The sequence below is a fragment of the Scyliorhinus canicula genome, chromosome 9 (assembly GCF_902713615.1).
Source record: "Scyliorhinus canicula chromosome 9, sScyCan1.1, whole genome shotgun sequence".
Lineage (NCBI taxonomy): Eukaryota > Metazoa > Chordata > Chondrichthyes > Carcharhiniformes > Scyliorhinidae > Scyliorhinus > Scyliorhinus canicula.
Genome location: NC_052154.1, coordinates 157,518,665 through 157,755,495, shown reverse-complemented (window position 1 = coordinate 157,755,495; position 236,831 = coordinate 157,518,665). Strand labels below are relative to the sequence as shown.

At 47.8% G+C, this 236,831-nt stretch overlaps 2 protein-coding genes across 7 annotated transcripts; one reads left to right on the top strand and one right to left on the bottom strand.

Annotated features, from left to right (window-relative positions):
• The first annotated feature begins 5,379 nt into the window (after positions 1-5,379).
• On the top strand, positions 5,380-131,502 carry LOC119971823 (deformed epidermal autoregulatory factor 1 homolog). Of its 6 annotated transcripts, none has more exons than XR_005461920.1 (15): positions 5,380-5,582; positions 15,751-15,845; positions 30,570-30,699; positions 46,972-47,118; positions 50,690-50,829; positions 60,684-60,749; positions 69,986-70,112; positions 71,669-71,797; positions 88,598-88,750; positions 88,920-89,066; positions 89,336-89,589; positions 97,939-98,016; positions 116,647-116,736; positions 128,625-130,045; positions 130,448-131,491. XR_005461920.1 is itself a non-coding variant. In XM_038808016.1 (15 exons), exons 1-14 carry the CDS (start codon positions 5,465-5,467, stop codon positions 128,727-128,729), a joined length of 1,779 nt encoding a protein of 592 aa, XP_038663944.1. In that variant the 5' UTR covers positions 5,380-5,464; the 3' UTR covers positions 128,730-128,763; positions 130,448-131,502. The 6 variants fall into 6 exon arrangements, 4 of the variants coding, with proteins under 4 accessions (XP_038663944.1, XP_038663943.1, XP_038663945.1 ...); XR_005461921.1 differs by lacking the exon at positions 130,448-131,491 and adding an exon at positions 109,185-109,287 and having other exon boundaries at positions 128,625-128,640; XM_038808016.1 differs by having other exon boundaries at positions 128,625-128,763; positions 130,448-131,502.
• A 208-nt stretch (positions 131,503-131,710) lies between these two features.
• Positions 131,711-233,755, bottom strand: LOC119971824 (D(4) dopamine receptor-like). Its single transcript, XM_038808020.1, has 4 exons — positions 233,491-233,755; positions 189,424-189,536; positions 171,020-171,594; positions 131,711-137,098 (listed from the first exon to the last, which is right to left on the bottom strand). The coding sequence occupies exons 2-4, from the start codon at positions 189,486-189,488 to the stop codon at positions 136,896-136,898; spliced, it is 843 nt and encodes a 280-aa protein (XP_038663948.1). The 5' UTR covers positions 189,489-189,536; positions 233,491-233,755; the 3' UTR covers positions 131,711-136,895.
• Positions 233,756-236,831: the final 3,076 nt, after the last annotated feature.

The following is a 236,831-nucleotide window of genomic DNA, read 5'->3' as shown; positions in this document are numbered from 1 at the left end:
CCAGACAGTTACATGGCAGCCTCTGATGGTACCCACTATGTATGCAACTGACTACAGGCATCGGATCCAGCACAAGTACACTACCCCAGTACCCCAGCCATTCAGCCTACAACATGGGTGGCATGGTAGCACAGTATGGGTGGCACAGTAACACAGAATGGGCAGCACAGTAGCATAGTATGGACGGCACGGTCGCACAGTATTGGTAGCACAGTGGTTAGCACAGGTGCTTCACAGCTCCAGGGTCTTGGGTTCAATTCCTGGCTTGGGTCACTGTCTGTGTGGAGTCTGCACGTTCTCCCCGTGTCTATGAGGGTTGCCTCCGGGTGCTCCAGTTTCCTCCCACAGTCCAAAGATGTGCAGGTTATGTGGATTGACCATGCTAGATTGCCCTTAGTGTCCAAAAATATTAGGTGGGGTTACTGGGTTACGGGGATAGGGTGGGTTTAAATAGGGTGCTCTTTCCAAGGGCCGGTGCAGACTCAATGAATGAATGGCCTCCTTCTGCACTGTAAATTCTATGATTCTAGGATTCTATGAACGCAGACCCCTACACCAATGGAAATGGAAGCCCCTGCCGAGGTCTATGCAACAAGACATGCACCCACTGGGCACGCCAATCAAACACCCAGGTTGTCCAAGCTAAGGATACTAGCCTGAGAACATTTAAAGAACAGCCAACTGGCACAATCAGGGTGCATGGCCAAACCAAGCACAGGTTTCCAGGACTATGTAACAAACTAGTCTACAATGGTTCTTTTTCATTCTTCCTTCCACAACAAAACGGGTTGGGGGAAAGAAATGCAATCGGCTATGCACCAGCAGCAATAACTTAATCTGTGTTTCACCCATCTGAAAATAGTTATGTATTGTTAGCCTGTTCAATCTGTACGTTCTAAAATGGTTTGCACACAATTAATGTTAACACACACTGTGATAGGAATCGGAGCCCCGACAGGGGAGGAGAGGATGTGGCGATTCCTGGATGGGTGGAGATGGGGCTGGTTCAGGGACTGGGCCCAGATGGGTTCCGGGTAGAGTTTTATAAAAAGTTTGATGTTTTAAATCTACAATTATTAGATGATGCACCTCACATATTCAAATTTTTTTTTTAGAAAATATTTTATTCAAGGCATTTTCACATATACACACAACAATTCAGAAGAACACACAACAACTCAATGTACAACCACGTCCTACCTGCCCCCCGCCGATGCCAACCCCATCTCTCATCCCACCTTCCCCATTTTAACCGCCTCTCTTTTAACCAAATCTCTCCCCCCCCCCCCCCCCCCCCCCCCCCACCACTGACATAGAACATGCAGTGCAGAAGGAGGCCATTGAGTCTGCACCGACCCACCCAAGCCCTCACTTCCACCCTATCTCCCTAACCCAACAACCCCTCCTAACCTTTTTGGACACATAGGGGCAATTTTGCATGGCCAATCCACCTACCCTGCACATCTTTGGACTGTGGGAGGAAACCGGAGCACCCGGAGGAAACCCATGCAGACATGGGGAGAATGTACAGACTCCGTACAGACAGTGACCCGAGGTTGGAATCGAACCTGAGTTCCTGGAGCAGTGAGGCAGCAGTGCTAACCACTGTCGTTCGGTAAATTGGATGCTTTCAATGCAGGGCTGGAGGATTGGAGGGTGCATGTAATACTTCTTCCAGGAAAATATTGTGGGAGGACTGGGAAAAGGGTCCCCTTTTGACCGTCTGTGGGACCCAGACATTTGGGATCATCGAAAGCTTGAATGACCTGACTGGTTGCAGGTTGTTTGATTGCAATGGTTTCAGGCCACTATGGCCTAAGCCGTTTGTGATAATGCAGCGATACCAGTTTAACACGGCGATATGCCACCTGGTGTCAGTGACGGACTTTTTGACTGAGCTTGTCTGAGCACTGCGAATTCGGGCTGTCCCTTTCTGAAATGTTATGGAACAGACTCGTGTGTGCGATACAAATAATTTGGCCACTCAGTGGAAACTGTTAGCGGAAACTATCCTGGATTTAAAGTGAGCCATTGAATTTTCCCTACCTCGCTAACATGCGGAGAAGGTTGTATAGGAACTGCAAGGGTCTGTTGATTATGGTATGCATAGCTTGGGCCGCAGTTCCCTTTGGACCCCATATCGGTCACAGGATGGTGTAGGTCCGGCAAGGATTCCTCTGACGGAATGATCCCCGAGGCAAACTCGTGACGGAGTTCGGTTTTTGGGCCTGCGGAATGTTTCACCCAAGGATGATGGGGAGAGCCGGCCACTATGCTGCCTCTGTGTTCGGGGGTCTCGGGAAGGTCAGATACTCCTGGGCGTCCACGTGCATAACATTTATGTCGAGAACCTTGGCGGACGCCAAGCGCTGGTATACACAAATTGAGAAAGAAAGTCTGGCTGTCACCTTTGAAAAAACAAAATTCCAGCAATATGTGAATGGACGGCTTTTTACTATCATAATGGTCCACAAGCCATTGCTCTGCCTATTCTGGGACGATCTGAGCATCCTGCCTATTGTGCGGCAAAGATCCAGCCGGGGGGTCTCCTGCTTGGCACTTATGAGTACATTTTCCAATACGTTCGGGTACCACGATTGCCCATGCGGACGCCCTCAGCTGTTTGTTGTTGCCTGTCCCTGCCTGTGGCGGATGCGGTAATCACGCCATTGAACTTCATGGACACCTTACCAATAACGGCAGCACAGGTGCCGCATGGACAGGGAGGGATCCAACATTGGCGAAGCTTCAATGGTAGGAAGGAAGCTTTTCCTGAGTCTCTGCGACCCTTCGCTCAAAAGTGCTCCGAACTGAGTTTGAGAACGGAGTGATTTTGTGGGGTGCTCGGGTCATCATTCCCTCTCAAGGACAGGGAGCCCTGTTACAAGACTTGCACGTTGGCTATGCGGAGACTTGCAAAAATGAAGATGTTGGCCCCGAGCTTTGTCCGGTGGCCAGTTATCGATGGGGTCATTGAGCGCATTGTAAAGAACTGCTCAGCGTGCCGGAAGTTTCAAAATCTTCCATCATCAGCCCCTCTCCACCCTTGGGAATGATTGGGCCGTCTGCCGATTTGTCTCCACGTGGATTTCGCTGATAATTCATGGGCTCCATGTTCCTCATACTGGTGGATGCCCACTCCAAGTGAATAATAATAATCTTTATTGCCACAAGTAGGCTTACATTAACACTGCAATGAAGTTACTGTGACTAGTCGCCACACTCCGGTGCCTGCTCGGGTATACTGAGTGAGAATTCAGAATGTCCAATTCAACAAACAGCATGTCTTTCGGGGCTTGTGGGCGGAAACTGGAGGAAACCCATGCAGACAGGTGGAGAATGTGCAGACTCCGCACAGTGACCCAAGCCGGGAATTGAACCTGGGACCCTGGCTCTGTGAAGCCATAGTGCTAACCTCTATGCTACTCTGCTGCTTGCATTGTAATGGAGGCTTGCAAGATGTCTACCACAATGTCCAGGGCCACTATTGAGAAGGTTCAGGGTTTTTTCAGTGTGCATGGACTGCTGGAGGTGTTGATGACAGAAAATGGCACTCTTATTATCGACGAGCAGTTTGCTGTTTTTATGAAGCGTAATGGCATTCGCCACTACCGCACCGTGCCTTTATCACCCTTCATCGAATGGCCTGGCTGAGCGGGCAGTCCAAACTTTTAAGCGAGGTTTAAAAAAACAATCGACTGGATCTATGTCCACACGGTTTGTGCGTTTTCTTGCTCAGTTATCGCACAAAGTCACATGTGACCACCAGGATTGCTCCAGCTGAACCTTTAATGGGGCAACGGCTCCGGACCCAGTTGAATCTTGGTCTTCCTAGCCTACGGTCCAAGGTTGAGTGACATCAGGAAGGGCTGAAGAGTCGCCATGGGCCTGGTACATCAGGATGAATGCTCCGCATTCGAGGCACCATATTTGTCTGTATTTTTAGAGATGGCGCAATGTGGCTTCTGGGTGTGGTGCCGAACCAGACGGGCCCGGTCTGGTACAGGATCCGAATCCAGGCATTCAAGAAGAACTAGCAGATGAAGTTCACTGCAGAGAAATGTGAGGCAATACATTTTGGTAGTGAAAACATGGAGAGGAATGAAGTGAAATGAAAATCGCTTATTGTCACAAGTAGGCTTCAAATGAAGTTACTGTGAAAAGCCCCTAGAGAGACACTATAAAATAAAGAATACAACTTTCAAGGGAGTACAGGGGCCTAGGGACCTGGGTGTACATGTCCATAAATTATTCAAGGTAGTAGGACAGGTTGGAGGGAAGTTAATAAAGCATATTATGATGATATCGGTTATGACTATTTTCCTTGAAGAAAATAAGGTTGAGTGGACATTTAATGTAAGTATTCAAAACCAGAGTAGATAGGGAGAAACTGTTCCGATTGGCGGAAGGCTTGAGAACGAGAGGGCACAGATTAAAGGGAATTGGTAAAAGAAGCAACGGGTGGTTAGGATCTGGAATGCATTGCCTGGAAATGTGGTGGATGCACGTCAATGGAGGCATTCAAGAGGAATTAGTTGATTATTTGAATAGAAAAAATAAGCAGGGCTATGGGGAGAAGGCAGGACAATGGCACCAGGTGAAATGCTCAAGAGAACCAGTGCAGAGACAATGGGCCGAAAGTTTTCCTTCTGCGCTGTAACAGCTCTGTGATTCTGAGATTAAAATCCAGTTTTACTTTTGTTTTGCCCTTGGTGATTGTCCCTTTCAGGGCAACACAGCAGAGTAAGGGTCACATGGTCTGTGTTGCCCTAAAAGGGACACTCACCGCAACCTTGTAAATTAACTTCACACAAGAGTGGCGTCTGATTGAAATGTCACACACCTGTAACATTAACTCTTCACTCACAGATGCTGAGATCTGTTGAGAATTTCCAACATTTTCTGTATTATTTCAGATTTCTAGCATATTTTGCTTTTATACTTTGGCCTCTGATTGTATGTTTATTTCCTTTTGAGTGCAGTTAGTAAAATGATTCTTGCTGAATTATTTTCACTAAAATCTGAGCGTGGTTACAGAGGCAAAATTGAAGTTCGAGAGGACACAAATCTGGCCACGGGTTTGTGCCACTGAGTCGAACTCGCTCTTTCTCTGGGTCGGCAAAGATCGGCATCATTCGGACCGGCGGGAGGGTTGACGTCACTCGAGCCGAGGGTTGACGTCACTTGGGCCAGGGTCACGATACTCCGATCGACGAGGGGGTTCGGCATCACTCGGGCCGGCGGGAGGGTTTCGGCGTCACTCGGGCCGGCGGGAGGGTTTCGGCGTCACTCGGGCCGGCGGGAGGGTTTCGGCGTCACTCGGGCCGGCGGGAGAGATCGAGATCACTCGGGCCGGCGGGGGGGGGGGGGGAATCGGGATCACTCGGGCCTGCGGTAGGGATCGGGATCACTCGGGCCGGCGGGAGAGTTCGGCAGCGGCCGGTCGCCGCTCGGCGAAGAGGCGATGGAGGCGAAGGGAATCGGCATGGAGTCGCCTGAAGTGACGGCGGTGTCGGTGATGGGGGAAGAGCAGATCGACATCGCCGAGCAGCTGCCGAGTGCGGACGAGGGCGGCTTCGCAGGCAAGTGCGGCCGGGAAGGGGGAGGGGAGCACCAGCTGGATGTGAAATATAAAAGGAACCGGCCGGGCCCTTCCGCAGATAAAACAATAAATAAAATTAAATGAAGCGCGGTATCGCCGACCAACCGGCCGTTCAGGTTCGGGGAGGTGACAGGAAAAGCCGAGTGGAGCCGAGCAGGCCCGAAGGGCTTCGGCTGCAGCTATCATTCTCGGCCCAATCCAACCTGAATTATTTTACCGCCGACCGATATTAAGTGCTTAAAGGTGATGGAATCGCCACACCAGGAAAACAAATAATTGACGGCGCAAAAAAGACTAGTGTTAGGGAGAGATTAGAGCGGTAAAGGGATAGGGGGGAAATTAGCAGGTAAGGGGTGGGGGAAGATTAGGAGGTAAGGAGTGGGAGAATCATAGAATTTACAGTGCCGAAGGACACCATTCGGCCCCTCGGGTCTGCACCAGCCCTCAGAAAGAGTTCCTATGTAAACACACGTAACCCAGTGACCCCATCTAACCTTTTTGGAATCTAAAGGCAATTCAGCATGGCTAATCCATCTAACCTGCACTTAACCTGGGAGGAAACCGGAGCACCGGGAGGAATCCCACACTGGCACGGGGAGAAGGTGTAAACTCCACACACACATTCACCTGAGGCGGGAATTGAACCCGTGTCGTGGAGCGGTAAGGCAGCAGTGCTAGTCACTGTGCCACTGTGCCGCCCCTGAGAAGATTAGAGGGTGGGGCAAATTTAGGGGATAAATGGGTGGGGAAGATTAGGAGGTATTGGGTGGGAGAAGATTTGGGATATGGGGGAAGATTAGGGGGGGGGGGGGGAGATTAGGGGAGGGGAAGATTAGGGAGGTAGAGGGAGATTGGTGGCGGTGGGAGGTAGGGGGAGATGGGGGGGGGAATTAGGAATGGTAAAGTGGTGGAAAGGGAGGTGAGGGGGTGGGGAAGATAGGGTATGGTGGGAAGATATGGGGAGTAAAAGGTTGGGGGGGAGATTAAGGAGCTGGTGGAGATTGGGGCTCGAAGGGGAGATATGGGAGTGGGAGCAAAGATTAGGGGAGGTAAGGGAGAGGATTAGGGGTAAAGGGATATGGGGAATTGGTGTGACCATCAATTCACTCAAGACAAGAGTAGAAGTAAACCGTGGCTTTAATCAACTTAGAACAGTGCCTGCCTGCGACTGATCCAGTATTGCAAACCGCCTACAGGTCGACTGTTCTTTATACCTCCCTTCAAGGGGAAGAGCAGCCATGGGCGGAGCCCATACGTGCCCCAACATGTTCCCCTATGGATAATGCCATACAATGGCCCATAGGAGAAGCCCACAAGGGCAACAGCAAAGCACAGATACAAATACAAGGGCAACAGCACAGATACAAATACAATGGTGGATTATTGGCATAATACATTCACCACAGGAATATTGGGGTGTGGGGGGAGATTAGGGAGTGGGGAAAGATTAGGGAGGTAGAGATTGGGGGAAGATTAGGGGAGGTAGGGTGGTGGGAGGGGGATGAGGGGGTGTGGAAGCTAAGAGGTTTTGGTGCGAAGTAAGAGAGTGGGGAAGATATGGGGAGTAAAGGGTCGGGGAGATTGGGGCTTGAGGGGGAGGTGTGGGGGTGGGAGCGAAGATTAGGGGAGATAAGGGAGTGGGGAGGAGATTAGGGGATGAATGGATATGGGAAAGATTAGGGGGTAAGGGGTGGAGGATGATTAAGGAGGTAAAGTGAGATTGGGGGTGGGGGGGTAGGATAAATTGGGGAAGATTAGGAGAGAAGGTGGTGGGCGATGAGGGCGTGGGGAAAGATAAGGGCATGGTGGGGAGATTAGGGTGTAAAGGGGTGGGGGAAGATATGGGGAGTAAAGGGTCGGGGAGATGAGGGGGTGGGGGAGATTTGGGCTCTAATGGGAGGTATGGGGGTGGAAGCGAAGGTTAGGAGAGGTAAGGGAGTGGGGGAAGATTAGGAGGTAAAGGGATAGGGGGCAATTTAGGGGGTGTGGGGCAAGATTAGGAGAGGTAAGGTGGTGGGAGGGGAGGTGAATGGGTGGGGGAAGATAGGGTGTGGTGGGAAGATTAGGGTGTAAGGGGGTGGGGGAAGATGTGGGGAGTAAGTAAAGGGTTGGTGGGAGATTAGAGGGTGGGGAAGATTGGGGCTCAAGGGTGAGCTAAGGGGGTGGGAGCGAAGATTAGGCGAGGTAAGGGAGTAAGGGGAAAATTAGGGGAGGTAAGAGAATGGGTGGGAAGATTAGGGAAGGCAGGGGGAGGTAAGGGGGTGGGCGAGGATGAGTGGGTTGAGGGTGAAAATTAGGTAAGGGGGGGAAAGTGGATGGTGTTCAGGATAACGGTGTGGGAGGAAGAATTGGGGATAAAGGGGTGGGGGTGAGATTAGAACGGTATGGGGGAAGATTATAGGATTTGGGGAGGTTATGGGGAGATTCAGGGGTGGACGATTTGCTGTGTTAAAGGTGCTATATTAGTAGGGCAGCACGGTAGCATTGTGGATAGCACAATCGCTTCACAGCTCCAGGGTCCCAGGTTCAATTCCGGCTTGGGTCACTCTGTGCGGAGTCTGCACATCCTCCCCGTGTGTGCGTGGGTTTCCTCCGGGTGCTCCGGTTTCCTCCCACAATCAAAGATGTGCAGGTTAGGTGGATTGGCCATGATAAATTGCCCTTAGTGTCCAAAATTGCCCTTAGTGTTGGGTGGGGTTACAGGGTTATGGGGATAGGGTCGGGTGCTCTTTCCAAGAGCCGGTGCAGACTCGATGGGCTGAATGGTCTCCTTCTGCACTGTAAATTCTATGTAAGGGGGGGGAGAAGATTGGGGGAAAGAGGTTGGGGAAGATTTAGGGGAGTGAGGAGGAGGTTAAGGGGGAAAGGGTGGGGAGGAAGGAGATTGGGGTGGTAAATCGGCCTGGTGGGAAGATTAAGGGGATGGGGGATTGTGGGGGGTAAGAGGATCATAGGATCCCTACAGCAGGAGGCCATTTGGTCCATCAAGCTTGCACCAACCCTCTGACACAGCACTCCACCGAACGCACTTCCCCACCCTATCCCAATAACATCTTAACCTAATCTGCACATCCCTGGACACATTAGGGGCAATTTAGCATGGCCAGTCCTGCACATCTTTGGATTGTGGGAGGAAACCGGAGCACCCAAAGGAAACCCACGGAGACAGGGGTGAAAGTGCAAACTCCACATAGTCAGTCACCCGAAGCTGGAATTAAACCCGGATACCTGGCACTGGAAGGCAGCAGTGCTAACCACTGTGTCACCGTGCAAGAAGAATTTGGGGTGAGGGGAAGATAAGGGGATAGGTGTGAAGATTAAGGGAAATTAGGGGCTGTGACAAAATTAGGAGAGTTTAGGGATGGGGAGATTTTTGATGGGGAGGGTTGGGGAGATTCTTTTGAGGTTGGGGGAGGGGGTGGAGAAGATTTGGGAAAGGGGAAAGTGTGGGGAGATTTTTGCGGATGAGCTGGAGGAGATATGTTGGGGCAACTTTTTGGGGAATGATTTTTGGGGGAAACGGTGGGAGAGGATTTTGGGGGAGGGTGAGATTTGGTGGGGGAGAAGGACTGAGTAGGTGGGGGCTCTGGAAATGTGAGGGCTATAGTGTAGAATTTGGGGGTCTAGTGGAAGGTGCAGGGTGAGATTCTGGGGGAGGAGTGAGCAAAGATTATTATGGAGGATAGGTTTGGGAAGAATTTGGAGGAGGAGAAGGGTGGGGGGAGATTTGGGGGATGGCGAAGGAGTGGGGGAGATTTTGGGGAAGGAGATGGGTGGGGGAGATTTTGGAGATGCAGAAGGAGTGGGGTAGATTTTGGAGATGGAGAAGGGTTTGGGAAGAATTTGGAGGAGGAGAAGGGTGGGGGGAGATTTGGGGGATGGAAAAGGAGTGGGGGAGATTTTGGGGAAGGAGTGAGGGGAGATTTTGGGGTAGGAGAAGGGGGGAGATTTTGGGGAAGGAGTGGGGGTGGGGAGATTTTGGGGGGAAGTGGTGGGGGATGTTTTGAAAGAAGTAGGGAGTAGGTTTTGGTGGAGAGGAAGGGGTGGGGGAGATTCTGTGGGAAGTGAGGGGAGCAGAAGTGTTGGGGGAGGGAAAGGGATTTGGAGAATTTGGAGGGGGTGGGATAAGGCGTCGGTGGTGATTTGCCCATGGGGCTTTAATAAGTTTGGGGAAGAATGAGTGGATTAAAGTGTGGGTGTTGTCGGGAAGTACAGTACAGGAGATGAGGGGTAAATGCGGATGGGTATGTGGTGAGGGGTGACTGGAATGAGGCGTATTCTGGGGTTGGGGGACAAGGTGTTATTGGGGTAAGGGGGAAACCAGGGTCCAAGTGTACAGAATTGAAAGGACATCCAGTGGAAGGACAGTGTTTGTGGGGCAATGTAAGGGGGTATTGGATGTACGGAGGGGGAATAGGAGCACTGTACGACCCTTGGGACCAATGCTGCAAACCTTTAGCCTGGGCTCCAGGTTTCAATCCATCGTGTTATGTTTGATGCGTATCCTCCTTCAGGTGAAAGTGCTGACAGCCGAGCAAGTAAACTCCAAATATTTTTGGAAAGCTAATAAATTTATAGAAGGAGAATTCTTCTGAGACAGACAACTTAACAGTAAACTGTGAGAATATGAGCAGAAGTATGTTAAAGTGGTAGGGTTTTCTCACTCGGCATGGTCACTTCAGTGAGGGATGATGAATCAAGCATGTTTGCTGTGCCACATTGGCCTAGATAAGGTAAGGAAGGTAGGTTTGCTTTCAGAAGGACATTCGTATTGTGCTATTTTGGTGTTAGCCTTGGGAGGTGCCGAGTGGATGATCCCTCTCGGCCTCCTCCAGAGGTCCTGACATCACAGATGTCAGTCTTCAGCCAATTAGATTTAGTCCATGTGATATTGATAAAAGGTTGAAAGCACTGGATCCTGCAAAGATTATGGGTCCTGGTACTGAAGACTTGTGCTCCAGAACTAGCTGCACCCCTGGCCAAGTTTTTCCATGCAGCTCCAACACTGGCATCTACCTTGCCTCATGGAAAACTATCCAGGTATGTCCTGTACACAAAAACCAGGACAAATTCAACCCAGCCAATTGCCGCCCCATCAGTCTACTTACAATCATCAGCAAAGTGATGGGCGGGTCATCAACAGTGTATCAAGCAGCACTTGCTTAGCAATAACCTGCTCACTAACGCTCAGTTTAGGTTCTGTCAGGGTCACTGAGTTTCACACATGGACAAAAGAACGGAACTCAAGTGGTGAGGTGAGAGTGACTACGCTTGACATCTAGGAAACATTTGACCTATTGTGATATCAAGGGGCCCTAGCAAAACTAGAGTTAATAGGAATTGGGATAAAAATACTCACTGGTTGGAGTCATACCTAGCACAAAGAAAGATGGTTGTATTTTTTGGAGGTCAACTATCCTGCTTCTAGGACATCACTGCAGGAGCTCCTCAGGGGAGTGTTCTAGGTCCAACTATCTTCAGCTGCTTCATCAGTGACCTTCCTTCTATCAGAAGGCCAGAAGTGGGGATGCTTGCTGATGACTGGACAATGTTCAGCACCATTCACGACTCCTCAGATACTGAAGCAGTCTTTGTCCAGATACAGCAAGATCTGGACAATATCCAGGCTTGGGCTGACAAGTAGCAACGTTTGTGCCACACAAGTAAGTGCCAGGCAATGATCATAAAAAAAGAGAGAATCTAACCATCACCCCATGACATTCAATGGCAATAACATTGCCATATTCCCCACTATCAACATCCTCAGGGTGGTCATTGACCAGAAACTGAACTAAATGAGCCAAAAGAATACGGTGGCTCCAAGAGCAGGTCAGAAGTTCGGATTCCTGCGGCGAGTAACTCCTGACTCCCCAAAGCCTGTTGACCTCTCCATTGGCCATCATGAGTGCAGCTCCAAGAGCAGCTGAAGGACAAAACCTGCTTTATTGGCTGCCCTTCCACATACACTCACTGACGAACAGTGGCAACAATGTGTACTATTTACAAGTTGCACTTTTGGAACTCACCAAGACTCCTTAGACAGTACATTCAAAACCCATGATCGCTACCATCTAGAAAGATGAGGGCAGTAAAAATATGGGAAGACCTTCTCATGGAAGTTCCCCTCCATCCTGACTCAAAAATATATCACCATTCCTTCACTGTTTCTTGGTTGGCAAGTTAACTGATTGGTAGAGGTTTGAATCATAGAATCCCTACAGTGCAGAAGGAGGCCATTTAGTCCGTCGAGTCTGCACCAACCCTCCGACAAGTACCCTAGCTAGGCCCACTCCCTTGCCCTATTCCGTAACCCCACCTATCCTGCACATCTTTGGACTGTGGGAGGAAACCCATGCAGACTTGGGGTGAATGTGCAAACTCCGCACAGACAGTCATCCAAGACCAGAATTGAACCTGTGTCCCTGGTGCTGTGAGACTGTGCCACTGTGCCGCCTCTAATTGCCATGGAGAATGCACCAGTGAACTAATAACTGACAGTTAACTGACAATTTAAACAAAGCTTTGTTTAAATTCAACAACTTGCATTGTGGCTCGCTTAAGCTATATATCAACTGTGCCACCACCTCCCCTTAATTGTACTAATGTGATTCACTTTGGAAGGAGTAACAAGACAAGGGAGTACTCAATGGATGGCAGGACACTAGGCAGCTCAGAGGGATCTTGGGTTGCTTGTCCGCAGATCCCTGAAAGTACAGGGCATGTTAATGGGGTAGTGAAGTCATATGGGGTACTTGCCTTTATCAGTTGTGGCATAAATTCTAAGCGCAGGGAAGTTATGTTGGAGCTATATAGGACTTTGGTTAGGCCACAGCTGGAGTACTGTGTGCAATTCTGGTCGCCTCACTATAGGAAGGATATGATTGCACTGGAGATGGTGCAGAGAGAATTCACCAGGATGTTGCCTGGGATGGAGCATTTTAGCTATGAAGAGAGGCTGGATAGACTTGGGTTGTTTTCTTTAGAGCAGAGAAAGCTGAAGGGGGACCTGATTGAGGTGTATAAGATTATGAGGGGCATGGACATGATTGATATGAAGCTGCTGTTCCCCTAAGTTGAAGGGTCAATAACAAAGGCCGGGATTCTCTGGTATCCGGCGGGCGGGCCGTACCGGCGCCGAGGAGTGGCGTGAACCACTCCGGTGTTGGGCTGCCCAGAAGGTGCACCTTCGGGGGCAAGGCCGGCGCCAGTGAGATTGGCGCCGCGCCAACCGGTGCCAAAGGGCCTCCGCCGGCCGGCGCGAGTTGGCTCATGGCCAGGAGGATCCAGCATCATCCCAGCGCATGCGCAGGGGGTTTCTTCTCCGTGCCGGCCATGGCGGAGCTTTACAGCGGCTGGCACGGAGGGAAAGAGTCCCCCCATGGCACAGGCCCGGCCGCAGGTCGGTGGGCCCCGATCGTGGGCCAGGCCACCGTGGGGGGCCCCCATCAGGGCCAGATCCCCCTGCGCCCCCCTGGGGATTCCGCAGGCCGCTCGCAGAGCCAGGTCCCGCCGGTTAGAACCTTGTGTAATTTATGCCGGCGGGATAGGCCAAAACGGGCGGCCGCTCGGCCCATCGCGGAGCGGAGAATCGCCGGGGGGTGGGCGCTGCTAACGGCCCCCGACTGGCACAACGCGATTCCCGCCCCCGTCAAAAACCGGCGCCAGAGAATTCGGCAGCCGGCGTCGAGGCGGGATTCACGCCGCCCCCCGGCGATTCTCCGGCCTGGCGGGGGGGGGGGGGGGGGGGGGGGGTCGGAGAATCCTGCCCATGGGGTTTTAACTTTAAGTTGAGGGGCAAGAGGTTTTGAGGGGATTTGAGGAAAAATCTTTTTCACCAGAGGGTGGTGGGAGTCTGGAATGCACTGCTTGGGAGGGTAGTTAAGGCAGGAAACCTCACAATCTTTTAAAAAGTACTTGGATGAGCACTTGAAATGTCATTAAATTCAAGGCTCTGGGCCAGGAGCTGGGAAGTGGCATTAGTGTAGATTTAGTGTAGTTTTGTTGGTGCCAACTTGGTGGGCCTCTTCTGTATGGTATGACTCTATGAGTCTATTCAAACACAATCTGCAACCTCTTGGCCCAGCATATCCCCCATTCTATCGTTACAAAGCCAGGGAACCAACCCTGGTTCAATGAGGAGAGCATGGTAGGAGCTGCACTAGACAGACCTGACAGTGAGTTGCTAAGCTGGTGAAGCTACAACACAGGACAATATGCATGCTAAACTGTGGAAGCAGCATGCAACAGACAGAAAAATGTGAACCCATTACCACTGGATCAGATTGTAAACTCTGCAGTGCTGCCGTGTTGACATTCACATGGTGATGGGCAATGAAGCAACTAACAGGAGGAGACTCCACAAACAACACATTGCAAATGCTGGTGTAAATCAGCACAAGTCCAAAAGACAAGGCTGAAATGTTTACAATTATATGCAGTGGTTCAAGAAGGCGGTTCACCATCAGTTTCTCAAGGGCAAGTTAGGGATTGACAATAAATAAGAAATGGATATGAAATTCAGCCCCTTGAGCCAGCTCCTTCATTCGATACAATCATGGCTGATCTAAATTCGGCCTCATCTCCATCTTCCATGATCCTTCATCCTGTTACTAATTAAAAACCTATCTCTCGCCTCAAATTTGTTTATAGTTCTGGTGGCCACTGCCCTCTGGGGTAGAAAATTCCAAATTTGTGACCACTGGAGTGAAATAATTCCTCCCCATTTCTGTTTGAAATCTGTCACCCCCTCAGCCTAAAACTATGACGTCTCATTCTGGAATGTCCATCAAAGGGAAATGTCAGCTCTACGCCAACCCTGTCAATCCCCTTTAGCATCTTATATGTTGCAATTAGATCTCTCATTCTTATAAACTCCAGCGAGTTATAGGCTAAACTGCTCAATCTCGTTTTATAAAACAAATCCTCCATCCCTGGAATTAATCTAGTGTACCTTCTCTGAACCACCTCTGAACCTCTCAAATAAAGGGACCAAAACTGTGCGGAGTACACCAGATGTGGTCTCACCAACCCTTTACAGTTTACAACAGCACTTCCCATTTTTATACTCTTATAATTTTATCCACTGCCCTTGTCAGCAGTGCTCGCATCCAAAGAATTAATTGTTAAAAATTGCGTGGAAGAGGGATGTGGGAAAATGTTGTGTTTAATTGTTGGGTGGGGAATATCACCTCGACCAGGCTATGGGCCAAGTGGTGGAAAATGGGATTAGAATAATTTGGTTGTTTTTTTACCGATGCATACACAATGGGCCAAAGCGCCTTTTCTATGATATGGAGCTTTAAAACTATGTTCGTTTTATAAATCAAAAGTTAATACAGATTTGGCTTTCACATGGCTGGTACAGGTATAGATTAGCAGCAGAGAAGGTCTTTGGTTTTAAGACGCTGCATACCCATGGTAGTACCAGATGGGTGTCAGCTTTCCCAGGCAATATGGTAGTACTCCTGAGAAGAGGTCCTAGGAGTCTGTTAGTATTGTTGTGTAGGGGCAGGAGTGTCAGTATTCCCAGGGGTTGTGGGCGGGGGGGGTGGGGGGGGGAGGAGGACGAGGAGCATGTGATGGAAACTCATCAGTATTTCGGTGAGGGTGTCTATCCCTGGGAAGAGATCTCAGGAGTTTGTTGGTATTCCCAATTCCCAGGGGGCCCTTGGAGTGTGTCAGCATTCGGGGTGGAGGGGGGACATCCCGAGATTGTGTATGTATTCTGGGAAAGGCGGGAGAATGGTGTGCTCCCCCGCCCGGAAAGTGTCAGTTCCACTGGGGTAGTGCCCCGAGTTTACATCAATAGTTTCGGGGTGGTTCCAGGAATTTTGACAGTGTTCCTTGGGTTGGGGACGGAGTGCTTGGGAATGTGTCATTATTCTGGGAGGAGGAGGGCAGGCTAGCTCGGCTTCTGGAAATATTTCAATATTTCCAGGGAGGTCATGGAATCAGTATTCCACTTTACATTGACCTGGCAATGTAGCCAGAAACAAACAAAATCCCAGCATTTTAAACCTGAGACTTTGTGCAACCGCACAGATTTGGACTGCCTGATTGTAATACTGATGCATGGAAGAAGTAAGCTCATTATTTTTAATGGTGAAACACAGTTAATAGTTTTTGTTCTGCTGGTTTCTGGTTTCCAGAAGTGACGACAGTGACTGTGGGAAATATGACTGGATCGGCAGACAATGTTTTTACAACATCTGTTGCAAACGCCTCTATATCAGAACACGTGCTGGTAAGTGGTTTCATTTATTCACACATAGGCTCATACATCCCGTGTTCTTTATCATTTAACCTTATTTTGCACTGATCATGGTGATATTCTCAGTTATGTTTGCTGTGTCGGTACAGTATTCGCAGAAGTAATTCTATTTCTGACAATCAGATTTCTATCATTGTTAGTCATGGCTTAGTGGGCAGCGCATTCACCTCCGAGTCAGATCTTGGGTTCGAGTCCCACTCTCGGGACAAGGGCTAGATTTTCATGGAGTCAGAAAGACTCCATGGAGGTATGAGAATACTGGGCAGAATCCGGATCTAGAGGGTTTAAAAAAAATATTTTATGGGATGTGGGTGTCGCTGGCTGGGCCAGCATTTATTGCCCACCCCCAATTGCCCTTGAGGGGATATTTAAGAGTCAACTACATTGCTGTGAGTCAGATGTAGGCCAGACGGGTAAGGACAGCAGATTTCCTTCCCTAAAGGACATTCGTGAACCAGATAGGGTTTTACAACAATCGACAATGTTTTCATGGTCATCATTAGAATAGAATCATAGAATCACCGCAGTGCAGAAGGAGGCCATTTGGCCCATCGAGTCTGCACCGACCCCACCTACCCTTTTGGACACTAGGGGAAATTTAACATGATCAATCCACCTAATCTGGACTTCGAGATTTCGACATTCCAGATTTTTATTCAATTCAAATTTCACCATCTGTCATGTTGGGATTTGAATCTGGGTCCCCAGAGCATTATTCTGGGTCTCTGGAATACTAGTCCAGTGACAATATCACTGTGCCATTGCCTCCCCCATTATCCGGTGGCATTATTGGATCTCGCCCCCAATATCAGGGTTGTCGATTTTCACCTGTGTGTGACATAAAGCACACACACGGCAATTACAAATCAGCCAGACCCCTTAACAAGATAGGAGGGAACAGGAAGTTGTGATTTTCCACCCAAAAGGCCCTCAACTTACAGGGTCAGCTCCACAATTTGGTGTTGAAGATGTGAGTAACTCTGAAGGCCCGAGGTAAAGGTTTCAAAGTCTTATGTAAAGCTATGTAAATGAGCACATTAAAAGCTGTAGTTGTCTCTGAGATAAAGGCTGCTCATTGACTTCAGAGAAGGAAAGGGTGGGGTGGATGGAAAAGAGGAAGGACACATCTGGGTGGGCTCCTGTCCATCATTCCTTGCAGCTTCAGCCAAGTGGGCAACATTACAGACTGCCAATCTCGTTGGGTGAGAAGTGTGTTGTTCAAAACAAAGGAATGGGCACAGGATATTCTCATATGCAGCGTATAGGGGAAAAGCCGCATCGTGCAGCTAGAGCTGGGGTATCTGGGAATGAGGTGGCAGAACCCTCAGAGAGAGCAGCAAAAAGGTGAGATATTATCCTGAGTGAAGGGTCTACTGGAACAGGTTCAGCATTTTTTGAGATGACTAAAATGCAGCGTAGACGAAGGCTTTGAATCCTCGAGATCTGTGCTATGTTGGAGGCTGACCTCGAGCCTCGAACATTCAGCGTTCATGTCCTGCCAATTGCCATCAATGTTACCATGGCCCTGAACCTTTATGCAGCTGGATCGTTCTATTGCTGCAGACACCTACACATCTCACAAGTAGCCACCCATATATGCATAACATCAGTCACCAATGTCCTCTGTGCTAAGGTTGGTGAGCAGATTAATTTTTCTGCACACCTGGAATTCAGACCCAAAGAGCAATGAGATTTCTGTCAATAGCTGGCGTTTCACAAGTGCAAGGTGTGATAGATTGCCCATCGCATGAGGTGCACAGATATATGAATAGAAAATATTTTTGTTCCATCAACATACAGCTTTTTTGTGACCATAATCAGGTCTCCCTCCACATGTATGCACAATTTCCTGGAACTTGCCATGAAACGTACACCTTGACAGAGTCAAAACCTGCTGCATCCTTTTGGAGCCCATACCTCAGGTCCATGCCTATCTACTAGGGGACAAAGGTTGAGAAGGTGGATACTTACTCCATTGTGCCATCAGAGATGATAAAAGAACAGTGTTATTACAGAAGTCACCTTAAGACCAAGGCACTCATCGAGCAGGCTAATGGGCTTTTAAAAATGCATTTCTGATGCCTAGACTATCCGGGGAGGTTACTGCAATACTCAGCTGCAAGGATGTCAATGATAGTATTGGCCTGCTGTACGCTATGTGAAAATACGTACAGATGAAGGATCCAAAGCCCGGTGAAATAGATTGATTTTGGGGGAACTGGTGGAGGAGGGGAGGAACCATTTCCCTCAGATGAAGATGGAGAGGAATAACTATGCCAATAGGGGAAATGTTGAGATGTGACTAGGTACCTAGGGCCAGCTCAGTCCAAGATGTCATAATCAACAGAGAGGACCTAATACTGAGATGCTTCTAAGCAGCATTGAAGATCTGGCTTCACTTCAGAAGCAAATTGCTGGCAAGCTGTTGTACAAGTGTCCTTGAGACTATGGAACCCTCATATCTCCCAGGTGATACTCATTCCCAAACAAGAGAGAAAAGTTTCAAGTCTCCTTAAGACTCTCCGGCATCACAATCACTAAATTTTTCACCATCAGAAGTTTGGATTTATCTATTTTGAAGAAATTACCTTGAGATGCCCTGTTACAGAGGGATCTGGACGTGTACGTTGGACACTGCCACAGAAACAGATATTAAGTCACCTGGTAACAATCTCTTTTGGGATTGCTTCTGGTTTAGAATAGCAACTACTGGCGGTTGAAATAGGATTCCCCAGGCACTGGCTTGTTTGGAAGTGTTGGTTTTGGCCCTTTCTACCCAGAAACACAGCTTACATATGTGTGATTGTGATCTTGGCAAGATCCGATCTTTTCCTCCATCAAGATGTCTTGGATTGCTCCAAGGGCTCTTTATGATTCAGACACAATGTAATAAATAGAACAATAACAGAAGTTTTTCTACTCTACTTTATTTGTAAAAATAATACAAATATGAATATAATATAAGAATAATACAAATAAGGATATAAAACAAGAATCTAAAACAAGAATCTCACGCCCATCTGCTCGTCGGGGACCCCTGGGTCGACGGCGGCTTTGCGATTCGGCTACAGGCACCTGTAGTGATCTGGTCCGAGGTGAAGTCCAACAAACGAGCAAAAGGGCCTGATATTTATACAGTGAAGTAAATAAGTCGAATAGATAAGCAGTTCGGAAAGTCAGCAAGATACATGAGAGTGCCTGAGTCTGGACATCTTGTGCATGCATCATGTTCCAGTAAACATCCTGGCCCTGGAAGGCTGCCAAGTGTCCTCACAGCGAGCAGAATTAACCCTTTCCTCACACAAGATCAACGGAGAAACCATGTCAAACGTGGAACATTTCCCCCACCTGGGGAGCCACGTCTCATGTAAGGCTCACATTGATTGTGGAGATCCAACATCGTATCCAATCCACAAGTGCCTCCTTCGGATGCCTAAGGACAAGATTCTTTGACAATTGAGACATCTGCGCTGACACCAAGATCCTAGTGTACAAGGCAGTTGTCCTCCCAACTCTTCTATATGGCTCAAAAACTTGGACTATGTACAGACACCATCTCAAGACCCTGGACAAGTACCATTACAGCTTTCTGAGATGAATTCTCCGCATCAGCAGGGAGGACAGATGTACTAACATCAGCATCCTTGACGGATCGGTCATGAATCCTTGAAGGATCGCTCACGCTAAGGAACTTAGCGTGAGGCCACAATCAAATTTGAAGCCAGCTCTGCTGGGCCGTCCATGTGCTTAGGATGTCAGAGTATCGTCTGACTAAGCAAATCTTCTTCGCCCAGCTCAAAGTAGGCTCCTGACAAAGGAGGAGAAAGGAAGCGCTTTAAAGACTCCCTGAAGACATACCTCAAGAAATGCAACACAGACGTCAACACCCGAGGAACCCTTGCTCAGAAGAAACCTATTTGGAGGAACTCCTGATTGGAGGGACACAATTCTTCGAGGACACCTAAGGGCAAGAGGATGCCTGGAAAACAGCCTGAGAAAGGAACACTAGTGATCTAGTCTAAGGACAGATCCCACCTCCTGTTACCACTTGCCAAGTGTGCAGTCGAAGATGCGGCTCTAGGGCACTTTCGGTGGCGGCCATGGAGTGAGTGGTCGCACATTTGGTAGCTCCCGCTTGTGGCGGTCTTTTCTGGGCCTTTTCCCCGGTCTGCAGATTGAAGTGAGAAGGAAAAAGGTGTAGGAGTGCGAGCAAAGGAGATTGGCCCTCTAGTTTATGGAGCTGTGGACCAGAAATGCCCGCAAAAGAAGGAATAAGTCGGTCGGAGCGGGTGTGGTGCTGGCAACACATGTGGAGGTGGTGGAGGGAGCGGCCCGGCTGGCTCAATGGTCGATGGAGCAGCTGGTGAGCTTCTTGAATGAAAAGTTCATCAGGAACGAAAGGAGGGTCTGGAGGACTTGGCCCAGGTGGTGGACTCGATCAAGGCGGTGGTTGACCGCGGGGAGACGATGCTGGCGGCCCTGGGTCAGGCAATATAGACGTTGGAGGAGTTGGCAGGGGAGCACAGCGAGCAGTTCGCCTCGATGGCAGCAGAGATGGGGCTGATGTGGGACTAGCAGAAGCGGTTGCAGGAGAAGGTGGAGTACTTGGAGAAACGCTCAAGCTGCAGAATATTCGGATTGTGGGCCTGCAGAGTGGTGCGAAGGAGCTGATGCTGGCGCGTGCGTGGGGAAGGTACTCGAGGAGCTGCTTGGTGAAGGTGCGTTTGACCGACCGTTAGAGGTTGATCGAGCTCACAGGGTGTTGATGAGGAAGCCCCAGGGGAATGACCCGCTGAAAGCGATGGTGGTGTGGGTGCACCGGTTCCTTAATAAGGAGTAAATGGTGAGGTGGGCCAGGCAGACGAGGCGTAGCACCTGGGAGGGCAATGAGATTCCTGTGTACCAGGACCTGGGTGCAGAGCTGGCCAAGAAGAGGGCAAGTTTCAATAAGATCAAGGCAGTTTTCTACAAGAAAGTGGTGAAGTTCGGACTATTGTACCCGGCGCATCTATAGGTGACCTGTGGGGGCCGGGAGCTGTACTTTGGATCGGAGTTTATGAGAGACAGTGGACTGGGAGGAGAAGGTGGACCTTGAACTTTGGTGGAGGAGTTGTGAGGCTGCTTTAAAACATTTGTTCGAGTCCACTTTTTGTTTCTATTTTTCGGCTTCAGGTTTGCTTTTAGTTCTTTGTCAAGGGATGGGGTTGGTTTCTTTTTTTTTCTGTTTCTGTTGATTGTTTGCACTAATGCTTGAGCGGGGTGGGGGAATCAGTGGGGGGGGGTAGGTTGCTAGGTGCCAGGGGCGGGAGCTGCCAGGCTAGCTGGGCGGGCTAGTTCACAGAAGCACAGTGGGGGGTGAGCTGAAGGTTAGCAAGGGGAGGGGGGGGGGATTTAAAAAATATTTTAAAATAAAAGAAGATGCGGCTCTAGGATCGGGTCCATCAGCCATGCAAGGACCCACAGCACCCATGACCAGTAACACAGAGTTTCTTAGGTGGCCAATTATCTATGTTAGCGCGTGATCGCCGAAGAAGAAGATTATGAGGAGGTATTCTGAAATCAGGAAATAACGTCACATACCAATTATGATTTAAAATTAAAATATATTTTATTCCAAACACAATCAGTAACATACACTTACAGCAGCCCAATATAAACATGATTCAAACAGTTTGTCAATTTTTCCTCTTTTTCTCCCCTACACAACCTCAACATCTCTCCCACAAATTGGCTGGGTACAGCACGAAAACCGAATCTTGCTCCAAAAGTGAACTGCCTTGGCCTTCTTGAACACTACCCGCCATTTGGCCAGGTCGGCACCAATGTCTTGATAAATATGGATCCGAATCTCTTCCCAGCTGCAGTCTCAAATTGCCTTTGCCCATCTCAGAATCTTTTCCTTGTCCTGGAACTTGTGCATACATACAATCACTGCCCGCGCTTACTCCCCAGCTCCCAGCCTCTGTCTTAGTAACCGATAGGTACGATCCACCTCCAGAGTCTTCTCGGAGACCCTCTCTTCGACCAGCTTCGCGGACATCTTTGAAACGTAGCCCCTGGCATTCGTTCCCTCCACACCCTCCGGCTGACCTACAATTTGCAAATTCTGCCGCCTGGACCGATTCTCCTGGTCACCCACCCTCACACAGCACCTTGCTGGCCTCCCCCAGCATCACCATCTCTGCCTTCAACAACACGATCCGGTCATTATGATCCAACACCTCCCATTCTACCTCTTGGATCGTCGCATTTTGCGACTCCAAGCACTTCCCCACTCGATCCAAAGTGCTGCGAAGAGGGGCTACTGCTCCCTCAAGTCCCCCTGCATCTCCATTTGGTGTAGACGGTGTAGATGAAATAAATTCCATCAACTGCTCCACAGGCGGTGTGGCAGACGATGACAACCTTCCCTCTCCTTTTCCACTGGTGCTGCGCCAAGCGTGTCCTCCCAACACCAAAGTTCGGGCTCTCATTGACTTTTGCTGGGAGTGCTGACATTCCACTCTGGGGAAGAAACCACCACCCTCCACTCACTTCTCACTTTTTCCATGAAAATCATCCATTAACTGAGTAGAAAGGGCCAAAACCTACACCTCCAAGCAGGAGCCATCTTGTGTGCGACCGATCAGCTCATGGCCGCCACCGGAAGTCCCAATTTGGATGATTTTATATTAAAGTTAAATGTTTATTAAAATAAAGAAATTGAAAAAAATTCCTCTTAAAACACAAGAACACCTTTTTACAATTAACAGTACTTTTGATGGCCCCCTTTTGATGGCAATAGTCCTGATAGATTTTCTAATCCATAAAAATCCAGTAATTTTACCACACAGTACCCTGCTGTTTTATAGATTTCTTAGGGTGATAGAAAACTGTTTTTTCCTGGTGTGGCTTCATTCACACCCTCATGAGATATCACCAGCTACTACATACATACACACAGTCTTCAATGTTTTCTTAACTCTGTTTTCCCTCCTATAGAACCTTGGTGAGACCACACCTGGAGTACTGAGTGAAGCTTTGCTCTCCTTACCTAAGGAAAGATATACTTACCATTGAGGGTGTGCAACAAAGGTTCACTTAATTAATTCCTGGGCTGGAGAGAATGTTCTATGAGGAAAGATTAAATAGATTGGATCTTTATTCTTTGGAATTTAGATGAATGAGAGATGATATCATTCAAACATACAAACTTCTTACAGGACTTGCAGGGGGCACAGACTCAGAATAACGGGCAGGCTGTTTAGGACGCAAATGAGGAGACATGTCTTCACTCGGGGTGGTGAATCTTCACAATTCTCTGCTCCAGAGGGCTGTTGTAGTAAGTTTGAGACAGAGATGAATAGATTTCTACATAAACATTAAGGGATATTGGGATCGTGCAGAAGAATGGTGTTAAAGTAGAAGATCAGCCATGATCTCATCGAATGGTGGAGCAGGCCTGAAGGGCTGAACGCTCTACTCCTGTCCTATTTCTTATGTTTTCAAACACTTGGAAATACTTTGCAATATTCCGAAGAGATGAAGGAATCTATGAAAATGCTTGGAGAGACTCGAGAAGTAGAGAAAGTTAAGCAGAGATTTGACAGAAGGGGATGGCACAGTGGCGCAATGTTTAGCACTGCTGCCTCATGGCACCGAGGATCCGAGTTTGATCCCAGCCCTGGATCACTGTCCATGTGGAGTTTGCACTTTCTCCACATGTCTGCATGAGTCTCACCCCCACAACCCAAAGATGTGTAGGGTATGTAGATTGACCATGCTAAATTGCCGCTTAACTGGAAAAAAAAGAACTGGGTACTTTAAATTAAAAAAAAAGAGATTTGACTGAAGAGTTGAAAGTATGATAGGTTTTGACATAGTGAACATGGAGAAACCGTTTCCAGTGGTAGTTTCCAGTGGTAGGAGGGCCACTGACCAAATGACACAGACGTAAGCAACTTTGCAAAAGAGAGGTTAGAATAATTTTATTTCACAGCGAGGTATGATGGCCTGAGCTGCCAGGAAAGAGTGGTGGAAGCAGATTCAGGAACCTCTTTTAAGAGGGAATTGGATAAAAACCTGAAGAGCAACATTTTGGAACATCACCTGCTCAGGGCAGCTAGGACTGGTCAATAAATACAATGACACTGACATCCTGAGAATTAATAACAAACAAAAAATGCTGTAACGAATGCCGTCAATATAAAAGCAAAAGGTAGAACTTTATTTTTACATAGAAACCTGTTAGGGCACGGAATTCCCAACCAGCAAATGGGGGAAGCAAAATTCAAAATGTATTTTGAAAAAATTAATTTGATAAATACTTAACAAATAAAATTTCGAAAGATATAGCACCAAGACAGAGGAATGGACTTGATGGGTGAGTGACCTCTTTCTGTGCTGTATAATTCTATGGTGGATGACTGAAATATCCAAGGGAATATCCAAGAGGCCAAGATATCTGATGTGAGAGCAGGAAAAATTACTCCAGGTGCAGTTAGGAACCCCTGGGAAAAGCAGAGGGAGCTTTGTTCTAACTCGTGAATGCCTTGTACTGATGCTGAATGTTTCATCGATCAGCATTACGTAATTGTTCCACTGTAATGCAGCAAAAGCACCATTAGAGGGCATCGGTGTTCAGCTTTTCCACCCAGACTCTGGACTGAAGCACTGAGGGGCTGTCTGTGAAGCATCAATATTCTCAGCAGTATGCTGTCAGACTCAGAATTTCTGTCTTTTCTCCTATTTCCACTTTGTAGACTTTTAGATGCTGGGATTTGAGATTACACCCGAGAAATTTTAGAAAATACTTTCCTGAAATTTAGTCTGAAAATTACATGGGGGCTAAAAACCTAAATTATGTGTAGAAATAATAGTTTAGCAATTGCAAAGAGTGAATAGACTAGAAATCATATGGAGATTACAGTTTAGAGATTACATGGAGTTTTCAGTCTAGAATTACATATATTTGGCTGGTTTCTCTGCTGCCCTCCACCAGTAGTGGAGTTCCTGATGCAGCGGAGAATCCAGTTGTCGGCGGTGCCGATCCCTTTCTGATGCTCTGGCCACCGGCTGGCGGTGGCATCGAGGTTCGTGCCAGTGGGGGGATACAAATGGGTTAAATTGGTCCATTTGCATCCTCTTAATGGGCGAGGCAATGAACTTTCCAAGCCTGAGTGAATCTCTGATCTTCTGGGGCGGGATTCATGTGGGTGAGAATTGCGTGACCCTGACAAGGTGGGCCAGGGGTAACTCTTCAAGGGAGTTGCCCCCAAAGTTCATCGGAAGTCCCCCCCCCCCCACAATGTGAATCCTGCCACTCCAGCCCCACCAGACCCCACCAACAGACCCTGTCCACAAAACTCTTCTCACAAAAATCCCCCCACAAGTGAGACCCCCACAAGAGTGACCCCTAACAGAGACCTCGCCCTGTTACAGAGACCCCAACCAGAGACCCCCACCTCTGCAGCGAAAAAGAAGTGAGAGCACTTAACTGTCTTTGACGTGGTCCAAGAGCTGTAATTCATAACTAGATGTTTCCAAATATTGCAGTTAATTTCACAGCTGACTACTTAAATCCACTCAAGCATGAAGGGATATGAGATTGAACAATCCAGACAACTGACCCTGTGTGGAAGCTGTCAGTCACAGCTTAGTAGTTGGGATGGTTTAGCTCAGTTGGCTAGACAGTTGGTTTGTGATGAAGAGCGAGGCCAGCAGCGCGGGTTCAATTCCCTTAGCAGGTGAGGTTATTTTTAAGGGCCCTCCTTCTCAACCCTGCCACTCGCCTGTGGTATGGTTATCCTCAGGTTAAATCACCACCAGTCAGCTCTCCCCTTCAAAGGGGAAAGCACCCTATGGGCATCTGGGACTATGGCAAGTTTACCAAGTAAAATCAATATCATATTGATACGAATGAAAGCATTACACATCAAAGATCTGAAACCCCCTCCCAAACCACCAGACCCAATCAGGATAAGAACCACATAATGCTCACCTGGACAAAGGGAAGAAAAAAGAAAAAAAGGTAGGGACACCCAGCCTAGCTCAAGGTGAGCACCGTCGCAAAAAGGATACCCAGAGCAACCTCCCTCTCAACAACCCAACCATCATAATAGTTCAGGAGAGTAACACTGAGAGAACCCAAGTGAAGAACGGGAAAAACTCGACCTAAAGGGGGAGACAGAAGGAACCCGGTCCTCCCCAGGCTGCAAACCCTTCGCAGGCCAAAGAAAGATGAAGACACTTTTCTTAATTCGCAGAACATAAACAAAAAATATAAATCCAAAAGAAAAACCTAAATCGGATTACCTCTCCCGAACCACAAGGATTATAAAACAATAACCAAAAGGAGTAAAACTGTGCACAAATCACACTTCCTAGAATTGACTCAAAATGATTTTGCTCGAACAGGGTAATCAGCGACACAAGCCATCATGCTCACATTTCACACTTCCCTACAGGGAAATAAGACAGCAATAAAATGTCAACAACATAATCAACAGGGAGTAACGTTCAGGATTATAGAGGAACTGCAGCGTAAATTACAGGATAAAGATATCTTCCATGTCACACAACAAGGCAAAGGAATAAGGCAGGATCAACGAGCACTCTTCAGGACCTCTTAATGATTCCGATCATCAAAGCACGAGACACCCAGGAGGTCCATAGCCTAAGCCTCGGCCGTGGAGAATGATTCGGCCCGCTTGGCCACCTTCAACCCCTCACAGTGAGAAGCAAGAATAGGACGATATAGGACCAGTGATCGGTGGGCCCTGTCCTCAACGACAGGATACATTGTGCTGCAGAATCTGATGCTTCCAGCCTCCAAATCAGATTTACCAAAGTATGGCAGCCAATTCTCAAACTCAATCGGGAACCTATCTCCCATTTCTTGCCAGGAACCGGGCTCGGGGTGACACCCTGCCCGGCCCCCATCTCCCAAACCCATCAGGATGAACAACACACCATGCAACAGGAGTTTGATGACACAAAGGTGGCCCCTAATCAGGGGCAGTCCTCTTTCGAGTGCAAGAACCCTCTTGTGCACCTTCACCGCTCTTCTGAACGTATCCTGCAGTCCTTTGAAGTGAGCTCGAATGACCTGCACCGCAGAGCTGTAATTCTCAGTCAAGACATCTTTTTAAAAATGTTTTTATTTGGGTTTTTCTTTTTATACAAAGCAGAGATGAATGTGAACGTACACAGAAACCAGAGACATCGGTTACCACTCACTATACACATCAGTTACAATTTATAGTTCTCAGCAAGTGCCTAGTGTTGGCCAGGTCCCCTGCTCTTCACTTACCCCTTCTCTCACGCTCCCCTCCTCTTCCTGTTACCTAGCATGCCTTCATTGCTCGCTGGGTCTTCCAATCTGGCCCTGTTGGGGTGGCATGGTGTACTATTTTGTGTTAGATATGGTTGGGTTCTATTGATTGTTTGTTCCTTCCCTCCCTCCGCAAGTGGAGATGGAGTTGACCCTGTGCAGTGCTTTTCTCCAGAGTCCCCATACTATTTCAAGCCCGAAGTCCTCCCATTTGCCCTTGTCTTGTCCAGTGGTGAGCGTGCCCTTCCCAGTAGTCGCCCATACAGGTCCACGCAGTTTCCCCTCCCTAGAATGTCCACGTCCAGTAGGTCCTCTAATAGCGAATATTGCGGCGGTCGTGGGTATGTCTTTGTTTCCCTGCGTAAGATGTTTTTGACTTGCATATATCTTGATTTGTTTCCCCCAGTCAGTTGGAACTCTCTGTCAGTTCCTCTAGTGTTGTCCATCTGTTGTCTGTATAGAAGTCCCTAAGTGTCGACAGCTCCCTGTCCTGTCTCCACCTTGTGGAGTAGTGTCCATTTTGGCTGGTGTTCACCTGCGCTTGTTGCAGATGGGGGCCTTAAAGGACATCTGGGTTAGACCGAGGTTTTGTTGTAGTTGATTTCACAACCGGAGTGTAGCTCGTTGAGTGTGTGGCCGGTGGGATGGGAGAGCTGCCGTGGCCAGGGTCCGAGGATCAGCCCGGGCAGGAGTCTTCCTCCATTCTTACCCATTCGGCCTCCAGTTCCTTTCTCCATTCCTTTACTCTTATCACTGTTGCTGCCCTATGGTAATATTGCAGGTTTGGGAGGGCATTCCTTCCTTGTGCCTCTGTGCAGCTTGAAGTACTTGGAGCTTGCCATGGGAGCACTGTACAGGAGTTTCACCCACACGGTGAACCCCGTTTCAGCCTGAACTGCTCCAGTACCTCTATGAGGGGCTGGTTTAGTTCACTCGGCTAAATCGCTGGCTTTTAAAGCAGACCAAGCAGGCCAGCAGCACGGTTTGATTCCCGTACCAGCCTCCCCGGACAGGCGCCGGAATGTGGCGACTAGGGGCCTTCCACAGTAACTTCATTGAAGCCTACTCGTGACAATAAGTGATTTTCATTTCATTTCATTTCATTTCATGAGGTACTTCCATTCGACTCTGTCGAAAGCCTTTTCTGCATCCAGGGAGATGATCACCTCTGGTATTCTCTCCTTGGTTGGGGTCATTATCACGTTCAGCGGCGCCTGATGTTCGATGTTGACAAAGCCCATTTGGTCTTTTGCCACCACTTCTGGTACGCAGTTCCCAGTCATTTGGCTAGGATTTTGGCCAGTATTTTTACGTCTACGTTTAGCAGTGAAATGGGTCTGTAGCACTTGCATTCTGTTGGGCCGTTGTCCTTTTTGGGTATCTGCGAGATTGAGGCTTGTGCTAGCGTAGGCAACACAGTACCCCTCGCCATCAAGTCCGTGAACATATCCCGCAGGTGCAGGGCTAGTGCTGTCACAAATGTTTTGTAGAAGTCTGCTGGGAATCCGTATGGTCTCAGCGCCTTCCTCGCCTGCATGAAGATGATGCTCTCCATGACTTCTCGCAGTTCTAGTGGTGCTTCCAGCTCCCGTTTCCTATCCTCCCCCACAACTGGCATGTCCAGTCTATCAAGGAACAGTTTCATCCCAAATCCCCTGGGAAGGCCTGGGAGGTGGACACCCCCGGTAGAAAGCCTCAATTGCCTCATTGACCTTTTCCGGCTCTGCTGCTAGTTTTCTTCTGCTGTCTCTGAACTGGGCTATTTCCCTCGTGGCTCTCTGCTTTCTCAGCTGGTCAGCCAGCAGGCGGCTGGCTTGGTCTCCATATTCATAAAGGGTCCCCGTGCCTAGTGGAATAGATGCTTTTCCAGTGGATAGCAGGTCAAATTCCATTTGTAGCTTCCTCCTCTTCGCCAAGAGCTCTACAGTCGGGGCCTCGGAGTATCGCCGGTCTACCTCCAATGTGGAATCGACTAGCTGTCGCCTAGCCACACTCTCGTCCCTATCTCTTTGTGCTTTGTAAGCAATAATTTTCTCCCTGATCAGTTGCTGTGTGTTGACGCCGGTGATTCCACCTTGGTCTTCATTATGAATTCTATGTTGTCCCATTTGGGAACATATGCTTTTACCAGCTCCAGGGTCCCAGGTTCCATTCCCGACTGGGTCACTGTCTGTGCGGAGTCTACACGTTCTCCCTGTGTATGCGTGGGTTTCCTCCGGGTGCTCTGGTTCCCTCCCACAGTCCAAAGATGTGCGGTGTAGGTGGATTGGCCATGATAAATTTCCCTTAGTGTCCAAAAAAAAAGATTAAGTGGGGGTTACTGGGTTACGGGGATAGGGTACATAAGTGGGCTTGAGTTGGGTGCTCTTTGTAAGGGCCGATGTAGACCCGATGGCCAAAAAGCCTCCTTCTGCACTGTAAATTTGATGATTCTATTCTATGGTTCTGTGATTGGTTTAACCATCATTTTGTGCCAAGTGTCTCGAATTATTGCGGCAAAATCTATCTTGTATTTAAAGGATTCTTAACCCTCGACAATGCTCTTGGTCATCCAAACACCCTTGATGACATGCATCCTGACATCAAAGTGGTGGTTTTTTGCCCCCAAAGCTACCTTACTGTTGCAACCGATGGACCAAGGGTAATTGTGTTCAGTAAAGCCTACTATGTTAGGCGCATATTTGCCCAGGCCATCAGGGCAACTGAGAAGAAAGGTGGACCAACTCTGAAGAGATTCTTGAAGGCTTCAACATTTAAGAACGTAGATGAGGCATGGAATGAAGTCACAATCAAATTTGTACGGTGTTTTGGAAAAAACTATCCAGAGTTTGTGTATTAAAGACACCATTGAAGGGGTAACCAGAAATTTTGTAGAAAGAGCAAAAAACTCAACGTAGACTTGCATCAGAGGATGTTGCTGAATTCCTGGCATCACATTCTGAAATGTTAGTTCTTAACTAATGAAGACCTCATTGAATTGGAACAGCAGGAAGTGGCAGAGGAAGAAGAAGATGCACCCACTATTTTTAGTTGGTTTGTCGGTAATGTACAGTGCATAGTACTAGGAATTTTTACGTGAATAAATACCTTACTGTTACTGGTCCATAATTGACTGAATACAGAATTCTGGGTTATTTTGGTGAAAATAGGGTGTCAGGCCTTGGTTCAGGAACCAATCCGCCATTACATTATTCTTTCGGGATTACTATGCTTTGACTTGATACGTGGTTTTCAGGAAACAATTGTGCTATAAGTCCGAGGACTGCCTGTAGTTCGACTTTTTGTCCAGTCAATTTGTTACTTGGGGTTGGGGTCCTGGCTTTGTGTGGGTGGCCTCACAATTTAAGATTCCCTGTTCAGATGGTGCTTATTTTCATCTTTCTCAGTCGGGAAGAACCACACTTCAGATTGGAGAAGGACTCCCCACCGACAAAGCAACGCTGATAGTGGTTCACACAGACGGGAGCATTGTGGAAACGACTGGATTGAAAACACCAAGCGCACCTATAACTCCAGGTACTGTCCTGTGCTGATCACTTCTCGGTACAATCAGGGAAAGAAGAGCTGGCAGGGGGATTGAATCATGAGAAGCACTGGAAGGAGTGCTCTCTGGCTGCTGGGGGGAAGGGGGGGGGGGCATTGTTGAGTGAATATAGCTGCTATGCTGCAAGGTTACTTTTGATTGATACTCCAATCATGCTACCTAAAATTTAAAGCACCAACCAGTGCCGTTTGTCGTTAAATGATGCAAATTTCAGCTCCCCTCCTCACAATCACCCCAAACTAGTACCGTATCCCAGTCCCCTTCAGAACAAACCAACGACGACTACTTGAATTTCAACAGCAAAGCATCCCTCGGTGGCTTACGCGCATTATTGAATGAAAGGTGACACTGGGCAGCACGGTAGCACAAGTGGATAGCACTGTGTCTTCACAGCGTCAGGATCCCAGGTTCGATTCCCCACTGAGTCACTGTCTGTGCAGAGTCTGCACGTTCTCCCCGTGTCTGCGTGGATTTCCTCCGGGTGCTCCGGTTTCCTCCCACAGTCCAAAGACGTGCAGGTTAGGTGGATTGGCCATGATAAATTGCCCTTAGTGACCAAAAAAGGTTAGGAGGGATTATTGGGTTACGGGGATGGGGTGGAAGTGAGGGCTTCAGTGGGTCGGTGCAGACTCGATGGGCCGAATGGCCTCCTTCTGCACTGTATGTTCTATGTTCCTTGTACTGTGCCACGCAAAAAGATATGAGGACATGTGATCAAAAGTTTGGTCAAATATATTGGTTTTGAGAAACACCTTAAAGAGGAGAGAGGGGCAGACAGGTTTAGTGAGCAAATTCCCGAGCTTAGGCCTAGGTAAATGAATACATGGCGTCAATGGTGGAGTGATTAAAACCACGGGTGTGCAAAAGGCCCAAATTGGAGGAATGGAGGTATCTCGGCAGGTTTTAGGGCTGCAGAAAGACAATACTATGAAGGTATTTGAAATGAGTCTCATCAAAGTCCTCTACAATTGTAGCAAGGCATCTTTATTCCTATACTTCAAACCCAACATGGCATTTCTTTCCTAATGCTTGCTCTATTTGCATACGAACTTCTTGTGTTCTTAGTAGAAAAACGCCCAAATCACTCAGGACATCAACATTTAGAAGTTTCACACCTTTAAAAAAACATTCTGCTTTTGCATCCTTACGACCAAAGTGAATAACCTCACACTCCCCACATTAGATTCCATCTGCCACCTTGTTGCCCACTCATTTAACTTGTCTATATCTCTTTGCAGCCTCCTTATGTTGTCCTCACAGCTTATATTCCAATCTAGTTTATTGTTGTCAGCAAACGTAGATGAAGAGATTGAGTAATGTATCCAAGTCACAAATACTGTAACAGCTGAGGCCCCTGCACTGATCATCGTCGCCATCCAGCTTGAAAATGCCACGTCTACTCATATTCTGTTTTCTGTCGATTAGCCAATCTTCATCCATGCTAATATGTCGACTCCCAACTCGACGGGTGGGATTTATCGACCACCCCGCCGCATGTTTTTTGGCGGCAGAGATGACAGCCCGCAAGTGTGAACTAGCGACCCCGCCGTTGTCAATGGGATTTCCCGGTGACAGCACCCCTCATCGCCGAGAAACCCGTGCGCTGGCATGGGACCGGAATTTGCCGCCAGCGTGAACAGCTGATAAGTCTCCTCGTGTGTCCTTATCTTGCATATCAACCTTCCATGTGGCACTTAATAATTTAATAATAATCTTTATTGTCACAAGTCGGCTTACATTAACACTGCAATGAAGTTACTGTGAAAAACCCCGAGTGCCACATTCCGGCGTCTGTTTGGGTACACAGAGGGAGAATTCAGAATGTCCAAATTACCTAACAGCACATCTTTCAGGACTTGTGGGAGGAAACCGGAGCACCCGGAGGAAACCCACGAAGACACAGGGAGAACATGCAGACTCCACGCAGTCAGTGACCCAAGCCGGGAATCGAACTTGGTACCCTGGCGCTGTTTTGCTGAATGCCTTCTGGGAATCCAAGTATATTACATGCACTGGTTCCCAAATCCAACAGATACCTCAAGAGCGGGATTTTCCAGCCCTACCAGCGACGCGCATCATTGTGGGTGGGGTAGGAAAATTTGGAGAACAGCCAAAAGTCTATTCAAATGTTCAATTTGAAAACATATATTCAGTTTTGCATCCACTGCTTCTCATAAGTCTCGGCTAACTGCACTTCTAAATTTTCCTCCTTAAAGCCTAATATTGCCATCAGCCCCCTCTTCCTCCTCAGTGGTTTAAAATCAAGATTCGTCACTTGCCTAGATATAAGGATATAATGAGGAATCTGTACAAGACATTGGTTAGACCACAGTTGAATGTAATGTGTATCTTTGGGTGTTTTGTTATAGAAAAAGTCACATAAAAGGTGTGAAGTAGCATGATGGGAGTGGAAGCATTTAGTTAACTTGAGAACTTATTTTTATAAAAGGGAAACTGCGTGTGACAAAAAAAGAGCTTTTGAGTTGTAATTGTCATAATCGATAAAGGGGAACCAGGAGAATGAATATAAGCTGTGAGGACAACGTAGCACGTGGAGTCTAATTGCCACAGGTCAGAATTTGGAACAATTTATGGTTCTCGAGCCCGCACTTCTCAACAGTGCACCGTATTTACCATCCAATTAAGGATAGTGGACAATATACAGACACGGGATTGCCAATGGAGGGCCTGAAGAAACGGCAGCTAGTGGACTCACTGGGAGAGGTAAGTGTTGCTGAGGCAGTGGGTGACCTTGGGATCATCTTGATAAGGAGGTGGACTCAAATGGGTTCAGACAATAGGCTCTCCCCATCACCTACCCCCCACCCCCCTGCGATGAATACCTCCCCAAAACTGATAAGGGCAGAATCAATTTGATTAGAGTTAAGAGACATTAGAGGTACTGTTACGCTGCTGGATATATTCTCCAGGCCACCAACACATGGAAAGATTTGGAGGAGCATATTTTTGAGGAAATTATAGTGGTGCAAAAGCTATAGAATCGTTATAATAAGAGAAATCAATTATCCTAATATAGACTAGGATAGTAATAATATAAAGGGCAGAGAGAGGGAAGAGTTTGTATTCAAGATAATTTTCTAGATCTGTATAGTTCTGCACCAATGAGAAAGGAAGCACTGATGGATCTGGAAAATGAGGTGACAGATGAGTGAGTATCATGAGGGAAAAATTTAGGGGACAATGATTATAGTATTCAAAGATTTAGATTAGCTGATGGAAAAGAACAAAGGGCAGCCCAGAGTAAAAATAATTATTAGGGGAGGGCCAATTTCAATGGGGTGAGAAAGGATCTGTCCCAGGTAAGTTGGAATCAAAGATTGGCTGGTAAAACTTAGTGTTGTTTTAAAGTGGAGATAGTTCGTATAAAGTCTGGCTACATTCCCAATAGAGGGAAGGATGGGCTTATATTTAGTAAAAGGGTGGTTAAAGGAGGAGTGGAGTTGATTGGGGACCACAAAGGGGGTTTATGCATAGAGCAGAGGGAATTGTTGAGATTCTAAATGACTACTTAGCAAGGACAAAGTAGCTGCCAAATTTGAAGTGAAAGAGGAGATAGTGCGATATTGGATGAGCTAAAATTTTATAAAGAAAAGGTAAATTTGGTCAGTTATCGGACAAGATCAAATGCAGGTGAGGATGCGGAGAGAAGTAAGGGAGAAATTGCAGAAGCACTGACCATATATTTTTATACAGGTGATGCCAGAGCACTGGAGAATTGCAAATCTTACATCCATGTTCAAAAAAGGGTATAAGGAAAAGCCCAGTGACTTTAGGTCACTCAGTTTAATCTTAGTGGTGGGAATACTTTTAAAAACAATGTTCCAGGACTAAATCTTAAAACGTATTTTATTACAAACTTGTATCAAAGCATGTTACAGCAAGTAAACACCCCGGGAAACTTACTTCCTAACAATCTACTATACAGTTTGTACAGATTTTTCCCCTTCTTCACACCCCCCTCCCCCTCTCCCCATCACCTACCCCCCCACCCCCCTGTGACGAACAGCTCCTCAAACATGGTCACAAACATCCCCCACCTTTTCTCAAACTCCCCCGCTGAGCCCCTTAATTCATACTTTATTTTCTTTAACCGCAGGAAGTCGTACAGGCCACCCAAGCAAGCTGCTGCCCCCCGGTGGCAATGCCAACCCCCACTCCAGCAAAATTTGCCACCGTGCAAACAGAGAGGCAAAGGGCATAATATCGGCCTTCCTCCTCTCCATGAGCTCCGGCTTCTCTGCAGTCCCAAATATCGCCACCAAAGGGTCCAGGTCAACTCCCTCCTCCACTATCCTGGCTAAGACCGCGATCACTCCCGCCCAGAATCTTCCTAATTTTTCGCAAACCCAAAACATGTGCGCGTGATTCGCTGGCCCCCGCCCACACCTCTCACACTCATCTGCTACCCCCTGAAAGAACCCACTCATTCTCACCCGGGTCATATGCATTCTGTGCACCACCTTAAACCTTTTACCCTTCGCAGTGCCTCACTCCATACTCCCCAATTGATCTCCATTCCCAACTCCGCTTCCCATTTCTCCTTGATCTTCACCACCTGCTCACCTCCCTGCTCTCCCAGCCATTTATATATATCCCCAACTTTTCCCTCCCCTTCCACATCTGGAAGCAGCAATCGCTCTAGCAGGGTATATCCCGGCAACCTAGGGAACCCTCTCCAGACCTTTCGTGCAAATGCCCTAACCTGTAGATACCTGAACTCACTACCCTTCGGCAGCTCTACCCTCTCTCTGAGCTCCACCAGACTGGCGAACCCTTGCTGCAAATACCCTTCTTCACCTTGACCAGCCCCACTTCCTTCCACCTCCTATATACACTATCCATCCCTCCGACTCAAACCCATGATTCTCGCACAGCAGCGTGAGCACCGACATCCCTTCCATCCTAAAACAACTCCTCAGCTGATTCCATATCTTCACCATGGACTGCACCACGGGGCTCCCTGAATACCTACTCGGAATACCTACATTGGCAACACTGCCGTCACCATGGCCCTCAAACTAGACCCCTTACAAGATTCCTCCTCCATCCTAACCCACTCTACCCCTTCACCTTCCCACCACCGCTGCACCTTGTCCACATTTGCCGCCCAATAATAATGAAGCAAGTTCGGCAACGCCAACTCCCCCTACAGGGTCCTCCCCACCCTTGGCACGTTCCCCACCGATACAAAGTCCGAGATGATCGTGTCCACTCTCCGAGAAAAGGCCTTTGGTATAAAGATCGGGAGAGCCTGAAAGATAAACAAGAACCTCAGCAGAATATTCATTTTCACCACTTGGACCCTCCCCGCCAACGTTAAGTGCAGTGGATCCCACCTCCAAAGATCCTCCCTGGCCTTCTCCACCAGCTTCATTATGTTCCACTTATGGAGCCCCGTCCATTCCTCGCTACCTGAATCTCCAAGTACCTAAACCTATCCCTTGCTACTGAAAATGGCATCCTCCCTAAATTAGCCCGCTGTGCCAGCTCATTCACCGGAAATACCTCGCTTTTCCCTACATTCAGCCTGTACCCTGAAAGCCCTCCAAACCTCCCCAACAGACCCATAATCCTTCCCATACTCTCCAACGGATCTGAAACATACAGCAAGAGGTCATCGGCATAGAGCGACACCCGATGCTCCCTCTGTCCCCTCATTATCCCCTGCCACTCTGCCGACGCCCTGAGAGCCATCGCCAATGGCTCTATGGCCAGCGCAAACAGCAACGGCGACAGCAGGCACCACTGCCTCATACTCCTGTGTAAGTCAAAACTTTGTGAGCTCATATCATTCGTCCTCACTCTCGCTCTTGGCACCACATAGAGCAACCGCACCCATGCCACAAATCTCGGCCCAAATCCAAACCTTCCCAAAACCTCGAACAAGTACCGCCACGCCACCCGATCAAATGCCTTCTCCGCGTCCATGGACACCACCACCTCCGGTACCAGAGCCCCGACGAATTCATCACCACATTCAAACAGCCGTCTTATATTACTCGCAAGCTGCCTGCCCTTCACGAAGCCTGTTTGATCTTCTGCAACCACCCCCGGGATACAATCATCCATCCTCCCTGCCAACAACTTAGTCAATACTTTCACATCCGTGTTCAGTAATGATATGGGTCTATATGACCCACATTCCACCGGATCCTTCCCTTTTTTGGGGATTAGTGCGATTACTGACTGCGTCATCGTCTCCGGCAACTCCCCCTTCTCCAGTGCTTCATTAAACGCCCCCAACTGATGTGGTGCCAAGTCTGCCGCAAATTCCTTATAAAATTCCGCCGGGTACCCATCCAGCCCAGGGGCCTTCCCCGACTTCATACCCCTGATACTATCCAGCACTTCCCTCAGCCCCAGTGGCTCCTCCAATGCCTGCCCCTTTGCTTCTTCCACCTGGGGAAATTCCAGCTCGTCCAAAAACCACCCCATGTCCCCCTCCTCTCCCCAGAATCCGCCTCATAAAGTCTCTGGTAATACTCTGTAAATGCCTCATTTATCTTCCCTGGCTCCGACACCACATCCCCAGCCCCAGTCCGGATCTTCAATATTTCCCTAGACGCAGCCTGCTTCCGCAGCTGGTGTGCTAGCATGCGGCTCGCCTTCTCCCCATACTCTTATTGCACCCCTCTTGCCCAACGCAGCTGCCCTACCGCCCTCCCCGTTGTCAGCCTGTCAAACCGCCCCTGCAACTTTTTCCTCCTCGCCAATCTGTCCATAGTGGGCACCCTCGAATATTCTCTGTCTGCCTCCACTATCTCGCTCACTCGACGGTTATGTTCCGCCCTCCTTTCCTTATCCGCATGAACCGGAAACAAAATAATTTCTCCCCGGATAACTGCTTTCAGTGCTTCCCCCAAAATGCCAGCTGACACCTCCCCATTCTGAATCAACTCCACATAATCCTTAATCACCAACCGCACCTTATCACAAAAACCTCCATCCGCCAACAACCCCGAGTTACACCTCCATGCAGGCGTCTGCTCTCGTCCTGTTCTAAACCGAATCTCCAACCAGTGGGGTGCATGGTTCGAGATAACTATCCCCGCATACTCTGCCCCCTCCACCCCAACCAAAATCTTCCGATTCACTACAAAGTAGTCAATCCTCAAATACACCTTATGGACATGTGGAAAGAAGGAATACTCTCTTTCCCCCCCCCCCGGGTTCTGAAAGTGCCATGGATCCACCATTCCCATCGTCTCCATAAACCCCCCCTTGCCATTCGTACCCTGCCCATTGCCCTGGGGCTCGATCTGTCCACCCTCGGCTCCAGGACACAGTTAAAATCTCCTCCCATGATCAACTGGTGTGTGGCCAAATCCGGGATTGCTACCAGCAACCCCCCCATAAAACCCACATCATCCCAATTTGGGGCATACACATTTACCAACACAACCGGTGCCCCTTCCAATACCCCATTCACAATCACAAATCTTCCACCCAGATCCCTCACCTCCTTCGCACTCACAAATCCCATTTTCTTTTGCTCATTAAAATCGCCACACCTCTCGATTTCAAATCAAACCCCGAGTGAAAAACCTGCCCGACCCACCCTTTCCTTAACCTAACCTGGTCCTTCACACGGAGGTGTGTCTCCTGCAGAAAGACCACCCCCGCTTTCAAGCTCCTGAGGCGCGCGAACACCCGCGACCTTTTAACCAGCCCATTCAGTCCCAGGACGTTCCACGTTACCAACCTTACCGGAGATTTGCGCCTCCAATCCCCTCTACGTCCGTCATCTTCCCTACTTAACTCCCGCCCCTTTAATTCCACTCTGTACCTAGCCCATCGCAGATGGTCCCTTTCGTTCCAGGACTAAATTAACAGTCACTCAGACACATGTGGATTAATTAGGGAAACCCAGCATAGATATGGTAAATTAACCATGTTTAATTAATTTGATTGAGAACGTCGATGATGGTAATGTGGTTGATGTGGACATGGACTTCCAAAAGGCATTGGTTAAGTACCGTATAAGAGGCTTGTCAGCAAAGTTGAAACCCATGCAATAAAAGGAACAGTGTCTGCATGAAATAGGAAGTTGATTGAGTGGCAGGAAACCAAGAGTTGCTTTTTGGACTGAAGGAAAGTGTATAGTTGGGGTCCTTAGGGGTCGGAACAGTCCCACTTTTTTTTGTTGCTCCATTTTATGACCTGGACATGGATTTACAGGGCACAACTTCAAAGTCTTCAGAGGACGTCGATTGGTGGAATGGGCAAACAATGGGCAGATGAAATTTGATACAGAGATCTGTGAAGCAATACATTTTGGCAGCGTGAATGAGGAAAGGCAAAATACAGGAAAGTATCCAATTCCAAAGGGAGTGCAGGGACACAGACCTGGGACATATGTGCACAAATCATTGAAGGTGGCTCGTTGAGAAAGTGGCACGAATAGGATATGGGATTCTGGACTTTCTAAGTAGGCATAGACTACAAAAGCAAGGAAGTTATGGTCAACCTTTAAGGAACTTTGATTCAACCTCAACTGGTGTGTTGTGTCCACTTCTAAGCATGATATTTACAGAAGGATATGAAGGCAAATAGAGGGTGCAGAAAATTCCATGAGATAGTTCCAGAGATGAGGGGCATCTGTCACGAGGGTAGGTTGGAGAAGCCACGGCTGTTCTTCTTGGAGAAGATGTGATGATAGAACATTTTAGGAATATTAGCTTCTAAATATTGGGCAATTTAATGGTTAAATGCCTGGGGTTAGAAGGTGCTTCTTTTCAGTGGTCAGGGTTTTAAAAAGGATTTTATTTTGCTTCTAGTAAAAGTGGGGAAATTGACCGAGGAATGTGTTTTCCAGCCATGGCTAATGCCTGGCGAAGTCCCTGGGGAGTTGAAGTGCTTTTCAGCCCGTAGAGAAAATTTGTTTTTTTAGCTTGGGGAGATGAGGTAATTGCTGTGAGGAACCAAGGAAGGCACTGAGACATTCTGAGAAGCTGTGGAGAAAGGCAGTATTGGAGAAAGCTGTGGAGACAGAGTGTTGGAGAAAGGGCTTTTGAAGTGAAGTCTGACTTGGCAACATTTGTGGGGGAGTTTTGGACCACAGATATAGGCAGTTTACTTTCCCAGGAAGATAGGGGAATAAAGAGTAATATTTTAAAAGCAGAGCATTCTTATCTAAAGACAAGGAAGAGGCTGAAGCAACTGAGTTGGAGCAGCAATTTGAAGATATTCAGTCAGAGCCTGAAGGGGTTCTAACAAGAGCCAGAATCAGTTCTGTACTGTGAGTATTACTCTATGCCCTGCTAATTTTATGCTGGATTAAGAGCTGTATGTTTCTTTTGGATTTTTAGATTTGTTCAGATTCCAGCATTCGCAGCAATTTGCTTTTATATTTATATTTATTTTTTGTTGTTTAATGGGAAAATAATATTAAAAAGTTTTATATTGTATTTATAATAAAGGTTTTTTTCAGAAATACCAAAGCCCTATTTTTTTCATGCACTCACCTCTGGAGCGAATCATTCTTTCTGCACAGTCTTAAAATAAACTAAAATATTGGGGTTTCGGTCCAGTATCCTAAACACTGTTAGGATTTGGTCTGGGATTGTAATAAAATTGGAGACTCGTCCGGGATCTTAACTATAATTCCTTATTTGTCTTAGGGTTATTGAACTTAAAGACAGTGAGTGTGTGGAATGAGTGCATTCTTTCAGGTTTTGAAATTTAAATAAGGAGTGACTGGAGATGGCTGTTTCAGTTGCAAAAGTTTTACTGGGTGTGGAAGCAATTACTCGGGATGGTTTACAAAGGAAGACGAAAGCCTTCTTCTGTGTTTTGCGGAGAAGCTTCTGTTAACTTTATTGAAAGGGTTGAGGAAGGTAGAGATAATGCAAGTCATAGCATAACACTTACATTTTCCAGAGATATAGCCTGCATTATTAGAAATTGCTAGAATTCAATTACAAATAGAAATGAAGAAATTGGAAATAGAAGCAAAGGAAAAGGAGAGATTGGCAATGGCAGAAGCAAAGGAAATGGAGAGATTGGCAAAGGCAGAAGAGAAGGAAAAAGGGAGGGGAAAAAGAGGGCAGAAAACGAAAAAGGTTTACTGTCTGTGCGGAGTCTGCACGTTCTCCCCGTGTCTGCGTGTGTTTCCTCCGGGTGCTCTAGTTTCCTCCCACAGTTCAAAGACGTGCAGGTTAGGTGGATTGGCCATGAAAAATTGCCCTTTGTGACCAAAAAGGTTAGGAGGGGTTATTGGGTTACGGGGATGGGGTGGAAGTGAGGGCTTATATGGGTCGGTGCAGACTCGATGGTCCGAATGGCCTCCTTCTGCACTGGATAATCTATGTTCTATGTTCATTGCCAAGATTTGATGAGAAAGATGTGGTGGAAGCCTTTTTCATTTTATTTGAGAAAGCGGCTAAACAATTGAACTGGCCACAGACCATGTGGGTAGTATTGGTTCAAACAAAGTTGGTAGGTAGAGCTAGTAAAGTGTTTGCATCACTATCAGAGGAGGTATCTAGGGATTATAATAAGGTGAGAAAAACCATATTGAGTGCGTTTGCTGGTGTCAGATGTCTACAGACAAAAGTTTAGAAATCTAATAAAAGAACCATGTGAGACATATACAAAATTCAAGAGAATTATACAAAATAATTTTGATAGGTGGATAAGAGCATTAAAAATAGACCAAACATATGACACTCTTCAGGAAACAATTATTTTGGAGGAATTTAAAGATTCACTCTCCACGGCAGTGAGAACTCATGTGGAAGAGCAAAGAATTGAAACTGCTAGACATGCCACAGAAATGGCCCAAATGGGCATCTGCCGCCCGTTTCACGACGGCAGCGAGCAGGTGTGTTTGCTGCTGTGTTGAAACGGGCGTGAAGGCCCAGCCGCTCGGCCCATCGGCCTCGGAGAATCGCCGCTCGCCGTAAAAAACGGCGAGCGGCGATTTGTGGCGTGGGTCGGGCGTGTGGGGGGGGGGGGGGAGAATAGCGGGAGGGTGTGAAAAATGTCGGGAGGCCCTCCCGCTATTCTCCCACCCGGCATGGGGGGGTGAAGAATCACGCCCGTGGTTTGTCTAGTGGGAAGCAAGTACTAATATTGTTACAACTGATACATTTACCATTAAAAGCAAGATTTAGTGGGCTTTTTCAAATTGAAAGGAAATTGAGTGAGGTGAATTATTTGATAAGAACGCCAGACAGAAGGAAAACTCAGTGTGTTAATTTGCTTGAAAGGTATTTTGATAGAGAAGGAAAGAAGGAAGCATTTGTCGTTGTAGCTCAAGGAGAAGAGATGAATCCAGATGATTTTGAATTTGATATTCCTCAAATTAAATTGAATAATGAGGAAGTATAAAAAATTGGGATAAATTATTGAGTTACCTTCCGGAGGAAAATCAAACTAATCTAAAGGAGTTATTACAGTCAGATGGAGTTGTGTGTGGGAATAAATTGGGAAGTACGAAAGTAATTATGCATGATATAGATATAAGAAATGCTACTCCCATTAAACAACATCCATACAGACTCAATCCACTATAGTTAGAACAGGTACAAACAGAGATGGCTGATTTACGTAAATGCAAAACAGAACTCCTTATCAAAGTTAATGACGAGCTGAAGGCTGGGGAGCAGCTAGCATTGGAGCTTCATCAGGCAGAAGGTATCAGTGATGGTTACACAAGAGAAAGCTAGCTTGGAAAGGCACATTTGGGAGAAAATTGCGATACAAAAACTGAGATCATATTTCATAGGTACTCTAGCATACCAGCAGTCATCTGCATGAGCTAGAAGAGGAGCAACAACAACTTCAATAAGGGAGGGAATTAATCACAAGACAACCAGGTTGCAGTGAAAGAAAATGCAGGAACTGTGAAGCTCCAAGGGTAGTCACATCCTATCATAGTAGTCACAGGAGGGAAGATGAAGGACTGGAGCTGTCTCTGTTTCACAGAGAGAACCTTCAGTGCTGGAATACTGGATCCAGAGGCTGAAGAGCTTGTACTAAATGAACTCGTCTTCAAGCAGCTTTAGAACATTTCTGGAAGCTATCACAGAAACTCCCTATCTGCTTGATAATGCCAGGACTACTTAGACAGAACTTATGCGAGAGTCTGTCCGAAGTGAAGTCTGATCTGGTAATCCTTATGTTTTTTATGGACCACAGATAAAGCCAATTTTCTTTCCCAGTAGGATATGATAGGGAATAAAGAGAAATAATATTTTAAAAGCATGAGCAGTCGTGTTTGAAGACAAGAGGCTGAAACAACCGAGTTGAAGCAGCTATTTAAAGACTTTCTGCCAGAGTCTAAAGGATTTCTAACAAGAGCCAGAATCTCTTTTGTACCACAGTATGCCCTGCTAATTTTAAGGTGGATTAAGAGCTGTATGTTTCTTATTATTTAATGGGAAATTGTTAAGGGGCAATTGTAAGCTTTTTTTCGGGTGTGAAGTTAAACGTTTAATATTGTATTTATGATAAAGGTTTTGTTTTAAGGGGAGGTGAATTGGCCACACTAAATTGCCCCTTAATTGTAAAAAAAGAATTGGGTACTCTAAACATATTTTTAAAAACCGATAATATCACCGGCATGACGGTTTAAAAAAAGGTATTATTTTAGAAATACCAAAACCCTATTTTTTTTCAGGGATTCTCACCTGGAGCGAATCATTCTTTTCAGCAGAGTCTTCAAATAAACTAAAATATTGGGGTTTTGGTCCAGTATCCTAGCCACTATTGGGATCGTAATAAAGGGAAGGTGGCGAGAAGGTTTGATAGAAATGCTCAAAATCATGAGGGTTTTGGACCAGGAAGATAGGGTGAAACTGTTCCCATTGGTGGAAGGGCTGGGAACCAGAAGATGCCAATTTAAAATAATTGAAAAAAGAGCCAGAGATGGCATTACACAGCAAGTGGTTAGCATCTGGAATGAACTGCCTGATAGTGTGGTGAAGCTAGATTTAATTGGGGCTATCAAAAGGGAATTGGATAATTATCTGCAGAGAAACACTTTTGCAGGTCTACAGAAAAAGGGAAGGCAGAGGGACCTACAGAACTGCTCTCGTAGAGGACATGCGAGCCAAATAACTTCCTGTGTTGTAACTATTCAATTATTTTATCAGTGTAAAGGGGAAATGCCTCCAAATGAATGTGTTTCACTATTCTGATCCTTTATGCTGCCATTTACAGCAGTTGCTGATGGCCCCTTGACCTCCAGGTACCTCTGAAGTGTTGTCAGACTATAGAGACACTGGGCTGATGGGGGCTGCAAGGTGGATAGGATTTTGAACAATGCCAGCAAACATGTCTCCTCTGAAAAATGGTTGCTAACTGAGGCATTAAATGTCTTTATTACCTGGCCAACTCTGGTGAATGGATTGCCAATTCTCCTGATAACCTGCCCTGGGAAACTCATCCAGAGGCAGGGCTACGTGGAGGAGCTGTCCTGATGGGGTTTTTCCTTTTTCCCAGTGCCTATACCTCTAAACCTGTGACAAAATCCCCCCCCCCCTTCCCCCGATATCTTTGAACCTATGTCACTTCAAGAAAAAGCCAGATTATCTTGCCATTATTTTGGTCCTGTTTGTGGATCTTACTGTGCATGAACCAGCTGTCACTTTTTAAAAATCACAACAGTGACTACAGTTTGAAAGTACTTCATTGGCTGTAGAGTTTTAGTATGTTCAAAGATTGTGAAAGGCATTATCTAAATCAGGGGTGGGCAAACTTTTCCGTGCAAGGGCCACATTCAGAAATTCACAATTCACAAAGGGCCGCATAGTATATTAAGTAAAATAATTACTTCACCCGGTTATGATTCTGGGCGCCTCATATAGAACATAGAACAGTACAGCACAGAACAGGCCCTTTGGCCCTCGACGTTGTGCCGAGCAATGATCACCCTACTCAAGTCAACGTATCCACCCTATACCAGTAAGTAACCCAACAGCCCCCCCCCCCCCCCCCCCCCATTAACCTTAAAATTTTTTTTTAAAAAAAACATTAAAAAAAAAAATTATTTTTTTTTTTAATGACTTGGTGGGCCGCAGAAATACCTTTGGCGGGCCGCATGCGGCCCGCGGGCCGTAGTTTGCCCACCCCTGATCTAAATGATAGTCTTTTCCTATTGTGTTTGCTGTCAACTGCTCGAAGCATGCGATACAAATGGACACAGTGACCTGGATTTTCACAGAATTTGGAAAATTCCAGGGGGCTTCCAGAATGGTGGGTACTTCCAGAAATTCCACTCTTATTTCCAACCAATCCTATTTTCACCTTGTGGAGGGAGAGTGGGGTTGGGGTTGGACAGAGGAACAGGGACAGGGTATAATTCCTACATGTGGGAATCCTGAACTCAGCTGGACCATTTGAACTCAGCGCTGAGTGGAAGTTCTGTATATTTAGAGAATTTGCATCTGCTCTTGAAGGGTGGGTAAGGTCTGTAAAACTGTCAAGTTATTTAAATGTACATCCCTTAAAAAATAAATAAAACTGTCTCTGAGATTTGAAAATAAATGTAATAATTTTTTCAAGACATTTAGAGTACCCAATTCTTTTTTCCAATTAAGGGCAATTTAATGTGGTCATTCCACCTACTCTGCACATCTTTGAGTTTTGGGGGTGGGGGTGGTGAGACCCAAGCAGATACGGGGAGAATGTGCAAACTCCTCATGGACAGTGACCCAGGGCCGGGACCAAACACAGGTCCTCGGTGCCGTGAGGCAGCAGTGCTAACTACTGCGCCATCGTTCCACTCAAAAATATATGTAATAATAATCTTTATTAGTGTCACAAGTAGGCTGACATTAACACAGCAATGAAGTTACTGAGAAAATCCCCTAGTTGCCACACTACGGCGCCTGTTCGGGTACACTGAGGGAGAATTCAGAATGTTCAATTCACCTAACAAGCACATCTTTTGGGACTAGAGGGAGGAAACTGGAGCACCCGGAGGAAACCCACGCAGACACTGGGAGAAAGTGCTGACTTCACACAGACAGTGACGCAAGCCGGAAATTGAACCCGGGTTCCTGGTGCTATGAAGCAACAGTGCTAACCACTGTGCTACTGTGCCGTCCATGCTCTAATAGTTTTGATAATTGTTTGTTGACATAGCTGCAAGTGCTCTCATTATTAATGTTTCAGTGTTTTCAACAACCTATTATTGTCACCATGGGGTACAGGGTTGTAAGTTTACAGTTGATTTGACAGCTGAAAGAGGTTTTTAAAAGATTAGCTGTCTTTGACATGGGTAATAAAAAGAAGTCTTGTTTTGATAAAGGATTAAGTATTTTAGGGTTTTGAATGTTTTGAATGGGCTTTCACGAATGGACTGTTTTTTATATAGTGAACTCTGCAATAGATAACTAAACCTTTATTTTACTGCATCTCAGCATGGCGCCCAAGGTCTGTCCATGGTAGATACTGGATGAGCTATGCAAAAGGTAGTGATTGGTGGGTCATGAGTTGGCACTAAGTTGGCATAAGGGCTATATTGGGCAAAGGGATTGGGTGGTGGGTATGGGTCGGGTTGGCTTGGAGGATATGGGAGGCCAATAGGGTGAGTGAGGGCATGGGTTGGCTTGAATGGACATGAGGAGTAGGTGGAGGAGTGAAGAGGGCGAGGGTTAGAAGACCTATTGTTGAAGGAAACAACTAGGATGAAGTCTCAGAAGCTAGGCAGGCCTTTTAAACAGCCTGCCGTGGCACTTGGCAGCTCCTACGGGTTCCTCCTAAATTGTGTCCAGGAGTAGCAGGCCTGACTATATGCATCCACCCACCCCTCCCCCAGTGGAAGGAAGGCCCTGCCATTTTGGGCAATTTTTCCTGAGGCGGGTGCTGCAAAACAGAAAATCTTACGACTCACACTACCTGGCTCCAGCATGAAAATCCAGGCCACTGTCTCCAGTAATGTATGCAAGTTATGTCAGTATATTTAACTTGTCGGCTGGGTTTTGGAGTAGATAGCTTTGATGTGGAGTTAGCACAGGCACAACATGACAGGTTCCCATGCTGCACACTCTAAGGTTCTATCATCTAAGAGACGTACTGGTTCTCAGGAATTCCAGGTAAGAACTGAGGTTCTTTTGGTGTTTCCTTCATTTTGGGACTGAGAGGCTATGAGATGTCCTCTGAAACCTATTATTGTCTGATAACTGCATCATCATTTTTATTTGAAGGGATACTATTTGAATACTTGAAAAAGACGGGTCTTTATGTTTAATATTGTTTCTGTTGCTTTCTACCAGGTCCACAGATAGCTTCAACTCCTCTGACACAAGGCTCCGACAAAGAGGGAACAAAATACAACTGGGATCCTTCTGTGTATGAGAACGAGCTGCCAGTCAGATGCCGGAATACTAGTGGAATTTTGTTCAAAAACAAACTTGGTTCAGGTGAGACAATCACAATTTTCTCTGGTTTTCCTCCGTATCTAGGTTTGGCACAGACTAATTGATGATGATTGATTACTGTGATTAGCCAAAGTCTCATGATTGAGCCAATCAGGAACTTGATGGACTATCAACCAGAAATTCCCATGTTCCTGGGATCCAATCCTGTATTCCTGATAGGAACATAGGAATTAGGAGCAGAAGTAGGCAATTCAGCCCTTTGAGCCCCCTCCACCATTCAATCAGATCATGGCTGATCTCTTCCTGGACTCAAATCCACCTCTCTGCCTGTTCCCCATGTTCCTTTAACCCGTTTTTTAAAATCAGAGATATATCTATCTCCTTCTTGACCAATTAATGATTCAGATTCCACTGCACTATGGGGCAGTGAGTTTCACAAATTCACCACCCTCTGCGCAAGTAGTTCCTCCTCACCTTAGTTTTAAATCTACCGCCTCATTCTATATCTGTAACCTCTTGTTCTAGATTGCCCACAAGGGGAAACATTTGGTCTACGTTTACTTTCTCAATCCCTTTTAGTATTTTATATGTCTCGATCAGATCCGCTCTCATCCTTCTAATCTCCAGCGAGTGTAAGCCCAAATTGTTTAATCTCTCCTCACACATTAACCCTTTCTCCCCCGAAATCAATCTGGTGAACCTCCTCTCAACTGACTTCAGTGCCACCCCATCCTTCCTCAAATAAGGAGACCAAAACTGGACATAATATTCCAGATGTGGCCTCACCAACACGCTATACAATTGTAACAACACTTCTCTTTTGCACTCCAGTCCTTTTGCAATAAACATTAACATTCCATTTGCCTTTTTAATTACATGTGTACCTGCATACCGACTTTCTGCAATTCATGAACAAAGACACCCAGATCCCTCTGCCCAGGTGCATCTTTAAAAAAAATAAATTTAGTGCTCAATTCATTTTGTTCAATTAAGGGGCAATTTAGCGTGGCCAATCCATCTACCTTGCACATCTTTGGGTTGTGGAGGCAAAACCCATGCAAACACGGGGAGAATGTGCAAACAGTGACCCAGAGCTGGGATCAAACCTGGGACCTCAGCGCTTTGACGCAGCAGTGCTAACCACTGCACCACCGTGCTGCCCTGTCCAGATGCATCTCGATAGCTTTCCATTTAGATAATAATTTGCCTTTCTACTTTTTCGGCTAAAATAGATAACCTCACACTTATCGACATTAAACTCCATCTGCCAAATTTTGGCCCAGTCTCTTAGCCTATTTATATCCGTCTGTAAAATCTTTAAGTCCTCAGCAGTGCCTAAATTTCCACCTATTTTAGTATCATCTGCACATTTTGCTATGTTACACTCTGTCGCTGCTTGCAGTTCATTTATATAGATTGTAAACAGTTGAGGTCCGAAGACTGACCCTTGAGGAACCCTGCTAGTTACAGTTCGCCAGCCAGAGAAGGATCCATTTATCCCAACCCTCTGCTTTCTGTCAGTCAGCCAATCCTCAATCCAATCTAGTACTCTATCTCCAATTCCCTGCAGTCTCGCCTTCTGGATCAGTCTTTAATGTGGCACTTGTAGAAAGCCTTCTGAAAGTCTAGATATACCACATCCTCAGGTCCCCCATTGTCCATCTTGCTGGTTACATCCTCAAAGAACTCAAGCAAGCTTGTCAAGTATGACTTGCCTCTCATAAAACCATGCTGATAATGGTGGATTTAGATTTGTTTTTCCAAATGTTCAGTCATCTCCTCCTTGATTCCAGCAACTTCCCCACCACAGTGGTCAAGCTGACTGGTCTATCTGATGATTTGTGTCTCTACCAAAGTAGAACTAAAATTAGCTATTTTTCTACAATGAATATTTCTAAATTGTAGCCTTAATGTTTGTGCAGGCTTCGTATTAGATCAGTTCACCACCAGTCCTGTACTGCAAGAATGGAGCTTCATTCCGTTCGGAACTGACGTGGTTTGGGGGTGGGGAAATTGACTGAGAGAGCAACCTGTTTGGGTGGAGATAACCAGACTTTGGGGATGAAACTGATTTGGATCAATGAACCTGGTTGAGATGTGGTGGGGAGAAGAACTGACTCGGAAGAACCGGAGTGGGTGAGGAAATCAGCCCAGGAAAGCCAGCATAGGGAGAATTGACCTCGGTGGGGATAATCCATTTAGCCAAACGGGTTCTTCAGTCATGATGCCAGGTAAATCTTTCTCACTTTTGCAGTCTCTCCACTCAACTGAAGCACCTCATTACTGGTCCTATTCTAGTCAATCTCTACTGCATCCTTTCCAGGGCCTTGCCATCCTTCCTATAATATGGTGCCCAGAATTGGACACATTAATCCAGATTAACCAGTTCTTTGTAAAGGTTTTGTTTAAATTGCTTGCTTTTGTAAGAGAAAACCTGAAACCTCATGACCCCTAAGGTAAAGCAAACCATGTAGCCTTTTGGAAAATCTATTTGTTATCACCTGATTCTTTCCTCCCTGGCTCTGACCTGCAGCTGTGAGGTTCACTAAACTTGATGTTATGATAAAGAAAATTTGTTATCCAAAGTGCATTTTATTATAATGTTGCCTTTTTTAATAATGCAACTCTATTTATAATATGATGTTATGTCCCAACAGCGTTGCCAATACTGTGGGTATTTCTATTTATCTCGGTGAACCACAAGCCTTTCCCTTATATCGGTCAGATGACCACACAACCAGTTAGTCAGTTCAAAAAATGGTTTATTTACACACACAGGAATTACTTTGACATGAAAACACAATATCTACTACGAGTTAAACTACACCTATGAGCTACAATAACCTATACGTAACTTCAGGGCGACCGGCACTGTGTAGATGGATAAGGCCTTTTATCTTGATCTCACGTGGCTGGTTTGAAGAAGTTGCTCTGTCTCTGCTGGGCTCATCCGTCAGGTAGCGATCGTTGGTCTTGAACTTGGCTGTCTGATTGGTATGCTGCAGTTGGTGTGGGCACAGGCCGATCCCAAAAGAAGCTGGCACAGGCTGGGTCCAAAAGAGGCAGAACACATGGCTGTGTCCCCTTTTATCCCTCTGGGATTTTGTGCTCTTTGGGGTGATCCTTGATCTTGGACCCAATAGTTCGACAGGGCTCTGATCACTGCCTTTGATTTCGGACAATAAAGGGGCGGGTGCCTTGGTGGCTGGGCGGGTCCTTTGTGGTCATTGACCTTGGCAGTTGAGTTCTATGAGTAAAGGGCGTGGCGCTGATCAGTCTGTGGCTGTACCGGTTTCTTGATTGAAGTCCTATTGTTCTGGGGAACAGGCCATTAAAATGCAAACGAGCGAAGGTTTTGACCAGGTCGTTACCTGCGTTTCAAATACATATAAGCTCTGTATTTGTCTGAGTCCTGGGCTGGCCATAATTCCCATGGTCCTTTGCAGGTGGCCATCTCAGATGGCTACAATAAGGTTGGAGACCTTTAATTGGCTTTTCTAAATGAAATTAGTTTTCATATTGAGTTTATTTCCTTTTAAGCTTTATCTTTTATAACTGGGCCAGACATGTAGGCTTACAAGGAAGGGCAAATGACCTGTGGTCTTATTTCCAGGAGGACGGGGGCGTTGCATTAAACAAGGAGACAACTGGTTCACCCCCACAGAGTTTGAAGGCATGGCAGGACGTGCTAGTAGCAAAGACTGGAAAAGGAGCATTCGATATGCTGGGCGCCCCCTCCAGTGCCTGATACAAGTAAGGTGATATAATCATTGTAAATGTCAGTGATAATAGTTTTGTAATCATTGCCGCTTTAGAATATTATATATATTTTACTGTTGTGTAAATCGGAATCATGAGCAGTTGACAGGATAGAGTTCAGTATTATTCTTGTTAAGTTCAGTTTAGATATTGTTCAAAAGTAAGGGAATACACAACTGATAAGCAACACAGAAGATGAGAGATAAAATGCCAGCTTTTTAATGTTGGTTGCTTGTGATATGCAGCTTGAAACTTACAAACATTTTACAATGCACATGCTTTTGTAGAATTATACAAACTTACAGCATGAAAGGAAATCATTTGGTCTATCATGTCAGTTTCAAATTCCTAGGGGCGCACATCTCCAAAAATCTGTCCCTGTCCACTCACGTCGACGCTATCACCAAGAAAGCACAATAGCGCACATACTTCCTCAGGAAACTAAGGAAATTCGGCATGTCCACATTAACCCTTACCAACTTTTATAGATGCACCACAGAAAGCATCCTATCAGGCTGCATCACAGCCTGGTATGGCAACTGCTCAGCCCAGGACCGCAAGAAACTTCAGAGAGTCGTGAACGCCGCCCAGTCCATCACATGAACCTGCCTCCCATCCATTGACTCCATCTACACCTCCCGCTGCCTGGGGAAAGCGGGCAGCATAATCAAAGATCCCTCCCACCCGGCTTACTCACTCTTCCAACTTCTTCCATCGGGCAGGAGATACAGAAGTCTGAGAACACGTACGAACAGACTCAAAAACAGCTTCTTCCCCACTATCACCAGACTCCTAAATGACCCTCTTATGGACTGACCTCATTAACACTACAAGATCTTGTAGCCCTGCAAGATCTTGATCCTCAAGTATATCAATGGTCCAACTACCAACAAATCAGCACTCCCTCAGTATTGCCTCCCCAACAGTGCAGTGCTTCCTTAGTAATGACTCTCCAACAGTGCAGCGTTCCCTTGGTACTGCCATTCCTACAGGGAATGTGTTGAATGGATGTTTTCAGACTAGGAGATGGTTTGAACCAGAGTTCATAGATTTTACATAATTAAAAAAGGAATTAGAGTGGTGATAAGTAGAGATGTTTTCACTCAGAATCAGGTTCTGGAAATTCTACCTGAAAAGCTGATTCCGTAAATAATTTTGCCTTTCCAAATGAAAGTTTTTTTTGTCCCTGATAGTGGTTTCCAGTAACTTTCCCATCAGTCATGTTTGGCTGGTTGGCCTGCAGCTTCTTGGTTTATCCTTCTTCCCTTTGTTAAATAGTTATAAATCATTAGCAGACCTCTTTGGTAATACTCCTGTATGCAATGAGGATAAAAAGATTGTATTGGTGGAGAGTAGCGCTCTCAAAGGGGTGATACTGAAGAAGGGCTGCATTGATGGACAGACAGTACTGCATGAGTGCTGCACTGTTGGTGGGGGGCAGTACTGAGAGAGCACTTTTTTGTCAGAGTGGCAGTATTGAGGGAGCATAAAGGCAGTACTAAGAGTGCTGCACTATCAGAATATTAGTACTGAGGGAGTGTTACCCTGTAGGAATGGCAGTACCAAGGGAACGCTGCACTGTTGAAGAGTCATTACTAAGGGAGCACTGCACTGTTGGAGGGGCAATACTGAAGGAGTGCTGATTTGTTGGTGATGCCATCCTTTGGATGAGATAGTAAATCAAGGCCCTCTCTAACCTCTCAATTGGATGGCCACTATTTGAAAAGGGGCAATGGATGTCCACAAAGTGTTTTGTAGCCTGTTAAAATATGTTTAATCTTGGTAACTATTCAAAGAACAAAGAAAACTCCAGCACAGGAACAGGCTTTTCGGCACTCCAAGCCTGCGCCGACCATGCTGCCCGTCTAAACTAAAATCTTCTGCACTTCTGGGGTCTGTATCTCTCTATTCCCATCCTATTCATGTATTTGTCAAGATGACCCTTAAACGTCACTTCTGTCCCTGCTTCCACCATCTCCTCCGACAGCAAGTTCCAGGCACCCACTACCCTCTGTGTAAAATACTTGCCTCATACATCTCCTCTAAACCTTGCCCCTCGCACCTTAAACCTATGCCCCCTAGTAATTGACCCCTCTACCCTGGGGAAAAGTCTCTTGACTATCCACTCTGTCTATGCCCCTCATAATTTTGTAGACCTCTATCAGGTCGCCCCTCAACCTCCTTCGTTCCAGTGAGAACAATCCAAGTTTATTCAACCTCTCCTCATAGCTAATACCCTCCATACCAGGCAACATCCTGGTAAATCTCTTCTGCACCCTCTCTAAAGCCTCCACATCCTTCTGGTAGTGTGGCGACCAGAATTGAACACTACACTCCAAGTGTGGCCTAACTAAGGTTCTGGATAGTTGCAACATGACTTGCCAATTTTTATACTCAATGCCCCGGCCAATGAAGGCAAGTATGCCTTCTTGACTACCTTCTCCACCTGTGTTGCCCCTTTCATTGACCTGTGGACCTGTACACCTAGATCTCTGTGACTGTCAATACTCTTGAGAGTTATACCATTCGCTGTATATTCCCTACCTGTATTAGACCTTCCAAAATGCATTACCTCACATTTGTCTGGAATAAACTCCGTCTGCCATTTCTCCGCCCAAGTCTCCAAACAATCTAAATCCTGAGTATCTTCTGACAGTCCTCATCGCTATTCGCAATTCCACCGACCTTTGTGTCATCTGCAGACTTACTAATCAGACCAGTTACATTTTCCTCCAAATCATTTATATATACTGCGAACAACAAAGGTCCTAGCACTGAACCACTAGTCACAGCCCTCCAATCAGAAAAGCACCCTTCCATTGCTACTCTCTGGAAAGAATAACAGGAATGCGGAATATTTGGCTAATGGTAAAGTTCTTGGCAGTGTGGATGAACAGAGGGATCTCGGTGTCCATGTACATAGATCCCTGAAAGTTGCCACCCAGGTTGATAGGGTTGTGAAGAAGGCCTATGGTGTGTTGACCTTTATTGGTAGAGGGATTGAGTTCCGGAGCCATGAGGTCATGTTGCAGCTGTACAAAACTCTGGTACGGCCGCATTTGGAGTATTGCGTACAGTTCTGGTCGCCTCATTATAGGAAGGACGTGGAAGCTTTGGAACGGGTGCAGAGGAGATTTTCCAGGATGTTGCCTGGTATGGAGGGAAAATCTTATGAGGAAATGCTGATGGACTTGAGGTTGTTTTCGTTAGAGAGAAGAAGGTTAAGAGGCATACAAAATGATCAGAGGGTTAGATAGGGTGGACAGTGAGAGCCTTCTCCCGCGGATGGAGGTGGCTAGCACGAGGGGACATAGCCATAAATTGAGGGGTAATAGATATAGGACAGAGGTCAGAGGTAGGTTTTTTACGCAAAGAGTGGTGAGGCCGTGGAATGCCCTACCTGCAACAGTAGTGAACTCGCCAACATTGAGGGCATTTAAAAGTTTATTGGATAAGCATATGGATGATAATGGCATAGTGTAGGTTAGATGGCCTTTAGTTTTTGACTTCCCATGTCGGTGCAACATCGTGGGCCGAAGGGCCTGTACTGCGCTGTATCGTTCTATGTTCTATGTTCTATGTTCTGCCGTCTATGACCTAGCCAGTTCTGTATCCATCTTACCAGCTCACCTCTGATCCCGTGTAACTTCACCTTTTGTACCAGTCTACCATGAAGGACCTTGTCAAAGGCCTTACTGAAGTCCATATTGACAACATCCACTGCCCTACCTGCATCAATCCTCTTTGTGACCTCCTTGAAAATCTCTATCAAGTTAGTGAGACACAACCTCCCCTTCACAAAACTGTGCTGCTCTTGCTAATACGTCCACTTGCTTCCAAATGGGAGTAGATCCTGTCTCGAAGAATTCTCTCCAGTAATTTCCCTACCACTGACGTAAGGCTCACCGGCTTGTAGTTCCCTATTCATTTAGAGAAATTTGCATACAACAAGGTCTCATAAACAACGTTGTGTTGTATGATCTGATAATCCATTTTAGTGATATTGGTTGAGGCATAACTAATGACCAGAATGTCTCTCCTGCATAATCGCACAGGATATTTTACTTTCTTTAGAGAGGGCAGATGGATCTTTGCTTTAATGACTCATCTGAAGGATAGCATCTCTGACAGTGCAGCTCAAATAATGCACTCAAGTCTCCAGAATGGGATTTAAACACAGAAATATGTGACTCAGAGACCAGAGTGCTGTACACAGCCACAGCTGGTTAGAAGGGTAAACAGGCAGACAAGATTGAAATAAAAGAGAATTAAGAGAGTACTCTAGTTGAAGAGTAGAGAAATGGGTACAGGAATAGAATAGCAGGAAGGAGACCAAGTAGTACTGTGAACTTTTTCGCCTAACCATGCTACAGAGAATTGAGTAAACACCAGTCAGTGTGGGGAATAACGTGAAGAAGCAAATGTATGAGTTGTGCTGGCTTTTATAAAAAGGATGAAAGAAAAAAAATGTTTTTATATAGTGACTTCTCAAGGATCCCAAAGCACTTTACAACCAATTAAGTACTTTTGAAGCATAGTTGCTGTTATAATGTAGGAAACGCAGCAGTCAATTTGTATCAAATTGCGTTCTGTTTTCTGAGCTGACTTTTCTATGAGCTAATTATTGCAAACTGTTATATCCATCGGTCGGTAATGGTTTAAAATCTACAAACTTACAGTTTTGCATTTATTAAACTATGTAGGTACCTTATCACAATGTGGGAATTGTTTAACACTTCTGCTGCTCTTGACTATGATGCAACGGTAATTGAAGATCATCCACATTAAGTGCAACATATTTGTTCGCACTTTTGAATCATCTACAGTGTTTTGACCTCTGACAATTACCCTTGTAACATACCACAGGGAGAATATTAAATGCTACATTAGGAACACAGCATTGACTCAGAATCAGTACAGGACAAATTGTTCTGGGAGCTAAATCGCATCACTCTAAATATTTATTTCAATCTTGGAATATGTTCAAAATCACCATTTAGGCTGAACAATCTCTGAGCTGCTGATATTCCTGGGATGTCTGGATGCTGTTGCACTACTTTCCATTGCAGCAGATTGACACAGTGGCCACTTTACACCTTGCACATAACCATAGCTTTTTCTTTACTTCTGTCTATCTTACGTTTCAAACAAATTATGCTGAATATCAAAGAATGCAGTGATTTAATATGAATAATACTCCCCTGTAACAATGGGAAATTGGCCCCATAGATTGATTTGATTTGATTTATTGTCACATGTACCGAAGTACAGTGAAAAGTATTTTTCTGCGGCCAAGGGAACGTACACAGTACGTACATAGTAGACAAAAAGAATAATCAACAGAGTACATTGACAAACAGTGATTGGTTACAGTGTGGAACAAGGGACCAATCAAAGCAAATACATGAGCAAGAGCAGCTTAGGGCGTCATGAATAATTTTCTTACAGGAAACAGATCAGTCCAAGGGGGAGTCGTTAAGTAGTCTTGTAGCTGTGGAAAAGAAGCTGTTCCTATGTCTGGATGTGCGGGTCTTCAGACTTCTGTACCTTCTGCCTGATGGAAGGGTCTGAAAGAAGGCAAAGTCTGGGTGAGAGGGGTCTCTAATAACGCTGTCTGCCTTCCTGAGGCAGCGGGAGGTGTATACAGAATCAACGTGAGGGTGGCAAGCTTGTATGATGCATTGGGCTGAGTTCACCATACTCTGCAGTTTCTTGTGATCTTGGACCGAGCAGATGCTAGAGTGATGTTCTTTAATAGAAACATAGAAAATAGGAGCAGAAGTAGCCCATTCGGCTCTTTGGGCCTGCCCCACCATTAATTATGATCATGTGATCATCCAACTCAGTAACCTGTTCATATCCCACTTCTCCTGCATGCTCCCCATACTCTTTCATATCCCACCCAGTCTAATCCTATAATAATAATCTTTATTAGTTTTACATTAACACTGTAATGAGATTACTGTGAAAATCCCCCAGTCACCACACTACGGCGCCCGTACGGGTACACTGAGGGATCATTCAGAATGTCCAGTTCACCTATTTGGGACTTGTGGGAGGAAACCGGAGCATCAAGAGGAAATCCACATAGACACGGGGACAACGTGCAGACTCCACACAGACAGTGACTCAAGCTGGGAATCGAATCCGAGTCCCTGGCACTGTGAAACAACAGTGCAAACCACTGTGCTACTGTGCTGCCCTTACCATTCCCTTGCTCACTCCCTATATCCCATAATATTTCCATCTAGTCTAACTTTGCTCTCCTGCTCACTCCCCATACACTTTAAGATTGTTGCCTTTGTCTTTACCTTTTAGGTGAACCACAAGCTGTTTCTTATATTGACCAAAGGACCACACAGCCAGTATGTGAGCTCAAAACACAGTTTATTAATAACACAGGACTTGTATCTCTATGCAATAATACACACGGCTCCGTACTAAACGACACCGAACAACTAAGATGCCCTTTACTGAACTTCGAGTGACCAGCACTGTGTGAGACAAGGCCTTTATCCGGGTCCACGTGGTCGGTTGGAAGTTGTTGGGTTCGTCTCAGCTGGGCTCGTCCTTCAGGAATGGTCACGGGTCCTTGAACTTGGTTGTTTTGCTACAGTTGGTCGCGCACAGACCAGTCCCAAAAGAGGCCTATCCCTAGTGCGCAGGGCTTTCCGTCTCTCTTGTGCCCTTTTGGGCGGTTCTTACTCAAGGTCCAATGGATCGATAGGGTTTTGATCACCTTCATCCATCTTAACCAATTAGGGGGTGGATGCCTCGATGGCTGGGCAGGTCCAAGCTATCATTGTCCCAGGCACGTAGGCCTTTCCAAATAAGGGGGATGGCGCCGGTTAGTCTGCTATCGTTGATGGTCCTTAATGCAAATGCTATCATATTGAGGAAAATGGTGATCGATCTTTAATAACTGGGATTTCTTTCCAGGTCTGGTTTCTTTGCACAATACACAGAGGCTGTGTACCTGTCTGTGTCCCAAATTGACCATAATTCCCATAGTCCTTTGCAGATGCCCATTTTAAATGGCTACAATAGACTTCCGGTGACGGCGGGCGGGAGGCAGTCGCGCGTTGGAGGGCTCCTGCTCGGGAACGGCATTGTCGGGGATTGACGCCCGGTCCTAGGGGCAGCGAAGGTGGAGAAGGCCAGGAGAAAGCACAGGGAAGGGATATGTCAAGGACCAGTGAAAGAACAGCTGTGAAAACAGCTGAAAGTCCGTTGGGGAGTAGAAAGGTCACCGCAGGGTCACCAAGGAAAATGGAGGCTGGAGCACCAGGGGAGGCCGCATTGCTTAAGGCTAAAGAAATAACTAAGGTGATGGCTGCGGAATTCGAAAGGCAGTTTTCTAAATACATGGAGACAATGAGGAAGGAGATGAGGGAGGTTTTGAGTGTGCTGGTGGAAGATGCGATTTCCCCGGTGACGACGGTGGTGGCGAGCGCAGTGGCGGAGGTGCGGAATCAAGGGGAAGGGCTGAAGGAAGCGGAGGAGACATTATTGCAGCATTTACCTTGATGGGGAAGGAGATGCGGAAGGTGATGGAGATTAACAAGGATCTACGAGGAAAAATGGAAGACCTGGAAAACAGATCCAGGTGACATAATTTGAGGATTGTGGGGCTGCTCGAAGGAGTTGAAGGGCTGAGGAGGCCGACTGAGTATTTTGCTGCGATGCTGGTGAAACTATTGGGGGAGGGGGAGGATCCCTCCCGATATGAACTGGATCGGGCTCATCGGTCGTGGAGGCCTGTACCAAAGGCGAGTGAGCCGCCAAGGGTAGTGACTCTGTGCTTCCGTAGGTAAGTGTGAAGGAGAAGGTCCTGTGCTGGGCCAAGCAGAAGCGGGTGGTGCAGTGGGCTGGAGCTGGTATACCTGTATACCAGGACTTTACGGTGGAGCTGGCGAGGAGGGGGGCTGCTTTCAACCGGGTGAAGAGGGCACTGTACATTAGCAAGGTGTAGTGCGGCACTGTATATCCAGCGAAGCTGAGGGTGACTTACAAGCTCAAGGAATTTTATTTTGGAACGGTGGAAGCAGAAGTGGAGTTTGCGAAGGCAGAAGGACTGTGGCAGAACTGAGAAATTGAGAAATAGCCATCTGCCGATGTAACCTCATGACTGTATTTTCTTCTTTTTGTTTTGTTTGTTTCACTGCGTGCGGGTGTATGGGCTAAAGGAGCCGGTGTTGTATATACTTGGACAAGGGAAGTGATTGGACTTTCACTCAAAGTGAGGGCTCTTTGGGGCGTAGGTGGATACGGAGTCTGTGTGCTAAAAGGGGATTTCTGGGCTTTCCTAGGGCCGGGCAAGGGGGAAAGGGACCCAGGCGGGGGCCTCCACGCTGGCCGGTTTAAGCCGGCCAGTGAACGGGAGTGAGGTGGGGGGAGGGGCTGCGGCCATCGGAGCCTGGCAGAACAGGGTCCAAGTGGTCTAGCCGGGGTGGAAAGTTGGGGGGAAGGAACCGAGGTTGTGGGGAAGGAGTTTTACAAGAGGCAGTGGACGGGAGGAGTTGGGGGGAGGGGGGGTTTACAACTCTTGGGTATCATGTACGGCACTCTTTCAGATGTTGGACGGCGTTGAGTGTGGGTGGGGGGGGGGGGGGGGGGGGGGGGTGGAATCTATGGTCACCTAGACTCCTTTTTTCTTCTTCTCCTTTGTTTTTTGTTTCGACCGTGGGAGGGTTTGTATTATTGGATGCATATATTGACAGTTGGGCCGTTGTTTGGGGTGGTGGGAGGATGGGATTGTTGTTATTGTTAAGGGGATTGATTCTGTATTTGTTACCGTTTACTGTTGTGGGTGGGGTGTAAACTTTGAAGGAAAATGGAGAATAAAAACATTTATAAATGGCTACAATATCCCACTAACTGCTTTTGACTTGGAACTCTGTGCCTTAGTCCCAACCCTGAACCCTGATTGGGCCCTCGTATAGTACCAGTTATATTACATTTCCCATTTTATGAAGCCCAATTGTTCAATCTGACTCCTGATGGTCTGAATCCTGTTTTCCCTGTTACTGCTTCCAATATGATCTACCACTTCTATCTGTTCCCACTACCTACCTACGAACACTGGCAGCTGTTCCAATATTTTTTTTCCCCTGGTGTGTGAGAAGCAACACATGATTCAAAATGCATGCTTGCATCATGGAGGTGACTGCTCCTCCCACTGTCCAGTTCTCACAAATACTGTGCTCATGGACGACTCTATCGGCATGACCTTGTTCATCTTTCACTCTTCACTCTTATCAAAACCTTTTCTAATTTTAGAAACTTTGAGTAAATCTTCACTGCTCCAGTGGAAACAGTCCAAGTACCCCCAGTATCTGCTCATAGCTCTAGTTTCATCCGTGGCATTATCCATGTGAATCTACATTGTTTACTCTTTGTGAGATATGTGGAAACACTGGATTCACCTACTCTTCAGGCATTCGGAGACTAGTGGATGTGAATTAAATCCCTTTGAGTAACTCCTGTGAGTTTGGATGCAATAACACTAACAACAACTTGCATTAATGTGGAGAGTTATCAAATGACATTTGACACCGAGTCATGTGAGGTATTCGGACAGGTGAACAAAATTATGATCCAAGGGAAAGATTTTAAGGAGTGGCATAAAAGAGGAAGGAGGGTGTGGGACAGAGAGATTGAGGAATAGAATTCACTGAATAGTGCCTGAAATTGTTATGAGCATAATCTCATTTTATGAAGAAGATGATAAGTTTGGTTCAGTGCAACATGTGGCATGTATGCAGTGATAGTTAGCCTCTAATCTCTCCCCAGGCCAGGATCAATTCTGTGACTATCTGTATTCATATTTCTGTGGTTCTATTTTTCAGGATGGCATCCTTAATCCCCATGCAGCCTCTTGCACCTGTGCTGCTTGCTGTGATGACATGTCTTTGGTAAGTTACCAGTTAGGAATTAGTGCTTATAATGGGGCAGCACGGTAGCATAGTTGGGGCAGCACGGTAGCATAGTGGTTAGCATCAATGCTTCACAGCTCCAGGGTCCCAGGTTCGGTTCCCGGCTGGGTCACTGTCTGTGCGGAGTCTGCACGTCCTCCCCGTGTGTGCGTGGGTTTCCTCCGGGTGCTCCGGTTTCCTCCAACAGTCCAAAGATGTGCGGGTTAGGTGGATTGGCCATGCTAAATTGCCCGTAGTGTCCTAAAAAGTAAGGTTAAGGGGGAGTTGTTGGGTTACGGGGTTACGGGTATAGGGTGGATACGTGAGTTTGAGTGGGGTGATCATTGCTCGGCACAACATCGAGGGCCGAAGGGCCTGTTCTGTGCTGTACTGTTCAAAAAATTCAATTCAAAAATGATCATGTTTAGAATTACTGACTATCCAATTTCACACATGTATTGTATGAATACAGGTTTCCATGTTATACTATCTCTGAAAGTTGCTGAGAGAGAGAGACATGTACATGCTAATTACGAGCTCTCATCTGTGAAGCCCACAACACGATGCAAGTCAGAGATAGATGCTGGAATTTACTCAGTCCCATGGAGTTTGGGAAGCCTAGGAATTCAGAACACGGTGTGTTGGGTTGGTCCCTGACATTTCCCACCTCTGGACTAATTTTCTGTGGAATCAGCTTCCTTGTGCATGCAATTCAGGTTACGACCTCTATTAATGGGCATTTTCAGAGATGGAGATTAATTTCCCGGCGTCGCTGGCGAATTGGAGGTGGCTTTATAGCAGGAGTTCCAAGCTACGAAACAGTTGAGGTCTTTTTTTTAATAGAGTACCCAATTGTTATTTTTGTTCCCAATTAAGAGGCAATTTAGTGTGGCCAATCCACCTAACTTGCACATCTTTGGGTTGTGGGGGTGAAACCCACGCGGGACATGGGGAGAATGTGCAAACTCCACACGGACAGTGACCCAGGGCCGGGATTCGGAGCTGGCTCCTCAGAGCCGCAGTCCCAGTGCTAACCACTGCGCCACATGCCGCCCTCAATTGAGGCCTTTCAATCATTTTAGAACATAGAACATAGAACATTGCAGCGCAGTATGGGCCCTTCGGCCCTCGATGTTGCGCCGACCCGTGAAACCATCTGAAGCCTATCTGACCTACACTATTCCATTTTCACCCATATGTCTATCCAGTGACCACTTAAATGCCCTTAAATTTGGCGAGTCTACTACTGTTGCAGGCAGGGCGTTCCACACCCCTACTACTCTCTGAGTAAAGAAACTGCCTCTGACATCTGTCCTATATCTACCACCCCTCAATTTAAAGTTATGTCCCCTCGTGTTGGTCATCACCATCCGAGGAAAGAGACTCTCACTGTCCACCATATCTAACCCTCTGACTATCTTATATGTCTATATTAAGTCACCTCTCAGCCTTCTCCTCTCTAACGAAAACAACCTCAAGTCCCTGAGCCTTTCCTCGTAAGACCTTCCCTCCATACCAGGCAACATCCTAGTAAATCTCCTCTGAACCCTTTCCAAAGCTTCCACATCCTTCCTATAATGTGGTGACCAGAACTGCACACAGTACTCCAGGTGCGGCCGCACCAGAGTTTTGTACAGCTGCAGAATGACCTCGTGGCTCCGAAACTCAATCCCCTACTGATAAAGGCTAGCACACCATATGCCTTCTTAACAGCCCTATTAACCTGGGTGGCAACTTTCAGAGATTTATGTACCTGGATGCCGAGATCTCTCTGTTCATCTACACTACCAAGAATCTTGCCATTAGCCCAGTGCTCTGCATTCCTGTTACTCCTTCCAAAGTGAACCACCTCATACTTTTCCGCATTAAACTCCATCTGCCACCTCTCAGCCCAGCTCTGCAGCTTATCTATGTCCCTCTGTAACCTATAACATCCTTCAGCACTATCCACAACTCCACCGACCTTCGTGTCATCTGCAAATTTACTAACCCATCCTTCTACACCCTCTTCCAGGTCATTTATAAAAATGACAAACAGCAGTGGCCCCAAAACAGATCCTTGCGGTACACCACTAGTAACTGAACTCCAGGATGAACATTTGCCATCAACCACCACCCTCTGTCTTCTTTCAGCTAGCCAATTACTGATCCAAACCGCTAAACCACCTTCAATCCCATACTTCTGTATTTTCTGCAATAGCCGACCGTGGGGAACCTTATCAAACGCCTTACTGAAATCCATATACACCACATCAACCGCTTTACCCTGATCCACCTGTTTGGTCACCTTCTCAAAAAACTCAATAAGGTTTGTGAGGCATGACCTACCCGTCACAAAACCGTGTTGAGTATCGCTAATCAACTTGTTCTTTTCAAGATGATTATAAACCCTATCTCTTATAACCTTTTCCAACATTTTACCCACAACCGAAGTAAGGCTCACAGGTCTATAATTACCAGGGTTGTCTCTACTCCCCTTCTTGAACAAGGGGACAACATTTGCTATCCTCCAGTCTTCCGGCACTATTCCTGTCGACAAAGACAATATAAAGATCAAGGACAAAGGCTCTGCAATCTCCTCCCTGGCTTCCCAGAGAATCCTAGGATAAATCCCATCTGGCCCAGGGGACTTATCTATTTTTACACTTTCCAAAATTGCTAACACCTCCTCCTTGTGAACCCCAATCCCATCTAGCCTGGTCGACTGTACCTGAGTATTCTCCTCGACAACATTGTCTTTCTCCAGTGTAAACACTGACAAAAAATATCCATTTAATGCTTCCCCTATCTGCTCTGATTCCACACACAACTTTCCACTACTATCCTTGATTGGCCCTAATCTTACTCTAGTCATTCTTTTGTTCCTACATACTGTGTCAGAAAACCCTCCTGCACACACTGCACAAAAACTGACCCATCTATAGTACTCGAACTATAGTATTTCCAGTCAATATTTGGAAAGTTAAAGTCCCCCATAACAACTACCCTGTTACTCTCGCTCCTGTCGAGAATCATCTTTGCTATCCTTTCCTCTACATCTCTGGAACTATTTGGAGGTCTATAGACAACTCCCAACAGGGTGACCTCTCCTCTCCTGTTCCTAACCTCGGCCCATACTACCTCAGTAGACGAGTCCTCAAACGTCCTTTCTGCCGCCGTAATACCTTCCTTGATTAACAATGCCACCCCCCCCTCTTTTACCATCTTCTCTGTTCTTACAGAAACATCTAAATCCTGGAACCTGCAACAACCATTCCTGTCCCTGCTCTACCCATGTCTCCGAAATCGCCACAACATCGAGATCCCAGGTACCAACCCATGCTGCAAGCTCACCCACCTTATTCCGATGCTCCTGGCGTTGAAGTAGACACACTTCAAACCAGCATCTTGCTTGCCGGTGCCCTCTTTCGAACTTTTAACCTTATCCCTGACCTCACTACTCTCAACATCCTGTACACTGGGACTACAATTTAGGTTCCCATCCCCCTGCTGAATTAGTTTAAACCCCCCCGAAGAGCACTAGCATATCTCCCCCCCAAGATATTGGTACCCCTCTGGTTTATAGCAGTAATTCGCAATGCTTATGTTTCACAATTGGCCAGGTTCACAATGCAAAAGGTTGCAGTCAGTTCATGGCGATTGGATATGTCTCCACTAATGCAGTACCTTTTGCAGTGGCAGCGGTTTCTTTACTGAAGGCGCCTCCGTTGTGACACAACCACCCGTGCTTGCCTCTCAATAGCACCCCCAATGTAAAGGTAGTCATAGCCACAGGCTGCACTGAATGCACCACCCTTCACTGAAATCTACCATCACCCTGAATTGGACAAGGATTCGGAGCTTATTAACTGGCTGTCTTTGTTAAAAATGCCTGGGACAGAACTTGGAAATCAGGGTCGGCATTCTCCCCTACCCGGCGTGACGGAGGGTCCCGGAGTAGGGGAGTGGCGCCAACCACTCAGGGGTCGCGCCTCCCCAAAGGTGGGGAATTCTCCCCACCTTTGGGGGCCAGCCCCGCGCCGGAGCGGTTGCCACCAGAAGACCGGCGCAAAAAACCGGCTCCCCCGGCAGCGGGCTGGCCGAAAGGCTTTCGCTGGTCCACACATGCGCCCGCAGTGACGTCAGCGGCAGCTGGCTGCTGACGTCACTGCCGGCGCATGCGCGATGTGGGGTTCTCTTCCGCTTCCGCCATGGCGGAGGCCGTGGCGGCCGCGGAAGAAAATAGAGCAGCCAGGGCACTAGCCCGGAGTCTGAGCGGGGAGCCCCGATCGCGGGCCAGGCCACCGTGGGGGCACTCCCCGGGGTTCGATCGCCCCCCGCCCCCCCAGGACCCCGGGGGCCTGCTCGTGCCGCTGAGCCCGCCGTTCCAGAGGTGGTTTAAACCTCGGCGGCGGGAGAGGCCAGCGGCGGGACTTCGGCCCATTCGGGCCGGAGAATCGCCGCAAAGGGCCTCTCCGATCGGAGTAGCAAGATTCCGCCGCCGCCACTTCCCGGGTGGCGGAGAATCTCTGCCAAGGCGGGTCGGGATTTTAGGCGCCCCCAGGCGATTCTCCGACCCTGCTGGGGGTCGGAGAATTTCGCCCCAGGAGAGTGAGGAAATCGTCACAATACCTGTGACTTTTACAACTTAAGAAGATCTAAAGTCTTGCTAGAGTCGCAAGATGGTAACGTGATTCGTCCAATCCATACTCTGCAAATAAGGCTGTCTCCAGGGAGAATGGATTGGGATCAGGAAGAGATTATTCATCGCCTCAAAGTTGTAATTTTGAATTGATCCTCCTGCTTCAGCTTTTTGGAGGAGATAGTTCCAGATTCCACTAGCCTTTGTGTGAAGAACTGCTTCCTAACCCCCCCCCCACCCTGAACAGCCTGGTTCTGTTTCTTAGGATTATTCTGTCCACCAGAGAGCCATGTCACAAAAGGAAAACCTTTGACCCTGTGCAACACATGCTATGTAGAACTAAAGGGCTAGGTGTACGTGAATAATGATAATCTGCCTGCAGAACAGATTGAACAGCTATGTGGTGTTTGCACATTCTCCCCGTGTTTGTGTGGGTTTCGCCCCCACAACCCAAAGATGTGCAGGGTAGGTGGATTGGTCACGCTAAATTGCCCCTTAATTGGAAAAAATTAATTGGGTACTCTAAATTTATTTTAAAAACTATATGGTTCCTGGTTCTAGATTTTTACTGTAAAATTAAATGCTAAATACTAATCTCTGCCCTCAAGAAGGAAGCCAAGCAAAATGCTTGAAGGCAAGGTCTGTTCCATATACTAATATGCCAAAGGTGGAGGGTGACTTCGAGCAACTTGTGAAGTCTGGGGTCTTGGAACCTGTGTTGTCTGTAAATTACCAGACACTTTGACCAGTTTATTATGAAAATGTTTTACCCAGGTGGCCTTATTTACGAGATGAACAAAGGACAGACAGATTTACGATTCAACCCAAATTTATTCACAAACACAATAAAATAATTATTCTTCCAAATTATCCCAAATATTAGCGACCAGTGCCGATGAACTTGATCGAGCTGTGGGTCCAATCCTTTGAACCTCAGTCATCTCAGGGCCCTCATCTGCAAAAGTCATTCTCACACGGCTCTCCTGTGTGTTCCTTGGTCTTCCATCGATCTTCTCCGTTGCCCCTGCGTCGAGTCTTCACTGAGGAGGGTCTCTTGGTGCCCATAAGACTAGAAAATATAGGAGCAGAATTCGGCCATTTGGTCCATTGAGTCTGCTCTGCCATTTAATCATGGCTGATATGTTCCTCATCCCCATCTTCTGCCTTCTCCCCATAACCCCTAATCCCCATATTAATCAAGAAATCCCCTTATTAATCAAGAACACCAGATTTGTGCTGGAGGTGCAGTTACCTACAGGACTGCAGACCAAGAACAGGAAGGTGGAATTAGACCGAATAGTTCTTTCTTAGAACATAAGAACTAGGAGCAGAGGTAGTCAATTTAGCCTCTCGAGCCTGCTCCACTGTTCAATGAGATCATGGCAGATCTCATCATGGCCTCAACAAGGCTTGTTCGGTACTGAAGATTGCCGTTTGATATCACATCAGCTCATGAATAGTTTCAAAGAGCATTGAATCAGTTCCTGAGTGGACTGAGTGGCGTCCAGTGCTATCTGGATGACATCCTGGTCACTGGAAGAGATTAAGAGCAGCACCTTCAAAATCTCAATGCCACTCTCCAGCGATTCGGAGACCACGGTTTGAGAGTCTGTAAGGACAAGTGTAAGATCTTCCAATCCTTCATTAAGTATTTGGGACATGTGTTTGATGACACCAGCTATCACAAATCTCCTTCAAAGGTTAAGGTCATGACAAAGGTGCCTGCACCTCAGGATAGTGAGCAGTAATGTTCCTTCCTGGGATTGTTGAACTGCTATGGAAAATTTGTCTCAAATTTGGCAACAATTCGGACACCATTACACACTCTTGCCAGAACAAGAAGTGGTCGTGGTCAGATAAATGCAATAATGCTTTTTTGTAAGCCAAAGAAAACTTATTTAAATCTGAAGTTCTTTTGCACTTTGATCCTACGTTACCCTCACAGTTAGCATGCGATGCATCTCCTTATGGTGTAGGAGTGGTGGTCTCCCACATTGTGCGATTGGGTGAAGAAAGACCCATTGCTTTTGCTTCTCAAACCTTGAGCAAAGCTGAAAGTAACTATGACCAGATTGAAAGGTAATCATTAGAGATCATTTTTGGAGTAAATCAAATCCATCAGTTCCTGTACTGGAGAAAGTTCACATTGTTAACCTGTCTCTTATACTGTCCAGACCAGAGATGACATTGTCTGGAGGAGACATGTAGACCAGTTGCTGGCTGGAAGAACGGAATTGAGCCTGTGGAAAATCCAGGTTCAACCCAACAAAGTCATGACTTGACCCTTCCTACAATCCCAACACTGACAGACACTGTTGATGAAAGCAACACCTAATTTTCTGATCAGACTCAAGGACAACCTCTAGTTCCTATGTCAACGTTGGTTAAACCAAATACCAATTATTTTAATGCAAAGACAAAAATGGCAGGAGGTTGCCACCAGTCTGAAAAAGATGGCAGTCAACCGTTCCAAGAGAGACGAACCCCATACATTCTGACTTAACGACTATTGTTCATGTTGAACTTGTTGGAGATGTTCAATTTAAGGGGGGAGGAAATGTTATGCATTTGCATTAATTCTCATTAGCTTTAGTAAGTAATGTCGCCATTATCCCAGATGACCCTAGGCTGCTTTCCCATTTGAGGGGGAGAACTGACTGGTGGTGATTTAACCTGAGGATCACCTCACCTCAGGCATGGGACAAGGCTGAAAAAGCGGGGCCTTCATGAATAATGTCAGCTGGTACGGGAATTGAACCCACGCTGTTGGCCTTGCTCTGCATCACACACCAGCTCTCCAGCCAACTCAGCTGATACCCCATTGAAGCTCTGTTGTATTAATGTATTCGGCAGACGTGGCATCATAAGTCCTAGCGCAGGAAACAGCGAGAAGAACAGCCATGTAAGAGATCACATACTATAAGCTCCATTGTTTTAAACCTCCATGCTCCCTATTATCACACCTCCATGACCTTAGCACAGCTCACATGTAGTCAGTTAATCCTGGGGATGGGGGGCCTCACTGTCAGAGGTTTGGTCTATTCCCAACTCCCTCCTGAATGAAGTTGTGAGGAGCTGAAGGGCGGTATGGTAGCACAGTGGTTAGCACAGTTGCTTCACAGCTCCAGGGTCCCAGGTTCGATTCCTGGCTTGGGTCACTGGCTTTGTGGAGTCTGCACGTTCTCCCCGTGTCTGCGTGGGTTCCTCCAGGTCCTCCGGTTTCCTACCATAATCCAAAGATGTGCAAGTTAGGTGGATGGGCCATGCTAAATTGCCCTTAGGTTAGGTGGGGTGACTGGGTTATGGGGTAGGGTGGAGGTGTGGGGTTAAGTAGGGTGCTCTTTCCAAGAGCTGGTGCAGACTCGATGGGGGAATGGCCTCCTTTTGCACTGTAAAGTATGTGAAACTTCTATGAAAACACCTAAGGCTGAAAGTGCCTTGTTAAGGCAATGCAAATGGAATTGAATACTTTTGAGGGGTTTTACTGTTTACATTTAATATTTTGTGCCTTTAATCTTTACAGTGTAAAGAGGCAGGGGCAGCACGGGAGCATAGTGGTTAACACAATTGCTTCACAGCTCCAGGGTCCGAGGTTCGATTCTCGGCTTGGGTCACTGTCTGTGCGGAGTCTGCACATTCTCCCCGTGTGTGCGTGGGTTTCCTCCGGGTGCTCCGGTTTCCTCCCACATTCCAAAGATGTGCAGGTTAGGTGGTTTGGCCATGATAAATTGCCCTTAGTGTTGGGTGGGGTTACTGGGTTATGGGGATAGGGCGGGGGTGTGGGCTTGGGTAGAGTGCTCTGTCCAAGAGCTGGTACAGACTCGATGGGCCGAATGGCCTCCTTCTGTACTGTAAATTCTATGATTACGTTGATGAAGATGTAGTAAAATGCTGTGATAGGAAGAGTATCGTGAGTGTTGCTTTAAGAAAGGTTTTTGTCTTATCACATAACTTCAGTGATGTCATTGTGTGGGTGGAGCTGAGCTGTGGCTTTGTGAATTTTACTTTCGCGTTGAGCTTTGGACTGGTTTGAACTGCACAGGATGAAAGAAGTGTCTTTCTCTATCTTCCTTTTAAAAGCTGTTCTAGACTGCTTGGTAATGTAAAAGAGATAATTGCTTTCTGGAAGGAATTCAAAGCTGCTGTTTGAAAAGTGGAATAGAGTATCAGTAACAGTCTTATTCAAGTGAGAATGCTATTGGCTGGGCCATGCTTTTGAAAAGGGGTTTCTAGTTTTACTTGTATTTTGTTATTGAATTGGAACAGTTAAGGGGGAATTCATTAAGGGTTATACATAGATTACTGTAGCTGTGTGGGGTCTTTATGTTTGTAATTGATAAAAGTTCTTGCTGTGTGTGTTTATACAAATGTTAACAACATTTTTAGAATAAAGCTTGTTTTTTTGATTAAAAGCGTCTAAGAAGTCCGTTGAATAACACCTGAAAAAAGGCTCTTGTGCTCATCTACCCAAATTCAACAAAAACTTATCGGCCAGGTGAACTCCACAATATACTTTGGAGTTTTTAAACCCTGGTCCATAACAAGAGGAACATGTTCGTTATGACGGAGAGAGGAATGGGAGATATAATCAGTGCCTTTTGCTCTTTGCACACAGACTGGACCAGTCAGGCTCTTTGTCCCTTACAAAAGACGCAAAAAGGAAAATGAACAAAGTACGACCCCAGTCAAGAAGGAATCTCCCAAGAACATCACTTTACTGCCTGCGACAACTGGAACAACCTGTACGTCAAACAACATCGAAGTATCTGACTGTCATCCTCTGTGCTGGGGGGGGGGTCTCTTACAGAAATTTCCTTGGAGAGCAACACTTGGGAGAGGCAGTTGAGTTGCTAATCACAATGTAACTATAGCCCAGTCAGAGTGTATGCTTTAATGAGAGGGGTACCTGCAGCATACATTGCCTGTCCAGCAATTGTCATCCTCAGCAATCAGTGGGGGGTATCTTCAGATTGAGCTTAGGTTTCTGGCAAATGGAATGCGAAACATTTTCTACAGAACAATTTGACCTTATTGCTTTGAATATTTATTAAAAATTTATCTTTTCCCTTATCTCTGTTCCCTTTAATGCCTTGCTGTTCACCATAAGATGTAGGAGCAGAAGTCGGCCATTCGGCCCATTGAGTCTGCTCTGCCATTCAATGAGATCACGACTGATCTGATATGATAATCCTCAACTCTACTTTTCCGCCTTATCCCCATAACCCACGATTCCCTTACTGATTTTAAAATCTGACTATCTCAGCCTTGAACATATTTAACGACCCAACCTCAACAGCCCTCTGCGGTAAAGAATCCACAGATTTGCTATCCTCTGAAGAAGAAATTGCTCCTCATCTTTGTCTTAAATGGGTGACCCCTTTCTCTGAGGTTATGCCATCTTGTCCTAGACTCTCCCACAAAGGGAAACAACCTCTCAGCATCTGATGTCAATCCTATCAATCCCCCTTGCAAATCCTGTATGTCTCAATAAGGCGCATATCCTGCAGGAGTGCAGATCTCCTGGCGCCTTCGTCATCATAGAATCCCTAAGGTGCTGAAGGAGGCCTTTTACTCCATCGAGTCTGCACCGACCCTTCGAAAGCGCACTCTTTCCATGTCCACTTCCCTGTCCACCCCGCCTATGCCCATAACCTATTCTGCACATCCCTGCATACTAAGGGGGAATTCATTACAGCCAATTCACCTAACCCGCATATCTTTGGACTGTGGGAGGAAACCAGAGTACCTGTAAGAAACTCATGCAGACACGGGGAGAACCTACAAACTCCACACACGTGGCCCATGGCCAAAATTGCACCCGGATCCCTGATGTTTTTATGCAGCAGTGCTAACCATTGTGCCACCATGCTGCCCATGTCTGACTCGAGTGCATTTTTGTCGAAGGGGGATACACTGTCAAGTAGCATTGTGTCCTTGCTATGTGTTTGCTAACCCAATTTGCTTTTTAAATCCCAATGGCTCAATTTTAACATTCACATCTTGTTTTCAAATCCCACCATGGTCGTGCCTGTCTCTATGTCTATAACATCCTGCAGCCCTTTAACTCTCTGAAGCCTTTGAACTGGTAGAACTGCTTGGCATCATTGTTGAGAGAGGAGATTATTGAAACATTCCTATATTAACTGTAGAAATGATAGGGTCTACATCAAGTTGTAGTGAATTATTGTTAAACACGATTAGTAATTGGGAGAGTTAAAGATTGAATTCTGATAATTTATGGCGATTGGTCAAAGTCCAATACTTTAAATACTAAAATATTTAACTCGTTGATTTCCAGTTACAGTGACACCGGCTGGACAGATCACTCCTTCCGGGACGCTGGCCTTTGATCGAGCATCCACAGCAGATGCCACTGCCATTATTTCAGATAGTGGGGCACAGGGAGATGTATTCACCAATACCACAGGTAAATAGTACTGCTTGATCCACACTGTCACTGGAGATGTGATTTCAGAAGTCAAGAAACTGCTACTTTGTCCAACATGATTGTTCTTCACCAGTAACAGTGTCCACCTAGTCCAGTTCCCAACATTCCCAGACCATGGCCCATCTATAACCTGTTCCCTGGGCATGGATGGCACTTATCTTAGGTTCCTGATTCTTCTAATGCCATGTTGGGGTTTGAAGTAATGATCTCTGGGTTACATCTTCAGTACAGTAAACAGTAGGCAACTGTGTCCTTAATCTCTTCAGTTCTGCTATCGCAGTGTGAACATTATTATTCCACTAGATCTTTTATCCACAATCCTGTGCAAATTTCCTTTTCACTAATTTAAACAATGTCCTTCCAAGCATTAACCCGACCAACCTTCAATTCATATTCTGGGTTCAGTTCTTCTACCTTTGTGTGATTGCCGTTAGCCATTTCCTATCTAAGCCAGAGAGCTTCTGATTTTTCTGTAAGATTTTCCTCAAGCAAAACTCTGTCTTAAGCTGCTGGGATGTAACATTGACCGTGAGTTAGTTAACTGCCTCATTCGTATCATTGTGTCCTGAAATGTAATCTCACAGAAAGAAAGTGATCACACAGAAAGACAGAAAGAATGTGATCACACAGAAAGAATGTGATCACACAGAAGACAGGAAGAAAGTGATCACACAGAAATAATGTGATCTCACAGAAGACAGGAAGAAAGTGATCACACAGAAAGAATGTGATCACACAGAAAGAATGTGATCACACAGAAAGGCAGAAAGAATGTGATCACACAGAAAGGCAGAAAGAATGTGATCACACAGAAGACAGGAAGAAAGTGATCACACAGAAAGAATGTGATCTCACAGAACGACAGGAAGAAAGTGATCACACAGAAAGAATGTGATCACACAGAAGACAGGAAGAAAGTGATCACACAGAAAGAATGTGATCTCACAGAAGACAGGAAGAAAGTGATCACACAGAAAGAATGTGATCTCACAGAACGACAGGAAGAAAGTGATCACACAGAAAGAATGTGATCACACAGAAAGAATGTGATCTCACAGAACGACAGGAAGAAAGTGATCACACAGAAAGAATGTGATCTCACAGAACGACAGGAAGAAAGTGATTACACAGAAAGAATGTGATCTCACAGAAGACAGGAAGAAAGTGATCACACAGAAAGAATGTGATCTCACAGAACGACAGGAAGAAAGTGATCACACAGAAAGAATGTGATCACACAGAAAGAATGTGATCACACAGAAAGAATGTGATCTCACAGAACGACAGGAAGAAAGTGATCACACAGAAAGAATGTGATCTCATAGAACGACAGGAAGAAAGTGATCACACAGAAAGAATGTGATCTCACAGAACGACAGGAAGAAAGTGATCACACAGAAAGAATGTGATCTCACAGAACGACAGGAAGAAAGTGATCACACAGAAAGAATGTGATCTCACAGAAAGAATGTGATCACACAGAAAGAATGTGATCTCACAGAACGACAGGAAGAAAGTGATCACACAGAAAGAATGTGATCTCACAGAACGACAGGAAGAAAGTGATCACACAGAAAGAATGTGATCACACAGAACGACAGGAAGAAAGTGATCACACAGAAAGAATGTGATCTCACAGAAAGAATGTGATCTCACAGAAAGAATGTGATCACACACAAAGAATTCCGAGGATATTTACCAAAATGTTGTCGGAATGGAAAATTTTAGCCATGAGGAAAGATTGGATATATTGGGGTTGTTTGGTTTGAATCAGAGGAGCCTTTAATTGAGGTGAGTAAAATGATAGTGACTGAGTAGTATTTCCTCAGTAACCAGAATAGATTTACAGTAATTGAGTGAGTTGAGGAGAGTTTTTTTTTTATCCAGAGAGTGCTGCAGGTTTTGAATTTGCTCCCTGTAAGGATGGTCGAAGTAGAAACCCTCCTTGCATTTAAAAATTACTTGGATATGCACTTGAGGCTCTGTTACTCGTGGAGTGGGAATAGACTGGATAACCCTTTTTCAGCTGTCACAGACAGGATGGGTGATTGGCCTCCATGTATGCTATAAATTTTCCATGTTTTTGTAATTTATGTTCCATGCTCTACTGATCTCAGACATTGAACACTTTCTTCTGATGGGGAGAAAAGTGTTCCATTCACTTGAAACTGCAGGTGGCAGATGCTAGGGGTGTGGACATGCTGGGCAGGGCGATGGCAGGGTAGTTGTGGGAGCTGGGTGGCGATGGATTAGATTAGCAAGGGCGGATGGGGTTTATTATTCAAGTCAATGTGAGCAGCGCTATGTCCCAATGACTCAGCCTGATGGTTCAGGAAGACTTTTTTCAACCTCTTTTGTATTTTTGTCTCTATTTTGTACACTCTTCCTTTCTCACATATGTGCTGATGAAGGAGCGATGGCTGAGCTAGTTTGAAGCCCTCCTCAGAAATCTCTGCTGCTCCTTGGTTGATCGAACTTCAAATACCGGAGCTGGCCTGGTGGCAACCAATGACTCTTCTCATCTAAGTAGTGACTTTAGAGATTTCTAAGATCACTGAGGAAATGGAAAATGGAGATTTGGAGTATTATCTGAAGTTAAATGGTGAATGTAGGACACGGATTCAGACTAATAAAAGGCAAATTAAAGATTGAAGGACAGAAATTCTTCTTAATGCTCAGAATGATTGGCATTTGGCATTGGCTTTGCACATTGTGGTACAAGCGGGTAGCCACAGAATCTGTCAGGAAACATTTGGATGTTACAGTGCAAGGGTGTAGGGTCTCCCTGGGCGGTTGAACTCAAATGTTCTGAATATCCCTCTTCACCCGTTACTAGCTTGAGTGATGCAGGAAGAACTCCCTTTATGCCGATTAGAGGACAAGCAGGAGGGAAATGGAAGCAATTCAGAACTCACAGAAGCCTTTGTTCAATTCACAAGCTGGCACATTCCAACCCCTGCAGTTAACTCGTTGCTTGTGACGTACCTAGGCACTATGTGGAGGGTGTATCGTGTGGCAGTTCTGTAATTACCTCCAGTTTAAATAGATTATCTAATCCCCAGGGCTGCGGAAGTCCCATGGTTACCATCTGTGTGCTGACAGCTTCATACCTCCTGTTTCCTGCAAGTGTGAACCATGACTTTCTGACAGAATTTGAAATGCTTGATTCTATTGTTTATGGAGTAAATATTCAGTCTTAAAAATCACAAAGAACTGAGAAAAATGACCCAAAATTTGGGTCCTTTGTTGGAGAGTGGTTTGATAATTAGTGATGCTATAATCAGTCATTGTATAATGGGTGATTGAGGCGGAGGCACTTGACTTTGAGGCTTGTTGATGAAATGCTAATGGTTTTGACCTGGATGATGTCGAGCTTCTTGAGTGTTGTTGAAGGTGCACTCACCCAGGTAACTGGGAAGTATTCACATTCCTGATGCGCCTTATAGATGGTGGACAGGGAAGTCCGGGTGAGTTATTTCCTATAGAATTCCCAGCACTAACCCATGTAGTGGCCATGACATTCATAACAGTTATAATTTGGTGGAGTGGGGTTTACTCAGGCTAATGTTTATTTGAACAAATTCCAGCTCCCTTTTCTTGCTGTCATTAGTTTAAAAAATTTTTTTTAGAGTACACAATTCTTTTTTTTTTCCATTTAAGGGGCAATTTAGCGTGGCCAATTCACCTACTCTGCGCATCTTTTGGGTTGTGGGGGTGAGACCCATGCAAACACGGGGAGAATGTGCAAACTCCGCATAAACAGTGACCCAACCTGCCGCCCATTAGTTAACAGTAAGGGTCATAGAACATAGAACAGTACAGCACAGAACAGGCCCTTCGGCCCTCAATGTTGTGCCGAGCCATGATCACCCCACTCAAACCCACGTATCCACCCTATACCCGTAACCCAACAACCCCCCCCCCTTAACCTTACTTTTATTAGGACACTACGGGCAATTTAGCATGGCCAATCCACCTAACCCGCACATCTTTGGACTGTGGGAGGAAACCGGAGCACCCGGAGGAAACCCACGCACACAGGGGGAGGACGTGCAGACTCCACACAGACAGTGACCCAGCCGGGAATCGAACCTGGGACCCTGGTCATTCCAACAGCCAAAATTAGAGACACAAATATGAATAACCAACCAATCATACAGAAAATAATCAAAAATAATCGTGTTCCTGCCCTTATGTATTTTCCTCTTTGCTGTATGCAAATAGGTTTGTGATGCAGGCATTTTAATAGAAACATTTGAATGCAGAATAAATTTCACAGCAATGTTGAATGAGGACTTTTTAACAAAGGTAGGTACATAGAATTTATAACACAGAGACTGGCCATTTGGCTCAGCCAGTCTGTGTTGATGTCTATCTTCACCTGGACAGTAGTGTTAATCCCGGGTGGTCACCCCATTCCCTTATCCTTTAATTGCCCACCAATCAAACTGATTTTTAAATATTTAAATGGTCTCTGATTCATCACTGACTCATTTGTGAATTCATTGTAAAAGCTTTGCCTTCTCTGGCCCAACGGCTAACTGCTTCAGTGCGTTTGATCTGTAATTTCCACCAGGCAGTGGAGAGTGACAGGAAGAGAGCAGATTAGAGAGAGCTGCCTTTCAGGATCTGTACTGTTCCTGAGCTGTGCTGAAGTGGTTGAGAAATTGCAGTTCATCATCATTCTACTAATAAACAGCAGCTTTTTACAAACTGCAGAGTTCAAACCCTCAAAGAAAAGAGTGAAATTGTCTAAATCATTTTCTGGCACTATTCCCTGTGTTAATTGCTCTCTTATCTTCTGCTAATTTTCAGTCTAAAGTTAGTAATTGTAAATGTTTTGTAATTATCACGGATGAAAGGCACCATATGTGCACCAGGATTTTATCAAGCAAATTACTATCTATGGGGGCTGGAACAAATGACTCGAGATAGCTTTTCTGTAGATTGATCATATCCCCCCCCCCCCCCCCCCCCCCCCGTATTTCTGTGTTCAGTGACGCATATCATTTTCTGCCGAGTCTAAAAGTTAAACAACTGCGCACTTAATTTTACAGCAGTAACAAAATAGCCTACCCTTTCAGCTGCAGCCTTTTCCTAAACATGATAAGGTTCCCCATGGTAGACTTATGCAGAAAGTAAGGAGGCATGGGATAGTGGGAAATTTGGCCAGTTGGATAACGAACTGGCTAACCAATAGAAGTCAGAGAGTGGTGGTGAATGGCAAATATTCAGCCTGGAGCCCATTCACCAGTGGCATACCGCAGGGATCAGTTCTGGGCCCTCTGCTGTTTGTGATTTTCATTAATGACTTGGATGAGGGAGTTGAAGGGTAGGTCAGTAAATTTGCAGATGATACGAAGATTGGTGGAGTTGTGGATAGTGAGGAGGGCTGTTGTCGGCTGCAAAGAGACATAGAGTAGTGTGGGGCACTGCCTGTGGAAGTAGTTGAGTCGGAAACATTAGGGACCTTCAACCGGCTATTGGATACGTACATGGATTACGGTAGAATGATGGGGTGTCGATTAATTTTTTCTTAATCTAGGACAAAAGTTCGGCACAACATCGTGGGCCGAAGGGCCTGTTCTGTGCTTTATTTATCTATGTTATCTGGTGAGTAAGTGCAGTTCACAGTGTGATTTCAAGTTATGTACAGAGGAAGCTCCCAGGCTCATAGAATCCATAAGAGCATCAATAGAATCTACAGTGCAGAAGGCGATCATTCGGCCCAGTGTGTTTGCACCGAGTACCCTACCTAGGCCCCCTCCCCATCCTACCCCTATAACCACACATAACCTGCACACTGTTGGACATTTTGTATATCCAATCCACCTTACCAACACATCTTTGGGCTGTGGGAGAAAACTGGAGCACCCAGAGGGTTAGTTTATTTGTGCACACTCAAAACGTGGGAAGGAGGGTTTGCCATGTCACCTCCACACTCAAACAGTAAAGAGAGGGATAGAAAAACGGATTTACAATGCAGAGACCACAGAGAAATAAATATCGGTTCACATGTGTTCCAGAGTCCAGAATCAAAGTCCAATGAGGTATTCCTTCATGGTGGTCAACAGGCTAAAAACAGATGCTGTGTAATTTCACTTTTCTGGGGGTGTTGACTTCACAAGATGGGATAAGCACGCAGAGATGAATCAGTTTTGTAGGTGATATTACAGAACGTCCAACAGAAGCAGTGCAGTTGAGGCCAGATGTTCAACCTATCAGTGTGGCCCTAGTCAGATGTTAAGGAGCATACTGAGCTATCCAATTCAGCAAGGCGATATTAACTTGTTCAACAAGCTAGTGGCCTTGGTTACATGATCCCTATTGCTCCACCAGGTCTTCAACAAAGGACGTGTATCCGCCATCTGGAATTCGGCTAGATCTCAAAGACTGCTAACTGCCCCAACCATTATGAGTTGAAAGGAATGTTTGAAGGCCCTTTGTCTCAGCAGACCCGTGTCTCCTGTTGGCCAGCTGGCTTATAAAATACATGTTTGACAAACCCGTTGGAGTTTTTGCGGATGTTACTTGTAGCATAGATTAAAGGAGAGTGGATTTGGATTTTCAAAAAGTAAAGGAAATTACAGCACATGGGGGTAATATACTGTTATGGATTGAGAATTGGTTAACAGACAGAAAGCAGAGAGTAGGAATAATGGGCCATTCTCAGGACGGAAGACTCTTACTCTTACCAAGACTCAGTGATTGGGGCACTGCAGTTCACAATCTATATAATGATTTGGATATGGGGAACAAATATAACATTTCCAAGTTTGCTGATACGATGAACTCAAAGGTTTTGTTTATTTGCACACACTCAAAACGTGGGAAGGAGGGTTTGCAATGTCACTTCCACACTCAGACAGCAAAGCGAGAGCTAGTTTTACACTTTGGGGTACCCCAGGGCTCAGTGCTTGGGCCTCCGCTGTTCACAATCTATGGAATGATTTGGATTGGATTTGTTTATTCTCATGTGTACCGAGGTACAGTGAAAAGTATTTTTCTGCAAGCAGCTCGGACCAAGTCTAATATTTTGACGTTTACTGATGACTCAAAACTGGGTGAGAATGTGGGTTGTAAGGAGGTTTCAGGGGGATTTGGACAGGCTAAGTGAATGGACAAGAACATGCCAGATGGAATAAATGTGAAGTTATCCATTTTGATCGTAAAAAACAGCAAGGCAGATTATTTCTTAAATGGTGAGAGGTAGTGTTGATGTCGAAAAAGACCTGGGTGCCTTTGTTTGTGAGTCATTAAAAGCTAGCATGCAGCAACCATTAGGAAGGCAAATGTTGGCCTTTGTTTCAAGGAAATTTGAGTACAGGAGTAAGGATGTTTTACTGCAATTGTATAGAGCCTTGGTGACACCTCAACTGGAGGATGTACTTGCCAAAGAGGGAAACAAGGGAGGTTCACCAAACCATTCCCTGTGTGGCGGGATTGTCTTATGAGGAGAGTTTGAAGAAACTGGGCCTATATTCTCCAGAGTTTCAAAAAATGAGAGGTGATCTCATTCAAACATACAAAATTCTAACAGGGTCTGACTGGGTATACGTGCACTGGATGTTTCCCCTGGCTGATGGGTCTAGAACAAGGTTTATCAAATTCAGGGTTGCGACCCGTGGGTGGGTCACAGGCTGGTGTAGGGAGAGTCACGGAGCGATCCGTCATGGCGCTCCCGATCGCGGGAGAAGCGCCCAAGAACCACGACCGGCTTTTGGGTTGAATGCCGCCCGCATCTGCCAGCAGCCATAACATTTTGTCTTGCTCTATCCGATTGGCACCCAGATTATCCAATGGGTGATCAGCTTTCTCATGTCACATCTGGCACCCCATTGTTCCACTGACCAATAGAAGGAGGCGGGGTCAGTACTCTCAGCAGTGGACAGTTGGAGCTCGGGGCCTGTGAAGGGCACGGAGAGCGGCCGAGTGAAGTTTGTGTGAGGGGTCAGAATGGCGAGGCACGATGCTGACAGTCAGCAATTCACTGGCTTCCACAAGTTCTTCAATGCCTACACCATCTCAGGGAGGAGGAAGTATGTGACAGCCACATAAAGAGGGATTGAAGCAATTTGTTTGTTCTTCAAACTGAGATCCAAGAAGTAGGCCCAAGCAGCAATCACAGAAAATAAGTTGTGCGTGGTTCTCCTGTGGGGCAGGGAAAGTGAAATTTAAGCACCAGAATGTGAAATTTGTTGAATGTTTGAAACCTCTGTAATTGTGTTGTGATAATAGTGTGTTATAAGTTATAAGTCTTCACAAATAAAACTCACGGGATTCCATGAGCTGTTTAAAAATCAAAGACAGCCGTCTGCATGCATGCCCCCTCAGGCAGATCCGGCAGTACACAGCCCCGGTGCCCAGTGGGCAGACTGCCACCTCCTCACATCAGCGCGTATCCCAGACCTGTCTCATCCTGACGTCAGCGTATTGTTCCAGTACCGTCTCATCCTGACGTCAGCGTATTGTTCCAGTACCGTCTCATCCTGACGTCAGCGTATTGTTCCAGTACCGTCTCATCCTGATGTCAGCACTCTGTCCCAGTAACGTCTTGTCCTGACGTCAGCACGCTGTCCAAGTTCCTTCTCCTCCTGACGTCAGCACACTGTCCCAGTACCGTCTCGTCCTGACATCAGCGCGCTGTCCCAGCACCGTCTCGTCCTGACATCAGCGCGCTGTCCCAGTACCGTCTCCATCTGACATCAACACGCTGTCCCAGTACCATCTCGTCCTGACGTCAGCACGCTTTCTCAGTATCGCCTCGTCATGACGTCAGCGGCCTGTCCCAGTACCGTCTCCTCCTGACGTCAGCACGCTGTCCCAGTACCATCTCTCCTGACATCATACTTTCCCAGTATCGTCTCATCCTGATGTCAGCACGCTGTCCCAGTACCATCTCTCCTGACATCACGCTTTCCCAGTATCGTCTCATTCTGACGTCAGCACGCTGTCCCAGTACCATCTCTCCTGACATCACGCTTTCCCAGTATCGTCTCGTCCTGATGTCAGCACACTGTCCCAGTACCGTCTCCTCCTGACGTCAGCACGCTGTCCCAGTACCGTCTCGTCCTGACGTCAGCACGCTGTCCCAGTACCGTCTCCTCCTGACGTCAGCTCGCTGTCCCAGTACCGTCTCTCCTGACATCACGCTTTCCCAGTATCGTCTCATCCTGACGTCAGCACGCTGTCCCAGTACCATCTCTCCTGACATCACGCTTTCCCAGTATCGTCTCGTCCTGATGTCAGCACACTGTCCCAGTACCGTCTCCTCCTGACGTCAGCACGCTGTCCCAGTACCGTCTCCTCCTGACGTCAGCACGCTGTCCCAGTACCGTCTCGTCCTGACGTCAGCTCGCTGTCCCAGTACCGTCTCCTCCTGACGTCAGCACGCTGTCCCAGTACCGTCTCGTCCTGCCGTCAGCACGCTGTCCCAGTACCGTCTCCTCCTGACGTCAGCACGCTGTCCCAGTACCGTCTCGTCCTGACGTCAGCGGGCTGTCCCAGTACCGTCTCCTCCTGATGTCAGCACGCTGTCCCAGTACCGTCTCCTCCTGACGTCAGCTCGCTGTCCCAGTACTGTCTCCTCCTGACGTTAGCACGCTGTCCCAGTACCGTCTCGTCCTGATGTCAGCACGCTGTCCCAGTACCGCCTCCTCCTGACGTCAGCGGGTTGTCCCAGTACCGTCCCCTCCTGACGTTAGCACGCTGTCCCAGTACCGTCTCCTGCTGACGTTAGCATGCTGTCCCAGTACCGTCGCTTCCTGATGCCAGCGGGTTGTCCCAGTACCACCTCATCCTGACGTTAGCACGTTGTCCCAGTACCGCCTCCTCCTGACGTTAGCGCACTGCCCCAGTACCGCCTCCTCCTGACGTTAGCGCACTGCCCCAGTACCACCTCATCCTGACGTTAGCACGTGTCCCAGTACCGCCTCCTCCTGACGTCAGCACGCTGTCCCAGTACCGTCTCCTCCTGACGTCAGCACGCTGTCCCAGTACCGTCTCGTCCTGACGTCAGCTCGCTGTCCCAGTACCGTCTCCTCCTGACGTCAGCACGCTGTCCCAGTACCGTCTCGTCCTGCCGTCAGCTCGCTGTCCCAGTACCGTCTCCTCCTGACGTCAGCACGCTGTCCCAGTACCGTCTCCTCCTGACGTCAGCACGCTGTCCCAGTACCGTCTCGTCCTGACGTCAGCGGGCTGTCCCAGTACCGTCTCCTCCTGACGTCAGCACGCTATCCCAGTACCGTCTCGTCCTGACGTCAGCGGGCTGTCCCAGTACCGTCTCCTCCTGACGTCAGCACGCTATCCCAGTACCGTCTCCTCCTGACGTCAGCACGCTATCCCAGTACCGTCTCTCCTCCTAACGTTAGCACGCTGTCCCAGTACCGCCTCCTCCTGACGCCAGCACGTTATCCCAGTACCGTCTCATCCTGACGTCAGCACGCTGTCCCAGTACCGCCTCCTCCTGACGCCAGCACACTGTTCCAGTACCGTCTCGTCCTGACGTCAGCACGCTGTCCCAGTACCACCTCATCCTGACGTCAGCGCGCTGTCCCAGTACCGTCTCGTCCTGACGTCAGCACGCTGTCCCAGTACCGTCTCCTCCTGACGTTAGCACGCTGCCCCAGTACCGCCGCTTCCTGACGTTAGCGCGCTGTCCCAGTACCGTCTCCTCCTGACGTTAGCGCGCTGTCCCAGTACCACCTCATCCTGACGTCAGCACGCTGCCCCAGTACCACTGCATCCTGACGTTAGCGCACTGCCCCAGTACCGTCTCCTCCTGACGTTAGCGCACTGCCCCAGTACCGTCTCCTCCTGACGTTAGCACGCTGCCCCAGTACCGCCGCTTCCTGACGTTAGCGCACTGCTCCAGTACCACCTCATCCTGACGTTAGCACGCTGTCCCAGTACCACCTCATCCTGACGTTAGCACGCTGTCCCAGTACCGTATCCTCCTGACGTTAGCACACTGCCCCAGTACCACCTCATCCTGACGTCAGCACGCTGTCCCAGTACCGCCGCTTCCTGACGTTAGCACGCTGCCGCAGTACCGTCTCCTCCTGACGTTAGCACACTGCCCCAGTACCACCTCATCCTGACGTCAGCACGCTGTCCCAGTACCGCCGCTTCCTGACGTTAGCACGCTGCCGCAGTACCGTCTCCTCCTGACGTTAGCACGCTGTCCCAGTACCACCTCATCCTGACGTTAGCACGCTGTCCCAGTACCGTATCCTCCTGACGTTAGCACACTGCCCCAGTACCACCTCATCCTGACGTTAGCACGCTGTCCCAGTACCGTATCCTCCTGACGTTAGCACACTGCCCCAGTACCACCTCATCCTGACGTTAGCACACTGCCCCAGTACCGCCGCTTCCTGACGTTAGCGCGCTGTCCCAGTACCATTTCCTCCTGACGCCAGCGGGTTGTCCCAGGGCCAAATTTCTTTTTAAAAACAGCAGTCTTCCCACCAGAAGTGGTGAGTGTGAGCAGGTCGCACGCCCAGCACGTACACTGACGTCACATGATTCGTGATTTGGCCGCAAAGTCATGGAAGAGAGATTCCTTCATTTTGCAGCTGCCCGCAATCAAGCAACTGGAATGTGCGAAAAACTGAAGATGGATCAGTCTGTAATAAGCAAGAGAGGGCCAGAAACCCAAACAAACCAGGATCTCCCAACCAAATCTGCTGGAGAGAGCTTCTCAAGCGACTCCATGGCAGGACAAAGCAGTGCTGGTGTGAGCTCCAGGGCCTCTGATGATCAAGCCATTAAGAAGAAGCTGAAATCGGAAACAAAGCAGAATGAAGATGATTTCTTGAGGTATGACTTTGCTAATTGTGTCAAATGCAGATCAGGATGCAAAGTTCATGTGCGTTTTTTGAACGGAATTACTGGCAAATGAAAGATTAAAGCCTCAAAACTTCAGAAGCATTTGAAGACAAAGCACGACGAATTCGAGGACAAACCTCTTGATTTTTTCAAAGGATTCAGAGAGAACTAAAATTATCAGCTGAAGCCCTTTGCAGAAATGTAACATTGAATGACAAAGTAAGTGACATTGTGAGGAGAAAGCAAGCTCATCTGTCACATTAAAGGTACTCAAAAAAGTCAGTCGCAAAGTTTGGGCACGTGGGTCACGAAGGTCGGCCGGCTTGGGCCGCAAACGTTGGCTGGCCGGCAGAGGTCCCGAAGGATGGCCGGTTGGTTAGAATGTGTCCTAGGCCAAAAAAGGTCTAGAACCAGAAGACACCGTTTCAGAATAAGGGGCAGCGCATTTAAGACTGAGATGAGGAAGGATTTCTTCACTCAGAGGATGGTGAATTTTTGAATTCTCTATCCAAGAAGACTGGAAGCTCAATCCTTCCACATGTTCACAACAAATATCGATAGATTTCTACATACTAATGACATCAAGGGATATGTGGATAGTGGGGAAAAATGTTGTAAGAGGTAGATGATCAGTCAAGATCTGTTTGAATGGCGGAGCATGTTCGACAGGCCAAATGGCCTACTCCTCCTAGTTCCTATGCCCCCACAACAATAGAAACACAGCAAGCATATGGTACAGAAGCCCATTTAGCCTTTCATTATCAGTTGTTGTCTATATTGCTCCTGATCAACCTCTTCTATTTCTTAACATGATCGCAAACATTTTTTGTTGATTTTGTTTCTTTTTATAGCTCATTCTAATGGTTTTGTCACCGTTTGCCTTTCTTTGTATCTCTCCCAGTCACCAGAATCTGTGCCACATATCACATTTTTGTAAGCTCTTTCATTAAATGTTCTTTTGGTTCTTACCTCTTTAGCTATCTTCCTTTGACAAATAAAGCTCTAGCCCTTCTTGGATATAAATTTGTTCTGTGTCATATTAAATTCTTTGAACACCACTCACTTGATCTTCTGTTTTACCCATTAGCAGATTTGCCCAGTTTACCATGAACAGTCTCCATCTCATGCCATTGAAGTCAGCCTTGCCTAAATCTAGTAGCTGTTTCCTTCATGGGCCAAAATCCTTAAACACTTGTCTGAAAGCACTGGGGTGTACCTTCACCGCCTGGATTGCAGCGGTTCAAGAAGAAAGCTCACCACCATCTTCTCAAGGGCAGCTTGGGATGGACAATAAATGCTCACCACGCCAGTGGTGCCCACATCCCTAGAACCAAAGAAAACCACGTAAAGACTGCACTTGGCCTTGGCTTCCTTCTTGAACCACTGCAATCCAGACGGTGAGGGTATCCCCCAGTGCTGTCAGATGAGAATTTAAAGATTTTGACCCCTGAAGGAAAATATGGCAGAGAGCGGAAATTCTGAAATAAAAGTGGAAAACGTCTAAAATGCTCAACTGAGCAGCCAGCTTCTGTGAAAAGCGAAATAGCTTGACATGTCAGGCCAATGACCTTTCATCAGAACTGGAAAACATTTGAGATGAACAGCTTTTAAGTTAGCCCAGAACCATAGAAAAGGGAAAGAAGGGGTGGTGGTTGGTGGGAAGAACAAAGGGGAATTGGTGAAGAGCAGGAGAGACTAAATGACAAAAGGGTGCTGGTACAAGAGTAAAGAAACTCTATGTTCTGAGAATTTTTTTTTTAAAGACTACGTTAAGTGCATTTAACTGTATTAAGACTGCTTAGTGTTTGGCACAGAGCTAAAATCAAAGCAGATTGAATTAATAATTCTTGATATTGGAAGACAATTTCACAGACCCCTGAATATGTCGCCTCTGAGCTTCTCCGCAACAGGAACATTAATGAACTTTGGGTGCTCAGTCACTCAATGACTGCAATTATACTGGTTGAACAATTTTCTATAAAGGTGTCCGCAGAACCCACTGGATCTTAGATATAATCTAACGTTAATTAAAATGATTTGTAATATTTTATCACAAAAGGATGCACATGCCAAAAAGTTGTTAATTTGGATATGTTGGCTGTGAGGCTTTGCTGTCTCCATAAGAACTGATAGACTGAATCTTCAAGTCTTTTTTAATTTAAATTTAAAGTGCCCAATTCTTTTTTTTTTCAATTAAGGGGCTGCATATCTTTGGGTTGCAGGGGGTGAGACCAACATACACACGGGGTGAATGTGCAAACTCCACACAGACAGTGTCCCGGGGCCAGGATCAAATACGGGTCCTCGGTGCCGTGAGGCAGTGCTAACCACTGTGCCACCGTGCCGCCCTAACTTAATCCTCAAGTTACATACGGAATCACAGAAAATAGAGTGCAGAAAAGACCCTTTGGCCCATTGAGTATGCACCAACACATAAAAAACATCTGACCTACCTACCTAATCCCTTTTGCTAGCGCTTGACCTTGAATGCTATGACGTGCCATGTGATCATCCACATACTTTTTAAACAATGTGAGGCAACCTGCCTCTACCACCCTCCATGAAGTGCATTCCAGACCGTCACCACTCTCTGGGCAAAAATATTTTTTCTCATATCCCCACTTAAACCCCCATGAAAGCAAAGGGATGTGAGACTTTTTGACCAGCTCTTTCGAAAAGCTGGTGTTGGCACTTTAGGCTGAATGGCCTCCTGTTCTCTATCATTGTGTGAGTCTGTATGTTTGAAGCTCAGAGCTCAAATACTAAGTTGTCTCCTTGCAGACTCTGAAAGCCCTGTATATTTCCAGTCTTCTCTGTTTTTGGGGGCGATTCTCCGAACCCTGCGCTAAGCTGGAGAATCACCGCAACCACGCCACGACACCCCGACGCCGGCGCATGATTCTCCGATGTGCGGAGAATCGGCGCCATTTACGCCGGCACGTTTGGCGTGGCGCCGGCCGCTGGAATCGGTGGAGCCGCCGATTCTTCTGCCCGGATGGGCCAAGCGGCCGCGCCGATACGACAGAGTCTTGCCAGTGGCGTTCACCCCTGGTCGCTGCTGGCAGGAACTCTGCGCGAAGGGCCGGAGGGCGGCCTGTAGGGCAGGGAAAAACGATCCATCACCGTGGGGGGGCCTCTGATGGGGTCTGGCTCGCGATCGGGGCCCACCGATCAGCGGGCCAGCCTCTCCCCACCGGGCTTACTTTCTGGCGCAGCCGGCCCCTGAACACCGACTCCATGTTGAGTCGGGGCCGGCGGGCGGAAGAGGTCCCCCGCGCATGCACAGGCTGGCGTGGCCCAACTGTGCATGCATGGGTTGGCGCAGCGCCCATTTGGCGCCGGGAAAGGAGGCTGGAGGGGCGTGAACCACTCCAGCGCCGTGCTGGCCCCCTGTGGGGGCCTGAATCAGTCGTACCAGGGCACGGTTCGCGCTGTCGTGAAGCGTGACGGCGTTGATGCCGGCACAAACACTTGGGCTCCATATTGTAGAATCACCCCCTTTATGTTGGAAGGTAGTTGTTGTTCGTGGTCTTAAATTTGTTTATTGTGTGATTTTCTTACAAAGCTTAATAAAAATCTAAATTGTTGATGCCAACCACACCAGGGCCTCCATTACCAGGGCCAACCTTATCTTGACCTGCACCACCAAGACTTTCAGTCGGTGTAGCTTTGGTGGGGATAAACCTGAATCATGGTCTCCAGCCTGATGGTCTCTGACTGTCATGCACCAGCAAGGACACTATCATTAGGACACCAGTGGAGGGCCACAGCCACAAGTCTATCACAGATGTTTATTTTTCTTCGACGCACGTCCATTACATCTCCCCTACCTCTGTGCTTACTTAAAATTTGTAAATTCTTAAAGTTACCCATTTGAAACATGGGACTGGATTCTCCCAAAATGGGAGTAAATACGGTGGAGTTTTACTCCCGAAGTTCCTTGAAAAAAGGTAGACGAAATCATAGCCATGCAGGGGGCTTGCAGGGACCTGGAGTGAATCTCGCAGCTTTCGCTGCAGATACAGACCCCACACTTCCGGGTCAGAGGCCGCGCATGCGCACGGCGGTAAACTCCAACAGCCGCGCCATGCTCCATGGCGGACTCGGATCGCGGAGCCACACTGGGAAAATAGACCCCCCCCCCCCCCCCCCCCCCCCCGATTGGCCGTGCACCCGAGCCTCAAATCCTGCACCTTTAATCGGCGGCTACCTATAAGCCCCCCCCCCCCCCCCACCCCCCCCCCGTCTACGATCCACCCGCCCCTGGCGGGCGCGGACTGAGTCCACAGCCACCACACAAGCATCCCGACCGGCAATAGGTGGTTAGTTCCATGCCGTCGGGAACTCGGCCAGTCCTAATGGATGTTTGCTGAGCAGGCCTCTGGCAATGGGTTCCCCAAGGTGACGCAGCGTACTCCACGGTGACGCCGATTTTTGGTGCCCAGAGTATCGCCGGACCGGCGGCGGGCCCGATTACAGCGTCAAACTGGATTCTCCGCCCCGACACCGGCCGCGATTAAGGCGTCAGGCTGCAGAGAGTCCAGCCCATTAACTGTGTTTTCCTTCCCCTAGATGCTGAATATTAACAGCCTCCCCGAACAGGTGCCGGGACGACTAGGGACTTTTCACAGTAACTTCATTTGAAGCCTACTTGTGACAATAAGCGATTTTCATTTAATTTTTCAATATTTCTAGTATTTTCTGTTTATATTTCAGATTTCCAGCAACCAAAATCTTTTGTTTTTGATTGAGAAAAGGTAAAGCTGCTGAATGTTAGTTGGGAGTAATGGCTCGCTAACGAAGCACAGCAAGTCCGACAGAAGTACACTCACCCTGTTTCTTCATTTTCAGCTACCAGAGGCATTTTGTGTTTTGTTCCGACACACATGTGAGGGCTTACATTGAGTTACAGCATATTCTCAGGCAATGCATTCTGTTCTTTCTGTGCAGAAGACGGCCTTCACCAGACACAGCCCTGTCGAGACTGGTGGTGGGACGCAGCAAATAAAACCCCTTATCCCCTACAAGGGCACGAGGCACACAGGCAGGGAGGCCGTACGGGCCTGGGTGTTCCTGAAGTCTGTGGCGATGACGGTGCTCAAGGTAACTAGAGTGATTTGTAACATACAGTCTCACAGTGATGGTGACATTTTTTGGATTTGATGTAAAGCACAACAAGTTCTATCATTGTACAGACAATATTCATGATGTCTGTACTGCCGTTGTGAGCTTAGTCTATAACATGTGATCAGGATGTTTCATCTCTTCACAGGACGACCACAAACACAGGTGGAAACAAATACAACCGGTCCCTCACGATCATCTCCACAGTCTATCTCACCAACGTCTCTGGGAGCAGCTGCCAGCCCAGACACTCACACATCAAAGAGTATCAGTGAGTTTGAGGAGGGAACACAGGGTGAGTCATGAGTAAGGTGGGGGCACATGTGGTAGGTGAAAGAAGGGCTGGGTGTTGCTGTGCAAGGGTACAGGATGGACACAGACCTGTTGAGTGGTTCTGTGATTCCATCCACACTGAATAGTGTTTGCTACGAGTCACGAGGCTCAGGGTACAATAAGACTGTTGCGCTCAGTTTGAAACCGTGTAGACACCTCACATCTCTGGATAATGATGTGTCTGAGAGATTTAATTTAACCATCACCATCCTCTTCTTTTGTTTTCTTCAGTGTTAACCGCGCTCCCTGCCCTTGCAGTGCCAACTCCTTCCACCCCGACCAAAACCATCTCACCCACAGCCTTGAATGGATTGGAGGTAGCTGAGCAACGTAGCTGGCTGTACCTAGAAGAAATGGCCAACTCATTGATGGCCACAACTCAGCAACTGAAGACACTGATTGAGCAAGCAAAACAAGCCAGCATCGCTTCAAAAGATGGCGCCATTGCACAAGCGAAGCTCCAGGCCGATCGGGAGAGGAAAGGGGTGAGTGGGTCAGCATTGCCTCATGGCAAGTGAAGTACATGGTACAGCTGCTGGGACAATCTCTGTAAACACAGAGGATTGGACAACACCATGTGGCTGGAGAATCTAGGGGATGTGGAAGCCTGGAGGGAGTAGACTATCCAGCACCAACCAGGGACACCAATCCTCAATCTAATAATAATAATAATAACAATAATCACTAATTGTCACAAGTAGGCTTCAATGAAGTTATCGTAAAAAGCCCCTAGTCGCCACATTCCGGGCGCCTGTTTGGTGAGGCCGGTGCTAGGACTCCAACCCCAATCCAACCTATGACTACTGCAATCCCAGGTTTGGTGGGGGTGGGGAATCTTAACTGCTCCTCAATATTCCGCTCCCTGACCCACTCCCTCTTGCCGCACTCTGCTGCCTCTACCCCCCCAGCTGCTCTGGTGTTTTCCGGTGCACAGCTGCATCCCACTCACTGGCTGCTCTCTTAAGGAGTGCATCACCTCGGAGTTCTGTTCACTCCTGAAACCATATCCAATTCATCACCAAGACTGATGTTTCCAGCTTTGTAGCATTTCTTCTGCCCCATCAAGGCTGAGATAGACAGATTTTTAATCAGTAAGGGGATCAAAGGTTATGGGGATAAGGCGGGAAAGTGAGTTGAGGATTATATCAAATCAGTCATGATCTCATTTAATGACAGAGCAGACTCGATGGCCGAATGGTTTATTTCTGCTCCTACATCTTAAGTCGTACAAAGAACAAAGAAAATTATAGCACAGGAACAGGCCCTTCGGCCCTCCCAGCCTGCGCCGATCCAGATCCTTTATCTAAACCTGTCACCTATTTTCTCCCCCTGCTGCTGAAATCCTTCACCACCTTCTCATCAATTCCAGACATGACATCTTGTAATGGCTTCTCTTTTTGCTCCCGCATCTTTGGTGTCCCCCAAGGATCTATCTTTGGACCTCCCCTATGTCTCATCTATATGCTGCAGCTTGGCAACATCATACAAAAGCACAATGATACGTTTCACAAAAATGCTGACAATAGCCAGCTCTACTTTCCTTAGCACCTCGACTGTTGGTAAATTGTCAGACTGCTTATCCAACTTACAGTACTGGATGAGCAGAAATTTCTTCCATTTAAATATTGCAACAATTAAAACCATTGGGCGAGATTCTCCGCAAATGCGGAGAATCGTAAAGGCTGCCGTGGGACAGGCCGTGACCCATGGCAGCCTTCACGCCCACTTCCGGGGCCGATTCTCCCCCCCCGGGCGGGGCTAGGAGCGCGGCCCTGTGCGTCACAGCGGCGCGGCCTTGACGACGGTCGTCAAGGCCGCACGTCAAGCGTCATGCCGGCTGACGCGGCCGATTACGTCAGCCGCGCATGCGCAGGTTGGACAACACCAACCCGTGCATGCACAGTTGCCGTCTTTTCCCTCAGCCGCACCGCAAGACATGGCGGCTTGATCTTGCGGGGCGGCGGAGGGAAAAGAGTGCGTCCGTTACGGACGCACGGCCCGCGATCGGTGCCCACCGATCGTGGGCCTATGCCCCCCTTGGCACAGCCGTGGTACTGCTGTGCCAATCGGGCCCCCAGATGCCCCACATGGGCATCTGCCGCCCGCCATAAAAAATGGCCATAAAAAATGGCGAGCGGCGATTCGTGGCGTGGGGGGGGGGAGAAAAGCGGGAGGGCGTGAAAAATGTCGGGAGGCCCTCCAGCTATTCTCCCACCCGGCGTGGGGGGGCGGAGAATCGCGCCCATTGTTTCCAGTTTTCGTTTCAAAATCTGTTCCCTAGCTACTGACTCTACCCTCTTCCTGGTAACAGCCTGAGATTAGGCCAGCCTATTCTCAACCTTACTGCCACATTTGATGCTGTGATGAGCTTTTGATTTCATATTCTTGCCACTACTAAGAGCACTTATTCCACCTCTGTAACATTTGGGAACTAAAGTTGCCGGCAAGACCAGGCTCCTTGGAGATCAGGGCACCATTTTTAAAGGGTGCTCATGTCTCAAAGTGAAGTTGAGGGTCCCCCAAACCCTCCACCCACAGACATCATGACACCCCGCAGACATGGGCAACACCACCAGCTCTCTACCCCAGAGGGGCAACCTCTCCTCCCCCCACTCCCTCCCCCATCACTATAAATCTGCACGATTACCCCTTAGGCGTGAGGCTGCCTCACTCCACACCCATCCATCCTCGTGGGCTAGGGCAATACCCGCCCCCACCTTCCCCCCACCATGAGGTGGCTGAGAGCTCCCCTCTTTCAGTCTCCCCTTCACACCCCCACCTTTCATACCCCCCACCCTTTTCACCTCCCCCCTTTCATGCCATGGCCCCCTCAGGCCCCACCACTTGACAGTGCTCCTTGCACCCTGGCAGTGTCAACCTGGCACCTCGGCACAACACTTGGCAGTGCCAAGCTGATAGACAGGCACTGCCCATGGCACCCTGGCAGTCCTGGCCCAACACCCCTACACTGCCAAGTTGGTACTGCCAGTGTGCCAGGTTGGCCCTGCCAGGGAACTGCCCTGCCCTGTACTTGACCACCCAGGGCTCCAATGACCTTCAAGCCCTCCAACGTGACCATCACGTCTGGTTTACGTTAGTGGAGACCTGTACTAAGCCGTGCCGGACTGAGGTCTTGCTGGTGTGGCTGGTAACTACCGGGAGAATAGGGCGTCGAACGGGCTGTGCATATTTAAATGAGCCAAATGATGTGATCCAGATCGCGCTGTGGTGGCGAGTCGGGTGCATTGTTATTGGCTCGACACAAAACCCATTTTGGGCCTCTCCTGCTGTGCACCTGGCGCAACAGGATTGACACAGGGAGCAACTGGATGGGAAAACCACGCCTCATGAGTTTCTGAAACCTTCATTCATACCTTGTTAACTTTTGGTTTGATTGGTCCAACACAATCCTTGTTGGTGTCCCACATCCTGTTTTCTATAAATTGAAATCTCTGCTCTCCAGGAGCGGGATTCTCTGACCCCCCCCCCCCCCCCCCCCCCCCCCCCCCCCCCCGGCCGGGTGGGAGAATCCGCCCCATGTCTTACAGGAAGTTCCATTCCCTCTTGCCTCCGCGCTCGTTAATCCATACTGGTCTCTGATCTTAAAATTTACTTCCGTGTTTTCAAATCTTTTCAAGGCATTGCCCCTCCATATCTCTGTAATCTTCTCCAGCCCCACAATCCTATGAGATATTTGTACTCCCCTAACTGTGGCCTCTTGTGCATCCCTGATTCAAATTGTTCCGTCATTGATGCTGTACCTTCTGGTGAGATCTGGAATTTCCTCCTTCCACCTCTCTACCTCACTTTAAGACTATAAGACGTAGGAGCATAAGTAGGCCACTCAGCCCATCGAGTCTGCTCTGCCATTCAATGAGATCATGGCTGATCTGATGTAATCCTCAACCCACTTTCTTGCCTTATCCCCATAATCCTTGATTCCCTTACTGATTATAAACTTTCCTCCTTTAAAACACGCCTGAAAACTTAACTTTTCACCTGACCTCAACTCCTGTGTGGCTGTGTCATACTTTGTTTTATAAAGTCCTGTGAACAGTTTTGGTCCCCTTATCTAAGGAAAGATAGACTGGTATAGGAGGCAGTCAAGAGAAGGTTTACGAGATTGATCCCGCGCATGGAGGGATTTTCTTACGGGGAGAGGTTAAGTCAGCTGTGCCTGTATTCATTGGAGTTTAGGAGAAGCAACATTATTGAGATATATAGGATTCTCGGGAGGCTTGACAGGATAGATACTTAGAGGATGTTTCCTCTTGTGGGAGAGTGTATGAAATGAAATGAAAAATGAAAATCGCTTATTGTCACGAGTAGGCTTCAATGAAGTTACTGCGAAAAGCCCCTAGTTGCTACATTCCGGCGCCTGTCCGGGGAGGCCGGTACGGGAATCGAACCGTTCTGCTGGCCTGCTTGGTCTGCTTTAAAACCCAATGATTTAGCCCAGTGAGTTAAACCAGCGAGTATTATCTCAGAGTAAGGTGTTGCCTATTTAAGACAGAGATGAGGAGGAATTTCTTCTCTCAAGAGGGTAGTGAATCTGGAATTCTTTACCGCTGAGAGCTATAGAGGCTGGGTCGTCAACTATGTTCAAGGCTGAGATAGACAGATTTTTAATCAGTAAGGGGATCAAGGGTTATGGGGATAAGGCGGGAAAGTGAGTTGAGGATTATATCAAATCAGTCATGATCTCATTTAATGACAGAGCAGACTCGATGGCCGAATGGTTTATTTCTGCTCCTACATCTTAAGTCGTACAAAGAACAAAGAAAATTATAGCACAGGAATAAGCCCTTCGGCCCTCCCAGCCTGCGCCGATCCAGATCCTTTATCTAAACCTGTCGCCTATTTTCCAAGGATCTACTTCCCTCTGTTTCCCGCCCATTTATATATCTGTCTAGATGCATCTTAAATGATGCTATCGTGCCCGCCTCTACCACCTCCGCTGGCAAAGCGTTCCAGGCACCCACCACCCTCTGCGTACAAAACTTTTCACGCACATCTCCCTTAAACTTTCCCCCTCTCACCTTGAAATCGTGACCCCTTGTAATTGACACCCCCATTCTTGGAAAAAGCTTGTTGCTATCCACCCTGTCCATACCTCTCACAATTTTGTAGACCTCAATCAGGTCCCCCCTCAGCCTCCGCCTTTCCAACGAAAACAATCCTAATCTACTCAACCTTTCTTCATATCTAACACCCTCCATACCAGGCAACATCCTGGTGAACCTCCTCTACACCCTCTCTAAAGCATCCACATCCTTCTGGTAATGTGGCGACCAGAACTGCACGCAGTATTCCAAATGTGGCCTAACCAAGTCCTATACAACTGTAACATGACCTGCCAACTCTTGTACTCAATACCCCGTCCGATGAAGGCAAGCATGCCGTATGCCTTCTTGACCACTCTATCGACCTGCATTGCCACCTTCAGGGTACAATGGACCTGAACTCCCAGATCTCTCTGTACATCAGTTTTCCCCAGGACTCTTCCATTGACCGTATAGTCCGCTCTTGAATTGGATCTTCCAAAATGCATCACCTCGCATTTGCCTGGATTGAACTCCATCTGCCATTTCTCTGCCCAACTCTCCAATCTATCTATATTTTGTTGTTTTCTCTGACAGTCCCCCTCGCTATCTGCAACTCCACCAATCTTAGTATCAACTGCAAACTTGCTAATCAGACCACCTATACCTTCGTCCAGATCATTTATGTATATCACAAACAACAGTGGTCCGAGCACGGATCCCTGTGGAACACCACTAGTCACCTTTCTCCATTTTGAGACACTCCCTTCCACCACTACTCTCTGTCTCCTGTTGCCCAGCCAGTTCTTTATCCATCTAGGTAGTACACCCTGAACCCCATGCGACTTCACTTTTTCCATCAACCTGCCATGGGAAACTTTATCAAACACCTTACTGAAGTCCATGCATATGACATCTACAGCCCTTCCCTCATCAATTAACTTTGTCACTTCCTCAAAGAATTCTATTAGGTTTGTAAGACATGATCTTCCCTGCACAAAACCATGCAGCCTATCACCGATAAGTCTATTTTCTTCCAAAGGTGAATAGATCCTATCCCTCAGTATCTTCTCCAACAGTTTGCCTACCACTGACATCAAGCTCACAGGTCTATAATTCCCTGGATTATCCCTGCTACCCTTCTTAAACAAAGGGACAACATTAGCAATTCTCCAGTCCTCCGGGACCTCACCCGTGCTCAAGGATGCTGCAAAGATATCTTTTAAGGCCCCAGCTATTTCGTCCCTCGCTTCCCTTAGTAACCTGGGATAGATCCCATCCGGACGTGGGGACTTGTCCACCCTAATGCCTTTTAGAATACCGAAAACTTCCCTCTTCCTTATGCCGACTTGACCTAGAGTATTTAAACATCCATCCCTAGCCTCAACATCCGTCATGTCCCTCTCCTTGGTGAATACCGATGCAAAGTACTCATTAAGAATCTCACCCATTTCCTCTGACTCCACGCATAAATTCCCTCTTTTGTCTTTGAGTGAGCCAATCCTTTCTCTAGCTACCCTCTTGCTCCTTATATACGAATAAAAGGCGTTGGGATTTTCCTAAACCCTGTTAGCCAAAGATATTTCATGACCCTTTTTAGCCCTCTTTATTGTACGTTTGCGATTTGTCCTATTTTCCCAATATTCCTCCAAAGCTTCATCAGTTTTAAGTCGCCAATCTTATTTTATGCTTCTTTTTTCATCTTAGCTAGTCTCACAATTCCACCTGTCATCCATGGTTCCCTAATCTTGCCATTTCTATTCCTCATTTTCACAGGGACATGTCTGTCCTGCACTCGAAACAACCTTTCCTTAAAAGTCTCCCACATTTCAAATGTGGATTTACCCTTAAATAGCTGCTCCCAATCCACATTCCCTAGCTCCGGCCGAATTTTGTTATACTTGGCCTTTCCCAATTTAGCACTCTTCCTTTAGGACCACTCTCGTCTTTGTCCATGAGTATTCTAAAACTTACGGAATTGTGATCGCTATTCCCAAAGTAACCACCGACTGAAACTTCAACCACCTGGCCGGGATCATTCCCCAATACCAGGTCCAGTATGGCCCCTTCCTGAGTTGGACTATTTACATGCTGCTCTAAAAACTCTCCTGGATGCTCCTTACAAATCCTGCTCCATCTATGCCTCCAACACTACATGAGTCCCATTCAATGTTGGGGAAGTTAAAATCGCCCATCACGACCACCCTATTGCTCCTACATTTTTCTATAATCTGTCTACATATTTGTACCTCTACTCCACTCTCGCTTTTGAGAGGCCTGTACTAAAGTCCCAACAATGTTACTGCACCCTTGCTATTTCTTAGCTCTACCCATATTGCCTCAGTGCTCGAATCCTCCATAGTGCCCTCCTTAATCACAGCTGTGATATCATCTCTGACTAGTAATGCAACTGCTCCACCCCTTTTACCTCCCTCTCTGTCCCTCCTGAAGCATCTATACCCTGGGATATTTAGTTGCCAATCTTGCTCTTCCCTCAACCAAGTCTCAGTGGGCAGCACAATAGCATTGTGGATAGTACAAATGCTTCACAGCTCCAGGGTCCCAGGTTCGATTCCGGCTTGGGTCACTGTCTGTGCGGAGTCTGCACATCCTCCCCGTGTGTGCGTGGGTTTCCTCCGGGTGCTCCGGTTTCCTCCCACAGTCCAAAGATGTGCAGGTTAGGTGGATTGGCCATGATAAATTGCCCTTAGCGTCCAAAATTGCCCTTAGTGTTGGGTGGGGTTCCTGGGTTATGGGGATAGGGTGGAGGTGTTGACCTTGGGTAGGGTGCTCTTTCCAAGAGCTGGTGCAGACTCGATGGGCCGAATGGCTTCCTTCTGCACTGTAAATTCTATGATAACATCATATTCCCAGGTACTAATCCAAGCCCTAAGTTCATCTGCCTTACCTGCTACACTTCTCGCATTAAAACAAATGCACCTCAGACCACCTGTTCCTTTGGGTTCATCATCTCTTCCCTGTCTACTCTTCCCCGTCTACTCTTCCCCTTAGTCACAATAAGTTTATTATCTAGTACCTTACTGGCTTTAGTTGCTGCCTCTTTACTGACCTCTAACTTCCTAATCTGGTTCTCATCCCCCTGCCACATTAGTGAGACGTTTCATTACGCTAAAGGCAGTAGATAAATACAAGTTGTTGCTGTACACTTCTTTGGCTTCCCTGCCACCATCCTCTGCAACCTCCAAAGCACCCAGTATAGGTCCCAGCATCCGATTGTCCCTAAGGTCCATTCACCAACTTGCTGCCCCTCACCACTCTACAATGGCTGATGGTGCTCAAGTGTTCAGATATAAAATCCTCCTGCATCTCCTACCCTGACCTCCTCTGCTTCCCCATCCTCCATTGTCTATTCAGTGACAAAGCTTTCACCTTTGCCGGCCTTAATTTCTCCATCATTTCCCTCTACCACCTCTCCTCTTGATAAACCTTTAGACACTCCTCTCTGGCCTGCTCTTGCTTTCTGGTGGGCTAAATAATGACAGAAATCAATAGGGAAAGTTGCCTCCCATCAGTGATTTTTGTGGGACAAAATAAGCCCAAACTTTTAACCTTCTGTTTTGTACATTTACACTAAAGTGATTGGAGGGATGGGTTATCAGTCCCCATGTCTCCAGGTTAATGTGAGGGTGAAGATAGCGAGGCGGTGAAATTAATGAGGGATGTTTAAAACCATGTTTCAAAGGTTTGGTTCAAAGTTTTAGGTTTTATACAGTTGACATTAAGCGAGGATGAAGTGCAGACCACTGACAGTCTGTTTTATGTGAAACGTAGAGCCTGCACCAGTACCAGAGCCAGATGCCATTCCATTCAACTGAGGATGTGGATGGGAAAACTGAGATCATCATCAAGGTGAGTGAGTGGAGAATTAGCTCACCTTTTCCTCACTTACTGCTGCCTGACAGGAACAATGGGATGGAGCTCATGGCTGCAGAAACGTCTCGTCATGGTGCTGCCACTGGGATCATATCCTGCCATACAAGAGTGACTACACTTCAAAAAAACACCATGCCATTGGCTGTAAAGTGTGTTGTGACATCTTGAAATTTTGAAAGCTGCTGGAGAAGTGTCTTTTTTGTACATAATTTTTAACTTGATGTTTTATTGCAATGACAGTGATGACCACCTACACCTGCTGATCCCGAAATGCTGCCTAAATTGGCCGAATATCGTTGAATATTTTGCATCATCACATGCATCAATTAGAAAGGCGTACAAACGTACATTGTATTGGCCATGCTGACTATGTTGGGCAGTTCCATAAGTATTTGCCTCATACTTCTCCGTACTTGCCCCTTACTCGCCTATTTAAGAAGCTCTGCAGCTTTCTGCAAACGTCGATTATTTGCTCATTTCTAATCAGCTGTTTGCACATGGATTATGTGATTATCTGAGTGATGAGTGTCTGGATGTAACTGAACAAATAGGAGGGGCAAAATCGAACAGAGATTTCCTGTTTTCAAAAAGAAATGTTACTTACTTTAATTTTTGACTTCATCAATCACTGGGGGATAGCAGGAAAATCACATTAACATCACTGGGAATAACAAGGAAATTGTATTAATATCATAGAAGACAGTGGGAAAATTACATCAACATCACCAAGAATTCTGGGGAATTTGCATTAATATCACTGGAACTAGGAGGAAAATCACATTAACAGCTTCAGGGAAGTAGTTACACCAAAGACTGGAGATAGATGGGTAACTGTAAGAGGGACTGGGAAGAAGCAGTCAGTGCAGGGACCCCCTGCGGTCGTTCCCCTGAGTAACAAGTATACCGTTTTGGATACTTGTGGGGGGGACGACTTACCAGGGGTAAGCCATGGGGTACGGGCCTCTGGCACGGAGTCTGTCCCTGTTGCTCAGAAGGGAAGGGGGGAAAGGAGTAGAACATTAGTAATTGGGGACTCAATAGTCAGGGGCACAGATAGGAGATTTTGTGGGAGCGAGAGAGACTCACGTTTGGTATGTTGCCTCCCAGGTGCAAGGGTACGTGATGTCTCGGATCGTGTTTTCCGGGTCCTTAAGGGGGAGGGGGAGCAGCCCCAAGTCGTAGTCCACATTGGCACTAACGACATAGGTAGGAAAGGGGACAAGGATGTCAGGCAGGCCTTTAGGGAGCTAGGATGGAAGCTCAGAGCGAGAACAAACAGAGTTGTTATCTCTGGGTTGTTGCCCGTGCCACGTGATAGTGAGATGAGGAATAGGGAGAGAGAGCAATTAAACACGTGGCTACAGGGATGGTGCAGGCGGGAGGGATTCAGATTTCTGGATAACTGGGGCTCTTTCTGGGGAAGGTGGGACCTCTATAGACAGGATGGTCTACATCTGAACCTGAGGGGCACGAATATCCTGGGGGGGAGATTTGTTAGTACTCTTTGGGGGGGTTTAAACTAATTCAGCAGGGGCATGGGAACCTGGATTGTAGTTTTGGGGTGCGAGAGATTGAGAGTAGAGAGGTCAGGAGCACAGTTTTGACTTCGCAGGAGGGCGGCAGTGTTCAGGTCTGTGGTTTGAAGTGTGTCTATTTCAATGCCAGGAGTATACGAAATAAGGTAGGGGAACTGGCAGCATGGGTTGGTACCTGGGACTTCGATGTTGTGGCCATTTCAGAGACATGGATAGAGCAGGGACAGGAATGGTTGTTGCAGGTTCCGGGGTTTAGGTGCTTTAGTAAGGTCAGAGAAGGGGGCAAAAGAGGGGGAGGTGTGGCGCTGCTAGTCAAGGACAGTATTACGGTGGTAGAAAGGATGCAAGATGGGGACTCTTCTTCCGAGGTAGTATGGGCTGAGGTTAGAAACAGGAAAGGAGAGGTCACCCTTTTGGGAGTTTTCTATAGGCCACCTAATAGTTCTAGAGATGTAGAGGAAAGGATGGCGAAGATGATTCTGGAAAAGAGCGAAAGTAACAGGGTAGTTGTTATGGGAGACTTTAACTTTCCTAATATTGACTGGAAAAGATATAGTTCGAGTACATTGGATGGGTCGTTCTTTGTACAATGTGTGCAGGAGGGTTTTCTGACACAATATGTTGACAGGCCAACAAGAGGTGAGGCCACTTTGGATTTGGTTTTGGGTAATGAACCAGGCCAGGTGTTAGATCTGGAGGTAGGTGAACACTTCGGAGACAGTGACCACAATTCGGTGACCTTTACGTTAGTGATGGAAAGGGATAAGTATACCCCGCAGAGCAAGAGTTATAGCTGGGGGAAGGGCAATTATGATGCCATTAGACATGACTTAGGATGTGTTGGTTGGAGAAGTAGGCTGCAAGGGTTGGGCACACTGGATATGTGGAGCTTGTTCAAGGAACAGCTATTGCATGTTCTTGATAAGTACGTACCAGTCAGGCAGGGAGGAAGGGGTCGAGCGAGGGAACCGTGGTTTACCAAAGAAGTGGAATCTCTTGTTAAGAGGAAGAAGGAGGCCTATGTGAAGATGAGGCGTGAAGTTTCAGTTGGGGCGCTTGATAGTTACAAGGAAGCGAGGAAGGATCTAAAGAGAGAGCTGAGACGAGCAAGGAGGGGACATGAGAAGTCTTTGGCAGGTAGGATCAAGGAAAACCCAAAAGCTTTCTATAGGTATGTCAGGAATAAAAGAATGACTAGGGTAAGAGTAGGGCCAGTCAAGGACAGTGGTGGGAAGTTGTGTGTGGAGGCTGAGGAGATAAGCGAGATACTAAATGAATACTTTTCGTCAGTATTCACTCAAGAAAAAGATAATATTGTGGAGGAGAATGCTGAGACCCAGGCTATTAGAATAGATGGCATTGAGGTGCGTAGGGAAGAAGTGTTGGCAATTCTGGACAAGGTGAAAATAGATAAGTCCCCGGGGCCGGATGGGATTTATCCTAGGATTCTCTGGGAAGCCAGGGAAGAGATTGCTGAGCCTTTGGCTTTGATTTTTAGGTCATCATTGGCTACAGGAATAGTGCCAGAGGACTGGAGGATAGCAAATGTGGTCCCTTTGTTCAAGAAGGGGAGTAGAGATAACCCCGGTAACTATAGGCCGGTGAGCCTAACGTCTGTGGTGGGTAAAGTCTTGGAGAGGATTATAAAAGATACGATTTATAATCATCTAGATAGGAATAATATGATTAGGGATAGTCAGCATGGTTTTGTGAAGGGTAGGTCGTGCCTCACAAACCTTATCGAGTTCTTTGAGAAGGTGACTGAACAGGTAGACGAGGGTAGAGCAGTTGATGTGGTGTATATGGATTTCAGTAAAGCGTTTGATAAGGTTCCCCACGGTCGGCTATTGCAGAAAATACGGAGGCTGGGGATTGAGGGTGATTTAGAGATGTGGATCAGAAATTGGCTAGTTGAAAGAAGACAGAGAGTGGTAGTTGATGGGAAATGTTCAGAATGGAGTTCAGTTACGAGTGGCGTACCACAAGGATCTGTTCTGGGGCCGTTGCTGTTTGTCATTTTTATAAATGACCTAGAGGAGGGCGCAGAAGGATGGGTGAGTAAATTTGCAGACGACACTAAAGTCGGTGGAGTTGTAGACAGTGCGGAAGGATGTTGCAGGTTACAGAGGGACATAGATAAGCGGCAGAGCTGGGCTGAGAGGTGGCAAATGGAGTTTAATGTGGAGAAGTGTGAGGTGATTCACTTTGGAAAGAATAACAGGAATGCGGAATATTTGGCTAATGGTAAAATTCTTGGTAGTGTGGATGAGCAGAGGGATCTCGGTGTCCATGTACATAGATCCCTGAAAGTTGCCACCCAGGTTGATAGGGTTGTGAAGAAGGCCTATGGTGTGTTGGCCTTTATTGGTAGAGGGATTGAGTTCCGGAGCCATGAGGTCATGATGCAGCTGTACCAAACTCTGGTACGGCCGCATTTGGAGTATTGCGTACAGTTCTGGTCGCCTCATTATAGGAAGGACGTGGAAGCTTTGGAACGGGTGCAGAGGAGATTTACCAGGATGTTGCCTGGTATGGAGGGAAAATCTTATGAGGAACGGCTGATGGACTTGAGGTTGTTTTCGTTAGAGAGAAGAAGGTTAAGAGGTGACTTAATAGAGGCATACAAAATGATCAGAGGGTTAGATAGGGTGGACAGCGAGAGCCTTCTCCCGCGGATGGAGGTGGCTAGCACGAGGGGACATAGCCTTAAATTGAGGGGTAATAGATATAGGACAGAGGTCAGAGGTGGGTTTTTTACGCAAAGAGTGGTGAGGCCGTGGAATGCCCTACCTGCAACAGTAGTGAACTCGCCAACATTGAGGGCATTTAAAAATTTATTGGATAAGCATATGGATGATAAGGGCATAGTGTAGGTTAGATGGCCTTTAGTTTTTTTTTCCATGTCGGTGCAACATCGAGGGCCGAAGGGCCTGTACTGCGCTGTATCGTTCTATGTTCTATGTTCTATCACTGGGAATAACAAGGAAATTGTATTAATATCATAGAAGACAGTGGGAAAATTACATCAACATCACCAGGAATTCTGGGGAATTTGCATTAATATCACTGGAACTAGGAGGAAAATCACACTAACATGATTGGGAATAGCAGAAAATCACATTAACATCACCAGAAACATCAAAGAAATTACATTAGCATCGCCAGGAATAGTGGGGAATTTGTATTAATATCACTGGGAATAGTACGGAATTTGCATTAATAGAACTGGGAATAGTGGGGAATTTGCACTACCATCACGAGGAATTGCTGCAAAATTACATTAACATCACTGGGCATCAATAATTATTCAACACCTTTATGAAAGCTGCAGTTGAATCTGCCTCCTCCACAGAGTGCATTCCCGACTCTAACCACTTGCTGCATAAAAACGGTGTTCTTCATGTAACGATTGTTTTTAACCAATCACTTTATATCTTCGGGTCCTCGACACTTCTGCTAATAGGAACAGATTTTCCCTATTTAGTTTCATCGCTCCTAAATTCGAAGGAGAACAGTTCCAACTTCTCCAATCTCTCCATATAACTGAAGTTTGCAAGGTTATGCCAGTGCCTCTGCAATTCCCTCCCTCACTTCCCTGAGCATTCTAGGATGAATCTAAACCGGTCTTGGTGACTTATCAACATTAAGTACAGCCAGCCTTTCCAATGCCCCTTCTTTATCAAATTGTAGCCCATCTAGTCTCTCAACCTCTTCTTTCAGTGTGACTTGGGCAGCATCTCCCTTGGTAAAGACAGATGCAAAGTACTCATTTAGTACCTCATTCATGCCCTCTACACCATGCACAAGATCCTCTTTTTGGTCCTTAATCAGTCCCACTCCTCCTCTTAACACCTTTTTACTATTTATATGCCTGTAGAAAATTTTGGATTCTCTTTTATGCTACCTTTGCTAAAATTCATTTTTGTGGGATGCGGGCTTCGCTTGCAAGGCCAACATTTGTTGCCCATCCCTAATGAGACCATAAGACATAGGAGCAGAATTAGGCCACTTGGCCCATCGAGTCTGCTCTGCCATTCAATCATGGCTGATATTCTTCTCATCCCCATTCTCCTGCCTTCTCCCCATAACCCTGATCTCCTTATTAATCATGAACCTATCTATCTCTGTCTTAAAGACACTCAATGATTTGGCCTCCACAGCCTTCTGCGGCAAAGAGGTCAACAGATTCACCATCCTCTGGCTGAAGAAATTCCTCCTCATCTCTGTTTTATAGGATCGTCCCTTTAGTCTGAGGTTGTGCCCTTTGGTTCTAGTTTTTCCTACTAATGGAAATATCCTCTCCACTCTACCCAGGCCTCGCAGTATCCTGTAAGTTTCAATAAGATCGCCCCTCATTCTTCTGAACTCCAACCAGTACAGACCCAGAGTCCTCAACCACTCCTCATATGACAAGCTCTTAATTTCAGGGATCAATCTTGTGAACTTCCTCTGGACCTTTTCCAAGGCCAGCACATCCTTCCTTAGATACTGTTCACAAAAACTGTTCACAATACTCCAAATGAGATCTCACCAGAGGCTTGTACAACCCTCAGAAGTACATCCCTGCTCTTGTATTCTAGCCCTCAAGGCATGAATGCTAACATTGTATTTGCCTTCCTAACTGCCGACTGAACCTGCACGTTAACCTTCAGAGGATCTTGACCAAGGACTCCTAAGTTCCTTTGTGCTTCTGATTTCCTAACCATTTCCCCATTTAGAAAATAGTCTGTGCCTCCATTCTTCCTTCCAAAGTGTATAAGCTGACACATTTCACATTGTATTCCATCTGCCACTTCTTTGCCTACTACTCTCCTAGCCTGTCCACCTACTTCCTCAATACTACTGTCCCTCTGCATATCTTTATATCATCTGCAAACTCAGCAACAGTGCCTTTTGTTCCTTCTTCCAGATCGTTAATGTATACTGTGAAAAGTTGTGGTCCCAGCACCGAACCCTGAGGCATACCACTAGTCACCAGCTGCCATCCTGAAAAAGGCCCCTTTATCCCTATTCTCAGCCTTCTGCCAGTCAGCCAATCCTCTATCCATGCCAGTATCTTACCCTTAACACCATTGGCTCTTAACTTATTTAACAACCTCTTATGCGGCACCTTGTCAAAGGCCTTCGGGAAATCTAAATAGATTTTTCTTTACTCAGAGAGTGTTAGAGTGTGGAATGGACTGCCTGCTGTGAAAGTGGAGTTGGACAATTTAGAAACTTTCAAGCGGTTATTGGATAGGCACATGGAGCACACCAGAATGACAGGGAGTGGGATAGCTTGATCTTGGTTTTGGACAAAGCTCGGCACAACATTGAGGGCCGAAGGGCCTGTTCTGTGCTGTACTGTTCTATGTTCTATGTTCTAGATCATGTCCATTGTTTCTCATTTGTCCAACATCCTTGTTACCTCCTCAAAGAACTCTAACAGATTTGTCAGACATGACCTCCCCTTCACAAAGCCATGTTGACTCAGTTTTACTTTATCATGGTTCCAGCATATTCAAATGAATACCATCTCAATGGAATAGGTCTCATCTTCCCTAAAACTGGTGCCAATGTTCCATGAATTCAAATCCATTTCTCCTGCATTATTCTTTGAGCCACATATTTACCTCCTTAAACATATTGACCCTATGCCAGTTAGCTCATGGCTCAGGTAGTAATGCAGAGATTATTACCTTCTTAGTTCTGCTTTTTATTTTAGCTCCAAGCTTTTATACTCCCTTAGACGAACCTCTGTCCGTGTTCTACCTATGTCGTTGGTACCTACGTGGACTACGACAACTGGACCTTTACCCTCCCACTCCAAGCTCCTCTGCAGCCCAGATGAAATATCCGAACCCGAGCACCAGGTAGGCAACACAACCTTCAGCCTTGAGTAGGTGGAGTTGAGCTTCCTCTTGAACTGCGACAGTCCATGTGGTGTAGGTACATCCATTGTGCTACTAGGAAGGGAGTTCCAGGAATTTGACCCAGTGGCAGTAAAAAAATAGCTGTATATTTCCAATGCAGGATTGTGAGTGGCTTGGAGGGGAACTTCCATGTGGTGGTGTTTCCATTTATCTGCTGTCCTTGTCCTTCTAGTTGGTACAGGTCTTGGATTTGGAAGGTGCTGCCGAAGGAACCTTGGTGAGTTCCTGCAGTGCATCTTGTAGATGATGCACACTGCTGCTACTGTGTGTCAGTGGTGGAGGGAGTGACTGTGGAAGGGGTGTCCTTCAAGCGGGCTGCTTTGTCCTGGATGGTGTTGAGCTTCTTGTGTGTTGTTGGAGCTGCACTCACCCAGTCAAGATGAGAGTATTCCATCACACTCTTGTCTTGTGCCTTGTAGATGGTGGACAGGTTTTGGCGAGACAGGAGATGAGTTACTTGCTGCAGGATTCCTAGACTATGACCTTTATATCACTAGTCCAGTTCAGGTTACGGTCAATGGCAACCCCCAGGATGTTGAGAGTGGGGGTTCAGTGATAGTAATGCCAATGAATGTCAAAAGGCGGTGGTTCGATTCTCTCTTGTAGGGGATGGTCATTGCATGGCACTTGTGTGGCACGAATGTTACTTGCCACTTGTCAGCCCAAGCCTGGATATTGTCCAGGTCTTGCCGCATTTGCATATGGACTGCTTCTGTGTCTGAGGAGTCACAAATGGTGCTGACATTGTGCAGTCATCAGTGAACATCCCCACGTCTGACCTTATGTTGGAAGGAGGTCATTGATGAAGCAGCTGAAGATGGTTAGGCCTAGGACACTACCCTGAGGAACTCCTGCAGTGATGTCCTGGGACTGAGATGAGTGACCTCCAATAATCATCTTCCTTTGTGCCAGTATGAGTCCAACGAGTGGAGAGTTTTCCCTTGATTCCCATTGACTCCAGTTTTGCTAGGGCTCCTTGATGTCATACTCGGTCAAATGCTGCCTTGATGTCAAGGGTCACTCTCACCTCCCCTCTGTCCATGTTTCAAACAAGGCTGTAATGAGGTCGGGAGCTGACTAACGCTTGCGGAACCCAAACTGAGCATAAATGAGCAGGTTATTGCTAAGTAAGTGCCGCTTGATAGCCATGTTGATGACCCCTTCCATCACTTTACTGATGATTGAGGCGGCATTGACACTGATGGGGTGGTAACGGACTGAGTTGGATTTGTCCTGCTTTTTGTGTACAGGACATTGCTGGGTAGATGCCAGGGTTTTAGGTGTACTAGAACAGCTTAGCTAATGGAGGGGCAATTCTGGAACACAAGCCTTCATTACTATTGTTGGAATATTACTAGGGTCTTTGCAGTATCCAGTGCTTTCAGACGTTTCTTGATATCACATGGGGTGAAGTGAATTGAAATGAAATGAAAATCACTTATTGTCACAAGTAGGCTTCAAATGAAGTTACTGTGAAAAGCCCCTAGTCGCCACATTCCGGCGCTTGTTCGGGGAGGCTGGTACAGGAATTGAACCATGCTGCTGGCCTGCCTTGGTCTGCTTTCAAAGCCAGCGATTTAGCCCTGTGCTAAACATTGGCATCTGTGATTCTGGGGACCTCTGGAGGAGACCGAGATGGGACATTAACTCGCCACTTTTGGCTGAAGATTATTACAAATGCTTCAGCCTTGTCTTTTTCACCGATGTGCTGGGCTCCTCCATCATTGAGGATGGGGTTATTTGTGGAGCCTCCTCCTCCTCTAGTGAGTTGTTCAGTTGTCCATTACGATTCATGACTGGATGTGGCAGGACTGTAGAGCTTAGATCTGACCCATTGGTTGTGGGATCACTTAGCTCTGTCTGTCACTTCCTGCTTATGTTGTTTGCCATGAAAGTAGTCCTGTGTTGTAGCTTCACCAGGTTGACACCTCAATATTTGGTACGCCTGGTGCTGCTCCAGGCCTGCTCTCCTGCACTCTTCATTGAACCAGGCTTGATCTCTTGGCTTGGTGGTGATGGTAAAATGGGGGGTATGCCGGGTCATGAGGTTAGTTTGTGACTGAGCATAATTCTGCTGCTACTGATGGCCCATAGCGATGGCTCATTGATGCCTGGTCTTGAGTTGCTAGATCTGTTCTGAATCTATCCCATTTAGTATGATGGCAGTGCCACACAACACGATAGAGGGTACCCTCAATGCAAAGACGGGACTTTGTCTCCACGAGAACCGTGCCATGGTCACTCCTACCAATACTCGCAAGGACAGATACATCTGTGCCAGGCAGGTTGGTGAAGATGAGGTCCAGTATGTTTTTCCCTTTTGTTGGTTCCCTCACCACCTCCACAGACTCTGCCTAGCAGCAATTATTTTTAGGACTCAGCCAGCTCGGTCAGTAGTGGTGCTACCAATCCACTCTTGGTGCTGGACATTGAAATCCCCCACCCAGAGTACATTCTATGCCCTTGCCATCCTCAGTGATTCCTCACTGTGGTGTTTAACATGGAGGTGTACTGGTTCATCAGCTGACAGTGGATGGTATGTGGTAATCAGCAGGAAATTTCCTTGCCCATGTTTGATCTGAAACCTTGAGACTTTGTGTGGTCCAGAGTCGATGTTGAGAACTCCCAGGGCAACTCCCTTCCGACTGGGTACCACTGTGCCACCACCTCGGCTTGGTTTGACCTACTGGCGGTACAGGACATACCCAAGAATAGTAATGGTGGTGTCTGAGATGGTATCTGTAACCATTGATTCTGTGAGTGTGACTATGTCAAGCTGTTGCTTGACTAATCTGTGAGACTGCACTCCCAATGTTGGCACAAGTTCCCAGTCGTTAGTAAGAAGGCTTTACAGTGTCAGCAGGGCTGGGTTTGCCGTTGTCATTTCCCAATGCCTAGGTCGATGCCAAGTGGTCTGTCCGGTTTCTTTACCATTTTGAGAAAATGCTGGAAAATCTCAGCAGCGTCTGTAAGGAGAAAAAAGAGCTAACGTTTCAAGTCCAGATAACCTTTTTCAAATCTGAAAGGCATAGAAAGTGGGAGATATTTTAGTTTCTCTGCTGTTTGGCCTTTCACACATTTTATTCTCTCTGGGAACTGCCATTAGCACTCTTTTCTCTTGGTTTCTGTGCTATGAATCTTTTATTCCCTCACCCTACAGTATAAATATCACCCACTTTCTATGCCTTTTAGCTTTGACAAAGGGTCACCTGGACTCAAAACGTTAGCTCTTTTCTCTCCCTACAGAGACTGCCAGACCTGCTGAAATTTTCTAGCATTTTCTTTCATCATAGAATTTACAGTGCAGAAGGAGGCCATTCGGCCCATTGAGTCTGCACCGGGTCTTGGAAAGAGCACTCTACCCAGGCCCACACCGTATCCCTGTAACCCAGTAACCCCACCTCACCTTCTTGGACACTTAGGGAAATTTAGCATGGCCAATCCAGCTAACCTGCACATCTTTGGACTGTGGGAGGAAACCCGAGCACCCGGAGAAAACCCACGCAGAAACGGGAAGAACGAGCAGACTCCAAACAGATAGTGACCCAAGCCGGGAATCGAACCCGGGTCCCTGGCGCTGTGAAGCAACTGTACTAACCACTGTGCTACCGTGCTGCTAGCATTTTCTCTTTTTGTTTCAGATTCCAGCATCCGAAGTAATTTGATTTTATTCTTTTCCATTTTATTGACTTTGCAGGGGTTTGATGCATCTGAGTGACTTGCTAAGTAGGCCATTTAGGAGGATATTTAAGAGTCAATCACATTGCTGTGGGTCTGGTGTCGCATGTAGACCAGACCAGGTAAGGACTGCAGATTTCCTTCCCAAAAGGACATTAATCAACCAGTCTCATTTCATACCAGCGCCAGTCTTGTTTCATCCGTTCCTTGCTCGACATTTCGTTTTTCATTTCCACTCAGTAGTTTGTATATTCAGCCAGGTTCTCTTATGTTATCAATCTGACATTGAAACCCTTTTTCTGCTTCATTCTACCCTATCCTTTCATCCAGGAGCTCTGGCTTTGCTGGCCACAGCTTTCCTCTTCTGGGAATGTACGTTGACCGTACCCAAAGCATCTCCGCTTTAAACACTGCCCATTGTTCCATTTTGATTCCAATTTGTCTTACAGATTTGTGCTCAACCCACTGAAATAGGCCAACCCATTTCCATAGCTAACCTAAGCCGTATGATACTATGGACACTGTTTCCCAAACGTTCCCTGGCTGACTTTTGATTCACTTAACCCACCTTATTCCTTAAAAGCAGATCCAGCAATGCATCCTTTCTTATTAGGCCGGAAACATACTGGTCGATAAAATCATCCTGCATACACTGCAGAAACTCTCCCCTGCCCCTCCTACCTGATGTGTTTGGTCCCCTGTACTTTATGAAGTAACACACCAAACACTTCAATATGTTCAAACCAGGATCCTTTTATTGTGTCTGGTAAGATGGCAATTTGATACAGAGCACGTGATCATGGAGTCTTGCTACTCCTCTGGAACTTACACCCAGCACTGACCACTGATTACATGTACGTTTTATTACCCTCTCAGTCTTCTCAAGATGGTCGAATGTGTCTCCCTTTATATCCGGGTCCCAGGTCACATGACCTTAGTCTGAAGACTGCATGGTGTGCCTGTACCACCACCTGCTAGTTGGAGGTCACACACCATCCATCTATGATATAGTCCATAGGCATATCACTACATCTCCCTTCCTCACAAAACATTAATATAAAATTATTTTTACAGGCGACATTACATTTTATACAGGAATGGCATGTAGCTGCTGCAGTGAGCAAGTTTTTACCAAAAGTGTCCATTTGCATTCTATGTAGACGCCATTGTTTCGAGTCGGTGCCCACCTCCGCAGAATCTGGCTTGCTTGCCGGCTTCTTGCTTTTCTTACGCCCTGTGTCTCTAAAAGGCCTGTGTCCAAGACTGCCATAGTTGTGTTACCTTTCAGATTCGTTTTCTGGCACCTTGTTGCTTGCTACCTGCAAGTGCTGGTTACCTGGTGGGATGTGGTCATTCTCCCAGTCTTTTCTTCTTTTTCCTTTTCATTTTCTGGACACGGTGAAGTTTTCTAGTGTGTTTCTTGGTTGTCTTCTTTGTAGCAGCCCCTGGCGTGGCACTGGCTGTCATTATGTGGTGAGGTGCCCGAAGAGGTCTAGGCGTCTCCTATAACAATAATAATCTTTATTGTCACAAATAGGCTTACATTAACACTGAAATTAAGTTACAGTGAAAAACCCCGAATCGTCACATTCCAGCGCCTGTTCGGGTACACAGAGGGAGAATTCAGAATGTCTAATTCACCTAACATCACGTCTTTTGGGCTTTGTGGGAGGAAACCGGAGCACCCGGAGGAAACCCATGCAGACACTGGGAGAACATGCAGACTCCGCACAGTCGGTGACCCAAGCCGGGAATCGAACCTGGCGCTGTGAAGCAGCAGTGCTAGGTGTGCTATCATGTTGTCCTATCATCTCTGGTTGGTGTGAGCACGCCTAGTTCTGCGGCATCATCAACATGCTGGATCACCTCGGTTTCCAGTGCCGGCATGGTGGATGGAGCCGTGGTTGGCGGTCTCACCTCATCTCAGCGTGCTGGAGCATCAGTGACTTGCTCATCATCACTGTAGTTGACCATAGTATCTGGTTTAGCTGATCTAAGCTGGGTCTTCTAGATTGAACTTGCAAATCTGTAAGTGGTCCGTGGAGCTGCATAATGATATGGTCATTAGGTCGTCCTCAGAGTCAGTGTCAGAGTCACCTAATATCTCAACCTCCACATCGTTGCAATCAGCAACTTTATCTACGTCCTCCCACTTGTCATCGGTGTCGTCGACCCCTTGGGAGTAAATTACTGGAGCCGTTTCAAGGATTTGTGGCGGGACTTCACATATCTCCGAGGCCAGTTTTTCCAAGATCAGAACGATTTCTTGCGTCTCTGGTCCTCTCAATAGCCGGTCTTCAGTAGTATCAGCAGCCTTGAATTCTACATGCGCCATCTCCAAATTCCCGCTCCACAGAGTCCAGCGTGATCTGGACGTCCCCCATGACCACAACATCATTGCTTGCACACCACTGGAGCCGTGTGGTTGGAGCCTCACCTGTGCTGCTGGAGAAGTAATGTACAAGCAGCTCATAGTGTTCATCATCCGTCTCACCTTCATCATCGTTAGTAACCTCAAACAGATTTTCATACTAGTTGGCCTCGGATTCAGCATCATCATCAGTCTTTTCGCCTGAAAATTATAACTTCACATACGGAATTATTTGTTTTCGAAATAGTGCGCCAAGTTCAAAATCAACCTTTTGTTTGGCCGCCAAAGCTTGGCTTAAAATTCCATCCTGTGGAACTTCAGTGGGACCGAAGAAGTTGAAGAATAATTCCTTGGATATGGTTCTTGTCGCTGTTCTTGGATTGGTTCGATCCCTGTACTTTGGTTTTGTTCGAATTGTTCGTACTGTTACATTTTTGCTGTCCCTCCAGTCAATTGTGCAGCTGATGATTTGCAGCTCATCCACGCACGATTTCAGCGGCTGTGAGTCCAACTGATACACTTTAGTGATCACCTCATTCATGAAATACTCATTAGGCCCGAATGTAAACTCCAGAGTGAAGCTCCACGGCTTGTCAATCTCTGTCCATTTAACACTCACATCTCACAGATGCTTTAATACGGGTTCATCATATCCTCGTATCATGCCATTGAGTCTATGCACTTTCTTCAAGACTAACTAGAATTGCGGAATGCTCACTGGCAGTTCCGCCCCTCTGCCTGGTTTGTCATCTTCCACTAGGATTTCTTCTAAATCCTCATACACCGTGCACACCGTAATGCCTTGCAGTGATTCACTGTGCTCAGGTGACCAGCTAACTCCTAGGAGATTTAGCCGCTCGACTAGATTCAAGGATTCACACGATTTTATACCAATTACTGAGTCCACATCCAAATTTACAATATAAAAGAATATTGCGTGCTTCATGCCTGCCACCGAAAGTACTAATTCACAAACATCAAAGGTCTGGGTTCTTGTGCCAAAGTCTAACATGATCACTGACCAGTTAACAAAGTCTCCCTGCGCATTTAACTTCTGCAAAGCATGTCGACTTACAAGATTGGTTGTCACTTTAGGATCAAAGTCACACCGAATGAAAGTATCATTGAGCATTACCTTCGATTTGAGTACGGATGCAAAAGTTTTCAGAACATTCTGATTGTCTTCATGCTTTGTTCCGATTCTGCTTCCATCTTTGTTTTTGTTGGTCGTGGGGTTTCTCGGCGCAATGAGATCAATGAAGAATTGTTCTTCTGTGTTTATCTCATTTACTGCATGCGCTGCTCGTGCATGATCTATGGTGGAAAGAGCAAAACATTGCTTTGCAAAGTGCCCAATACGGCCGCACCTGGAACAAACCTTTTCATAGGCCGGACAAGGGAGATGGACGTGGGGGATGTCGAGTGCCACAGTTTGGGCACAAGATGGCGGCGGCGGCTCCTGTCGGCAGCTTAAAATGGCCGCCCGCACTGAGACCGCATTTCATGAGGTGCGTCACAGCACTAATGGCGCTGGCTTCTTCATCCATGTTGATGCCAAAATGTTCTGAGCAGAATGTGCCTGTTCAATTTTATTATACATGTTTTTTATTGGGTTTTTCGAACATAGTATATTTACAGGTATACACAAAGGTATACACAAAGAAGAGGAAAAACATGAGAAGATAATACAAACAAGATAAAAACAACAATGCTATATAATTAGCAAAATCACGTAATTAAAAAGTAAAAAAAAAACAATGTGTGGGGAGGTAAAAACTGGGGAAGTGTATATACATCGAGGTACTGAAAAGGCAATTGCAGTATACCTGTACGCATGTCTTGTGTATTCTTCTGTTTTTTTTAAACAAAGAGAGTACATACAACACCAGTAATACAAAATAGATCTGGGGGAGGAGGGCCGGAGTGGCGCCCCTGATGTTGCTTGCTTCTCCCGGTCATTTTTCGCTGTTGTTGTGCATTTGCCTCTGCTTCGGCCTTGCGTCGTTTCTTCCTCCTGTACCTGCTTACTCTCTGTTGCTATGTTCATCATGGTTGTCGTCATTTCCTGTGCTCTCCTTTCAGTTTGTGTTCCCTTGTCGTCGTTCCCCCCCCCGGTTCCTCTCTACTTTTCTTTGCCCCCTGTCATTCCTCCTTTATCTCTCCCTCCTTGCCCCCCCCCCCCTCCCTCTCCCTCCCTGCAGCTCACCTTTCTTTTCTATTGCGTTTAGCTACCCCCCTCTTGCACTGATCCCTACCCTCACGGGTCTTTCCCTCCTTCCTTCTCTTTTCTCATGTTTCGGCTACTTTCCCCTGACTTTTGGCTGCTTGATTATTTATCAGCCTGTTCATTGGCCACAAACAGGTCCTGGAACAGTTGGGTAAATGGCGCCCATGTTCTGAAGAAGCCATCGTCCGACCCTCGGATGGCGAATTTGATTTTCTCCATTTGGAGAGATTCTGATCTGTCGGACAGCCAGTCTGCAGCTTTGGGTGGTGCTGCTGACTGCCAGCCGAGCAGGATTCTACGGCGGGTGATAAGGGAGGCAAAGGCAAGGGCGTCCGCCCTCCTCACCAAGAAGAGATCTGGCTGGTCTGATACCCCGAAGACCGCCACTTTCAGGCATGGCTCCACCTTCACCCATACCAGTTTGGACATTGCCACGAAGAAGGCTGTCCAGTACCCAGCAAGTCTGGGGCAAGACCAGAACATGCGGGCGTGGTTGGCCGGGCCTTCTTGGCACCGTTCACATCTGCCTGGGAAGAACTTACTCATTAGGGTTCTTGTTAAGTGGGCTCAATGTACCACCTTTAGTTGCATTAGGTTGTGTCTTGCGTACGTGAGGGTGGTGTTGACCCTATGCAGTGCTTCACTCCAGAGTCCCCACCCTATTTCGAGCCCAGGTCTTCGTCCCATTTCTTCCTTGTTGCATTCAGTACTGTGTCGGCCCTCTCTACCAGTCATTCGTACATGTCGCTACAGTTTCCTTCACCTAGAATGTTTGAGTCAAGTAACTCCTCAAGTAGTGTCTGTCGTGGTAGTCGTGGGTATGTCCCTGTCTCCTTCCGTAGGAATTTTTTAAGCTGCAGGTACCTTAGTTCGTTTCCCCTAGCTAGTTGAAATCTCTCCATCAGTTTGTCCAGTGTTGTGACCCTGCCGTCGGAGTATAGTCCCAGACTGTCAGTGTCCCCCCCCCCCCCCCCCCCCCCCACATCCTGTCTCCCCTTTTTAAAGGTGACGTTGGTGAGTGCTGATACAAACATATGGGGCGCGATTCTCCGCTGCCCACGACGGGTCGGAGAATAGCGGGAGGGCCTTCCCGACAATTCACGGCCTCCCGGTGGGCACCGGGTCCGATACCCGCGCACTATTTGTTCTACGCTGCCCTGCAGGATCAGTCCGCGGGGCGGCTGAGGGGCATGACGGCCCGCACATGCGCGGTTTTGGAGCGTCTGCGTGATGACGTCATCCGCGCATGGGAGCCGTCCAACCCGCGCATGCGTGGCTGACGTCATCGTGCGCGTCAGCCGCCGTGACTCTTGGCAGGCGGAGTTAGCGACGTTCGCTAACTCCGCGTCGCCGTGATTCCCCGGGCCCTGATACTAGCCCCGCCCGGGGGGGAGAATCGGGTCCCGGGACGGAGCTCCGAGGCTGGCGTGAAACACGGCCAGTTTCACGCCAGCCTTCACGGCACGCCGGATTTGCGGAGAATCGCTCCCATGGTTGTTGTAGATGGGGCTTTGACGGACATTTCGGTCAGGCCGAGTTGCTGCCATAGTTGGTTCCAGGTCTGGAGGGTGGTTACCACCACTGTGCTGCTAGAGTGTTTTTTGGGTGGGGATGGGAGTGCTGCCGCAGCGAGGGACTGGAGCGAGGTCCCCCTACAGGAGGCCTCCTCCGCGAGCACCCACTTGGCTTGAGGGAGTCCTCCAGCACCAAATCTTCCTCCCGCAATAATATTGCCCGAAGCTTATAAAGCAAATCACAAACAATTTGGTCGCAGATTAAGGAAGATTTTAAGTCACCGGTCTTGCATGACTGGGCCTTCAGCCTCAAGTCTGTGACAAACCTGTCAAATGATTCGGCAGGTCTCTGGGTACGCATGCGAAACACATAGCGCTCAAACGTTTCATTCTTCTTGGGGGAACAGTGCTAATCAGAGCGCTTTATCACTTCATCAAAATTCTTCTGATCCCCTGACGTTTAAAGAGAAAAGAGCTATATAGTTTGAGCGCTTGTGAACCTGCCAATGTTAGCAGGAACGCGATTCGCCTTTCATCGGGTTGGGCCTGCAGGCCCACGGCTGAAATAATAAGTTTGAACTGCTGTTTGAATAGCCGCCAGTTCCTACCTACATTACCGGATATCTAAAGCTTGTGGGGGGGCCCCTCAGTCCGTCTATCTCGAGCTTCAGCATTTTTAACGCGTTGGCCGCCTCAGTTGCAGTTCACCCAGACTGGTCTTCAAGCCGAATGTCTAACATTGTCAGTGCCGTTGCCAAAAGCAGGGGTCAGCCAGTGCTGAACTATACTTACATTGCGAGTTGTTGGACAAGATATCTGTTCAATTAAAATATCTACAGTCCTTAAACGGGCATCTTGAAATCGCCCTTTCAATTTTTTATTCAGTTTTCGAAAAGTAAGAGGAAGTTAGGGACCCACACTTTTGGAAAGAAATAGAAAGATGAGTTGATGAGGTTTGGTGGAGTAGAGGTAGTGGACCTCATGTGGAGCATAAATACTGGCACAGAATAGTTAGCCCAAACAAGCTGTTTCTGTGCTGTTAATTCTGTGCAATGCTTTGTAAAACCTACTTTGTTATTGTGGAGCATTTGGCAAAGTAGGCGTCTGAAAATTTGTAACACAGAATCCATGTCATTCTGTTCGCTCCGAAGTACTTGCTGGTCTGTAAATAGTTGGCCGTGGTTATTGCCCATTTTCAGAAGATACTAGCTTGGTTTTCATGGTTTGTATATCTTGTACTGTGCATTCCGTTTAATTTTTGAAAAAGTATTCTTGCCAAAATTCAGATAATGGTTTGTACCAAGTGTAAAAAACAAAGCTTCCCTGGAACATCTGTAACTCATCTTTTTCCTAACCACAACTTTTATAGCAAACCTGTGTGAACTGTGGGCGTGAAGCAATGAATGAATGCACCGGATGTCACAAGGTTCATTACTGTTCAACATTCTGTCAGCGAAAGGTGAGAAAGAAAGAATTTCCATTTCTATAACACATTTTACAAACTCAAGATGTCCCAAAGCATTTTGCAGCCAATTAAATACTTTTGAATTGTAGGCACTGTTGCAATGTAGGAACCTTGACAGCCAATTTGCTCACAGCCAGCTCCCACGAATAAAAACATGATGATGACTGGATAATCTGTTTCTAGTGATGTTGATGAAATACTTGCCTCAGAACAGTGGGGAAAATTCCTTTGTTTTTCTTCAAATACTGCTGAGATCTTATAAATCCAGCCAAGAGAATAGGCGAGGCAACTGTTTAATATCCTATCTGAAAGGAGACGTCTCCAAAAGTGCAACGCAACCTCAACATTGCCCCCTGATAGTGCACCACTCCCCAGGACAATTCCTCTGAAAGGGCAATGCTTGCTCAATACTGCCCCGAATAGGGTGTTACGTCCTCATTCCTGCTCCTCTGACAGGACAATATATCCTCAACACTGACCATCCTTGATCCTGCCTTGGCTGATAGTGCAGCACTCCCTTAGCACTGCTACTGTGATGGTGCAGCACTGCCGCTCTGATGGTGCTGCACTTCCGCTCTGATGGTGCAGGACTTCCTCCGCACTGCCGCTCTGATGGTACAGCACTTCCTCCGCACTGCCGCTCTGATGGTACAGCACTCTCAGCACTGCCGCTCTGATGGTGCAGCACTGCCGCTCTGATGGTGCAGCACTGCCGCTCTGATGGTGCAGGACTTCCTCCGCACTGCCGCTCTGATGGTGCAGCACTGCCGCTCTGATGGTACAGCACTTCCTCCGCACTGCCGCTCTGATGGTACAGCACTCTCAGCACTGCCGCTCTGATGGTGCAGCACTGCCGCTCTGATGGTGCAGCACTTCCTCCGCATTGCCGCTCTGATGGTGCAGCACTCCCTCAGCACTGCCGCTCTGATGGTGCAGCACTCCCTCAGCACTGCCGCTCTGATGGTGCAGCACTGCCGCTCTGATGGTGCAGCACTCCCTCAGCACTGCCGCTCTGATGGTGCAGCACTGCCGCTCTGATGGTGCAGCATTTCTTCAGCACTGCCGCACTGATGGTGCAGCACTGCCGCTCTGATGGTGCAGCACTCACTCAGCACTGACGCTCTGATGGTGCAGCACTTCCTCCGCATTGCCGCTCTGATGGTGCAGCACTCCCTCAGCATTGCTGCTCTGATGGTGCAGCACTGCCGCTCAAATGGTGCAGCACTTCCTCCGCTCTGATGGTGCAGGACTCCCTCAGCACTGCCGCTCTGATGGTGCAGCACTGCCTCAGCACCGCCGCTCTGGTGGTGCAGCACTTCTTCAGCACTGCTGCTCTGATGGTGCAGCACTGCCGCTCTGATGGTGCAGCACTTCCTCCGCACTGCCGCTCTGATGGTGCAGCACTGCCGCTCTGATGGTGCAGCACTCCCTCAGCACTGCCGCTCTGATGGTGCAGCACTGCCGCTCTGATGGTGCAGCACTCCCTCAGCATTGCCGCTCCAATGGTGCAGCACTTCCTCCGCACTGCCGCTCTGATGGTGCAGCATTGCCGCTCTGATGGTGCAGCATTGTCGCTGTGAAGGTGCAGCACTCCCTCAGCATTGCCGCTCTGATGGTGCAGCACTCCCTCAGCACTGCTACTCTGATGGTGCAGCACTCCCTCAGCACTGCGACTCTGATGGTGCAGCACTCATTCAGCACTGCCTCTCTGATGGTGCAGGACTCCCTCAGCACTGCGACTCTGATGGTGCAGCACTCCCTCAGCATTGCCGCTCTGATGGTGCAGCACTCCCTCAGCACTGCCGCTCTGATGGTGCTGCACTTCCTCCGCACTGATGGTGCAGCACTGCCCCTCTGATGGTGCTGCACTTCCTCCGCACTGCCGCTCTGATGGTACAGCACTTCCTCCGCACTGCCGCTCTGATGGTACAGCACTCTCAGCACTGCCGCTCTGATGGTGCAGCACTGCCGCTCTGATGGTGCAGCACTTCCTCCGCATTGCTGCTCTGATGGTGCAGCACTCCCTCAGCCCTGCCGCTCTGATGGTGCAGCACTGCCGCTCTGATGGTGCAGCACTCCCTCAGCACTGCCGCTCTGATGGTGCAGCACTGCCGCTCTGATGGTGCAGCATTTCTTCAGCACTGCCGCACTGATGGTGCAGCACTCACTCAGCATTGCCGCTCTGATGGTGCAGCACTTCCTCCGCATTGCCGCTCTGATGGTGCAGCACTGCCGCTCAAATGGTGCAGCACTTCCTCCGCTCTGATGGTGCAGGACTCCCTCAGCACTGCCGCTCTGATGGTGCAGCACTGCCTCAGGACCGCCGCTCTGGTGGTGCAGCACTTCTTCAGCACTGCTGCTCTCATGGTGCAGCACTGCCGCTCTGATGGTGCAGCACTTCCTCCGCATTGCCGCTCTGATGGTGCAGCACTGCCGCTCTGATGGTGCAGCACTCCCTCAGCACTGCCGCTCTGATGGTGCAGCACTCCCTCAGCATTGCCGCTCTAATGGTGCAGCACTTCCTCCGCACTGCCGCTCTGATGGTGCAGCATTGCCGCTCTGATGGTGCAGCATTGTCGCTGTGATGGTGCAGCACTCCCTCAGCATTGCCGCTCTGATGGTGCAGCACTCCCTCAGCACTGCTACTCTGATGGTGCAGCACTCCCTCAGCACTGTCGCTCTGATGGTGCAGGACTCCCTCAGCACTGCGACACTGATGGTGCAGCACTCCCTCAGCACTGCCTCTCTGATGGTGCAGCACTGCCTCTCTGATGGTGCAGCACTCCCTCAGCACTGCGACTCTGATGGTGCAGCACTCCCTCAGCACTGCCGCTCTGATGGTGCAGCACTCCCTCAGCACTGCGACTCTGATGGTGTAGCACTCCCTCAGCACTGCCTCTCTGATGGTGCAGCACTGCCTCTCTGATGGTGCAGCACTCCCTCAGCACTGCGACTCTGATGGTGCAGCACTCCCTCAGCATTGCCGCTCTGATGGTGCAGGACTGCCGCTCTGATGGTGCAGCACTCCCTCAGCATTGCCGCTCTGATGGTGCAGCACTGCCGCTCTGATGGTGCAGCACTCCCTCAGCATTGCCGCTCTGATGGTGCAGCACTGCCGCTCTGATGGTGCAGCACTCCCTCAGCATTGCCGCTCTGATGGTGCAGCACTCCCTCAGCACTGCTACTCTGATGGTGCAGCATTGCCGCTCTGATGGTGCAGCATTGCCGCTCTGATGGTGCAGCATTGCCGATCTGATGGTGCAGCACTCCCTCAGCACTGCTACTCTGATGGTGCAGGACTCCCTCAGCACTGCCGCTCTGATGGTGCAGCACTGCCGCTCTGATGGTGCAGGACTCCCTCAGCACTGCTACTCTGATGGTGTAGCACTCCCTCCGCACTGCCGCTCTGATGGTGCAGGACTCCCTCAGCACTGCCGCTCTGATGGTGCAGCACTCCCTCAGCACTGCCGCTCTGATGGTGCAGCATTGCCGCTCTGATGGTGCAGCACTCCCTCAGCACTGCCGCTCTGATGGTGCAGCACTGCCGCTCTGATGGTGCAGGACTCCCTCAGCATTGCCGCTCTGATGGTGCAGCACTGCCACTCTGATGGTGCAGCACTTCCTCCGCATTGCCGCTCTGTTGGTGCAGCACTCCCTCAGCACTGCCGCTCTGATGGTGCAGCACTGCCGCTCTGATGGTGCAGCACTCCCTCAGAACTGCGGCTCTGATGGTGCAGCACACACTCAGCACTGCCGCTCTGATGGTGCAGCATTCCCTCAGTACTGCCACTCTGATGGTGCAGCACTGCCACTCTGATGGTGCAGCACTCCCTCAGAACTGCGGCTCTGATGGTGCAGCACACACTCAGCACTGCCGCTCTGATGGTGCAGCACTCCCTCAGCACTGCCGCTCTGATGGTGCAGCACTGCCGCTCTGATGGTGCAGCACTGCCGCTCTGATGATGCAGCACTCCCTCAGCGTTGCCACTCTGATGGTGCAGCTCTTCCTCCGCACTGCCGCTCTGATGGTGCAGCACTTCCTCCGCACTGCCGCTCTGATGGTGCAGCATTGCCACTCTGATGGTGCAGCACTTCCTCCGCACTGCCGCTCTGATGGTGCAGCACTCCCTCAGCACTGCCGCTCTGATGGTGCAGCACTGCCGCTCTGATGGTGCAGCACTCCCTCAGCATTGCCGCTCTGATGGTGCAGCACTCCCTCAGCATTGCCGCTCTGATATTGCAGCACTCCCTCAGAACTGCTACTCTGATGGTGCAGGACTCCCTCAGCACTGCCGCTCTGATGGTGCAGCACTCCCTCAGCACTGCCGCTCTGATGGTGCAGGACTCCCTCAGCACTGCCGCTCTGATGGTGCAGCGCTCCCTCAGCACTGCCGCTCTGATGGTGCAGCACTCCCCCAGCACTGCAGCTCTGATGGTGCAGGACTCCCTCAGCACTGCCGCTCTGATGGTGCAGCACATCCTCTGCACTGCTACTCTGATAGTGCAGGACTCCCTCAGTACTGCCACTCTGATGGTGCAGCACTGCCTCAGCACTGCCACTCTGATGGTGCAGAACCCCCTCAGCATTGCCGCTGTGATGCAGCACACACTCAGCACTGCCACTCTGATGGTGCAGCACTGCCGCTCTGATGGTGCAGCACTCCCTCAGCATTGCCGCTCTGATGGTGCAGCACTCCCTCAGCACTGCCGCTCTGATGGTGCAGCACTGCCGCTCTGATGGTGCAGCACTCCCTCAGCACTGCCGCTCTGATGGTGCAGAACCCCCTCAGCATTGCCGCTGTGATCACACACTCAGCACTGCCACTCTGATGGTGCAGAACCCCCTCAGCATTGCCGCTGTGATGCAGCACACACTCAGCACTGCCGCTCTGATGGTGCAGCACTCCCTCAGCACTGCCGCTCTGATGGTGCAGCACTGCCACTCTGATGGTGCAGCACTCCCTCAGAACTGCGGCTCTGATGGTGCAGCACTCCCTCAGCACTGCTACTCTGATGGTGCAGCACTGCCGCTCTGATGGTGCAGCACTGCCGCTCTGATGGTGCAGCACTCCCTCAGCATTGCCGCTCTGATGGTGCAGCACTGCCGCTCTGATGGTGCAGCACTGCCGCTCTGATGGTGCAGCACTCCCTCAGCGTTGCCACTCTGATGGTGCAGCTCTTCCTCCGCACTGCCGCTCTGATGGTGCAGCATTGCCACTCTGATGGTGCAGGACTCCCTCAGCACTGTGACTCTGATGGTGCAGCACTCCCTCAGCATTGCCGCTCTGATGGTGCAGCACTGCCGCTCTGATGGTGCAGCACTCCCTCAGCACTGCTACTCTGATGGTGCAGCACTCACTCAGCACTGCCTCTCTGATGGTGCAGGACTCCCTCAGCACCGCCGCTCTGATGGTGCAGGACTCCCTCAGCACTGCCGTTCTGATGGTGCAGCGCTCCCTCAGCACTGCCGCTCTGATGGTGCAGCACTCCCCCAGCACTGCAGCTCTGATGGTGCAGGACTCCCTCAGCACTGTGACTCTGATGGTGCAGCACTCCCTCAGCATTGCCGCTCTGATGGTGCAGCACTGCCGCTCTGATGGTGCAGCACTCCCTCAGCATTGCCGCTCTGATGGTGCAGCACTCCCTCAGCACTGCCTCTCTGATGGTGCAGGACTCCCTCAGCACTGCCGCTCTGATGGTGCAGGACTCCCTCAGCACTGCCGCTCTGATGGTGCAGCGCTCCCTCAGCACTGCCGCTCTGATGGTGCAGCACTCCCCCAGCACTGCAGCTCTGATGGTGCAGCACTCGCCCAGCCCTGCCTCTCTGATGGTGCAGGACTCCCTCAGCACTGCCGTTCTGATGGTGCAGCGCTCCCTCAGCACTGCCGCTCTGATGGTGCAGCACTCCCCCAGCACTGCAGCTCTGATGGTGCAGGACTCCCTCAGCACTGTGACTCTGATGGTGCAGCACTCCCTCAGCATTGCCGCTCTGATGGTGCAGCACTGCCGCTCTGATGGTGCAGCACTCCCTCAGCATTGCCGCTCTGATGGTGCAGCACTCCCTCAGCACTGCCTCTCTGATGGTGCAGAACTCCCTCAGCACTGCCGCTCTGATGGTGCAGGACTCCCTCAGCACTGCCGCTCTGATGGTGCAGCGCTCCCTCAGCACTGCCGCTCTGATGGTGCAGCACTCCCCCAGCACTGCAGCTCTGATGGTGCAGCACTCGCCCAGCCCTGCCGCTCTGATGGTGCAGGACTGCCTCAGCATTGCCGCTCTGATGGTGCAGCACTTCTTCAGCACTGCCGCTCTGATGGTGCAGCACTGCCGCTCTGATGGTGCAGCATTGCCGCTGTGATGGTGCAGCACTTCCTCCGCATTGCCGCTCTGATGGTGCAGCACTGCCGCTCTGATGGTGCAGCACTGCCGCTCTGATGGTGCAGCACTGCCGCTCTGATGGTGCAGCACTTCTTCAGCACGGCCGCTCTGATGGTGCAGCACTTCTTCAGCACTGCCGCTCTGATGGTGCAGCATTGCCGCTCTGATGGTGCAGCCCTTCCTCCGCATTGCCGCTCTGATGGTGCAGCACTCCCTCAGCATTGCCGCTCTGATGGTGCAGCACTCCCTCAGCACTGCCGCTCTGATGGTGCAGCACTCCCTCAGCACTGCTACTCTGATGGTGCAGCACTGCCGCTCTGATGGTGCAGTACTCCCTCAGCATTGCCGCTGTGATCACACACTCAGCACTGCCACTCTGATGGTGCAGAACCCCCTCAGCATTGCCGCTGTGATGCAGTACACACTCAGCACTGCCGCTCTGATGGTGCAGCACTCCCTCAGCACTGCCGCTCTGATGGTGCAGCACTGCCACTCTGATGGTGCAGCACTCCCTCAGAACTGCGGCTCTAATGGTGCAGCACTCCCTCAGCACTGCTACTCTGATGGTGCAGCACTGCCGCTCTGATGGTGCAGCACTGCCGCTCTGATGGTGCAGCACTCCCTCAGCGTTGCCGCTCTGATGGTGCAGCACTCCCTCAGCGTTGCCACTCTGATGGTGCAGCTCTTCCTCCGCACTGCCGCTCTGATGGTGCAGCACTTCCTCCGCACTGCCGCTCTGATGGTGCAGCATTGCCACTCTGATGGTGCAGCACTGCCGCTCTGATGGTGCAGCATTGCCACTCTGATGGTGCAGCATTGCCGCTCTGATGGTGCAGCACTCCCTCAGCACTGCCGCTCTGATGGTGCAGCACTCCCTCAGCACTGTGACTCTGATGGTGCAGCACTCACTCAGCACTGCCTCTCTGATGGTGCAGCACTCCCTCAGCACTGCTACTCTGATGGTGCAGCACTCCCTCAGCACTGCCACTCTGATGGTGCAGCATTGCCGCTCTGATGGTGCAGCACTCCCTCAGCACTGCCGCTCTGATGGTGCAGCACTCCCTCAGCACTGTGACTCTGATGGTGCAGCACTCCCTCAGCATTGCCGCTCTGATGGTGCAGCACTGCCGCTCTGATGGTGCAGCACTCCCTCAGCACTGCTACTCTGATGGTGCAGCACTCACTCAGCACTGCCTCTCTGATGGTGCAGGACTCCCTCAGCACCGCCGCTCTGATGGTGCAGGACTCCCTCAGCACTGCCGTTCTGATGGTGCAGCGCTCCCTCAGCACTGCCGCTCTGATGGTGCAGCACTCCCCCAGCACTGCAGCTCTGATGGTGCAGGACTCCCTCAGCACTGTGACTCTGATGGTGCAGCACTCCCTCAGCATTGCCGCTCTGATGGTGCAGCACTGCCGCTCTGATGGTGCAGCACTCCCTCAGCATTGCCGCTCTGATGGTGCAGCACTCCCTCAGCACTGCCTCTCTGATGGTGCAGGACTCCCTCAGCACTGCCGCTCTGATGGTGCAGGACTCCCTCAGCACTGCCGCTCTGATGGTGCAGCGCTCCCTCAGCACTGCCGCTCTGATGGTGCAGCACTCCCCCAGCACTGCAGCTCTGATGGTGCAGCACTCGCCCAGCCCTGCCTCTCTGATGGTGCAGGACTCCCTCAGCACTGCCGCTCTGATGGTGCAGGACTGCCTCAGCATTGCCGCTCTGATGGTGCAGCACTTCTTCAGCACTGCCGCTCTGATGGTGCAGCACTGCCGCTCTGATGGTGCAGCATTGCCGCTGTGATGGTGCAGCACTTCCTCCGCATTGCCGCTCTGATGGTGCAGCACTGCCGCTCTGATGGTGCAGCACTGCCGCTCTGATGGTGCAGCACTGCCGCTCTGATGGTGCAGCACTTCTTCAGCACGGCCGCTCTGATGGTGCAGCACTTCTTCAGCACTGCCGCTCTGATGGTGCAGCATTGCCGCTCTGATGGTGCAGCCCTTCCTCCGCATTGCCGCTCTGATGGTGCAGCACTCCCTCAGCATTGCCGCTCTGATGGTGCAGCACTCCCTCAGCACTGCCGCTCTGATGGTGCAGCACTCCCTCAGCACTGCTACTCTGATGGTGCAGCACTGCCGCTCTGATGGTGCAGTACTCCCTCAGCATTGCCGCTGTGATCACACACTCAGCACTGCCACTCTGATGGTGCAGAACCCCCTCAGCATTGCCGCTGTGATGCAGCACACACTCAGCACTGCCGCTCTGATGGTGCAGCACTCCCTCAGCACTGCCGCTCTGATGGTGCAGCACTGCCACTCTGATGGTGCAGCACTCCCTCAGCACTGCCGCTCTGATGGTGCAGGACTCCCTCAGCACTGCGACTCTGATGGTGCAGCACTCCCTCAGCACTGCGACTCTGATGGTGCAGCACTCCCTCAGCACTGCTATTCTGATGGTGCAGCACTGCCGCTCTGATGGTGCAGTACTCCCTCAGCATTGCGACTCTGATGGTGCAGCACTGCCGCTCTGATGGTGCAGCACTCCCTCAGCATTGCAGCTCTGATGGTGCAGGACTCCCTCAGCACTGCTACTCTGATGGTGCAGCACTCCCTCAGCACTGCCTCTCTGATGGTGCAGGACTCCCTCAGCACTGCCGCTCTGATGGTGCAGCACTGCCGCTCTGATGGTGCAGCACTCCCTCAGCACTGCCGCTCTGATGGTGCAGCACTGCCACTCTGATGGTGCAGCACTGCATCTCTGATGGTGCAGCATTGCCACTCTGATGGTGCAGCACTCCCTCAGCACTGCCGCTCTGATGGTGCAGCACTGCATCTCTGATGGTGCAGCACTGCCACTCTGATGGTGCAGCACTCCCTCAGCACTGCCGCTCTGATGGTGCAGCACTCCCTCAGCACTGCCGCTCTGATGGTGCAGCACTCCCTCAGCACTGCTACTCTGATGGTGCAGCACTGCCGCTCTGATGGTGCAGCGCTCCCTCAGCATTGCTACTCTGATGGTGCAGCACTTTCTCAGCACTGCCGCTCTGATGGTGCAGCACTCCCTCAGCACTGCTACTCTGATGGTGGAGCACTTTCTCAGCACTGCCGCTCTGATGGTGCAGCTCTGATGGTGCAGCACTCCCTGAGCACTGCCGCTCTGATGGTGCAGCTCTGATGGTGCAGCACTCCCTGAGCACTGCCGCTCTGATGGTGCAGCACTGCCGTTCTAATGGTGCAGCATTGCCGCTTTGATGGTGCAGCATTGCCGCTCTGATGGTGCAGCACTCCCTCAGCACTGCCGCTCTGATGGTGCAGCATTGCCGCTCTGATGGTGCAGCACTCCCTCAGCATTGCCACTCTGATGGTGCAGGACTCCCTCAGCACTGCCGCTCTGATGGTGCAGCACTCCCTCAGCACTGTCTCTTTGATGATGCAGGACTCCCTCAGCACTGCCGCTCTGATGGTGCAGCACTGCCACTCTGATGGTGCAGCACTGCCGCTCTGATGGTGCAGCACTTCTTCAGCACTGCCGCTCTGATGGTGCAGGACTCCCTCAGCACTGCCGCTCTGATGGTGCAGCACTCCCTCAGCACTGCCGCTCTGATGGTGCAGCACTTCCTCCGCACTGCCGCTCTGATGGTGCAGCACTGCCGCTCTGATGGTGCAGCACTGCCGCTCTGATGGTACAGCACACCCTCAGCACTGCCGCTCTGATGGTGCAGCACTGCCGCTCTGATGGTACAGCACACCCTCAGCACTGCCACTCTGATGGTGCAGCACTGCCGCTCTGATGGTGCAGCACTCCCTCAGCACTGCTACTCTGATGGTGCAGCATTGCCGCTCTGATGGTGCAGCACTCCCTCAGCACTGCCGCTCTGATGGTGCAGCATTGCCGCTCTGATGGTGCAGCACTCCCTCAGCACTGCCGCTCTGATGGTGCAGCACTGCCGCTCTGATGGTGCAGCACTTCCTCCGCACTGCCGCTCTGATGGTGCAGCACTGCCGCTCTGATGGTGCAGCACTTCCTCAGCACTGCCGCTCTGATGGTGCAGCACTCCCTCAGCACTGCCGCTCTGATGGTGCAGCATTGCCGCTGTGATGGTGCAGCACTTCCTCCGCATTACCGCTCTGATTGTGCAGCACTCCCTCAGCACTGCCGCTCTGATGGTGCAGCACTGCCGCTCTGATGGTGCAGCACTCCCTCAGCACTGACGCTCTGATGGTGCAGCACTGCCGCTCTGATGGTGCAGCACTCCCTCAGCACTGCCGCTCTGATGGTGCAGCACTCCCTCAGCACTGCCGCTCTGATGGTGCAGCACTTCCTCCGCATTGCCTCTCTGATGGTGCAGGACTCCCTCAGCACTGCTACTCTGATGGTGCAGGACTCCCTCAGCACTGCTACTCTGATGGTGCAGGACTCCCTCAGCACTGCCGCTCTGATGGTGCAGCACTCCCTCAGCACTGCTACTCTGATGGTGCAGCACTGCCGCTCTAATGGTGCAGCATTGCCGCTCTGATGGTGCAGCACTGCCACTCTGATGGTGCAGCATTGCCGCTCTGATGGTGCAGCACTCCCTCAGCACTGCTACTCTGATGGTGCAGCACTCCCTCAGCACTGCCGCTCTGATTCTACAGCACCCCCTCAGTATTGCAACATGGTGTTAGCCTGGTTTATGTGCCCAGGTCTGTACAGTGGGACTTGAATTCATATCTTCTGTCTGAGGTGAGAATGCTACTCACTGGGTCATGGCAGATACTCTGTGATGTTCTCTTTAATACCTGTCATAATGTCAACACCAATTACCCAATGTTAGGTACAGCACAGGTTCAATATGATGTAAATTGTTGCATCCCATCCAACACTGCAGTGCAGGTAAAGTGGGCTAGGGACACTGTCTGTACACTGCCCCATCAAATACTCATTACAGGTTCCATACAGCACTGGTTAGCTACATCGTAAAGCTCTCTCTACACTCCCCCACCAAACACTCCCATAATGGATGCAGCACAGGGTTAGATGCCAAGTAAAGCTCACTTGTGCATTGTCCTGTCAATGTATTTTCACCCAACTTCAGAGGACTATCTCCTCTTCAGGGTGATATTTTACTGTTTGTTATGATAGTCACTGAATTAGACTGACAGCCGTTTCTGGATGGATGTGGGCATCACTAGCAAGGACTGCATTTGTTGCCTAACCCTAATTGCCCTTGAACGCTTTAGCCTGCTAAGTAATTTCAGAGAACAGTTAAGAGTAAACCATATTGCTTTGGTTAGTTCAGCAGTTTTGTTTCATTTTTACATCAGGCAGCGTTGTACCGGGAATGTGAGTGGCCAGTGTCTGACCCATGCAGTAAGGCTGAACTTTCAGATTGCAGCAGTTTTATTATTTTTGAATATTTCAATGCAATAAAAGCAATAAATAACAAGAGCTTCAGACCATGGTTATCAGGCTGATGATTTTGCCTATTAATTTGTGACTGAAAAGGATTTTTTTTGGCATCAATTTTTGTCTAGGACTGGAAGGATCATCAGCATGTGTGTGGTCAACCGACAGCACTCACTGTGCAGGCAGAGGAGGTGCAGGTGACAGAGGTCGATGTGGAGAAAGTCAAAGTCTGAATGTCCCCTCTAAGAATTCAGCGCATCGACTTGAGTGAGTGAAAGGGACATGGAGTTCGGCACTGTGCCACGCTGTGAGGATACGTGTTCTTACTCTGCAGGCTGGACCTTTTATTGTCCGGATATGCTCCAGTTTGGCAGAAGGTTGATGCCTGCTCGTTTCCAAATGTTGAGTGCCCAGGGAAGCAGATTTAGGATTACTCCTATATCATATGAACCTACTTGATGTCTGACTGCAGAAGATGTCCTGTAAAAACGTCACAAACTGAGCCTTGACTCATAACTCAGCCATCGCTGCCTGTTCCTAGTTGTTTTTTCTCCTTGGTCTTATACAGGGACTGAGTTACTGCTCATTGCATTCACTCACTCATACGCATACCTTCATCCTCTCGCACACTCATTCACATGTTCACTAACTCACATCCTTCCACTCCCTCACACTCCCGCTCACACACTTCGACTCCCTCACGCTCCCACTCACACACTTCCACTCCCTCATGGTCTCACTCACACACACTTCCACTACTCCCTCATGCTCCCACTCGCTCACTTCCACTCCCTCATGCTCCCACTCGCTCACTTCCACTCCCTCATGCTCCCACTTGCACACTTCCACTCCCTCATGGTCTCACTCACACACCCTTCCATTCCCTCATGCTCCCACTCGCACCCTTCCACTCCCTCATGCTCCCACTCGCTCACTTCCACTCCCTCATGCTCCCACTCGCTCACTTCCACTCCCTCATGCTCCCACTTGCACACTTCCACTCCCTCATGGTCTCACTCACACACACTTCCACTCCCTCATGCTCCCATTCGCTCACTTCCACTCCCTCATGGTCTCACTCACACACCCTTCCATTCCCTCATGCTCCCACTCGCACCCTTCCACTCCCTCATGCTCCCACTCACACACTTCGACTCCCTCACGCTCCCACTCGCTCACTCCGACTCCCTCACGCTCCCACTCTCACATTTCCACTCCCTCACGCTCCCACTCGCACACTTTCACTCCCTCACGCTCCCACTCGCACACTTTCTCTCCCTCACGCTCCCACTCGCACACTTCCACTCCCTCACGCTCCCACTCACACACTTTCTCTCCCTCACGCTCCCACTCGCACACTTCCACTCCCTCACGCTCCCACTCACACACTTCGACTCCCTCACGCTCCCACTCGCTCACTTCCACTCCCTCACGCTCCCACTCGCACACACGCACACTCTTCCATACCCTCAACATGCATATTCACACACACGTGTGGAGAAAGTCAAAGTCTGGATGTCCCCTCTAAGAATTCAGCGCATCGACTTGAGTGAGTTACTCACATTCTCAGGCCCATCCTCATATGCCCACTCGACCTCTCATATTTATGCTCTCTCGTAGCCTCAAACACACACATACCCTCTCATATCCCAACACCCTCCCATGCACCTTTGTCTGGTTCAAGCGAGGTGACCTGAGGGAGGAGAACAATCTGGTTAGGACGAGGGCCAATTGATTCGGGGATGGGCTGTGAAATCTGGTTGCTTGTGTTTTCTATAAATTTCAAGGGTCCTGCTGATGAGTTTTTGCTGCTCAGGAAATTAGATGGTTGCATTTGTAAGTTACATCTGATGAGCTCTATTCTACACACCTTATCTCATCCAGTGAGGACTGTGAGCTCTTGTCATTTCCTATCTTTAACCTGCAGACTGACCACATTGTCTCCCTGTAGTTTACCTGTAGGAGGCGCCCTTCTGGGGAAAAGAACAATTAAAAGGCTCGTCCTTGATGCGATGATTGTGTACTTAGTGATGTTGGACTTCGGCTTTGAGCTTCGGGATAGAATTGCAGCATTCCCATTGAGGAGTCCTGGAGCTTGCAGTGTGTCTTTGTAGATGAAACATTGTTCAGACATACTTAAACAAATGGAAATCGGAGGTTTGTATAACCAAGAGCCCGATTGAGCTAATGAGTTAATGAGTTTACACCATCACTGCGATCCTGGATTGAGGAGACAGGTCGTATCTCAAATGCAGTATACCAAAAGTTTTGATGTCACTTGTTTTGTTATTGGAAAAATTTGAATTTTGTAGTAAACTATATTTTTAATTCAAATGAATGCTCATGCTTGAGCAAATCAAGGAATGAAGAAACACTGTGTAATTTACTGGCACAAAATGTATCGTAATAACCGGGCAGAGACTGTGATCAAACAGGACCACTGAGAAGGTTCAATGAAATTAGGAGCAGTTTTCATGGGAGATTAACCACTACTGATTAATCACTTGTTGTAACTGTAACTTCACACTCGAAGGATTACAGCAATATTTGTGTGTGTGTGGACTATTTTTGGCAGTCCAGACATTAACTGGATGATTTTTTTTTTAATTTGGGAAACTGTGTTTCCGAATTGCTTCTCTCAAGGAGCTGTGAAATTCACAATGAATGGGAAGTCTCTGAGAGATTAAAGCAGAATGCCTCCTTTCTGGGAAAGTGAACCTATTTTGCCAGTGAAAGTGAATGCTTGTAAATAAGGGTATAAGTTGATGTGAGGGGTGTTTATACATAGAGGGAAAATTGCAGGTTACGGTAACAGATGCCCTTCCCACCGAATATTACTTTTGATAAAAACAGGCTTAGCCAATGTACTTTATATAATTTCTTGCAATCCATTATCAAGTTATTCTTGTATTTTGTAAGTTTTCTGTATTTTTAATTGTCACGAAGCATGCTTTGCTGTACATGTTCAGTAAATGATGATAGTGTTTTATATAAACTTTCTCAGTGTCAAATATTTTTTAAATCTGAGAGGTGATTCCAGCATGTGGTGCTGTGTCTGGGAGTGGAACTTGTTAAATGGGTCTACTTGGTGAGTCGGAGATCATGAGTTTTGTACTCAAAGTGTGTTCCCTGTAAATTCCACATCACAGAATCAGAACATGCTCTCTCCAGCAGCAGACTGAGCATTGCTTCAATTTCCAATGATTTCACTGCACACTATAGAAAAACTTTTATTGAACATTTACAGAGTTATTAATTTGCAGACACCATCTGAATCCAGAAGGCAGCAGGACCTGGTGTTCTGCTATGCAGAACTTCATTGATTTAGGCGGCTAAGCCTTCCTGGAGATTGAAGGAAGACATACACACCCCTGGATATGTGTGCTATACAAAACACCCATAAATGTAAGTTGTGGCACCTGGAGGGTCAGTGCCTTACTCCCACCACTGTACAACACTCGCAGTAAATGTTCAATGACCTCCTCGGTCTGACAAGATAACATACTTGTGGTATCTCTTCAATTTTGCCTGCTGGGCAACAGAACAGTCTTCACCTTCCTTACAACAACCGCCAGTGACCTCTTTGACAACTTGGTAGCAGCTGTGGACAAACAAGACACAGACTATGCAAGCGTTGTGAGTGATCACAGTCTCTTGATGGTGAGCCAAAGAAGATGGAGTCAGTGCAAGACTCAAAGGTCAAACTTGAAACTGTCAAACTAGCAGTTTCATAGTTTTCACTTTATTTTATGTTAAGAAGCTCTATGTGGTTATACTTCCAAATTGTTATGTATGTGGCTGTTAAAACTAAAAATTGAGCAATAACATTTTAATCAGAAGAGTGTGACGTTATCATGTCCGTCAGTCATATCAGCACTATAATGAAGGACAGTCGGTCATACTGCACTGTGGTTAGAGACAGTCAGTTTATTGAACTGTAGTGAGGGACAGGCAGTCATATTGCACTGTAGTGAAGGACAGTCAGTCATATTGCACTGTAATGAAGGACAGTCAGTCATATTGCACTGTAGTGAGGGACAGTCAGTCATATTACACTGTAGTGAGGGACAGTCAGTCATATTGCACTGTAGTGAAGGTGAGTCAGTCATATTGCACTGTAGTGAAGGACAGTCAGTCATATTGCACTGTAGTGAGGGACAGTCAGTCATATTGCACTGTAGTGAAGGTGAGTCAGTCATATTGCACTGTAGTGAAGGACAGTCAGTCATATTGCACTGTAGTGAAGTACAATCAGACACATTGCACTGTAGTGAGGGACAGTCAGTCATATCGCACTGTCGTGAAGCACAGTCAGCTATATTGCACTATGGTGATGGACTGTTGGTTATATTGCACTGTAATGAGGAACAATCAGTCATATTGCACTGTAATGAGGAACAATCAGTCATCTTGCTCTCTAGTGAGGATGAGTAAAGTTATATTGCACTGTAGAGAGGAACAGTCAGTCATTTGCACTGTAGTGAGGGTATCAGTAATATTGCACTGTAGTGAGGGTATCAGTCATATTGCACTGTAGTGAGGGTATCAGTCATATTGCACAGAAATGAAGGACTGTCAGTTATATTGCACTGTAGTGAGGAACAGTCAGTCATATTGCACTGTAGTGAGGAACAGTCAGTCATATAGCACTGCAGTGAGGAACAATCAGTCATATTGCACTGTAATGAAGGACAGTCAGTCATATTGCACTGTAGTGAAGGACAGTCAGTCATATTGCACTGTAGTGAAGGACAGTCAGTCATATTGCACTGTAGTGAGGAACAGTCAGTCATATAGCACTGCAGTGAGGAACAATCAGTCATATTGCACTGTCGTGAAGGACTGTCGGTTATATTTCACTGTAGTGAGGGTGAGTCAGTCAGACTTATTGCACTGTAGTGATCGACTGTTGGTTATATTGCACTGTAGTGAGGAACAATCAGTCATGTTGCACAGCAGTGAGGAACAATCAGTCATATTACACAGCAGTGAAGGACTGTCGGTTATTTTGCACTGCAGTGAGGAACATTCAGTCATATTGCACTGTAGTGAGGGCGTCAGTCATATCGCACTGTAGTGAAGGACAGTCAGTCATTTTGCACAGTAGTGAAGGACAGTCAGTCATATTGCACTGTAATGAAGGACAGTCAGTCATATTGCACTGTAGTGAGGGCGTCAGTCATATTGCACTGTAGTGAAGGACAGTCAGTCATATTGCACTGTAGTGAAGGACAGTCAGTCATATTGCACTGTAGTGAGGGTGTCAGTCATATTGCACAGTAGTGAAGGACAGGCAGTCATATTGCACTGTAGTGAAGGACAGTCAGTCATATTGCACTGTAGTGAAGGACAGTCAGTCATATTGCACTGTAGTGAGGGTGTCAGTCATATTGCACTGTAGTGAGGGTGTCAGTCATATTGCACTGTAGTGAAGGACAGTCAGTCATATTGCACTGTAGTGATGGACAGTCAGTCATATTGCACTGTAATGAAGGACAGTCAGTCATATTGCACTGTAGTGATGGACAGTCAGTCATATTGCACTGTAATGAAGGACAGTCAGTCATATTGCACTGTAGTGAAGGACAGTCAGCCATATTGCACTGTAGTGAAGGACAGTCAGTCATATTGCACTGTAGTGAAGGACAGTCAGTCATATTGCACTGTAGTGAAGGACAGTCAGTCATATTGCACTGTAATGAAGGACAGTCAGTCATATTGCACTGTAGTGAAGGACAGTCAGTCATATTGCACTGTAGTGAGGGTGTCAGTCATATTGCACTGTAGTGAAGGACAATCAGTCATATTGCACTGTAATGAAGGACAGTCAGTCATATTGCACTGTAATGAAGGACAGTCAGTCATATTGCACTGTAGTGAAGGACAGTCAGTCATATTGCACTGTAGTGAGGGTGTCAGTCATATTGCACTGTAGTGAAGGACAATCAGTCATATTGCACTGTAATGAAGGACAGTCAGTCATATTGCACTGTAGTGAAGGACAGTCAGTCATATTGCACTGTAGTGAGGGACAGTCAGTCATATTGCACTGTAGTGAAGGACAGTCAGTCATATTGCACTGTAGTGAAGGACAGTCAGTCATATTGCACTGTAATGAAGGACAGTCAGTCATATTGCACTGTAATGAAGGACAGTCAGTCATATTGCACTGTAGTGAAGGACAGTCAGTCATATTGCACTGTAGTGAAGGACAGTCAGTCATATTGCACTGTAGTGAAGGACAGTCAGTCATTTTGCACAGTAGTGAAGGACAGTCAGTCATATTGCACTGTAATGAAGGACAGTCAGTCATATTGCACTGTAATGAAGGACAGTCAGTCATATTGCACTGTAATGAAGGACAGTCAGTCATATTGCACTGTAGTGAAGGACAGTCAGTCATATTGCACTGTAGTGAAGGACAGTCAGTCATATTGCACTGTAATGAAGGACAGTCAGTCATATTGCACTGTAATGAAGGACAGTCAGTCATATTGCACTGTAGTGAAGGACAGGCAGTCATATTGCACTGTAGTGAGCAGCAGTCAGTCATATTGCACAGTAGTGAGGGTGTCAGTCATATTGCACTTTAGTGAGGAACATTCAGTCATATTGCACTGTAGTGAAGGACAGTCAGTCATATTGCACTGTAGTGAAGGACAGTCAGTCATATTGCACTGTAGTGAAGGACAGGCAGTCATATTGCACTGTAGTGAGCAGCAGTCAGTCATATTGCACTGTAGTGAGGGTGTCAGTCATATTGCACTGTAGTGAAGGACAATCAGTCATATTGCACTGTAATGAAGGACAGTCAGTCATATTGCACTGTAATGAAGGACAGTCAGTAATATTGCACTGTAATGAAGGACAGTCAGTCATATTGCACTGTAGTGAAGGACAGTCAGCCATATTGCACTGTAATGAAGGACAGTCAGTCATATTGCACTGTAGTGAAGGACAGGCAGTCATATTGCACTGTAGTGAGCAGCAGTCAGTCATATTGCACAGTAGTGAAGGACAGTCAGTCATATTGCACTGTAGTGAAGGACAGTCAGTCATATTGCACTGTAGTGAAGGACAGTCAGTCATATTGCACTGTAGTAAGCAGCAGTCAGTCATATTGCACAGTAGTGAGGGACAGTCAGTTATATTACACTAGTGAGGCAGTCAGTCATATTGCACAGTAGTGAGACAATCAGTCATATTGCACTGTAGTGAGCAGCAGTCAGTAATATTGCGCTGTAGTGATGGACAGTCAGTCACATCGCACTGTAGTGAGGGACAACCAGTCATGTCACACGAATAAAATGGTTTTGTTGTTGAGCCGTGTGAAAAGATTTTGCACAGTGCGTTGAACTCCAAACGCTATGAAAGATTTTGTTGGATTACTGCGCAGCTATTAACTGCTTATCTTGATTTTAAAGTGGATATTATAAGCACCTGACCAACCATATTAGAGATGGAATACCATGGCAACCATCAGGCCTTTTGTGTAAGCTGTGACTTAGTGGGTAGCTCTTCCATCTGTGAGTCAGAAAGTGGTGGATTCAAGTCTCACTCCAAAGTCTTGAGCCCATAATCCAGACAGAAACCCCAGATGTAGTACTGAGGGAGCACTGCACTGTCAAAATGCCAGTACTGAGGGAATGTTGCACTTTCAACGGGGCAGTAATGAGCGAGTACTGCACTGTCAAAGAAGTAATCAGTGAGTACTGCACTGTTAGAGGGGCAGTAATGAGCACATACTGCACTGTTAGAGGGGTATTGCTGAGGGGGTACTCTACTACCAAAGGGCCATTGCTGAGGGCGCACTACACTATCAGAGCAGTATTGCTGAAGAAACGCTATACTGTCAGCTGTGCTGTCTTTCAGGTGAGACAAACTGAGGTGCATTCTGCTCTTCTAAATGGATGCAAAAGATCTGATGGTTACTGTTTGAAGAAGAGGTATTATTTATCCTCAACTATCATCATTAAAAACTAACCATCTGGTCATTGTGGGGGGGATGTCTTGTGCAAATTGGCTGCCACTTTTCCCACATTCTACCAGTGACAAAATTTCAAAAGCACTTTGGTAGCTCTGAAGTGCTTTTGGGGCATCCTGAGGTTGTAAGAGGCGATACATAGATGCACGTTTTTGTAAATTAGCACATTTAAAAAAGAGCAGCATATTCCTTTTAGTTTGTTACATGGACTGTGTGCAGGTGCTGATCATTGGGGTATTTGGAATGATTCATTTTCCCTCCAAAAATCTCGAAATGTGGAAATATTGGAATTTATAGTTAGCAAAAGGTAAGAGAACGTCACAGCAGGAAACAACTTTAATCACCTATACAAAATGAGCAGACACCACTATATATAATATATATATAGATATCATTTCGATATTTTGGTTTCACGTCAGCAACAGGGGTGAAGAACCTTCTTGAAGAAGTTCCTGAATTCCATGTTAAAGATGGTGTAGATGATGGGATTGACAGCGCTGTTGACATATCCGAGCCACGTTACGATGCTGAGGAGATGAGGTGAGATGTGGCAGGACTCACAAGTTGCTCTTGTTATGTTAACCACAAAAAACGGAGTCCAACAAAAGAGAAAAGCACCTGAAATGATAAGGAGGAGAATAATTGAAAGCCTGGGAGTGCTGGGAAATCACTGGTGCCATTTGCTGACAGTAAACTGAAACATGTGATTTACAAGGACAGGAACATTAGATTAGGGAATGACCAAATACCCCTGCCTAGAAATTAAATGATCATTGTGTGAATTCACATAGAGAAGAGATTCCTTCTGAAGCTGAAGATTAGACCAGCTCACGTTTTACCAAGTGAGTGGTAATGTAATGGAACTCACTGACCATGAGGGTGGTGGAAGCAGAGACAATGAATTATTTCAAAAGGAAATTGATGGTCACTTGAGGGAAACAAATTTGCAGGGCCTTGGGGAGGGGGAAATGGGACCAAGTGAATTCCTCCACAGAGCACCAGCATGGACTTGATGGACTGAATGGCCTCCTTCTGTGTCTTGGTGACTCTGCAGATATCTTTACTGTCCAACATCCTGAAAGGAATGGATCTAAATCTTGTGCTTAATACCAGGAAGGCTGAAGATATTGTGTTCAAATCCCAGCACGAAGACTGTTCCTTTGCCATTGACTCAGTCCTCCTCCCCCCCCCCCCCCCCCCCCAGCTGAGCACTCAGACCAATTCATGCCAAATCGATTTAGGTTTCAAACCCACACCCTACCCATTTCAGAGATGTTGCCCCACCTCTCCAAGCTCTCCTGTCTCTGCCTCATCCTCCTACCTTTTCACCTTTACGCCAAACTTAACTGCTCATCTCCTGTCATCACTAAACCTACAGTGGCTTTCTTTCTGTCAAAGCACTGAACTTAATCTTTTCTTAATTATTCATGGGATGTAGCCATCACTGGTAAGACTAGTATTTGTTACCCATGCCTTGAGAAATCAGTGGTGAGCCGCCACCTTAAACCATTGCACTCCATGTAGTATGCGTACATCCACAATTCTTCTCCTGACCCATCTCTACACTGCCTCATCCACCTGAAATTTATAGCTAATGGCAACCTTATGACCACATCCTGCGCACTTCAGATTTTGGGTGTTCATGTCACCCTGTCCCCTACCCCTCTTCAACCCAACATGTGAACACACCGAGGCTTCTGCCCAGGTATCTGCAAGTTTCTCACCAACTCTTAATTTGTCTCTATGAAGTAAAAGTTCTTAAATTTTCACTCTTGTTTTATTGTAATTGAGGTTTATAAGATTATTATAGTTTTGCAGTCTTTAAATTCAAGGTAAATTAAAGAGGTCATGTGATCTCTTCTGAAGTTTGGCTGACCGTAAACCTGAGTGGGTTGATTGTTAAAAATCAGAGGAAGGCCCTTTACTGAGAAGAAAGGGCAATGTTTTTATGCTTGGAGGCTCTGCATTCTCGGAGTTAACCATGAGTAGACCCCCAGTCCGCCAAAGTCCCAGAAAAGTGGTGCAGGTACTGTAAACGGTCCATTTACTTCTAACATGAAAGGGAGTTGTAATTAAAGATAATGAATTAACATTTCTTTCTACTTGGATGCAAGGTTGATGTGTTTCATGTTGCTATGGGGAAAGAGGCCCTTTTTGAGATTAGGTTACAGGCTTCCCTACATATCAGTGAAGAGCACAGACAGACAACAGATGTTCTGTGTGGCCTGCAGAGAGAAAAGGCTGCTTGGCTATGAGCTACCACAGCTGGATGCAGGATAGACTCGGTCTCTAATCGAAGAGGCACATCCTATAGCCTTCCACCAACTCCAGGGGATTTGTTCTGGCGTGGTCAAAAAGAAGAATCATCATTGGAACAGACACCACTATTGATGGTGGATTTAAGAAACTCTGAAAACTGAGGAAAGTACCTGGGGACAGTCACTTAAAGTTACTACATTGCAAGGCGGGGATTCATAACCCATTAGATTCTGGGAGTAACCAAAACGCTTGCTAAATGAATTGTAATTCTGTGGAGGTTGCGATGGATGGTGAGTTAACAAGGGAAATGTTACTTTCTGTAGTTAAAGTACAAGTTGCCTACAAATAAAAGTCAATTTTTTTAGTCAGTTTTTAAAAATAAATTTAGAGTAGTCAATTCAATTTTTCCAATTAAGGGGCAATTTAGCGTGGCCAATCCACCTAGCCTGCACTTCTTTTGGGTTGTGGGGGTGAAACCCACGCAAACACGGGGAGAATGTGCAAACTCCACACGGACAATGACCCAGAGCCGGGATTGAACCTGGGACCTCGGCGCCGTGAGGCTGCAAGGCTCACCCACTGCGCCACCGTGCTGCCCTTTGTTAGTCAATGTTAACAGTAAAGGTTTTAAAATGCACAATTTTAGCCATTACCTGGAATTTTAAATCTGTCTCTTAATTTCAAATTAACTGTCTCTTTAGAGCAAAAATTACACATTTGTGGTAGCATTGTCATATACCTCTCTGTACCCTCTCTACGTGATCACATCCTTCCTATAATGCAGTGCTCAGAACTGTACACAGTAATCTATCTAGCTGCCGTCTAACCAGTGTTTTATACATAACCTTTAGCATAACCTTTCCTACTGTTGTTTTTTTTGGACCATGGCTAATAAAGGCAATCACATCTGTCCTGCTTCCTACAGGTGTCAGCTGTGTGTGAGGTTTTAGCACACTTGCCTTTGCATCATAAATTTCATTCCAGGGCTTGAACGTAAAAATGAAGGTTGACACTCCAGTGCAGTACAGAGGTAGCACTGCATTGTCGGAGGTGCTGTCTTTCGGATGGAGATGTTAAACTGGAGCCCCATCTGCCTGCTTGGATGCCTTGGTACTATTTTGACATAGGCCAGGTATCCTGGCGAATATTTATCCCTCAAAGGACATCACAAAAAACAGATTATCTGGTCATTATCACGTTGCTGTTTATGGAAGTTTGCTGAACATATAATATCTGCAGTGTTTCCTACATTGCAGCAGTGACTATACTTCATAAAAATACTTCATTGGCTGTAAAGTGCTTTGAGATGTCCAGTGGTCAGAAAAGTCCTATATGAGTGCAAGTTTTAAAATTTACCTTCAGGGCTATGTGGACATGCGCATCAAGGTCCTCTATTCTCTACATTTTTCAGAATCTTGCCATTTATTGTGTATTCTCTTGTCTTGTTTCCCTTCCCAAATGCATTATCTCAAACATTTCCTAATTTAATTCAACTTGCAACTGTTCTGCCTACGTGACCAATGCATTCCTGAGTCCACAGCTGTCTTTCTCACTCCCACACGTGGCCCATTTTTCTATAATCTGCAAACTCTTTAATCATGCCTCCTACATCAAAGTCTAAATATGTTCTATGAAGACAAAGGGAGCCAGTACTGAGCGCTTTGGAACCCCACCGGAAACAGCCTTCCAGATCATCATGACACTTTTCCTGGGGGCCGGGTTAGCTGGTTTGCGATGCAGAGCGAGGCCAGCAGCGCGGGTTCAATTCCTGTACCAGCTAAGGTTATTCATGAAGGCTTCACGTCCCCAACCTTGCACCTTGCCTGAGGTATGCTGATCCTCTGGTTAAACCGCCACCAATCAGTTCTTCCCCTCAAAGGGGAAAGCAGCCTATGGTCATCTGGGACTATGGCAACTTTACCATCCCTTAGTGCCAGAAACTGCAGAATTGCAATTGTTATATCCTTGTTCAAAGCGAGGTGCAAGAATAGAGGCAATACACAGGTCTGTCAGTTTAATCTTGGTGATGGGAAAGCTTTTAGAAACAATAATTTGGAACATAATTAACAGTCACTTGGACAAGTTTGGATTAATTCAGGAAAGTTAGTGTTTAACTAACTGGATTCAGTTTTTTGATGAGGTGACAGAGATGGTCTATGAGGTGTATATAGGCTTCCAAAAGGTATTTGACAAAGAGGCACATAATAGGCTTTCCAGCAATGTAGAAGCCATGAAATAAAAGGGAAAGTGGCAGCACGGATTCAAAGTTTGCAGAGTGACAGGGTGTAGTGTTGAACAGTTGTTTGTCAGACTGAAGTTCCCTAGGGGTGGCCATATAGCCAACTGCTTTTCTTGATCTATATTAATGACCTAGACTTGGGCACAATTGAGAAATCTGCAGATTATACAAAACTTGGAAGTATTGTGAACTGTGAGATGAAGATGTATACAGGTTGGTGGTCTGGGGAATCTTGCCCTAGGTGTGTAAAATTGTTGAAGATTGCAGGGTAGGCTGAGAGATGGTTATAAAGGCATATGGCATCCTGGACCTCATAGAGCGAGAGTACAAAAGTAAGTTGTGATGATCCTTCTTGAAACACTTCAGAAAAGATGTGAAAGCAGAAAGATTTACAAGAATGATTCCGGTGAGGAGAGACTTCAGTTACATGGAGAGATTGGAAAAGTTGGAACTGTTCTCATTAGAGAAGGTTGGGAGGTGTTCAAAATCAGGAGGGATGTAAGTAAATAGGGAAAATCTGTTCCTTTTAGCAGAAGCGTCGAGAACCAGAGGACACTGATATAAGGTGATTGATTAAAAACAATAATTACGGCTAAAGGCAGATATGGCAATGTTTCAGGAGACCCACCTGAAGGTGGCGGACCAGGTCCGTCTGAGGAAGGGATGGGTGGGGCAGGTTTTCCACTCTGGGTTGGATGTGAAGAACCGGGGAGTGGCGATTCTGGTGGGGAAAAATGTGTCGTTTGAGGCATCTGAGGTGGTGGCGGATAAGGGGGGTAGGTTTGTTATGGTTAGGGGCAGGCTACAAGGAGAGAAGGTGGTACTTGCTAGTGTGTATGCCCCAAATTGGGACGACGCAGGTTTTATGAGGCGTATGTTGGGACGGGTCCCGGATCTAGAGGCGGGAGGTCTGATCATGGGGGGGGAACTTCAATACGGTGTTGGATCCTTCACTGGATCAGTCCAGCTCTAGGACAGGTAGGAGGCCGGCGGCGGCCAAGGTACTGAGAGGGTTTATGGACCAGATGGGTGGGGTGGATCCATGGAGGTTTGTGAGGCCGAGGGCACGGGAGTACTCTTTCTTCTCCCAAGTACATAGGGTCTACTCTCGAATAGACTTCTTCGTGGTGAGTAGGGGACTGATTCCGAGAGTGGAGGAGGCTGAGTATTCGGCCATTGCAATCTCCGACCACGCTCCGCATTGAATGGAGTTGGAGATGGAGGAGGTGCGGGACCAGAACCCGTTGTGGCGGTTGGATGTGGGGTTGTTGGCAGAGGAGGAGGTGTGTAGGAGGGTCCGGCAAGTATTGAGGGGTACCTCGAGGTGAATGATACGGGGGAGGTTCAGGTGGGGGTGGTCTGGGAAGCCCTGAAAGCAGTGATTCGTGGGGAGCTGATATCCATCCGGGCACACAGGGAGAGGAGCGAGAGGAGTGAGAGGGATAGACTGGTGGGAAGGATGCTGGAGATAGACAGGAGATACACAGAGGCAGCAGAGGAGGGACTGTTGGGGGAGAGGCGCAGCCTGCAGGCTATATTTGATTTGCTGACCACTAGAAAGGAGGAGGCACAGTGGAGGAAGGCACAAGGGGCAGTGTACGAACATGGTGAAAAGGCGAGTAGGATGCTGGCTCATCAGCTCCGCAAGCGGAATGCGGCAAAGGAAATTGCTGGAGTGAGAGACGAGAGTGGGAATGTGGTGCGGAAGGGGGTAGAGGTGAATGAGGTCTTCAAGGACTTTTACGGGGAACTGTACCAGTCGGAGCCAACGGGGGAGAGGAGGGGAATTAAGAGGTTCCTCGACGGGCTTTCTTTCCCGAAGGTGCAGAGGAGCAGGTGGAGGGGTTGGGTGCGCTGATTGAGCTGGAGGAGCTAGTTAAGGGGATAGGGCAGATGCAATCAGGGAAGGCACCGGGGCCGGATGGGTTCCCGGTGGAATTTTATAAAATATTTGTGGACCTAGTGGGCCCCTTGCTGGTGCGGACACTTAATGAAGCGTGGGAAGGGGGGATTTTGCCCCCGACGATGTCGCGGGCGCTGATCTCGTTAATCTTAAAGAGGGACAAGGACCCCCAGCAGTGTGGTTCATACAGGCCCATATCTCTCCTCAACGTAGATGCCAAGGTAATGGCAAAAATCCTGGCCACCAGGATAGAGGACTGTGTGCCAGGGGTTGTACACGAGGACCAGACAGGGTTTGTGAAGGGAAGGCAGCTGAACACGAATGTGCGGAGATTGTTGAATGTCATCATGATGCCGGCGATTGAGGGGGAGGCAGAGATAGTGGTGGCGCTGGATGCGGAAAAGGCCTTCGATAGAGTGGAGTGGGGGTACTTATGGGAGGTGTTGGGGAGGTTTGGATTTGGTGAAGGGTTTATTAGATGGGTGAGGCTGCTATATGAGGCCCCGATGGCGTGCGTGGCCACGAATGGGAGGAGGTCGGAGTACTTCCGGCTTTACCGAGGGACCAGGCAGGGTTGCCCCCTGTCCCCCTTGTTGTTTGCATTAGCAATCAAGCCGCTGGCGATGGCGTTGAGGGATTCAGAGAGGTGGAGAAGTTTAGTACGAGGTGGGGAGGAACATAGGGTGTCGTTGTATGCCGATGACCTGTTACTGTATGTGGCGGACCCGGTGGGAGGGATGCCGTGGGGGATGGAGCTGCTAGCTGAGTTTGGGACCTTTTCAGGTTATAAACTAAATTTAGGTGTGAGGTGTTTGTGGTGCACCCTGGAGACCAGGAAGAAGGAATTGGTAGGCTCCCGCTTAGGCGGGCAGGGGAGAGTTTTAGGTACCTGGGGGTGCAGGTGGCCAGGGACTGGGGGACCCTTCACAAACATAATTTCACCAGACTTGTAGATCAAATGGAGGAGGAGTTCAAGAGGTGGGACATGCTGCCATTGTCGTTGGCGAGGAGGTTGCAGTCCGTCAAAATGACGGTGCTTCCAAGGTTCTTGTTCCTCTTTCAGTGCCTGCCCATCTTTATCCCCAGGGCCTTCTTTAGGAGAGTGACTAGCAGTATCTTGAGCATTGTGTGGGCACATGGGACTCCGAGAGTGAAGAGGGTTTTCCTGGAGCGGGGGAGGGATAGAGGCGGGCTGGCGCTGCCCAACCTTTTGGGGTACTATTGGGCGGCCAATGTGTCAATGGTGCGTAAATGGGTGATGGAGGGGCGGCGTGGAAAAGAATGGAGATGGCGTCATGTAGAGGTACGAGCCTGGGTGCCATGGTAACGGCGCCGTTGCCGCTCTCCCCTAAGAGGTTTACCACGAGCCCGGTGGTGGCGGCGACCCTAAGAATCTGGGGACAGTGGAGACGGCATAGGGGGGAAACAGGGGGCTCGATGGAGGCTCCACTGGGTGGCAATCATCGGTTCATCCCAGGGAACAAGGATGGGGGATTTAGGGGGTTGCAAAGGGTGGGCATCAGTAAATTGAGGGACCTGTTTATTGGTGGGAGGTTTGCGGTCCTGGGGGAACTGGAAGATAAATGTTCAGATACTTGCAGGTAAAGGTGTTTGCTAGGCGACAGGTAGAGGGATTCCCTTTGCTGCCCTCGCGGGGGACGATGGACTGAGTGCTTTCGTGGGTGTGGGTCGGAGAGGGGAAGGTGTCTGACATCTATAAGGTAATGCTGGAGGTGGAGGAGTCGTCAGTGGAGGAGCTGAAGGCTAAATGGGAGGGGGAACTAGGGGAGCAGATAGAGGATGGGACTTGGGCGGATGCCTTGGAGAGAGTCAACTCTTCCTCTTCATGTGCGAAGCTTAGCCTCATCCAATTTAAGGTGCTGCACCGGGCCCACATGTCCGGGACTAGGATGAGTAGGTTCTTTGGGGGTAAGGACAGGTGCACCAGGTGTTCGGGGAGTCCAGCGAATCGTGCCCATATGTTCTGGGCATGTCCGGCACTGGAAGAATTCTGGAAGGGGGTAGCGGGGACGGTGTCGAGGGTGGTTGGATCCAGGGTCAAACCAGGGTGGGGACTCGCGAATTTTCGGAGATGCGGTGGAGCTGGGAGTGCAGGAGGCGAAAGAGGCCGGTGTTCTGGCCTTTGTGTCCCTAGTAGCCCGGCGGAAGATCTTGCTACAGTGGAAGGATGCGAGGCCCCCAAGTGTGGAGACCTGGGTCAAGAACATGGCGGGATTTATAAAGTTGGAAAGGGTTAAATTTGCCCTGAGAAGATCAGTACAAGGGTTCTATAAACGGTGGCAACCTTTTCTGGACTTCCTGGCTCAAAGATAGGTATCTTGGTCAATAGCAGCAGCAACCCAGGGAGGGGGGGGGGGGGGGGGGGAGGGGGGAGGGAGAGAGAGAGGGGGGGGGGGGCAAGGGGGGGTGTTCCTAACTATAGTTTCTATATATTTTTTCGCTATGGTTATGTAACTTAACACTAGGTTAACTTAAGTTGTTGTTAATATGTTGGGTTGTTCATTGAGGAGGGGCGAAGGTTTATGATTGTTGTTATTACCGTTATCGTTGGTATTTTAGTATGGTTTGATGTTGTGTGAATTCAACATTTTTCAATAAAAATTATTTTTAAAAAAACAATAGTTACATGAGGAATGCCTTTTTTATGCAGCAAGTGGTTAGAGTCGGGTATGCACTCAGTGTGTGGAGGAGGCAGATTCAACTGAAGTTTTCATAAAGGAGTTGAAGAATTATGGATTCCCAGTGATGTTAATGCAATTTTGAAGCTATTCCTCGTGATGGTAATGCAAATTCCCCATATTCCCGGGTGATATTAATGCAAATTCCCCACTATTCCTGGTGATATTAATGCAAATTCCCCACTATTCCTGGTGATATTAATGCAAATTCCCCCACTTTATGGACTCCTCTTTTATCCCTCCATCCATCTCGAGGCCCCATTAACCCACCCTCACTCCCACCCGGGCCTGAGTCCTGGCAGTGCCAACCTGGGCATGTTGACACTGCCAGCCTGGCACACTGACTGTGTTCTTGGCACACTGGAATTGCCACCCTGGTGGCAATGGTCTGCAAGATCCCCCGGGATTCCATCACGCCTGGTCCATGTTTGTGGAAACCTGTGCTAAATGATGCCCAGTCAAAGTCTTCCTGGCGTGGCCGTTGACTCACGGGTTCCGGATGAAAGTGGAGTCCGGGTATTCAAATGAGCTTAATGCCTTATTTAAATATGCTGATCTGAATTACACCTTCGCTGGGTGTGATCCAGAATGAGCCAGGCTGGGCAAGTTGGGTGACTTGCAATTGTCACAGCGCCGAGCCCGATTTGGGGCTCTTACGGGATTCACCCAAGGGTGCAACGCGGTGGCTAAATCGTGCCCATAACCTCATTTCGTTTTGTGTCCTTTTTGCTGTCCAATTCTTGAATCTTCCTTAATCTTGCCATTCGCACCACCTCTGCACACACCTTTTAATCCTTTGCTTGACAAGTATCACTTTGACCTTGTGCCATGAAGCCTTTAGTCAGTTATCCTCTCCACCCTTCCACCTTTTCCTTTGTGTTCTTCTTCCACACTGTTCTCCCTTTCACTTTGAAAAAATGTATTGTTTCACGGCATGTGACCATCGCTGGCAAGACCAGCATTTAAAGCCCATCCAGAATTGCCCTTGACATAGTGGAGGTGAGCGGACTTCTTGAATCACTGCAGTCCGTGTAAATTGATATACCTACAGTTCCGTTAGGGAGGATTTTGACTCAATGACAGTGAAGGAACAGTGATATAGTTCCAAATCAAGGTGGTGTATGGATTGGAGGGGAACTTGCAGATGGCAGTGTTCCCAAGTACCTGTTGCCCTTGTCCTAGATGGTCGAAGGTGCTGTCAAAGGAACTTTGATAAATTGCTGCAATGCATTTTGTCAATAAAACACACTGCCCCGCTGTGCACCAGTGGTTGAGGACATGAATATTTCTTGAGTGTTGTCGGAGTTACACTTATCCAGGCAAGTGGAGAGTAATCCATCACATTCCTGACTTGTGCCTTGTAGATGGTGGACAAGCTTTGAGGAGTTAGGAGGTGGGTTTTTCACCACAGAGTTCCCAGCCTTTCACCTACTTTTGTAACCAGAGTATTTATATGGCTGGTCCAGTTCAATGGTAACCCCAGGATGTTAATACTAGGGAATTCAGTAAGGGTAATGCTATTGAATGTCAATGGGAGATGGTTAGATTCTCTCTTGTTGAAGAGTCATTGCCTGTCACTAGTCTGCCCAAGCTTGAATGTTGTCTAGGAATTGCTGCACATGGACATGAGCTACTTCAGTATCTGAGGAGTCATGAATGATGCTGAAAAACCAGTCTTAAAAACATTGACCCTCACATAAAAATACTCCTTGCCTCTGTCTTAAAAGAGCAACCCATTATTTCTTAAACAATTGGACGTGGCAAGTTTTGCACACGTGAAGTTGGAGGCAGCTTGAGTGAGGCAGCCAGAGTGAGGATTGAAAGTGTAATTTGGAGCAGTGTGGTAATTCGGTGCAGAGTGGAAGGAGGTGCTTTTTCCCTTTTTGTTTTGTTTTCTTTCTTCATGCTTTGTAACTGTTAATCTGCAGGGAGAGATCCAGAGAGCATCCTGGGAAGGTAAGTGATATAAAGACCTACCTCAGGCATCTGCAGCGATAAGTGAAGATAAGAGTTTAATATATTTTCTTAAAACCTAGGGGGGTAGTGATTTTGATCAATAAGCAGATGTCATTTGAAGTAGGGAGCATTGGGGTGGGTGGGGGGGGGGGGGGGGGGGGGGTGTAGGTATGTTCTGGTGAGTGGGAAACTGGAGGGGATGCCGGTGGTATTAATGAATATCTATGCACCAAACTGGGGAAGATCCCGGACCTGGACTCGCACAACTGATCATGGGTGGGGTGGGGAGGGATCTTTAATACAGTTATAGATCTGAGGTTGGATTGATCAAGTTCAAGGACAGGGAGGGTGCCAGCTGCGGCGAAGGAACTAAAGAGCTTTATGGAGCAGATGGGAGGGGTAGATCCGTGGACCAAGAGCGAAAGAGTTTTCTTTTTTCTCCCATGTACAGAGTGTGCTCCCGGATTGATTTTTTTCATTTTGAACAGGGCTTTGCTGGCGGGGTTGGTGGATGCCGGGTATTCGGCGATTGTTGTGTCGGACCATGCCCCACACTAGGTGGATTTACAGGTGAGCAAGGGGTGGGGTGGTCAGCGCCCGCAGTGGAGATTGGATGTAGGACTGTTAGCGGATGAGGAGGTGTGCGGGTGAGAAAGGCCATCCAGAATTATTTGGAGATAAATGACACAGGGTAGGTTTCGGTAGCAACGGTATGGGAGGCATGAAGGCAGTAGTTAGGCGGGAGCTGATTTTGGTACGTGTTCAGAGGGAAAAGGTGGAGCGGGCAGGGATGGATAGGCGGTTAGGGAGATCCTCCAGGTGGAGAGAAGGTACTCGGAAGCCCCGGAGGCGGGGTTATTGATGGAGCGGCAGAAGCTGCAGATGGAGTTTTGTCTGATATCCACAGAAAGGTGGTGGGGCAGTTGAGGAAGGCCGAGAGGGGCAGTATATGAGTATTGGGAGAAGGCCAGTAGGATGCTAACACACCAGCTCAGGTAAAGGAGATGGCCAGGGAGATAGAAACAGTGAAGGACAGAGGAGGGAACACGATTTTGGACCCAGCGGGAATAAACGGGGTGTTCAAGGAATTTTACAGTTGGCTGTATGAGTCGGAGCCCACAGCTGAGGTGGAGGGGATGAGGCACTTCTTGGAGGGCTTGGAGTTTCTGAAGATGGAGGAAGGGTTAGTGGAGGGGCTGGGAGTCCCGATTGGGATTGTGGAAGTAGTAGAGGGATTGGAGGCCATGTAGTCGGGAAAGGCCCCGAGACCGGACGGGTACCCAGTGGAATTTTATAAGAGGTTTTCTGGGGTACTGGGTCTGATGCTCGTGAGGGCATTTAATGAGGCAAGGGAGCGGGATGTTCTTCCCCCAACAATGTCACAGGCTTCGATCTCATTGATCCTGAAGAGGGAGAAGGACCCAGAACAATGCGGGTCATGCAGACCAATCTCCCTACTAAATGTTGACGCCAATTTGCTGGCCAAGACTTTGGTCTCAAGAATAAAGGATTGTGTTCCAGGGGTGATGGGGAGGAGCAGATGGGATTTGTCAAAGATAGGTAGTTAACCGCCAACGTTAGAAGGCTCTTGAATGTCAGCATGATGCCGTCCGAGGGGACGGTGTTGGAGGTGGCCGTCGCTATGGACGCGGAGAAAGTCTTCGATTGGGTGAAGTGGAAGTATTTGTGGGATGTCCTGGGGCGGGTTGGGTTTGGGCAGGGTTTTGTAGACTGGGTCCAGTTGCTGTATCAGACGCTCATGGCAAGTGTGCGGACGAACCAGGTGACCTCGGAATATTTTAGACTGAGCCAGGGAGATTATGCGGATCTCAGGGAAATTTGGCCGGTTCTTGGGGTATAAGTGAGGTTGTTGTGATCCAGGCAAGGGGGTAGAAGAGGAGACTGGGGGGGGGGGTTCTGATTAAAGTGGTGGGAGGGAGTTTTCGATACTTGTGAATTCAGGTGGCACGGGGATGGGAGCAGTTGCATAAATTAAATCTAGCCCAGTTAGTTGAGCGAATGAAGGAGGACTTTCGGAAGTGGGATATGCTCCCGTTGTCACTGGTGGGGAGGGTACAGACCGTAAAGATGACGGTTCTTTGTTTGTTTTCCAGTGTCTCCCTATTTTTATACCAAAGACCTTTTTTAATCGGGTTAATGCGGGTAATTTCTGGGTTTGTATGGGCAGGTAAAACCCTGCGAGTAAGGAAAGTGCTGCTGAAGTATAGTCGAAGTGGGGGAGGGTTGGCCCTACCGAACCTTTGCAATTACTACTGAGTGGCAAATATAGCCAAGATCAGGAAGTGGGTAGTGGGGGAGGGGTCGATATGGGAGCAGGTAGAGGCGGCATCATGTAGGGGTACAGGTTTAGGAGTACTGGTAACGGCACCTCTGCTGTTCTCACTGGCTCGGGACTCTGCAAGCCCGGTGGTGGTGGCGGCTCTGAGAGTTTGGGGACAGTGGCGGAAGCATATGGCAGTGGAGGGAGCGTTGGTGTGGGCTCCAATTTGTGGCAATCACCGGTCGGATGGGGGGGTTTGGAGGTGGCAGAGAGCAGGGATTGAGAGGCTGAGGGACCTGTTTATTGATGGGAGCTTTCCTTGTTTGGAGGATCTGGAGCAGGAGTTTGAATTTCCGGGGGGAATGGGTTTCGTTATCTGCAGGTGAGGGACTTTGTGCGAAGGTAGGTTTCGACCTTTCTGCTTCTACCGCCACAGCGGATCCAGGATAATGTATTTTCTAAAAAGGGGGTGGGGGAGGGGAGGGTCTCAAAACTTATAAAGTACTTATGGAGTGGGAGGGAACCCAGATAGGGGAGGTGAAGCGCAAGTGGGAAGATGAGCTGGGTAAGGAGCTAGAGGCAGGTCTGTGGGAGGATGCTCTGAGCAGAGTCAACACATCCTCATCATGTGCCAGGCTCAGCCTGGTACAATTCAAGGTGGCCCACCGGGAACACATGACAGTGGCCTGGATGAACAGGTTTTTTGGGGTAGAGGACAGGTGTGTGAGGTGTGCGGGAGGGCCAGCAAATCATGTTCACATGTTTTGGGCATGTCCGAAGATTAGGGGATTCTGGCAGGGATATGCCGATGTCATGTCCACGGTGCTAAAAATAAGGGTGGCACCGAGTCCAGAGGTGGCGATCTTTGGAGTATCGGAAGATCCGGGAGTCCAGGGGGTGAGAGAGGCTGATGTTTTGGCCTTTGCCTCCTTGGTAGCCCGGAGACGGATTTTATTAGCCTGGAAGGACTCGAGCCCCCGAAATCGGGGGTGTGGGTTAGCGTCATGGGTGGGTGTCTCAGGCTTGAGAAAATTAAGTTCGCCCTGAGAGGATCAATGTTAGGGTTCATCCGGAGGTGGCAGCCGTTTATCAACTTCTTCAGGGAAAACTAAACTGTTAGCAGATACAATAATAAGGGGGAGAGGGTTATGCAGGTTGCATAAGATAAAGATGCATGGTGTTAAGGGTAAAGTAGTAGCATAGATAGAGGATTGGTTAATTAATAGAAAGCAAAGAGTTGGGATTAATGGGTGTTTCTCTGGTTGGCAATCAGTAGCTAGTGGTGTCCCTCATGGGTCTGTGTTGGGCCCACAATTGTTCACAATTTACATAGATGATTTGGAGTTGGGGACCAAGTGCAATGTGTCCAAGTTTGCAGACGACACTAAGATGAGTGGTAAAGCAAAAAGTGCAGAGGATACTGGAAGTCTGCAGAGGGATTTGGATAGGTTAAGTGAATGGGCTAGGGTCTAGCAGATGGAATACAATGTTGACAAATGTGAGGTTATCCATTTTGGTCGGAATAACAGCAAAAGGGATTATTATTTAAATGATAAAATATTAAAGCATGCTGCTGTGCAGAGAGACTTGGGTGTGCTAGTGCATGAGTCGCAAAAAGTTGGTTCACAGGTGCAACAGGTGATTAAGAAGGCAAATGGAATTTTGTTCTTCATTGTTAGAGGGATGGAGTTTAAAACTAGGGAGATTATACTGCAACTGTATAAGTTGTTAGCGAGGCCACACCTGGAGTATCGTGTTCAGTTTTGGTCTCCTTACCTGAGAAAGGATGTACTGGCGCTGGAGGGTGTGCAAAGGAGATTCACTTGGTTAATCCCAGAATTGAGGGGTTCAGATTACGAGAGCTTGAGTAGACTGGGACTGTACTCATTGGAATTTAGAAGGATGCGGGGGGGGGGGGGGGGGGGGATCTTATAGAAACATATAAAATTATGAAGGGAATAGATAGGATAGATGCGGGCAGGTTGTTTCCACTGGCAGTGAAAGCAGAACTAGGGGGCATAGCCTCAAAATAAGGGGAAGTAGATTTAGGACTGATTTTAGGAGGAACTTCTTCACCCAAAGGGTTGTGAATCTATGGTATTCCCTGCCCAGTGAAGCAGTTGAGGCTCCTTCATTAAATGTTTTCAAGATAAATATAGATAGTTTTTTGAAGAATAAAGGAATAAAGGGTTATGGTGTTCGGGTGGGAAAGTGGAGCAGAGCCCACAAAAGATCAGCCATAATCTCATTGAATGGCGGAGCAGGCCCGAGGGGCCAGATGGCCTACTCCTGCTCCTAGTTCTTATGTTCTTATGTTAGCGAGTACGGGGAGTTAGTTTAGTTTAATTCAGTTTAGGCAGGATCAGCTGGAGGAGATGGAGGGACTTGGATGTGTGTGTGAGCTATGTTGGCGGGGTATGGTTGTTGGTTGGGGGCTGTTACGTACTGAATTATGTTTACATTTGTATTTGTATCTTTTGTTGTTGCAAAACCATAAATGCCTTAATGAAATGTTTGCCAAAAATATATATATTTTCTTAAATAATTTAATTGATGGTACAAATGTTGTTTAATGAGGTCAAGTGCTGCACTTGTGAGATGTGGGAGATACGGGGCACTGCCAGCGTCTCGACTGACTACATCTGTAGGAAGTGCACCCAATTGCAATGGCACCACTCTGGCTCTGTTGTTAAGCAGGGTGGGGCAAAGAGTGCTAGAGCAATAGTTATAAGGGACTCTATAGTTAAGGGTACAGATAGACGTTTCTGTGGTCGTGAAAGAGACTCCAGGATGGTATGTTGCCTCCCTGGTGCCAGGGTCGAGGATGTCTCTGAATGAACACAGGACCTTTAAAGGGGGAGGGTGAACCTCGTCAAAAAGAAAAAGGATGCTTTTGTATGGTCTAGAAGGGTGGGCACAGTCGAAACTCTTGAGTATAAAGAAAGTAGGAAGGTACTTAAGCGGGAAATTAGGGGGGCTAGGAGGTGTCATGAAAAGTTCCTTGGCAAGTAGGATTAAGGTGAATCCCAAAGCTTTTTATTCATATGCAAAAAGCAAGAGGGTGTCCAGATAAAGGATTGGACCACTTAAGGACAGTGGGAGGAATCTATGTGTTGAGCCGGAGGAAATGGGCGAGAAGATATGGCCTGTCTCCATTTTTCTTTTTCCCGGATCTGTACCTCCCTTTCTCTGTCATTTTGTTCTGCTAGGGCTATTTGTTCTATTTCCCTTTCCTCTCTCTCCTTTTCTTTTCTGAAAATTATGAAATTTCTTTTATGAAATTCTATGAAATTCTATGATCTGTACCTCCCTTTCTCTCGCTTTTTGTTCTGCTAGGGCTATTCTTTTTCCCTCAATTCAAGCTGCTTTAATTTTTTTCATGTTCAAGCTGCTTGGTCTGTAATTTAATTCTTGCCATTTCTAATGATTCTGACTGTGTCTCAGTCAATTTTAAATGCTCAACAACCATCGCAATTACTTTTATCAGGCAATGTTAACGACAATATTTTTGCCAAATCTAAAAGCCTTTTTTCAGTCTCCATTTGTCAGGTACTGCACGTGACCTTCTCCACCCCCAAAACCTTCTGAGCCACTGAAAGAGCCATTGTCCACAACACACTCCCTATTTAAATTTGAGTACTACACCTGAAAAACAAACACAAATATGCTCACTCCTCACTGTCAATAAGTTCACTAAGCCAACCCAATCACGAAAGATAGACATTTATCCCACGAGCCCCCAATTTTGTTATGGGCCAGGGTTTAAAAAATCCAAAGTATATTAAGGAGTTCACCTGACCGATAACTGTTTGTTGAATTTGGCTAGGATGAACACCGGAGCCTTCACTTGATTCAACAGTCTCCCTGGACACTTTAATCAAAAACAAGCTTTATTCTAAGAACTTAGGTAACATTTGTATAAACACACACAGCAAGAATTTTTATCAATTACAAACATAAAGACTCCACACAGCTTCAGTAATCTATGTATGACGCTTAATGAAGTCCCCTTAACTGTTCCAATTCAAAAACAAAATCCCATAAACCAAAGAATCCCTTTTTAAGGGTGTGGCCCAGTACTCTGCATTCTCACTTGAATAAGACTGGCTTTTCCTGAGATTCTGACCCCGTCTCATCAGCAGGTTTAAACCCTTCCAGAACGATAACTATATTTTTTCAGTTACTAAAGCAGGTAGCTATAATCAATGTTTTTTTTCCTGGAACAACTCTTTAAAATGAAAATAGAGAGACAGGCCAAAACACTTATGTTCTTTGTCTGAGTCCACAGCAGCCAAATGTGAAAGCGAAACAAAATAATCACAGCTACAGCTCAGCTCCACCCACATGATGACATCACTGAAGCCTTGTGATAAGACAAAAACGTTTCTTAAAAGGATACTCCCATGACAGCGTTCAGGTCCACTGATCTTTGAAAGTGGCAACACAAGTGGACAAGGTAGTCAAGAAACCATATGAAATGCTTGCCTTCATTTGTTGGGGAATCGAGTATAAAAACTGGCAAGTCATGCTACAGTTGTATCGAACCTTGGTAAGGCCGCATTCGGAATATTGCACACAATTCTGGTTGCCACACAACCAAAAGGATACAGAGGCTTTGGAGAGGGTGCAGAGGAGGTTTGCAAGGATGTTTCCTGGTCTGGAGGGTGTTAACTATGCGGAGAGGCCGAATTGACTCGGACTGTTTTCATTAGAACAACAGAGATTGAGGTGTGACCTGATAGACGTCTACAAGATCATTTTTTTTTAAATCTAAAAAAAAAAATTTAAACTTAGAGTGCCCAATTCATTTTTTCTAATTAAGGGGCAATTTAGGGTGGCCGGTCCACCTAACCTGCACATCTTTGGGTTGTGGTGGTGAAACCCACTCAAACACAGGAAGAATGTGAAAACTCCACACGGACAGTGACCCAGAGCTGGGATCGAACCTTGAACCTAGGCGTCGTGAGGCAGCAGGGCTAACCCACTGCACCACCATGCTGCCCAACATCGACAAGATTATGAGAGGCATCGATAGAGTGGATGGGCAGGCACCCTTTCCCAGGGTGGAGGGGTCAGTCATAGGGGGCATAGGTTTAAGGTCCGTGGGGCAAAGTTTAGAGGAGATGTGCGAGGCAGGTTTTTTACACAGAGGGTGGTGAGTGCCTGGAATCCGTTGCCAGGGGAGGTTGTGGAAGCAGATACATTAACGGTGTTCAAAAGGCATCTTGACAAATACATGAATAGGATAAGTATAGAGAGATACGGCACTAGGAAGTGCTGAGGGTTTTGGCCAAGGGTGGTGTCGTGACTGGTACAGGCTTGGAGGGCTGAAGGGCCTGTTGCTGTGCTGTATGGTTCTTTGTTCTTTGACTGCAGAGCTGAGATCTGTGTGGGATTGCTTAGCTCTGTGTAGCGCATGCTGCTTCCAGTGTCTGGCCCGCAAGTATTCCTGTGTTGTAGTTTCATCAGGTTGTCACCTCATTTTCAGATATGCCTAGTGCTGCTTCTGGAGTGCCCTCCTGTACTCTTCATTAAACCAGGGTTGATCCTTCAGCTTGATGGTAATGAATGGGGGATATGGCTGGCTGTGTGGTTACAGATTGTGGTTGAATACCAATCTGCTGCTGCAGATGACCCACAGTACCTCATGCATGCCCAGCTTTAAGTTGCTAAATTTAGTATGGTGGTGGTGCTACACACGATGTTACTCCGCAAGGATTGTGCAGTGGCCATTCCTGCCAATACTGTCATGAACAGATGCATTTGCGGCAGGTAAATTGGTGAGGATGAGGTCAAGTAGGTTTTTCCCTCTTGTTGGTTTCCCCATCACCTGCTACACAGTCAGTCGAGCAGCTGTGTCCTTTGGACTTGGCCAGCTCAGTCAGTAGTGGTGCTACCATGTCAATCTTGGTGATGAGTATTGAAGACCTCATCCAGAGTACATTCTGCATCCTTGCTACTCACAGTGCTTCCTTCAAGTGGAGTTCAATGTGGAGAAGTAGATTCAGGAAGGTGATAGCTGGTTATCAGCAGAAGTTTACTTGTCCTTGATTGTCCTTCTGGAATGAGATTTCATGGGGTCTGGAGTCAATGTTGATGACTCCCATGCAAATTCCCTCCTGATTGTATAAAACTGTGCTGCCACCTCTGGTGGGTGTCTTGTGGTGGTGAGACCGAATATACATAGATGCATAGAAGATAGGAGCAGGAGGAGGCCTTTTGGCCCTTCGAGCCTGCTCCACCATTCATCACGATCATGGCTGATCATCCAACTCAATAGTCTAATCTTGCGGATTCTCTGATCCTGAGGCTAAGTGTTGACGCCATCGTAAACGCCGTCGCATTTCCCGACGGCGTCAACATGGCCTCAGGATCAGCAATTCTGACCCCTACAGGAGACCCACACCGCTCCAGCTGCCGATCCCGGCATCAGGTGGGCGCTGCGGGATCCGCACATGTGCAGTGGGACCGGCGCGATTTCCGCTCATCCCTCCTCCGCGCCGACCCCGACACAACATGGCGTAGGGCTGCAGGGGCCGACGCGGAACAAAGGAGGCTCCCAGCCTGAGAGGCCGGCCCGCCGATTGGTTGGCCCCGATCGCGGGCCAGGTCACAGCGGAGGCCCCCCCCCCCAACCCCCCGGGTCGGACCCCCTCCCCCACAGGCCGCCCCCGGATCCTTCCATGCTGAGGTCCCGCCGGGTAAGACCAGGTTAGAATGGCGTCGGTGGGACTCGGGCTTTTTTGTATGGCCGCTTGGCCCATCTTGGGTGAAGAATTGCCGGGGGGGGGCCCCGTAGAGCGGCCCCTGACTGGCACCGGCACGCGCGAATGGCGCCGATTCTCCGCTCTCTGGGCAATCGTGTCCTGGCGTTGGGTCGGCTTGTCGCGATTCGCGCTGGTAGCGACGATTCTCCGGCCTGGCCCCGGGGTGAGAGAAACCCGCCCTCAATGTTTTAGCATCAACTACTTTCTGTGGTAATGAATTCCACAGGCTCACCACTCTTTAGGTGAAGAAATGTCTCCTTATATCTTAAGGGCAACGGAGGCCATCCCCCGTTGCTTCGGAATGGTATGGTGTCTGGGACATTACCTGTAAGGCATGATTTTGTGAGTATGACTGTTATGCAATTGCTTAACTAGCCCATTGGACAGCTCTCCTAATTTTGGCACAAGACCCCAGATCATAGAATCATAGAAGCTCTGAAGTACAGAAGGAGGCCATTCAGCCCATCAGGTCTGCACCGACCCTCTGAAAGAAAGAAGCCCACTCTCCTGCCCTATCCCCATAACCCCACCTAATCTGTATATCCTTAGACATTAAGGGGCAATTTTCTATCTTGACCAGTTCATCTAACCCGCACATCTTTGGTCTGTGGGAGGAAACCAGAGCACCCAGAGGAAACCCAGAGGGGCCTCACGGTAGCATGGTGGTTAGCATCAATGCTTCACAGCTCCAGGGTCCCAGGTTCGATTCCCGGCTGGGTCACTGTCTGTGTGGAGTCTGCACGTCCTCCCCGTGTGTGCGTGGGTTTCCTCCGGGTGCTCCGGTTTCCTCCCACAGTCCAAAGATGTGCGGGTTAGGTGGATTGGCCATGCTAAATTGCCCGTAGTGTAAGGTTAATGGGGGGATTGTTGGGTTACGGGTATACGGGTTACGTGGGTTTAAGTAGGGTGATCATTGCTCGGCACAACATCGAGGGCCGAAGGGCCTGTTCTGTGCTGTACTGTTCTATGTTCTATGTAAACCCACGTAGACACTGGGAGAACGTGCAAACTCCACACAAATAGTCACCCAAGACCGGAATCGAAACCAGCTCCCTGATGCTGTGAGGCAGCAGTGCTAACCCCTGTGCCGCCAGATGGTAGGAGGAAGATTTAAGACTTTGCAGGGCTGACAGGACTGGGTGTGCCATTGTCGTTTCTGATGGCTAGGCCAATGTTAGATGGTCTGTCCAGTTTCATTCCTTGTTGACTTTTCTGTAGCATTTTGATACAACTGGGTGGCTTGTTGGGCTATTTCAGAGTCAATCATTGCTGTGGGTCTGGAGTCACCAGATGAGTTAAGAGCAGCAGATTTCCTTCCCAAAAGTGCATTAGTGAACCAGACAGATTTTTACGCTAATTGACAATTCACTATTATTGAGACAACTTTTATTTCCAAATTTGTTAATTGAATTTAAATTCCACTAGCTGCCATGGACCCATGTTCCCAGAGCATATGCCCGGGCCTCTCGATTGCTAATCCTGTAACATTACCACTGTGTCACCATCCCCCCTCCCCCCCATCTTGCTCAAAATGTTACTTTTCTCAGTCCTAATCAAACTTCACACCTGAAACATTAATATTCTTTCGCTCACAACAGCTGTTGCCAAACCTGCTGATTTTTCCCAGAATTTTCACCTCCCATTTCAAAATAGAGGTGTTATGATCGAGTGAACAAGGACAAAAAGTTTGCCGAATGGTCAGTAACCAGAGTACACAGATATCAGGTGACTGACAAAAGAACCAAACGTGACATGAAGCGGTCCTGATTAGCATAATGTATCTTTGTTTTCTGACTGCAGACAGGGAGGAGAGTGGAGCAAAGGGAGAGAACGGACTCTCTCACCTTCCTTTATCTAATTTTCCTGAAGTCTGGAATACTTGGTCCCCAGAATTCAGTTTAAAATGGAGATTAAACATGAATAAGAGGCACACGGTCACAACCGACCACCTACCATCCTTTCCCTCATTCTGCCTCTGATAAACCTAAAAATGGGCGTCTTCGCGGGTGAGATTCAGATTTTTAACATTATTCTTGACCCAACCTCCCTTTTTGGGGGCTAAAATTCTTTCTAATAAATCTGGGTTTATGAGATTTAAGCTGATTTTACAGATCATTTTTCAGGGAACAATAATTGATTAAATTCTAAAATGGGAATGCCTCAACATGACTTTTCTTTGAATTACAATCATTGAACCTTATAATACAGGAGACTGCCATTCGGCCCATCGTTCCTGCGTGACATTTTGAATGAGCTATCCAATTAGTCTCCTGTTCTTTCCCCCGAGAGCCTGGCAAATGTTTTCCCTTCGATGTATTTATGCTATTTCCTTTTGAAAGGTCCGACTGAATCTGTTTCCCCCATCCTTTCAGACAGCGCATTACTGATGGTTATCTGAATTCTCCCTCAGTAAACCGGAACAGGCACGGAGTGTGGCAAATAGGGGATTTTCACAGTAACTTCATTGCAGTGTTAATGTAAGCCCACTTGTGACACTAATGAAGATTATTATTATATTGATAATCTGGGTTTGGGGTGTATAGGGATTAATTTCAAAAACGACACAAAACTAAGCAATGTAGTGAATAATGAGGAGGATAGTAACAGACTTCAGCATGATGTAGACAGACTGCTGAAATGGATAATACGAGGCAAGCAAAATTTAATACAGAGAAGTGTGAAGTGATACATTTTGGAAGGAAGAACAAGGAGTGGGACTATAACCTAAATGACACAGTTTTAAAGTGGGTAAAAATGTATTCTCACCTACCCTCTGGGTTTTTTGCCAATCACTTTAAATTTGTATCTTCTGATTACCGATCCCGTTGTGACTAGGGACAATTTCTCCTTATTTACCTCATCAAAATCATACATGATTTTGAACATATCTGTTAAATCTCTGCTTAATCTCTTTGCTGTATGGAGAATACGCCCAGCTTCTCCAGTTTCTCCATGAAACTGAAGCCCCTCATCCTTGGAACCATTTTAGTAAATCTCCTCTGCATCAGCTCAAAGGCCTCTGGCCGCTCCCGCCCAGCGATCGGAAATTCCCGCCCAAGGTCAATGGATCTTTACATGGACGGGGTCCCGCCCGTAGCGGGTGGGGCGGAAGAATGTAGCCCCTTGTCACCCTTCCTAGTGTGGAACTCGAACTGAACACGATGCTCAGGGTCCAAACAGTATCTTATAAAGGTTTAATTTATCTTCCTTACTTTTGTATTTAATGTCTCGGTTCAAAAAGCCAAGGGCTCCATATGTTTTTTCAACAACTCTCAGGAATGTGTGCACATACATCCCAGGTATATAGCCACTTTAAAATCACTGTTCCTGCACCCACTTTAAAACTGTGTCATTTAGGTTATAGTCCCACTCCTTGTTCTTCCTTCCAAAATGTATCACTTCACACTTCTCCGAATTAAATTTTGCTTGCCTCGTATTATCCATTTCAGCAGTCTGTCTACATCAAGCTGAAGTCTGTTACTATCCTCCTCACTGTTCACTACATTGCTTAGTTTTGTGTCATTTTTGAAATTCATCCCTATAAACCCCAAACCCAGATTATCAATATAATAATAATCTTCACTAGTGTCACATGTGGCCTTACATTAACACTGCAATGAAGTTACTGTGAAAATTCCCTAGTCGCCACACTCCGGTTCCGGTTTACTGAGGGAGAATTCAGAATGTCCAATTCACCTAACAAGCACGTCTTTAAGGACTTGTGGGAGGAAACCAGAGAACCCGATCGAAACCCACGCAGACACGGGGAGAACGTGCAGACAGTGACCCAAGCAGGAATCAAACCCGGGTCGCAGGCGCTATGAAGCAACAGTTCTAACCACTGTGCTACCATGCCACCCTACATCAAAGAGCAGTGGTCTCAATACTTATCCCTGTGGAACACAACTATATTCTTCCCTGCAGTTTGAAAAGGAACCGTTCACCACTACTTTTTGTCTCTTAGCCAATTTTGTATCAACGCTGGCACTGTCAATTTAATCCCATAAGCTTTAATTCTGTTAACACATTTTGAAAATCCATACACACATCAGTCAGACTACCCTCATGAACACTCTCAAAGAGAAAACTTATCAAATAATTCAATCAAGTTAATCAGGCAAAATTAGTCTTTACGGGCTGTCCTTTATTAATTCTATGACCTTTCACCCACAATCAGCTTTTGATAACAAAATGGGCGTACATACTATTTCAAAATGTCATTGCTCTCCCTACTTCAGTGGCCTTGAGCGGCAGATTAACTCATGAAGATGGGCGGCATGTGGCTCTGTAGTTAGCACTGCGACTGCGGTGCTGAGGACCCGGGTTCGAAACCCGGTCCTGGGTCACTGGCCGTGTGGAGTTTGCACTTTCTCCCCACGTCTGCGTGGGTTTCACCCCCACAACCCAAAGATGTGCTGTTTTGGTGGATTGGCCTTGCTAAATTGCCCCTTAATTGGAAAAGAAAAATAATTGGCTACTCTAAATTTAAAAAAAATTAACTCATGAAGGATTGGGTGGTAGAGTTGAGGTGAAGATCAGCCATGATCTTATTGAATGGTAGAGAAGGCTCGAGGGCCTAACTATGGCAAGTTGATCGAACACCAAATCTGAGCTGAGATTTTATCCAATGTCGTGATGAAAACAAAGTTCCTTGAGATAGTTAACTATACTCAACCTTGCAGAGACTGGCATTCACCAAAATGTCACTGTTTTTTTAAACCAATATTAATGGAGTGATTTATTTGGAGTCGGATGTCCATAGATTAGAAGCTATTACAGAGTATGAAGAAGGATTGAGTCAAAATTGTAGGGATTACTGAACAAATAATACTGCATGAGAGGTTTTAAATGATATTTATAAATAAATTGTACAAGTAGAAAATCTACTGTAACGTAAGAGGCCTTAAGTCACTCTTGTTATCTAGTTCCAAAACTAGTTTTGTACAAACTGTTAAATATGAAACATCATGGAGTATGAGCTGTGTTTCCAGCTACATTCCCTATGTTGGAATCGTAGTCTCAGATGCCGCATGTAGGAGACACAATACTAGACCTTTGGTTCCAGCAATTGCAGCTTGAATTTGTAACGGGTAGAGTATGCCTGATGAACCTGATTGAATTTGTTTTGAAAAGGTGACTAAAGTAGTGGGCAAGGAAATGTTATTCCTTTGGATTTCCTGAAGGCATTTGATAAAATCCCTCATAAGGGAAAATTAGCTAAAATTGAACCTCATGGAATTTACGACAAATTATTGACCTGGTTCGGAAATTGGCTGAGTGGCAGGACACAGAACAGACAATGAAAGGTGTGTCCTGAAAGGATCTACATTCGGACCTCAACTATTCGCTGCATTTTCTGAGACCTAGATGATGGGATAGTAAGCCACATATTCTCGTTTGCCAATTACACAGATAGGTGGCATTAAGCAATGAAGATGAAAGCATAAAATTACAGAGCGATATTGATAGATTCATTGAAATGAGAAATGGATTTCAATGCAGACAAACATGGGGTCATCCACTTTGGACCTAAAAAAGTATAAAACAGTACTTTCTAATTTTTAATAAATATTAGTGGGCATTGCTGGCTGGGCTGCCGATCCCTAATTACCCTTGAACTGAGTGCCTTGCTCGGCCATTTCAGTGAGGGGCAGTGAAGAGTCAACCACATAGCACTGCAGCCTCACGACGCCGAGGTCCCAGGTTCGATCCCGGCTCTGGGTTAGTAATCTGGGTCACTGTCCGTGTGGAGTTTGCACATTCTCCACGTGTTTGTGTGGGTTTCGCTCCCCCACAACCCAAAGATGTGCAGGGTAGGTGGATTGACCGTGCTAAATTGCCCCTTAATTGGAAAAAATGAATTGGGTACTCTAAATTTTTAAAAAAAGAGAAGAAAAAAGAGTCAACCACATCGCTTCAATGGTGAAAAGCTGGAAACAATGGAGTTTCAAAGAGATTTAGGTGTCTGGGAACATATTAAGATGTCATGAACAGGTCTAGAAAATAATCAAAAAGGCTAAAGAGATGCTATGCTGGTAGTTATACTTCAAGGACTGAAATACAATGGGGTAGACGTTATGCTTCAGCTATATAAATCCCCAGGTAGTCCATACCAGGAATACTGTAAGCAATTTTGGACATCATATATCAGGGAGGGTGTGCAGCATTGATTTATCAGATTGGCACTTGGACTTCAAGGGATAAATTATAAAGAGAGATTACACAACTAGGGGATTGTATTCACTGAAATTTAGAAGATTAAGGGGCGATTTGACCAAAGGTTTCTAGATATTAAGGGGAACTGATAGGGTAGGTAGAGAGTGCACTGGTTGCAAAATCTAGGACAAGCGGCATAGAGACATAGACTCACTATGGCACAGAAGGAGACCATTTGGTCCATTGAGTTCTGTAGAAATCAGCCCCAATCTCTTACTCTTTCCCCATAGTCTTGCACATTTATTTCCTTCAAATGTCCATCTAATTTCCTTAAATCATTGATCAGCTCTGTTACATAGATTATCATAGAATTTACAGTGCAGAAGGAGGCCATTTGGCCCATCGAGTCTGCACCGGCTCTTGGAAAGAGCACCTTACCCTAGGTCACCACCTCCACCCTATTCCCATAACCCAGTAACCCCACCCAATACCAAGGGCAATTTTGGACACTAAGGGCAATTTATCATGGCCAATCCACCTAACCAGCACATCTTTGGACTGTGGGAGGAAACCGGAGCACCCGGAGAAAACCCACGCACACACGGGGAGGATGTGCAGACTCCACACAGACAGTGACCCAAGCCGGAATCGAACCTGGGACCCTGGAGCTGTGAAGCAATTGTGCTAACCACTATGCTACCGTGCTGCCCCCCAACACCCCTGGAGACCAACACCCCTGGAGTCTGTGAGTTTCAGTGACATGATCTAGAAATTAGAGCCAGAGGATTCGGTACCAATAGGAAATGCTCTCGCAGAAAAAGAGTGGTTGAAGTGATGCTGGATCAGTTGTTAAATTAAAACAAAGGAGGATAGATTTTTGTTATCCAATGGTATTAAATGATATTGGTTAAAGTGTGTATTTGAAGTTAGGAAGCAGACCAGCCGTGATCACATTTAATAGTGGAGCAGGCCTGAGGGATTGAATGTCCTCCTCCTTTTCCTGTGTTGCTATATTAACCCACTGACTGTATTCCTCATTTATAAAACAGTTCACGTTGCTACAGAATTTCACGGGTAAATGAACCGAAGCAGATCAGAGAAATGAGTGTGGGGGAAGTGATCAAAATATAATGTGGTTTGAGGTACTGATTTAGAATTATAGATAATACAATAACCAAAATAATGAATTAGGGAAAATAGCCAACTGTGTTAATGGCGATGAAATGAGAGGAGATAAACCAGAGCAAAATATTTTCAAACAACTAGAACAATATTAAAAGGGTAGATCAACGGAGTTCAAGAAAAATATCTGAACTAGCCAAGAGTAAGACATCATCTACAAGTAAATTCTCTTTAATATCCAACCCAGTCCAGTCTCTACCCTTTAATCTCCCATCCACTCCGATCCTACATTTCCCCCGTCACTCCCCATACAGTTTAATATCCCATCCAGTGTAATTCTACTCTCTCTTTCACTTTTCATACCCTTTAATATCCCATTGATTCCATTTTCTCACTGGCTGCGAGGCCAACCCAGAATCCTAACCAAAATATTGTGGGTTTTTATTTTTGCAGGGGCCAATTTACAGACATCAGTGTACCACAAACAACAGTGAGCTAATTATCAGGTAATCAGATAGAGGTACAGGAGCATAGTGGTTATGTTACTGGACTGGTATATGAATGTCTAGACTAATGATCCAGAGATGCATGTTCATACCCCTCAGATAACTGGGGAATTTAGAATCAGTTAATTGAATAAAAAGGTAGCATCACAATGGTGACCATGAAAACATTGGAAACCACTGGTTCACCACTGCCCTTTGAAGCCTACTTGTGACAATAAGCGATTTTCATTTCATTTAGAAAAGACCTTTATCTGGCCTGGCTTACACGTGACTCCAGACCGACAGCAATGTGGTTGACTTTGCACTAACTGTGCATAGCAAGTGGCATAGCAAGATATTCATTTGTATTCAAGAAAGCAATCCACTGTCACCTTCCCACAGATAATTTAGGATGGGCAATAATTTATGTTTTTACCAGCGACATGCTTCGAGTGGATGAATAAAAAGAACTTTTTTAGATGTTCAGGAAGTAAATATTGGTATTTATTTCCTGATGCCAGCGAGAACACCCCAGCTCTTTTTTTGAAATAGTGTTATGGGAGCTTTTATGTTCACCTGAGGGTGGACAGAGCTGTCGTTTGCCATTTCATGCAAGGTGTGGCGCTAGCATACATCCCCCTACTGCAGTACACATAACTACAGTGGTTATCTCACCACACAAGGTAACACATCAGACAGTGCCACGTTCCCTCAGTACTGACCCTCAAGCAGTGCAAAGTTTCCTTAGTACTGCCCCCTGACAGTGCAACACCCCATCAGTATTGACTCTTTGACAGTGCTCCCTCATTACTTCCCCACCAACAGTCCAGAAACACTCCTCCATTACTGCCCCTCAGACTCTGCAGCACTCCCTCAGTATTGTTTCTCCAACAGTGCAGAACTCCTTCAATACTGGCCCTCCAACAATACACCAATCCTTCTGTACTGCTCTCCCGTAGTACACCACTCCCTCAGGACTGATCCTTCAACAGTGCAGGGCTCCATCTCTCTGAAATTGCAGTGCTCCCTTAGTTCTGCACTGAGTGTATCAGCCTGAATTCCTAAGTTGGAGTGGCACTTGAAGCTGGGACTTTGTGGCACGAGACACGGGTGTGCTACTCACTGAGCCATGGCTGTCATAGCTACATTCCCAATCCTATATGTTATCAATAAAGGCAGACGTTGTTCAGATAATGTATGGGATGGGCCAAGAGAGAGGCTGTGGAACTAGATGGATCAGGTTCATGTTTCATAAAGTGACCCTCACTTTGTAAATAGCATTGGTTTTACCTCATTGAGAGGCTGTGTTGAGCTCTTTTGTGATGGTATAAAGAAAGACTATGGCAGTGCAGGAGTTGAGCAGTGAAGGACTGAGTAACCAACCGGAGAGCTGAGGGATGGTAATAAATCCTGAGTTATGAGGAGAGGCTGCAGAAACTGAAAAAGGAATAATTGTGTAGAAAAATTCAAGGACAGAACAAAGATAATTATATATATATGTATAAATATGTTTACTGGTCACAATTTCACATGTATAGAGCCTGAATGGCAAAGATTTAGGTTGAACTCGAGAGGGTGGGGAATGCTTAGAATGGAAGGTCCATGGAGAGGGCTGAGTTTTTCAAGCAAATTTAGGAGCTGGGATGAAAATCTGGAGCGACCTTGTAGCAGGTGCGAGAGGGTGGATGTGATGTGAGGGTGGATACATCCTGGATACCTCAGACATGAGCCCTTTTCCACTCACACGCTTTCCTATGTCATAGTAAGGAAGCAGGCTGTCAGAGTCTTAATCTTCTTGGTGCAGCTCCTGTTCCCCTGCCGAATCTTTGGTGTAAGTTTGTTGGGAAACTGTTTACATGTCAGAGTGGGAGAGGCCTTGAGGAACTTCACCCTAGTTGTGCATTTGGCATCATAATTTAAATCTATCACAACACTGCGCCAGTGCAGACTGATAATTTGTAATGAGAACAGGGAAGAATCTGATCTGCTCTTGTCCTTATCACCTTTTCCAGATATTTGTTGGTCTCTGTGGATCAGTCTCTTACAGACTCACAGTTTAACAAACCATTCAACAAATAATTGAATTGTTCAATTTGTCACCTTTCACAGAGAACGCTTTGTTAAAAGAGGGTTATTGAGAGCTTGATCTTAATTCAGCCCTACAGTAGGATAGAGATAAGCTGTGCTGTCCTTTGAAAGGTAAATATGGAATTCTATTCTCAAAACCACATAATATCTTATTTTTACCCTCAGAACCTTTTGCTTATATTACTAATTCAAATGTTCTCTAGAATGATAAACACAAGCCATCATTCTGCTTCGAATTGCCACTTTTCAATCATTAATAGCCTCGCATTTAGAAAGCTGTTTAATGAGATTTCCCCAGCTCAGGCTAATGCAGCCTGGTATCTTGAGAAAGATTATCCCATGTGACAGAGTAAGGTGCAGTCATGTGTTTAATCATTGGGTCCTCTTGGGAGGTTGCTGATTGGTCCGATTGCCTCGTTTTGAACGACGGACCAGAGGGTCAGTGCTTTTCATCTCATTCCATTACGCTGCTGATCTCAGCCACTCTGCTTTGTGATGGACAAACAATTCCCTAATGTGGAGTAAGCGCCTTTTTCCAGTTTGCCTTTCTTATCTCCTGACACAACACATGAAACCACCAACCTAGATCGCCCTGAGAACACATCAAACAACCTTTGTTGATTCTACAAGGGAGGAATGGGTCAATTGGCTGGGTGGTACGGTCTTGTTTCACCTTTTCTTATTTTGAGGAAGAACCGAGGAGCCAAAATAAAGATTTACACCTGCAGAAAACTACAGAAATCAGTGTCCAGATCCGACACTGAGATAAGTTTCCAAAACCACTCTCCATCTCTGAGACTCACCTACTTCCGCCTCTATAATATCACCCAACTCAGCTCATTATACTCCTGAAACTCTCATGCGTTTACTAACTTCTAGACTCAACTATTCCAGTGCACAGCGGGCTGGTCTCCCACATTCTAGTCTCCGTAAACTTTAGGCCATCCAAACTCTGCTACCTGTGTCGTAACTCGCATCAAGCCCTATGCATTCATTAACCTATATTGGCTCGTTGTTAAGCATCACCTTGATTTTGAAAATTCTTATCCTTTTTTAAATTCTTATGGTCTCGTCCCTGCCTATTTCTGTAATCTCCTTCAACCCACAGGCCTTCAAGATCTCAGTGCTCCTCCAATTCTGACTTCTTGCTCATTCTCGATTTTAGTCGCTTCGTCATTGGCAGCCTGCTCCTCCTGTTGCCTGGGCCAGAAGAGTTGGAAATCCCAACTCAAACCTCTGTCTCCTTATTCAAGATGTTCAACTGTTTTAGTACTTCCTGGCTCAGTAGCAAATACTGTTTTGATAACGCTCTTGAATCTCCGAGGGACAGTTTATTGCATGAAAGACACAATCAAAATGCAAGTTGTTGTTGTTGCTGTTTTGATCTATATTTTTCTGATCTGTTTTGGGGTGTTTTCCCACGAGGTGGTGAATCTGACACTGGCTATCTGATCCCCTGGGATCCCTCTCCCAGCAGATTTATGATTGTGAAATTCTCCCACAAGTGAGAGAGTTTGGAGGGGTGGGGTTACGTTGGTCATTGGGCACAACAACAACACTGGGCACAACTTAGCACTTGTTTCTTATTTGTTCATGAGATGTGAGTGTCGATAGAATTGTGAGAGCCGGTGAATTGAGGAGGAAGAAATTGCTGCCCAGAGGAGGAAGCAGGTCAATTTGGGGGACAATCATTCAGTAAACATAAAAATGTGACAGCCAATTTGCACCCAGTAAGATCCTACTGCAAACAGAAAAGATAATCTGCTTCAGTGATGTTGGTTGGTGAATGAATATTGACCCCGGGCTTTAGGGAGAGATCCCCCTGCTCTTTTTCAAATATGTGGAATCTTTTACAGTCACGTGAAAGGGTAGATGGAGCCTCCTTCTAACATCTAACCCAAAAGGTAACATTTCCAACAGTGCAATGCACCCACAATACTGTCCCTATTTCAGTGTGAACTCCCTCAGTATCGTGGTACTCTCAGTAGTGTGCCGGGGGAGGCGGTGAACCATCAGTACTGATCCGTTGACCGTGCAGCACTCCTGAAGTGCTGTCCCCCGACAATGTAGCATTCTTTCAGTACTGATCCTCTGACAGTGTAGTCCTCCCACAGTACTGTTCCACCGAGAGTGCGATACTCCCTTATATTGACTGTAAGAGTGCAGCACTCCTTCAGTACCACCTCTGAGATTATGCAGTCTTCCAACAGTACAGCTCTATCTAGAGTGCAGCGTTCCATGAGTACTGAACTTCCAACACTGCAGCACACCTTCAGTACTGCCCTCCAACTCAGCAGCACTGCCCCTCAAACAGTGCAGCTTTTCTCAGTACCAATCTCCCAACACTTCAGCACTTCCATACCGATTCTCTGGCAGTACAGTGTTCAATGCTACCCCTCTGACAGTGCAACACTCCTTCAATACTGAAGTGTTTTTGTACATTATGAATTCAAGGGCTGGCTTTTATACCCTAAAGGGTTTGAAAGTAGGTGGCATAGAAAATCCAGCAGGTGGCACTCCTGTCACCTACCTACCTATCCCTGACCTGTGAAAATTTATGGAGGGGCAGGGAAGGTGTCGCAGCCTGCCCATCTTGTACCTATTGGAGCCTTCAAGTAGACAATTAATGGTCACTTAATAGGACTTCATCCTGACCCGCCGATATTTCATGTTCGGCAGGGGAAGGCCTATGCCATGCGGGGAAGCCCAGCAGCTTTAGCTGCGCAGGCTGATGTCAGGCAAGGTGTGGGGATAGTGGGCGGCCTCCCTCTTTTTAGTGGGGGCCACAGCACCTTGTGAACTTCAGCCCAAGTCTCTGGAATCGGACTTGAACCTGCCACCTGCTGATTCAAAGTCTTGCAGCCTGAGTGACCAGTCAACTGTGAGCACTTAAAATGAAATGCTGAAGGTGGGGAGAGGTGGGAGGGAAATCCCTCATAAATTAACACGCAGGGTTTGAATCGATGACACTGAGCAAAAACACCTCTCAGTGATCAGCACTCAATACAGAGACTGGCCTTTTCTGGCTTAATACCCCAAACTGTTAAAGACTAGTCCTAATGCCCTGAATATACTGCTACTGAGTACAGCACAAAGTCTGTCTGCTGTGATTATTGGATCAGATACAAGATTAGTCTGAACTCTCGGGGCACTCACGCCTGCGCTCCCTGCGTGCAATGCGTGGATTGTGTTCACTAGGGATTAAACCTGACCTGTTACCTCATCAACGTAGGCTATCCAGTAACAGAAAGAAAATATTAAACTAACTCCTCAGCCATGAGTATGAAAGCTGAACGTGTCTGCACTGGGTTATTTTATTGATAAAATATTGACTAAAAATGTCAACAGGAGCTGATACCTTTAACATCACCTACTTTCTGGAAGCTTACAGATAGATTTCACCCAGAAACTGGGTCATAAAGTTCACAGTGACATATCCAATTATCACCCTGTGTTCATTCAAACAGGTATGTTACTGTATTTGAAAAACCTGTCACTGAGATTCTACTAACGTCTAGCAGCTTGAAAACTGAGAGAAATCTGGCGAGAATATTAAAATCAATGTTGAGTAAATTTATGGAAGTCACATTTAATAAATTACTAGCAGATCCGCAGCTGGAGCACTGTGTCTGCTCCTGCATGGGCAGCACACTTCGGGAAGAATGTCAAGGCCTTGGGGAGGGTGCAGGCCAGATTCAGATTGGATTTGATTTCTTGTCACGTGTACCGAGGTACAGTGTAAAGTATTGTTCTGTGTACAGTCCAGACAGAATTTACCAGAATCCTGCCAAGGAATTATGTGGACAGGGAAAAGCCGGGGTCATTCTCTATTGAGCAGAGAAAGTTAAATGGAGAGTTAATGGAGGTGTTCCAACTCATGAAGGGCTTTGAATGAGGAGATAAGGGGGAAACCGTTTTCCTTGGCAGGAGGGTGACTACGGGACTCGGGTGCACGACAATTTATAGAAGAACCAGAGGGACGATTAAGGGAACTTTTTGATCAGTCGAGTTCTACGGCACGGTAGCACGGTGGTTAGCACTGTTGCTTTACAGCGCCAGGGTCCCAGGTTTGATTCCCGGCTTGGGTCACTGTCTGTGTGGAGTCTGCAGATTCTCTCCATGTCTGCGTGGGTTTCCTCCAGGTGCTCATGCTTGTTGGGTAATTTGGACATTCTGCATTCTCCCTCTGTGTACCCGAACAGGCACCGGAATGTGGCGACGAGGGCTTTTCACAGTAACTTAATTTCAGTGTTAATGCAAGTCTACTTATGACAATGATTATTATTATTATTATTGTTGTGATCTGAAATGCATTGCCTGAAAGGGCGGTGGAAGCAGATTCAATTGTAGTTTCCAAAAGGAACTTGGGTAAATACTCAAACGGGTAAATGTTACAGGGCCATGGAGATGGAACAAAGGAGTGTGGCACTGATTGGATCGCTCTGTCAAAGAGTCAGCATAGGTATGATGGGTTGAGTGTCCTCTTTCTGTAAGATTCTAATGCCATACTGGAAGTAATTGAAGTAGCATTGGAGTGAAAATGAATTAGTGACAGGTGCAAAGTTATTCAGGACAAAGACTCACCTACAACAATGGGCAACACTTTCATTGCTTTGCGTTCTCTTCCATTAATCTTTGCACGCTTCCTCCTGTTCGCTGGGCGAGACTGAACGTACCTGACTTCTGAAAAAGTTACGGTCTGGATGGACCGGTCCACGAACTGTCTCGATAAGTCACAGTCTGACTTTGGAAAGAGATGCAGTTCTTCACGTTTGACACGTGTCGGACTTCGTTCTATTAGAGGAGGAGGACTCTGCGGCTCTGAGGGGTCCCCGTTAATCTTCCTGAACCCATGCAAGTTATGTCTTAGCTTGCGTTTCCGTGCTTCCTCCCATCGCCTGAGGCCCCGGAACATTCCACAATACAAGAGTAGCATAATTGGGCAAGGGAGGAAGAAGGAGCAGACAGAAGAGTAAATTATGTAATTATCATCCTCTAATTGACACACGGTCTGATCTCTGTCAGGAACATTGTTCAGGCCAAAAACAATCGGTGAGGCAACAGCAAACGCCAAGATCCAGGTCATCGAGATCAGGACAATCTGCCGGAGATCAACGTGTTTCCTGTTGTAATTCAATGGGATCAGCACAGCAATAAACCTGAGAGAAGGGAAGAGAGAAACAGTCCTGTTGAATGAAGCTGGCAACTCACAGGGTCCCTATAAATATTCAGTAGGTATGAAACCAGCAGGAATTCTAGTGCTGATATTAGCAGAGTGAAATATTCCCCATGTTATTATTTATTAAATCAGGCTCATTAAAATAATACGGTGCTACATGAATGGTTCCATCACTGGTGGTATTACGATGCCGGACAAGACCCCAACAGCTGCTAGAATACCAGACAAAAACACCAATATTTTATTTCATTTGTAAGACTGCAAGGAATGACTCCACGCACAAACAGGAATGTGTTATATTAAAACAAACATTATTATGAACACAGGATTAAAATAACTTTATCATGCATGAAAATAGCTTACAATTACCCATTAACAATGCTTAACAATGAAAATGGAACACTTACTCCTGACTACTATCTTTTATCTCCACTCGAGCAAAACCCATCTCAGGTGAAAATCTACTTTTAAACACAGTTAGCAAACACAGGGTTACCTCTTGTAGACTTGAATAGATTTGATTTTAAAAGATTGATTGGAGAGGGAGAAAAAACTGGTCAGGAAATAGCCTGCAGTTTTTTGGTTGTCTCAGATTGCTGGTTAACCTGCCAGCCTTTTGCAAAAAGCTCCTGCCCTCTTCACAGGCAAACCTTTCGCTATTTTTGAGAGAAGCTGCTGGTCTGTTCACATCCCCATCTTTAAGTGAACTGAACACCTGACTGCTTCAGCCCCTGGTTCCTCCTATTCATGTTACTAAGGGTTAACACAATGGCTGGAATTCTCCGGCTGTTGGGATTATCTGTTCCTGCTGACAGCACAACACAGCCCATGGATTTCTCGGTGGTGAGGGGTGACTTCAATGGGAAATTCCATTGCCTAGTGGCGGGAAGATAGAATTCCACTGCCAACGAACGGCGCACTACCGAGAAACATACTGCAGCGGGACCGGAGAATTCAGCCCAATGTCTCTAATTCTCTAATCTCCGGGGAACCCTCTTTATATAAACAAAATTCCATTTGCCCAACTTCAGAAATCCATATCCATGGCTGGAATGCATTATGGTCCTACTTTTACAGTGCTTTAATTATCCCTTTTGTAGCTACGTCTGGCTGTCTTTCAACCCAGGATTTTTAAAAACATGACTGCAGCAGTCACATACACTAACACAAACTTTTAACCCTTGCTGTATCAAACACACATAATACAATATATTTGAAATTCCTACATTCATCACAATGGCCTGGTCTCTATGATGGCAATCTGATTTCTCAAGATGAATTTGTATCTCAGATACCAATCTAGCTACAGACATATTGGAGTATTGGGAGAGAATGGGCACATCATTGTACATATCTGCAAGCGAAACCGTCATTTATGCCTTTTTTTCACCTTGAGACTTGACTATTCCAACACATTACTGGCTGGTCTCCCATATTCTAACCACTGTAAACTTCCTTCTGCTCATCCAGACTTTGCTGCCCATAATCTAACTGCCACAAATCCCATTCACCCACCATTCCCCTGCACTCACTGTTCTACATTGGATCCTGATCAAGCAGCCATCTGTCACTTGTTCTTTAGTTCTGCTTTCACTGAGCACTGACCTTTATTCTTCCATTAACATATTCTGATATCTTATGTCCATGCTCCTACTTCCACCTATTTCTGCCATTCATGCTTCCTCTGTCTCATGACCTGCTGTATTTGCTGCTCCCAATCCGGTCTCCCCTACATTGGGGAGACTAAACGCAGACTGGGTGACTGCTTAGCGGAATGCCTTTGCTCACTCAACAGGCCTGACCACAACCGTCCTGTCGTTTGCTATTTCAACTCACCATCCTGCTCTCATGCCCACATGTCCGTCCTTGGCCTGCTGCAATGCTCCAGTGAAGCCCAGCACAAGATGGAGGAGCAGCACTTCCTCTTCCGATTAGGCACATTACAGCCCCCAAGACCCAACATCGAGTTCAACAACTAAGACCTTTCTTCTCCGCCTTTACCTATTTTTATATCTATCCAAAACATTTTTGTCCCTATGCAAACCCCACCCCCCAGTCCTCCACCGGGCCACCAGTCACTATTTCTTAAGTGTTGCTTTCACTGAGCACGGACCTGTATTCTCCCATTAATACATTCTGATATCTTACCTTTACGCCACTACCAGCACCTTCTCCTGCCATTAATGTTTCCTCAGTCTCATGATATACACATCTTTGTTGCAATCTCTCCTAGCTCTCACAATCACTGGCTTTCTACTCTGCTCCAGCTGCTCCACCCTCTTTACACAGTACATAATCCTTCACATTTATACCTCTCTTTAATTCTGAAGAAGGTTCATACAGATTTGAAACATTAACACTGATTTATCTCTCCACAGATGCTGCAGAACCTGCTGAGTTTTTCCAGCATTTTCTGTTTTTATTCACTCGCCTCACTGCTCTGTGTAAGCTGGTGTTCAGAACATGATTTGAGTGGATAATAAGCAGCTTTATACGGGGCTGTTATTAAATGTTCTTGCTTTTCAAGTGAGTCACATTGGATTTAGGATAATGTCCATTGATGTAATAGTTTTTGGTACAGATATTGTAGTTAGCAAACTGATGTACCTCGGTAAATGTTTGGTTCTGTTTTTCCTTTCAAAGGGAAGGGGCTTGATTTGATTTTTGAGAACGAAAGTTACTGAGTATTGCAGCCTGCAAGCCCTTATTTCACACTTCCGTTGGTCGGAGGTACTTGGCCAAGGTCCATCAGCACAAGTTCGACTCTAAACTCTTGAACTGAGCCCTCACTTCAGACAGTCAGTTTTACTGTGCACTGAGATAGGGGGCATGCCTCCAGATATATCCTGGGACAGGTTACAGCTCCCGTTCTCCCCACCTTCATGCACTTGCAGTACAGAGATACCGACCCCAACAACACACACACACACTACTGTAGCTCCTATCACTCAGTTGAAACAAGACAAAGTCATCAACCTGTGCTCCACCAACATTCTCCCTCAGTTAACACCATCACCAACTGATTAACCAGTCATTCATTCATTTAAAACAAAAATTATTTCACGGCATCGCTGGCCAGCATTTATTGTCCATCCCTAATTGCCCTCGGGGGGGAGGGGGGGGGGCATTTATGAGTAACTACACTGCTGTGGGTATGGAGTCTCACTTAGACTCGACCAGGTAATTAGTGGGTTTTTATTTTATTTTTTAAAACAATTTTTATTGAAAATTTTTTACAAAATATATAACAACAAACAGTAACAAGCAACAATAAAACAACATAATAAGCATAACATCCCAGGACCGTAGCAACGCATATATCGAACCTTCCCCCCCCCCCCCCCCCCCCCCCCCCCCCCAAACCCAGTAAACAACAAGAGAACTGGAAAATAAATAAAATTAAATAAACATAGTCAACCCCCCCCCCCCCCCCCCCCCGGCCGGGTTGCTGCTGCTACTGACCAAGTTCCCTATCGCTGAGCCAGGAAGTCGAGGAAAGGCTGCCACCGCCTAAAGAACCCTTGTACCGATCCTCTCAGGGCGAATTTGACCTTCTCCAGCTTAATAAAACCCACCATGTCATTGATCCAGTTCTCCACGCTTGGGGGCCTCGCGTCCTTCCACTGTAGCAAGATCCTTCGCCGGGCTACTAGGGATGCAAAGGCCAAAACACCGGCCTCTTTCGCCTCCTGCACTCCCAGCTCCACCGCAACCCCAAAGATCGCGAGTCCCCAGCCTGGCTTGACCCTGGATCCTACCACCCTCGACACCGTCCTGGCCACCCCCTTCCAGAACTCCTCCAGTGCCGGACATGCCCAGAACATATGGGCATGGTTCGCTGGACTCCCCGAACACCTGACACACCTGTCTTCACCCCCAAAGAACCTACTCATCCTAGACCCGGTGCAGCACCTTGCATTGGATGAAGCTAAGCCGCGCACATGAGGAGGAAGAGTTAACCCTCTCCAGGGCATCCGCCCATGTTCCATCCTCGATCTGCTCCCCCAGTTCCCAGGTTACCTAGCCCCCAAGCTGCCGCCCCAAGACCACCTAGCTGTGAATGTAGCCATGCTGGAGGGATAAGACAACTCCTTAAATGCCTGCTGCCTGGACCTGTGAATGGCACTGATTCTCTTTCTACTCTTTAAGAAAACAATAATCAATAAATTAAACAGAAATGACAGGGTTATAGCCCCTGGTGGGGTACTGTAACTAACATAAAACATCAAAAGGAAACTTAACAAATTAAATCAAAATATTATTCCTGGGTGAATATATATCCCAGCCCCCATGGTGTCCACCGGTCGCGGAAGCCCTAAAGAGGGCCGGTGAACCCGCGTGCTCCCTCTCCTAGGCCACCCGGCCGTGAACTTAGCCGTGGTAGAGGGACAGTCAGGTCGGACAATTCCTCGCATATCCACTGCCTTGACTTGACCTGTTAATAGCCCAGAGTCTCTTTATATGTGCTCTCAGTTCTTAATCAAACAATGGCCATCACCTGTGTATCTTTAACGATATAGTCAACGAACTATTAACAGATTCCCCTTTCTTTGAACAAAAATTCCATAACACAATCAATTACAAAGCAATCAAAGAAAAAAAATAGTTTTCCATGTCTCTTACTACTTATCAAAACACAAGATTTCCCTCTTCTAGGATCCCCAATAATGTCTTGGAGCAAGCAATTCTTCTTTGTAAAGCAGCCTGATCATTATGGTGATGGGCGCTTTGGAGGGTAGGTTGATGGTGTTGGTTAGTGTATACACCCCAAATTGGGACAACGTAGGATTTATGAGAGGATGTTGGCTGCCTTACTGAATTTGGATATGCACCAGTTAAGACTGGGGAGGGGGGGGGACTTGACTACAGTGTTGGATCCGAAGGTGGATAGATCCAACCCACATTCGCTGACCCCCTCAGATTGGGGGGAAGAGGGGAATGGTACTGGCTGTGTTTAAGAGGAGATAGAGGGGTGAACCTCTATCAAGGCTTTTGCACCCACGGGTTAGGGCGTACTCGTTCTTTTCGCCAGTACACAATGTGTATTCAAGGATTGATTTTTTTGTGTTACGGAAAGGCGCTGTTGACCGGGGTGAGGAAGGCAGAATATTCTGCGATGGTTATCTCGGACCATGCTCCACATTGGGTGGATGTGGTTATGGAGATGGGTCTGGCCACAGCGACTTGTGTGGAGGATGGACATGGGGTTGTTGGCGGACCCAAATCTCTGTAACATTATCGGAAAAGGTGATTGAGGATTAGTAGGGTTCAATAGGAATGGGGGGGGGGGGGGGGGGTTGCTGTCAGTGGTATGGGAAGTGTTAAAAGCAGTAGTGAGGGGTGAGGTCACTTTGTTTATGGCTCAGGTGGACAGGGAAGCAAGAGAGGAGTGGCAGCAGTTGGTAGAGGAGATTTTGGAGGTGGAGGGAAAGCGGGGGATCTGACTCCAGATCTTCAGGTGAGGGGGAAGGAGCTACAGATGAGGTTTGACCTTGTGACCATGGGAAAGGTGGTTCAACATTGAGATGGGTGAGGGGGGGCCATGTACAAGTTTGGGATGAATGCCAGCCGCTTGTAGGTGGGCCAGCTCTGCTGGCAGGGGTGCGAGAGAGATTGTTCAGGGCTGGTATGGGACAGGGGAGCTGGTGGTGGCACCAGAGCAGGTGAACAAAGAGTTCTAAATGAACGTGTGTAAGTCAGAGCCTCCAGAGGATGAGTCAGACATGAGGGAGTTTTTGGGGGGATTGGAGTGTCCTGAAGTAGGAGCGGAGGGGAGGGCAGGGTTGGAGGAGCAAGTGGGAGTGGAAGAAGTGTGGGTAGCGATAGGAAAAATACAGAGGGCTAGGGCACCGGGGCTGGATGATTTCCCGGTAGAGTTTCATTAAACGTTTATGGATAAGTTGGCGCCACTGTTGGTGGAAGTGTTTGAGGATGCGGTGGCTAAGGGGACACTGCCAGAGACAATGGGACAGGCATCCATTTCATTGTTGCTTAAAAAGGATAAGGACCTGGTGGAGTGTGGGTCATATTGGCCGATATCTTTGTTGAATGTGGATGCCAAAATATTGGCAAAGGTGATGCCGCTTAGGTTGGAGTGGTGTCTTCCGAAGGTGATTGGGGAGGATCAGATGGGGTTCATAAAGGGCAGTCAGTTGTCGTCAAATGTGCAGCGTCTGTTGAATGTGGTGCTTTCTCCGGCAGAAAGGAGGGAGTTGGAGGTGGTGGTGGCGCTGGGTGCAGAGAAGGCGTTTGATCATGTGGAGTGGAACAATTTAAGGTGGCACGGAGACATAATGGTTAGCACTGCTGCTTCACAGCGCCAGGCACCAGGGATCCATGCTCAATTCCGGCTTGGGTCACTGTCTGTGTGGAGTTTGTACATTGTCCCCGTGTCTGCATGGGTTTCTTCCGGGTGCTCCGGTTTCCTCCCACAGTCCAAAGATATACAGGTTAGGTGGACTGGCCTTGGTAAATTGCCTCTTAGTGTCCAGGGATGTGCAACTAAGGTTATGGGGTTATGGGGAAAGGGAGGGGTGGTTGGGTGAGTGGATATGGGTCGAGTGATAATTTGAAGGGTCAGTGCAGACTCGATGGGCTGAATTGCCTCCTTCAGCACTATAGGGATTCTATGTCTATTTGTTTCCAGTGTTCGCGAGGTTTGTGGCATGGGTGAAATTTCTGTATGCGGATCCGATGCCATGTGTGCGCACAAATGTGATGAATTCGGGATACTTTCCATTGCACAGGGGAACAAGACAGGGTTGCCCTGTGTCCCACTTTCTGTTTGCGTTGGTTATAGAGCCGTTACCGCTGAGGGGCTCGGACAAATGGAGGAGGATAGTTGGGGTGGGGATGCATGCGGATGATTTGTTGCTGTGTATCTCTAACCTGGGCTCATCAGTGGGTGATATAATGAAACTGCTTAGGAGATTTGGGGCTTTTTCAGGCTATAAATTAAACTTAGGAAAAAGTGAGCATTTTGTGATGTCTTCTGCAGTGGGGGGAGTTGGGGTGGGGCATTGTCATTTTGGGTGGCAACAACCCACTTTAGGTATTTGGGAGAACAGGAGGCTCGTGATTGGGCCCAGCTCCATAAGTTGAACTTTACCAGTCTGGTGGGCAAGGTCAAGGTGGATCTATCAAGGTGGGACAGTCTTCCCCTATCGTTGGTGGTCAGGTGCAGGTGGTTAAGATGACAAGTGCTTGCTGTTTTTTTTTCCCAAATCATTTTTTACGGGGGTGGATAGGTTGATCTTGTCGTTTGTGTGGGCAGGTAAGATGGCAAGGATTAGGAGGTCAATACTTCAGAGAGGAAATCCTCCAATCTCCTGCAAGCTCAGGAGATAGGAGGATTTCCAAAGCTGTGGTCACTCAATCATACTGAATGGGCCAAGGGTGGTGTGGGGTCCTGACCATTCTGGGAGACTGTAAGGGAATGGTCCTCAATGTAATGGCCAGCACAGTAGTCAGTGACCATTGAGACACTGCTCCAATGGGGTGGATGGGCAAAGGGTCAAAAACTCAATGTTCATTGTCTCTTCCCCCCCCCCCCCTTTACAGTGAGTAGAGTGAGAGTAAGGTGCAGCCCATGGAACTGGCTAACATGAGCAAGAAGCAGCATCGGAGAAGACTTTGTCTCATCAAAGACATGTTAGTTCATCTGTGCCACCTTCTGCTGGAGTTGGTGCTGCATGGACTTGGAGGGCATCCACTGCATGTGGCTTTGAAAGTCACAACCTCCCTCAACTTTTACACATCTAGCTCCTTTCAGGGCTCCATCAGTGACTTTTACATCTCTCCGCTCTTAAGTACAACAAGGAAGTGATGGATGGACGCTTCACAAGGGCTCACAGCTACATTCATTTTGATTGGGATCAGGATGCAAGAGCCATAGGATATTCCCAGATTGTAGGTTTTCCACAAGCGCAGGGAGCCATTGACTGCACTCACTTGGCCCTCCGATCCCCATGGTAACAACTTTATCAACTGCAGGGGTTTCCACTCCCTCAATGTTCAGCTCCTCTGGGAGCACACAATGCACATCCTCCAGATTTGTGTTAGGGTCCCAGGGTGTAAACTCAGCAGCTTCATCCTTAGCCACTCTCAGATATCTGATGTTATTGAGGGAGCACAACTGCTACAGGGTTGCCTCTTGAGGACAAAGAGAACTCCCATGAGGATATGACTGATGGTGCCTGCGTGGATGCCACAGAGAACAGCAAAGATCCGATATAAAGAGACTCATGCTGCAACCTGGGCTTTGGTGGAGCGGACCATTTGAATACCTGCTAATGCTGTTCCAATGCCTAGGCCGGTCTTGTGGAGACCTCCAATATAATCTCCAGAGGGTATAGCATATCGTGGTTGTGTGCTGTACCCTCCACATCCTGGCTTTTCAGCGGGGTGAGGAGCTGCCTGAGGAGGCGATGAATGAGCAGCGCATCTCCTCTGATGAAGAGGATGTTGAGGTGGGAGATGAGCAGGAAGCCCTGGAGGAAAGCCATCAGGCAGTGGCGATGGCCAGAAGGGGCAGGAAGGCATGTGTTGCTTCATAGCCTCCTGTGGACGAGCAGTATTAGGGCCAGTGATTATGTCCATTCAAGCTGAGCCCCTTCCTATCTGACTGCTGGCAGCACACAGATTTATTGGTATGACTCGTGTTATGCAAAGGGAACGGCTGCCTGTAGTCATAATGTTGCAGGAAGATGATGATGATTTGCAATGAGGACAGTGCATTGTTCCTCCATGAGCAACAGAGAATATCTGACTCCTGTTTGGCTGAAGGCATCTTGCAAACTCTCAGACCATAAGATATAGGAGCAGAAGTAGGCCATTTGGCCCAACAAGTTTGCTCAATCATGATCATGACTGATCTGATGTGATCATCCTCAACTCCACTTTCATGCCTTATCTACATCACTCTTGACTCCCTTACTGATTAAAGATGTGTCTATCTCAGCTTTCAACATACTTAACAACCCAGCCTTTACAGCCCTCTGCGGTAAAGAATTCCATAGATTCACTTCCCCCTAAGAGAGTAGAAATTTCTCCTCATCCCGGTCTTAAATGGGAGACCCCTTACTCAGAGATTATGCCCTCTGGTACTGGATTCTCACACAAGGGAAAATAACCTCTCAGCATCTACCCTGTCAAGCCCTCTGAGAATTCTGTATGTCTCAATAAGGTGCACATCCTGCAGAAGTGCAGAGCTCCGGGTACCTTTGTCCTGTCTGAATCTAGTGCATATTGGTCGGAGGAGGATACATTGTGAAGTTTCATGGTGTCCTTGCTATGTGTTTGCTAACCCAATTGATTCTTAGTCCACCAATGGCTCAATTTTAAAATTCACGTCTTGTTCTCAAATCCCTCCATGGCCTCTATCTCTGCAAACTCCTGCATCCCTGTAACTCTGTGAGGTCTTTGTCTCCACCAATTTCAGCATCTTGAACATGCTAATTTTTATAGCTCCACCATTAACAGGGCCCCACGCTCTGGAATTTCCTTCCTAAACCTCTCTGCCTCTCAACCTCTCCCTCGTCTCTAGAAGACTCTCCTGAAAACTTACCACTTAGAGTCTTCAATCTTAATATTTCTTTATGGAGCTGAGTGTCACATTTTACCCTATTATCCTCCTGTGAGGCACTTGGGATACTGTCCTACATTAAGGGCACCATTTAAATGCAACTTATATTTGTTGTTAACTACAGTTCAAAAAAAAACTTCTCACTTTCCAGTCTCAAGATTGCGGAGTGTAATTTATTACAGATTCCAGTTCCAGACTAACAGAGACTGACCAACTCAACATTGGTCAAAGCCCTGTGGATCCATGTGGATCGCAGCCTGATAAAATAGGCTGCTGGAATTCACTGTGTTGGGATCCTACCTGAGGATAGTCATGTCAGAGAGTATGAGAACTGTGGGTGGATAGGCAGCACGGTAGCATGGTGGTTAGCATAAATGCTTCACAGCTCCAGGGTCCCAGGTTCGATTCCTGGCTGGGTCACTGTCTGTGCGGAGTCTGCACGTCCTCCCCGTGTGTGCGTGGGTTTCCTCCGGGTGCTCCGGTTTCCTCCCACAGTCCAAAGATGTGCGGGTTAGGTGGATTGGCGATGCTAAACTGCCCGTAGTGTCCTAAAAAAAGTAAGGTGGGGGGGGTTGTTGGGTTACGGATATAGGGTGGATACGTGGGTTTGAGTAGGGTGATCATTGCTCGGCACAACATCGAGGGCCGAAGGCCCTGTTCTGTGCTGTACTGTTCTATGTTCTATGTTCATGTGTTTGCTTTGTGTCATTATTGAGAGAGGAAGAGATTATTGATACATTCCTATATTAACTGTAGAAATGATCGGGTCTACATCAAGCTATATTGAAAAGCACATCCCCAACCCCCCAGTCCACTGCAAACTCTGGCAGATAGTCAGCTGATAAGCACTTGAACACCGATTGTTTTGAAAAGACAAACATTCACGTTAGCAACAACACTAAGTGTGAGTCTTTTTTAAAAAGGAGTTCAGTCAGCTATCAAACAAGGCAAAAAGTTACTTAAGATATTGGCCACAGTGAGTAACCTTTAAATATGTTATTGTGCTTTGCTAATTAAATGTCTTTTTGCATTTTTAAAAGCTGTAAATGGAGAAATATGCCATCTACATAACACTTCAACCGATTATTTGCCGAGTTAAATCTATTGAGTTAATCTGATAATTATGATTAAGTTCACTGTGGTGTTGCAATGACGTCAAGGAGTAAAACAGCATACCTGCATGTGCACAGCATTGGCAGTCGACGCAATCTTATGACAATTTCCTTTTTACCTCTCAACTGCCTATTCCATGTTGCCATTCACAGTTTCTTAACATTCTGATTGGAGGTGATGGGTTTTGTTAAAGGGATGCAATCATGTCCTGATTGGGTAAATGGCAAATCTACTGACTTTCCAAAGACAATTGCTTCATCATGTTCCATGTCCAATTTCATTTGTGCCTTTTCATGGATAGCTTGCTCAGCAGCAAGAGTATCTCACCAGATAATTCACCTGTACTAATAAAGTGGCTTACTCCAACAATTCTGCATGGAATCACCACTCTTTTCAGTGACCTTAAGGTGTTGTCAACCCTGGACCCAAATCTGAACTTTCAGATTCCTTAATCTTACTTCAGTCCTTACAATTGAGTGAATCTAAATAATACTTTAATCAATCCATTCCACATACTGTGGATGTGCAACCATCATCCAACACAGCGCAATTAATCCATGACTAGTACACTCATTGTCGGACAGAAAATTCTTGTGATTATTATAATTCTCTCAGACCTATCAATATCGTCATCTTTCCCTTCTGAATCTTCTGTGTGTAGTGCGATGCCTCGAAAACTCAGTTGTTCGATTTTAGACAATTTACTGCTTTATGATATTTGAATCACATCTGAAACACCCATTAATAATTTCTCAGGTTTTCCTGGGATTCATTTTTGTTATTCAGACTCCATTCCTTGTTGTCTGCTAGATCTGCCAAAAAAGGACACCACCCTGATTTATTTTGTCTGTGATTCTGTTGTATTGATGCCTGTGCCCCGTAACTGAATGGCCTTAAAATGCTGTGGGCATTGAACCCGCCAGCGCCAGTGTCATGAAAGTGTCTGGAAATGATTGCTTTCCTGGGAACCTTTTTGAAGCCTCAGACATCTGATTCAAAAGCGTGTCTCTTTCTGAGAAACAAAAACATAGAACATAGAACAAACAGTGCAGAAGGAGGCCATTCGGCCCATCGAGTCTGCACTGACCCAGTTAAGCCGTCACTTCCACCCTATCCCTGTAACCCAATCACCCCTCCTAACATTTTGGTCACTAAGGGCAATTTAGCACGGCCAATCCATCCAACCTGCACGTCTTTGAACTGTGGGAGGAAACCGGAGCACCCGGAGGAAACCCACGCAGACACGGGGAGAACGTGCAGACTCCACACAGAAAGTGACCCAAGCCGGGAATCGAACCTGGGACCCTGGCACTGTGAAGCCACAGTGCTATCCACTTGTGCTACTGTGCCGCCCCAAACTTGAGTTAAGATTAGGAGCCTATCCATGCACAACACTTCAACTCACTCCTCCAACTTGAAAGAAAGCACTGAACCAGGAATTTCCAAATGGAATATTTGCAATCCTGTATATAGTCTGTTAAATTGCATGGCTTATCCCTCCATGGAATAATTATCCAGCTTTCCAAATTTATTAAAGTCCGATGTTACGATCAGGAAGGAGGTCAATTTAAACTGCTCTGATTTCCCCACTCACATCTCATCCATAAACAGTGAGTGGCGATAAAGATAGCAGTTTAGGGTTATTGTTGCATCGTATTGCTAAGCATTGTTTAACTGGTAATTGAAAGCAATTTTCTTAATGTTGTTAAAATTAGTAATACTGTGTTAGCGATAATGTTTGTTTTAATACAGCATATTACAGCATAATACAGGGGCTGGTTTAGCTCACTGGGCTAAATCGCTGGCTTTTAAAGCAGACCAAGCAGGCCAGCAGCACGGTTCGATCCCCGTACCAGCCTCCCCGGACAGGCGCCGGAATGTGGCGACTAGGGGCTTTTCACAGTAACTTCATTGAAGCCTACTCGTGACAATAAGCGATTTTCATTTCATTTAATTTCATATCCCTATTTGTGCGTGAATTCACTCCTGGAGTGAAGTATCCTTTCCTCAAGCCTTACAAAATTAAAATAAGATATTGGGGGTTCTTTCCAGTATCCTAACAACTGTTGAGGTCTAGTCCAGGATTGTAATATTTACCTCATATGGCGTATTACAGGTTGAATAGATCTTTATATTCAGTTACTTTTGGAGCTTGTTGCTGCAGATTGTGTACACCTGGATCAAGATGGATTGATCCCAGTGTGATGCTGTTCCAAAAATCCAAAAGTGGCTTCACATTTTTGTCAAGACATGAAACTGAAAACTGGTCTGCGTGCAGTGGAGAATGACCACACCTTCTGTGCGGATTGTTTGTATGCCATACGCCACAATATCCACCTGAGTGTTGGGATCCAGTGCAGCAGATGGGTTGATATCCCGCAACAACCGCCTCGACAATACACCTCATTCCTGTGTCGATCTTTACTTTAGTTTTGCTTTGCTGCAGGCATTGATTAATGCGGTGAAAATCGCACCCTTCTCCGTAATGCTGTCAACACTCTCACAGTAAAGTGTTTTTGGAGGCTCCGCACCTTGGTTACTCTGATGCCTCGCCAATTCATTTATCCTGTGTGTGCCCCACAACCTGGAGAATTGACCGGCTATGGTGTGGCTGATGACGTGGGCAGGCTGCTGTAGCTTAGATCTGCAGCATTTCACAAAATGGTTGCATTTGCCAAATTTGTTACAGTTTACCAAATTCCAGACGTGTAGTTGTGTTCCGTGAGTGATAGCTGCTGCGGTTGGAACAGGGTCTGCCCTGTTGCACAGAAACTCCTGTTCCCACCCTAACTCTTTGCAGCTTCTTTCTGGCTGCTTGCTCAGCATACAGATGCTGATGGCAGATTCCAAGGTTAAACCTTTCTCACAAAGAAGCTACTTGCAAACAACATCACTATGGACCCCACACACAATGCTACCTCTCACCGATTCAGTGGTGAGTGTGCCAAACATGCATTTCTTTGTTAGAATGTTTAAATTCACAGCATATAACCGAATGGACATTTCCAATGTTTAGTTGGTTGCATTGAACGCATGTCTATCCAGTATGATGGTCTTTACTGGCATTCTATATGTGCTCAAACTTTTTTCAGCGGTATTTCTGGATTCTCCTTCTCTTCCTCCTTTCGAAAAACAAAAGGACGTATATTTCTCAACCTCCTCAAGACCCGCTAAATTTAGGAGAGTGTACACCTGTACCTCTTTGATTTGTCCAATAGGCTATCACCACAGTAGATATGCCCCTCTTTTTCAAATTTTGTGCAGTTATCTGTGACAATTTCGTCCAACGTGAGTAGGTCGATGCTCTGTGCCAATCTGCCAACTCCTGACACCATGTAGAAGTATTGGGTTCGAATGACTGGAGACCAGAGACAGTAGGTATGTATTAACAGCAACCGAGTAGCTCTTACACGCTGTGCCTCAGCCCGCAATCAGGGAGAACTCACGCCTCCTGACGCGTGACTCCTTTTATATTCCTGTCACCCCACCACCAACGTGACCACCCCATTTACAGTTAGATTCTCTCGTTGGAGATGGCTATTAACTGGCAATTCTGTGCCATGAATGTCACTAATCAGCCTGAATATGGTCCAAATCATGCTGCGTGCAGGAATTCCATGCCTCAGTATCTGAGGAGTTGCAAGTGCTTCTTAACACTTTCATTCCAACGCTGTCAAACCTGGGACATTCTGCATTTCAGTGCTGGTGACCACAGGGGTGGGAATTCAGCCCTGACCAAATTGCTAAATTCAGCAGGTTAATTACCCACTCTGGCTGGACATGGTTTCTCAGAGGTTCCATCACGTAGCTTCCCATTTCTAACAGTCAAAGGTGGCCAAATAGCTTTTTGTCCCAGCTCCAAGATTTTTATAATGATTAAATATGAATATCAGAAAACATGACAGGCAACACCATTTAAAAAACAATATCCCAATGGTTTTTCCCCCCGTTTTGATCATAACACTGCATTTAAGATTAATCTTTATTTCCTGTACATCTGGTTTGCAACTTTGGAACCTCCAAGAGATTGTGGGTGCGACTCTCTAGCCCTGTTACACTCTCACTCAAGCGTAACGAGGCCGGTGAATAGCGGGAGAGCCAAAAACGAGATCCGTGCCAGGCGCCAAACAGTTTGTGATGCAACTGGACTGCTCCCGTAAGGTAAACTGGGATCTCGCCATAGTGTGGCACAAAACCAATTATCACCACTTAAGCCCCATTTCCATACAGTTAACGGGAGTGACCCCATAGCCACCGGCCTCCCACCATTCAGCGGCCTCCCCAGCAAGTACTCACGTTGGCGCCGATTAGTACTCCTTTTGAAAAATGTGAAACTGGTGGAAGAGTTTCAGTGGGAAGCCGAGGAGGTGAGTAGCCATCTTTGCTCACGGGCAAAGAGCCCGGGGGATGCTGGACTTGCCGCCCCAGTGCTCAGCTGGGATTGGGGGACTGTCTGTGGGGATGGTCATTGGAGAGGGGGGGGGGGGGAGAAACCGCTCGCAGCTACACCATCCCAACCCCTGGATCATTTACCAATTCCGGGCCAAGCCTTGTCCCAGCCCGTTTACCCCAACAGCCACCCATAACCGTCACCGACTGCCAAGGTCTCTGGCTGCGCGACTAAAGGCGATTGCTGAGAGAATTGGCAATCGTGGTTAAGTGATCACTTCATAGATGCCAATCATACCTTGATGCCTGAACACTGTGCTTGAACACTGCAGGAGGCAACACCACATACAGAACATCCGAACACCCCGGGGATGGGACACAGCTCTGGGGACAGTCAGAGGATGGGTGAGTGCCACAGGGATGGGGGCGGGGGGGGGGGGGGGGGGGGGGGGGGGGGGGGGGGGGGGGGGGGGGGGGGATGCCTGGAGAGATGGGCAAAGGGTCCAGAGGTCAGCCCGTATTGCGGAATGAAGTGACAGAGGCCTCATAATGGCTTTGAGAAAAGGTGTTTTATGTGTTGGACAAACCCCACTCCCAATGGTGCCTCACCCTCATCCCCCCAACCTTCACTCCCCCTACCTACCTGCCCTCCCCCTCCCTGGTGCCCTCAGTTATCCTCAACGTACTTTGCCCTCCTAGCTCTACCACTTCTTCGAGGTGCTTTCCCAGGATGCAATTCAGAGGTGGAGGCAGCCAACTGCCTACCTCATCCCATGGCCTTCGATGCCCTTGGTGGGTGTCCTCTGGGGGCTCTGGAGCCACAAGGCCCCGGCTCACTTTCTGGCAGCACATGCACAGTGACCTGCTGACCTGTCCCGTGTGCTGACTGCGAGATGCCAATACTTCAGAGTGTCGGAACTCGGGAGAGCTGGTGCCCACCGTCACCACTCCATGGTCCAGGTCCAGATTGGCACTCAGCGGCCACTCCTCCCAGTCGGTGTCCATAAGGCCCTGGGGTCCCCCTTGGGATAGAGGGGCAGCTGGATCGAGCCCCGGCTGCCCCTGCATCATCTGGCTCTGCCAGCCCTGGCAGCTCCCCATGGTGTGCACCATAGTGCCGATGTCCTCAGCAGTGCTCCTCAGTGACTGGGCCATGCCCTGCAGTGCCTCAGCCATGCCCATCTGAGGGCAGAACATGTCCCGCAGAATGTCATCAATGTCGGCCTGGTACTGGGTGACATCGCCCAGCAATTCGGACATTCTGCCGAGACCCTCAGCCATGGCCGTCACCGTCTGCGCTATGCCTTGGACACCTTCACTCATGGTGCCGACATCATGCACAGGCTCTCCACTGCGTTCGCCATCCTAGCACCCTGTTGGCCTCAGTGCCATGCATTGCTAGCGACATCTCCTGTGCCCCTAGCCTCTGGGACTCCGCCAAGCAGCTATGGATCTGTTGGAGCGATGCTGATATCTCCCTCTGAACGCCTAGGTTGGTCCCTATCATCTCCGTCAGCTCCGGGTAATCTTGTTTCACAAGATCAGCATCAGGCTGGGACCCAGCGGGGTTCTGGGATCCAGCAGCCCTCCGAGTGCTGTCTCACCCGGGGGTTCCTACCTTCACCTCGTGAGCATCAGCAGCGGTGTGGTGCTCACCACATTGTGCCCCAGAAGTCTATCCACTAACATGTCCCACCGAGGAGTGTGTATCTGCGCTGGTGGAGGGTGGTGATGGCAGCTGTGCCGTGACCACAGTCGCATTCTCGGAGCTCTCCTCTGAGGTGTTCTCCTCGGAGTCAGGAGAGGGGCCGCCCGGGATGGGCTAGCGCTGTTGTCTGGAGGACCTGCAGGAAAATGGACATGTGGTCAGTGGGAGGGATGGGTCAGTCAGTAAGGCAATAACAACTCAGGTTTGACAGGTCCTCCGGTTGGAGCCCAGTGGTTCCTCACCTCTGCAGGTCCGCCAGCTTCCATGTGACTAACCGATCTGTCTTGGCCACACAGTCACTTCCAGGGCCGCTTCCTCGAATGAGGTGAGGGTTCTTATGTTTGGACATCTGCGTCAGTCTGGGCCCTCTCTCGCCGATTATGGGAGAACCTTTCCTGAGGAGATATAGGGAGGGCATCGTTAGCCACACGTTTGGTTCACAGTGATAGGAGGGGGCAAGTGAAGGAGGGGTGGGGGGGTGGGGTGGGGTAGGGGGACGGGGGTGGAGGGAGTTGGGGGGTGGATGCTCCCTTGGTGGTGGTTGGGGGGGGGTGGGAGGGTGCATTGGCGTCTACTCACTCATGCTGCCCCGCCGGTAGGTCGGTGACCTTCCAGGAATCTCCCCAGGTCAGCATATCCGAATCTTGGGGCCAGTCTGCTGGGCGCCATTGTTGCCAGCTGGCTGGGGGTTGGCTGAGCAAGTGCAGCCTAAGTGCTGCTCGTCCTTGTTTGCGGGGGGCTGGCGAGCGCGGTGACGGCGAATTGGCGGCCGAGCCTCGTTAAGTGGACCGATGGATGTTGAATTGCATTGCGGCCTCGCCGGGCCACGAGCCGGAAAGCTCGCGGCAATTCCCGCTCACTACCACAGTTAAAACTTTTTCCGGAGAATTACGCCCTGTTTAATTTTCAATGCGGCCCTTCTGTCAATGTTTCACCAGAACTCAAGGTGGCTTTGAGAGGTAAGTTTGAAAGTTCCAAGTTAGGATACAATGTTTGAAAATTTGAGAAGTACTCACCTATCCACACTGATGGAACACAAGTTGAAAATAGACGCCGTGCACAGCATCACATCCATCGTCATGAGATAATCACAGAGACCTGGGCCAAGGGTCCAGACTCCACCCTGGAACTGAAAAAACAAAACTTGCTCACAACTGGGGTATCGTAACATTGACACAATTATGCCCATCTAATGTGAACAACAACAATGATTTACACTTAGATAGTGCCCTTAAAGTAATGAAAGTTCTCTTGTTTCACAGGAGCTTTATTAAATATAGTCTGACATTGAGCCACATAAGGAGTTATCAGGCCAGGTGACCAACAGCTTGGTCATAGAGGCAAGTTTTAAGGAATGTTTTAAAGGAGAACAGCATGGCTGAGAGTACAGGGAAGCAATTCCATAGGCTACTGAAGGCACGACCACCAATGGTGGAGCAATTTAATTGGGAATGCACAAGAGGCCACAATATAGGAGAGTTGTGGGGCTGGAAGTGACTCCAGAGAATGTGAAGCAAAGGATGAAATTTTTAAAGTCAGGACATTGGCTTGACCTGAAATCAGTATAATTCACAGAGCATCCAAGACTTGCTGAGAATTAAGATACAGACAGCAGAATATTGGTTTGACCTCAAGTTTACAGAGAGAAGTATGTGGAAGACCAGCCAGTAGTCCATTAGAATGGTCAAGTCAAGAGGTAAAAAGGCATGCAAGAGGGTTTCAGCAACTGGTTAGCTGATATGAGGGGGGCGGGGGAGGTGCAAAGACTGGTATTGTTACGGAGGTGGAAATAGGCAGCATGAATATGAGGTTAAGAGCTCATCTTGGGAACAAATGTGACACCAACATTGCAGACAGAATGACATAATCTCAGACTGTAGCCAGAGAGAGGGATGGAGTTGATAGCTAGTTAGCGACATTTGGATTGAGGACCAAAAGCAATGGTTTCAATCCTCCAAATATCCAATTGGAGGAGATTGCTGCTTATCAAGTAGTGGATATCAGTTAAGCGGTCTGATAATTTAGTGACAATGGAGGAGTTGAAAGAGGCAGTGGTGAGATAGAGCTGGGTATCATCAGCAAACATGTGGAAACTAACGCTGTGACTTTCGATTATGTCACTTTGGGGGAACAGTTATTTGAAATAACAGTACAAGGGTAAATCCGTGGGAGAAACCAGCGATAATGGAAAACAGGAAGAGAAGCCATTGTAAGTTATTCTCTGGCTATGATTAGACAGATAAGAATGGGAGCATGTGAAAGTAGTCCCATCCAACTAGACAACAGTGTAGAGACATTGGAGGAGGGTGGTGTGGTCAACCGTGCCAAGGCTGCAGACAGGTCGAGAAGGACGAGGAGGAAAATTTTACGTTTGTCAAAGCCACATAGAATGCCATTGTGGCAGGGACAGTAGCCTGTATTGAAGGATTCAAAATGGAGGTCGGGGGGGTGGGGTTGGAGGTCGGGGTGGGAGATCAGGGTAGGGGGGTTAGAGGTTGAGGTGTGGGGGTTGGAGGTTGGATGACAGGGTTGACGATCGGTTTGGTAGTAGGGTTAGAGGTTGAGGTGTGGGGGGTTGGAGGTTGGATGACAGGGTTGACGATCGGTTTGGTGGTGGGGACTAGAGGTTGGGGGTGTATGGGGCCGAGGTCCGGGTCCAAGGTGGGGGTTGGGAGTAAGATGCTGGCGGTCAGAGGTTGGGATTTGGACATTTGAACAGTTTGCCAACCTATAAATGACCCCTTTACCCTGTTAGTTAACCAATCCTCTATCCATACTAATATATTAATCTCAATACCATGAGGTCTTACTGATATAGTAACTGTTTATGTCGCACCTTATTGAATACAATATGGAAACCCAACTACGCTACATTAAAATTTCCCTTTATTTATCTTGCTATTTACAGCCTTAAAGAACCTTCAAATAAATTTGTCAAATATGCTTTCTCCTTCATAAAACCATGTTGCCTGCTTTGATTTTATTTACATAGAATTTACAGTGCAGAAGGAAGCCATTCGGCCCATCGAGTCTGCACCGGCCCTTGGAAAGAACACCCTACTTGAGCCCAGACCTCCACCCTAACCCCGTAACCCCACCTAACTATTTTAGACATTAAGGGCAATTTATCACAGCCAATTTACCTAACCTACACATCTTTGGACTGTGGGAGGAAACCGGAGAACCCAGAGGAAAGCCAAGCAGACACGGGGAGAACGTGCAGACTCCGCACAGACAGTGACCCAAGCCGGGAATCAAACCTGGGACCCTGGCGCTATGAAGCAACTGTACTAACCACTGTGCGACCGTGCCACCCTTTTCCATGTGTCCTGCTACCACTTCCTGCATAATGGACCCCAGCATTTCCCAATGACAGCTGTTAGTTTTCTGCTTTCTGTCCTCCCTCCATTTTTGAACTGCAGATGTTACATATGCAGTTTTCCAAACTGGTGAATCCTTCTAGAATCTAGGGAATTCTGAAATTTTACAACCAATGCATGCACTATCTCTACAGCCACTTCCTTTAAGACCTTCAGATAAATGACACCATGTCATAGCATCCCTACAGTGCAGAAGGAGGCCATTCAGCCCACCGTGTCTGCATTGACCCCCTGAAAGAGCACTCCACCTCAGCACACTCCCCCACCCCATCCCAATAACTCCCTAACCTACCCTGCATAAGGGGCAATTTAGCATGGCCAATCCACTTAACTTCTATATCTTTGCGCTATCATTTGTCTATATATGTGTTTCTGGAACCCACCTCTTCATTCACCTGATGAAGGAGCTGTGCTCCAAAAGCTAGTGATTAGAAAAAAACCTGTTGGACTTTAACCTGGTGTTGTAAGACTTCTTACTGTGCCCACCCCAGTCCAACGCCGGCATCTCCACATCATGCATATCTTTGGACTGTGGGAGGAAGCCAGTGCATCCAGAGGAAAGTCACGCAGACACGGGGAGAAAGTGCAAACTTCAAACAATCACCCCACTGAGCCGTCCAGGGATCTTGTCCACCATTGGTCCCATTGATGTTCCTACCACTTATTCTCTTGTGATCAATTTAGTGATTGATTCAGGTTCCTCAGGTTCATCACTCCATTTTGCTCCTCGAGCTTATACTATCATTGGAATGCTTTTTGTGTTGTCCACCACGAAGGCAGATCTTTGTTCAAAGTCTCTGTTGTTCCTTATTTCCCAATTAATCATGGCCTCATCCTCTAAGGGACCAATATTTACTTGAACAACCCTTTGCATTTTCATATACTTGTAGAATCTTACTGCCTGATTTTATATTTGTTGCTAGTTTACTTTCATGTTCTAATTTATCCCACTTTATTTTTGCAAGTCGGGTTTTGCTGGTTTCTAAAGTGTTTCCAATATTTTGCCCAACCTTAATCTTCACATCATCAAGCACCTTTATTTTCAATTTGATACTATGCTTAATTTCTTCAGTTAATCACAGATGGTTCATCCCTCTTGTAGGATCTTTCTTTCTCAATGGAATATATCTTTGTTGATAATTATGAAATATTCCCTCAGTGTTCCCTCAGCCAATGCTTATCCACGGACTTAACTTTTAATCCATTTTCCCAGTCTATGATAGCCAACTCTGTCTGCAAATCTTTGTAATTGCCTTTACTTAAGTTTAAGACATTAGTTACAGAACTTTAACTAATGATGAGAATAATCTTAGGTATTTGATGGGAGAAACTGTCTTCTTTAAGGAGTTTTTCTTTAATTCTAGAAGACTTGTTGGAAAATTCATCACTTAATGCATCTGCTAAGCATTTGTTGCCAATAGCTTCTGTGCTCTTTGCTTTCAATCAGCTCGGGGTTAATTTTGGATACTGCATTCACTTGAATATTTTATTTAAGTCAGAGGATGTGTTGCTTACACTGTCACGGGAACAGTACATTGAGGCTTCTTGGCGACGTTGTGTATGCCTTGGATTAGGCTCACGGGTCTGGGCACCACCATGAATGTAGTAGTGCCATCTGGATGGATGGGCACTCACACAAAGACCAATTAACAGCCAGGGGATCAAAGAGGCAGTGGCAGCATGGATACAAAATTGGCCGAGGAACAGACAGCGGAAAGAAGTCATGAACAATAATTTTTCAAACTGGAGGGAAATATACCGAGGTGTCCACAAGGGGTTCGGGTAGCAACCATTGCTCTTCTTCATATATATTAATGATCGGGATAGTAACCGACTTCAGGAGAATACAGGCAGGCAGGCTGGTGAAATGGATCGACAGATGGCAGGTGAAGTTTAACACCGAGGAGTGTGAAGTGATTCACTTCAGTCGGGGAAATGAGGTGAGGCAATATAAACTAAATGGCACAATCTTAAAGGGGTTACAGGAGCAGAGAGACCATTACACAAATCATCGAAGGTGGCAGGACCAGTTGAGAAATTTGTTCAAAAGACATTTGATGAGATACTTAACATAACGTAGCTTGACTTTAAAAATAAAGCAATATTCGGCAAAGGCAAGAATTCTATACTCAATCTCAGCCCACAATTGGAATATTGTGGTCAATTCTGACCATTACACTGTAGGTATAACAGCAATGTCTGAGAGAGAGTACAGAGGAGATTTACTGGAACGATAATGGGGATGAAGCATTTAAGTTATGTTAAGCGCCTGGAGACGATGGGATTGTTTTCGTTAGAGCAGTGAAAGAAAAGGGCCGATTGAATAAAGAAGTTGTTTCAATCCTTAAGTAGTTTCATACAGTAAATAAAGAGAATACTGTTTCCAGTGGCAGGCGGATCAAAAAGCATTGTGAAAAAAGAAAAGAGGAAAAGGACGAGGGAAGCGAGGTCAATAAATACTTTTCTGCAATGAGCAGGCATCATGGTCAATAAAGCATGACAGGAGCTGGGAAATCGACGGAGAGTGACTCACCAGCTGACTTACAAAGAGACTCGAAATCCCTAACGCTTTAACTGAGACTGAGTCTGTGACTATAACTGAGAGGCTCGAGTCCCTGTCCCTATAACTGAGAGACTGGGTCCCTGACCCTATAACTGAGACACTGAGACCCTGATCCTATAACTGAGAGACTGGGCCCCTGACCCTATAACTGAGACACTGAGACCCTGACCCTATAACTGAGAGACTGGGTCCCTGACCCTATAACTCAGGCACTGAGCCCCTGACCCTATAACTGAGAGACTGAGTCACGGACCCTATAACTGAGACACTGAGTCCCTGACCCTATAACTGAGAGACTGGGTCCCTGACCCTATAACTGAGAGACTGGGTCCCTGACCCTATAACTGAGAGACTGAATCCCTGACCCTATAACTGAGAGACTGGGTCCCTGACCCTATAACTGAGGGACTGAGCCCCTGACCCTATAACTGAGACACTGAGTCCCTGACCCTATAACTGAGGGACTGAGTCCCTGACCCTATAACTGAGACACTGAGACCCTGACCCTATAACTGAGAGACTGAGTCCCTGACCCTATAACTGAGACACTGAGTCCCTGAACCTATAACTGAGACACTGAGTCCCTGACCCTATAACCGAGAGACTGAGTCCCTGACCCTATAACTGAGGGACTGAGTCCCTGACCCTATAACTGAGACACTGAGTCCCTGACCCTATAACTGAGAGACTGAGTCCCTGACCCTATAACTGAGAGACTGAGTCACGGGCCCTATAAATGAGACACTGAGACCCTGACCCTATAACTGAGAGACTGAGTCCCTGACCCTATAACCGAGAGACTGAGTCCCTGACCCTATAACTGAGGGACTGAGTCCCTGACCCTATAACTGAGACACTGAGTCCCTGACCCTATAACTGAGAGACTGAGTCCCTGACCCTATAACTGAGAGACTGAGTCACGGGCCCTATAACTGAGACACTGAGACCCTGACCCTATAACTGAGAGACTGAGTCCCTGACCCTATAACTGAGACACTGAGTCCCTGACCCTATAACTGAGAGACTGAGTCACGGACCCTATAACTAAGGGACTGAGTCCCTGACCCCATAACCGAGAGACTGAGTCCCTGACCCTATAACTGAGGGACTGAGTCCCTGACCCTATAACTGAGACACTGAGTCCCTGACCCTATAACTGAGAGACTGAGTCCCTGACCCTATAACTGAGAGACTGAGTCACGGACCCTATAACTGAGACACTGAGTCCCTGACCCTATAACTGAGAGACTGGGTCCCTGACCCTATAACTGAGAGACTGGGTCCCTGACCCTATAACTGAGAGACTGAATCCCTGACCCTATAACTGAGACACTGAGTCTCTGACCCTATAACTGAGAGACTGGGTCCCTGACCCTATAACTGAGAGACTGAATCCCATACCCTATAACTGAGACACTGAGTCCCTGACCCTATAACTGAGAGACTGGGTCCCTGACCCTATAACTGAGACACTGAGTCCCTGACCCTATAACTGAGACACTGAGTCCCTGACCCTATAACTGAGACACTGAGTCCCTGACCCTATAACTGAGAGACTGAGTCCCTGACCCTATAACTGAGAGACTGAGTCACGGACCCTATAACTGAGACACTGAGTCCCTGACCCTATAACTGAGACACTGAGTCCCTGACCGTATAACTGAGACACTGAGTCCCTGACCCTATAACTGAGACACTGATTCCCTGACCCTATAACTGAGGGACTGAGTCCCTGACCCTATAACTGAGACACTGAGTCCCTGACCCTATAACTGAGAGACTGAGTCCCTGACCCTATAACTGAGAGACTGAGTCACGGACCCTATAACTGAGACACTGAGTCGCTGACCCTATAACTGAGAGACTGGGTCCCTGACCCTACAACTGAGAGACTGAATCCCTGACCCTATAACTGAGAGACTGGGTCCCTGGCCCTATAACTGAGGGACTGAGCCCCTGACCCTATAACTGAGACACTGAGTCCCTGACCCTATAACTGAGGGACTGAGTCCCTGACCCTATAACTGAGGGACTGAGTCCCTGACCCTATAACTGAGACACTGAGTCCCTGACCCTATAACTGAGAGACTGAGTCCCTGACCCTATAACTGAGAGACTGAGTCACGGGCCCTATAACTGAGACACTGAGACCCTGACCCTATAACTGAGAGACTGAGTCCCTGACCCTATAACCGAGAGACTGAGTCCCTGACCCTATAACTGAGGGACTGAGTCCCTGACCCTATAACTGAGACACTGAGTCCCTGACCCTATAACTGAGAGACTGAGTCCCTGACCCTATAACTGAGAGACTGAGTCACGGACCCTATAACTGAGACACTGAGACCCTGACCCTATAACTGAGAGACTGAGTCCCTGACCCTATAACTGAGACACTGAGTCCCTGACCCTATAACTGAGAGACTGAGTCACGGACCCTATAACTAAGGGACTGAGTCCCTGACCCCATAACCGAGAGACTGAGTCCCTGACCCTATAACTGAGGGACTGAGTCCCTGACCCTATAACTGAGACACTGAGTCCCTGACCCTATAACTGAGAGACTGAGTCCCTGACCCTATAACTGAGAGACTGAGTCACGGACCCTATAACTGAGACACTGAGTCCCTGACCCTATAACTGAGAGACTGGGTCCCTGACCCTATAACTGAGAGACTGGGTCCCTGACCCTATAACTGAGAGACTGAATCCCTGACCCTATAACTGAGACACTGAGTCCCTGACCCTATAACTGAGAGACTGGGTCCCTGACCCTATAACTGAGAGACTGAATCCCATACCCTATAACTGAGACACTGAGTCCCTGACCCTATAACTGAGAGACTGGGTCCCTGACCCTATAACTGAGACACTGAGTCCCTGACCCTATAACTGAGACACTGAGTCCCTGACCCTATAACTGAGACACTGAGTCCCTGACCCTATAACTGAGAGACTGAGTCCCTGACCCTATAACTGAGAGACTGAGTCACGGACCCTATAACTGAGACACTGAGACCCTGACCCTATAACTGAGACACTGAGTCCCTGACCCTATAACTGAGAGACTGGGTCCCTGACCCTATAACTGAGACACTGAGTCCCTGACCCTATAACTGAGACACTGAGTCCCTGACCCTATAACTGAGAGACTGGGTCCCTGACCCTATAACTGAGACACTGAGTCCCTGACCCTATAACTGAGACACTGAGTCCCTGACCCTATAACTGAGACACTGAGTCCCTGACCCTATAACTGAGACACTGATTCCCTGACCCTATAACTGAGGGACTGAGTCCCTGACCCTATAACTGAGAGACTGAGTCCCTGACCCTATAACTGAGAGACTGAGTCACGGACCCTATAACTGAGACACTGAGTCCCTGACCCTATAACTGAGAGACTGGGTCCCTGACCCTACAACTGAGAGACTGGGTCCCTGACCCTATAACTGAGAGACTGAATCCCTGACCCTATAACTGAGAGACTGGGTCCCTGGCCCTATAACTGAGGGACTGAGCCCCTGACCCTATAACTGAGACACTGAGTCCCTGACCCTATAACTGAGGGACTGAGTCCCTGACCCTATAACTGAGACACTGAGACCCTGACCCTATAACTGAGACACAGAGTCCCTGACCCTATAACTGAGACACTGAGTCCCTGAACCTATAACTGAGACACTGAGTCCCTGACCCTATAACCGAGAGACTGAGTCCCTGACCCTATAACTGAGGGACTGAGTCCCTGACCCTATAACTGAGACACTGAGTCCCTGACCCTATAACTGAGAGACTGAGTCCCTGACCCTATAACTGAGAGTCTGAGTCACGGACCCTATAACTGAGACACTGAGTCCCTGACCCTATAACTGAGACACTGAGTCCCTGACCCTATAACTGAGACACTGAGTCCCTGACACTATAACTGAGAGACTGGGTCCCTGACCCTATAACTGAGGGACTGAGCCCCTGACCCTATAACTGAGACACTGAGTCCCTGACCCTATAACTGAGGGACTGAGTCCCTGACCCTATAACTGAGACACTGAGTCCCTGACCCTATAACTGAGAGACTGAGTCCCTGACCCTATAACTGAGACACTGAGTCCCTGACCCTATAACTGAGAGACTGGGTCCCTGACCCTATAACTGAGAGACTGGGTCCCTGACCCTATAACTGAGAGACTGAATCCCTGACCCTATAACTGAGACACTGAGTCCCTGACCCTATAACTGAGAGACTGGGTCCCTGACCCTATAACTGAGAGACTGAATCCCATACCCTATAACTGAGACACTGAGTCCCTGACCCTATAACTGCGAGACTGGGTCCCTGACCCTATAACTGAGACACTGAGTCCCTGACCCTATAACTGAGACACTGAGTCCCTGACCCTATAACTGAGACACTGAGTCCCTGACCCTATAACTGAGACACTGAGTCCCTGACCCTATAACTGAGACACTGAGTCCCTGACCCTATAACTGAGACACTGAGTCCCTGACCCTATAACTGAGAGACTGAGTCCCTGACCCTATAACTGAGAGACTGAGTCACGGACCCTATAACTGAGACACTGAGTCCCTGACCCTATAACTGAGAGACTGGGTCCCTGACCCTATAACTGAGAGACTGGGTCCCTGACCCTATAACTGAGAGACTGAATCCCTGACCCTATAACTGAGAGACTGGGTCCCTGGCCCTATAACTGAGGGACTGAGCCCCTGACCCTATAACTGAGACACTGAGTCCCTGACCCTATAACTGAGGGACTGAGTCTCTGACCCTATAACTGAGACACTGAGACCCTGACCCTATAACTGAGACACTGAGTCCCTGACCCTATAACTGAAACACTGAGTCCCTGAACCTATAACTGAGACACTGAGTCCCTGACCCTATAACCGAGAGACTGAGTCCCTAACCCTATAACTGAGGGACTGAGTCCCTGACCCTATAACTGAGAGACTGAGTCCCTGACCCTATAACTGAGAGACTGAGTCACGGACCCTATAACTGAGACACTGAGTCCCTGACCCTATAACTGAGACACTGAGTCCCTGACCCTATAACTGAGACACTGAGTCCCTGACACTATAACTGAGAGACTGGGTCCCTGACCCTATAACTGAGGGACTGAGTCCCTGACCCTATAACTGAGACACTGAGACCCTGACCCTATAACTGAGACAATGAGTCCCTGACCCTATAACTGAGAGACTGAGTCACGGACCCTATAACTGAGACACTGAGTCCCTGACCCTATAACTGAGAGACTGGGTCCCTGACCCTATAACTGAGAGACTGGGTCCCTGACCCTATAACTGAGAGACTGAATCCCTGACCCTATAACTGAGACACTGAGTCCCTGACCCTATAACTGAGAGACTGGGTCCCTGACCCTATAACTGAGAGACTGAATCCCATACCCTATAACTGAGACACTGAGTCCCTGACCCTATAACTGAGAGACTGGGTCCCTGACCCTATAACTGAGACACTGAGTCCCTGACCCTATAACTGAGACACTGAGTCCCTGACCCTATAACTGAGACACTGAGTCCCTGACCCTATAACTGAGACACTGAGTCCCTGACCCTATAACTGAGACACTGAGTCCCTGACCCTATAACTGAGACACTGAGTCCCTGACCCTATAACTGAGAGACTGAGTCCCTGACCCTATAACTGAGAGACTGAGTCACGGACCCTATAACTGATACACTGAGTCCCTGACCCTATAACTGAGAGACTGGGTCCCTGACCCTATAACTGAGAGACTGGGTCCCTGACCCTATAACTGAGAGACTGAATCCCTGACCCTATAACTGAGAGACTGGGTCCCTGGCCCTATAACTGAGGGACTGAGCCCCTGACCCTATAACTGAGACACTGAGTCCCTGACCCTATAACTGAGACACTGAGACCCTGACCCTATAACTGAGACACTGAGTCCCTGACCCTATAACTGAGACACTGAGTCCCTGAACCTATAACTGAGACACTGAGTCCCTGACCCTATAACCGAGAGACTGAGTCCCTGACCCTATAACTGAGGGACTGAGTCCCTGACCCTATAACTGAGAGACTGAGTCCCTGACCCTATAACTGAGAGACTGAGTCACGGACCCTATAACTGAGACACTGAGTCCCTGACCCTATAACTGAGACACTGAGTCCCTGACCCTATAACTGAGACACTGAGTCCCTGACACTATAACTGAGAGACTGGGTCCCTGACCCTATAACTGAGGGATTGAGCCCCTGACCCTATAACTGAGACACTGAGTCCCTGACCCTATAACTGAGGGACTGAGTCCCTGACCCTATAACTGAGACACTGAGACCCTGACCCTATAACTGAGACACTGAGTCCCTGACCCTATAACTGAGACACTGAGACCCTGACCCTATAACTGAGACACTGAGACCCTGACCCTATAACTGAGACACTGAGTCCCTGACCCTATAACTGAGAGACTGAGTCACGGACCCTATAACTGAGGGACTGAGTCCCTGACCCTATAACTGAGACACTGAGTCCCTGACCCTATAACTGAGAGACTGAGTCCCTGACCCTATAACTTTGAGACTGAGTCACGCACCCTATAACTGAGGGACTGAGCCTCTGACCCTATAACTGAGAGACTGAGTCCCTGACCCTATAACTGAGAGACTGAGTCCCTGACCTTATAACTGAGACACTGAGTCCCTGACCCTATAACTGAGGGACTGAGTCACGGACCCTATAACTGAGACACTGAGTCCCTGACCCTATAACTGAGAGACTGAGTCCCTGACCCTATAACTGAGAGACTGGATCCCTGACCCTATAACTGAGGGACTGAGACCCTGACCCTATAACTGAGGGACTGAGACCCTGACCCTATAACTGAGACACTGAGTCCCTGACCCTATAACTGAGGGACTGAGACCCTGACCCTATAACTGAGACACTGAGTCCCTGACCCTATAACTGAAGGACTGAGTCCCTGACCCTATAACTGAGACAGTGGGTCCCTGACCCTATAACTGAGAGACTGAGTCACGGACCCTATAACTGAGACACTGAGTCCCTGACCCTATAACTGAGAGACTGAGTCACGGACCCTATAACTGAGAGACTGTGTCCCTGACCCTATAACTGAGACACTGAGTCCCTGACCCTATAACTGAGAGACTGAGTCACGGACCCTATAACTGAGACACTGAGACCCTGACCCTATAACCGAGAGACTGAGTCCCTGACCCTATAACTGAGGGACTGAGTCCCTGACCCTATAACTGAGACACTGAGTCCCTGACCCTATAACTGAGAGACTGAGTCACGGACCCTATAACTGAGACACTGAGTCCCTGACCCTATAACTGAGAGACTGGGTCCCTGACCCTATAACTGAGAGACTGAATCCCTGACCCTATAACTGAGAGACTGAGTCCCTGACCCTATAACTGAGAGACTGAGTCACGGACCCTATAACTGAGACACTGAGTCCCTGACCCTATAACTGAGAGACTGGGTCCCTGACCCTATAACTGAGAGACTGGGTCCCTGACCCTATAACTGAGAGACTGAATCCCTGACCCTATAACTGAGACACTGAGTCCCTGACCCTATAACTGAGAGACTGGGTCCCTGACCCTATAACTGAGAGACTGAATCCCATACCCTATAACTGAGACACTGAGTCCCTGACCCTATAACTGCGAGACTGGGTCCCTGACCCTATAACTGAGACACTGAGTCCCTGACCCTATAACTGAGACACTGAGTCCCTGACCCTATAACTGAGACACTGAGTCCCTGACCCAAAAACTGAGACACTGAGTCCCTGACCCTATAACTGAGACACTGAGTCCCTGACCCTATAACTGAGACACTGAGTCCCTGACCCTATAACTGAGAGACTGAGTCCCTGACCCTATAACTGAGAGACTGAGTCACGGACCCTATAACTGAGACACTGAGTCCCTGACCCTATAACTGAGAGACTGGGTCCCTGACCCTATAACTGAGGGACTGAGTCCCTGACCCTATAACTGAGACACTGAGTCCCTGACCCTATATTGAGGGACTGAGTCCCTGACCCTATAACTGAGACACTGAGACCCTGACCCTATAACTGAGACACCGAGTCCCTGACCCTATAACTGTGACACTGAGTCTCTGACCCAATAACTGAGGGACTGAGACCCTGACCCTATAACTGAGACACTGAGTCCCTGACCCTATAACTGAGACACTGAGTCCCTGACCCTATAACTGAGAGACTGAGTCCCTGACCCTATAACTGAGAGACTGAGTCACGGACCCTATAACTGAGACACTGAGTCCCTGACCCTATAACTGAGAGACTGGGTCCCTGACCCTATAACTGAGAGACTGGGTCCCTGACCCTATAACTGAGAGACTGAATCCCTGACCCTATAACTGAGAGACTGGGTCCCTGGCCCTATAACTGAGGGACTGAGCCCCTGACCCTATAACTGAGGGACTGAGTCTCTGACCCTATAACTGAGACACTGAGACCCTGACCCTATAACTGAGACACTGAGTCCCTGACCCTATAACTGAAACACTGAGTCCCTGAACCTATAACTGAGACACTGAGTCCCTGACCCTATAACCGAGAGACTGAGTCCCTAACCCTATAACTGAGGGACTGAGTCCCTGACCCTATAACTGAGAGACTGAGTCCCTGACCCTATAACTGAGAGACTGAGTCACGGACCCTATAACTGAGACACTGAGTCCCTGACCCTATAACTGAGACACTGAGTCCCTGACCCAATAACTGAGACACTGAGTCCCTGACACTATAACTGAGAGACTGGGTCCCTGACCCTATAACTGAGGGACTGAGTCCCTGACCCTATAACTGAGACACTGAGACCCTGACCCTATAACTGAGACAATGAGTCCCTGACCCTATAACTGAGAGACTGAGTCACGGACCCTATAACTGAGACACTGAGTCCCTGACCCTATAACTGAGAGACTGGGTCCCTGACCCTATAACTGAGAGACTGGGTCCCTGACCCTATAACTGAGAGACTGAATCCCTGACCCTATAACTGAGACACTGAGTCCCTGACCCTATAACTGAGAGACTGGGTCCCTGACCCTATAACTGAGAGACTGAATCCCATACCCTATAACTGAGACACTGAGTCCCTGACCCTATAACTGAGAGACTGGGTCCCTGACCCTATAACTGAGACACTGAGTCCCTGACCCTATAACTGAGACACTGAGTCCCTGACCCTATAACTGAGACACTGAGTCCCTGACCCTATAACTGAGACACTGAGTCCCTGACCCTATAACTGAGACACTGAGTCCCTGACCCTATAACTGAGACACTGAGTCCCTGACCCTATAACTGAGAGACTGAGTCCCTGACCCTATAACTGAGAGACTGAGTCACGGACCCTATAACTGAGACACTGAGTCCCTGACCCTATAACTGAGAGACTGGGTCCCTGACCCTATAACTGAGAGACTGGGTCCCTGACCCTATAACTGAGAGACTGAATCCCTGACCCTATAACTGAGAGACTGGGTCCCTGGCCCTATAACTGAGGGACTGAGCCCCTGACCCTATAACTGAGACACTGAGTCCCTGACCCTATAACTGAGACACTGAGACCCTGACCCTATAACTGAGACACTGAGTCCCTGACCCTATAACTGAGACACTGAGTCCCTGAACCTATAACTGAGACACTGAGTCCCTGACCCTATAACCGAGAGACTGAGTCCCTGACCCTATAACTGAGGGACTGAGTCCCTGACCCTATAACTGAGAGACTGAGTCCCTGACCCTATAACTGAGAGACTGAGTCACGGACCCTATAACTGAGACACTGAGTCCCTGACCCTATAACTGAGACACTGAGTCCCTGACCCTATAACTGAGACACTGAGTCCCTGACACTATAACTGAGAGACTGGGTCCCTGACCCTATAACTGAGGGACTGAGCCCCTGACCCTATAACTGAGACACTGAGTCCCTGACCCTATAACTGAGGGACTGAGTCCCTGACCCTATAACTGAGACACTGAGACCCTGACCCTATAACTGAGACACTGAGTCCCTGACCCTATAACTGAGACACTGAGACCCTGACCCTATAACTGAGACACTGAGACCCTGACCCTATAACTGAGACACTGAGTCCCTGACCCTATAACTGAGAGACTGAGTCACGGACCCTATAACTGAGGGACTGAGTCCCTGACCCTATAACTGAGACACTGAGTCCCTGACCCTATAACTGAGAGACTGAGTCCCTGACCCTATAACTTTGAGACTGAGTCACGGACCCTATAACTGAGGGACTGAGCCTCTGACCCTATAACTGAGAGACTGAGTCCCTGACCCTATAACTGAGAGACTGAGTCCCTGACCCTATAACTGAGACACTGAGTCCCTGACCCTATAACTGAGGGACTGAGTCACGGACCCTATAACTGAGACACTGAGTCCCTGACCCTATAACTGAGAGACTGAGTCCCTGACCCTATAACTGAGAGACTGGATCCCTGACCCTATAACTGAGGGACTGAGACCCTGACCCTATAACTGAGGGACTGAGACCCTGACCCTATAACTGAGACACTGAGTCCCTGACCCTATAACTGAGGGACTGAGACCCTGACCCTATAACTGAGACACTGAGTCCCTGACCCTATAACTGAAGGACTGAGTCCCTGACCCTATAACTGAGACAGTGGGTCCCTGACCCTATAACTGAGAGACTGAGTCACGGACCCTATAACTGAGACACTGAGTCCCTGACCCTATAACTGAGAGACTGAGTCACGGACCCTATAACTGAGAGACTGTGTCCCTGACCCTATAACTGAGACACTGAGTCCCTGACCCTATAACTGAGAGACTGAGTCACGGACCCTATAACTGAGACACTGAGACCCTGACCCTATAACCGAGAGACTGAGTCCCTGACCCTATAACTGAGGGACTGAGTCCCTGACCCTATAACTGAGACACTGAGTCCCTGACCCTATAACTGAGAGACTGAGTCACGGACCCTATAACTGAGACACTGAGTCCCTGACCCTATAACTGAGAGACTGGGTCCCTGACCCTATAACTGAGAGACTGAATCCCTGACCCTATAACTGAGAGACTGAGTCCCTGACCCTATAACTGAGAGACTGAGTCACGGACCCTATAACTGAGACACTGAGTCCCTGACCCTATAACTGAGAGACTGGGTCCCTGACCCTATAACTGAGAGACTGGGTCCCTGACCCTATAACTGAGAGACTGAATCCCTGACCCTATAACTGAGACACTGAGTCCCTGACCCTATAACTGAGAGACTGGGTCCCTGACCCTATAACTGAGAGACTGAATCCCATACCCTATAACTGAGACACTGAGTCCCTGACCCTATAACTGCGAGACTGGGTCCCTGACCCTATAACTGAGACACTGAGTCCCTGACCCTATAACTGAGACACTGAGTCCCTGACCCTATAACTGAGACACTGAGTCCCTGACCCTAAAACTGAGACACTGAGTCCCTGACCCTATAACTGAGACACTGAGTCCCTGACCCTATAACTGAGACACTGAGTCCCTGACCCTATAACTGAGAGACTGAGTCCCTGACCCTATAACTGAGAGACTGAGTCACGGACCCTATAACTGAGACACTGAGTCCCTGACCCTATAACTGAGAGACTGGGTCCCTGACCCTATAACTGAGGGACTGAGTCCCTGACCCTATAACTGAGACACTGAGTCCCTGACCCTATATTGAGGGACTGAGTCCCTGACCCTATAACTGAGACACTGAGACCCTGACCCTATAACTGAGGACACGAGTCCCGGACCCTATAACTGCTGACACTGAGTCCTGACCCAATACTGAGGACTGAGACCCCTGACCCTATAACTGAGACACGGAGTCCCTGACCCTATAACTGAGACACTGAGACCCTGACCCTATAACTGAGAACTGAGACCCGACCCTATAACTTGGAAGTAGACTGGGGAGTCACGGACCCGATAACTGTAGCACTGAGTCCCTGACCCTAGTAACTGAGACACTGAGTCCCTGACCCCTATAACTGAGGGACCTGAGTCCCTGACACTATAATGAGGGAGCTGAGGTCCTGACCTATACGGAAGGGACCTGAGGTCCCTGACCCTATAACTGAGACACTGGAGGGGGGAGAACCCTGACCCTATAACTGAGGGACTGGAGTCCCTGACCCTATAACTGAGACACTGAGACCTGACCCTATAACTGAGGACTGAGTCCCTGACCCTATAACTGAGACACTGGGTCCCTGACCCTATAACTGAGACACTGAGACCCTGACCCTATAACTGAGAGACTGAGTCCCTGACCCTATAACTGAGAGACTGTGTCCCTGACCCTATAACTGAGACACTGAGTCCCTGACCCTATAACTGAGAGACTGAGTCCCTGACCCTATAACTGAAGGACTGAGTCCCTGACCCTATAACTGAGACACTGGGTCCCTGACCCTATAACTGAAGGACTGAGTCCCTGACCCTATAACTGAGACACTGGGTCCCTGACCCTATAACTGAGACACTGAGTCCCTGACCCTATAACTGAGAGACTGAGTCCCTGACCCTATAACTGAGAGACTGTGTCCCTGACCCTATAACTGAGACACTGAGTCCCTGACCCTATAACTGAGAGACTGAGTCACGGACCCTATAACTGAGACACTGAGACCCTGACCCTATAACTGAGAGACTGAGTCCCTGACCCTATAACTGAGACACTGAGTCCCTGACCCTATAACTGAAGGACTGAGTCCCTGACCCTATAACTGAGAGACTGAGTCCCTGACCCTATAACTGAGGGACTGAGTCCCTGACCCTATAACTGAGAGACTGGGTCCCTGACCCTATAACTGAGGACTGGGTCCCTGACCCTATAACTGAGAGGCTCGAGTCCCTGATCCTATAACTGAGACACTGAGTCACTGACCCTATAACTGAGACACTGAGTCCCTGACCCTATAACTGAGACACTGAGTCCCTGACCCTATAACTGAGAGACTGAGTCCCTGACCCTATAACTGAGAGACTGGGTCCCTGACCCTATAACTGAGACACTGAGTCCCTGACCCTATAACTGAGAGACTGGGTCCCTGACCCTATAACTGAGAGGCTCAGAGTCCCTGATCCTATAACTGAGACACTGAGTCCCTGACCCTATAACTGAGGGATAGGGTCCCTAACCCTATAACTGAGACACTGAGTGCCTGACCCTATAACTGAGAGACTGAGTCCCTGACCCTATAACTGAGGGACTGAGTCCCTGACCCTATAACTGAGACACTGAGTGCCTGACCCTATAACTGAGAGACTGGGTCCCTGACCCTATAACTGAGACACTGAGTCCCTGACGCTATAACTGAGAGACTGGGTCCCTGACCCTATAACTGAGGGACTGAGTCCCTGACCCTATAACTGAGAAACTGAGTCCCTGACCCTATAACTGAGAGACTGTCCCTGACCCTATAACTGAGACACTAAGTCCCTGACCCTATAACTGAGACGCTGAGTCCCTGACCCTATAACTGGGAGACTGGGTCCCTGACCCTATAACTGAGAGACTGGGTCCCTGACCCTATAACTGAGACACTGAGACCCTGACCCTATAACTGAGGGACTGGGTCCCTGACCCTATAACTGAGACACTGAGTCACTGACCCGATAACTGAGAGACTGAGTCCCTGACCCTATAACTGAAGGACTGAGTCCCTGACCCTATAACTGAGACACTGGGTCCCTGACCCTATAACTGAAGGACTGAGTCCCTGACCCTATAACTGAGACACTGAGACCCTGACCCTATAACTGAGAGACTGTGTCCCTGACCCTATAACTGAAACACTGAGTCCCTGACCCTATAACTGAGAGACTGAGTCCCTGACCCTATAACTGAAGGACTGAGTCCCTGACCCTATAACTGAGACACTGGGTCCCTGACCCTATAACTGAAGGACTGAGTCCCTGACCCTATAACTGAGACACTGGGTCCCTGACCCTATAACTGAGGCACTGAGTCCCTGACCCTATAACTGAGAGACTGGGTCCCTGACCCTATAACTGAGAGACTGGGTCCCTGACCCTATAACTGAGACACTGAGACCCTGACCCTATAACTGAGGGACTGGGTCCCTGACCCTATAACTGAGACACTGAGTCACTGACCCGATAACTGAGAGACTGAGTCCCTGACCCTATAACTGAAGGACTGAGTCCCTGACCCTATAACTGAGACACTGGGTCCCTGACCCTATAACTGAAGGACTGAGTCCCTGACCCTATAACTGAGACACTGGGTCCCTGACCCTATAACTGAGACACTGAGACCCTGACCCTATAACTGAGAGACTGAGTCCCTGACCCTATAACTGAGAGACTGTGTCCCTGACCCTATAACTGAGACACTGAGTCCCTGACCCTATAACTGAGAGACTGAGTCCCTGACCCTATAACTGAAGGACTGAGTCCCTGACCCTATAACTGAGACACTGGGTCCCTGACCCTATAACTGAAGGACTGAGTCCCTGACCCTATAACTGAGACACTGGGTCCCTGACCCTATAACTGAGACACTGAGACCCTGACCCTATAACTGAGAGACTGAGTCCCTGACCCTATAACTGAGAGACTGGGTCCCTGACCCTATAACTGAGACACTGAGTCCCTGACCCTATAACTGAGAGACTGAGTCACGGACCCTATAACTGAGACACTGAGACCCTGACCCTATAACTGAGAGACTGAGTCCCTGACCCTATAACTGAGACACTGAGTCCCTGAACCTATAACTGAGACACTGAGTCCCTGACCCTATAACCGAGAGACTGAGTCCCTGACCCTATAACTGAGGGACTGAGTCCCTGACCCTATAACTGAGAGACTGGGTCCCTGACCCTATAACTGAGGGACTGGGTCCCTGACCCTATAACTGAGAGGCTCAGAGTCCCTGATCCTATAACTGAGACACTGAGTCACTGACCCTATAACTGAGACACTGAGTGCCTGACCCTATAACTGAGACACTGAGTCCCTGACCCTATAACTGAGAGACTGAGTCCCTGACCCTATAACTGAGAGACTGGGTCCCTGACCCTATAACTGAGACACTGAGTCCCTGACCCTATAACTGAGAGACTGGGTCCCTGACCCTATAACTGAGAGGCTCAGAGTCCCTGATCCTATAACTGAGACACTGAGTCCCTGACCCTATAACTGAGGGATAGGGTCCCTAACCCTATAACTGAGACACTGAGTGCCTGACCCTATAACTGAGAGACTGGGTCCCTGACCCTATAACTGAGGGACTGAGTCCCTGACCCTATAACTGAGACACTGAGTGCCTGACCCTATAACTGAGAGACTGGGTCCCTGACCCTATAACTGAGACACTGAGTCCCTGACCCTATAACTGAGAGACTGGGTCCCTGACCCTATAACTGAGGGACTGAGTCCCTGACCCTATAACTGAGAAACTGAGTCCCTGACCCTATAACTGAGAGACTGTCCCTGACCCTATAACTGAGACACTAAGTCCCTGACCCTATAACTGAGACGCTGAGTCCCTGACCCTATAACTGGGAGACTGGGTCCCTGACCCTATAACTGAGAGACTGGGTCCCTGACCCTATAACTGAGACACTGAGACCCTGACCCTATAACTGAGGGACTGGGTCCCTGACCCTATAACTGAGACACTGAGTCACTGACCCGATAACTGAGAGACTGAGTCCCTGACCCTATAACTGAAGGACTGAGTCCCTGACCCTATAACTGAGACACTGGGTCCCTGACCCTATAACTGAAGGACTGAGTCCCTGACCCTATAACTGAGACACTGAGACCCTGACCCTATAACTGAGAGACTGAGTCCCTGACCCTATAACTGAGAGACTGTGTCCCTGACCCTATAACTGAAACACTGAGTCCCTGACCCTATAACTGAGAGACTGAGTCCCTGACCCTATAACTGAAGGACTGAGTCCCTGACCCTATAACTGAGACACTGGGTCCCTGACCCTATAACTGAAGGACTGAGTCCCTGACCCTATAACTGAGACACTGGGTCCCTGACCCTATAACTGAGACACTGAGACCCTGACCCTATAACTGAGAGACTGAGTCCCTGACCCTATAACTGAGAGACTGTGTCCCTGACCCTATAACTGAGACACTGAGTACCTGACCCTATAACTGAGAGACTGAGTCACGGACCCTATAACTGAGACACTGAGACCCTGACCCTATAACTGAGAGACTGAGTCCCTGACCCTATAACTGAGACACTGAGTCCCTGAACCTATAACTGAGACACTGAGTCCCTGACCCTATAACTGAGACACTGAGTCCCTGACCCTATAACTGAGGGACTGTGTCCTTGACCCTATAACTGAGACACTGAGTCCCTGACCCTATAACTGAGAGACTGAGTCCCTGACCCTATAACTGAGAGACTGGGTCCCTGACCCTATAACTGAGACACTGGGTCCCTGACCCTATAACTGAGAGACTGGGTCCCTGACCCTATAACTGAGGGACTGAGTCCCTGACCCTATAACTGAGACACTGAGTGCCTGACCCTATAACTGAGAGACTGGGTCCCTGACCCTATAACTGAGACACTGAATCCCTGACCCTATAACTGAGAGACTGGGTCCCTGACCCTATAACTGAGGGACTGAGTCCCTGACCCTATAACTGAGAAACTGAGTCCCTGACCCTATAACTGAGAGACTGTCCCTGACCCTATAACTGAGACACTAAGTCCCTGACCCTATAACTGAGACACTGAGTCCCTGACCCTATAACTGAGGGACTGAGACCCTGACCCTATAACTGAGAGACTGAGACCCTGACCCTATAACTGAGAGACTGAGTCCCTGACCCTATAACTGAGAGACTGAGTCCCTGACCCTATAACTAAGAGACTGGTTCCCTGACCCTATAACTGAGGGACTGAGTCCCTGACCCTATAACTGAGAGACTGGATCCCAGACCGTATAACTGAGACACTGAGTCCCTGACCCTATAACTGAGGGACTGAGTCCCTGACCCTATAACTGAGACACTGAGACCCTGACCCTATAACTGAGGGACTGAGTCCCTGACCCTATAACTGAGGGACTGAGTCCCTGACCCTATAACTGAGACACCGAGTCCCTGACCCTATAACTGAGGGACTGAGTCCCTGACCCTATAACTGAGACACTGAGTCACTGACCCGATAACTGAGAGACTGAGTCCCTGACCCTATAACTGAAGGACTGAGTCCCTGACCCTATAACTGAGACACTGGGTCCCTGACCCTATAACTGAAGGACTGAGTCCCTGACCCTATAACTGAGACACTGAGACCCTGACCCTATAACTGAGAGACTGAGTCCCTGACCCTATAACTGAGAGACTGTGTCCCTGACCCTATAACTGAAACACTGAGTCCCTGACCCTATAACTGAGAGACTGAGTCCCTGACCCTATAACTGAAGGACTGAGTCCCTGACCCTATAACTGAGACACTGAGTCCCTGACCCTATAACTGAAGGACTGAGTCCCTGACCCTATAACTGAGACACTGGGTCCCTGACCCTATAACTGAGACACTGAGACCCTGACCCTATAACTGAGAGACTGAGTCCCTGACCCTATAACTGAGAGACTGTGTCCCTGACCCTATAACTGAGACACTGAGTACCTGACCCTATAACTGAGAGACTGAGTCACGGACCCTATAACTGAGACACTGAGACCCTGACCCTATAACTGAGAGACTGAGTCCCTGACCCTATAACTGAGACACTGAGTCCCTGAACCTATAACTGAGACACTGAGTCCCTGACCCTATAACTGAGACACTGAGTCCCTGACCCTATAACTGAGGGACTGTGTCCCTGACCCTATAACTGAGACACTGAGTCCCTGACCCTATAACTGAGAGACTGAGTCCCTGACCCTATAACTGAGAGACTGGGTCCCTGACCCTATAACTGAGACACTGGGTCCCTGACCCTATAACTGAGAGACTGGGTCCCTGACCCTATAACTGAGGGACTGAGTCCCTGACCCTATAACTGAGACACTGAGTGCCTGACCCTATAACTGAGAGACTGGGTCCCTGACCCTATAACTGAGACACTGAATCCCTGACCCTATAACTGAGAGACTGGGTCCCTGACCCTATAACTGAGGGACTGAGTCCCTGACCCTATAACTGAGAAACTGAGTCCCTGACCCTATAACTGAGAGACTGTCCCTGACCCTATAACTGAGACACTAAGTCCCTGACCCTATAACTGAGACACTGAGTCCCTGACCCTATAACTGAGGGACTGAGACCCTGACCCTATAACTGAGAGACTGAGACCCTGACCCTATAACTGAGAGACTGAGTCCCTGACCCTATAACTGAGAGACTGAGTCCCTGACCCTATAACTAAGAGACTGGGTCCCTGACCCTATAACTGAGGGACTGAGTCCCTGACCCTATAACTGAGAGACTGGATCCCAGACCGTATAACTGAGACACTGAGTCCCTGACCCTATAACTGAGGGACTGAGTCCCTGACCCTATAACTGAGACACTGAGACCCTGACCCTATAACTGAGGGACTGAGTCCCTGACCCTATAACTGAGGGACTGAGTCCCTGACCCTATAACTGAGACACCGAGTCCCTGACCCTATAACTGAGGGACTGAGTCCCTGACCCTATAACTGAGACACTGCGTCCCTGACCCTATAACTGAGGCACTGAGTCCCTGACCCTATAACTGAGACACTGAGTCCCTGACCCTATAACTGAGACACTGAGTCCCTGACCCTATAACTGAGACACTGAGACCCTGACCCTATAACTGAGAGACTGAGTCCCTGACCCTATAACTGAGACACTGAGTCCCTGACCCTATAACTGAGGCACTGAGTCCCTGACCCTATAACTGAGGGACTGAGTCCCTGACCCTATAACTGAGGGACTGAGTCCCTGACCCTATAACTGAGACACTGAGTCCCTGACCCTATAACTGAGGGACTGAGTCCCTGACCCTATAACTGAGGGACTGAGTCCCTGACCCTATAACTGAGACACTGAGTCCCTGACCCTATAACTGAGGGACAACTTGGCGTAGTCGGCAGCGGGGGAGGAGTTCTGATACGACCTTCGGAGAAGTTCGGAAAGCTTCGTGAGAAATCGGAGGAGGACCAGGTGACGACGGAAGCTTAGGGAATAATCGGAAGAGATCGGAAGACAGTCGGAATCCACGGCTAGACTAGGGTAAGAAATATCTTTTTCACCCATTAAAAGTCTTAAAGCCGCATCAATCAGTGCTTCGACCCCTGAAAAGGACATTTTTATAGACTGTGTTGAATCAATCAGGTGCCGGTTGTTGAGACTAACACAGCCTACACACAAAAAGTTAAGTGAAAGGTTGAATTTATGGCTGATCCAGATGAAAGTATAGATTTGGACCCTTTAGAAGGCAGAAATTTACTCCCTACGACGGTAAAAGGAGGAACTGGGATACCAGATGTTTCCGTTGAAGATATGTTGGTGGTATTTGGGTCTTTCTTTCGTAAACAATTTGACCTATGTGAAACCTCAAGAAAAATTGAATCAAAGTATAATATCCGCAGAGGACAGTGGTCCTTTGATAATATCAAGACAGCATGGGGAAAAAGCACACGATTGCACAGTGAAGAACGTGTCAAATGGTCCCTGGCAATTATGGGACAATTACACAGACAGCAAGAGATAATTACTAAAAATAAAACTGATCATGAGTATAGGACCACTAAAGACCAACTAATTGCAGTTGTTGAAGAATTGCAAGATGCAAAAGCAAAACTTGAATCTGACGAGGAAATTAGAACTGATTTGGAAAACAAAATCTCTGAACTCCAGCAGTTGCCTGTTCAAATAGCAGAAGTACAAAATCAAATTTTTGAAGTGGAATCAAAAAACCAACAGCTGCAATCAAAAACTGAGCAAATTGAACTTGAAAAGTACAAGTTAATTGAAGAAAAATGTGTTTTAGAAAGAGAATTGTGAGATGCAGAATTCAGTTTTGAACAGGATGATGCCAAATTCCAACAGTTATCTGTTCAATTAGCAGAATTCCAAAAATCAAATTTTTGAAGTGGAATCAAAAAACCAACAGCTGCAATCAAAAACTGAGCAAATTGAACTTGAAAAGTACAAGTTAATTGAAGAAAACTGTGTTTTAGAAAGAGAATTGCGAGATGTAAAATCCAAATTTGAACAGGACGATGAACTTAGAACAGAATTGCAAAACAAAACTTCTAAACTCCAGCAGTTATCTGTTCAAATAGAGTTCCAAAATCAAATTTTTGATGTAGAGTCAAAATACAAACAGTTGCAATTAAAAACTGATCAAAGTGAACTTGAAAATTCCAAGTTAATTGAAGAAAAATGTGTTTTAGAAAAAGAATTGCAAGATACAAAAGCAAAACTTGAACATTATGATGAGATTGGAACAGATTTGCAAAACAAAACTTCTAAACTCCAGCAGTTATCTTCTCAAATAGCAGAATTACAAAATCAAATTTTTGAAGTGGAGTCAAAATACCAAAAGTTGCAATCAAAAACTGAGCGAATTGAACTTGAAAAGTACACGGTAATGGAACAAAAATGTGTTTTAGAAAGAGAATTGCAAGATGCAGAATCTAAACTTGAACATTATGATGAAATTGGAACAGAATTGCAAAAGAAAACCTCTAAACTCCAGAAGTTATCTATTCAAACAGCAGAATTACAAGATCAAATTTTTGAAGTAGAGTCAAGATACCAAAGGTTGCAATCAAAAACTGAGCGAATTGAATATGATAATTGCAAGTTAATCGAAGAAAGATATGTTTAAAAAAAAGATTTAAACACTGCCACTGAAAGCGGCAAGGTCCTAAAAGACTGGATTCAAACAGCAGCTGAAGTAACACAAACTCAACAAGCAGCCCAAGCACCCCAGCTAGTGGCACAATTGGCAAATGCACAGCCGAGATCAAGTGTCAAGAATAAATTAATTCCTCTGCCAAATGAACCAGACGAAGATAGTGTTCCTACAAAGCGTAATACTAAATTAACTCAACTAGCCCCTTTAAAACGCAAACGGGTTAGAGTTGGAAGCAAAAAAATAGAAGAAGAAGGTGAAACTATCTCTAGAAACATATTTGATCATCAATGGACTCAGGAACCAGCAGAGCCTGCACAAATTGACGAATCTCCCACATCCTAAAAAGGGTGGTATGTCCACATGGAATGGAATTAACAGATTAAAATCCATTTACAGTCTCCACCCATTTTATGGAGTACAAGTTCTAACTATCATGCTCGGTACTCGCGTAATTTCAACCCTTAGAACTGAGATGGAATTTGCCCTTGGAGACGATTTGCTAAATTTAGACGCTGGTTGGCTAGCAATCAGGGATTGGCTATTAACATATCGCCCCCCGAGGACCGATTGGTCTAAGATCACATCTTGCATTCAAAAAAGTAATGAAGATATTCAGGATTTTGAGGACAGATTTTTACAGACTTGATGGAATATTCGGGAATGACACTTACAGACGAAACTGACACATGGGATGCAAGCAATTTAAATCCATTAAAAACGGCTTTTGTAGCCGGTGTTAAACCTGAAGTTTCTGATGCCTTGAATTTGGTTTTACCATCTTGGGCCAAAACTGGCACATACCGAGACATAGTTGACCGGTGCATTCAGATAGATCGCGGTTTACGCAATCGGACAAGCTCATCAGCAGTGACTAAAACACCACCACAAGATTCAGGGCAAACATGTACCCTGGCTCCATTAAAATCACGTAAGGAAAAAATACCACAATGTCTTTACTGCGGTAAAGTAAGACACTGGATGGCAAAATGCTATCTTAAACCACTGATGGATTCGAGAGATGATAATGAGGTAGACAATTTTCACTACAATACATTTCCACCTCGTGGTCAACCACGTAATGCGCACAAACAAGATGCACCTAGGGTAACGTTCCAACAAGACAGACCCAGACTTAAGTACAGGGATTCTAAAACCTCCCAACCTTATCCACGTAGGGAGGAACCTTACCCACGTAGGGAGGAACCTTACCCACGTAGGGAGGAACCTTACCCATGTAGGGAGAAATCTTACCCACATGGGGACGAACCGTACCCATGTGGGATTCTACACGATGATAACAATGCTATGAATGAAATGTTAAACAGCTGTCCTCCAGCTCAAAGACGTTCTCTGTGTGATAATTCAAAAAACTACTAGACCCCACTCTTGATGATTCTCTCCATTTCTCTCTACATGCACTTTTGCAGCAGAAAAATTATGGATTATATATTTCATTAAGAGTGGAAGGTATTGATATCGATTTTCTATTTGATACTGGAGCTGAACTTACCTGTGTTACTGAACAGAATGCTGCTTTCTTTCCCCTGACTTCAGAAAAAATTGAAGCTTTGGCTGCAGGAGGAGACTCTGTCCCTCTTCGGAAGACTATACCACTGCTCTTAGAATTTGGACCACATCAACTGATAGCGTCAATATGGGTAGGTCCGGTAATACAAGCACTTCTAGGTATGGACATCTTATCACAACTAAATTCTTCACTCAATTTCAATAATGGGAAAATTACCTGGTCCATTAGACACATAAAAAAAGATGAAATACAGCATCATCCAATTTGGGCAATTGACAAAAATGATTGTGGTCTTTTGAAAATGGAACCAGTTACTTTCATGGGATCAGCTCCACCTTGTACCAAACAATACCCCATTAACAAAACGTCAATTCAAGGTATTCTACCTATAATAAAGCAACTTGAAGAAAGGGATATTTTAGTGCGTATTCACAGTTCATCAAACAGCCCTGTATGGCCTGTGAAAAAGGCTAATGGTACATGGTGCCTTACTATTGACTACAGAAAGGCAAATCAATTCATTGTCAGAAAAGCTCCTTTAGTGGCAGATCCATCTACAATTTTTAACTCTTTAACTCCTGACCTTCAGTGGTTTTCAGTCATTGATATGGCAAATGGCTTCTGGTCAGTACCATTAGCTAAACAAGTACAAACATGGTTTGCTTTTACAGTCAATCAACAACAGTACACATGGACTAGACTACCGCAAGGTTTTCACAATAGCCCAACTGTTTACCACATGGCTCTGCAGAATCACATCAGGGAACTGCCTGATCTGCCTTCAACCATTATTCAGTATGTAGATGATGTTCTGTTAGCCTCCATCAATAAAGATGACCATGAAAAGGACTTACGGGTGGTCTTCAACCACCTCAGTACAAATGGTCACAAAGCTAGCTTTGCAAAAGCACAAATTACCCAGGAAGAAGTTGTTTACTTGGGACAGAAAATTTCCAAAGGCAAAAGGGAACTTACTCAGAACAGAACAGCTGCCATCAAAGCAGCTAAAAAACCCTCAACTGTACAGGAAGTCAGATCTTTCTTGGGACTCTGTAATTTTAACAGAAATTGGATTGATTCTTATACTCAGTTATGCCAGCCATTGAATGATCTTCTATAAGGAAACAGAAAATCAAAAGATCGCGTTAAACTCAATTCTGAACAAAAACAATCATTTCTGAATTTGAAAAAGGTCCTGTGTTCAGCGCCAGCCTTAGGTATTCCAAACAACGGAAAACCTTTTACCATGTTTGTTCATGAAAGAGATGGTTACATGACTGCAGTACTAGCTCAAGAACATGGTGATCATTTAAGACCAGTTGGGTACTATTCCCTTAAACTTGACAATGTGGCACCAGCATTTGGCAGTTGCTTACGAGCCATGGAAGCTACATGTCGAGCTGTAATGATTACATCTGGACTTGTTCTAGACCAAAAGTTAATCATTAAATGTCCACATTCAGTCCATTCTCTACTATCCATGAACAGAGTGTCACAAGTTACATCAGCTAGATGGACTAGATGGACAGCAATTTTGGAAGCTCCCAACCTATATTTTCACAAAGCCAGTCCTGTAAACCCATCGTCCTTGCTCCCGCTTCCTGAGGAACAAGGGAAGGGAGAGAGAGAAGTGCATGACTGTGTGAAAATAATAGAGGAAATGGAAGAAGTACGCTTAGTAGAAGAAGAGCCACTACAGAACCCAGATTTAATCCTATTCACAGATGGTTCCTCTTTTATTGACAAGGGTATCAGGAAAGCTGGGTGGGCAGTCGCAAGCCCATACGAAGTATTAGCTGAAGGAAGTTTGCCCCCAGCTACATCAGCTCAGCAGGCTGAATTAAAGGCACTTACAGAGGCATGTCATGTGGCAAGAGATAAAACTGCTAACATCTATACTGACTCCAGATATGGTTTTGGACTAGCACATGATTTTGGTCAACTGTGGAGAAAAAGAGGATTTCTCACAACAGCAGGTAGACCTATCCGAAATGGAAATGAAGTATGAGATCTTCTAGAAGCTATGACCTTGCCCAAAGAAGTATCAGTTCTAAAATGTAAAGCCCATACTCATGAGGACACTATGGAAGCAAGAGGAAATGCTCTTGCGGACCAAGCAGCAAGGGAAGCTGCCTCCCTTTGTGCCTCTCATTGGCATCAGAAATCCAGTCACATTTACAAATTGGGAGTAACCACCTTATTACATGATTTACGTGAAATGCAGAATGATTGTACAAAGGAAGAAAAATGGAAATGGTTAGAATCAGGTATTCAACCGTATGATGATGAAATTTGGAGAGAAGTTCAAACTTGTAAACCAGCCGCACCGCAATCACTAATGCCCTTCTTAGCTCAACAAATTCATTCATGGGGACACATATCACCTCAACAAATGATGGATCGATTCCATAGAAGTTGGTGTGGTAAAGGATTAAAAAAACATGCACAATTGGTAGCAAACCGATGTGTAACCTGTCAAAAGAATAACTTGGGTCCTATAACATCAATGCCTCAATTAAGAGACCCTGCTACTGCAGGTCCATTCCAGGACTTACAAGTAGATTACATCACTCTTCCTAAATGTCAACAGTACAATGGCATCCTTGTAATAGTGGATAAATTCTCCAGATGGGTGGAAGCTGCTCCAGCTAGAAGAGGGACAGCTGCCCATACAGCCAAAGTGCTATGCAAAGACTTTATTCCCAGATGGGGAGTACCAGCTAGCATTGACTCAGACAATGGAACTCACTTTACAGGAGCTGTTTGTAGGGAAGTCTGTAAACTACTAAACATTAACTGGAATTTACACTGTCCTTATCATCCACAATCATCAGGACAAGTGGAACGTATGAATCGAACTTTGAAAGAAAGACTGTCTAAATACAGCCAGGAAGGCATGAATTGGGTCCAAGCTTTGCCAATAGTATTATGCAGCATTAGAGCAACACCAAATAGAACAACAGGCCTGAGCCCTTTTGAAATCATCACAGGCAGACCAATGTCTCTGCCAGGAACTATTGACTTGAGGAAAGCAGACTGTCATTTAATGAGTGATGCTTTGCTGTCTTACTGTCAAAATCTAACAAATGCTGTTAGCTCTGCTTCTCAACAGGTGTTAGCTGCGTGGGGTGATCCTCCGGAGGGTGGACACGACCTGGTGCCCGGTGAAGAAGTGTATGTCAAAAAGCTGCAAAAGGAACCTTTGGGATCAAAGTGGGAAGGTCCTTTCATAATCCTTCTCACCACCCAATCCGCTGTTAAGTTAAAAGGAAAGAAAAGTTGGATTCACGCATCGCACGTGAAGCGCGCGTACAAGTAAAATGTTTGCCGCAATTTTAATTTTCAGTTATTTGATTGACTTTGTGAATGTTGTATCAGAAATGAATAAGAACACATTCCTTTACACAGCTAAGATATATGCTGAAAACTTTAACATTTCTAATTGTTGGGTATGCATTGCAACCCCTACTAACTCAGGGGAGGGTATTCCCTTTCTAACTATTCCCTTTAATGCTTCAGAAACAGCAGAATGGTACATCTATCAAAGTGTCCCTCGCTCTGTGGTGACCCCGTTCTGGAGCATATACATGTGAAAATGGGAGGTACCAGGTTGACATCCAAAAATCTATTAACTTATGGAAATCTGCAGGCTATCCACTAAACACCTTTTCAGGATGACACCAACTTCAATTTAACCCTGACAAAAAACCTCGACGTCTTAACCTCCCAACTAATATTAAACAAAAAGGATCAATTTGCCTCATCAGTAAGGACCCTAAAGGGATACCAATGGGTAATAGTAATTGTACTAACTATGTAGATGTTAACACAGCTTTTAAATGTACTAACGACCGCTTGGAAAGAGTTATGCGGTCCTCAAGGATAACAGGCATACCTAACCTCAGAAATAATAAAACATTCGAAGACCAATGGTTCTTAGAATATATTTACTCATATTCTGCTTATAATGGAAATTATTTTATTTGTGATGATAAAGCATATCCCTGGCTCCCAAGATCCTGGTCAGGATCTTGCTATTTAGGATACATGGTACCTGCCATTCGTCATGTGATTAATCTCCTGCATATTTCAGAAATGACTGTTCAAAGAAAAAAACGTTCTATCACCTTTAGAGATGCAATTTTTGCTAGAATCATTCCTTTCTATTGGGAAGTAAGGATGGAGAATGAGTTAAATAAAATAACAACCATATACAAGATGTGGCAGATTACACTGCCACTGCCCTAGATATAATCTCTGACGAAATGCAAACAATTCGAACCGTGGTATTGCAAAATCGAATGGCACTTGACTATGTGCTAGCCGAAAACGGTGGCACGTGCGCCCTGATTGGTGCAGAATGTTGCACTTTCATTCCTGATAACTCTGAAGAAGTTAAAGATTTGGTATTACATATCCAAAAAGAAATCAAAAAACTTGATCCATCCCAAGTTCTCTCTCTCTGGGATAGAATTTGCGGGTGGTTTGGACACACAGGAATGTCCATAATGAGAATAATCCTATTCTCCTGTGCAGCTGGATTCATCATTTATATGACATACCAATGTGCTACGTGCATCAAAGAACTATTCGCTAAACGCAGGGGGCCAACTGTCAGGATGATTCACACTAACCCTACTGCACCCCCAATTAATGAATTTGAGGTGAAATACTTTTGTTGAAATGTTAACCGTAATATTATCAATCAATTATTTGTATAATCTATTAATACTGAATCTGTAGCATCAAATTTGACTAATTCATTAATTGTTATTTTGTAATAATGATTCTTTAAGAATTTTAATGATTATTGTTGAAATACTTGTTGCAATGCTAAGTTTCCATTCTATTGTTTAAATCTGCAATGACAATATGAATGAATTATTCTTTGCGCTTTTACCTATCCTATCGCTTTAATGATATATTTTATCTTATTCTGATATATCTCACTTGATCTTTCAATTTATCAAAGGGGTGACTGTAGAAGTCAGGTATTTTAAATACACTTAATATAGGTAAAAAAGCTGTTCAAAGCATAAATATTAATTCCCAGTTTTAAAATGAAAGAAACATACAATTTCCAAACTCAGTCATGAGTTTGGAAAACACAGAAACACTGATAAAAACATCACATTTTTCCAAGGACAGGGGCTGAATCCCATGGCAATGAGGTGGAAGCATTAAAGGCTCCATTGTTCTGATTTCAGGCCACCTGTGATAACAGCCTGAACCACATTCCATAACGTATACAAGCCGAAACATTTTAGACTGTGTCAAAAGACAGTTTCAATTATATTTTCGGAATTATAGTATGATGAGATGGCATAACGTCTCCATTGTTGCAGATAAGCAACAATTGGAAGTAACGTTACATCTTGAAGATGGACGGCTTGTTATCAAATCAAATGTGTTTTGAGTATAACTTAAACCAATTAGGATTATATTGGGGTGTGATTGGATCGCTTAAGACAGATATGAAATAGTATATATCCATGGATGATTTGGCCACCATTTTAGAAAGAGACAGAGAAAGAGAAGAAAGAGAAGAAAGAGACAAAGGGAAAGAGACAGGAAAGAGAAAAAGAGAGGAAAGAGTAGAAAGAGAAAAAGAGAGAGAGAAAGAAAGAGAAAGTAAAGGAAGAGAATTAGAAAAGAGTTCTGTATTCATATTTCATTTTCAGACTTTGACTTCAGACTTTGACTTTTAAAGTTGTGATCAGGCTATTGTCTCAGAAGATAATTCCTGTGATTCTTTGAAGAAAATCAAATTGTCTACAAACTACCTTTTAAATGACTTTCAAGTTGTAACCAATGAACTTCAAATAAAACAATTCTTATTTGCACCTGACAAGTTTTTAACTTGAATTTCTACTGAGTTTCAGCAATGTCTCAAGAACAACCGGTAACCATAAATTGAATAAACTTCACAATCCTAAGATCCCAACAGACTGAGTCCCTGACCCTATAACTGAGGAACTGAGTCCCTCACCCTATAACTGAGAGACTGGGTCCCTGACCCTATAACTGAGAGACTGGGTCCCTGACCCTATAACTGAGGGACTGAGTCCCTGACCCGATAACTGAGACACTGAGTCTATGACCCTATAACTGAGGGACTGAGTCCCTGACCCTATAACTGAGACACTGAGTCCCTGACCCTATAACTGAGACACTGAGTCCCTGATCCTATAACTGAGACACTGAGTCCCTGACTCTATAACTGAGAGACTGGGTCCCTGACCCTATAACTGAGAGACTGAGTCCCTGACCCTATAACTGAGGGACTGGGTCCCTGACCCTATAACTGAGAGACTGAATCCCTGACCCTATAACTGAGACACTGAGTCCCTGACCCTATAACTGAGACACTGAGTCCCTGACCCTATAATTGAGGGATTGAGTCCCTGACCCTATAACTGAGGGACTGAGTCCCTGACCCTATAACTGAGACACTGAGTCCCTGACCCTATAACCGAGGGACTGAGTCCCTGACCCTATAACTGAGGGACTGAGTCCCTGACCCTATAACTGAGACACTGAGTCCCTGACCCTATAACTGAGACACTGAGTCCCTGACCCTATAACTGAGACACTGAGTCCCTGATCCTATAACTGAGACACTGAGTCCCTGACCCGATAACTGAGACACTGAGTCCCTGACTCTATAACTGAGAGACTGGGTCCCTGACCCTATAACTGAGAGACTGAGTCCCTGACCCGATAACTGAGACACTGAGTCCCTGACCCTATAACTGAGAGACTGAGTCCCTGACCCGATAACTGAGACACTGAGTCCTTGACCCTATAACTGAGGGACTGGGTCCCTGACCCTATAACTGAGAGACTGAATCCCTGACCCTATAACTGAGACACTGAGTCCCTGACCCTATAACTGAGAGACTGGGTCCCTGACCATATAACTGAGAGACTGGTTCTCTGATCCTATAACTGAGAGGCACAGAGTCCTTGACCCTATAACTGAGAGACTCCGGGTCACTGACCCTATAACTGAGAGGATGAGTCCCAGACCCTACAAGTGAGAGGCTCGGAACTCCGGTGGTGGCCATGGAGTGAGTGGTCACAGATTAGGTGGCTCCTGCCTGAGGTTAGATGTTTTGCTCCATTTCCCCCATTTTGCGGGCTGTTACATGGTGGAAAACGATGGAAAAGTGAGAGCTAGTGAGTCTCCTTCGGTAGCGAATGTCTTCGCCCTACCGAACAAGGAGCGCAACTAATAAAGAGCAACAGTCAGATCAGGAGGATTCTCGAGGTGCGACAGAGTAAATGATGCCATAGTGCTCTGTGGCATCGTTGCCCGCACAGTGGTCAACGGAGCATCTAGTGGAGTTCTTTCATGGCCAAATTGCAGCAGCAGATGAAGGATGCCTCAGAAGAATTGGCTAAGATGGGAGAGCTGATTCAGGCTGCCCTAACGCGAGTGGAGCAGAGGCTGGAGGCACAGAATGCGTCACTCCATAAGGTGGAGGAGTCGGTGGGTGGTCAACCACGAGAACCGTTTGGCCGCGTTGGAGGCGGAAATGTTGATCATGGCGGATCGCCAGAAGACGTTACAGGAGAAGGTGGTTGACATGGAGAATCTCTCAAGGAGGCTGAATCTCAGGATTGTGGGGCTGCCGGAGGGGATTGAGGGGATGCAGGCCACAGAATATGTGGCTCGGATTTTCGAGAAGCTGGTGGGAAAGAGGGTGTTTGACCGGCCTCCTGAACTGGATTGGCCGCTGACCGGCCACTGAGGAGGAGGCTGAAATTTGGGAGACCTGCCATGGGCAATCATTGTGAGGCTACATCACTATGTGGACAAGGAGAAGATTCTACGCTGGGCAAAGGAGACGAGAGAATGTACCTGGGAATGTCTTGCGGTGCGCATTTACTAGGACTTGGGAACAGAGCTGGACAAAGGGGAGAGCCGGGTTCATTGGGTCAAGGCAATCCTGTTCAGGAATAAAGTGTGGTTCGGTGTTGTACCCTGCTCGTTTGTGGGTCACACATGAGGGACAAAAACATTATTTTGATGCGCCGGAGGAGGCGAGTGATGTTTCTGAAGGGACTATGGACTAGGGGACTCATGAGAATGTTGGGATACACCTGGAGGTGGAGGGGAGGGAGGAGTACAAAAGGGCACAGAGGTTGGGTGAGGCGGGGGGGCAGAGGTCTTGGGGAGGGAAGAAGCTGTGGCCTCAAAGGAGGATCACCCTGCTAGCGAGTAGGCTAGTTAACAAAAGCAAAGTGAGAGGTGGAGTGAGAGAGGGAGGGGGTGGGGTGCTTGGGAGGGGATGGTTTTCTCAGTTTGAGGCTGGGGGGGATGGTGGGGTTGGGTTGGTGGGTTGTCTGGTGCTTGGTGGGGAGGGGAGGGATGGGTTGCTAATGTGGTGTGGCGCAGTTGGTTATGGGGGGGACAGCGGCCGTCAACTTGAAGAGGCCCGGGACGTAGGCAGGGTGTGGGCCTGGAGGAGCTCATTAAACAGTGGATATGGCTGATAAGGGTGTGGGTGACTGGAATGTTAGGCGACTGAATGGGCCAATCAATAGGTTTGTGCACTTAAAAAACTTGAAGTCATACGTGATGTTCATGCAAGAGACTCATTTAAAAGTTGCTGATCTAATGGGTATGAGAAAAGGGTGGGTGGGGCAAATGTTTCATTCCGGGCCAGGTATGAAGATGATGAGGTTAGCGATGCTGGTGAGTAAGAGGGTGGCGTGTTAGGTTGGCGGTATTGTAGCGGATCCTGGGGGCAGATTCAAGATGTTGATCTGGAGGTTGGAGGGTGCTGGTGAATATATATACCCACAACTGGGATGATGTGGAGTTTGTGAAGAAGGTGTTGGCAAAGGTGCCAAACCTGGGCACACACTGGTTGATTGTGGGGAGGTATTTCAACACGGTTTTAGATCCAAAGGCTGATCGGTCATGTTCCAAGTCCCTGAAGGTGTCGGTGATGGCTGGGGAATTGTTGGGATTTATGGAGTCAATGGGAGGGATGGACAAGTGGTGGTTTGGAGGCCAAGGGCCAAGGAATTTGCATTCTTTTTGCATGTTCACCGGGTTTATTCCCGATTGATTTTTGCGTGCTGAATAAGAAGTTGTTGGCGGGCGTGGTTGGACGGAATATTTGGTGATCATGGTTTCAGATCACGCGCCGCACCTGGTGGGCTTGTGAGTGGGAAGAGGGGTTTCCCAGCACCCGCAGTGGAGGTTGGATGAGGGGTTGCTGGCTGATAAAGGGTCTGTGAAAGGATAGGGGTGGATATGTAGAATTGTGTGGAGCTCAATAGGAGGGATAAGGTCTAGTGTGGGAAGCATTGATAGCGGTGAATCGGGGGAGTTTATTTTGATCTGGACGTATAAAGAGAAGGGGGATATAGCGGAGTTATTCTGGAGGTGGATCGGTAGGTACTCGGCGGCCCCTGAGGTGGTGGTGTTATAGGAGAGGAGGAAGCTCCAGATGGAGTTTGAGCTTTTGTCTATGCAGAAGGTGGTGGGCAGTTGTGTCGGGTCAGGGGGTGATGTATGAACATGGGGAAAAGGCCAGCAGGATGCTCGCAGTTGAGGGGGCAGATGGTGGCGAGGGTGAATGGTTGAATGAAGGATTCAGGGGGTAAGGTGGTCATGAATTCAGGGAGGTAAATTGGGTATTTGAGGCCTTTTAACGTAGACTGTACAGTTGGGAGCCTCTGATGGGGGATGAGGTGGTTTCTGGATGGACTAGAGTTCCTGGTGGTCGAGGAAAGGAAGGTGCAAGGGTTTGGGTGCCCCACTCGGGCTGGGGGAAGTTATGGGGTGTGTGGGGTCGATGCAGTCTGGGAAGGCCTGGTCCGGCCGGGGTTTTACAAAAAGTTTGCCATGGAGTTGGGGGCCCCTGCTAGTAGAGATGTATAATGAGCTGGCTGGTTGGGTGGACCTGCCGTCCACGTTATCCCAGGCTTCAATTTCACTCATTTTTAAAAAGGGCATGGATTTAGAAGAATGTGGCTCATACCATCTGATATCATCACTAAATGTAGATGCGAATCTATTAGCAAACCATGCCGGTCAACATGTAGAGAGGACTGTGTGCCAGGGGTGATAGGTGAGGACCAAACGGGATCCGTGAAAAGGGCAGAGCTGTTGGCGAATATTAGAAGGCTGTTGAATGTGATCATGATGCCCCCCAGAGGGTCAGGAATGGAGGTGGTAGTGTCTATGGACTGCGGAGAAGGTGTTTGACCTGGTTGAGCGGGCTCGTTTGTTTGAGGTGTTGGGACGGCTTGGGTTTGGGCAGGGGTTTGGTATTGTTGTATAGGTTGCCGTATAGGGCCCACAGTGAATGTTCGTATGAACAATGTGAGATTGAGGTATTTTGGTCTGCATCGGGGAATGCGACAGGGGTGTCCGCTGTCCTCTGTTGCTTTTGCTATAGTGATTGAGCCTCTGGCAATGGCGCTTAGAACCTTGGGGAGGTTGGAGGGGTATCATGAGAGGGATGGAATACCGGGTCTCCCTATGTCCTGTGCTGTACTTTTCTTTGCTCTTTGCTCTTTGTTCATATGCAGTGACGTTTTGCTGTATATTACAAACCCGGTGGAAGAGCATTGATAGGGATCATGGGAATATTGAGGAAGTTTGGCTCATTTTCAGGGTATAACTCAACATTAGAAAATGCGAGGTATTCCCGGTCAATGAGTGGGTGATGAGGAAGGGTTTGGAGAAGTTGCTGTTTCGTCTGGTCAGGGTGAGTTTCCGGTACTTGGGATTACGAGTGGCGCATAGTTGGGCCCACTTGCACAAGCTGAATTTGGCGAATCTGGTGGAGGGGGTGAAAGAGGATTTTAAGAGGTGGTATGTGTTATTGCTATCAATGGCCGGAAGGGTCCAGACAGTTAAAATGACGGTACAATCAAAGTTTCTGTTCGTCTTCATAAATCTCCTGATTTTTGGGCCAAATCTTTTTTTGGTCGGTCAATATGATGATCTCGGAGTTTATATGAGCGGGTAAGGTACCTGTATAGGACATTCTTGCAGAGCACCAGATGGAATGGTGGGTTGGTGTTGCCGAACCTGCTGAATTATTATTGGGTGGCGAATGTGGAGAAGGTCAGGAAGTGGGTGGTGGGGGGTGGGGGGATGTCTGTGTGGGGGCAGATGAAGGAAGCCTTGTGTAGAGGAACAAGTTTATGGGCACTGTCATTGGCACCTCTTCATTCTCGCCGGCCAGGCACTCCTGGTGGTGGTATCAGCGCTGAAGCTATACAATGCTGGCAATATTTTAAGATGGAGGAGATGTCACTGTGGACGCCGATTTGTAGTAATCACAGGTTTGTTCCGGCAGGCCTAGATTCCCTGGTTCGGAAGTGGAAGTGGGTGGAGATAAAGTGCCTTAGGGACCTGTTTGTGGATGGCGGGTGTGGGGGACTTGGAAGAGCTGGAGGTAGAGTTCCAGCGGCCGAGGGGGAACAGGTTTCGATATCTGCAGGTTAGGCACTTCTTTAGGAAGTAGTTACATTTCCGAAGTTAGCGCCCTCGGTACTGCAGAATAACATTTTGTCCGAGGATGTGATTGGGGCGGGAAGGATCTCGAACATATTTGGGGAGTTGATGGAGAGAGGGTGGTCTTTAGTGGAGGAAATAGAATGGAAATGGGAAGAGGAGCGGGGGAGGGCTGTGGTAGAGGCGGAACGAAGGAGTGAGGCTCTGTGGAGGGTAAACACATCCCCCTCATGTGCAAGACTGAGTCTCATCCAATTTAAGGTTGTGCACAGGGCGTACATGACGGCGTCAAGGTCGGCTCTTTTCAGGAGTAGACGATAGATGCAGGGCAGTGCGTAAGGGGAACGGTGATCATGTCCACATGTTTTGGGCATGCCTGAAGTTTAGAGGAGTTTTGGGGGGCCTTTGCAGGAACTGTGTTGAAGGTGCTGGGGGTGAAGGTGGCTCTGAGCCCATGGTGATAGTATTTCGGGTTTCGGAAGATCTGAGAGTACGAGTGGGGAGAGAAGCCGATCAGTTGGCCTTTGCCTCCCTGATAGCCCGGAGACAGATATTGTTCGGGTGGCCACGAGTCCCTGACCCTATAACTGAGAAAGTCAGTTCCTGACCCCGTAACTGGGAGACTTGGAGTCTATGACCCGATAACTGAAAGACTCGGAGTCTCTGACCCTATAACTGAGAGCGTCAGACTCTGACCCTATAACTGAGAGATTTGAGAGCCCCTGACCCTATAACTGAGAGATTTGGGAGCCCCTGACCCTATAACTGAGAAAGTCAGTTCCTGACCCTGTAACTGGGAGACGTGGGAGCCCCTGACCCTATAACTGAGAAAGTCAGTTCCTGACCCCATAACTGGGAGACTTGGAGTCTCTGACCCTATAATTGAAAGACTCGGAGTCTCTGACCCTATAACTGAGATACTCAGGAGCCCCTGACCCTATATCTGAGAGTGTCAGACTCTGACCCTATAACTGAAAGACTCGGAGTCCCTGACCCTGTAACTGAGGGTAGCACGGTAGAATAGTGGTTAGCATCAATGCTTCACAGCTCCAGGGTCCCAGGTTCGGTTCCCGGCTGGGTCACTGTCTGTGCGGAGTCTGCACGTCCTCCCCGTGTGTGCGTGGGTTTCCTCCGGGTGCTCCGGTTTCCTCCCACAGTCCAAAGATGTGCGGGTTAGGTGGATTGGCCATGCTAAATTGCCCGTAGTGTCCTAAAAAGTAAGGTTAAGGGGGGGTTGTTGGGTTACGGGTAGAGGGTGGATACGTGGGTTTAAGTAGGGTGATCATTGCTCGGCACAACATCGAGGGCCGAAGGGCCTGTTCTGTGCTGCACTGTTCTAAAACTGAGAGATTTGGGAGCCCCTGACCCTATAACTGAGAGATTTGGGAGCCCCGACCCTATAACTGAGAGACTCGGAATCCCTGACCCTAACTGAGACAGTGAGTCCTTGGCCCTATGACTGAAGGACTCGGAGTTGCTGACCATATAACTGAGAGATTCGGAGTCCCTCACCCTAAAACTGAGAAGGTGAGTCCCTGACCTTGTAACTGGGAGATTCGGAGTCCTTGACCATATTGACCTGGAGGTTGTGGTGTAGTTGTGTTGCCCCACCACTGCAATTGGTGAAATTCAATAAACATCTGGAATTAAAGGTCTAATTGTGACCATGAAGCCATTGTCAATTGTCGTAAAAACCTATCTGGTTCACTAATGTGCTTTAGGGAAGGAAATCTGTCATCCTAACCTGGTCTGTTCTACATCTGATTCCACCAACAGCAATGTGGTTGATGTTCAACTGCCCCCTCAAGGGCAATTAGGGATAGGCAATAAATGCTGGCACAGCCTGCGATGCCTACGTCCCATGAACAAAATAAAAGAGCAGAGACTCGGAGTCCCTGACCCTATAACTGAAAGGCTCTGAGCTCCTGACCCTATAACTGAGAGACTGGGTCCCTGACCCGACAACTGACAGACTGGGTCCCTGACCCTATAACTGAGAGATTGGGTCCCTGACCCTACAACTGAGACACTGGGTCCCTGACCCTATAACTGAGGGACTGGATCCCTGATCCTACAACTGAGAGACTGGGTCCCTGACCCTATAACTGGGAGACTGGGTCCCTGACCCTATAACTGAGGGACTGGGTCCCTGACCCTATAACTGAGGGACTGGGTCCCTGACCCTACAACTGAGTCGCTGGGTCCCTGACCCTACAACTGAGACGCTGGGTCCCTGACCCTACAACTGAGACGCTGGGTCCCTGACCCTACAACTGAGAGACTGGGTCCCTGACCCTATAACTGAGAGACTGAGACCCTGTCCCTATAACTGAGAGACTGGGTCCCTGACCCTACAACTGAGAGACTGTGTCCCTGACCCTACAACTGAGACACTGGGTCCCTGACCCTATAACTGAGGGACTGGGTCCCTGACCCTACAACTGAGACGCTGGGTCCCTGATCCTATAACTGAGAGACTGTGTCCCTGACACTACAACTGAGAGACTGGGTCACTGACCCTATAACTGAGAGACTGGGTCCCTGACCCTACAACTGAGATGCTAGGTCCCTGACCCTATAACTGTGACCCTGACCCTACAACTGAGAGACTGGATCCCTGACCCTATAACTGAGGGACTGAGACCCTGACCCTATAACTGAGAGACTGAGACCCTGACCCTATAACTGAGGGACTGAGCCCCTGACTCTACAACTGAGAGACTGAGACCCTGTCCCTATAACTGAGAGACTGGGTCCCTGACCCTATAACTGAGAGACTGGGTCCCTGACCCTACAACTGAGACACTGGGTCCCTGACCCCATAACTGAGGGACTGAGACCCTGACCCTACAACTGAGAGACTGGGTCCCTGACCCTACAACTGAGAGACTGGGTCCCTAACCCTGTAACTGAATGACTACGAGACACTGATCCAACAACTGAGAGACTCGAGTCCCAGACCTCTACTGAGATGCACAGAGTCTCTGCCCCTATATCTGTGAGAGTAAGACCCACCCTACAACGGGAAGCCTGGGTGCCCTGACTCTATAACTGAGAGACTGGGAGCACCTGACCCTATAACTGAGAAATTTGGAGTCTCTGACTCTATATCTGAGGGATTTGGAGCCCTGACCCTATATCTGAGGGGACTTCGGAGCCCCTGAACCCTATATCTGGGGGACTCGGAGCCCTGACACCATATCTGGGGGACTCGAGCGCCCTTACCCTATATCTGGGGGACTCGGAGTCTCTGAACTATATCTAAGGGACTCGGATCCCCTGACCCTATATCTGAGGGATTTTGGAGCCCCTGACCCTATATCTGAGGGATTTGGAGCCCCTGACCCTATAGCGTGAGGGACTCGGAGCCCCTGACCCTAATATCTGTGGGGACTCAGAATCCTGACCCCTAATTCTGAGGGGATTGGAGCCCTGACCCTATATCTGAGGGATTTGGAGCCCGCTGACCCTATAATCTGGGGGACTCGGAGTCCCTGACCCTATAATCTGGGGACTTCGGAGCCCCTGGAACCTATATCTTGAGGGAAGCGAGCCCCTGAACCCTATATCGGGGGACTCGGAATCCTGACCCCTATATCTGAGGGATTGGAGCCCTGACCCTATATCTGAGGGATTTGGAGCCCTGACCCTATATCGTGGGGGACTCGGGAAGTCCCTGACCCTAATACTGGGGGACGCGGAGCCCTGTACCCTATATCTGATGGAATGCGGAAGCCCCTGGACCCTATATCTGGGGGACTTCGGAGCCCTGATCCCTATATCTGGGGACTCGGAGCCCCTTGGGGATCGGAGCCCCCTATATCTGAGGGAATCGGAGGCCCCTGACCCATAATCGTGAGGGTAATCGGAGCCCCTGACCCTATATCTGGGGGACTCGGAGCCCCTGACCCTATATCTAAGGGACTCGGTGTCCCTGACCCTATATCTGGGGGACTCGGAGCCCCTGACCCTATATCTGGGGGACTCGGAGCCCCTGACCCTATATCTGAGGGACTCGGAGCCACTGACCCTATATGTGGGGGACTCGGTGTCCCTGACCCTATATCTGGGGGACTCGGAGCCCCTGACCCTATATCTGGGGGTCTCGGAGTCTCTGACCCTATATCTGGGGGACTCGGAGCCCTTGACCCTATAACTGAGAGAGTGAGACCCTGACCCTATAACTGAGACACTGAGACCCTGACCCTATAACTGAGAGAGTGTGACCCTGACTCTCGAACTGAAGGAGATTCAATCCTGTCCCTGTCGCTACACTAACTGGGTTCAGCGGTACTGACTCCAGATAAATGGCAATGGAAGAGGGGGAATGAGTGTGTCTATGATTAAAAACCCTCTTCAGTTAGCTGTTAGAAAATCCGTTCTCTGGCCAGGTCCTGCCGGCACTGGGAAGTCAGTTCAGGAATTTAAATGGGACAAATATTTCCAGCTGCGATCCTGGAAACGCAGCTCTTTCTGGGGAATCAATTCCTGAACAGAATTCCTCCACAGCAGCTCTTCCATTCGGGACAGCCGCTAGTTACTGGAATACAGCGATGTGAAATAAACTCATTTACTTCAATATTAGAAATTGCAACATTTAATACCGCCCAGCTCTGGTGTCCCCCCCCCCCCCCCCCTCGGGGTCTCTCCTCCCCCCCTCCCGGGGGTCTCTCCCCCCTCCCCTCCCGGGGGTCTCCCCCCCCCCCCCGTCTCTGTCCCACCCCCCCCCCCGGGTCTCTCCCCCCCCCCTCCCGGGGGTCCTCTCTCCTCCCCCCTCCCTGGGTCTCTCCCCCCCTCCCGGGGTCTCTTCCCCCCTTTTCGGGGGTCTGTCCTCCCCCCGGGGTCTCCCCCCCCCCTCCGGGGGTCTCTCCCCCCCCCCCCGGGGTCTCTCCCCCCCCCCCCGGGTCTCTCCCCCCCCCCCGGGTCTCTCCCCCCCCCCCGGGTCTCTCCCCCCCCCCGGGTCTCTCTCCCTCTCCCCGGGTCTCTCTCCCCCCCCCGGGTCTCTCTCCCCCCCCCCCCCCGGGGTCTCTCTCTCTCCCCCCCCCCCCCCGGGGTCTCTCCCCCCCCCCCCCCGGGGTCTCTCCCCCCCCCCCCGGGGTCTCTCCCCCCCCCCCCCCCGGGGGTCTCTCCCCCCCCCCCCCCCCCGGGGTCTCACCTCCGAGTAGACATAGAGCGGGAGGACGAGGACGGCGAGCAGCAGGTCGACGCGGCCCAGACTGACGATGAAGAAGTTTGGTTGTTGTCCGGAGCTGTTTTCTCGGTCCACACACTGAGACACACCAAAGGTTGCCGGCGCTGATCAGCAAGATGAGCAGAGAGCCCAGAACCAGAGCCGGCACATCATGTCCCCTGCCACTGGGAATCCGTCTCATTGCTGCTCACATTCTTCATCCCTCCAACCCCGGGACCCCCGGTACAGACCCCGGCCCCCGCTCTCTACCTCCCCCCCTGGCTCCCCCTCACACTCAGCCACCCCCACATCCCACTGGGGAGGAGCGCCGCCCAGACCCCATCCCCCCTCCCCAAAGCCCGTCAGAGAGGCCCCGGACCAGACCCAGAGACCCCCGACCCGACCCAGAGACCCCAGACCGACCCAGAGACCCCAGACCCGACCAGAGACCCCAGACCCGACCCAGAGACCCCGGACCAGACCCAGAGACCCCGGACAGACCCAGAGACCCCAGACCAGACCCAGAGACCACAGACCCTACTCAGAGACCCCAGACCCGACCCAGAGACCCCGACCCGACCAGAGGACCCCAGACCCGACCCAGTACACTCCGGACAAGACCCAGAGACGCCCAAAGCCTGTCAGAGACTCCGTACCAGACCCCCCCCTCCCCAAGCCCGTCAGAGACCCCGGACCAGACCCCCCCTCCCCAAGCCCGCAGAGACCCCGGACCAGACCCCCCTCCCCTCCCCAAGCCAGTCAGAGACCCCGGAAACCCAGATCCAGAGGACCCCGGACCCGACTCAGAGACCCCGGGCCCGACCCAGAAACTCCGGACCAGACCCAGAGACCCCTGATCAGACCCAGAGACCCCAGACCCGACCCTCAAACTGAGGGACCCCAGACACCCCGCAAGACACGACCAGAAATCCCAAAAGCAAACACCTAACCCAGAGATACTGGGCAGACCCGACCTTAAACCCAAATATGTCTTTAAAAGCTAGAGACCCCCAGCCAGAGGACAGCCCCCCTCCCCTAACATAGCCCAGACCCAACCTGAAACCGAGAGCTTCCAGATCCAACCAGAGACCCCAGAACCTAGATAACCCCCCCCCCCCCCCCTTCCCTGCCCAACCTAGCGATCCCAGAGACCACCCTCCAGACCCCTGTAAGCCCCGAGACGCCAGCCCCCCTTTACCGCAGTGCCGGAGCTCCCAGTCCCCTGCCCTGCTCTCAGCACCTCTGGCCGTCGGTGTGGGAAGTTTCCGGGGAGAGGAGGCGAGAGGCGAAGCTCCTTCGCCCTGATCCGCTCTGGGACAGGGGGAGATCGGGCTCCCACTGCCGTCTCAGCTGCTTCCCCGCCCGGGGGCAACTCTGCCTGACGCTTCGCTGCGCTCCCGCCAACTCCCTGAATGCTCCCAGTTGTCGAGCGTGTTGCAAAATCCTGCCCTGGCTTAGATCAGACAAGCCTGAATATGGGAACACAGGCAACAGCTCACACTGGAACTACATCCCAAATCCCTGGATTTTCTCAGCACAGGCAATTGTAGCCGTATCCCAAAGCAAGTTCCTCTGGTGACCTGGGCAATATTATCCCTAATTAGACATCAATCTTGTCTGCTCATTATCACATTACTGCTCCAGGGATATTGCTGTGTGAAAAATGTTTGCTGCATTTTCTACATTATAATAGTGACTATATTTCAAAAGTACTTTGACCCTAAAGCCATTTGGGAAGAACTTGTTACTTTATATGATGTAAATCTAGACATGTGCAAGGTGGTAGAGAGGGTGCGGTACATACAGCCGCCAGGGGAACTTTTCACCCACCCAGACACAAAAGTTTTGCCATATTTATGAACACGTGTACAGCTGCGTTAGGCTTGTGCTGTGCATTGGACCCATTGCCATGTTGGGATAGAGAGAGTGGTGCAATTTTGGTGTTGAGGGGCTTTAAAGCAGAGTAAGCTCCATCAAAAGAGCTAGCAACGGCGCAAATGGGCTGAATGGCCTCCTTTGTGCTATGAGTTTTGGGGCAGAAAGGAATTGTACAGGCTGCACGATTTGCGCCTCAACAGATCCGGGACGAATTTCCTTGTGATTTGCTGGTGATATTGCGGGGGGGGGGGGGGGGGGGTGAATCAGGTGGTAAATTAGCGAGGAAACCCCAAGTTGTACACTGGGAGAGACAGATCACACTAGAGTCAGAAATAGGTATATCGGTAGGGTCAGAGTGAGAGGAAATGTACTAACACCTAAATTAGGCACTTTTCAGCCTGCTGGACTTAATAAAGAGTTCAACAATTTCAGACCATGAACACTGCCCCCATTTTGTTATTAAACCATGGGCCAGATTCTCCGATTTTGAGGCAATGTCCGGAGGATCCGTGATGCTTTACGTGGAAAAAGTTGGTGCCGCTCCCTCCGATGCCGAGACTGGTGAGGGCTAGCAGCTGCGCCATGTAAAACGCCCAGCCTCCACAAAATAAACAGCCGGAGAATTGTCAGGCCCATGGCCGCGTATGCGGCCGGCAAGGGCCTGCAGCGGCTGGGCCGTACAACATGGCGCTGGTCATGTGCGGACCCGACCTGCCAGATAGTGGCCCCCTGGCTACTCCCTGCCAGCCTGCCCAGTCCTCTCGGAACCCCCCCCCCCCCTCCGGCCAGCAGCATGTCTCCCACCCGATTGTAGCGGTGCAGGACACAGTCCACAGCCGCCACGCTGGGTTCCCGTATGGCTGGGGCCACACGTCACCCACGCTGTCGTGAACTCGGCCCATTGGGGGCGGAGCATCGTGGGAGGGCCTCCAGGTGGCGTCATGAGGTCGACCCAACGGCGGTACGCGACACGATGACGCCGTCTTGGAGGGGGCAGAGCATGCAAAACTTGTGTAAGACAGGTGCGCGCCCCCGATTCTATCGTAAAATTGGATTCGGGACTGCAATCGGCAATCGGGAAACGGAGAATCTCGCCCCTTGTGTTTGGGTCTTAATCTTGTTTTTCATAATTTTATGTTCAGGCTGAGCTGTTTCATATTCTGCCATCCACACTCATTCTGGACCAATGCTTTGTTTCTTTACTACAGCCATTATCATTCCCTTTGCCTTTTGTCATTTAATCTCTCCCACCTCTGTACTATTACAGACACTTTTACCCCTTATTCCCCCATCAACGGCATTAAACCCATCACATCTCTACCTTCCTTCAGCTCTGAAGAGTCATATTCAATAAAAACGTTAACTCTCTCTCTGCAGATGCTGCCAGACCTGGGGAGTACTTCCAGCACTTACTATTTTTATTTCCAAATTAGGTATACAGAGTGTGG

Excerpts from the sequence above, each read along its gene's own strand:
- LOC119971823 (XM_038808016.1), top strand. The coding sequence starts at position 5,465 with ATGGAGGCGAAGGGAATCGGCATGGAGTCGCCTGAAGTGACGGCGGTG. Across the intron at positions 71,798-88,597 it reads TGTATTCACCAATACCACAG|AAGACGGCCTTCACCAGACA; the intron begins GTAAATAGTACT and ends CTTTCTGTGCAG. Across the intron at positions 88,751-88,919 it reads TGGCGATGACGGTGCTCAAG|GACGACCACAAACACAGGTG; the intron begins GTAACTAGAGTG and ends ATCTCTTCACAG.
- LOC119971824 (XM_038808020.1), bottom strand. The coding sequence starts at position 189,488 with ATGACGATGGATGTGATGCTGTGCACGGCGTCTATTTTCAACTTGTGT. Across the intron at positions 171,595-189,423 it reads TGTTCCATCAGTGTGGATAG|GTTTATTGCTGTGCTGATCC; the intron begins GTGAGTACTTCT and ends CCCTTCTCTCAG. Across the intron at positions 137,099-171,019 it reads AGTGTTGCCCATTGTTGTAG|GTGCTTTTCTCTTTTGTTGG; the intron begins GTGAGTCTTTGT and ends TTATCATTTCAG.